The sequence below is a fragment of the Mytilus trossulus genome, chromosome 13 (assembly GCF_036588685.1).
Source record: "Mytilus trossulus isolate FHL-02 chromosome 13, PNRI_Mtr1.1.1.hap1, whole genome shotgun sequence".
Lineage (NCBI taxonomy): Eukaryota > Metazoa > Mollusca > Bivalvia > Mytilida > Mytilidae > Mytilus > Mytilus trossulus.
The window spans coordinates 9770571-10058928 of NC_086385.1; the positions used below are offsets into that span (position 1 = coordinate 9770571).

The following is a 288358-nucleotide window of genomic DNA, read 5'->3' on the forward strand; positions in this document are numbered from 1 at the left end:
TCCTATATATGTCATGCATCAAATAAAAAGTAGTATTATACATGTGAAAATTAAGGTGATAAAATCAAAGGTAAAGTAGTGATTAAGACCAACGAGTCCGTTGTGTATATGTTCCGGACCATATAAGTATCTGGACCATACGCGTATATGGCGATGAAAACTAAGATCAACTGACTGTGGCATCTATATTTAATGTTTATGTAGCTTTTGAAATATAAAACTAATACATTTTTTTGTAAACAAATTTGTTTTTTAGATAAAGTTTATTGTTTTATTTCTATTGTATATTTGAAAATACCTATATGGTCCAAATATTCATATGGTCCGGCCCGTTAATAACCAAACGAGTATAATCCTCATTTGGTCCGACCATACGCGTACGGTCCTACCATACGCGTACGGTCGAACCAAAAGCGTATGGTCGGACCATATGAGTATGCGCATATGGTTATGACCATACGCGTATGGTCCAAATACTCATATGGTCCGGAACATATATACCGCAAAGGATTTCTTAGTACACTAAGAAGAACGTTTTAGCACTAATGGCTCTCACTAAAACGACGTTTTAAGGCCCCAGGGAACATGGATATAAGAGAATATTAGTATATAATTCATATATATGGTATCAATAGCTATAGTAATTGTGAAGTTAAATGACTTTTAAATCAGCGTGTGCCACTCGGCACGTGACCAACAGCTTAATGCAAATTCCCAATCATCACAATAAAAAGGGTTAAACAGCTTGTATGATTGGAGCTTTCAAACTAAATGGTAGACCCAACCCCCAACATAGAAGGGTTCAAATGTTGAGTTGGAGCCGTTAGACTGCTCTATAATTTGATATAATTTGTATCGAAAGCAGTATAGTATACTGCAATGTGAGTAATTGTTAGTTCACGCGCGATTTTATTTTTTTAAGGAAATGCTTTACGAAATAACTAAGAACAGTTTATTTGTACTCGTAATAAAAAGGAGAAAAGTTTGGGCTGCCTCTCTTCAATTTTGTCCAGTTACCAAAGTAAAATCAAATTTAACTTCTTCGACAATGCACATTGTGATATATTGTATATTTCATTCCAACACTTACACTTGTTCTTTTATTTGTGTGTCTATTTAATAACCATTTTAATTCAAAGCTTGGACTTGCATCCTTCATTCTCTACAAAATTTTATAGATAAAGATTGGTTAAAAACTGTAATAAAGCAAAGACTGTTAGACCAGTTTCTTCAGAATTGAAATTCATGAATTCAAAATTCGCCAAAAGCTATTAACTACAAAATCTTTAAGAAACACTGGGAATTTGAGGAATATTATAACATTTTGAACTTTAAAGACGCCGTTGTTCTTTGTCGATTTCGAACGACCAATAAAAAATTGCCTATTGAAACAAGAAGATGGCAAAATGTACTGAGAGAAAACCGTGTTTGTCATCTATGTAAAATTTGACAAATTGGTGACGAATATCAAAGGGCACATATTTATCTTTCGTCTGACAGCACGTATACACCGCAGTTATCGTAAATTATATCAACATATAAAAAAAAACATTATTTTTTTAAGACAAAACAGAAAAAAGAACTGATAAGTGCGGGTAATCCATGCGATTTGCCTCCTTTATGTTTCGATATTTTAGAAATTAATTATTCTTTTATATATTATAACACGTGAAAAATACACCGGTGAGTTCCATATATGTCTTTAACTTACAGCTGGTCCTGCAAATAAATGAATTATTTGCCACTGGACTTTAAACAACCAACAATCAATCACACTACAACTTATAGTATATATAGTAGTGAAATACAAAATGTATATTATAATGATACAATTAGCAAAATAAATAGAATACAAATGCACACTACTTTATTTAACTGACACAATTTAAAGGAATACTCTCTAAACTATATAAGTAGAGAAGCGAAAAGTTTCTAATGAATACTTAACAAACGGCTTCCGAACAGTTCATGTTGTTTTGCTCAATTCAAAAACTTGAAAACATAAGCATGTACATTAAAAACTAACGACCAGACATCACTAATACGTGTATACACAAATTCATTAATTCTTTATTAACGTTTAGCCCTACGGCACCATTCTATTAAGAATGATGATGGGAGTAATTGTAATATATAATAGGCATGTACTTTCTTACGTTACGGATCATTGATTTTGTTACCTGTTGACCCGGTTGATTACTAGCACGTGCCATCGAACTCGACCATTTTAACTAAAACAGATTTTGTTTGAATTAACGCCATATGTATATATATACTAAGTACAATATACCTATCATATGGATTAGAAAATAAATATTATAAGGATACATCGTTTGAATGAAAATTTCTATACGGTGATACTTTAACACCGTCCCGACAGAGACTGAATGAATGCAGTATGATGATCAGGTTTCGGGATCCGAGAAGTCTTTTTTTCGAATTTCCGGATGTCGGGAATATTTTTTTCCAACTTAAATAGAGTAAATCGCACTAAAAAAATAAACATGCAAACAAAATGCGACAGCTTCAACGGTTAACTAGGACATATATCAACATAAAACGAATTAAAGCAAATGTCATACATAAAACAAATTAATTTGCCTCCGCTGCAGTTCTGTGGATCCTTAACTTTTTTAGGTTACGTTTAGGATTTTCCGTTACTAAACTTCAAATACGAAAAACATTTTCACCGGTGTTCACAACATTTTAAGGTTTATGGCGGTTCATTCTCAGTTATCCAACTTTTTAAAATTATAAGTAATATAGGTAAAAAAAAAGTTGGATAGATGAGATCAAAGGTTATCAAGAACAAAGGGTTTTTCAATTATAGTTTGGGTTGAATGACAGGTGAAAGATAAGACTGAAAAATATACCTGGATTAAATTTTCTGTAGTATTATTTAGCATAGCATATTAAAATGTGCAACTGACATTTAGTTAATGTAAAGTAAATCATTTGAAAGTATTTTAAAGTTTTTTCACCATTACTTAAAATGTGAATTGGATAGGAAAAATATCAGTTGCACTTTTATTCATGAAGAGATGTGTCAATGAGATTGAGCTTTTTTTTGGTGTAATAGATCCTCTTCGTTCATTTTCTTCTGTTCTTCTGACCAAATGATCCAAATAAGACAAAATATAAGTGAATACGTTTCACTACACAAAGACTAGAACAAAACAAAATCACATAATATATAATCCTAATAATTTTCCTTATATATATATAAACAAAAGCAACAAAGCACAAGGGTTAAAAAACATAGCACAGAAAGATCCATAGCACACACTAAAGGCATGCTCAGTACTAGATCTTCATCCTAGTTTAAGAAGGTAGGATTCTGCATCAGTGTAGTGATATACGTTGATCTGTCCTTGCTGTAGTCTATCCTTAAGTTGGGTCAGTCTGTTGTCTATGTAGGTTTAGGGGCGTTTCAAGGATATTTAAAAGAAGGGCCGGAGAAAGAACAAAAATTGGACCTTATTTTTGCCAAAAACATAAAATAAATATGTAATGCACTAATGTAACAGTTCCTGACTTGGAGCATGTATATTTTATAGTTAAAGTGTCAGGGTTTGACATTTTTTATGCCAAACTTCCTCCATTAAAATATTGTCTATTGTTTGTTTAAAATGGTTGGATGGATCTTAACAGCAGAATACCAATATCGAGAAATTCCAATTCATACGGTATAACCATTACTAAACATTTCAATATTCCTAGGCCAGGATTGTCAGAACGAAAGGCGTAATGACGGTTCCCCGGGTAGAGGGTACATGGTGAAGCTTAGAAGCTCCTGGGTTTCATCAAATTATGAAGAAGATAGACTAATAAATATCTCTCTTTTTAAATTAAAGCAATCATGTCAATGTCTAGTTCCGATAGGTGGTATATGGTACATGAGTTAACATGGTGCTTGAAGTTGATGGCAAAATGTAGGTCCGATGATGTTACTTGGTTGCTAACTAATGAATATTGAAACAATATGATACTACTAAAGGCTATCCAGATTGTGAAGTAAAAATGCTATACCAAATACACATGTTACTAGTGTAATTGTAAATTTACGCAGAACCTCAAATGAACAAATATTACTGATATGTGGGTTTCTTCTGTATAAACATGATAAATGATGAAACATTTATTTATTATTTTAAATATACTAAATTTTAGTTACAAATAGTTTACATTTTATGTATGCCTATTTTATATACATGTATATTTTTTAAATAGTACAAAAACATACAGGAACAAATTTACTATCAAATTTTAGAATGACACCTTACTATTATTTAACAAACAACCCAATAATTAACAAAAATAAAAAGTTGGCTAAATGAGAATACCTTATTTTAAAAAGTTGGATAAATGAGAAGACACCTTTATGGCATACATTCTGGTGTGTATTCAATTAACATACGTCCTTGCATTTAATTACCAATATATATTTATATAAACTAACATTTATTAAAAAATAAACAACATATATAGACGAATAATTTATTAGTTCCTCGACAAAACAAGAAAAGAAATATACTTCAAACAAATCCTGATGTTAAAAAAACATATATACATATTAATCTTAAATGCATTATCGAGTAGAAGGGGCGCAACTCGTGTTATCAAACCGGTATACTGAACGGATCTAAACAGGGTCTGAACATTGTGAACGTAATTTTGTATACATGGTCTGTTTTGGTCTGACACGGTCTTAACGGGTCTAAACAACCCGCTAGACGATTCAGTCTTTTCCGTCTTGACATGTCTTAACGAACTGATTTACCTTGTGAGGCTATCGATCTGAGCGGCGACTTAACGATCTTAAATATCGTGACGAATTTCTCTACCGGTAAATCCAGTCAATCAAGATGTGATCAGACCAAAATGACCGTTTCAGACTCAAATCGGGCTACTAGTGCCTATAAGACCTTTTCAACATCTCTCGACACCGACAATGACCTTTTCAACATCTCTCGACACCGATAATGACACCTACAGTTTACAGATAAAATGGATGGATCGTCTCAAAGACAAAAAACATCATGATTATCATTACGTACCATATTGGATTGGCGGTTTTATACTGTTTTGATTATATAGTTTAAGAATAAATATCAACCAAATAAATAAATAATTTTTTGCGTTTTTGCTTTTTCTATTTCTCGATTTCCCAATTTCTTGATTTCTCGATTTCCCGATTTCTCAAATTCTCGATTTCGCTTTCTCGATTTCCCCGAAAACACGAAAAGGGGAAACGTCCACATCCGTCCACCATACATATGTCTCTGTCATATAATATTCTTATTTCGTATGTATTTGCACGACATTTCATGTTGAATTGATTAAACAATCATTCTAGATCCTATCAAATTTTCTTTTCATTTTTGTGATTGTGTGAGTCTTTCGCCAAATATTTGCCGTTTTTTTTTAAGGTCGAAGGAAAATATCTTGTTTTTTTGTTTTGTTTTTTTATCTTCTCCGCTTCAAGATATCTTGTTCGAGTTAAAGTTTTTCCTTGATGAATTTTGAAAAAAAATATAATTGACCCCTCAATTCAATGTAACAACATTTAAGCAGTGATTGGTGAATACAGAATTCAAATGGAACACCAAATTGGTGAATTGAAATGATACAAAGTATTGAGTACATTATGGAGGCTTCCAAGGCCAAAACTAACAGACATGTGCCGCCCTTGTCAACCGACATAATCATTGTTTAATTAAATATCAACTACAATAAAACATGATTTGTTCTTTTCGTTTTCCAAATTCAACCAGGACAGCTAGAAGATAAACGTCTAAATGATGAAATGTGACTTAAAGTCTGTCATTTTCTTTATAAAAAAATAAAAAAACCATGTCATTTGGACTCTGTAGGAAAGTTGTATCATTGTCAATGATTAAAAGCAATAAAATCAATAATGATCTCATTTTTTTTTTAATTTGAGACGACCCTTCGCATTTTACCTGTCGTAATCGTTCTCAACTGTAGGGGTCGAGAGATGTTGAAAAGGTCTATTATGAAATTGAAAAATTGTCTAAAAGAAATAATCCAAAGTACTTTTTAACAAAAAATGATAGCATACACTAGAAATTTATTACTTTGAGATACTAGTAGTACCATAAGACATATTTGTTCACAATGAACAAAACAGCAAAGAGTGCTACACAGAAGAACAAGGGGTAAGTTTTTTTTTTGAGTTTCTTATTGACAACGTATTTGTTGAATTTGGCGGAAGACTATTTTCAACAAATTTTTGGAAGTCCTATGGGAACAAACTATGCGCTTCTCAAAGTGTTTATTGATTAACTTCTACGGGGAGACGTTATTAAGAATTGCACAATGGACAGTCTGTGGGCTGCATGCTTCTTACAACCTGATTGGAAGATCTTACATAGACGTTAATAATTCTTTCAATTCTGAAAAGTATCGGATGTTTACCATATATACCATGGCTATATGCCATGGGACAGTTCTTGTCCATTCGATTTTAATGTGTTTTGTCATTTGATTTTGCCATGTGATTATGGATTTACCGATTGGTTTCTCCTCTGAGCTCAGTATTCTTGTGATTTTACTTTATACCACTTCTCAGACTGGTGTAGGTTGTGAGTAATGGGCAAAAGGTACATCATTATCGAATCGGTTCACCAAATCAGGATTTTCAACAAACGACCCATACACTTCAACACATTGCTAGCCGATTCAATCCTTAAGTCTTTTAACAGAATTTAAGTAGCAACGTTTACTCTTTACATTAAAGGAGGTGATTCAGTACTTCTTTTTTTGGCACACGATACACTTTTCAAAATAAAAACACATGTGTTGTATTTTTTAACTACTAGGACATAATCGTAAAGGACTTCCTAATTCAAACTATATATAGCTACATTTTCAAATTCATGCTTTGTTCTTAATTTTAGAAATATATAAAAAGGAAAAACCCATATCAAACAAACATACGAAAATAAAAAAAAATTAAAAATACATAAATAAACAAAATAACCAACACGAAATGGGACAATGAACAAACAAAAATCGTTGTGATACGTAGAATTTCAAGAGGAAAACCTGTATCTTCATTTTGTAGTGTATATTTTGTTTCAAGCCACATGTCGAAATAATTCCTTTGAGATAAGATGTTTGATAAAGGTTTGAAATATCATATAAATGTTGATTATTTTTAATTTTGCGTAAAAATAAATGATAAAATGAATCGAAACGTACTCTCTTTAAAAATGCAAAATATTCGTAGTGTTCAATTTTTACAAAAACTCTTCAATAACGGATTAATTTTGATAAAAGAGGGACCAAAGATACCAAAGGGACAGCCAAACTCGTAAATCTAAAACAAACTGACTACGCCATGGCTAAAAATGAAAAAGACAAACAGAAAAACAAAAGTACACATGACACAACATAGAAAACTAAAGAATAAACAACACGAACCCATCCAAAAATTAGGGGTGATCTCAGGTCCTCCGGAAGGGTAAGCAGATTCTGCTCCACATGCGGCACCCGTCGTGTTGCTTATGTGATTACAAATCCACTTTAACTTTGTTTGAAATTGTTCAAATAAGGTGTTACAACAATGTATATGATAACAGAAATCATATCACGAATAATCTTTTAGTATGCAGGCCTAAAATCCTTTAAAGTGATTTTGTCTTTGAAGTAAGGCAACGAACTTCAAAGCCCATTTTACAAAAATTGCACCGTACGATTTTTTGACGACAAGTCAAAATGTGAAGTGTAACCTTTGAACTGCCAATTCTGTGATTTATAGCCGTATAGTCTTAATGACGATAAAACTCCTTAAATAAGCGACTTTTTCTTACTTGGTCACCGTACTATATATACAATATTAAGACAAAATCCATCTTTTCAAAACATTTCATTCACTAATGAAGTAGGAAGTTCATTCTTTATATTGTTATTGCAATTATATTTAAGTTGCCTCCAAATCTATCAGGGGCGGATCCAGCCATTTTCAGAAAGGGCTTCCAAACCAAGGGAAAAAGGGGATCCAACATATGTTCCTATATTTTGCAGGAAACGTGCGATTTTACAAGTTTTTAAAAGGATGAAGGGGGGTGGAGGTTTATAAAATGGCACATCCTGAATTTTTTCATCAAAATAAAGATCTCAATCTGTTTATTTCACATCAATTTAGCCCCCACCTCCCTTTTTTCCGCTTTCCGTTTCACCCATTATAATCAAACGATATCTTATTTGTCACAACTATATTTCTTTAATATATTGCTTTGTTACGAAGGTGCATTTTAAAGTCTCAAATGTGGACGCAATCATCTTTTACTTGAAATGGTTCCTTTTTTTATCAAATTGTTGGATTCCTGTTTTTTTTTCTGAAAAAAAAACTCGGTTGAAGGGAAAAAGAAAGAAAAAATGTGTCAACTTTATACTACAACATACATTTACTCTTTTGAGGCCATTTATGATTCTGAAATGTTCAGTACTATACTTCGTCCTTGAAACGTCGTACAAGTCATATACAAAACAAAAGTAACAAAAACAGGCCGAAAACTACATTAAGAATAGTTTTTCTGCACTCGGACCTTGACCTGACTATTTGTGCAGAAAAAAACAATCAGGCAACGTTTGTTACCGACCTGTTTCTTTGTTACCTTTGTATAGTTTCTAATACGTAACTCTACATAATAAAATATGATATTTTGCAATAGTTGAAAAACAAATTCAGAACTGACCCGCAGTAAAACGCTTGCCGAAGTGGGGCGTCCGTGTGGCTGTGCAGGATGTATCAAGTTCGCAGTCACGTACGGTCAGAAGGGGGCGTTAAAACCGATGCCTCATGTAAAGAGAGTGCCACGCTCTTTACACGTTAAGAACCCTTGTAACAACTCATTTGAGGGGTATGAATGTGGCCTGTTGAAAGGCAAAATATCTCTCCCTATCCATGATGCCCTCATTTTCCAGTGGCAGTCCAAATTTCCCCGACCATCATCCCAGATGGCCTTTATCGTATCAACCTACCTATTGTATTTATTGTGAACTTGTTCTCGTCCTGAATATGCACGAAATATTTGCCACTGGACGTTAGGCAACCAAGAATATATCAATCAATCATACATCATACATGTAAATCTCGTTTAAACTGTTATACATTTGTCATTTCGGGGCCTTCTAAAGCTGAATATGCGGTATGTGCTTTGCCAATCGTTGAAGGCCGTACGGTGACCTGTAGTTATTAATTGCTGTGTCATTTTTGGTCTTTTGTGTAGGGTTGTCTAGTTGGTAGTCGTACTACAGTTTCGTTTTTGATATAAATTAAGGCAAAAATAGTATACCGCTGTTCGAACCAAAATTAAGAATCCAAATTTTCCTGTTAAAAAATATATCAAAATACATCAATTATTTCAGCTATGATATGTTTTAAAATGGTCATACCTCCATTAGATTGGTGAATAAGGAAATAATATACATTTGTTTTTATGTATCTTAATCCATCAATAGGTTATTGGATTAATCCAAATTTGCTTGTTCAAAATGTATCAAAGTACAACAATGCTTTTATGATATGTTCATGGTCATACCTCTCTTAGAGATAGTTACCATGTACCAGGATTATAATTAAGTACGCCAGACACGCGTGTTCACTACAAACAACTCATCAGTGATGCTCATATCAATAAAAGTTATAAAGCCAAACAAGTACAAAGTTGAAGAGCATTGAGGATTTATAATTTTCATTTAAAGGAGATTCTTGAAGAATAATTTTTAGTATTTCCTCCATCAATACATCAATTGATGATTTCAAAGATCAACAATGCTAAATATGTTTTGACAAAATAATGTAATATATAAGGTGTAGCATGTTAGTATTAATATCTGACATGTTTTTTAAGCCCCATTTTCCATAGTAGAGTTGCATTATGTTTTCTGGTCTGTGCGTCTGTTTGTCAGTCTGTTCGTTTGTCCATTTGTCCGCTTCAGGTTGAAGTTTTTGTTCAAAGTAGTTTTTAATGAAGTTGAAGTCCAAACAACTTGAAACTTAGTACACATATTCACTATGATATGATCTTTCTAATATTAATGCCAAATTAGAGTTATTAACGATTTTTTACGGTCCACTGAACATAGAAAAGGATAGTGAGGATGGGACATCTGTGTACTGGAGACACATTCTTGTTAATTTTGTTTACCACTACGTATTGCATGAAAAATTCAAAGAATAGACAATTTTTAAATAATAATATTGTCTGATTAATTATTGGTTGCTTAAAGTCAATTGCAAAAAGACTACATCAAATGAAAACCCCTTATAAAAAACTTATATCAAGTCAAATACATTAAAAAATCACTCAAAATCTCCAATGAAGAGGAATTCTTTGATAATTGTTCATTGGCAAGATCAGGGTTGCGTTCAATATTGAAGAGGTTTTCAGGGCTACATTTAAGTGACATATATATTGATAGCAGCTAGGTTAGCTACCCGTTCAGTAGTTGCTACGGTATCGAACACAACCCAGTATGCCAATAGTCTTTATCAATATGTTTAATTAGCAATCCTATATTATTAGATGTTTGTTTTCAGGAAGAGCCTATGAAAGTAGCATATGTACTCAATCAAAACCAATCAGTTACAGAGGAACTGCTGAGTGAGATGGTTAGTTTTTATCTAAAATAGAAACAACTTGAATGTTGAGTAAATCATTTGGATAAAAACAAATAAAAAAAACCACATATGTTGAAATAAAAAACTATAATTGTGACTTATTTTCATTTTCTACTTAGATTTAAAAAAAAAAAAAAAAAGCCATTTGCCAATGAAATGAAAAAAATAACTAATCAAAGAATTCAAATATAGAAAATTATTTAAGTCGTAACCAAATAACACTGTTGAATAATTCACCGCACATTCCTGAATTAATGTGTTGCTCTGTCACTTGTTGAATATTTTTCTACTTGAATTCTTCAATTAGCTATTTTATAATTCTCTTTTCCTTTCAGAAAAAAGTTCGAGATTTTTACCGAGGGACTGATGACTGGATAAGCTTCAATCATTCCTGGCAATCATCAAGCAAATATATAGACAAACTCAAGGTCAGTTCTAAAATACACACGGTCAAGGTCAGTTCATCAATCAAATATATAGATAAACTCAAGGTCAGCTCTAAAATACACATGGTCAAGGTCAGTTATTTAATTCAAATATATAGACAAATTCAAGCTCAATTCATCAATCAAAATATATAGATAAACTCAAAGTCAGTTATAAAATACAAATATATAGATAAACTCAAGGTCAGTTCTAAAATATAAATATATAGATAAACTCAAGGTCAGTTCTAAAATACAAATATATAGATAAACTCAAGGTCAGTTCTAAAAGATAAATATATAGATAAACTCAAGGTCAGTTCTTAAATACAAATATATAGATAAACTCAAGGTCAGTTCTAAAATATAAATATATAGATAAACTCAAGGTCAGTTCTAAAATATAAATATATAGATAAACTCAAGGTCAGTTCTAAAATACAAATATATAGATAAACTCAAGGTCAGTTCTAAAATACAAATATATAGATAAACTCAAGGTCAGTTCGTCAATCAAATATATTGATAAACTCAAGGTCAGTTTAAAAATACAAATATAAAGACAACTCATGGTCAGTAGTAAAATACACAAGGTCAAGGTCAGTACTGATAAATTCAAATATAGACACACTCAAGGTCAGTTCTAAAATACACAAGGTTAATGTCAGTTCTGATAAAAACAAATATATAAAACTCACTCAAGGACAGTTGTAAAATACAAATATACAGACAAAGTCAGTTCTAAAATACACAAGGTCAAGGTCAGTTCTTACATACACAAGGTCAAGGTCAGTTTTGATAAATACAAATATATAGTATAGTCAGTTCATAAAAACACATGATGAAGGTCAGTTCTAAAATATTCAAGGTTAAGGTCAGTTCTTAAATACGAATTTATACTGTGGATTCATTAATAATAGTTATATATCAATTTATATCAATTTTCCTGGTTTTGTGGGTGCATGTGAACCACATATTCAGGTGTTCAACGAATAACATATTTTCAATAGGCTTTGTATACAGAGATTGGCAAATCCACCAAATCAAGTTTTCAGCAATCCACAAAAAATTGATATTCACGAAAATAAATAAATCCACAGTAGTCGGATTTAGAATACAAATATATACACAATCTCAAGGTTAGTAAAAAAATACACATATATGTCCTTGTTTTAAAAAAACACAGTATTTTACACTATTGTAGTAATAAACCATTATTAAAGAGGTTTCGGCCATTGGCCTTCTTCAGCCCATATATAGACAAACTCAAGGTTAGTTCTTTAAAATACAATAAAAAGACCAGAAGGTCATTTCTAAAGTACAAATATAAAGACTGCAAGGTCAGTTCTAAAAAAAACATGAACTTTGAACTTTGTGCTTTCAGGAATCATTGAGCAGAAAACTACCTGCTGATCAAATGGATAGTAGAACACTGCTGGATTTTGTAGAACACCTAGTTCTGAACAATTAATGGTTAACTTGGAATAAGTTATAAACCAAAAGATATTTTTCACAAAGAAATGTACATAATCTTGGAATTGGACTGTGGTGGATTGACTACATATGAAAAAAGGCATTAAATTTAACATGTACAAAGAAACTGTTCTAAGTGATGAAATTATGATTTTTTTTTTAAATTTGTTGAACAAAAGGTTTGGTTCTGATATTTTCGTGGATAGAGACAGAAATCGTATTTTCATGATGACTTTATTTTCTAGTTTTATTATTTTACAAGTTTTATGACTTTTTCACCAAAATCTTACAACTGAAATTGATAGAAAGTTATAATGAAATGTGAAGGACTTGCATTTATTTTTACCATGAAGATTTTTGATAAAAAGTGCTGCGTGCACTTAAAGATTTATAGATGGGCATTTAAGGAAAATTGGTTGTAAGCACAAAGCAACAATGTATTTTATTGATTGACATGTCTCTAAGATTTTATTTTCTGATTTAACTTTGTACAAATATCATTAGTGGGTATAGAAAGCTGCTTTAACTAGCCAGTGGCAATAATAGCAAATGGGAAGGCAATAATACTATAACTCAGTAATAAAATTAAGTCAGCAATAATTATAGTGATAAAAAGTATGCTGCTCTGCTTTGTAGATTTTTTTAGAATGTGACAATAAAAATTGTTATAAGAAAACATGAAATTACCAATTTCTGCACTCGGACCTTGACCTGACTATTTGTGCAGAAAAAAACAATCAGGCAACGTTTGTTACCGACCTGTTTCTTTGTTACCTTTGTATAGTTTCTAATACGTAACTCTACATAATAAAATATGATATTTTGCAATAGTTGAAAAACAAATTCAGAACTGACCCGCAGTAAAACGCTTGCCGAAGTGGGGCGTCCGTGTGGCTGTGCAGGATGTATCAAGTTCGCAGTCACGTACGGTCAGAAGGGGGCGTTAAAACCGATGCCTCATGTAAAGAGAGTGCCACGCTCTTTACACGTTAAGAACCCTTGTAACAACTCATTTGAGGGGTATGAATGTGGCCTGTTGAAAGGCAAAATATCTCTCCCTATCCATGATGCCCTCATTTTCCAGTGGCAGTCCAAATTTCCCCGACCATCATCCCAGATGGCCTTTATCGTATCAACCTACCTATTGTATTTATTGTGAACTTGTTCTCGTCCTGAATATGCACGAAATATTTGCCACTGGACGTTAGGCAACCAAGAATATATCAATCAATCATACATCATACATGTAAATCTCGTTTAAACTGTTATACATTTGTCATTTCGGGGCCTTCTAAAGCTGAATATGCGGTATGTGCTTTGCCAATCGTTGAAGGCCGTACGGTGACCTGTAGTTATTAATTGCTGTGTCATTTTTGGTCTTTTGTGTAGGGTTGTCTAGTTGGTAGTCGTACTACAGTTTCGTTTTTGATATAAATTAAGGCAAAAATAGTATACCGCTGTTCGAACCAAAATTAAGAATCCAAATTTTCCTGTTAAAAAATATATCAAAATACATCAATTATTTCAGCTATGATATGTTTTAAAATGGTCATACCTCCATTAGATTGGTGAATAAGGAAATAATATACATTTGTTTTTATGTATCTTAATCCATCAATAGGTTATTGGATTAATCCAAATTTGCTTGTTCAAAATGTATCAAAGTACAACAATGCTTTTATGATATGTTCATGGTCATACCTCTCTTAGAGATAGTTACCATGTACCAGGATTATAATTAAGTACGCCAGACACGCGTGTTCACTACAAACAACTCATCAGTGATGCTCATATCAATAAAAGTTATAAAGCCAAACAAGTACAAAGTTGAAGAGCATTGAGGATTTATAATTTTCATTTAAAGGAGATTCTTGAAGAATAATTTTTAGTATTTCCTCCATCAATACATCAATTGATGATTTCAAAGATCAACAATGCTAAATATGTTTTGACAAAATAATGTAATATATAAGGTGTAGCATGTTAGTATTAATATCTGACATGTTTTTTAAGCCCCATTTTCCATAGTAGAGTTGCATTATGTTTTCTGGTCTGTGCGTCTGTTTGTCAGTCTGTTCGTTTGTCCATTTGTCCGCTTCAGGTTGAAGTTTTTGTTCAAAGTAGTTTTTAATGAAGTTGAAGTCCAAACAACTTGAAACTTAGTACACATATTCACTATGATATGATCTTTCTAATATTAATGCCAAATTAGAGTTATTAACGATTTTTTACGGTCCACTGAACATAGAAAAGGATAGTGAGGATGGGACATCTGTGTACTGGAGACACATTCTTGTTAATTTTGTTTACCACTACGTATTGCATGAAAAATTCAAAGAATAGACAATTTTTAAATAATAATATTGTCTGATTAATTATTGGTTGCTTAAAGTCAATTGCAAAAAGACTACATCAAATGAAAACCCCTTATAAAAAACTTATATCAAGTCAAATACATTAAAAAATCACTCAAAATCTCCAATGAAGAGGAATTCTTTGATAATTGTTCATTGGCAAGATCAGGGTTGCGTTCAATATTGAAGAGGTTTTCAGGGCTACATTTAAGTGACATATATATTGATAGCAGCTAGGTTAGCTACCCGTTCAGTAGTTGCTACGGTATCGAACACAACCCAGTATGCCAATAGTCTTTATCAATATGTTTAATTAGCAATCCTATATTATTAGATGTTTGTTTTCAGGAAGAGCCTATGAAAGTAGCATATGTACTCAATCAAAACCAATCAGTTACAGAGGAACTGCTGAGTGAGATGGTTAGTTTTTATCTAAAATAGAAACAACTTGAATGTTGAGTAAATCATTTGGATAAAAACAAATAAAAAAAACCACATATGTTGAAATAAAAAACTATAATTGTGACTTATTTTCATTTTCTACTTAGATTTAAAAAAAAAAAAAAAAGCCATTTGCCAATGAAATGAAAAAAATAACTAATCAAAGAATTCAAATATAGAAAATTATTTAAGTCGTAACCAAATAACACTGTTGAATAATTCACCGCACATTCCTGAATTAATGTGTTGCTCTGTCACTTGTTGAATATTTTTCTACTTGAATTCTTCAATTAGCTATTTTATAATTCTCTTTTCCTTTCAGAAAAAAGTTCGAGATTTTTACCGAGGGACTGATGACTGGATAAGCTTCAATCATTCCTGGCAATCATCAAGCAAATATATAGACAAACTCAAGGTCAGTTCTAAAATACACACGGTCAAGGTCAGTTCATCAATCAAATATATAGATAAACTCAAGGTCAGCTCTAAAATACACATGGTCAAGGTCAGTTATTTAATTCAAATATATAGACAAATTCAAGCTCAATTCATCAATCAAAATATATAGATAAACTCAAAGTCAGTTATAAAATACAAATATATAGATAAACTCAAGGTCAGTTCTAAAATATAAATATATAGATAAACTCAAGGTCAGTTCTAAAATACAAATATATAGATAAACTCAAGGTCAGTTCTAAAAGATAAATATATAGATAAACTCAAGGTCAGTTCTTAAATACAAATATATAGATAAACTCAAGGTCAGTTCTAAAATATAAATATATAGATAAACTCAAGGTCAGTTCTAAAATATAAATATATAGATAAACTCAAGGTCAGTTCTAAAATACAAATATATAGATAAACTCAAGGTCAGTTCTAAAATACAAATATATAGATAAACTCAAGGTCAGTTCGTCAATCAAATATATTGATAAACTCAAGGTCAGTTTAAAAATACAAATATAAAGACAACTCATGGTCAGTAGTAAAATACACAAGGTCAAGGTCAGTACTGATAAATTCAAATATAGACACACTCAAGGTCAGTTCTAAAATACACAAGGTTAATGTCAGTTCTGATAAAAACAAATATATAAAACTCACTCAAGGACAGTTGTAAAATACAAATATACAGACAAAGTCAGTTCTAAAATACACAAGGTCAAGGTCAGTTCTTACATACACAAGGTCAAGGTCAGTTTTGATAAATACAAATATATAGTATAGTCAGTTCATAAAAACACATGATGAAGGTCAGTTCTAAAATATTCAAGGTTAAGGTCAGTTCTTAAATACGAATTTATACTGTGGATTCATTAATAATAGTTATATATCAATTTATATCAATTTTCCTGGTTTTGTGGGTGCATGTGAACCACATATTCAGGTGTTCAACGAATAACATATTTTCAATAGGCTTTGTATACAGAGATTGGCAAATCCACCAAATCAAGTTTTCAGCAATCCACAAAAAATTGATATTCACGAAAATAAATAAATCCACAGTAGTCGGATTTAGAATACAAATATATACACAATCTCAAGGTTAGTAAAAAAATACACATATATGTCCTTGTTTTAAAAAAACACAGTATTTTACACTATTGTAGTAATAAACCATTATTAAAGAGGTTTCGGCCATTGGCCTTCTTCAGCCCATATATAGACAAACTCAAGGTTAGTTCTTTAAAATACAATAAAAAGACCAGAAGGTCATTTCTAAAGTACAAATATAAAGACTGCAAGGTCAGTTCTAAAAAAAACATGAACTTTGAACTTTGTGCTTTCAGGAATCATTGAGCAGAAAACTACCTGCTGATCAAATGGATAGTAGAACACTGCTGGATTTTGTAGAACACCTAGTTCTGAACAATTAATGGTTAACTTGGAATAAGTTATAAACCAAAAGATATTTTTCACAAAGAAATGTACATAATCTTGGAATTGGACTGTGGTGGATTGACTACATATGAAAAAAGGCATTAAATTTAACATGTACAAAGAAACTGTTCTAAGTGATGAAATTATGATTTTTTTTTTAAATTTGTTGAACAAAAGGTTTGGTTCTGATATTTTCGTGGATAGAGACAGAAATCGTATTTTCATGATGACTTTATTTTCTAGTTTTATTATTTTACAAGTTTTATGACTTTTTCACCAAAATCTTACAACTGAAATTGATAGAAAGTTATAATGAAATGTGAAGGACTTGCATTTATTTTTACCATGAAGATTTTTGATAAAAAGTGCTGCGTGCACTTAAAGATTTATAGATGGGCATTTAAGGAAAATTGGTTGTAAGCACAAAGCAACAATGTATTTTATTGATTGACATGTCTCTAAGATTTTATTTTCTGATTTAACTTTGTACAAATATCATTAGTGGGTATAGAAAGCTGCTTTAACTAGCCAGTGGCAATAATAGCAAATGGGAAGGCAATAATACTATAACTCAGTAATAAAATTAAGTCAGCAATAATTATAGTGATAAAAAGTATGCTGCTCTGCTTTGTAGATTTTTTTAGAATGTGACAATAAAAATTGTTATAAGAAAACATGAAATTACCAATTTTGTTTGAAAAAAAACGTGTCTAAGGATTAAGGATTACAAAAATGGTATAGGGTAAGTTAGGTTTTAGACATTTGTGAAAATAGGATATGAAATCTGAAATGAAATATATAATACAGTATAAATTTATCAATGTGTAAACTTGTGACAATGCTTTAAAATAGTATATTATGATTAAGGAAAGGGCATTAGTCAATTGTTGTTATTTTTTTGTAAAGTTTTGAAATATTTGCTGAGAAATCAGCCACTTTTAAACTTATGTAATGCAGTTTTCTTATAAAATGTTAAGTAGGCCTAAAATCTTACATATGATATTGCAATACGGTTTTTATACGCCCGTCAAAATTATGACGGGACGTATTATGGTATACAAATGTCCGGTGTCCGTCTGTCCGTCCGTCCGTCTGTCCATCCGTCTGTCTGTCCGTCTGTCTGTCCGTCTGTTCGGCGTAAACATGTCGCACCGTAACTTGAGAACGACTTATCCAAATTTCATGAAACTTAACAATGTTGTTTCTTATGATAGTCAAATGATCTGTATACTTTTTGGTGAAAATAAGATTAAAACTCTTTGAGTTACAGCACTTTGTAACTAAAACAGGGGTGTGTTTTTTTCACATGTCACACCGTATCTCTTAAACGATTCTTGATTATGGCTTAAAACTTTAAACACTTCTTAGTTATATTAATCTTAATATCTGTATACTTTTTGGTGATGTTTCGAAATTTTATTTTTGAATTATTGAGTATTTTGTAAAAAAGGGGGAGGGTTTTTTTACATGTCGCACCATATCTCAAAAACGATTTCTGATTATTGCTTAAAACTTTACACATGTCTTTGTTATATTAATCTAAAGATCTGTATACCTTTTGGTGATGATTCAAAATTTCATTTTTGAGTTATTGTGTATTTTGTAAAAAAGGGGGAGTTTTTTTGTACATGTTGTGCCGTATCTCAAAAACAATTTATGATTATTGCTTAAAACTTTACACACTTCTTTGTTATATTAATCTAAAGATCTGTATACTTTTTGGTGATGATTTAAAACTTTATTTTGGAGTTATTGAGTATTTTGTTAAACAGGGGAGGTTTATTTTACATGTCGCTCCGTATCTCAAAAATAATTTATGATTATTGCTTAAAACTTTACACACTTCTTTGTTATATTAATCTAAAGATCTGTATACTTTTTGGTTTTGATTCAAAATTTTATTTTAGTGATATTTAGTTTTTTTGTAAAAAATAAACAGGGTTGGGGGATTCACATGTCCCGCGTATCTCAAAAACAATATATGGTTATTGCTTAAAACTTTCTCAGAAACTATTTATGATTATTGCATAAAACTTCCACACAAGACGTTGGGCGTATCATGCGCTCATGGCGCAGCTGTTTATTGATCAATCATAAGCTAGAGGCAACCCAATGCTATCTTAGTAGACTTTGGCCTATATTAGGCTTGTGACTAGCTCTATGCCAATTGCAAGCTTGAGGTCCACCATATGCTTCTGTGGATTTTATTTATTCGTGTGGGTATCAATTTTTGTGGATACAGTAAACATTGCATTTTGTGGATATATTGTTTTGCCAATGTGGAATACAAGCCTATAGAACATTTGTATTTCATTGAACATTTGAATTCAGTGTTCACCTGTACACACGAAATCCACATTAATTGATATCCCACAAAATGAATACACAGTACGATATTAGACCTGAGGACCAGTTTAAGGCTTGATGCCTTAACAATCAAACAATAAATCAGATGTGTGGTTAAATACATATAATACATATATAAATACATAAAGGTTTCTCAAGCTTGTTATTTTTAGAGTATTATACTTCATATACTGTGGATTCATTTATTTTCTTGGGTACCAATTTTCGTGGATTAAGGAAAACTCGCATATTCGTGGATATAAGATATGTGGTTTTGACACAATCTGCATAATATATATATAAGCCTATTGAAAATTTGGTATTTGTTGAATATTTGAATTTTTGGTTCAACTGTACACACGAAAGCCATGTAAATTGGTACCCAATGATTAATAATGAGTCATAATCTTAGGTACATTCTGTTCCTCTGTCCATTTGTCTATCATTAGCTGGGTTTCCATATCATTATAAAATTAACAATGGACCAAATCTTTTTAAAATTTAGGGTTTTATAATATTTTGGTTGAGTGGCATTGATTGTTGAAATATATATATATAGTTACTAGTGTCTGCTGTGACAAATTTGGTACTATGATGTTGTTTCTATTTTTACTTTTGACCATGGCATTTCCCAGATAGAAAACGAAGACATACTTAGAAGATAAGTGTTTTGTATTTCAAGCCATGACGACATCAATAGCTTATTTGATGATCTCAAATTAAGTTAGCGAAGCCAGTAAAGAGGTGTTTACATTCATCAATTCACCAATTGATGCTGTCAGAGCTTTAAATAGCATAGTTTTGTTACAGTTCTAATGAAACAGACCGAAATCACACATTTAGAATCTGATATACATTGTTTATACTTGCACATACTTTTTCATAGCATCAATTGTGATTTGATGTCATGAAAAATTTATGACTTTATCCAATTAAAATGAACGTTACAAACAATGTTGCATTAAAATTCACATTCCTTATTGTTTCTTTGGTCAACTACTGCATATACAAGGGTTGTTAATATAGTTGTCATATCTTAGATTGATTGTCAGACAATTGAATTTTATTTACAAAGGCACATTTGTACTAGTTGTGATACTATTGAATCTCATTCTTTTTCCTTATGTAAATATTATGTACCATTGTTATACCATTGTTATGTTAAAATGTAATTTTGTCAGAAAAAAAGCCAAACAAATAAACCATATTGTATCAATAATGTAAATACTACAAAATAATTATATTTAAACGGATGCAATAAAAATAAGAAATATTATAGACTTGTTCCTTTTAAGTCATAAGAAACCTCAAATTAAAAAAAAAATGCATGTTTTTTATAACTCAATGGATAGTTTTCATTATAAAACATATGTACATATACTTTTTTCTGAAGAAAATTCTTTAATTTGTTCATATATAGAAGAAGTTTACTTTATTTTAATTGCTTCCTTCAAGGAAGCAATTCTCCGACATATTTTCCGTATGCAAAGTGACCTCAGTGTGACCCATCTTGTAAAAATCTGGTGTTCGCAATATGCATGGATGTCCTGAAAATAAACTATTATCTGATTGTACATGTTAAACACGTGCTCAATATCCATGCTTTTTGTTGTTTGTTGACAAACAGGTGACAATCGTTAAACTTCGGCTTCAAAACACGAACTTTTATTATCTGCCATATTTTCACAAGAACACTACCGAATGATAAAAAAAAATGATGATTAAACGAAATTTATTCGAAAAAAATGATAAAATCGGGCGCAGAAGACTAAGTTTATGATGTTTGTATGCATTGGTAAAGGATTGGAATTACATTATTTTTCACCGGTCACTCGTTTATTATGACTTCGAAGATTCTTCATTTTTAGCTCATCTTTCGTCCGTCGTCTGCAAACTTTAAACAAATCTTCTCCTCTGAAACTACTCTGCCAAATTTAACCAAACTTGGCCACAATCATCATTGGGGCATTTAGTTTTAAAAATGTGTGGCATGACCCTGCCAACCAAACAAGATGGCAGCCATGGCTAAAAATAGAACATGGGGGTAAAATGTAGATTTTGGCTTATTACTCTGAAACCAAAGCATTTAGAGCAAATCTCACATGGGGAAAACTTGTATATTAGGTCAAGATCTATCTGCTTTGAAATTTTCAGACATATCAAAACCCGTTGTTGGGTTGCTGCCCCAAAATTAGTAATTTTAAGGAAATTTTGCAGTTTTTAGCTCACCTGGCCCGAAGGGCCAAGTGAGCTTTTCTCATCACTTGGCGTCCGGCGTCCGTCGTCGTCCGTCGTCGTCGTCCGTCGTCGTCCTGCGTTAACTTTTACAAAAATCTTCTCCTCTGAAACTACTAGGCCAAATTTAACCAAACTTGGCCACAATCATCATTGGGGTATCTAGTTTAAAAATTGTGTCCGGTGACCCCGCCAACTAACCAAGATGGCCGCCATGGCTATAAATCGAACATAGGGGTAAAATGCAGTTTTTGGCTCATAACTCAAAAACCAAAGCATTTAGGGCAAATCTGACATGGGGGTAATATTGTTAATCAGGTTAAGATCTATCTGCCCTGAAATTTTCAGATGAATCTGACATTCCGTTGTTAGGTTGCTGCCCCTGAATTGGTAATTTTAAGGAAATTTTGTTGTTTTTGGTTATTATCTTGAATATTGTTTTAGATAGAGATAAACTGTAAAATGCAATAATGTTCAGCAAAGTAAGATCTACAAAAAAGTCAACATGACCAAAATGATTAGTTGACCACTTTAGGAGTTATTGCCCTTTATAGTCAATGTTTAACCATTTTTCGTAAATCTTAGTAATCTTTTAGAAAAATCTTCTCCCCTGAAACTGCTGGGCCAAATTATTTGAAACTTGGCCACAATCATCATTGGGGTATCTAGTTTAAAAATTGTGTCCGGTGACCTGGCCATCAAACCAAGATGGCCGCCACGGCTAAAAATAGAACATAGGGGTAAAATGCAGTTTTTGGCTTATAACTCAAAAACCAAATAATTTAGAGAAAATCTGACATGAAGTAAAATTGTTAATCAGGTCAAGATCTATCTGCCCTGAAATTTTCAGATGAATTGGACAACCTGTTTTTGGGTTGCGGCCCCTGAATTGGTAATTTTAAGGAAATTTTGCTGTTTTTGGTTATTATATTGAATATTATTATAGATATAGGTAAACTGTAAAAAGCAATAATGTTCAGCAAAGTAAGATCTACAAATAAGTCAACATGAACGAAATGGTCAATTGACCCCCTAAGGAGTTATTGTCCTTAATAGTCAATTTTTAACAATTTTCATAAAATTTGTAAATTTTTATTAACATTTTCCACTGAAACTACTGGGCCAAGTTCATTATAGATAAAGATGAATGTAAGCAGCAAGACTAGTAAAGTAAGATTTACAAACACATCACCATCACCAAAACACAATTTTGTCATGAATCCATCTGCTTCCTTTGTTTAATATTCACATAGACCAAGGTGAGCGACACAGGCTCTTTGGAGCCTCTAGTTATAGATAGAGATAAACTGTAAACAGCAATAACGTTCAGCAAAAAAAGATCTACAAATAAGTCAACATGACCAAAATTGTCAATTGACCCCTTAAGGAGTTATTGCCCTTTATAGTCAATTTTTTACAGTTTTCATAATTTTTTTGTAAATTTTTAGAAAATATTTTCCACTGTAATTACTGGGCCAAGTTCATTATAGATAGAGATAATTGTAGCAACAAGAATGTTCAATAAAGTAAGATCTACAAACACATCACCATCACCAAAACACATTTTGTCATGAATTTATCTGTGTCCATTGTTTGATATGTACATAGACCCAAGGTGAGCTACACAGGCTCTTGAGAGCCTCTAGTTTTATAAGATGTGGTCCATTGTAGCTCTTCAACTGTTTTGGTTGTTATACAATTGAGAATGAAAATGGGTAGACAACAACCCGACCAAAGGGCAAACAACAGCCCAAAGCCACCAATGGGTTCTCAATACAACAAGATCCTGCATCCATAGCTGGCCATTAAGCACACATGTGTACTATTTCAGTGATAATACTCAACTCGAAATATATGAAAGGAGCTAAAAGTAAGAATCATACAAGACTAAATAAGGCGGGTCTTCTGACTTATAACAGGTGCAAAAATCCAGAGAGGTAATAAATCTCTTGTTCTTGAAATCTCCACCCTCCCCCTACACCTCTAACCAATGAAGAAAAAACAAACACGCAGCAATACGTATACATACTCAGCTTTCAAATATTCAGCTTTAAGACTTCCTGATGAAAGTAAATCCAGAAAAGCACTTTTAAATGTTGTTTTCATATTTGAACAATCCTCATCAATCTACATTTTTGTAACAGAAAAAAGAACCAAATAACACCACCTCCCCTAAGAAAAAGAAAGAAAAACACATATCGATAGAATAGCTCATTACAAATTATATTAAACTTCTGAAACTTAAGATATGAGCATATTCCAAATACACTTAAATTTGGAGATCTTGCGACCTGTAAAAGAAAATCTACATTTTTGAAACTCTGTTAATTTATCATCATTATTACTAAAGGGTTACAGTACTTGCAACCTTAGGCGTTACTGTTTGACGTGAACTTGACTGATCGGTGAATGATCGGTGACGGATGTTTGACTGATCGATGACTGATCGGTGATCGGTGACCCATAGGATCCGTCAGATAAGTCAAATAACCTATGTGGGAGTTACCGTGACAACGGTCATCGATCGATCAGTAAATCAAATTTATGCACGGATCGGACGGATACGTATATATTTCAAATTCTTATGTAAACCGAACTCAACAGTGTTTACGATCCATGAACGCGGACCTCGACGAAGACACCATAATTTACACGTTAATTTGGTTGCAATAAAAAAGTAAAAATAGTATAACAGTTATATTAGATGCTTAATTAAAGCGTTAAATTGTTTCTGTTGATTAATAGTTTTGTATTACATATTGTAAACATTAGAAACATATATAATACATACAGTACTTGCAACTTTAGGCGTTACTATTTCAGCGATCAATCAGCGGTCATCGATCAGTCACCGATCAGTCAAGTTCGCGTCAAACTCACGTCAGCAATCCGTCAGACTTATAATAAAAATAATTGACTGATCGGACTGATCGGACTGATAGAACCGATCGACCTTGATGACGGATTGACCTGTAATAAGTCACATGATAAAATAATTCAAATTACGGAATCTTAGTTTCGTTTAGTTTAATTAAAATGGCGACTGGTGAAAATCGAACGTTCAATGATCATGATACATTTTGCTTATATAATAATGATTTAGCAAATATTTATTGAAAAGAAATGTACAGATAAAACCTCACATAAAAAAATATTATTAAAGAATGATATTTTTGTTTTATTTAGGTTATATATTTTCAAACACGGCGGGTTTTAAAATGGTGTCTACATCGCGATTTTTATTTTTTTATTTTCCAAACATACTCGGGAAAAGCAACAATTTGTATAGTTAGAACAAGGATTTGCATAGCTATACAAATCCTTGTTATCATCATAAAATTCATTAAAAAAACTTATCATAATCAAGGACTTTCTTTATATAATCCTGTCACATCAATAACTGCATTCTTATTCCACAAAAAATAAAAGTTTAAGTATTTTAATTCTCAGTATACCTCAATTCTGATTAGAAGACTTGTCTCAAGATGGTAAAAATAACTGATTTCAAATAAAATAGCATCATTTCTAATAAAAAGAAGACTAATTGTGGTTATTTTTAACAATGCGAATAAAATATTAGTATGATTTCTCTAACACTCTTTTAATTTCATGAAAAAAACTATTCTAATCTATAAAAAGTACAAAAAATCCAATGGCAGTCAATAATTTTTAGTAAAATATTTGCATATAAGGCAACGCGTACAAAAAATAAATATTTTTTTCCTTAACGTAGGCATATTTTATGAAGAACAGCCAATCTTGATGTACAAAAAGTACTCAAATCATATGACGGTTAATAATTTGTATCAAATTAAATCAACAACTGCATTCTTATTCAACAAAAATAAAAGTTTAAGTATATAAATTCTCAGTATATCTCAATTCTGATTAGATGACTTGTCTCAAGATGGTAAAAATGACTGATTTCAAATAAAATAGCATCATTTTTAATAAAAAGAAGACTAATTTTGGTTATGTTCAACAATGCAAATAAAATTTTAGTATGATTTCTCTGTCACTCTTTTAATTTCATGAAATAAAACCTATTCTAATCTATAAAAAGTGCAAAAATCCAATGGCAGTCAATAATTTTGAGTAAAATGAAGAAATATTTGCATTTAAGCCAACGCATACAAAAATTAAATATTTTTTTCCTTAACGTAGGCATATTTTATGAAGAACAGCCAATCTTGATGTACAAAAAGTACTCAAATCATATGACGGTTAATAATTTGTATCAAATTAAATCAACAACTGCATTCTTATTCAACAAAAATAAAAGTTTATCTCAATTCTGATTAGATGACTTGTCTCAAGATGGTAAAAATGAGTGATTTCAAATAAAATAGCATCATTTTTAATAAAAAGAAGACTAATTTTGGTTATTTTCAACAATGCAAATAAAATTTTAGTATGATTTCACTGACACTCTTTTAATTTCATGAAATAAAACCTATTCTAATCTATAAAAAGTGCAAAAATCCAATGGCAGTCAATAATTTTGAGTAAAATGAAGAAATATTTGCATTTAAGCCAACGCATACAAAAATTAAATATTTTTTTCCTTAACGTAGGCATATTTTATGAAGAACAGCCAATCTTGATGTACAAAAAGTACTCAAATCATATGACGGTTAATAATATGTATCAAATTAAATCAACAACTGCATTCTTATTCAACAAAAATAAAAGTTTAAGTATATACATTCTCAGTATATCACAATTCTGATTAGATGATGTCTCAAGATGGTAAAAATGACTGATTTCAAATAAAATAGCATCATTTTTAATAAAAAAAAGACTAATTTTGGTTATTTTCAACAATGCAAATAAAATTTTAGTATGATTTCTCTGACACTCTTTTAATTTCATGAAATAAAACCTATTCTAATCTATAAAAAGTGCAAAAATCCAATGGAAGTCAATAATTTTTAGTAAAATAAAGAAATATTTGCATTTAAGCCAACGCATACAAAAATTAAATATTTTTTTCCTTAACATAGGCATATTTTATGAAGAACAGCCAATTCTGATGTACAAAAAGTACTGAAATCATATGACGGTTAATAATGTGTATCAAAATAAATCAATAACTGCATTCTTATTCCACAAAAAATAAAAGTTTAAGTATTTTAATTCTCAGTATATCTCAATTCTGATTAGAAGACTTGTCTCAAGATGGTAAAAATAACTGATTTCAAATAAAATAGCATCATTTCTAATAAAAAGAAGACTAATTGTGGTTATTTTTAACAATGCGAATAAAATATTAGTATGATTTCTCTAACACTCTTTTAATTTCATGAAAAAAACTATTCTAATCTATAAAAAGTACAAAAAATCCAATGGCAGTCAATAATTTTTAGTAAAATATTTGCATTTTAGGCAACGCGTACAAAAAATAAATATTTTTTTCCTTAACTTAGGCATATTTTATGAAGAACAGCCAATCTTGATGTACAAAAAGTACTCAAATCATATGACGGTTAATAATTTGTATCAAATTAAATCAACAACTGCATTCTTATTCAACAAAAATAAAAGTTTAAGTATATAAATTCTCAGTATATCTCAATTCTGATTAGATGACTTGTCTCAAGATGGTAAAAATGACTGATTTCAAATAAAATAGCATCATTTTTAATAAAAAGAAGACTAATTTTGGTTTTTTTCAACAATGCAAATAAAATTTTAGTATGATTTCTCTGACACTCTTTTAATTTCATGAAAAAAACTATTCTAATCTATAAAAAGTACAAAAAATCCAATGGCGTTCAATAATTTTTAGTAAAATGAAGAAATATTTGCATTTTAGGCAACGCATACAAAAATTAAATATTTTTTTCCTTAACGTAGGCATATTTTATGAAGAACAGTCAATTCTGATGGACAAAAAGTACTCAAATGAAATGACGGTTAATAATGTGTATCAAAATTAATCAATAACTGCATTCTTATTCCACAAAAAATAAAAGTTTAAGTATTTTGATTCTCATTATATCTCAATTCTGATTAGATGACTTGTCTCAAGATGGTAAAAATAACTGATTTCAAATAAAATAGCATCATTTCTAATAAAAAGAAGACTAATTTGGTTATTTTTAATAATGCGAATAAAATATTAGTATTATTTCTCTGACACTCTTTTAATTTCATGAAAAAAACTATTCTAATCTATAAAAAGTACAAAAAATCCAATGGTGGTCAATAATTTTTAGTAAAATATTTGCATTTTAGGCAAAGCGTACAAAAATTAAATATTTTTTTCCTTAACGTAGGAATATTTTATGAAGAACAGTCAATTCTGATGGACAAAAAGTACTCAAATGATATGACGGTTAATAATGTGTATCAAAATAAATCAATAACTGCATTCTTATTCCACAAAAAATAAAAGTTTAAGTATTTCAATTCTCATTATATCTCAATTCTGATTTGAAGACTTGTTTCAAGATGGTAAAAATAACTGATTTCAATTAAAATAGCATCATTTCTAATAAAAAGAAGACTAATTTTGGTTATTTTTAACAACGCAAATAAAATTTTAGTATGATTTCTCTGACACTCTTTTAATTTCATGAAAAAAACCCTATTCTAATCTATAAAAAGTACAAAAATCAAATGGCGGTCAATAATTTTTAGTAAAATGAAGAAATATTTGCATTAAAGGCAACTCGTACAAAAATTAAATTTTGTTTTTCCTTAATGTAGGCATATTCAATAAAAAGGAATACAATTTTGGATATTTTAAACAATGCGAATAAATTTTGTATGATTTCTCTGACATTCTTTAAACTTTATAAACAAACCATTAATTTTAAACTATATACAGTGAAAAAATCAAATTGTGGTCAATAATTTCCATTCAAATGAAGAAATAATTGCATTCTGGTTCAACAAAATTAATACTAAAAAGATACTTCTTCTTCAAATATTCAAATTTTATACAAAACTTGTCAATAAAAGGAATTTATAGCAACAGATTGAAATTGAAGTTACAACGTTTTCAAATCTGAGAAGAAAAAATTGTATTTTACGCAACGCGTACATAAATTTAATATCTTTTTCCCTAAAGCAAACATAATTTATGAAGAACAACCAATCCTGAAGAACACAAAGTACTGAAATCATATTGCGGCTGATAATTTTTATCAAAATATTAAATAACTGCATTCTTATTCCAGAAAATAATAGTTTAAGTATTTTAATTCTTTTTATATCTCAATTCTAATGAGAATATTTATCTCGAGTTGTTGGAAATAACTGATTTGAAATGAAACAGTGTCATTTTTTAAATAAATAGATTTGTTTTGGTAGTTTTAAACAATGCAGATGAAATTTAATATGATTTATCTGACATGCTTTTAATTCTAAACTATAAAAAGTTCAAAACTTCAATGGCGGATTATCGGCATTTTCGTAGGTAGAAGTTCATGTTAACTGAGAAATATTATGTATTTTATATGCTTCTAATGTTTACAATATTTAATACAAAACTATTAATCAACAGAAACAATTTAACGCTTTAATTAAGCATCTAATATAACTGTTATACTATTTTTACTTTTTTATTGCAACCAAATTAACGTGTAAATTATGGTGTCTTCGTCGAGGTCCGCGTTCATGGATCGTAAACACTGTTGAGTTCGCTTTACATAAGAATTTGAAATATATACGTATCCGTCCGATCCGTGCATAAATTTTATTTACTGATCGATCGATGACCGTTGTCACGGTAACTCCCACATAGGTTATTTGACTTATCTGACGGATCCTATGGGTCACCGATCACCGATCAGTCATCGATCAGTCAAACATCCGTCACCGATCATTCACCGATCAGTCAAGTTCACGTCAAACAGTAACGCCTAAGGTTGCAAGTACTGTAATATGTCTCAGTTAACATGAACTTCTACCTACGAAAATGCCGATAATCCGCCATTGAAGTTTTGAACTTTTTATAGTTTAGAAAAGGTCGCTTTTCATAAAATTAAAAGAATGTCAGATAAATCATATTTAAATATCATCCGCATTGTTTAAAACAACCAAAACAAAACTATTTATTTAAAAATGACACTGTTTCATTTGAAATCAGTTATTTTCAACAACTCGAGATAAATACTCTCATTAAAATTGAGATATAAAAAGAATTAAAATACTTAAACTATTATTTTGTGGAATAAGAATGCAGTTATTTAATATTTTGATCAAAAATTATCAACCGCAATATGATTTCAGTACTTTTTGTTCATCAGGATTGGTTGTTCTTCATAAATTATGTTTACTTTAGGGAAAAAAGATATTAAATTTATGTACGCGTTGCGTAAAATGTTAATTTTTCTTCTCATATTTGAAAATATTGAAACTTCAATTTCAAACTGTTGCTATAAATTCCTTTTATTGACAAATTTTGTATAAAATTTGAATATTTGAAGAAGAAGTATCTTTTTACTTTTAATTTTGTTGAACCAGAATGCAATCATTTCTTCATTTGAATGGAAATTATTGACCACAATTTGATTTTTTCACTGTATATAGTTTAAAATTAATGGTTTGTTTACAAAGTTTTAAGAATGTCAGTGAAATCATACAAAATGTATTCGCATTGTTTAGAATATCCAAAATTGTTTTTCTTTTTATTGAATATGCCTAATTTAAGGAAAAAAATATTTAATTTTTGTACGGGTTGCCTAAAATGCAAATATTTCTTCATTTTACTAAAAATTATTGACCGCCATTGGATTTTTGTACTTTTTATAGATTAGAATAGGTTTTTTTCCATGAAATTAAAAGAGTTTCAGAGAAATCATACTAAAAATTTTATTTGCATTGTTTAAAATAACCAAAATTAGTCTTCTATTTATTCAAAATGATGCTATTTTAATTGAAATCAGTCATTTTTACCATTTTGAGACAAGTCTTCAAATCAGAATTTAGATATAATGAGAATTAAAATACTTAAACTTTTATTTTTGTGGAATAAGAATGCAGTTATTGATTTATTTTGATACACATTATCAACCGTCATATGATTTGAGTACTTTATGTACATCTGAATTGGCTGTTTTTCATGAAATATGCCTACGTTAAGGAAAAAAATATTTAATTTTTGTACGCGTTGCCTAAAATGCAAATATTTCTTCATTTTACTAAAAATTATTGTCCGCCATTGGATTTTTGTACTTTTTATAGATTAGAATAGGTTTTATTTCATGAATTTAAAAGAGTGTCAGAGAAATCATACTGAAATTTTATTAGCATTGTTTAAAATAACCAAAATTAGTCTTCTTTTTATTCAAAATGATGCTATTTTATTTGAAATCAGTCATTTTTACCATCTTGAGACAAGTCATCTAATCAGAATTGAGATATAATGAGAATTTAAATACTTAAACTTTTATTTTTGTTGAATAAGAATGCAGTTGTTGAATTATTTTGATACAAATTATTAACCGTCATATGATTTCAGTACTTTTTGTACATCAAGAATGGCTGTTCTTCATAAAATATGCTTACTTTAAGGAAAAAGATAATTAATTTTTGTACGTGTTGCCTAAAATGCAAATATTTTACTAAAAATTATTGACCGCCATTGGATTTTTTGTACTTTTTATAGATTAGAATAGGTTTTTTTCCATGAAATTAAAAGAGTGTCAGAGAAATCATACTAAAAATTTTATTTGCATTGTTTAAAATAACCAAAATTAGTCTTCTTTTTATTAGAAATGATGCTATTTTATTTGAAATCGGTTATTCTTACCATCTTGAGACAAGTCTTCTAATCAGATTTGAGATATAAAGAGAATTTAAATACTTAAACTTTTATTTTTGTGGAATAAGAATGCAGTTATTGATTTATTTTGATACACATTATCAACCGTCATATGATTTGAGTACTTTATGTACATCTGAATTGGCTGTTTTTCATGAAATATGCCTACGTTAAGGAAAAAAATATTTAATTTTTGTACGCGTTGCCTAAAATGCAAATATTTCTTCATTTTACTAAAAATTATTGACCGCCATTGGATTTTTGTACTTTTTATAGATTAGAATAGGTTTTATTTCATGAATTTAAAAGAGTGTCAGAGAAATCATACTGAAATTTTATTAGCATTGTTTAAAATAACCAAAATTAGTCTTCTTTTTATTCAAAATGATGCTATTTTATTTGAAATCAGTCATTTTTACCATCTTGAGACAAGTCATCTAATCAGAATTGAGATATAATGAGAATTTAAATACTTAAACTTTTATTTTTGTTGAATAAGAATGCAGTTGTTGAATTATTTTGATACAAATTATTAACCGTCATATGATTTGAGTACTTTTTGTACATCAAGAATGGCTGTTCTTCATAAAATATGCTTACTTTAAGGAAAAAGATAATTAATTTTTGTACGTGTTGCCTAAAATGCAAATATTTTACTAAAAATTATTGACCGCCATCGGATTTTTTGTACTTTTTATAGATTAGAATAGTTTTTTTTTTCATGAAATAAAAAGTGTGTCAGAGAAATCATACTAATATGTTATTCGCATTGTTTAAAATAACCAAAATCAGTCTTCTTTTTATTAGAAATGATGCTATTTTATTTGAAATCGGTTATTCTTACCATCTTGAGACAAGTCTTCTAATCAGATTTGAGATATAAAGAGAATTTAAATACTTAAACTTTTATTTTTGTGGAATAAGAATGCAGTTATTGATTTATTTTGATACACATTATTAACCATCATATGATTTGAGTACTTTTTGTACATCAGAATTGGCTGTTTTTCATAAAATATGCCTACGTTAAGGAAAAAAATATTTAATTTTTGTATGCGTTGCCTAAAATGCAAATATTTCTTCATTTTACTAGAAATTATTGACCGCCATTGGATTTTTTGTACTTTTTATAGATTAGAATAGGTTTTTTTTATGAAATTAAAAGAGTGTCATAGAAATCATACTTATATTTTATTCGCATTGTTAAAAATAACCAAAATTAGACTTCTTTTTATAAGAAATGATGCTATTTAATTTGAAATCAGTTATTTTTACCATCTTGAGACAAGTCTTCTAATCAGAATTGAGATATAATGAAAATTAAAATACTTAAACTTTTATTTTTTGTGGAATAAGAATGCAGTTATTGATTTATTTTGATACACATTATTGACCGTCATATGATTTGAGTACTTTATGTACATCAGAATTGGCTGTTCTTCATAAAATATGCCTACGTTAAGGAAAAAAATATTTAATTTTTGTACGCGTTGCCTAAAATGCAAATATTTCTTCATTTTACTAAAAATTATTGACCGCCATTGGATTTTTGTACTTTTTATAGATTAGAATAGGTTTTATATCATGAATTTAAAAGAGTGTCAGAGAAATCATACTAAAATTTTATTCGCATTTTTTAAAATAACCAAAATTAGTCTTCTTTTTATTCAAAATGATGCTATTTTATTTGAAATCAGTCATTTTTACCATTTTGAGACAAGTCATCTAATCAGAATTGAGATATAATGAGAATTTTAATACTTAAACTTTTATTTTTTGTGGAATAAGAATGCAGTTATTGATTTATTTTGATACACATTATTGACCGTCATATGATTTGAGTACTTTTTGTACATCAGAATTGGCTGTTCTTCATAAAATATGCCTACGTTAGGAAAAAAATATTTAATTTTTGTACGCGTTGCCATAAATGCAAATATTTCTTCATTTTACTAAAAATTATTGACCACCATTGGATTTTTGTACTCTTTATAGATTAGAATAGTTGTTTTTTTTATGAAATTAAGAGTGTCAGATAAATTTTACTTACATTGTATTTCGTGTTGTTTTAAATATCCAAAATTAGTCTTCTTTTTATTAAATTTTTATAGGCTTCGATTGTGACAGGAATATTTATAGAAAGTCCTTGATTATGATAAGTTTTTTTTAATGAATTTTATGATGATAACAAGGATTTGTATAGCTATGCAAATCCTTGTTCTTACTATACAAATCGTTGCTTTTCCCGAGTATGTTTGGAAAATAAAAAAAATCAAAATCGCGATGTAGACACCGTTTTAAAACCCGCCGTGTTTCAAAATATATAACCTAAATAAAACAAAAATACCATTCTTTAATAATAATATTTATGTTAGGTTTTATCTGTACATTTATTTTCAATAAAACTTTGCTAAATAATTATTATTATAGCAAAATGTATCATCATGATCATTGAACGTTCGATTTTCACTTGTCGCCATTTTAATTAAACTAAACGAAACTAAGATTCCGTAATTTGCATTAATTTATCATGTGACGTATTACAGGTCAATCCGTCATCAAGGTCGATCGGTTCTATCAGTCCGATCAGTCAATTACTTTTACTATAAGTCTGACGGATTGCTGACGTGAGTTTGACGCGAACTTGACTGATCGGTGACTGATCGATGACCGCTGACTGATCGCTGAAATAGTAACGCCTAAGGTTGCAAGTACTGTATGTGATCCAGCATACATCTCTCATTTACCTCTAGTTTAAAAATATGTATGATGGAATACGCCTGACAACAAATATGACCGACAGCTAGAAATAGAACAGGGCTAAATGTTATCAGATTGAGTTCAGTCGATTGTGACATATTTAGACGAATCAGTTGTGGGGTTGCTGCCCTGAATTAATAATTTTAAGGAAATTTCGCAGTTTTTTTTTTCTTATCTTGAGTATTATTATAGAGCAATTGATTTTATTAATGCTCAGCGAAGTAAGATCTCTACATATAAGTCAAAATGACCGAAATTGAGTTTTTGTCCTTTACAGTAATCTTTTACAAATGTCTTTTCTTCTGAAACTACTGAGACAAATTTAATCAATCTTAGCCATAATCAATATTAGGGTTGAAAATTGAGAATGGAAATGGGAAATGTGTCAAAGAGACAACAACCCGACCACAGAACAGACAACATCAGAAGGTCGCCAATAGGTCTTCAATGCAGCACGAAATTCCCGCACCCGGAGGCGTCCTTCAGCTGGACCCTAAACAAATATATATATACTAGTTCAGTGATAATGGACGTCATACTGAACTCCAAATTATACACAAGAAACTTAAATTAAAAATCATACAAGACTAATATATAGTTTTCAAAAATGTACCTGACAACCCACATGGCCAAGAAGAGAACAAAAAGGGGAAATGTGGTTCCTTTTGCTTAACTGAAACTAAGTCATTAAGAGGTAATCTGACGTAAGTTAAATGTTCATTATGATCAGATTTAACTGTCCTGAATTTTTTAGAGAAATCCGACAACATGTTATAGGGTTGCTGCCCCTGATTTGGTAATTTGAAGAAAATTTTGCAGTTTTTTGTCGAGCCTGCAACTTTAGTAAATGCAGGCAGCTCAATGAGATAGTGATCCGGGGGCGGTTTTTACTAAATTCTTTTAAAGCTTCCTTCTTTAGAAGGTTGAAGACCTGGATACTTCATACTTTGTATATTGATCATGTTACGAATTTCCGGCTGTCACATGTTCATTGTCCTTGGTCTCATTTTCATGGTTGAGTGACTACTAGATAAAAAACTAAGATTAACTTATCTCTTAATATAAGTAATAGGATAACAATATTTGGTATGTGCGTACCTTGCAAGGTCCTCATGCCCGTCAATCAGTTTTCAATTGACCTTGACCTCATTTCATAGATCAGTGAACAAGGTTAATATAAAAAAGAAGATGTTGTATGATTGCCAATGAGACAACTGTCCACAAGAGACCTAAATGACACAGAAATTAACAACTATAAGTCACCGTATGTTCTTCAACAATGAGCAAAGCCCATACCGCATAGTCAGCTATAAAAGGCCCCGAAATGGCAACGGCCTTATTTATATTTTTTATGTTACTAAAAACAAATATGTAACACATAAACAAACAACAACCACTTAAGTGTAGGCTCCTGACTTGGGACAGGCACATACATCCATAATGTGGCAGGGTTAAACTCATATGAAACGAGTGACTGGTGGAAAATAATTTTTATCCTATTCTTGAACCAATGCATGTATATATCATAAAGTTAGTATTCTGTGCACGATTTTGACATTTTTTACTCAAATATAACGTATAATTGTTAATTTTTTCTCTCTCTGTCTGTTAAGATTTAACAAATATGGCAGCTCATTAAAAGCCGTCTTATGAAGCCGAAGTTTACCGATTATCACCTTATAGAAAACAATCAACAAAAAGCATGGGTATTGAACACGTGTTTAACATGTACAATCAGATATTTGCATATTTACATGACAGATCCACGCGTATTGCGATCACCGGATTTTTACGATCCCAACCCTCTCCTAACCTGGGACAGTTGTATAAGCAATATGTCAACTATATATTTGTTGTATGGAAGGATTGTAAGCAGTACATGTCTGTATGACATGGTTCATCTGACCTTGCACTCATTTTCATTGTTCATTGGTCAATCTTTAGTTTTCTTGGTTAAGTCTTATTCTTAACAATAGGTCAATTATATTTAGTGTTTTGAATGATTGTACGATGTACATGTATTTCTTATTTGGTTTATATGACTTTGACCTCATTTTCATGGATCATGTTTAGTGTACGTGATTGTTGTTGTAAAGCTTTATATTTAGGACTATAAAAATAATATCAATGATTAGTAAAGAAGGCGAGTCATTTCAGCGTGTGTACTTTTGTGGTTATTGTCTTAAATATTATTATAGAAAGAGATGAACTGTTAACATCAATAACGTGCTGCAAAGTACGATATACAAATAAGCTGATATGACAAACATTGTAAAGTGAACCCTTTGGGGAGTAATTGCCGTTAAAAGTAAATTTTTCGAGAAAAAAAAATGTAAAGTTTTATTTAATTTACTGGGCTAAATAAAATTAAACGTAGAAACAATTTTCAATTGGGAATCTTGTTTGAAGAATGACTCTGTTATCCAACCAACATGACTGCCATGGCTAAAACTTGAACCTAGGGGTTTGTCGTCGTTAAATTTTCCTATTATTTTGAAAAACGTTATAAAAAGAGATAATCTGATAGGGGCTGAAATGTTGAGAATGATGAGCTCTGCCGATTGTTTATATACATCAAAACTATCAGACGACCTCTTATGACAAACTTTACCATTTTTTGTTAATTTTGCCTATAATTTTCAAGACTATAACAGATGGAGAGAAAGTTTATAGTGCCAATTTTATCAACATGACAAGTTTGACAAATAAGTCAGCAAAATTGAAATTGTCAGTCCACTTCATATTAGAGTATAGATCTTTGATGACGATTTTTAATATTTATTTTTGCATTTGTTGCCTTATATCTTAAATTGAAATAGATAGATAGAAACTCAAATAAGCAAAACTGATCAACAAGACGAGATCTACAGATATGACAAGGCGGAAATGCTCGATTCATTCTTATTGACATTATTTCCCTTTAATGACGATTTTGTCCATTTTTAGCGTTTTGCTTTATATGTTTAAAATTATAAATACAGAAAGATAGACACTTTAAATCACAAAAATTATCAACAAGGTAGGTATCTACTAACATTTAAAATGCTTCCTTTATTGTTGGTAGACTGTTTCTTTTTTTATTGTTCAAGAAAGATAAAATCTTTCATGGTTTTTGATGGGCATTTTTTTTTCTTTTCTGCAGAAGGTGAAAAAATAAACAAACACCTGAATTACTTTGATACTGTCCACTCACTGACTCAGATAAACTCTTTAACTCACCTGTAGTTGTGAAGATACCGTTTGTCCATGTCAATTAAGGACAGTCAAATTAATACAAACCGGTATTTTACCTGAGGGAGCATCTCAAAGTTGTACAACAACTTAGTTAATTTTCACACCTTGTGCATGAAGGAAAAAAAATCCAAAAGAGATTTTATCTTTCTGAAACACAAAATGCATTTAACTTTTATATATCTAGTTGATATCTAGTTGATGCTAGGCATTAAAACTTTTAAAACTTCACAGGTAAGTCTGTACTGTTTTTGGCATGTAAATACAGCCATATTTGTCCGTTTGTTATGATGAATCTTAATGATTATGTACCCTTGTGTTAATTCGATGCAAAACATATGAAAATTTTATCAAAAATCCACAGCCTTTATCCTTGTACTCTCATATTTGGCAATTTGTTGACTGATATATATAGGATTATTGCATGCAGTGCTAGCATTGATTTCCTTAAAACAAGTTTATCAATGTAGTTGTTTGTTAAAACAAATATAAATATATACCAAATGAAGTACACCTTTAAGGGTGCGCTCGACTTCAGTGACTCAGCATGATGTGTTTAGAAATTAAAAGGTTGCTTGGATTTTTTTGTCAACAATAAACGCTAGCATATCACAAAAAAGCAAGTGAGTAATCTATGTTTCAAATTTTATAACAGAAATCTCTTAATTAAAGACTGGATTTGCTATATAAATCTTTGTTCATTTGCCACACAGTCCTCTATTTCTATTAAATGCAATGACACAGTAAATAATGATGCATCAAGTTTCCCCTTGGTATATGTACAAAATGGCCTATCTCCATAATTCATTATATCTGTAGTTCTGTTACTATTGAAGTTGAAAAGTTCGTACAAAAATGGCTACAGAAGGAGTCATAAACCTTAAGACAATTAAGTTCCACCTTCATCAAACAAAATTTATCTTTATGTTGAAAATCCCCAAAACCGATTCAGTCGCATTAAATCGAGTCAACTCAATATTACTAGTAGTAACATACATTCTGTCCCATATTTTGCTGTTGATATATCTCAATTGAAAAGTAACCATCGTGAATAATCACATAGCACGAACGTTAGAAACTGAGTACTCACGAAACAAAATATTTTCCAGCAGAAAATATGTTCCTGTAGAGTTATTAAAAATAAAAAAATGGTAATCCGACCGATACGACGCGTGTGTGGTCTCAACTCACAAAATATATGTTTTCTGGTGTCAACTAATTAGTGACTAGAAGAGTTGTCTAAACAATTATACAATTCCCGACATTACGACTTTGACTGATTTTGGCATTAATGTTAAATTATATTATATAAAAAATGGGAAACAGCAGTTGGTATTGTGTTATAATAGCACTATGTAAAAAACACACCAAACAAACCAAATACGAAAAGCAAGAATGTTAACAAAGAAAACAATATTAGTTTTGTCTGAAAATAGAAATTAAGCCAGGACAGGGCTAATAGTTTGTTTTATTTCTGATTCCTGTTTTATTATCGAATTATCCAAATATTATCATATCTTTAAGCGCTTCCATTTGTTTCTTTCTGCAATTAGTCGATTGATTTTAAATCAAACCAAAGAAAAACTCCTATACACATTCAAACTTGTTATAAGTGTATGCGAATTGTATTGCTTATCTCTGCTAATAATAGAACCATTCGTTCAATTTTGTTCAAGAGGTCGAAATGTTAATAAAGACATTTAATAGAAAACAACTTTTTTTCAATCATGTTGCGTTCTTTATGAGAAAGACAGAATATGACAATCTAAAAAAGTCGTATAACATGGATTTCCAAATCTTTTTAAAACACTATTTTTAGTACGACTACCGAGAAATAGACTATTAATATACATAGTGTGCACTTTTAAATATTTAGTGTATGATCGTTTACAACAGTCTATGTTGATCTCTATTGCGATAGGTTACCCCATAGAAATCATACAACAAAACAATTACTTGCACTCGTCAATGAGATAGCAAACAATAAACGTTTACAAAAATAAATATGTCAACAGATTATCACAAAGTGTTCATGTTTTATAATACTTTCAGTGCTGTTAATTTTTTTAAAAAGAAATTATGTCAACTGTTATCAATTATTATACAATAATCATATTTTCCATGCCAATATTTCTATAAATTCCCTTATGTAGGCACGTTTACTGTCAGATCTTACACAATACATACTTAAAAGTCATTATTTTAAATCATAACTTTTCTAGACAATAATTAGAACAATAAAACTATCCATTTTATTCCACCATATGCTCATTTCGACAATAATGTCTCCTCATCTATAGCCAGATGTTGACAGGGAATAAGAAATTATAAGTAAATATTATTTTTAATTTTAGGTCGGAGTGGATTAATGTCATACCATTAATGGGTCAATTATTTCAATTATTGGTTAAATATTCTTGACATAAATTTAGTTATAGTGTTTTAACGAAGATTTTGAAGGAAGACAATACATTTTGTTTGCTCAATCTTTATAGAGCTACGTTTTTGTTAAATAGAAATAGAAACAAAACGACTATCTCTTACCTTAAAATAGAAAAACTAATATCATTAAAATACTCGTTTCATTACATAATATATACAATTTCATCAAGATTTAACGTTACATTGTAAACTGCCTTATCACTATAAGAATGACATGTGCTGTTTGGGATGATGTTACTTATTATAATAATCGTTGTTAAAACCACTTGGTCACAAGAATGTCAATGAACGAATTTAAAGAGCCAGATCTACTGTAAGTATAACGTTCTTTTATATTTATTTCACAATATAAGATATATCACAGATGGGTTTTCAACTGAATTTATTAACAGCTATGTTTAATCTTACTCCCGAGTAGAAACATATACTTTTCTTATCATTGTACACATATTCAATACATTGGGCGTTTTACACATGCTATCCGTAGCTATGTAACTCTTGTTGTTATAAAAATCTCATCTGAATAGCAATTGATACGTCAAGGTGACTAAACACATTTAAATATATTGTCAGAGGTCCTTTGGTAAGATTTATCTAATAGTCTATTTAGATACACATCTTGTCGAAGTTATCTTAAGCAATACTAGATATGTTTAAGTAGAAATTGCCATTATTTAATTAGGATTACATTTTGATATTGCTTTACATTTTTGTTGAAAATAAATGAAATACAAAATGTCTTGCTCTTGTATGTATATGGATATTTGGAGGGTACATACGTTTTTATTTGTCTAGATTTTTGCGAGGGTCTGCGACGTTTTTCGAGTAGCGTAAGGATTGTATCGAATAATTTAACATAAGCCAAGGAATAAAAATGATAAATATTAGGGTACTACAGTTTGAAAAATTATGAAAAACCTCAAATTAAGAATCTTACAAAAAAAAACGCAAAACAGTTCTATTAGACGAATTTGATGAGCTAGACTTTAATTTTAAACAAAAAGCAATCTTAATTAATATTTTGTACTTTGTTACTGATCATTTATTGCTTAGAGATCGGTTCACTTTTGCTTATATGGTTCCAACATGTTGTATCGACCCACACAAACGCAAAGTTGATTTCCCACTAAATTGTCGTGATGTGTAAAATAGTTTTGATTATTTCAAAAGTATCATATTAAAGGTTGTAGTTTATATTTTGATTGTTTGTTATATAGGTATTCCATTCAAATCCAATTTTATTGTCATCAATGATAAAGTATACAGTACACAGTACAGTGAATAAATTAGTGTTTCACGTGTTTGTTGGAAGACAGAACCTGGGTCTCTGATGGGAGGATAGTTTTAAAAATATGCATATTTTGTTGTATTTTACTGCTATTTTTCAAGTCCCTCTATTTGAATCCAAATGTAATTTTCTACGTGCATAAATTGTATGTTTGACTTTCAGAACAATGAAAACATGACATCATATTGAAATATATACATGAGTCTTCTGTACTCTGTTCAAATGTTTGTTTTATAAAAACTCCAATGATTTCTACGATATTTTTATTGTGAAAAGTTGAAGTCAAACTTATTCCGAAGTGAACAATAGCAATACTTTAATGAAACGGGAAATAATAATATTATATCAACATTTTTGCTGTGTAGTTTTGTGAATATATGTTATAACCAAACAAAAATAAATAGTTTTAAAGTCAATGAATTCAGTTAAAAATAGACAAAAAGCCCTTTTCCTGTCATATTATGTTTACAAAACAGGGATCATAAAAAAGACGTCTTAAATGCTGTAATTGAAAACAAAACCTTAAAAGTATACATGCATCATTTGTACAAATTTTTATTTAGTATTTAGAATAGGATAAATGATACAGCTTTCATACTTGCCAAATGGTAGTAGAAACCCTAGTTCACAATAAAAAACACAACAGGACCGAATCAGTAAAAAAGAAAGTATCAACTAAAAACAACACTTACCATTCATATTTAATTTATAATATTACAGTGTCGATTGAATGCCACAGTTGGTTGACAATATGACGTAAAAGGTCATTTTGTAAACTTTGTTCAGTAAAATCAAAAATGAGCACTGTCTTTAAAACTACGGTAATTAAGTCAAGTCCACGTGTACTGTGTGTGAGACATATTAAGGTAAACATATTTTTTGGCAAGACTTCTTATCAAATAAAATCAAATAACTATTAGAAGACAAAACAAAGAAACATTTTCAGATGTTGTTTTTTTTCAATGAAAGAGTCGGAAACATGCTTCTATTGTCGATAGCTAAATTGAAAAAATAAGTCACATTGCCACGCATGTCAATACATTTGTGAAAAAAAATGTTTTTCAATTGAATACATCTACATAGGAACTATCATTTCTAAAAATAGCTCTATCATACGATTTAAAAGGATAATTGTGTATAATTCATGAAGGGTGTCGAGGTTATTTATATAATAGATATGGTAACGACTGAAATTACTTTAAAATTTCACGATAGAGATACGCTTGTTTTTTTTAAAATGTGAAATATATCTGGGAAAATGCATTTTACATATAATACTGAATTTTAGAAGATAAGAGGGTAAGTAATCAATATTGAATGATATCTATTTGTTTTAAATATATGTGTTAATTTACGAATTTAAGGGTATATAACGTAATAGGAAAGAAACCAAATATCACAAAAATATCAGCATATGTGTTTACTAAGGATATTTAGATTTTTGTCTGACCTGTGTTTTTTTATATACAAATTTGAAACATTTTCGTGCATATTTTATTTCGTTGTTTGTCAAAGTCTGCATAGAAACCTTTAAATATTAAAGGAGATCTGTAGTTTTTGAACATTTATTTTCGCGGTTCATCTATACAAAACGAAATTGCACTTCTACGAATAACAACGAATCTGCAGAAAAATTAACAGTCTGGCCAGAAGTCGGACCTAAATACAGGATAACAAGACAAGACAATCATTTGATCAGAGAACTCCCAGAAATAATTATTATGTCTCTGTGATTATGACTTCTCCACATCATCGGCAATTCAAAACGTTTCTTATAAACACATATCTCATTTTTTTTTATAATACCTGGCTGACAATAGTAAAATATTTGTAAACGTATATATGGAAAACCTTTTATTATCTGATATCAATGCGCGCTTGTCAAGGAAATTATGACTGCATTATACTCTTGTTAATGTACTCAAGTTACACTGCGAGTCAAACTAAAATAAAAAGATAAAGTCTCGGTGATGCTAGTCATTAATTGTCGAGCCAGCGAATTTTGTCAACGAAAGCTCTACAAAAGGACAGTGATCCGGCAGCTGAATATTTTAGAAGGTAGAATACCTGGATCCTTCATACTTTGTATATATAAGCCTTATACATGTTATAATATGAAGTTTCTTTCTGTCATATGTCTATTGTCCTTGACCTAATTTTCATGGTTCAGTGTTTACTTGTTTTTTTTTAAGTTTTCTTAAAGGTTCTCACACCCGTCAGACAGTTTTCTCTTGACCTCTACCTCATTTCATGGACTAGTGAACAAGGTTACGTTTTGGTGGTCAAGTCCATATCTCAGATACTATAAGCAATATGTCTACTATATTTGGTGTACATGTCAAACTGACAGGTGTCATCTGACCGTCACCTCATTTTCATTATTCAGTATATGAAGTTAACTTGTTGTGTTTCGTTTGCTTTTCTTATACTGTATGAAATATATCAACTATATTTGGGGGTATATGAAAATATTTTATGATGTTGATGTCAGTCAGGCATGTTTTATATGATATTGCATTCATTTTTACGATTAATTGTCCAGTGGTAAGGCTATTTTTCTAATATTTTAAGCAATATGTCACCTTTATTTGGTGGATTGAATGATTGTAAAATTTACATGTCTGTCTGGCATGATTCATCTTACCGTGACATCATTTTCATGGTTTATTGTCGAGCCTTTGACTTTAGTCGAAAAAGTGAGACTAAGCGATCCTACATTCCGTCGTCGTTGGCGTCGTCGGCGTCGTCCCCAAATATTCACTCTGTGGTTAAAGTTTTTGAAATTTTTATAACTTTCTTAAAATATCCTCGGTTGGTACCACACTTGGACAGAAGCTTGTTTATGATCATAAGATAGTATCCAGAAGTAAATTTTGTAAAAATAAAATTCCATTTTTTCCGTATTTTACTTAAAAATGGACTTAGTTTTTCTACCGGAAAATATTACATTCACTCTGTGGTTAAGGTTTTTAAAATTTTAATAACTTTCCTAAACTATCATTGGTTGGTACCAAACTTGGACAGAAGCTTGTATATGATCATAAGATAGTATCAAGAAGTAAATTTTGTAAAAATAAAATTGCATTTTTTCCGTATTTTACTTATAAATGGACTTAGTTTTTCTACCGGAAAATATTACATTCACTCTGTGGTTAAGGTTTTTAAAATTTTAATAACTTTCCTAAACTATCATTGGTTGGTACCAAACTTGGACAGAAGCTTGTTTATGATCATAAGATAGTATCCAGAAGTAAATTTTGTAAAACAAATGAATCCATTTTTCCGAATTTAACTTTTAAATGGACTTAGATTTTTTGCCAGGAAACAACACATTCTGTAGTTTAATTTTTAAAATTTTTAATAACTTTCTTATACTATTTTGGATTTGTACCAAACTTGGACAGAAGCTTGTTTATGATCAAAAGCTAGTATCAGGAAGTAAATTTTGTAAATGACTAAATCTATATTTTCATATTTTACTTTTTAATGGACTTAGATTTGCTGCCAGGAAACAACACATTTACTCTGTGGTTAAACTTTTTAAAATTTTAATAACTTTCTTATACTATTTTGGATTTCTTCTTAACTTGGACAGACAGAAGCTTGTTTATGATCAAAAGCTAGTATCTAGAATGCAATTTTGTTTTCTTCCAGTTAACATTACATTCAGTCTGCAGTTAAAGTTTTTAAACATTTTTTAGATTCATAAACTATTCTAGATTTTTACAAAACTTGGACAGACGCTTCTTACAAAAAAAATGGTATCAACAGGAATATTTCATTGATTTATTTCCTCATTTTTGTTGAACCTGCGATTAACAGAAAGAGTAGGCGAGACACTGGGTTCCGCGGAACCCTTACGAATTTTTGATCAATGTTAAGTTTTCCTGTTTGAGTTTGAGATATGCAAGAGGTCAACTACATGTAAATTTAAATCATAGTTGGAATGATTATAGGTGTACATGTATTTCTAATTTGGTTTATCTGACATTTCAACTCATTTGCCTTTAGGACGTTTATGTTATAGTTGTAGTAAAGCCTATATTTAGAACTTTCAACATAATATCAATAGTTAATAAAGAAGGCGAGTCATTTGAACGTGTCCATTCTTTTTTTGTTGTATGAAATGGTTTGGTTTAAAATAGTAAACCAGTGGAAATGTGGACGGATCAACATGATTTATTTAGTTGTAAAATGTTTACATGTTTTATAATATGCGATTGTCGCCATTTTCTTTCCCTGTTTGTCTGTTTTGTATTCGTGCTTATGGCATATTACACTTAGTAATAGAGCGTCTGAAACCTTGTTTAACAGCATGTTATTAATTGTCGTAACAACTATCCGACAGTGTAGACGGTCCTGATTTTATACAGAAAGAACTATAGCGTGGGTATTGAACTATAAATGACTTCTGTTGATCTCTGAATTAAAACACATATATAGGTACTAGTGGTAAATGAAACGGTAGACTTTCTGCTTTTCCTTTTCTAGAATCTACTAAATAATTGCCGTACGAACAGAAATCCCGTTATCATTAAAATGTTTAAAATGTCATTAAATCAATCAACATCAAATTGACATTATATAGAAACTCGGTATACAGGGGTGTTTTTCTCGTCTCGGGTTAACCTTAAGGGGTAATACATTTCACCTAATAAAAAATGTAAAGAAGTGACAGTTTTGAGTGCGGTTAACCTTAACGCAGTGTCAGACTTCTTATGTTAGGTCCCAGAATAATGATAGTACATGTATATGGAATGAAAAAGACATATGTTGGAAAAAAGTAAAATAATAAAAATACCATTTTAAACTCAAATTCTCAAACGATCAAACGAATGGAAAACAACTGTCATCTTCGTGACTTGCTACATGGATTTCCATATATAGAAAATGGGAATTCAAACAAGTTTTAATAGCTAACAAAGCCTCTCACTTTTAAGACATCCGCATAAAATTCCTTTATATGACAACACTGTGTGAGCAAATAAACAGACATAATAGGTAAACATGTAAACAAATTGAAGAGCAGCAGTTAACATTGTGTGATAATCTTTATCACTATAGACTGATAGAATAAAACAAAGAAAAAAAAACCAAAACACTATTTGACACGGAAGAGAAAGATTAAGGAAAAGGGTAGGGTTAATAATTTAAACTTTTTTATTTGGAGTCTATGTCGTGTTATCAAATATTACAAATGTAAAATAATATTTTTGAGCATTCCCTTTGTATATTTTCTGAAATGAATAAAATAAAACCGATAATTAGATCAGCTTGATGAGTCTTGGCAATAGTTATTTGATTTAAACACTACATTGACGTTATTTTTATTCTCAAAATGCGCATGTCTTGCAGTAAAATTAGAACCGCAAATAGTTTTGACATTTAGTTTTTCATTATGGGTTTTTAACTTTCACCTTCAAAGACACCTTTATACACTGAAGCCGGTTTGAACTGTATTTGAATCAATATTAAGCTTCTCTGTGCCTTTAAATATATTTATGTATTTCATTGTATATGCAATACCACGAGGCCGAAACGTGAATGAAGACATTTAATACAAAACCAGTCCTTTTCAAATATGTCACGTTCTTTGTAAAAAGGACAAAGCATTCTAAAAATATGGCATATTCAATGAATCGTATAACATGGATTTCAAAATCTTTAAAAAAAATCTATTTCTAATTAGATTACCGAGAAACAGATTACCAACAAACATAGAGTTCACCTTTCAATATTCGGTACGAGATCGCTTACTATAGTGCATTAGAACTTTATTTTCCTTGCGATAAGTTACTTCTGAGAAATTGTAGAACAAATACGTTAACAAACCTAAATATGTCAAAAGATTATCACAAGGTGATTATGTTATAAATTTCACGTTAAATAGTCACAATATAGAATATATCACAGATAGATTTTCAACTGAATTGATGTTAAAACAGCTATATTTAATCTAACCCTCGAGAAGTAGAAACATATACTTTTTCTTATCATTGTACACTATAAGAATGGCATGTGCTGTTTGGGATGCTGTTACTTATTATAATAATCGTTGTTAAAATCACCTCTTTGGAAGACAGAGACATACTGATAGATTGTACCAGTAAGCAAACATAACTTTGTTATTTTTGTTATTCCAATGTAATCTTAAAACACTTATCAGTAATAAATAAATCATATCAATATCATCTTCTTTATCTTACACTCGGTCACATGAATGACAATGAATGAATTTTAAAGAGCCAGACCTAGTAGGGCATAACGTTCTTGTAATTTGTTTTCTTATTATTTGATATAAAATATATCACAGATGGAAGCTAAATGAATTGATTCACAGCTGTTTATAATCTGACTTCCGACAAGTTAAAACATATACTTTTCTTATCATTGAACATATTCAATACATTGACCGTTTTAGTCATGCTATGGTAGCTATGTAACATTTGATGTTATCAGAAAATCAACTAAGTTTATTAGACGAATTTGATGATGCTATACTTTAAAGGAAAAGCATTATTAATTTGTACATATTGTAGTTTTTTTACTGATGATTTAATGCTTAGAGATCAGTTCACTTATACACTTGTACTTTGATACATCCAACATATCCATAACCATGATGACAAATTGTATCGAATTAATATACGTAATAAGTTATGGATTTACCAATAAATTGTCGTGATGTGTAAAATAGTTTCGATTATTTCAAAAGTATCAAATCAAAGCTTGTAGTTTAACTTTTGTATTGTTTGTTATATATAAACATGTTTATATATATTCAAAAAAAATCCTTTTCAAGCGGTGTACAGAATTATATATTAAAAATCAAATACACAAAAAGAGTTTTAAAAGCAGCAATGTCTAGCGCTTTCATCCATCTTGGGACTTTCAAGACTATGAACGCGGTATGGGGAACACAATAGTATTATGACATAACGTCATTGTTCGTAACATATTAGTAGTATGACGCGACGTTATTGTTCATGTAACTACTAAGCATTAAGGTTGGCGTCAAACATTTTTATGAATTTTCTCTCTAGTTCTTAACGGTATTCTTCTGTTGGTTCTGTACATTTGAAGAACGGGGAAAATCCGAATTTTCCTCCCGCACAAATGTCTAAATGTTCGCTCAACAGAATTTGTCTGTACTTGGGTTGTCGTATTTGCTGTTTATGGATCCTGGCCCGTTCACCCACACTATTTCCTGTTTGACCTATGTAATTTTCTTTACAGTTGACACATGTTATACAATAGAGTAAATTTTCTGATGTGCAAGTCATGTTTGCGTTTACTGTAAATTTCTTACCGTTTTTGAAATATTTCGTACTATCGATTTCTAAGTAATTATAATTGTCTCTGGAACATATTCCACAGCGTGAATCGCCACAAATTTGTACAGATGATATGATTTCAACTACAATGTATATCAAATCTCGCTTTTGTAAGATGGCGTTTCAAATTTTTCGGTTGTCGTCTACTATAAATGATCGATTCTTCTTTCACCAAATTTTTCATTATTTCACTTTGATGTAAAATATGAAAATTCGATCTTATAAACTTGAAGGCATTTGGTAATGACGGATAATGAGTAGTCACAAACGGGAGGACATCATCATCGGTTGTCTGTTCCTTCGGTGTTCTAAGTTGATTTGTAGACATTTTATTTGTCCTCTCAATACTGTCATCTATAAGTTTTAATGGATATTTCTGTTGTAAGAGATACATGTTCAGTTCTTCTAACCTTCTTTTGCGAAGAGTTCTATCCATTACAATTGAACATACTCGTCTTGCCATACAATATGGAATGTTTCTTTTTGTATGTGATGGGTGGCATGATTCACAATTTAAATACTAAATAAATGTTTATCTGTCTTCTTGTAATAAATATCCGTGATGATTTTTTGTTGGAGAGTTTAATCCAAATGTCTAGAAATGGGAGTTCCAAGTTAGTACTTTCAATAGTGAATTTTATTGACGGATGCAATGAGTTAAGAATTTTGTGGAATTTTTCTAAGTCTTCTGTTTATTATTCCATAATATAAAACAATCGTCTAAAAATCTTTTCCACTGTTCATAAACATAAGTTTTGAATTCCTGTCCAAATATCTGGCCAACTTTTTCGTATAATAATTTTTCTAAGTAAGCCATAACTACATTGGCATAGGTAGGCGCAACTTTTGTTCCCATTGCAGTTCCTCTAATTTGTTTGTAGTATTCACCATCGAAATACAAAATATTTCCCTCAAGGATGATTTTCAAAGCTTTTACAATGAATTCCGTATCGAATCTGCCGTCGACTATTTCTCGGTTTATTTCAACCCAATATTTTATAGCCGTTCTTTCTAGATCGTGCGGTATATTTGTATACAAGCTGGTAACATCAAATGTAGTAAGGAGTGTATTTTTTGGAACTTTTTCAGATATATACCTCAAAAAGTCTATATCATCTCTGATGTAAAAGAGGGACGAAAGACACCAAAGGGACAGTCAAACTCGTAAATCTAAAACAAACTGACAACGCCATGGCTAAAAATGAAAAAGACAAACAGAAAAACAATAGTACACATGACACAACATAGAAAACTAAAGAATAAACAACACGAACCCCACCAAAAACTAGGGGTGATCTCAGGTGCTCCGGAAGGGTAAGCAGATCCTGCTCCACATGCGGCACCCGTCGTGTTGCTTATGTGATTACAAATCCGGTAAATAGTCTAATTCGGTAGGTCAAATTCATGAAAGGGAAGGGATTGTAGTTACGACGTAAGGAACATATCCGATATCATTTGTGAAACGGTTATTCCATAATATGTAACTTGGTATTAGCGGACATAACTTTTTTAATATTAGATCCACAAAGTGACTCATTCTTTGAGTTGTTGGTTCGGGGCCAGCAACTATTGGTCTCAGTTTAAGATCGTTAGGGTTGGGAGATTCAATGTACTTTCTATTCTGATGTTTAACAGCTGTTTGAATTGTATTGCTTTCGTGTAATTTTGGTAATCCATAGAAGTTAGCTTATTTCGGAGTAAAGTCACAAAAATAAGCAATTTCATTATCCGTTAATGATTCTTCCACCATTTTTTTAATTTCTCTGATTGTACTTTTATCACTGTTTTTTCGAAGCTTGGTGTAATATTCGTTGTCATTTACCTGTTTTAAAACTTTCTCCCTGAAAAAAGTTTTGTCCATTATTACTATTCCTCCTCCACTATCGTCTTCTTTTATTATAATTGACGGATTATTCTTTAATTCTTCTAGTGATTTTTTTTCCGGTCTTCAGAGATTCTGTTTTGTATTATGATAATTGATCGGAATTTTCGAGATAGTGTCTATATAGGAATCTAACTTGAATACTCGTCTCTTCCTGTTTTATGAGTGAAAGTAGATTTGTTCCTGACAAGTGATCCATCGTCAAATTTGCCGTTTCCGAAATATTCCCGTAGGCGGATTCGTCTTGAGAATTGTCGAATATCCGATTTTAAGATAGTTGTGTTTGGAGTAGGTGTAGGTGTAAATTAAAAACCTTTAATTAATAATAAAATTGAGAATGGAAATGGGGAATGTGTCTATTTGCGAATTGTCAAGTTTTGTAGATGATAAGTTAATAACTTTCGGATCAATTCGATTTGTAGTTATATTTAGTTCGCTGCATGGATCATCTAGGTTTGGCGGTTGTTTGTTCCAGTCTCTTCCTAAAAAAGAATTAAAGTTGCCCCGGCCTCGAGATGTGGTCCTCCTGTTAGAGTCTTCTCTTTTTGGCCACGTCCTCTGTTGCCTCCACCTCTTACAGTTTCTTTATTACCTGTGTTTCTTCCGCGTCCTCTCGTTTTCCTATTTCTTTGTCCACGAATTTGTGTCCACTCTTCATTATCCCATATATTCATTCCAGGGTAACTTGGTGATCTATCGCGATTTTGCAGGGGTTCAACCGGCTTTGAGGTATTCCGTTTTGCCTTCGTTTGTTTCAAATTTTTTACAGATTTTATATTTTGTTCTTTTCCTCTGTAACCAGCAACTACTGTTGCGTAACTTTCAGTTTTTTCGGTTGTAAGCGGTTCTTCGACGTGTTTCTTTTCTCGTATATCAAAGAACTTTTGTCTTCGTTTCCTTGTTCTTTGTCCCTTGTCCGGCGGCTTTGTGAAAAATTGTGCACATCCTGTTACAAGCATGAAATTTGGCATAGACCTTCCTCAACTATTACTCTTTAATTACAGATAGGGAGGCATTTGAAAAAAAATGTCTCACTTCCGGTAAAATCCAAAATGGCGGACGTCATACTTAAATCAGCCCAATATCGAGGGCTAGCGTGTAAAAATGTCCTATTATCATGCTACTATCATAATATTTGGTACAGACCTTTGTGTTTTACTACTTTTGGATAAATTAAATAGATTAGATGTTTTCAGAACCCCCACTTCCGGTTAAAATCCAATATGGCGGCCATTGTACTTAAATAAGCTTATTTTGTAGGGAGGGTAATTGAAATGTGTTTTAACGTATTGCTACTATAATTACATTGTGTATGAACCTTTCTTTGGTGCTTCTGATGGAGACAATGTATAAGAATTATGTCTTAGAAACCCTTACTTCCGGAAGTATCCAAAATGGCGGACGGAGAAATATCAATTTTTTATTCAAATTTTCAACTTTTTTCAAAATTTAAAGAAAATTATTTTATTTTGTGCTGGTCATTAAACTTTTGGCTTTAAGTTATCCCCAAAACCACTTATTCTAGCATGTTGTAAATGCTTAGATATAAAGTTGACACTTCCGGTAAAAATATGACGTAAATTTCAAAGATGAGTCCTCAATCTATTTCTTCGATGTAGAGTTTAGGATAGATTGATTTAAACAAAATAAAATTACTATAGTACTAAAAAATATTTAAAATTACTACTATTTGGCCAAGAATACATGCTTGTTCACAGTCACCACCACATGCACACAAGGCAGTGCACGGGAGACCCGATTTTACACATTAAAAATAACCGCTGCATCCTTATTTACATCCATAATGTACAAGCTTCTGAAAAAATGATGAGGTCTCAGACAGGTTTTTTTTTAAAAGGGACCTTCTTTGTCCCTTCGCAATCCATTAGTGACAAGACTAGGAAGCATAAGAATCAACCGAAAGCTCGTCTCACTAAACACCTGCATTAGTATATTACACGTTTTACATGCTTGAAAAGACTAGAACAAGTCGTAGAAATAGCCTCACTTAAAATGAGTTTTCCCTTTTGTGCAAAAATTGACTTCCTTGCTTCGTTAATCATGTTAGATCTGGTAAGTTTGTGCGATTTTACAGTAAAACCCCGGTGATTTAGGCTGATCAATCATCATTCTTTATATTAAAGTCACATCTTCAAATATCATCAATGTCTCCCACGCAGTCTTTTTTTTTCCTTTTCAAGCAAAGAGAGAACAGTATCACAACCCGTCATAAGGTATGGGTCAGAAATAAAAGTGTGTGATCACTCATTGCCTAGTGCATTTGAAAGGCCATTGGTAGATATTAATCCAAAGATTTTTGCCTCCCCAAATGCAATCCGTAGTTCCTCTACCCCTATATCACGGAATAGCGAAATGGTATTGACAGCATCATCAGTGACTGTTAATCATGACTCGTTTAAGTGCGTGTTTCACTGCATCAGACACATGCACCATGTTTTAAGTGTCAGTCTCTTTATGTGAACATCGTGCTTTACTTAAAATACTTAAAATACATCACGTGGTGAATAACATCACCATATGGATTTGATTTTTAATGTCATTGAAAACGATACGGGGTTTTGTTGGAAGATCGAAAAAAAAACAGATTAGGTTAACAAGGCAAGAAAATATGTGTTTTTGCAGAACTTATGGATGTGAGAAACAATACCACAGTCTTTGTATATGTTGGAAATCAGCTCTCCGATTGTGAATTGCGGCCTACTGAGTATGCTGATTGGGTATTATGTCCTTACCTAAATAAAATACCTTGAAACTGAAATACGACTGGATGAAGTCTTGGATCGTATGGTAGTTATAGCAACAAATGGTCAGGATATTCTATCTTATCCACCACGTAATGTATTTCAAGTTCAGCACCAAGTTCACATTTAGAGGCAGACACTAAAATCATGGTGCATGTGTCTGATACAGTGAAACACGCACTTAAACGAGTCATGATTCGAACAGTCGTTAATGATGATGCTGTCACTACTGTTTCGCTATTCCGTGACATAGAGGTAGACGAACTATGGATTGTGTTTGGGAGGGAAAAATACTTTGGATTAATATCTATCAATAGCCTTTCAAATGCACTAGGCAATGAGTGATCTGAGTGATCTGAAACACTTATTGTTATTCATGTCTTTACATGTAGTGATATGGTTCTCTCTTTGCTTGAAAGGGGAAAAAAGACTATGTGGGAGACATTGAATTGCATTTGAAGATGTGACTTCAACAAAAAGAATGATGAATAATCAGACTAAATCACCGGGGTTTTACTGTAAGATCGCACAAACTTAACAGATGGGTATAACATGGTTAACGAAGCAAGAAAATAACTGTTTGTGCAACAGGGACGGCTTTTTGAGGCTATTCCCTCAACTTGGTCTAGTCTTTTCCAGCATGTAAATCATGCAATATACTTAGGTAGGTGTTTAGGGAGACGAGCTTGGGATTGGCTCTGATGCTACCCACTCCAGGCGGGGACAAAGAGGATAAGTTTTGAAAAAATATTTTTGAGGCCTCATCATCGTGTCAAAAGCTTATACCTTGTGGATGTAAGAAAGTACTATAGTGATTTTATTTTGTTTTAATCAATCTATCCAAAACTCTACATCGAAGAAATAGATTGAGGACTCATCTTTGAAATTTACGTCATATTTTTAACCGGAAGTGTCAACTTTATATCTAAATATTTACAACATGATAGAATAGTTGTTGCTACAACTGCCATACTCATCAAAGACTTCATCCACTCTTGTTACATGTCCTTACCTTAATAAAATACCTTGAGACTGTAACAAGAGTGGATGAAGTCTTGGATCGTATGGTAGTTATAGCAACAAATGGTCAGGATATTCTATCTTATCCACCACGTAATGTATTTCAAGTTCAGCACCAAGTTCACATTTAGAGGCAGACACTAAAATCATGGTGCATGTGTCTGATACAGTGAAACACGCACTTAAACCAGTCATGATTCGAACAGTCGTTAATGATGATGCTGTCACTACTGTTTCGCTATTCCGTGACATAGAGGTAGACGAACTATGGATTGTGTTTGGGAGGGAAAAATACTTTGGATTAATATCTATCAATAGCCTTTCAAATGCACTAGGCAATGAGTGATCTGAGTGATCTGAAACACTTATTGTTATTCATGTCTTTACATGTAGTGATATGGTTCTCTCTTTGCTTGAAAGGGGACAAAAGACTATGTGGGAGACATTGAATTGCATTTGAAGATGTGACTTCAACAAAAAGAATGATGAATAATCAGACTAAATCACCGGGGTTTTACTGTAAGATCGCACAAACTTAACAGATGGGTATAACATGGTTAACGAAGCAAGAAAATAACTGTTTGTGCAACAGGGACGGCTTTTTGAGGCTATTCCCTCAACTTGGTCTAGTCTTTTCCAGCATGTAAATCATGCAATATACTTAGGTAGGTGTTTAGGGAGACGAGCTTGGGATTGGCTCTGATGCTACCCACTCCAGGCGGGGACAAAGAGGATAAGTTTTGAAAAATTATTTTTGAGGCCTCATCATCGTGTCAAAAGCATATACCTTGTGGATGTAAGAAAGTACTATAGTGATTTTATTTTGTTTTAATCAATTTATCCAAAACTCTACATCGAAGAAATAGATTGAGGACTCATCTTTGAAATTTACGTCATATTTTTAACCGGAAGTGTCAACTTTATATCTAAATATTTACAACATGATAGAATAGTTGTTGCTACAACTGCCATACTCATCAAAGACTTCATCCACTCTTGTTACAGTCTCAAGGTATTTTATTAAGGTAAGGACATAATACCCAATCATCATACTCGTTAGGACACACCTTGAAACTGTAACAACAATGGATATAGTGTTGGATGTGATCATAGACAATACTGGTAGTTTGAAAGCTGCTAAAAGAAGCAAGGGCAACATTTAGGGGTAAGGGAATACACAGACGAACCCAGGATTAAAAACATCCTCAAAATTGGGAAAGTTTTCTGAGAAATGACGACAGTAAGAAAGAACTTTTAAGTTTTCATTCACAGGAGCTTGCTCAATACAATTTTGAGTACAAGGTAGTTGAAGCAACAGATGCTCAGGATGTTCAGTGTTATCCACCACTTGATGATGTTTCAAGTTTAGCACCATGTTTACACGAAGAGACTGACACTAGAATCAAGATAGATGTGTCTGATGCAGTGAAACATAGACTTAACTGAGTCATGACTCAGACAGTCGATACTGATGTCATTGCTGTTTCGCTATTCCGTGACATAGGGGCAGACAAACTTTGGTTTGCATTTGGAAGGGGAAAAGTATAAGATATATATCAATCAATGACCTTTCAAATGCACTAGGCATTTAAAGGTAACACGTTTGCTGGAAAAGGAACTGCGTTGGTGACATTAATGGAGTTTGAAAATGTGACTATAGCATTTAGAATGATGATTGACCAGCCAACATCACCATATGGATTTGATTTTTAATGTCATTGAAAACGATACGTGGTTTTGTTGGAAGATCGAAAAAAGAACAGATTAGGTTAAAAAGGCAAGAAAATATGTGTTTTTGCAGAACTTATGGATGTGAGAAACAATACCACAGTCTTTGTATATGTTGGAAATCAGCTCTCCGATTGTGAATTGCGGCCTACTGAGTATGCTGATTGGGTATTATGTCCTTACCTGAATAAAATAACTTGAAACTGAAATACGACTGGATGAAGTCTTGGATCGTATGGTAGTTATAGCAACAAATGGTCAGGATATTCTATCTTATCCACCACGTAATGTATTTCAAGTTCAGCACCAAGTTCACATTTAGAGGCAGACACTAAAATCATGGTGCATGTGTCTGATACAGTGAAACACGCACTTAAACGAGTCATGATTCGAACAGTCGTTAATGATGATGCTGTCACTACTGTTTCGCTATTCCGTGACATAGGGGTAGACGAACTATGGATTGTGTTTGGGAGGGAAAAAGACTTTGGATTAATATCTATCAATAGCCTTTCAAATGCACTAGGCAATGAGTGATCTGAGTGATCTGAAACACTTATTGTTATTCATGTCTTTACATGTAGTGATATGGTTCTCTCTTTGCTTGAAAGGGGGAAAAAGACTATGTGGGAGACATTGAATTGCATTTGAAGATGTGACTTCAACAAAAAGAATGATGAATAATCAGACTAAATCACCGGGGTTTTACTGTAAGATCGCACAAACTTAACAGATGGGTATAACATGGTTAACGAAGCAAGAAAATAACTGTTTGTGCAACAGGGACGGCTTTTTGAGGCTATTCCCTCAACTTGGTCTAGTCTTTTCCAGCATGTAAATCATGCAATATACTTAGGTAGGTGTTTAGGGAGACGAGCTTGGGATTGGCTCTGATGCTACCCACTCCAGGCGGGGACAAAGAGGATAAGTTTTGAAAAAATATTTTTGAGGCCTCATCATCGTGTCAAAAGCTTATACCTTGTGGATGTAAGAAAGTACTATAGTGATTTTATTTTGTTTTAATCAATCTATCCAAAACTCTACATCGAAGAAATAGATTGAGGACTCATCTTTGAAATTAACGTCATATTTTTAACCGGAAGTGTCAACTTTATATCTAAATATTTACAACATGATAGAATAAGTGGTTTTGAAGGTAACTTTAAGCCAAAAGTTTAATGACCAGCACAAAATAAAATCATTTTGAAAAAAATGAAAATTTGAATAAAAAAATTAAAATATTTCTCTGTCCGCCATTTTGGATATTACCGGAAGAAAGGGTTTTTAAGACATATGTCTTATGCGTTGTATACATCAGAAACACCAAAGAAAGGTTCATACACAATGTAATGATAGTAGCAATACGTTAAAACACATTTCGGTTACCCTCTCTAAAAAATAAGCTTATTTAAGTACAATGTCAGTCATATTGGATTTAAACCGGAAGTTGGGTTTCTGAAGACATCTAATCTATTTAATTTATCCAAAAGTAGTAAAAAACAAAAGTCTGTACCAAATGTTATTATAGTAGCATGATAATAACACTAGCCTTCGATATTGGGCTGATTTAAGTATGACGTCCGCCATTTTGGATTTTACCGGAAGTGAGACATTTTTTTCAAATGCCTCCCTATCTCAAAGAAAAGAATAATAGTTGAGGAAGGTCTATGCCAAATTTCATGCTTGTAACAGGATGTGCACAATTCGTCTGAAATATGCTTGTAGCCGCCGGACTGATGGATTTGTCACCATATGAGGCTTCATAATTTTGAAACCATTCGTTTTGTTTTAGCCATATGGTAGCGGATTTTTCTTCTTCTCGCTTTGTCGCTTGTTTCCATAACCCTTGAAGTTTTTCTTCTATTTGTCCAAAAGAGCACTTTTTTTGAAACTATAAACTACGGTAATTAACTCAAGTCGACGTATATTGTGTGTGAGACATCTTCATGATCTTATAGTAAAAATAACTTGGTAAGATTTTTTATCAAATAAAATCAATTTACTATTAGAAGACGAAACAAACAAACATTTTAAGATGTTGAATATTTTGGAACGAAAGTTAACCATGTTCCTTTTATTGATAGCTAAATTGAAAATAAATAAATCATATTGCCACGCATGTCAATACATTGGTGAAAAGTCTGTTGCAATTGAATACATCTAGGCAGGAACTATCATTTTAAAACCGCCCTATCATACGATTTAAAAGGATAATGGTGTATAATTACTGAAGGGTGTCGAGGTAATTTATATGATATATACGTTAACGACTGATATCATTTGAACATTTCACGATAGAGATACGCTTGTTTTTTTTAAATGTGAAATATATCTTAAAACTGCATTTGACATATAGTAGTGAATTTTAGAAGATAAGAGGGTAAGTAATCAATACTGAATGCTATCTATTGGTTATAAATATATGTGTTAATTTACGAATATAAGGGTATATAACGTAATATGAGAGAAACCCATCGTCACAAAAATGTCAGCGTATGTTTACTAAGGATATTTAGACTTTTGTCCGACCTGTGTATTTTTTATTCAAATTTGAAATTTTCGTGGGTACTTATATTGGTGAATCGTAAAAGTGTTGCATTTTAAGGAGAACTGTAGTGTTATGAATATCTATATTCGCAGTTCTTCCATACAAACGAAATTGTGATTCTACGAATAACAACGAATCTGCAGAAAAATAAACACTAGGAGTCGGACCTAAATACAGGATAAGAAGACAGGAAAATCATTTGATCAGAACACTCCCAGAAGTAATTTCGATGTCTCTGTGATTATGAACTTTCCACATCATCGGCAATTCAAAACGTTTCTTATAAACAAGTATATCATTTGTTTTCATAATATCTGGCTGATAATAGTAACATATTTGTAAAGGTATATATTGAAAACCTTTTATTATCTGATATCAATGCGCGCTAGTCAATGAAATTTTATTTGTTGTCGTAATAACTATATGACTGTGTAAACAGTCCTGTTTTTATAAAGTAAGAACTATAACTAAACACATTTATAGGTACTAGTGATCATTGAAACGGTAGACATTCTGCTTTCAAAAGTTCTGCTTTTCCTATTGTAGAAGCTACTAAATACCTGCCGAACGAACATAAATCCCGTTATCATTATTTTAAAATGTCATTAATCAATCAACATCAAATTGACATTATATTTAAACTCGGTATACAGGTGTGTTTTCTCGTCTCGGGTTACCCTGAAGGAATAAGACATTTCACCCAAATAATGTAAAGCAGTTACACTTTTGATTGCGGTTAACCTTAACGCAGTGTCAGACTTCTTATGTTAGGTCCCAGAATAATGATAGTATGTGGAATAAAAAATTGTAAAATGTAAAATAAAAGCATTACCATTTCAAACTCAAACACTCGAACACATCAAATGAATGGAAAAAAGTGTCATCTTCGTGACTTATTACAGATATTTCCATATGGGGAATTAAGTTTTTATAGTTAACAAAACCTCTCACTTTTAAGATATTCGCATAAAATTCCTTTATATTACAATACTTTGTGAGCAACACAAACAGACATAACAGGTAAACATGAAAACAAATTGTAGAGTACCAGTTAACATTGTGTGATAATCGTTATCACTATAGACTGATAGAATAAAACAAAGAAAAAAAAACCAAAACACTATTTGACACGGAAGAGAAAGATTAAGGAAAAGGGTAGGGTTAATAATTTAAACTTTTTTATTTGGAGTCTATGTCGTGTTATCAAATATTACAAATGTAAAATAATATTTTTGAGCATTCCCTTTGTATATTTTCTGAAATGAATAAAATAAAACCGATAATTAGATCAACTTGATGAGTTTGGGCAATAGTTATTTGATTTAAACACTACTTTGACGTTGATTTTATTCTCAAAATGCACACTTCTTGCAGTAAAATTAGAACCGTAAATAGCTTTGACAATTTAGTTTTTCAAGATGGGTTTTTAACTTTCACCTTCAAAGACACCTTTATACACTGAAGCCGGTTTGAACTGTATTTGAATCAATATTAAGCTTCTCTGTGCCTTTAAATATATTTATGTATTTCATTGTATATGCAATACCACGAGGCCGAAACGTGAATGAAGACATTTAATACAAAACCAGTCCTTTTCAAATATGTCACGTTCTTTGTAAAAAGGACAAAGCATTCTAAAAATATGGCATATTCAATGAATCGTATAACATGGATTTCAAAATCTTTAAAAAAAATCTATTTTTAATTAGATTACCGAGAAACAGATTACCAACAAACATAGAGTTCACCTTTCAATATTCGGTACGAGATCGCTTACTATAGTGCATTAGAACTTTATTTTCCTTGCGATAAGTTACTTCTGAGAAATTGTAGAACAAATACGTTAACAAACCTAAATATGTCAAAAGATTATCACAAGGTGATTATGTTATAAAATTCACATTAAAATAGTCTACTCGTTATATGCTGTTCGAATTTTTTTCAATGAATATACTCAAAGAATAAGAAGTTAAGCACCTCCTAATATATTGCATTATAGTTTTTTTTTACCAAAAATGTTATAATTTGAATATGAATATTGATTTTAACAATACCAATGTTCCTTAAAAAGATGTGACCATAAGGGTAATTAAGATATCGATGTATTATGCACATGAACCATGCCTCACATGCGAAGTACAAAACGCAGTTTCCCTCAATCTAAATTTGAGTATTTAAGTCCAGCGATTTGTAAATGGTATTCATACTCTGAGAACATGGTTTCTAGACGAATATCGGAGGCTCAAATATGGCAGATTATCGGCATGCGGTCATCAGGGTTATCTTACACAGGTTTTGGACGTCAGATGGACTAACATTACATCGCCGTCAGCAGGCTGGTGTGGAAACACATCCAAACCAATAACGTTAAAGAATTGCCAAAATCCGGTTTACCATTTGTGACATCGCAGCGTGAAGACAGGACATTGCAACCCCTGGTGAGACGAATGCTATTCGCAACAAGTCCTGTTCGTAAAAGAACATGGTTACCTCATAGACAGCTATCAACCAGAACCTTGAGAAACCAGCTGAAATCAACAGGACTGAAGTCAATGAGGATAATACGACGTCCCACGTTAACTGACCGACATCAACAACTGCGTTTGGCATGGTGCTTAGCTAGTCTTGGTTCAAATTAGAGGAACTGGATCACAATCCATTGGTGAGACGAAAGCCGATTTCCTCTGCATGTTACAGATGGGAGATGGAGTGTTTGGAGACATACAAATACAGCATATATCCCAAGGAACATCAAAGCCACTGTCCCTTATGGTAGAGGCTCTGTAATTGTATGGTCGACAATTATATCAGCGTGATTAGCCAGGACAATAGTTGATTTACTTCGACACCACCTTGACATGAATTTTATTATCAAAATGCGCATCTCGTACAGTGCGTGTAATTGACGACTAAGTTTTTCATGATGGATGTTTTAATCAACCCTCGGAAAAACTCCTTTTCAAATTCAAGCTGTTTATAAGCGTATGCGAATTTATGTTTTGCCTGTCTCTCTTATAATATATTCATTCGTTCAACATGGAATTCAATATCAAGAGGTCGAAATATGAATAAATACATTTAATAGAAACCCCCTCCTTTTCAAGCATGTTACGTTATTTATGATGAGAATAAAGCGTTTTAAAGAATATGACAATGTAGAGGCATCGTAAAACATGGATTTTCATATCTTCTTTAAAACACCTATTTTTAGTAAGACTACCGAGAAATAATCAATTGATATAGCGTACACATTTAAATATTAAGTGTATGATCGTTAACAACAGTTTATTTTCATTTGTATTTTTAATTTTTATTGCGAAACGTTACCACATACAAATTATAAAACAAAATGATTACTTATAATTGTTAAAGCGATAGCAAACAATACACGTTTACAAAACAAAATAGGTCAAAAGATTATCACAAAGATTTGATTTGATTTGATTGTTGGTTGCTTTACGCCGCATTAGCACAAAAAGGCTATATCGCGGCGAGAGCTAATTCGAATATTTTTACAATTTAAAGCATATTTTTAAAATAAGACAAAAGGTCCTTCAATACACTAAAATTCTTGACTAAAGCAAATTGATTATATACAAATAAAAATCAACAGTAAAATAACGTGATAAAAATTAAAATCGATTTAAATATAATAACATTTTTATATTTTATAATAAATTCCAATTTCTTTTAAAAAAGCAACAATATTTGTAAATGGAACATTATTAAATAAATCATACATATTATTGACATTGAAATGCTTCTTACGAATATCAGCAAAGTCAATACAATTAATTAAAACATGTTTAATAGTATACTTGCAGTTGCAAGGAACACATTGTGGTTCATCTTCATTTTTTAAAAGATACTCGTGTGTTATTCTAGTATGACCAATACGACATCTAGTAATAACACACTGATCTTTTCTGCACATAATATTATCAAAAGGTTTGCCTAAATTAGGTTTAATTTCATGCAATTTATTATCGTCTTTTTTACTCCATTTATTTTTCAATTATCACAAAGTGTTCAGGTTTTATAATTTACGTTCAATGGTCGTCATGTTCTGTTAATGTTTGAAAAGAAATATATCAACTTTGTTATCAATTATTATAGAATAATCATATTTTTCATGCCAATATTTCTATAAATTTCCTTATGTAGGCACGTTTACTGTCAGACCTGACACAATAATACTTATTATAAAAGCCATTATTTTAAATCATAACTTTTATAGACAATAATTAGAAAAATAAAACTATCAACATGATCAATTTTATTCCACCTTATGCTCATTTCAACAATAATGTCTCCCCATCTATGATCAAGGCCAACATATTTCAAGTCCAAGACTATATACAAACGTTAAAGAGGTGATAAAAAACCAAACAGGCAGTCAAAAGTATAGCCAGATGTTGATATGGAATAAGTAACTATAAGTTTATATTTTTTTTAAATTCAAGTTGGAGTGGATGGTTGATTTATTTATGTAATACCCTTAATGGGTGAAATATTACAATTGCTACGCACGTCTGGTGTAAATATTAAATTTTATTCCTGGTATCTATGATCCGTTATTTGCAACCATTGGGTCTATGCCACTGTTGATGGAGATTTATATCCCCGAGGGTATCACCAGCCCAGTAGTCAGCACTTCCGTGTTGACTTTAGTTATCTTTGATATATTGATAATTATAACATGTATAAATTAACTTTAAACAAAACTTAGATTTTTTGATAAAAATGAGGCTTTTCTATTTCTGTCAGGAATGGATTACCATAGATGTATTTGGCAAAACTTTTAGAAATTTTTGGTCCTCAATGCTCTTCAAATTCGTACTTTATTGGGCCTTTTATAAGATATTTGATTCGAGCGTCACCTATGAGTCTTTTGTAGACGAAATGCGCGTCTGGCGTAAATACTAAATTTGATTCCCGGTATCTATGATGCGTTTATCTGTTTAATGTTCTTAACATAAATTGAGTTGTAACGTTTTTAATGAGGATTTTGAAGGATGACAATATATTGTGTTTGCACAATCTTTATAGAGCTACGTTTTTGTTAAATAAAAATAGAAACAAAACTACAACCTCAACCCTTAAAATAGAAAAAAAACTAATATCATTAAAATTACTCGTTTCAAATGAAATTTAACTCCTTATAGATTTCATTACTTTATATATAAAAGATTTAACGTAACATTGTAAACTGCCTTATCACTATAAGAAATATATGTGCTGTTTGGGATGCTGGTATTTATTATGATAATCGTTGTTAAATTCACTTGGTCACAAGAATGAATTTAAAGAGCCAGATCTTCTGTAGCGTATAACGTTCTTTTATATTTATTTCACACTATAAAATATATCACAGATGGATTTTCAACTGAATTTATTAACAGCTGATTCATGCACATTTTCAAAAGAATTGTGGGTTTGATGATAAAAGCATGAAACTTTGCACAAGAGTAAGCACGTATATAGTGGTCAATTTACGCTATAGACCCACTCTGAAAAATCCAAAATGGCGGAATTGTTCAAGATGGCGGACAGATGCTATAAGTCTCCCAAATTTACGAAAAAAAATCAAAGATATTTGAAACTAAATTTTTTTAGAGTTATTACAACCTAAGGAATCATTTCAGATAAGTTCTATTACTACTTTGAACTATAAAATAATTTTCAAAATGATCGAAATTCTAAAAATGGCCGCCAAAACAAGTGAAATGCACAAAACCAAAACTTTGCTAAAAAACTTCAACTATTTTTTTTCTATCGAATTGTATTTCAAACACATATCTACACGAAGTAATTACATTTATCATCTAGTGTCTGTCACATTCTTCACCACATTAACAAGGTTCTGTACATAACAGTATGGCCTTCACGCATTTGCATCGTCCATGACCACAGTCACACTTGCATTGTTTGGATGCTACAGCAAAGAACCATGGAATAGTCTGTGTCAAAGAATATTTGTATAACTTGAAGTTACCTTCTCTTAATGATCTAACAAACAGCAGAATGTACAATTCAAACCTCAATGTTAACGACCAGAAATGAAAAGGTGGACTCAATTTCTCTCAGCTTACGCCATTCCTCAAAAGTAACGTCAGTATCTTCAGGGCTGGTTTTTTTTCCCACACACAATCTGTATGATCGTGGCATGATTATGTACAGTGCACTTGCAGTTACTTCATGGGCGTGTCGTGTTCTGGAGACATGAAACGCTCTTAAAAACGAATCTGCTGCTATTGCTGATGATGTTATATTCTCTTGACTAAAGGCACTTGTCCAACCACTATTGTCTAACCAATCGCCTATGGTTTTCAGTGCTGCTATTTCTATGTGGAGACCTCTAAACAGTACTACAATCTATTCTTCTGAAAATCTGTTTCGCCATTTCCGCTGAACTGATTTCGCAAGTGCATAGAGAGGCTGATCACAGGTGATCACTGGTATCTGTCCAGAATTTAAAAAATGAACACATTGTTTTGCTTTATTCATAGAATGTCTAATCATTGCGATAGATTTAACTTCTTCCCGAAACATGAATGATAATGAACTGATATATCAAGGTGCATTGATATCTGCTGTGGCTTGCCTAGCGGGGAAAGCTGCCCAGGAATATTCCATGTCTTCAATGTCATCTGCTGCAATTTGGGTATTCACATGATTAAGCCACTTATAACATTATGGTTTTTGATTTATATTGAGCTAGTAATAAATCGTAAAGTTTTCTAATATACATGTGTGCATACAGGCAGGGGAGCAAGCAATTAACATAGCAAATGTGGCAATATCATATGAGGTCTAGAAGCGAGCAGTTGAAGCATGGATATAAATGTACAAATCATATGGTATTAAAGTATATGTATATAGTTTTCTATAAACCTTTTAAGATAAGTAAGTAGTGCCAGAATTAAAAAGGTAAGTATTGGCATAGTTTAGGCAACAATTCTACAGTTTGCGCTAAGGTATACGGTAATGAAAAGACCAGAATATATAATATTATTTTGTTCAAACATGTTTAAACACAACAGACAACAGCTAACCTACTAAACTCAATCAAATAAAAGCTACAACAATAGTTCTTTTTTGCAACTTTTCAAAGCTGGTATCATATTGTGGTTCTCAACCAGACTTTTATCTCTCAGCATACGTCTGCAAATAAGAACATACCTGTACTCTAAATTCAATGCACTTGCTATCTATGTACCATCACTAATCATCGTACCATGAACCGTTGGTATTTCTGCAGAATTCTTATGGAAGAACAACAGGAGGGACGATGGTATAAGCTTTTGGTAACGGTTTCAAGTTTTCCCTCTTTGATACTGTAGAATCAATTGGTAATCTCTCAACAACCACATGTCCTGGAACCGGATCCTGAAAAAGTGATATGGCAGTTCCATGCAACGATCCTTAAGCAGTTGTCGAACTCGGGTTATTGTCTATATTATCTACGGCTGCAGTTGTAAACACACCACTCCGAAGTTTTCCTGAACCCACAACATTTTCAACATTGAAAGCCTCACAGACGGAGTTGCCAAGTCCAGTTGATAAATTCATAGTCCTGTCATATGATAATGGTAAATCTGAATAGTTCATTTTATCCATAAAACCTCGTTTCCTCGTTTTAGTATGTAGCAGAAGGCCTAAATATAATGAGAGAGGTGGCTCTCGTTCAGTTGAATGGAAGACTGTGGACGAATCTTTTTGTCTGCAAATCGAGGAATTAAACTGAAGCAGCTGTAAGATAGTTTACAAAGTCAGTGCTTCAATAGACTGCATATTAATATTTGGTCCACCAAGGACATGAAGGATCATTCCGACTAAATTTTCAATGATTTTGGAACAGATTTTTGTTGACAGCCTGTTTTAAACGTTCCATTTAATATATATTGCATTGCTTTCATGTCCTTTCGCACTATCTGTGCAGCTTTATACAGCATCATTGCCTCATCATCATAGTTTGTTCTTGTTGCCAGTTTGGTCGCACAAAAATATCATTATGAAATAATAGAAGTACGTCCCTTCTTTGCTTATGGGCCTGCATGTCTGGGATTGCTGCAAGACTCGGTTCAATGCACTCTCACAGATATGTCTAACCCAAACTGTTCCTTTCGAAAGGTATCACTAGTAGCACGATTTCAGTCTGAAACGGTCATTTTGGTCTGATCACATCTTGATTGACTGGATTTACCGATAGAGGAAATTGTCGAGACTTTTTAGACCGTTAAGACTCCGTTACGATCGATAGCCGCATCAGGTAAATCAGTTCGTTAAGGCATGTCCAGACGGAAAAGACTTAATCGTCTAGCGGGCTGTTTAGACCCCTTAAGACAGTGTCAGACCAAACCAGACCATGGATTCAAAATTACGTTAAGATGTTGTCAGACCGTGTTCAGTCGTGTTCCGATTTTGTTAATTTGGACAGAAAACGGGTAAAACTTTCCCAGTGGTTATCAGGGGTTGCTCCCCTTTTAAGAATAAAATTAAAAAGAAGACGGTTTATGTTAACTGAAAGTCTGCCATGCTTTAATTAAATAAAGAAAATAATTAATTCTAATTCATACCTCTTCCTATTTAATTATTTAACATTTTCTATATTAAAAAAAACATAAGTGGTTCAAAGTCATACTGCTGCTCAAACCGTGGTGAATTGAGTTTTAAATCAACAGATTTCCGGAATTATATTTAATAATTATTCATTGCATATAAACATCAAAAAATGTATATTTAATGGTTTGCAAGTGATTGTAAATAAATATTTATGCAATTACAGACTGGTGCCGTGGGGAAACATGTGTCAACTTGACGTTACAGATAATTTGTATACCTTTAAAAATTACGGATGTCGGGATTAACACTTGAAAACGTAATCTAAATATGTTTAATTTATTAAATTGTTCATGTTACTTTTTTTTTGAATTGTAAATAATATGCATTATCATTTAACTTTTCATGTTTTCTATATAAATTTCATTTAAGTTATTGTAAACTTAAGACAGGAAAAAAACTATAACAGTACTAATGTATGTCTTTTGTCGTTTTCTGTTTCTTGTCATAGTATTGTCCGTTCATTTTTTGCCAGACTTGTACGTTTGATTTCCATTTTTTTTATTGTGTCTGTAATCCTAAAGCTATTTATAAATTTCTTAAATACCAGATAAAGAAGCGTTCGTTAAAAAATAAAGGTTTAATATTATTGCAAAAGTCTGTGAATTATTAAAAATATGACGTTCCGAAAACACAAGTCACTATATTTAATGCTTGTAAATCTCCGTTACATGTGGTGCGCTCTTTTTTAAATACATTTCTGTTAAATAAAAAAGTGTAAAAACAGTTATTGGAATCCAGCTGAAAAAAAGGAAAAACGAATAGTGACTATCTAACTTATTTTTCAAATATCGAATACACAAATAAATCTCTAACCATCAACGCTTGCAATTTGTTTTTACTGACAGGTGTCTGCTGGCATTCGATTGGATATCAGTTTTATGTAGGCGTAACAATTCCTCGCATTTATCCAATCAGCTGGCTTGTGTGCGATCTCATGAGGTCCACATAGTTTAGTTTTTTATACATGTAATGGTAACGATAAAAATTATTCGTGCAGAATATACATATACCATGAAACAAACAATACCCTGTCCAAAAATGACTTACGTGACACCATATTATACCAAACAACTATTTAAAAACTAAGACAGCATACATATAAAATATTATCATTCATAACAATTACTATTTAAAAGTGAAATAGTTTAGTATGAGTATCATGGTCCCAGCAATTTAAAAAAAATATTATAAAAGGACGTTGTTGCAATGGGGTGACAGGGACTTTACGGTGCGTCTAAAACAACCTAGGCCGCCGTGGTGCACTAAGCTCTCGAAACTGCCCTAAGACCATGATGGAACATTATAGCGAACTTTCTATACTTATGAAATGTCCATGTGTGGAAAAGAGATCTTACTATACACTGTACGGACATTAAGACTTATCCACTAGCTGTGATATACAGTAAAGGATTTAGCAAGGATAGCAAGGATACAAAAATTACGATTTTAATAATGCTATAAATTAAAAGAGAAGTGTACGGAATTCGCCAAAAAAAAACAACGTATTTTAGAATCACGAAATAATTGAAATCGAATTTAGATTAGATTTGTGATCGTTGGAATTTATTAAGACTGTTTAAAATATCTATCTCTTTATAATAATAACCCTTTCAATTATGAATTCTTATAAACTGATTTTAAAGTAATCAAACGGAACACATACTACAGGAGATGTGGGATATATTTCAATTTGACAGCAACCAAACGACAAAAAACATAAATGAATCAAGAGCGCATGTTTAGTCTTCAACAAGAAACAGGTGTCTATACAAAAGGTCACGGTCTTCTCTTTTTGTCATTTATAACCCACAAAAGTTGCTCAACTTTTCATTCTGACAGCGTGAAAGACCAGAACCAAGGTAACATACTATTATAAGTCAATGTACACACAGTGTTTTCACAAACCGGTAATTTCTTCGCCCAGGGATATGAATTTGACATTTAAAGTCCCTCAACAGCTTTACAATACCCGGCCGTGTCATTTTCGTATATTGTAGATGAAACGGATAATATACACAATGAATTTCATACACCAGACCAGGGACGTATATGGGTCCTTGACCAGACATACCAATACAGGGGAATTTTATCTTTTTGGGGGACTCCGAAGAGGTGGTGCATTGCATGTGCGCTAATTTTGAACAAAAATACAATCTTTTATTTGGGGTACGTCTGAACACCGCTAATGACCTCCTTAGTGCACTCAGGACATACAATATGCACTCAGGATCCTTCATATTCATCCTATTTGCACACGGGATGGGGGAATATATTCATTACACGCTGTTTATTTAAGAGTTTAATAGATTTTCTTTTTTATATAAGATGACCAAAAATGCTGTCTCAATTCAGAGTTTGAACTTTAAAAAACATGATTAAGTATGTATATAGTACAGAATAGTATAGAACGTGAAAGCGATTCTTTTGATATAAAATTTGCAGCAATTATCCAGTATAAAATGTCTGTCTATCTATAGCTACATCCAACTCTTTACATGTCATGATATAATGATATTCGTCAACTCTCAATCATTGTTTTACAGTCTTTTTTATCATATAAGATTTGTGTTGAATTGCGTGGATATTAAAAATGTGTATTTAATCCATATTCGATTGTGAATCTCGTATTGACTTATTAGTTGTTTCACGAGCCGCAGAAATGACAAAGTCTGTCTTGAAAGGGGTTAGTTATTATAACTTTATGGAATTATACTGAATATAAAAGGGAATTTGACGTATGGATTTTTCAAATTGTTGAAGGCCGTACGTGACTATAGTTGTTAATTTCCGTTTCAGTAAAGTTAATCTCTTTTCATGCTTTTAGAGAGTTGTCTCTTTGGCAATCGTACCACATCTCGATCTTTTTTAATTTTTTTTTTATATATTTAAAGTTAGACTTCGATCCCCCCCCATTTTTCATGAAACTCCTCATAGATTTATAATAGATGGCTTACATATAACATATGTTTTGATAGCTAATATAGATCTTATTTTAGTTTAAAAACTTTACGAATGCTCAGCAAAGATTAAGCGTGGTGTCGCATGATTCGAAGTAAACAGACTACCGCTAGGCCATTTCAACTCAAAATATATAAAATATCGTTGCATCGGTAAAACTTGGAATCTTTTTTGACAAAACTATTATAATTTAAAGCTGCTCTGCTTTTATAATAACTGTTTACTTGTTATCATTTCAAGTTAAGTTGCTTTACATTATGAACAGATACTGGTGAGCACCGGCCAGCCACTTTAAAAGGGGGTCCCAACCGAGCACCAAAAAAAGGGACGAACTATATGTCCCTATTCAAATGCATTGATCGTCTTGAAAGTCTAAGATTCTACGGTTTTCTTCAATAATATGGTTTGATAAATTTCTTTCGAAACTCATTAATATACTTTTCACATACTAAAATAAACTGATATTCATCTCCAAATACTTGTTTATCACACATATTACAAAATCTAGGATATCTCTCAATATTATAAAATCGACAAGTTTCTATATTCAAACGGTGAGCAGATGTATGCGGTCTTTACAAATAAATGATTCTATAAATATAATTTTAATACAGCATGATCCAAATAAAATTGTTGGGGTCAAATACATCTATGCAACAAACATTTAGGCGAGTCTTCAAAAAATTAGTTTATTTCACTATTAAAGCTACCGTTTAATCTATCTTTGAATTCAATTAAAAAACAGATTCACATTTTTACACCCTGATGTAACCGTACTTTTAAAGCGTAGTCATCCGTATCAATAATTGTTTAATATCAAAATTGAAGTGCATGAGTATTATTAACGTCTGGGATGAGTGTTAGAAATCTGTTGATTGGAATACACAAAATTTAGCTGAATTTGTATTATTCAAAATAATGAAAAGGCAAGCTAGTGTGTGTTTAAAATGATATTGTTGGAATGGATTTATAACATGAAAAATGTGACACAGTGTGTAACCGATTTTACGTTGACTTGGTTGAATTTGAAAATAATATATTTGTGAAATCAAATTCTACAATATGACACAGTTTGTAAGTACTTTAACCTTTTATTCTAATAAAAGTATCTTTGAAATGCATTTTATAGCTGACTATGCGATATGGGCTTTGCTCATTGTTGACGGCCGTACGGTGACATATAGTTGTAAATGTCTGTGTCATTTTGGTCTCTTGTGGACAGTTGTCTCATTCGCAATCATACCACACCTTCTCTTTTATATTTATATAGCTATCACTTACAACTGTCATGTGTACATGTTCCAGGCTCAGCCTCGTGCAGCTGAAAGAGGTCTCCTTTCAAGTGTGAAAATATGTAAATAGGTCGGGAAAACTATCAAAAATATATATTATAAAAAAAATCAGTAAAGTTCCCACTACTCTTTTTGTCAATTTTCTTGCTAATCCCGAGTGTGTTTTAATCGAAGATTTTTTTTTCTCTAATGACACTATGGTTGGTTATGTTAATTCATCATATATACCAGAATTGAAATTTTATATTTACGGAAGACTTGCGTTTCGTCTAAGAAAAAGGCTTATTTGTGCGCTCGAATCAATCTGCAATCCACATATCCTCAACAAACTTGTATATTGTATACCATCATGCTCATGTGACCATCAGGGACTGTGATAAATATGTTAAGGTTTAAACTCTGTCAAAACCAAAATGATTGAATATATATATATCTAATTTAAATTCATTCATGCATGCAGTAATAAAACAAAATCATTTCTTTTAATTTATGATAGCCGCAACTGATAACAATTGTCCAATCTTATAGCCATTATTCATTATAGATAAGAATATGAAAAAATAATAAAAAAAGTTACTTTAATATACACATTAATTTTTTTTTTATATTCTTATTTTTAATATATTATAGTCTAAAGTAATTTGCTACTCTGGAAAAATATTAATTAAGATTATTATTATTAATAATGTTAATAATCCGAAAAATTAAAATAAAAAGAACTTCGATTTCAACCAATGAAATGTCGTAACACATTCATTCACACCATTCCCGATTGCACGTTACACGATCACACCATTCCTCATACACCATTACACCATTCCCCTTACACCATACACCATAGCACCATACACCTTACACCATTACACCATACACGTTTTTTTTTGGGAAGTTTACACCATCTAAGGGCTGTAGTGGTTAGTTCGTGTATTAAGTCAACGTTCGGTATAAGCCAGGGACTCATGTTTTACACCAGGAACGGTGAAAACTAAAGACATCCAAAACCTTTGATTTTAAAAACATGGAACAATTTTATTGCCAATCAGCCAATTATTGTACAAATAAATAATATTTTACTTATTGGCACTCATACCACAATGCACAACTTCTTATAAGCGTGATTTCTTAATCAGCGTACGCCACTCGGCACGTGACCAACGGCTTAATACAAATCCCCAAACATCACAATAAAAAGGGTGAAACAGCGTGTATACTTTGAGCTTTCAAACTAAATGGTAACCCCAACCCCCAACATAGAATGGTTTAAATTTTGAGTTGGAGCCGTTAGACTGCTCTATAATTTGATATAATTTGTCTCTGTGGATCCAGGGGGGGTCCGGGTGTTGGACCCCCATTTTTTTGGCCGATCAATGCATTTGAAAGGGAGCATATACTAGTACTTGGACCCCACTTTACTCTGGGTTGGTACCCCCTTTTTAAAATGGCTGGACCCGCGCCTGATTGCAGTACACTGCACTGTGAGTATTTGTTAGATAATCACGCGCGATTTTATCATTTAAAGGAAATGCCTCACGAAATAACTAAGATCAGTTTATTTGTACTCGTAACAAAAAGGAGAAAAGATGGGGCTGCCTCTCTTCAATTGTGTCTAGTTACCAAAGTAAAATCAAAATTTAATTCTCTGACAATGCACATGGTGATATATTGTATATGTCATTCCAACACTAACACTTGTTCTTTTATTTGTGGGGCTATTTAATTACCATTTTAATTCAAAGCTTGGATTTGCATCCTTCATTTTCCAGTACTCAAGAATATCTACATTCATATCACAGTAAGTAATTAAAGTTGTGTGTTAAACATCAATGCGAAAGCAAAAAATCCATAAAAAAATTCAGAGGGCACATATGTGTCTGACAGCAGGTATACACCAAAGTTATCGTAAATTATAGAAACATATAAAAAAAATCGAAAAAAAACCATTATTTTTTTTAACACAAAACAAAGAAAAGAACTGATAAGTGCGGGTAATCCATGCGCCTTGCCTCCCTGATGTTTCGATATTTTAAAAATTAATTATTCTTTTATCCATTTTAACACGTGAAAACTACACCAGTAAGATCCATATATGTCATAAACTTACAGCTGGTCCTGAATATGCATGAAGTATTTGCCACTGGACTTTAAACAACCAACAATCAATCACACTACAACTTATAGTATATATAGTTGCGAAATACAAAACGTATATTATAATTTTACAATTAGCCAAATAAATAGAATACAATGATACACACTACTTTATATAACTGACACAATTTTAAGGAATACTCTCTAAACTATTCAAGTAGAGAAGCGAACAGTTTCTTTTGAATAGTAAACAAACTTCCGAACAGTACATGTTTTTTAATGGTTTTCTATGCGGCGCTCAAATATTTTGCTTGGTCTTTTAGTGTTTAGACATATATGACATTGTAAGAACCTTTAACGTATAATAGTTTAAAATTCGTTATTTTGCTCAATATAAGAAAAACAAACACATGTATATTAAAAACTGACGGTCAGAAATCACTAGTACGTATATACACAAATTCATTAATTCTTTATGAACGTTTAGCCATACGGCACCTTTTTATTAAGAATGATGATGAGAGTAATTGTAAAATATAATAGGCATATTCTTTCTTACGTTATGGATCATTGATTTTGTTACCTGTTGACCCGGTTGATTACTAGCACGTGCCTTTGAACTCGACCATTTTAACTAACACAGATTTTGTTTTAGATTAACGCCATACATATATACTAAGTACTATATACATATTATATGAATTGGAAAATAAATATTATAAGGATACAACATTGTTGAATGGAAATGTTTATACGGTGATACGTTAACACGGTCCCGACAGAGACTGAATGCAGTATCATGATCAGCTTTCGGGATCCGAGAAGTCTTTTTTTTTTTAATTCCGGATGTCGAAAATATTTTTTTCCAAGTTTAATAGAGTAACTCGCACGAAAAAAATAAACATAAAAAAGCAACAGCTTCCACGGTAAACTATGACATATATAAACAGATAACGAATTAAAGCAACTGTAATACTTAAAACAAAAAAATGCATGTGTTAATTTGCCTCCGCTGCATTTCTGTGGCTTGTCTCATTGGCAATCATACCACACTTCCTTTACTTTTTTATGTAACGTTTAGGATTTTCCGTTACTTTTTAATCTTCAAATACGAAAAACATTTTCACCGGTGTTCACAACATTTTAAGGTTAAATTTATGGCATACATTTTGGTGTGTATAAAATAACATACGTCCTTGCATTTAATCATCAATATATATTTATATAAACTAACATTTATTGAAAAATAAACAATAATATAGACGAATAATTTATTAGTTCCTCAACAAAACAAGAAAAGAAATAAAGAATCAACAGAAGATTTAATCTTTATTTATCTTTTTAATTAACCAAAATATACTTCAAATTGTAATATTAAAATAAATATATACATATTAATCTAAAATGCATTATCGAGTAGAAGGGGCGCAACTCGTGGTATTAAAACCGGTATACTGAACGGATCTAAACAGGGTCTGAAAATTTTGAACGTAATTTTGTATCCATGGTCTATTTTGGTCTGACACTGTTTTAACGGGTCTAAACAGCCCGCTAGACGATTCAGTCTTTTCCGTCTGGACATGCCTTAACGAACTGATTTACCTGATGCGGCTATCGATCGTAACGGAGTCTTAACGGTCTAAAAAGTCTAGACGATTTCTTCTAGCGGTAAATCCAGTCAATCAAGATGTGATCAGACCAAAATGACCGTTTCAGACTGAAATCGTGCTACTAGTGATGAATATATGATTTCTTACATCCACTGCATTTAAACTCTGGTGGATAGTTGTTTCAATATAAATCACACCACATCTAACTTTATTTCAACTCCTATGTTTCGTTCTGTATACTGCAATATTGTTTATTTAGTACGCATATCCCGGATCCCTCTTTTCGGTAGCCCGAGCAAAAGCCCTTGTTCCGCGATAGAAAAACTTAATTAATAACTCAAACAGTTATATTAAATAGCTCGAATTTCAAATGGAAATCTTAATAAATCTAAATACGACTCAAATTTCGAATCTAACTCAAACGTGACTCAAATTCAAAGTTTTGAGATCTTGTAACTAGAACTCTGCCTTTAAATGTGACTCAAACTCGAAATCCAGATCGAAAATCAATTCTAACTAGAACTTTAATTATAAGTATGACTTTCATTCGAAAACTAACTCAAAATTTAACTTAAACTGTAACCCGTACTTTAATTTGAACACTAATTAGATGAATGGCCAAACGCATTAAACGCACATACAACATGGAAATTTATCTTAAAATAGAACAGGTTTTACCGAATTGGTCACGTGGTTTTACCTCATCAAGTAATGGGATGGATAACCACATCAAAGAATGACAGGACCAAATCAAAGAATGAAAGACCACATCAAATAATGAAACAAACACATCAAGTAGTGTAAAATGGTCAAATTTTGAAACATCATTACGTAATGTTAAAACCATATAAAGAATAGACAAAACCTCATTACGAAATATCAAAATCACATCATGTAATGAAACAACTACATTACGTTTAGTCACATACACATCAAGTAATGTTAAAACCACATTGACTAATGCCACAACCATATTAAATAATGGTGAAACCACATCCAGTAATGACAAAGCATATTGAGTAATGACAAAAGCATATTGAGTAATGACAAAAGCATATTGAGTAATGACAAAAGCATATTGAGTAATGACAAAAGCATATTGAGTAATGACAAAACTATATCAAGTCAATACGAAACCATATCGTGTACTATCGAAATATCATGCAGTAATTACTATTCCATATTGAGTTATATTAAAACATCATTGCGTAATGTCAAAACCATATCAAATAAAGACAAACTATTATTAAGTAATGATAAATCATCATTAAGTAATATCAGAGTTCCACATAAGACAGCTGTGGCGTTCCATAATATATAGTCACTACATGTCTACGTCCGTCTTGCAATACAACCAACCTTGCCAAAGTGGGGTATCCGTTTGGTTGTTTGGGATATACAGGTACGCAACCAATTATCAATGAATACATTCTAATGACTTTTTTTTTTATCCCGTATTCTTTTATATAAAATTATTTTAACTCTGAAAATAATCATTGAAATAACTTTCTGAAATAAAACTATAACATGTATTATACGCTTAACAAAACGATATCCCATATGATAGATGAAACGCTTAACGATATCACATACCACACAATAAACGTAACGCTAAACGCTAAACAATACCATGTACTATACGACAAATAAAATGCTTATTGATACTATGAACCATACGATATATAAAAACTTAAACGATGATATTTACAATGCGATGAACGATCGATGAGCGACGCTAACCAAACGTTGTACGAACGCCATACGAATGATGCACGAACGATGCCTGAACTATATACGAACGATTCCCGAACGCTGTACGTATGATTCATAAATTAAAAAAGTGTTAACTTTTACGATACAAGGATTGTATACAAAATGTTATTGTGCAGGGCTTTATTTGCAGGGAAATCACTATACATGTCACAGCGGTATAAGACAGGTACTCACCAACGTTTGGATCAATCAAAATAAATATAACACGAGAAATAAGTGTCGGTTTAGTATTCTGATAACATTAAAACATTGGCTCGTGCGTTAGTGTCCATTTTTACCCTCTCAGCATCCTTATTTATAACTAATTTATGACCCTCAATGCTCTTCAACTTTGAACTTGTTTGACTTTATACATAGTTTGATATGAGCGTCACTGATGAGTTTTATGTAGACGAAACGCGCGTCTGGCGTACTAAATTATAATCCTGGTACCTTTGATAATTATTTACTTCCCAGCTAATTATTACATGGGGAAACATTATTTATCATGATTCCATTCTTATAAAATTACTGTTTTACATGCTTCCAACTCGAGCCTAGATGATAGAAAGCTCGATTTTGGGTATATTGCGGTATTATCCACTGTTCTTGAATTTTTAATCTTTGATAGATTTTTCATAACTGGCCAGACGAGAGCATATGCTGTCTGTACATTTGTATACATGATTAATGATTAGTATGCGGAAAAGCTTGGCGAACATAAAAAATGATCATCAATACGCGGAACTGAATAAAGGAATAACAGTTCATCGTAATAACGTCATTACTATACCAAGAATAACATAAACAACAACGCATGTACTTGATATGGAAAATTCGTTGACTGTCAGTATTGTCTATAGAAGCTGGGGCAGCATAATTATCATAATCATAATAATTTTGCTTTATTTATACTCTAGTTAAATTGATTCTGGTTCATACATTTTATTAATTAATTTACAAAAAATATTAAAGACTTTCTAGCAATATAATTTTTATTCTCCAAATAACGGAAAGCATAAAGATATCCCTAAAGATGAACTACTGTTTTTTTTAATTTTTTTTTGTCAAGAGTAGGAAATTTTGCCAGGCCTGTCTTTTTTATTTTTATCTCGTTTAATGAATTAGAACGTCGTACATGAAAGCACAATTAATAAATCTAATACAAAAAACAATATAATTATACGGTTAATTGCATGTGTTTTTATCAGGTTGTTAATAATTATTGTTCATGGTTTTTCAAAACGTCATCTGTTGTACTATTAAGTTAAAAAAACGTATTTTTGGAAATGCTGGATTTGATAAGTAATTTTGATGAACTTTGTATATTGTAATAAATTCATATTGAAATACTAGTGGTAGTTTTGATCATTTAATTATTTGAAACATTACGTCCAGACTTTGAAAGAGTTAATTGTTTCTGATATTTTCATTCCTTCTATACATATAATTTTCAGTAAAAAAAAAAACTGATCGCTTGATTCTAAATTGGCATGAACGCGACGACGGATATAAATTTTTATTAAAACGCACAAATTCACCTATGGTTGGATAGAGACTGTAAAAACATTTAAAAAAATCGATTAAGACCTACTGAAGTGAATGAAATACGTCATTCAATAGTATGTGCATAGAGGACCCTTACAAATTTAATAAAGATGGATCAGTTTGTTTTTGAGAGTGAAGAATTAATTGAAAATTCATTACAATAGAGATATCTGTGACGGAAGATCGGGTAAATCATCAATTAATTAACACACAAACAATTGAGGTAACAATAGGATTTAAAAAACTACACCCAAAAAACATACACATAGAAAATAGAATTGGCTTGTATGTATAATCTTCTGCATACCATTCATACCATTCTTGTTTCTGGTTTGAAAGAAAAAGATCGATAAAGTTTGACAGATATGACTGACAAAATATGTGTTCTGGATCTTCATAAAGAGGAGGGGGCATTTAATATTCTTCATTAAACCAGACGTCGAAGTAACTATCTATGAATGCAAATATCAATGTGCAAGTTTGCGTATCTTTACGTCATAAACTAAATCAATGTGCCATGTAAATTTGAGACGATCTCTTATTAAAATGCAAAATTTCACGACTCTTAATTGTTAAATGTAAATATTTATCTGGCATGTTTACTTAATATACACACACATAATACGTAAGGTTATATTTGTTTCTAGAAATAGATAAAGTAGAAGAATATATTATAAATGATAAATTTTCAAAAACAGTTGAAAATGAATAAATAACCTGAATAAATGATCAATAGTTATTAAAACAGTTGTTTTGAGTGATGGAGAAAAGGTGCCTGGTTTTTCAGAAAGAAAAAGAAAAAAGGTTTTCGGGATCTTGATAAGTGTCGTCATTTGCCTTTAACTGTCTAAGGCTTTTAATGAAGGAAAATAACACATACGGAAAATGAGTATTTAAATTATCCCATCAATATTTTTTTTTTTAAATTTAACCCGTTTTAATAGCACTTTCTGTTCTGAATATATGTCACAGTTACCGTGATGTATAATCGTAAAGTAACTATGATTTGACGGACAGGGCAAACATATACGTATATACAAATAAAAATGCAAAAGAATACCACACGTGTTTGCGTATAGTATTTCAATGTCAAGTTCTGTAAAATAAGATTTAATTATTTTAACTCAAAATAATCATTGAAATAAATTTCTGAAATAAAACCATAACATGTATTATACGCTTAACAAAACGATATACCATACGATAGATTATACGCTAAACGATATCACATACCATACGATACACGAAACGATGAACGCTAAACCATACCATGTACCATACGACAAATAAAACGCTTAACAATACTTTGAACCATACGAGAAATAAAACCCTAAACGATAATATTTACCATACGATGAATGAAAGATGAACGAACGATAACCGAATGTTGTACGAACGCCATATGAATGAATTACGAACAATGCTCGAACTCAAATGGGAATACAACTGCATGCTTTTCTTCACCCAAAGTCCTGTTTTTGTTCCGTAAGAAGATTCAGCACACTTGAACATATACAATGTGGCATTTTAGGGAAGAGGGGTGCACATGGTTAATAGTTTAAAGTTTAAATCTTTCATAGAGTCTTAAAAGGAAAATTGGGAGGTTTAGCTTGCTATAAAACCAGGTTTAATCTAAAATTTCTTCATCATATGAAAATGCCGGAACCAATTCTGGAATTTATGACAACTTTTATCCATTCGTTTGATGTGTTTGAGATTTAATTTTGTCAAGGTCCATATTACTTTTGAAAGTATTGCTCTTGCAATAAATTGCTCATTACCACTCGTAAGAAATTATGAAATTTTGGCAAAGTTCTCAATTTCCTTGCGTGATCACTTTAACAAAGGACAAGGTATGATAAGAGGCATTTTTGGCCCCCTCTCCAAATGACTTCATATTTGATCCATCATTAGTCTATGCATAGTTACTTACAAAAATGCTGACATTTTTGTGTTTATGTGATTATTTGGTTGCCTAGCAACGGGTTTTATAAAATGAACTATAATATCCATCTTTATTGCAATTTCCAAAGGAAAAGACTTCTGAATCTATTTAAATGAATGGAAAACACTTAAATATTTACTAGTGTTGGGTATATCATTTTAAAAAGTTCTTAAAAGTAACTTAGCAACTACAATGTTGCCTAGTAACCACATCAAAGTACTTTTTATCCAATATTATCCATAAAAAAAATGAAAAAGTCAAATGTGTTCATACAACTCATATTAAGTCGACTCCTATATTGATATATTTAGTAACAATGTTTGCATGAAAAAACAACTTGATTTTGTATCTATATAATCTGTCTAATCAACCTGAGTTTTCCTTAGCAACGCAAAGTTAGTTTTAAGTTAACAGTTGAAGAACATCATTAAAAAGATGTTTAGTATTACTGAGTGTAATTTTTCAGCTTGAAACGTGGAACTAAAGGTTATTTATGAGTACCTTTAGTGCAGATGTGCAATTGTAATATAATTCTAAATTCAGCGTTTCCATGGTTACACATAGATGTTTCCATGGTTACACATGGACGTTTCCATGATATAATATCTTGCTTAGCAACCATCTCAAATCAGAAAAAAATAATTTGTATGCATATCTACGTATGTATTTTCATAAAAAACAGAGACAGCAGATACATATGTTTTTAGTGTTGCATACTGTATAATAATCTAAGATTCCTTGCTGCTAACAACAACCTTATGAGTTGTACCCCCCCCCCCCCCCCTGTTTTCACAATGTTTATTTTTTTCTCTATTGTTATTTTCAAAACAAAATAAATTGTGCATGATCTGATGAATAGACAATGTTATTTTTGACTATAAGGTTTCAATTAATTTCTGTTATTTTTTTCTTCTCCCAAAAATTAAATAATTTAACTTAAATAAAACGAGAATGTGTCCATTGACATAGGGACTCAGTTGATGCTTACATATAAAGTTATACAGAGACATATCTCAAGAACTTTAAAAGTGATGCTACTAAAATTTGAACTTAAACTGAGTTTTGTGGCAATTATCATAATATATGCATTTTTTAACATTGAATTGAGACAAACTCAAGTTAGAGATCGGAAACCAAAAAAAAATCAGCTTTTGTTTTTTTTGGAAAGAAATTAACCCTAGAACAGAAAAAAAAATCATCAAAATGTATACTGGGTCTCTGTTTTTTTGGTAATAACTATTTTTTATAGAGAACGGAAACAAACAATTCAGCAAGGTTGTGGTGATAAGCATTGTGTATAAGTTTCTTAACATTTGGTTGAGGCAAACTAAAGTTAAGAAATCGAATCCAATTTTGGAACGTACAGACGGACGGACCTATGTATGTAAGTATGTATAGACGGACAAGGGAACAACTTAATGCTCGCTCCAATACAGAGAGGACGTATGCATGCTTTTTACTTCAAACGTGGAGCACAAAAAATAGTTGAACATTGTAAGAGTAGAAATTATTGATGTGTAAACTTGGCTGCTGACTTTCAAAATTTACATAAACGTCCATTTTTTAACCCTTTGGTTGTAAAATAAATGTTATGCAGTAAAAAGTAGTACCATTCATATTATTATTTAGAACATTGAGTAAACTGGTGCATACTTTACACTGATTGTAAAATTGATCTACATGTTGATATTTTTCGTCAGGACAGGGGGCGATGACTTTGGGTTCTTTTATAGTTTTATTTTTAATCTAATACAGAAGATGAATATATCATGAAAAAATAGAATAATACCATATCTATCTATCGGCAATTCAAAAAACTGATAGGAGTCTAGTGGTTTTAGTCATTTTGTTCAATGCATGTATTATAAGTAAGAAGGTGGGGTATGGTTGACAATAGGACAACTCTCCACTCAAAAGACCAAAATGACACCGAAATTAACAACCGTACGGCCTTCAACATGAGCAAAGCCCATACCGCATTTTCAATTATAAAAGGCTCCGAATTAACAATGTTGAACGATTCAAGCCAGATAACCAACGGCCTAATATATGAAAAAAGAAATAACCAAAAAACAAATATGTAACACATAAGCAAATAATAACCACTTAATAACAGTAGTCGATTTCACACAAAAAATACGACTAAGAATGATCGTAAGGTATACTGAATTGTTCATGACTTACGATCAATCTTAGTCGTAAGTTTTTTTTGTGAAACTGACTCCATGCTCCTGGCTTGGGACAGGCACATACATAGAGAATGTGGCAGTATTAGCATGTTAGCAGGATCTGAAACCTCACCCTTACTATAACAGTAAAACATAAAGACAAACTATAAAAATCAGTTAAAAAAAGGCTAAGATCAACAAAAATACAAATTTTGCAAATAAGTGGACGTGGCTGGGTACTTGTACATTCCAAAAACAAATAATCACTGAATCGTTTTGTTCCTCGTTATCTAATAGGTACAAGATGTGCTTCACTTGAGTAAGGAAATGTCTTATCTACATCCCTTGAGAAGATACACAAAATACAAGTTTAATATATATTGTCTAAAATTGAAATGGACTGGATAGGGAATGTGTCAAAAAGTCGTGAATTTATTTATTTTACAAAAATTAGTTATGTTCTCCTCTTATCGATTAACAATTTGCACACATAGCAGCTTCTCCTTTTATTTTATATATAAGAGAAAAGATTCTAAAAAAGAAAAAGTGAAAAGAAATAAAATGAAATGAAATAGTCACAGAAAAGATAGTAATTATATTTTTTTAACTGAAACTTTTATTATGTTATAATGTCAGCTTTTAGCAAGTAACAGCTGATCAGCTTATATACGAGAGAAGACGCATGTATTTTCGTTTTAAAAAATTATGCATGCCTCTGTAATGTATCTTCGGATTTTGGAAATCGAATTTTGTTGATATCATTATATAGTGTCATATTTGACTTGGTATTTTTTCAAAGGTTTATAATATTTGCATACACTTAATTAAAGTTTCAAAATTATATCCAATCCTTGCAGTATTTCATTTTAATACATGTTATATATTTTACATATTTATAGTAAATTAATGAATGAAGAGTTTTGTTTCTTTAAAAATCATTTAAAAAATATATTTCAAATAATTTTCTGTATAATCCATTGACAGGGGAGGTAATCTCGGTTCTAATTTTGTTTTCACGTGAAATCGATTTAAATTTCCAGTTGCCAATTACGTACTATGTAAACGGATAAAAAGAGTTATAGTTTGTTAGTGTACAGTTTGCTGGTTGTTCTTTGACAACACTGTCACTGTCATTTTAAAACAAATGATGCAAAATCACACGTTCCTTTACTTTACCCATTTAAAAAAACCCGTAATTATGATTAAGAACGAAAAAGCATTTTACCTACCCGGCAATGAAGTTTTGTAACCCAATCAGGATCACCTGAGCTAAAATAAGACGTTCGAGCAGATTCGGAAATGCAAGTTCGTTCCGGTCGTTGGTTCGCATGTTATTGACGTTTCCGTAAAAACAAGGAATTTTCAGTGTAGAATTATTGAATTTTGAACATGAGCGGACGCGAGTACCACGAATATATTTAAAACAGTGATTTATTTCCTTACAACAAACAACACATTGAAATATTTCCGTGGTACTCGCGTCCGCTCATAGTTAAAAATTGCTTAAACGGACGGAAAAACTTCGAATTTTCATAAAATTTACGTTTTCCATGAGAAAGAGAGAGGTATTCATTATTTTTTTCACACGGAATAAGAAAAGTTATATTGTTATTTTGTTAGATGAGACACTATTCTCTTTAGAAATAGTCAAGTTTCTTAGATATTATGCATTCTAATTTCAACGAAAATAGGGGGCCAGTTGCAATAGCTTATCGTACCTTGTCCTTTTATACAAACAGCAAGAGACTGAAACTTAACTTGAAATATCACTTCTAAATATAGGCTTACAAACTCAAAATAGAAACCTTTGGTCAAAGCATTTCCAAACTGAAACTGAAAGAGGGGCGAAAGTTACCAAACTCATAGATCGACAAAATGGTCAGACAGTTGGACGGACAGACCAAAGAAAACGTATAAAGTCATGGTGTTTTGAGAACACTTAACACATAACATACTGTAAAATATCTTTGTTCTTACTATGCTATAATCTGAACAATGCACAGTTAAGGTGTGCATTAACTACCTCAAATATACTGCACATTTCAAAAGAACACTTACCTTTAGTGGCAGATCCTGAATTTTGAAGGGGTGTAATTCCATAAAATGAAGAAACAAAAATATCACTGAGTGTTGCGAGACCAAAAAAAATCTTTGACAATTTTAGTGTCAAAATATGAAATAGAAAGTGTTTTTTATAACTTAACCTAAGACAAAAAATATTTCATATTTTGTGTACAATGTGAATCTTGAAAAAGTGTTTGAAAGTCAAACAAGATAATAACTATTTTCTTTATTTCTGCCAAAAATGAAATGCATTTATTTTTCGAATATCCCCCCCAAAAAAATGTAATCTAATGTGGATTAGTTTTTGTGTTCAATGGAATTTATAACGATTGTTGAATATGATTCATATTAAGTGACTATTTTGGGATCAAATTTAATGAAGATCCTATTCAAGTATGTTCAAGAATTTTGACGGGCGACTGACAGTTTACCTGCAGATCAATCATACTTCTTTTAGATTGAAATGTCTCAAAAGAATTAACACAGTAGAGACAACAGTTAAAACAAATGGAATGGGAGGTGGAGTTAAAGATTTGAAGGAAAAATATTTTGTATGCCCAACATACGATAGTAGAGGGGCATCATGTTTTCTGGTCTGTTCGTCCGTTCATCCGTTCGTTCGTCCGTTCGTCCCGCTTCAGGTTAAAGCTTTTGGTCGAGGTAGTTTTGGAAGAAGCTGAAGTTCAATCAACTTTAAACTTAGTACCCATGTTCCGCATGATATGATCTGTCTAATTTTAATGCCATATTAAAGTTTCGACCCCGATTTCACTGTCCACTGAACACGTAAAATGACAGTGCAAGTGGGGCATCTGTGTAGTATGGACTCATTCTTGTTTCTCTTTATTTAACTTTCTGAATTTAAAAACATATCTACTCGATTTATCTTTCTCTATGCATATTATTGTATCTTCTTAGCTGTTTGGCTTGTAGTGCTTTTATGATCGAAATGCAAAAGCAATGGTACCAGTGTATACCAGCTTTTCCTATGATTAATATCGTTTGGTTGTTATTAAGGAATGCGTTGAAAAGAATAAGACAACTAATGCAAAAGTCGTATCTCTAGGAATATAGATATGGAATAATCACAAAATGTAATGCGAATATTATATTGACAACTGTTGGATGGATTGGTGACCTGTTCCTGTTTTGATAGGGTGTTTATCAATATCTCTCTAACACACGTGCGATTTCCTTTAGGGAATTGCCAATGCCATCTGTAAGTCAAAATGTTCTATATGTCTCGAAAATAATTTTACTTATTGATGTTGAGTAGTCTTTAGTAAAATGTACTAGATTCTGTGAAAAACTATTTAAATGTTGAAATTATACTTTTCCAAACAACAGCATCAATATTATTACTTCAATCTATTGATGAATTATACGTTTTCCAACACATTCGGTATCAAATAGCCTTAAGCTACTTCTCCAACTTTATAAACCAGCGTTTTAGCAGAAAATTGTTGAGAAAGGGTCTGTCATAGAAAGTCTCGTCCTTTTTCTGTTAAGTCAATTTTTAGTAATATCTTTTGGCGTGGCTTAATATTGGCACGTCCCGCCAAGTGATTATTGTGCTATAGCCATTTTTATATTCATGTCTTATAGTTTTGCTTATGAAGTTTACTTATAAGTTTTTGATTTTCAAATATATTGTCCTCAATCATCACCGAAGCGACAGGCGCATCTGATGCAGAATAAAGTGTACCTTTTAAAGTGTCTATGTGTCATTATTTGTTTTTTTTTTGGTTGAAATAGTAATTTGGGTTTATAATGATTTAACGAGGGTCTAAAATATGTGAAAATGACCACAGCACAATAACCCAATGGAAGGAAGTATACAAACTGAGCCATGCCGAAGGTATATTAAATACACAATGATATAATTCACTTAACCAAAAAAGTTGACAATCTATACAAGGTTAAAAAACGATTAAAATACATTACTGACTGTTTTATCCTAATTTTAGACATTTTAACCTAGTATATAAAAAATAAGATTTGGTATGATTGCATGAGACAACTATCCACAAAAAACCCAAATGACACAGACATTAACTATAGGTCACCGTACGGCCTTCAACAATGAACAAATATATGTTTGTTTTGTTTTAAGTTTTTGATTTTCAAATATTTTGGCCTCTACTATCCCTTAAGAGGCAATGACATCTGCATCTGGTTCAGAAATAAATGTACCCTTTATGTTATTATACAGAGTCTATGTGACATTATATTTTGTTTTAGGTTGAAATATTTATTTGTGTTTATAATGATAGGAACAATGAGGATTTAAAATATATATAAAAGGATCACAGCTCAATAACCCAATAGCAGGATGTATAAATACTGAGCCATGCCGAAAGTTGATTGATTTCTATGTCAAAATATTAATATTCTAGCTACACAATCAGATTTTATCCATCATTTTCAAAATAAGGAACTGTATGGACCAAGTCAGTTTGATGTGTTTCAGCTTTTGACTTTGGCATTAGATAAAGAATTCTTCTAGGAGTTTGGTATTTGTGAAATTTTACTACTTTTAATACATTAACCAGGTATCACTGAAATCTTGCTTCATCAAACGAAAAGTTCCTTATTTGACCGATATCCTCTCATGTTCTTCAATGTGAGAAACACGAAATATAATATGTAATAAAACTTCCTGTAATAAGATTGGAAATATTTTAAAGGACTGACACAGCTTTACCATTTCTGCTCTGTTGAAGATAATAAATCATATAATCAGATTTAAAAGCGACACAACCATGACTACAAGAAAACATCGACGTGCAACAGTCTAAAATATACCAAAGAAAAAACTAAAGGAGTAAAGAAGGTTTAAATCTGCGGTTCGTTGACAAATAAATGTTTCTGTGTGTAAGACCACAATTGATTTATTTTATCCTATTAGTCTTTGTTAAATTTGCACTTTTAAAAAAAATGTACAGTATTTATCATGTTTACCTTTATTTCAACCAAAAAATACCTTGCATGTATAAAGTTTGATCCTTTCCAGTGATACAGTGAAAATTTCACACTACATTTCATTGCATATAAGAAAGTAACCATCACCGGAAGTAAACAACCCAATTTTTACACTGTTATTTACTGGTTACCTGCTTTGGTAACTATGTAACCTTGACGTTCCAAAATATCTTATAAGACCATCAAATAAAAAAGAATGATGGTTTCAGACACCCCACATACATGTTGATGACTACATTTCTATAACTGTCAAATTCAAGGGAATATTTTTTTTATTTAGGACTACTTTCGTATACAACATGATGTGACGTACCATGATTTGGTGGTATTACACCTAAAGAACACCTAAATGTCAAATAAACTTAATGTTATTTTTTCACTTCAATTGCAAGTTATTTTATGCGTAACTGTCAAGTTTTGTCTCAATCAAAGTTATAGTTTCAAAGAAAATCACTATGATTCAAGGCCATATCCTACGGCAATTACAGTCTTATTTCTTCGAAAAATCCTAATATCAGTGTATCTTTATAAAATGCAGTGTGGATTAATATCTGATCATATACTCATGATATATTCATTCAAACAATTGAATAGAATGCAAAAGACAACGTTAAGGTGATAAACAATTGTATTGCACCTTTTAGAGTTCATTTGAAGGTCTGTTTTGGTCTGTTTTGGTCCATTTTTTCTTCTTTTTTCATCAAAACTTGATATCTTTTTTCTAAAAAATAAAATAAATGTGATTATTTTCCCTAAAAAAGGAAATAGATGTAATGTTAAATCAATAATTTAAGTGTTTTAGCTGAAATAACTGTCTCTATAAATAAATGTTAACAGTCTACACGGAAGTTTCTATAAGTCCTTATGTGTAACTTGAGTTTTTGGTCTGTTACCCCAGTGCGGTTCCCTTTCAGTCAATCATTTATTGTTACTGTATCAAAGTCTTTTTATTTTCTCATAACAGTATATTTCAAATAGATTTACACTAATACTTTCTTCTAAATACTTTCTTGTATTTAACATTAGAACATGGGGAGAAAGAGTAATAAAAAAATACCTCAAAATGTTTTTAAAAAGGGTTATATCACTTGGAATGCTGGTGAAAAAAATAAATAGGTAAGAATTATAAAGTTTAATTATGTGAGACTGGATTCTGATGTGTATAAATCCACGGCAAATAAGTGTCTAGATGATTTATTGTAAGTGCAAAATGCAGACATCACAATGGCAAATTATAAACTTTTGCAGCCAAAACCAAAAAAAAACAAAAAAAACATGACATTAGCTATTCATACTGTAATGCTGAAATGTCATCTGCAGACCAATTCACATATAAGATTTTTCAACAGAATGACCTTCAGAACATGGTTAACACTGAAATGAAAATTCACATGTTGTATAAACAAAACTGTAAGGGTGATTTAAAATTTGACACAGTAAACTGAATACAGTTTTGTCTGTCCACCCATTTGACTTGGCAAACACCCGTAAGCCCCCATTCCAATGCAATTTTACCTCAAACGTGCTTTTTGTGTCTCGATCCATTCCAGATAGTCCATGTTTACAATGTTTGAACTGGTTTATAATGCCTAACAAGATTTTGTGAGGTAGACGAAATTGCCTTTTGATGTGCAGAATTAGGCAGATCGGACATATGTGGACTTTATTTACTTACTTCTTAAGTTTGGGATTAATTGTAATCAACATATTCCAATGATACTGAAAAATGCTTTTTTTATTATGATAAATAATAATTTAACCTGCCGTAGTCGTGCGTAAAATATATTTCGGCATTTCTCTTACAAAAATGACTTGTTTAATGGAACAAAACGTATTTATTGTTAACTTTCTCTTTAATCTTCACAATAGGCTTTTGAAAAATAACCATTCAATTGTATATTCCGAAAATTTTGTGAAAACAGAATAAGTGGCAATTCTTACCTTTCATACCTTAACTTTCATTGATAAAACATAATATTGACTCGTCCAGTGTCCAGTTTGGAGTTCATGTTAGTTACCGTACACATGCATGCACGTTCTAATTAATCAACAGTCATGTATGAAAAGCATAAACAAGTTTGAAGGTAAACTTATAACAACTTAATCCAATCAAATTACCTGCGATTCAATAACAATGACCAGTTCACATCATAAAAATGTATAGGGGTAAACTGGGTAGGGAAAAATGACAGATATTTTAAGTTGATTATTTTGCAATAACGAATAAAAATTTGTTAACCAATAGATTTGTTATAATTTCATAAACATGTCGTTATGTATTGGTATAGTTTTTGGATCTTTCATCCTGTACCAAGTCAGGAAGATGGCCATTGTTATGATATTGTTCGTTTCTGTGTATGTTGCATTTTAATGTTGAGTCGTTTGTGTTTTCTCTTATTTTTGAGATATTGAGATAAGACATGGCACGGTACTTTTCTATCCCAAATTCATGTATTTGGTTTTGATGTTATATTTGTTATTCTCGTGGTGTTTTGTCTGTTGCTTGGTCCGTTTCTGTGTGTGTTGCGTTTCGGTGTTGTGTCGTTGTTCTCCTCTTATATTTAATGCGTTTCCCTCGGTTTTAGTTTGTTACCCCGATTTTGTTTTTTGTCCATGGATTTATGAGTTTTGAACAGCGGTATACTACTGTTGCCTTCATTCATTATCGTATTTAAGGCTGTAGAAAGTTTGGCCTTCAAAAGATAACATAATCATTGAGTTTTTACAGAAAATTCGCCTTTTTAAAACATTGAATGTTTCACAAATAATACGCGACAACAAAGCAAAATCCTTTCTTAAAACACTGCAGAACAAATAATTCTGATTGATGCAGTGGTATTGTCATAAATTGCACTGGAGTGAACAGTGGTACAGCAAACGTCGAATTCCCTCACACAATGTTATCATACGTGCACACTATAGTAATAGTTTTAAAGTACAATAAGGTCACGAGTGCACATGTAGTTTCCCTAAATAGGTGTAATACCACCATTGGTTTTTTCCATATTAGTCTTTGTTAAATTGGCACTTTTAAAACAAATGTTCAGTATTTACCTTTATTTCAACCAAAGAAATACTTTCCATCTATAAAGGTTAATCCTTTCCAGTGCTACAGTGAAAATTTCACACTACACTTCATTGCATATAAGAAAGTAACCATCGCCAGAAGTGATTTCTGCACTGTTATTTACTGGTTACCTTCTTTGGTAACTTTGTAACCTTAACGTTCCAAAATATTTATAAGACCATCAAATGAAAAAGAATGATGCTTTCAGACACCCAACATACATGTTTATGACTCAGAAAAATTTATAAGTGCATTGAAATGCAGGGTTAATTTTCTACAACTGTCATATTCAAGGGGATATTTTTAGGCCTACTTTCGTATACAACCGGATGTGACGTACCATGATTTGGTTGTATTACATCTTAACAACATTTCTACAGTGATCTTGAAAAAACCCACAGTAGCCACTATGACTATGCAAAATATCAAGAAAAAATATTTCGTCTTAAACGGCACACATACACTTATTTAAGACCGTTAGCTAACTAGAAAAGAGAGACCTTTGTAGCTGGATGCTCTCATTTATCCAACAGCGGTATGACCTACTTGTACGTTTCGGCGATAAAGTGTATCGACAACTAGTCGGTATTCCTATTGGCACTAACTGCATCACTAGTATAGCAAATACTATTCCTGTAAGACTATGAATCTAAGTGTATGACCAAAATCAGTTACAATACGTCATTGTTACATTTCGTTGATACATTCAATAATATCTACCATTATCTAGATGATATGTTTTTCGTTAAATAATCCAGAGTTGTCTGAATGTACTATCAAAATTTACCCAATAGAACTTCCGTGAACTAAACCTAACATAAAAAGCAGTATTTGTCCTTTTATAGATATAGACATTTCAATTTCCAAAGGGAATATCCATACTATATAATAAACAAAGAAAAATATTTTTCTTTCTCTTTTGTTAATTTTCATTCCCTATGTTAATTTTAATTTTAAGACCGCAATGTCCTTTGGCTCCATCAAACAATTGTTATATATATCCCAATTTGTTCGTTATGCCCATGTGTGTTGTGATATTATATATTTTAACGACCACAATCAATACATCACTGGTAAGTCATTACGTCAGGGATTTCGTTATCATAAATTATTTTAAACTTTGACTTAATTCTTTTATAGACACAAAAGTAAGTATCTGTGGAAAACTTATTAAAAACGGTATTTCACATCATTACTTTTACGGTTATATTGGACTTAAAACACGAAAATCACACTGTGATCTTAGTAAACTCATCAAACCTTACAAAAAACCTTATTAGTAAAGGTTATCTAACCTAAGATCACCCCCAGTGCTTCTCGGTTTTATTTTCTTTGTCGTATCATGTGTACATTTATTTGTCTGTTTGTCTTTTTTCATCTATGGCTTTGATAGTTGGTTGATTCTCCATCTATAAGTTTGAATGTCCCTCTGGTATCTTTCGTCCCTCTTTTACCAATGTTGTAATTAGATTTTTGAATATAGTTTACATTGCCACTTGTATCGACTTTGTCTTCAGCAAATTAAAACACCATTAAATTGGTATTCTTTTCAAACGGGATGTATAAAGACACACCTATATTTATTTTAATCTTGATGAACTCCTAACTATCCTACTGCCTGTCGATACATTTATTATTGGCATTGAACAATTCAGGTCTTCTTTGTCCGTCCATGACGTTAAAATACTATTCCATGGGATGTGTTCTAGTTGTTTTCAGTCTCTGATGCATGATGACCAGTAACTGTGAGTACTCTCAAATCGAACAAGGCGGCGTGAATCAAACACTCATCAATCAATCGATGAAAAGTGTTTGGTATAACTATAAATGTTCACTACTATTTCATAGTAGGATAGTGCCTATAAAATCTTAAACCTGATGCAATTGTTTTCAGCTGTCCTAAGTCAGGAATCTGATGTTGAGTAGTTGTTCTTTGTTGTCATTTGTTGATATAGTTCATACGTGTTTCTCGTTTCTTGAATTTATTAGACCTTTGATTTTCCCGTTTGAATGGTTTTACACTAGTCAATTCTGGGGCCCTTTGTAACTTGCTATTCGGTACGAACAAAGATTCCGTGTTGAAGACCGTACTTTGACCTATTATGGTGAACTTTATAAACTATGGCTAGAATTGGGAGTTGTCTAATTTTCACTCATTCCACATCTTCTTATATCTATTGTTAGAAAGTACAATTGTTAACAAAATTACAAATACAATTTAATTTTGCTATTCTGGACATGGTTTAAAAAATAAATGATAGTCGATGCGCTGCTCCTTGAGTATCCATTAAGAAATTAACTATTTAAACAAATTTATACTTGCAGGTAACTAACAATTAAATGGATCGTTCAAATTATACAACAGTTGCAGCTCTGGATTTAGGAAACACAAATAGCGGATATGCGTTCTCATTAAAATCTGAATTTAAAATTGATCCATTGAAAATCCATGTCAATCGTGTTTGGAATGCTGGAGGTCGTCAGTTGCTGACACTTAAAACTCCGACATGTGTTCTACTAAACAAAAACAAGGAGTTAAAAACATTTGGGTATGATGCAGAAAATGAATTTGCGGATATATGTATGGACGGCGATCAAAATGATTACTATTTTTTCAGAGGATTTTTTGATAAAAAGGTACTTCATTTAGATTTTTTTCTTATAAAATAGTTCCGATCTGTTCAATTTGTAGCTCACCTGGCCCACAGGGCCAAGTGAGTTTTTCTCATCACTTGGCGTCCGTCGTCCGGCGTCGTCCGGCGTCCGTCGTCTCGCGTCGTCCGGCGTCCGTCGTCTCGCGTCGTCCGGCGTCCGTAAACTTTTACAAAAATCTTCTCCTCTGAAACTACTGGCCTAAATTTAACCAAACTTGGCCACAATCATCATTGGGGTATCTAGTTTAAAAATTGTGTCCTGGGACCCGGCATACCAACTTTGTATTTGTTTAAACTAAGGATTTTCTTACCCCAGGAGTAGATTACCTTAGTCGTATTTTGCACAACTTTTTGGAATTTTGGGTCCTCAAAGCTCCTCAACTTTGTATTTGTTTTGGCTTTTTAACTATTTTGATCTGAGCGTCACTGATGAGTCTTATGTAGACGAAACGCGCGTCTGGCGTATAAAATTATAATCCTGGTACTTTTGATAACTAACTATACCAACCAAGATGGCCGCCACGGCTAGAAATAGAACATAGGGGTAAAATGCAGTTTTTGGCTTATAACTCAAAAGCCAAAGCATTTAGAGCAAACCTGACATGAAGTTAAAATGTTTATCAGGTCATGATCTATCTGCCCTGAAATTTTCAGATGAATCAGACAACCCGTTGTTAGATTGCCTCCCCTGTTGGTAATTTTAATGAAACTTTGCTGTTTTCGGTTATTATCTTGAATATTATTATAGATAGAGATAAACTGTAAACAGCAAAAATGTTCAGCAAAGCAAAGTAAGATCTACAAATAAGTTAACATTAGCAAAATGGTCAATTGACCCCCTAAGGAGTTATTGCCCTTTATAGTCAATTTTTAACAATTTTTCTAAATCTTAGTAATCTTTTAGAAAAATCTTCTCCTCTGAAACTACAGGGACAAATTAAACCAAACTTGACCACAATCATTCTTGGGGTATCTAGTTTAAAAATTGTGTCCAGTGACGGGGCATACCAAACAAGATGGCCGCCATGGATTAAAATAGAACATAGGGGTAAAATGCAGTTTTGGGCTTATAACTCAAAAACCAAAGCAGTAAGAGCAAATCTGACAGGGGTAAAATTGTTCATGAGGTCAAGATCTATCTGCCCTGAAATTTTCAGATGAATCGGTCATCCTGTTGTTAGTTTAGAGCAAATCTGACAGGAAATGGCATTGTCTATTAGGTCGAGATCTATCTACCCTGGAGTTGTTAGATGAATTGGGTAACCGATTGTTAGGTTGCTGCCCCTAACTTGGTAATTTTAAGGAAATGTTGCTGTTTTTGGTTATTATCTTGAATATAATTATAGATAGAGATAAACTGTAAACAGCAATAATGTACAGCAATGTAACACCTAAAAATAAATTAGCTTGACCAAAATGGTCAATTGACCCCCTAGGGAGTTATTGCCCTTTATATTCATTTTTCCACTGAATCTATTGTTCAAGCAGCAAGAATGTTTAGAAAAGTAAGATTTACAAACACATCCCCATCATCAAAACACAATTTTGACATTAATCCATCTGTGTCCTTTGTTTAATATTCACATAGACCAAGGTGAGCGACCACATTCTCCCATTTAAAACATCTCTAGCGAAAATTATATGATGACACCACATATGCTTAGTTCTTGAAGTATTGTAACATAAGCAATGTATCGTGTAAAAAAAGGTTTTCATGTACATACAATTAATTGTTTAGCATTCAATTGTTCAAAATGTTAAACAAAAATAAAAGCAATAGTCCAATAAAAGAATTGTAAGATTTTTGAACGACAATGGTTAACATTCTTACACGTAAAATGCAAGCGAACTCATAATTTGTAAGATTTATTTCTTTCTAATGTTTTTAATTCATTACTTTTTGTAGGTTCCTTGCCAAGTTATATATATATATGGATGATCTTTGTCCTCTGATTTATCATTACAGACCAAAAATTAAAGAAAAGAAATGAAAATAAAAAAAAAATAAAAAAATGGTCTAATCGTATTTCTATATTTATTCCAAATCTTTGAATAGCGAAAACATGAACTTTTGTTCACACGCTGGCATTATAGTGTTTTGACTTGACCTTTATTACCATTATTAAAGTAGATCGAGTACCTTTCACTAGTCATCCCATTTATAAAAATATTTAACCAACTACCATTCACTATACAACAAGTAACATCTCCACATGTAATTTAAAGTTAAACTATAATTAAAAATGGCGTAAAGTCAGACGCCTATAAATCAGTAGTTGTCATTTGTTAGTGTGTTTCATCTTTTTTTCCCGTTCCATTTTTATGTTAAGTTTTCATTGATTGTTTTACGTCATTTTGGGGCCTTTTATAGCTGACTATGCGGCATAAACTTTGTTGATTTTTGAAGCCGTACAGTGACCTATAGTTGTTGATTTCTGTGTGACGTCCTTTTTCTTTGAACTAGTACACAATAGTTCGGCTCCGCAATCGCACGGAATAGGATAAATCCGTACTCGTTTTATACTTTACAATCCGTTACATACTTCCGGAGAGTTCGATACAACAACAACTACAACTGAACAAAGAAGGTCATCGATTATATTTTATAACCACAGGTAGTTTGTGTTCAATATATTATCTTGTATCTAACAATTAGTATGCACTTGGAACTGGTATACAAAACAGTTTGAACGACGCATAGATAAATTTTTACGGAATGTCTGTTTTTAGCGGTCTTTTCAAAATCTATAATGATAAATCATGACACAACCACGGGCACTTACGTTGATACTGGGTCTTCCAATGGATAGAAACAAGTGCCTGTGGACAAAACATATAATTTTTGCGTTGCAGAGAGAATTTTCTTTGGACTTTTTTAGTTCTTTCTGAAACATGAGACTTTTGGATTAACAAAAATATCTTTTTTTTTAAATTTCCAATTGTATTAAGGGACAAGCCGTGAACTATCTCCAGGTGCAGGATTTTTTCGCTTCGTTGAAGATCCATTAGTGGCCTTCGGATGTTATCTGCTTTTTGGTCGGGTTGTTATTCTGTGACATATTCCTTAATGTTATTCTCATTTTTATGCTGTATTACATGCATGCCAATGAGACATCACAAGAGACCAAGTTACAACTATAGGTCAACGTACGGCCTTCAACTATGAGCAAAGTCCATACCTCATAGTAAGCTATAATAGGTCCCGAAAAATGAAAAAAATGTTAAACAATTCAAACGAGGAAGCTCAAGAGTTAAGCCCATTAGAAGTCTTCACAATACCAACCTTTTGAATCCTATTATCACTAAAATACCGATTTATAGTATATTGTCATGACATTTGACAACATGACACAAGAAAATAATAAACAGATCAAGTTTGTCATTTATAGTTCAGAAGGATTTCTTAAGTCTTAGTCCATCAGCTGGTAGGGCAAAACTTCATTTCTGTGTTACACCCCAGGGTACCGCAATTTTGTTGTTTCAATGTAAAGAGTAATATCTGAAGAATATTTTAAGAGGTGTTAGACTTTTGAAAAAGTGTCCAAAAGGGGTTCAAAGGGGACTTATTTAAGGGTATATCAAAAATTTGTTTTGCATATATTTACAGAAAAATGTAAACTAAGTATTCAGTACTATACATTCTATTAAATGGAACACATCATATGTTACTAAAACTTAGGCTAGTTTTTAATTAATTTTTTAATCGTAGAGGACCAAGAAAAACAGGGGGAGGGTAATTTCCAAAAGTCATGATTTTGAATGAAAAGAAGCAAACGTACTTATTTTCTTGAAAAAATGGTATATTTTTTCACATTGAAACATAGAACATAAAGTATATAAAGGTTGTTGAAATAAAAGGTAAGAAACAAAAACATAGAATCAACGACAAACACAAACATAAGCAACCAGAAATGCACGATTCTGTCACAAATTTATACATCACATTCATTAAATAACTCATATATTAAAACACACAAAACTGTCAGGGTTTCTAGATTTCGATTTTTAAAAAAAATTAACAACCGAATCACCACATTTCAGGGTCACGCAGAAGGTCAATCCATAGAATCATCATCAGTTTGGTCATCTGCATCTACCGAATTATCATTATCATCATTTCCATCATCTTCGTCGTCATCGTTAGCAATATCAACGATTTGATAATCCTTATATCTACAAGTTTTAGAGCATTTACATACTGTTATCTGTTCAGGATAAACCTTGTTGAATACATGAACATCTTTTTTGGCACAACCAGCTTTACACGAACAGCACATCAGAATTATCAAAGCATCTAACGCTGGTGGTTGGTCTAGCAAATTGATACTGCTCAAAGCGCTCTAAAAAATCCAACCACAGTTGTTTGGCAATAGACCAGAGTTGTGTTTAAGAGTTCAGCATACTTCCAAAACTTCGTCTGGCAGTTGTTCAATCTGCTTTAAAATTGCATCTTTTGCATTTCAAAACGTTCTGATCTTCATTCATCGATATTTTTAATTTCATAGCCATATATAGAACACGAAAACCTCTCGAGTGTTTTGACAACTCTTCGCCAAACTCTTCAAAGGTTTCACCAAGATGGAATAGAACTTCTGAAAACTCCACAAAACGTGTCAAAAAACCGAATGCTTTGCTTTTTTTCTTTACCAGACAAAACACTTACTGAATCACAACCTGTATTGGCATGAAATCCTGGCAGTTTTCTACAAACATTCTCACCAAATTTCGCACAAATTGATTGCACATTTAATAATTTGCATTTGGAAGATGCATCTGTCAGACTTACAATGTTAGAATTGATATGCTACTGTGAAAATAGTAAGCAAATACTTCCACATCAGTGTCAGAAGGTTTTTTTAACAATGTAGTCGTAACCTTTGTCAGCTGCATGTTTTTGCATAAAGAAACATTTTTTATCGGCTTTTTCCTGCTTGGTTATAAGCTAAAACCATTCTAAGCTACTTCATTTTTTAACATATATTTTGTGGCACATACTTCCATGTGATACAAATAAATCAATACATTCAAGTGCAAATCTATAGGATTGTTTAATCTTTTCAAAACCAAAGAATTCAACAAAAGCAACTTTGTTTCCCCATATAAGAAACATTTCTTCCATTCCCAAAGAACACGATTGTGATGGTTTACAACTTATGGTAATGATTTGCCCTCCCAAAGACCTGCCATTCTAATTTCTTTATGAATATTGTGGAATACTAATGATTTTCTTTTGAGTGTTTTGAAGATATCGGTCGACTTTTGAATAAGCCGTTCCGTAATGAAAATTTCTGAAGCAAATTTTCCCTTTTCATACGAGTTTTCATTCCGAAAAAGCAACAGAACCCGAGAACAAGCCATATAACTGTTCATGTGTTGTAATGAAATTGGCCAGCTTTGCAGTGTCTGAAACAATTACAAAACATCAGTTTCATCTCGCTTCATTCGAGTTTTTCAGAGTTGTTTTTGGGCGGATGTTTCAGGGTTAACCATTCCTACCAAATCTCGATATTTTAAGGATATTGAAGGTCTTTCATGTGCATTTAGCAACCAACTTTATCAGAATTTTTATTTAACTTTTGTATCTCTAAGAAAGCTAAGAAATTAAAAAGTATTGCAAAATTCCACAACTGACTATTTGACGTTGGTTTAAAGCAATATGTGTCGATTGAATGACTTACATGTAGCAATCTAAAGTCAATCACAACATAGCTAAACACAAAATGTTATCAAGCACACCTTTATTGAGTTCGATGGAGTGCACCTTTTCTGAACGCAACAAAATCACCTTAATTTGTATTTTTTTCATAAATATTTCTTTACACATTCACTTAATAGAATAATTTGTCTCACAAAAGCATCATAAATCGACCATTACATGTTTGTTTTCAGTTGCAAATTGATAATGCTTGTGTGTGAATACATTGTACATGTTGTATAAAGAATTAAGGCAACAGAAGTATTCCTCTGTTAAAAACTCATAAATCCATGGACAAAAAACAAAATCGGGGTAACAAACTAAAACCGAGGAAACGCATTATATATAAGAGGAGAACAACGACACAACACCGAAACACAACACACACAGAAAGGGACCAATCATCAGACAAAGTCCCACAAGAAAAGCAAATATAACATCTAAACCAAATACATGAATTTGGAATAAACAAGTACCGTGCCACGTCTTATCTTAATATCTCAAAAATAAGAGAAAACAAACGACACAACATTAAAATGCAACACACACAGAAACGAACAATAATATAACAATGGCCATCTTCCTGACTTGGTACAGGACATTTTTAAAGGGGAATACAAATGGTGTATGGAAGTTGGTTTTGTGGCATGCCAAACCTCGCACTTAAATGGCAAAGTTAAATATAACATTGAAATGAAAACATAATATTACAGGACTACAATACAAATAAATAGGAGAACATATTAGACAAAGAAATCGTACACTGAATCAAAGACGGTATAATTTGATGATTTCCGGTATTTCACGAGTATTTGCACGTACATATTTTTTATTACATAACTCATATTTTAGACGATATATACATACTGCAAATTATTTAAACATTACATAATGATCAATTCTCAAGTTTAATTAACTAGAACGGATATTTGTATATCGAATTTCGGTTTGAAAGGAGAAAATATGCCTTAATTTGAACCCAAAAAATCGGATTGTTTATGATGTAAAAAAACATTTTTTTTTTAAACAAAATATCTTCCGAGTTACTTTTATATGATAGTTTTGTATCTATTTTAGTTTTTTTAACCTATACTTTATTTATTTCTAATCGCTTTATATTAAAAGTTTTAATTAAAAATCACTTAGTCGTGATTGCTAAATGAGGGGACCATTGGAAGGGACGTTTTCAATCCTCTTTTGGACACTTTTATTTTAGTCTTACACCTTGTATTTTATCAATAAGATACAGAAGTTGAATTCTATCAAAACAAATCGCGGAACCCTGGGGTGTAACACAAACTCCTTAACTATCGCGCTTTTGAGAACTAGCTAATGGACTGTCTTGGGATCTGCCATTACTAGATAACCTTATTCAAAATACGTTGTCAATCAATATACTTACAAAAAGGACCTTTTATTTTTGTTAATATTTAATTACAAGTACCTTCCTAAGGTTTTATTTTCAAGAGTGAATGTATCTGTAAAAGATAACCAGATGCTAAAACGGTCTGTACAGTGTAGACTTTCATTTTTAATAATTTCTTTTCTATTTATTTTATATTAAAAACGATAGTTTTGAATGATAAAATAATTGAAGGTACAAATAAGTTTAATCAGATCATTTCATATTTCTAGCTTAATACATATTATACCCTCTACAAACAAAATATCCATCAAATTATGACGTGATATCCTGTTCACATTCCCATTTAAAAATACGGCCAAACTTCGAAAACATACATTTTTATCTATTTAACGATAGGCACTTATGCATGATGTCGTCTGTTTATGTAGTTCATACGTGTTTCTCGTTTTATATAGATCAGACTGTTGGTTTTCCCGTTTGAATGGTTTTACATTTGTAATTTTTAGGCCCTTTATAGCTTGATGTTCGGTCTAAACTAAGCCTCCGTATTGAAGGCCTTATCTTGACCTATAATGGTTTACCTTTATAAATTGTTATTTGGATAGAGAGTTGTCTGATTAGCTCTCATACCGCATCTTCCTATATCTATTTTAAGTGATTTGGTGAAAAGACAGCCCTGACAATAATTGTCTATCAAATATTTCTCAAATTGTTTAATTGTTGATAAATAATAAATTATAAGTCCTAATGACTTCCATATTCATAAGACAAAGAAAATTTATCCAGGTCTCTTTTGCATGTTTTTCTTTAAAATGTGTATATGCCATCTTGTTTTTATTTGTTGTAATAGGTTTTTGTTATAGTGATTAAAATTATAATATAATGTTGACTGCTGTACCTAATTATTTAGCATTTTTACTTTTCACTTCTGTTTCTTTTGCTTGCACATTGTTGTCAATGTAATGGTCCTCTATGCAAACGGAATACAAGTGAGAGTTTAGCTAGTTAAAAACCAGCCGTTATCTGCACCAAGTCAGAAATATGACAGTTGCTGTACTTGTGTTTGTCATTTTGTCATTTTATAAAGGATTTTCCGTTTTAAAGTCTCCTTGGAGTTCCTTTTTTTTGTTATTTTACGTATGTGCCCTGCTTATTTAAATACTTATGCATACTGAAAACCAACTTTTTTTCGCGGATACTTTATTTCGCGTTTGTCCCCTGCTAGTCCATTTCGCGATGATTTAGTTTCGTGATTTTCTAATTTACTTGATGTAGTTTGAAAAGGAAAGATCTAAGTTAAACATATTCACTACGATTTAATTTCGCTTTATTTTTCTACTCGCGAAAATAAATCGCTCGCGAAATTAACTTAGTTTACAGTATGCACTTTGGCTTTCAAATTTTGTAGCTAAACTCATACTTGTGAACAATAAATATCGATTAGGACAACAAAAATATATTGTATTTTTATTTACTTATCATCAACAGATAACGATATTTCACTTTTAAATAAAGGCAACAGTAGTATACCGATGTTTGAAACTCATAAATCGATATAGAAAAAAAACAAATCTGCGTTACAAAAAAAGACTGAGAGACACGTATCAATATAAGAGGAGATCAACGGCACAACATAAATACAACATTAAAATGTAGCACACACAGAAACGAACTATAATAAAACAATGGCCTTTTTCCTGACTTGGTACAGGATATTTTATGAAAAAATATAATGAGTTGATCCTGGTATTAAGGCATGCAAAACCTCTCGCTTTTATGGCAATGTTATATATAACATTAAAATGACAACATCACATGACAGGACTACAATACAAATAAATTGGAGAACATATAAGACAAACACAAAAAACGTCACTACGATCACGTTGAGATCGAACGAGTTCTCAAATCGACACACCATAAATTAACAGCACTGTCAAAAAGAAAAATAAACGAAACGAAAAATTGCAACTTACAATTTTTCAGCAAATATGAGTAAAGCAATATATGTCTAGAAATAAAAACAAAAACCTTAGTGTTTCACCTTATCCATGTTATCCAATTTACAGATAATAAATAAATATTAATACAGTCAACACAAACACAAAACTACTGGGCTGTATATGCAAAAAAGATCGGAATGTAGACTACAGAACACATATCTTTAGTTGAAGATAAACTGATATAGTCATGGCAAAGGTGTATTGAATTGAAGTGGAAAAAACAAGCTAGTATTTGAAAACCTATTGTTGTATTTAATGAGACAAATATCCGCAGACATTGGCATTATTTGTTCTTAGGTTCTTAAGGATTTTCTTTTAAATTAGCATAATCCATCGTAAACTGAAAAAAAAATGAAAATCTAATGATTACACAAAAAGTGTAAATTTGTCAAATTATGTAGTTTCAATTAATGTTGATCAACATGCTTACACAAACATGACAAACATGTTTAAAGAATTCCTAAACAATCTTTATTTTATGGTTTAGAATTTTACTATGGATGCGATGTTGATTGATACTACCGGAAAAAATCTACCTGCTAATCTCATCTTCACAGTTTTTATCAAAGCATTTGTTAATCATCTAACAGAATGCCTGGACCAGACGAATTCTGATTTAAAAAAAGGCGAAATAAGATGGGTCATCCCTGTTTCGGTATCCTTGAACGATACTGATAAACAGTTTTTAAGATCCTGTACAGAACAGGTAAGAGTATTTCGTGATAGTTCTTATATAAATTGCAATTTAGGGAATACGTTCATATGATTGGGCGAGAGGGTAGTGGCTTTTAAAGCTTTTATTTTTCGATAGACGATGTTGAAGTGGGGTACGTTTGTTAACCAATGTTAACAAGATGGTGGCAATATTAACACAAACCGGGTTGACGTTAAAAATAATATTTTCACTTCGCGTTCATCGTTAGAATAAATTATAAACACATAACATTCATTTGGAAGATATATATTTTTGTATTTTTTTTCAGATAGAAATTTGCATGGAGTACATTTTGTTTTACGTTAACCAAAAAATGTATTCGCGCACCAGAACAATTCAATGACAGAAATATACAATTTTAGAGGGTACAAACGAGGAAATTAAAATTTCTTATCTCAAATAAAATATATAGATATATATATGGATTAAACTCATTTTCAAAAGGAACATATACATTGTTAGATCGTTCTAAAGAGGTAGAGACGGAATAGAAGGTCAAGTCTATCGAAATATACAAAATACGAACGTTGTATTTATGAATTAAAACGAGGAATCATATTCTTGGACGTAGTTAATTTTCATTTTTCTTCTTCAGTGATTTGAATAAAAGAAAATCTATGCAATATTCAATCATTTCGTCAATCCCCCAACCTAAAAATCCTCTGAAATCATAAATGATCATAAGAAATTTCTTGGCATTGGTTTATTATGTATAGGTAGTGATTAAGGTATAACAGTGCTACTTGTTCTTGATAATTAGACCTGTTACGAAAAGGCATATTCTCGACGCTGAGGTTGACAAATTAGCTTTAAATTAAAGGACGGTGTCAAAAAATTGATTATTATTTATACAGGTAAAATTTAAATCTTGAGCGTCTTGGTAAATTCAAATCACGTTTATCTAACACATCATAATGTAACATCCTCTGATGGTTATTGCTTTTGTGATATCATTTCTGGCTATCATAAGACATTAAATGTGTATTCGTGCAGGATTGGGTGGGCTATTATTGGTATCGATTATAGATTAGTAGTATATACATATTAAGCTAAATAGATATTAGTTTTATTGTTGTATTACAGTTCCTGAAAAAGTTCATTCTGTCGCTCCACTAATCATACACAGAGCTCCATAGTTTTGTTGATTTTTCTCTTTCGGGATGTCTTCATAAGCTTCTAATGACTGAACGTTTTAAGTGCTTTATAGCGTGTTCGACATATATCCGACACTCTGATATAGAAAATGCATCTGTTTACATTTTCTTCTTTCTACTCGTGGTTAATCTTCCAAGTAGGTGGCGTCTGTAGGGGTTATCATTTTTCAAAGAACACATATGACAGACAGTAGCTAACGACCACAACTGAAATACAGGCCCATGACAAGCTAATTAAAAGTATTGCGGGCTCTAACATTTTTGTTAGATATTTCCTGCCTTTTTATCGCCCTATTCAACCCGAACTTTTCATTAGTTCATTTAGCTTTGTTTGACATGCATTTTCAACCTTCCTATTTTGTGTGAAGTTTCTCATTCTGCCATTTTTTTTTATCTCGAAACTCCTGTCCTGCCTTTTTCAAATTAAATACTTGCCCCTCCCCTTCCCTGAAAAGGGTACATCCGTAGAGTAGTAATAGGTACACATCCAACAGATTTGATATAAAAACGCCATAAATATTTTTAGAGAACCCCTAACATTTTTATCTTAAATAGAGAAAAGACCCATCGATAATTGGTGTTAATTTGACTATCGTCATTTCTTTATGAAACGGTTGGCAATTTTCCACAAACCGTTTTAGGAATTTATAAAATACAACATATCTGCATAAAGTGGTGTTAAGGTGTAAATGCAAAGTCATTATGCTATCACGTTGCGAGGATGTTCAACCGGTGGGTAGTGGGGCATGTATTACTCAAACCTCTTACCGTTCCGAACGCGCATGACATATTTGCCACCTTATGTAAAGCAACCAACAATCAATAAATCACGAACCCCTTATAAAAAAATACAAATTGAGCAATGACTGTTCAAATTAAAACAAAGTTGTAAGGAAATAAAGGGAAAACATAATGTATTCGAAGCTATATGATCGCGAGTAAATTTCCATAAACCATAATGTAACATGTTTCAAGTTGAAATTGTAAACCAAAATCCTGTTTAAGGTGTTTTAAAATAGACCCCGTTAAATAAAAAAATAGGTGGAAAACAAGTGGATCGAAATGCATACACTCCTTTGTTTGCTTTTCATAACTTTATAAACATTACCGTAAGAAACTTATTCATAAGTAGGAATAAAATAGATTATAATACCAGATTATTTGAAAGACCTGTTAAGGGCTCGCCGAAAAATTCACACACGTATGTACCCCGTGTCTCCGTGGCCCGCACATCTACTGCATTTACATGAACGCCCCCTTCTCTCATGTTTTGCATTGCTATCTATTTCTCATATTTCTTATTGTAAAAATGTTTTAATGAATATTCGTTCCATATGGAATTTCCTCCAAAAGGATCAATGCAGGTTTTTAAATTAAATTTAATGTATACACAGGCAATTTCATTATGTTTTGACATTATCCCACATCTAAAATGTAATTTGTCAATCTCAGCGTCGTGAATATACCTTTTCGTAACATGTATATTACTTGTATGTGGTTAGGTGACGTCCTCTGATGGCTTACGTAAAGAAGGTCATATTTATAATTGTTTCTGGTATAACTCGGTTTAATGACATTCGCATTTCTGCATGTTCTCTATTCTGAATTCTAATCTTATTTTCAGACCAAATTATAATGTGAACATTTTCCAGAAAAGATGTCGAATATCAAATGAATTTCGGGATTTTTTGTTTGTCTGGTATTATATCACAGAAATTTGAAGAATATACTGCTTGTCCGCTTTAGGAGTATTCAGGATATTGTTTCTAAAACTGTTCGTAAAAACCGTTCTCACGGTTGTAGAACAAATCGCAATCAAAGAAAATTTCGGGCCAATCATACCAATATTTCGGACCTAATTTCTATTTAAAAAAACAACGGCAGACATTATCTGTTAACGAAACTCTGTTCGTTACCGGTTAATAAGTTAAATAAAATTTTGGAGGATTGCAACACAATTTCATATAGCAGTCCTAAGTATGAAATTGTTCAAATTATTATGGCATATTGTTATTCTAAATTATTTCCCAAAATTGATCGCCCTGAAGATCATAAAAAACATTTTATTAAAATTAAGTATGTCAATAAAGGCTTTGATTTTGTAAATATTGCCGGTATATTTAACGACCATTCTGTTAAAGAACAAATTCCTGGATATTTTGACAATACTGAGCTACCTCTTATTTGTTATATTTACAAGAAATTTACCCGGAAATTTGTGTTTAATTATAGTCAATTGTGTAGAGATGTTAATATCAGTGAAAATACACCTACTTCAGTAATTCCGAATATATTTATGGACCCATTTCCCATGTTATAACAGGAGATCTTAACATCGTTCAAGACCGAGAGTTAAAATCATTTCTCAGTAAAGGACCTAAATATCGTCCCCCGTCAATTATTAATTGGAATGAGTGTCGTGATATCATCCACGCCTCACTCCATACTTACTGTATGAAATGGATAAAAAGTGAAAAAGCTGACAAAAAATCTTTGGACTCTTTTTTTAATTCAGTAATGAAGATAGTTGATATACGTATTCAACATTTTAAAGAACATTTTACTATTAACAATAACCACAATAAACCTATTTCTCGTATCAAACATAAACTAAAAGAACTAGCCAAGGAATTTGTTTTTGTCCAGGCCGATAAAGCTGCTAATAATATTATTATTGTTTGACGTAAATTTTACATTGAGGTTCTGAAAAAGGAAATCACCAATTCGCCAACATTCCAACGGACTCCATTTTCAGAAAACGAAATCTGTAACAAACATAAACTTTTAGCCACCGCTTTACAAGCAGAGCCAAATACAATGAAAGTCCCAACTATGTCATTATGTATTGGCCTTCGAAGCTACACAAAACCCCTTACACATATAGATTTATTTCGTCTTCAAGCCATTGTTCAACTACTAAATTGTCTATTATTCTTACCAGCACACTTGGTACAATTAAAAACCTTATAATACATTGTTCAAATAAGGCCTTCGAAAATAATGGAATAAATTACTTTTGGAGTGTCAAGAACTCGTTGGAAGTACTTGATAAATTGCATGCTTATATTTGGGGATTCCGTATATCGTCAGATTATCGGAATTCCAATGGGGACGAACTGTGCACCACTTATTGCGGAACTCTTTTTGTATTGTTATGAGTTACAATTTATGACAAAAATAGGCAAAGACCCATCAAAACAACATCTGATAAACAAATTTAATAATACTTTTAGATATTTGGATGATATTTTGGCTCTCAATAATGACGACTTCAGTATGTATATTAATGAAATTTATCCTGGTGAACTTACTTTAAATAAAGCTAATACTAACAATGACCACTGCCCTGTCCTCGATCTTGATATCTATATCACTAACGGAAAGCTGAGTACTAAAATTTATGATAAAGGGATGATTTTTCATTTCCTATCGTTAATTATCCGTTTTTAGATGGTGACGTTCCCTTGTCACCATCTTACGGTGTTTATATATCTCAACCTGTACGATTCGCTCGTGTATGTAACAATGTTTTATATTTTAACGAGAGAAATTTATGTATTACTGAAAAATTATTACACCAGGGTTTTCGATATCACAAACTAGTCAAAACATTTACTAAATTTTTATCATCGGTATAAAGACATCATTCGTAAATATAGCTCAACATGCAGACTTCTTATACGTTCAGGTATTTCACATCCAATTTTTTATGGAAATATTCTTTATAAAGCACAAAGGTGTCAGTATTCACCTAAAAAACTTACAAAACCTTTGAATAGACTTATTAAGAAGGGATATAATTACGATAATGTTGTCAAGTCATTAAAGATTGCATATTTTTGCGTTAATATTGAGTCACTGATAAGGGCTTTGCGTCGGAACTAAACACATTTATTCTAAAAACAGTTGTTGGCATGACAAGGGTTATGTTCTTCTTATATATTTTATGATGGTATGATACTAAACCCCTTACGGGAAGGATTGTGCCTGATGTTTATATGATGAAATCATAATCTTTCAGTCAGTTTAATTGAAGTCTGGAGCTGGCATGTCAGTTAACTGCTAGTAGTGTGTTGTTATTTATGTATTATTGTCATTTTGTTTATTTTCTTTGGTTACATCTTCTGACATCAGACTCGGACTTCTCTTGAACTGAATTTTAATGTGCGTATTGTTATGCTTTTACTTTTCTTCATTGGTTAGAGGTATAGGGGGAGGGTTGAGATCTCACAAACATGTTTAACCCCGCCGCATTTTTGAGCCTGTCCCAAGTCAGGAGCCTCTGGCCTTTGTTAGTCTTGTATTATTTAAATTTTAGTTTCTTGTGTACAATTTGGAAATTAGTATGGCGTTCATTATCACTGAACTAGTATATATTTGTTTAGGGGTCAGCTGAAGGACGCCTCCGGGTACGGGAATTTCTCGCTACATTGAAGACCTGTTGGTGACCTTCTGCTGTTGTTTTTTTTTATTTGGTCGGGTTGTTGTCTCTTTGACACATTCCCCATTTCCATTCTCAATTTTATGTCATTTTTCACATACATATCTGTGAATTTTGTGGGTTTATGAATGAACGATAAAAGGCAACATTAGTATACCGCTGTTCGAAATTCATAGATTAAAGGAAAAATCATGTAAAGGTACAAAATAAAAAACACATTGCAAATTTCTTCCGCCGGTCTGTTTCCATTTAAAAAAGGAAATTTCATTGACTTTAGATTGATTCTGTTAATTTTATGAGATATTGTTGATCAGATAGCTTTAGTTTTCAACACGTTGTGAGATTTGAAATATTTTGATAAGGGTATTCCAAATAGGTACACGTGAATAATTTTGGACGGATTAAACTATATTAATGTACCTGACAAGGTTCTCTGCAAATTTAAATAATCAAGGTTTCCGACAAAATAACCGATTATGATTTAAAATAGAATTTAGTTAACGCAAAATATCAAAAAAATATATAACTGCGATTCAGGTATTTTGCTACCGTATTCCTTACCAAATGTTTTTTTTGTCTCAAACCTGCACTTTTTTTTATTATTGCTCGAAATATCGTTAGTCGAAAATCAAACACCTAAAATACAACTTCAAAATACAGTGGGTTAGATTCTGTTCTTTAAAAATAATAAAATGAATTTCAAGATTATTTATTCATTCACGAAATCTCGTCTTACAGCAAGATAAGTTTGTAACGTCTATCGATCATTTTAATGTTTAACGGGCGGCATTACTTTCTAAGGTAGATGCTTGCTCGATGAAGCTAGTTTATTTTTCATTGCCTTGTAACTATTTTTAATATTTTATTATTTACTAACTTAATAGTGAGTTAAAAATACATTGTTATGCAAGCTATGTATATATCGATTAATCATTATAATCACAAATAGAACATCATGCTCATTATGCCAACAATGAGTGTTCATTGTTGATTCTAATTGTAAATCAGAGTTCTTGAATTTAAATATAATAAATTTGCAGATTCGGAGAGAAGGGACTGATTGGACATACTTATCAGTCTTTACATAGTGAAACCAATTCGAGGAAATACCTATCAAAAAAATGTTTGAGAATACATTATACTTTAAATGACGTCTCATATATTTTCTTCTAGTTCAGTAGTTACTTAATTATATTCGTTTTTTTATTTTCAAGGCAGGAATAAACTCTCATCAGTTAATTCTTGTGACAAAAGCAGAAGCCGAATTCATTTATTGTCAGCAGTTACCAGATCGAGACCATTACCAACAACTAAAAGACGGAATTGAATATATGTTTGTTCATCTTGGAGGTAGTTTAATGTTCAATTCTTTTTAAACTATAGAAAAAAAAAAGATTTGTAAAAATTATGGAAAGAAAAATAGAGGTTAGTTGGCACAATTTTGTATGGCACTACAAGGTGAGAAAAGAAGATTACGAAATTATTCAACTAAAAGTCAAAAACAAAAGCAGCTAACATGCTGTTTCAACGTTTTGTAAAAAAGTATGTAAGCGAGAAAAATCTGATAAAAAATCTCTTGATTCTTATCTAAATAAATGTATGAATGTAGTAGATAAGAGAATATCACATTTTGAAATTGATTTAGAAATAAATAATAGAGTACATAATACACCTATTTCCAGAATAAGAAAGAAACTTCAAACAATTTGAAAGCGGTTTGTATTGGTACCGGCCGACAAAGCAGCCAGCAATGTGGTGCTGGTATGCCGTAAATACTACACGCACGTTCTTAAGAATGAACTTTAAAATTCATCTACATTCAAGTCCATCCGCTCCACAGAGAGTCATAAAGTAAACAAGCATATCACAACCACATCGAAGCTTAAGACTTCTTCTGAACATGTGAAGGTCCCTACTATGTATTGGCTACCTAAACTACACACAAAACAATTTACATATCGTTTCATCTCGGCCTCTATTAAGTGTTCTGCAATTAATATTTTAGTACCCTTAATAGTTATCAAAGGTACCAGGATTATAATTTAGTACGCCAGACGCGCGTTTCGTCTACATAAGACTCATCAGTGACGCTCATATCAAAATATTTAAACAGCCAAACTAGTACAAAGTTAAAGAGCATTGAGGATCCAAAATTCCAAAAAGTTGAGCCAAATACTACTAAGGTAATCTATGCCTGGAATAAGAAAATCCTTATTTTTTTCGAAAAATTGAAAGTTTTGTAAACAGGAAATTTATAAAAATGACCACATAATTGATATTCATGTCAACACCGAAGTGTTGACTACTGGGCTGGTGATACCCTCGGGGACGAAACGTCCACCAGCAGTGGCATCGACCCAGTGGTGTTAATAGTTATCAAAGGTACCAGGATCATAATTTAGTACGCCAGACTCGCGTTTCGTCTACATAAGACTCATCAGTGACGCTCATATCAAAATATTTAAACAGCCAAACTAGTACAAAGTTGAAGAGCATTGAGGATCCAAAATTCCAAAAAGTTGAGCCAAATACTACTAAGGTAATCTATGCCTGGAATAAGAAAATCCTTAGTTTTTTCGAAAAATTCAAAGTTTTGTAAACAGGAAATTTATAACTAGTTCATATTAAAGAGCTTATCATAAACTATTGTAATAAAATATATGAACATAGTGGGTTAAACCATTTTTGCAGTGTAAACAAATATTTGGATGTTTTAGATAAGTTACGGGCTTTTGATGGTCCTTTTGATTCTGAAACGAAAGTTTTCCTATTTAATTAAATAGTAGTGTGGTAAAGCTGAATGTAGATAAATTTGCTGCAACTCATTTAAAGCCTTCTTTTCTAATGAGAAAGGTAAATATGCCAGATATACTTACTAAAGGTGTGATGAGATGATTGAAGCTGTTAATTTTCTCCTTGATAATATCTCTGTAGTTTCGGCAACAACGTTTATCGACAGGTTGTAAATAAATAAAATTAACGGTACCAATTTTACAAGTATCCCCTCGGGCAGTGCCCTTTAGTAACAGACATGTGTTTGTACTGTTACGAATCACGGTTTATGACTGCAAGCAGTTAAGACCCGTTGAAATTGCATTTAATTGATAATTTCAACAACACTTACCGCTATCTTGGTGACATTTTTCGTTAAATAATCAAGAACTTTATCAATAAAATGCTGACATTTACCCCAAGGAACTTACTTTAAATAACTCAAATTTCTTCGGTAATAACTGTCCTTTCCTGGATTGAGATATTTCGTTTTTAAACGGGAAACTCCCACTAAAATTTAATACAAAAGAGACGATTTTTCGTTCCCTATTGTTAATTTTCAATTTTTAGATGGTGATGTTCCTTTGGCACCAACTTACGGTGTTTATTTTTCACAACTTGTTCGCTATGCCCGTGTCTGATGTGACGTTTTTGATTTTAACGAACGCAACCTATGTATTACTAGTAAATTATTAAACCAGGGATATCTTTACCATCAATTACTTAAAACCTTTACTAAATTTGTCCATAGATATAAAGATTTGGTATTGAAGTTTGGTTGTACCTGTAAAAATCTTATATCAAACGGGATAGTACATCCTTTTTTTTACGGAAATGTTGTTAACCGTGCCCAAAAATTTAGAAATGATCCATGTTACTTGTCGCTCCTTCAAATAAACTAATTTAAAAGGTTACCTAACACTGTAATAAGATCATTGAATATTGTTTTTTTATTGGTTTACATATTGATTTTGTTATCAGTAAATTAAAAGCTAACTAAATATTACTAGTATGTTATATACATATACAGTATTCATGGATCTACAATATGTCGATACCTGTAACTTGGCATTGCACAAAGTCATGGTTTTCTCTGGCTGTTTATGACGTCTTTACACTAAATCCATTGGATTTTGGATGTGTAAGGATTGATAGTTTCGTCTTAGATGTATGATTTATTTATTAGTTATTCGTGGCTTTGAACTAGCTGTCAAATAACCGCGAGTACTCTCAGATCTGTGTATTGTGTCTTTTTTTGTCGGAATGAATAATGAAACGGCCACGTCCACTTGTTTTTTTGTCCATCTGAGTTAAGCCTTTTTTTAACTGAATTCTATAGTTCGTTCTTGTGTTGTACTGTTATACCACTGTCCATGGTTAGGCGGGTTGAGATCTCGCTAACGTGTTCAACTCCGCCACATTAATTATGTATATGCCAGTCCCAAAGCAGGAACCTGTAAATTCAGTGGTTGTCGTTTGTTTATGTGTTACATATTTGTTTTTCGTTATTTTTTTTTACATAAATAAGGCCGTTAGTTTTCTGGTATGAATTGTTTTACATTGTCTTATCGGGGCCTTTTATAGCTCACTATGCGATATGGGCTTTGCTCATTGTTGAAGGCCGTACGGTGACCTATAGTTGTTAATTTTTGTGTCATTTTGGTCTTTTGTGGATAGTCGTCTCATTGACAATCATATCACATCTTCTTTTTTATATTTATTAATTCATGTAATGTAAATACGATGCATGTATCAATTTATCAAATTAAGAACCCTTATAAACCAAGGAACGTAACTATGTACAAGGCAAACGGTATCATAATTACTTGAAACGTCTATTGACCTGTGCCAAGTTCGACCCAACCGAAAGGAAAACAAGTTTTGTTTCGCAATATGTCGCTTAAATATATCGAAAATTTCTGTGCAAAGAATTATTGTATTTGTTCTGATCATTATTATTTATAAGGTCTTTCCATTTTCTTTGGAAAGACCTATTGTATTTGATCTGATTATTAGGTCTTTGCACTTTTCTGTGAAAAGACTTATTGTATTTGTTCTGATTATAAGTCTTTCCATTTTTCTTTGGAAAGACCTATTGTATTTGATCTGATTATTAGGTCTTTCCACTTTTCTGTGGAAAGACCTATTGTATTTGATCTGATTATTAGGTCTTTCCACTTTTCCTTGGAAAGACCTATTGTATTTGATCTGATTATTAGGTCTTTGCACTTTTCTGTGAAAAGACTTGTTGTATTTGTTCTAATTATAAGTCTTTCCACTTTTCTTTTGAAAGACCTATTGTATTTGATCTGATTATTAGGTCTTTCCACTTTTCCTTGGAAAGACCTATTGTATTTGATCTGATTATTAGAATTTCCACTTTTCCTTGGAAAGACCTATTGTATTTGATCTGATTATTAGGTCTTTCCAATTTTTCTTGGAAAGACCTATTGTATTTGATCTGATTATTAGGTCTTTGCACTTTTTTTTGGAAAGACCTATTGTATTTGAAATGATTATTAGGTCTTTCCACTTTTCCCTGGAAAGACCTATCGTATTTGATCTGATTATTAGGTCTTTGCACTTTTCTTTGGAAAGACCTATTGTATTTGAAATGATTATTAGGTCTTTCCACTTTTCTTTGGAAAGACCTATTGTATTTGATCTGATTATCAGGTCTTTCCACTTTTCTGTGGAATAAAAAATAAAATTGAGAATGGAAATGGGGAATGTGTCAAAGAGACAACAACCCGACCAAAATAAAAAAACACAACAGCAGAAGGTCACCAACAGGTCTTCAATGAAGCGAGAAATTCCCGCACCCGGAGGCGTCCTTCAGCTGGCCCCTAAACAAATATATACTAGTTCAGTGATAATGAACGCCATACTAATTTCCAAATTGTACACAAGAAACTAAAATTTAAATAATACAAGACTAACAAAGGCCAGAGGCTCCTGACTTGGGACAGGCGCAAAAATGCGGCGGGGTTAAACATGTTTGTGAGTTCTCAACCCTCCCCCTATACCTCTAACCAGTGTAGAAAAGTAAAAGCGTAACAATACGTTAGTGTAGAAAAGTAAAAGCATAACAATGACTTATTGTATTTGTTTTGATTATATTTTTATTTTTCTGCCTTTTTTATTCTTGCGATAAATATTTCTTTCGCAATATGTCGTTTAGATATTTCTCATATTATATCGTATAGTTTATGCGCTTTTAAATTTAACCCTAATAGGACAAACTCTTTTCGTTGTAAGACTTATCCCTCTAAACACTGTTTTCCTTGTGACTACATCTCCTCCGTAAATGCAAAAGAAAGCGTCAAAGGAGTAGGTCCGGTAAGGGCCGATCTCAGCCTCAAATATCAGGTTCATCTGAAAGTGGAAAGACCTAATAATCACTTAAATGTCTATTTCAGTTGATTTAATTAGTTTAAGTGAAAGAGTTTAACTGATTTCGTCATTAAAAACGCTCCGATTCAAGCCTAAATATGAAAAATTTATTTATCAAATATGCCTAAAAATGTTAGTTTTTGCCAAAAATGAAATTGGCCGCATCCGTCTCCATCTTCAACCTTTATGTATGTTATGTATTATCATCAAATACAACTTACATTTCAGTATTAAGAATGCGGCCACTATTATTTAAGACGGAAACCGTCTAAAATTTAACTAAAATGCTGAAATTGTGAAGAATTCAGTAATTAGCACGACTAAATGATGCTAGCACCATATATATGTGCATTGTATTGTCAAATATTTATGTAGCTGAAGCATTCGACTTTCCAATAAATGGTTTTATAAAAAAAAAAGATAACATTTTAACAATTTTGGAAAACTGCTAAATTTTTTGGGCCAAACTGGGGTCTTACTGAAACTAAGTCTTCACTTTCCAAAATTGCTCTTTATATCCTTCGCATGATTTGTCTTATTATGACCGAAGCAATATGTACACTCCATTTGAGAATTATTACCCCTTTTTAATGTGATATTAGTGATATCATTTCTATCTTGTAAACCATAAGTGATAGAGACCTATGATATTTTGATTTGAGGTTCTTGTTCAAAAACCTGAAAGGTCAGAGGTCTAGGTCATATTTCAAATTTGATTTTGTCGTATTTTCAATTCTTTCCAAAATCTGTATAATATATCGACAACATATTGTTACTAAATAGTAAGTTGCGACATGTCGTAACACATGAATTTGGTTAAAAGTGTACGCTAACATTAAGTTGGAGTTTTCTCCCTCCTTATATTAAAAATTAGACATAAAGTGATATAGCTTATTTACCATATATAATTAAGACATATGGTCTTTGATTTAAAGCCCTTGGTTTATGCCCTTGCAATTTTGTAAAATTGGCGTTCTAGATTTTGACAATTGCTTTTACCTTATATATATTCATGATAAAGCCAGGGGACTTTTTACATTACGTTGCAAAAAAACTTGATCATGGAAAAGCAAGCTGGAAATGACTGGTGAAAACCGGAAGTTGCTATTTTTGTACTTATTTAAAGCAAAAATATATCGAACAACATATTTTTAGAATCAGTTTGAAGTAAACTATCAAACAAAACTGGAAGTGACATATTTAAAACCGGAAGTAATAATTTATCTCCTTTATTTAGAAAAAAAATGTATAGAAACCATATATTTTGATATAAACTATCAGTTAGCGATGAATATGATATTTCAAACTGAATTTTCAAAGTTCTATACCAAAATTGATCTATACGGATGGAAAGACATTCAATTGTTCGCTGAAGAATTGTTTTTTAATTATTATTTTTTTCCCGTAAAATGGTGGAATTTTTGTTTTGCAATTTGTTGCTGAGATATTTCATATATCGTATTGTCCAGTTTATGCGCTTTTAAATTTCACACTGCTAAGACGAACAATTTTCTTTGTAAGAGTTATCTCCTGACTCACTGTTTATCCAATGTGCGCATTAAAAAAAAAAAAGATATCGACAAAATTGTTTTTATAAATTGTTCGTTACATCCTCAGAAATGTTTGGCTAATATGAATCGAAGCGTTCGATGAATTTTTTATGGGAGTTATCCACCTTAACAAAATACATTTGTCAGTATGTTTTTGTAACTTATGAACCATTACCCAAAAACCCTGAGAGGGTTTTATTAAAATACATAAACTTATTACGCAAGACTAGAAATGACTTTCGATAAACCAGAAGTGGCAAATTATCTCCAGTTCTTCATGCAAAATTATATATTTTTGGAATCAGTGTGAAAAAAGGTATCATTTGGGACCTAAATTGACATCGACTTTCTCCGGAAGTAGCACATTATCTCCCTCATTTCAATCAAAAGTATAAAGAAACCATTCATTTATCCTCACAATATAAAGAAACTTATGATTGGATGCCAATTTTAACATTGAGCAAACTGGACCTAGATTCTTTTCAAAAGGAGTAGGTCCGGTAAGACCATTTTTTGGCCCCAAAATGAACACGGATTCGGCCACTTTCGTTTTTGACAATAACCATCTGAAAAGTGACATTTTTCGCATATTTGGTAGATTTTTCATATTTGAGCTTGAATCGGATCGTTTTTAATGACGAAATAAGTTAAAAACTTTCCCATAAATTAAACGAAACATATATAATAGACACTCAAGTGTTTAAAAAGTGGTCAAACTCTTTGGTCAGATGAAACTGAGATTTGAGGCCAAAATCGGTCCTTACCGGACCTACTCCTTTGAAAATTGATGTTAAGAGACCTTCTCTGAACAATTGAATTATTAGTATTATTATTATTATTATTATTATTATTATTATTATTATTATTATTATTATTATTATTATTATTATTATTATTGATCTTCCGCCAAGTTTTAAATTTTTGTTTCGCTATATGTCGCTTAAATATTTCTTATATTGTATACAGTTTATGCGATTTTAAATATCACCCTGCTAAGACGATCAATCTTCTTTGTAAGAGCAATCTTCCTATTTACTGTTTATCTAATGGGTTCATCTTCTTCGTAACAAAAAAAGATAGCGACAAAATTCTTTATCTTACTTGTTCATTACATCCCTAGGAATTTTTGGCTTATTTAGATTGAAGCGATACAAATGTAGGATGAAATTTTAAAGGGGTTATCTACCTCTACCAAATAAATTTGTTGGGATGTTTGTTTAACTCACAAACCGTTAACCGTATAACATTAAATGCTATTATTTGAGGCCTCTAGGTCCTAACGTACAATATGACTCCAAGGTCAAAGATCATGTTTAAAAGTCAATGTCAAAGGTTAAGATCAAGTTCGTAATTTTTACTTTTTCTTGTTTTTTCATTTTCTCCATCACTTTAAAAGATATAAAATAACAAGTGCAAAATGTTTGCTTTATTGTAATGAAGATATGTAACATTTGTTCCTAAACATTCTAATGTCATCTGACAGACGTTAGAGCCCCTGGAATGTCTAATTGAAAGGTTAAGTAATTATAACGTCGATTTGGTTCATTATAAGGCCATATGATCTTTTACAAAATGTTGGGTGTCATATAACCTTGACAAATGACAACCGGAAGTGACCTTGACATAACCGGAAATAGCTTTGTTTGCACTTTTTCAGAGCAAGAGTACTCGGAATCTATATATTTTGTAATTTAGATACATTATCTTATCATCACAGACAAGGTGTGACTTTTGATGAATCGGAAGTGGCCAATTATCTCATAATTTACAGGCAAAAGTAAATAGATACTATATATTTTGGGAATCAGAGTAAAATAAGCTAGCATATGGACCGGAAGTGACATTCACTTCACAGAAGTAGCACATGTTCTCCCTTATTTCACTCACAAATATATGATAACCACTTATTCTTCGCATCAGTATAAAGAAACTTATGATTTGATGCCAATTTCAACTTTGAGTAAACAGGAACTAGCTTCTTTTCAATATCTTTAAACTGACATGGACAGACGTTTATTTTTTTTTCTTCCGGCTTATTTTGTTCTTGCAATAAGTATTTGTTGTGCAATATGTCGCTAAGATATTTGGTATATGATATTGAACAGTTTATGCGCCTTTTAAATTTACCCTGCGTAACCAAATACTTTCCTTTGCAGGAGTTATCTTCCCAAATACGGTTTTTCTCGTTACTACATCTCCTTCGTAACCATAAAAGAAAGCGACAAATTTATTTTATAACATTGCTCGTTATATCCTTGGCATGATTTGTCCTATTTTGACTGAACCGATATGATCACTCTATATGACAGTTATTCCCCCTATGCAGTTGATATAAGTAATACCATTTCTATCTTGTAAACTTAAGCGGGAATTTCTCGCTACATTGAAGACCTGTTGGTGACCTTCTGCTGTTGTGTTTTTTTATTTTTGTCGGGTTGTTGTCTCTTTGACACATTCCCCATTTCCATTCTCAATTTTATTAAAGTAATAAAGACCTAGGATCCTTTGATTTGTAGTCCTTGATCCAAAAAATTAGAAAATTAAGTCAAAGTCAGAGATTAAGGTCATATTAAAAATTTTGATTTTGGCTTATTTTCATGTTTTAATACCGTATAAGATGTAAAAAGGGAAGGGTTCATTTAATGGGAGTTTCTTCCCCTATTTTATTTAAAATGACACGTATGGTGATATAACTCATTTATCATATATCATTAAGACCTTAAGTCTATTGATTTGAGATCCTTGGTTTATGACTTTGAAATTAAGCTGAAGGTCATAGGTAAATTTAACGTTCTAGATTTTGACCTTAGTTTTTAGCTCATGTGTACAGATGGGTGCAGTACTAACCTGTACAGCAAGTTAACTTGATAACCAGTCATTTGGACTGGTCAAAGTTAACCTGTGACTGAACTTAGGACTGCTCTGACCAGTCCTAGGACCAAAATCTAGTTAACTTGAAAAGCGGACATGGTCCTAGGACTGTTTTTATGTCTGCCAAAAAGTTAACTTGGAAACAGGTCCGCTATTGATATAAGTTAACTTCGAACCAGTCCTGTCAAAAGTTAACTTCGAAACCAGTCCTGCCACAAAGTTAACATAAGTTAACTTTTGCTTTGACAAATCCGATCAAAACCAGACCTGTTCCCAAGTTAACTTTTGACTGGTCTGCTCAACACTTAGTTAACTTGTTACCAGGACCGCTCTATACGATTTATAATATCTTTATACGATAATATCTTTGTTTCGTAGTGTAAACATCGAAAATAAAGTAAAATCAATACTTCCGTTTTATAAACAGTATCAAATACAAAATGAATTATTTCAAAATTAAGTACGCATAAAACTTGCTTGTAACACAAATTTATCTGTGATCTGACTATCTATCAATTATAAAAACGATCTTGGTTACAATGATAACGGGCACTAAAAAGTAAAAACACAAAAATAGTGAACTCCGAGGAAAATTCAGAAAGGAAAATCCAAAATCAAAAGGCAAAATCAAAAGTCCAAACACATCAAACGAATGGATAACAACTGTCATATTCCTGACTTTGTACAAGCATTTTCTAATGTAGAAAATGGTGGATTGAACCTGGTTTTATAGCTAGCTAAACCTCTCACTTGTATGACAGTCGCATCAAATTCCATTACATTGTCAACGATGTATGAACAAAACAAACATACTCAAAGAGTACAAATGTCAAAAATAGGGGTACAGCAGTCAATATTGTGTTATCATCTTAATATCACTATAAAAACAACAAATGTAACGGAGAAGCTCAAAAAGGCATACATAAAATTTAACATACTCATTATGCTTTTCTTAGACTACTTGATTTATCTATATAAAGTCTACCCGTAAAGGATAGAAGGTTTTCATTGCTGGTGTAAAATTGCGCGTTTGAAATTCGCACAGGTAGACATTAAAATAATTGTGTCGTTCAAAGTATGAGGACATACATACATGCATCACTATATAAACAGCAAATGTAACGAAGAAGCACAAAAGGGCATACATCAAATTTAACATACTCATTTTGCTTTTCTTATATCACTTAATTTATCTATATAAAGTCTACCCGTAAAGGATTGAAGGTTTTCATTGTTGGTGTAAAATTGCGCGTCTGAAAATCGTACAGGCTAGGCATAAAAATAATTTCGTCGTTCAAAGTATGAAGGCATACATACATGCATAGTCTCGTAAAGTTGATATAAAAACAACAGATTCAACAGTAAATGTAATAATAATAAATAAATAATGTGTGGTTCAAAGTATGACGGGGTACATACGTACAGTTTCACGTAAAATGTAAAACATAAAAAACAGACTTAACAGAAAAAGTATAGTTATTGAATAAAATAATTTTGTCATTCATAGTATATCAAGGTCAATAAGTAACAGTAATATCTGTAAATGAAATAATTTTGTCGTTCAAAGTATGATGTTTTTATATAACCACATAGTCAATTCAAAAGAATATCTCAAAAACTGGCTTAACAGTACAAGTAATATTAATAAAGACAAATACAAGAATACTATAACACGTTATTAAGATGATAACCAACGTCAGCACGCAAAATCTATACTTCAAGACCATCTTGTATTATTCGTGAAGTTGATACGGAATATTTATCAACGAGTTCTGGGTATCTTCCGATGAACATTTTTTTAGAAAAAAGACGAGACGTTCTTTGACATACCCCTGGTTCATCAACTTTCTGCTCAGACACTGGTGATGTTTTACAAAGTCTGAATAGGAGCTGCAAGCTCTTGAATACCTAATAAGTTGGGAAATGTATATTCCAAATGCAGGTGAAGTTGGTATATTACTACTAAGGTGGGGGAAATTAATAATTTCGTCTCGTTTGTCATAGATTCTGGTACTGAGATGACTGTGTATGTCAAATTCGTGGTATAAGTCTAAAAATGAGGCGGAGGAAGCCGTGTCTGTGGTCTAGTTCTGGTGGGTATATTAATGGAACCCAATCAGAAAAGTTCGGATTGTTAATGGAAAGAACATCAGCAAAATATCTGAAAGTGAAGTTAAATAACCTGGCTTCTTTGATCTTCTTGTTTTAAACAAGTGTCTGAAGGAACTCCGATTCATATGAAAATAAGAAGAGGTCGGCAAGGAGAGGCGCACAGTTCGTTCCCATAGGAATGCCGACAATTTGTTGAAAAAGTCTACCTCTAAATTCAACAAATATGTTGTCAATAAGAAACTCTAGCATACTGATCACTTGTTCCTCTGTGTAGTATGTTTTACCCTTTTGTTCCTCATTAACAAAATATGCCTTATGGTATCCCAAAGTGATAAGTTTATAGCGTATGCTACCATTTATATGATGAAAAGCATTGTGGATTATTATATATTATAATATGTATATTCCATTACCAATCAAATTCAACCATTTTTGCACATTATTATGTATATCTTTGGAAAGAAGTCTATTTGATGTTAGTTGTATATGTCTTTGTTAGTAATACATCATTGAACTATGCAGTCACAATCTGCAATAGTTTAATTCATTTACACACATGACTACACATTTTTGTTCGTATAAATTTAGGGTGCCAGCATGTCCTCCTTTTATTCAAAACATTGATACGCTACAAAATTTCAGTAATTTTTATACCTCATGCTGATTTGTACATCAAACTTTTTTGACCGCATCAACCAAAACTGACCATATGTGAACTTTAAATTGTAAATCTATATACCCGCATAGTAAAACAGCCATATTTTTTTCTGTCAGGATTCAATGTATAATACAATGGATAACAATATTTCAGTACAATAAGAGAAAATTTTTGTTCGCATAATTTGGGGTGCCAGAATGTCCTCTTTTTTACACAAAATACTGATACGTAACATAATTTCAGTAGTTTTGATACCTCATGCTGACTTGTACAACACAATTATTTGACTGCATTGACCAAAACTGACCATATGTGCACATTAATTTGTGAATCTATATACCCGCATAAAAAATCAGCCTAATTTTTGTTCGCATAAATTTAGGGTGCCAGCATGTCTTCTTTTTACTCAAAATACTGATACGTAACAAAATTTCAGTAGTTTTGATACCTCATGCTGACTTGTAAATCAAAATTATTTGACCGCATTGACCAAAACTGACCATATGTGCATTTTAATATGTAAATCTATATACTCGCATAGTAAATCAGCCATATGTTTTTGTCAGAATTCAATGTATAATACAATGGACAGCAATATTGCAATGTAATAAGAACAAATTTTTGTTCGCATAAATTTAGGATACCAGCATGTCCTCTTTTTACACAAAATACTGATACATAACAAAATTTCAGTAGTTTTGATACCTCATGCTGACTTGTACAACACAATTATTTGACTGCATTGACCGCATTGACCAAAACTGACCATATGTGCATTTTAATATGTAAATCTATATACTCGCATAGTAAATCAGCCATATTTTTGATGTCAGGATTCAATGTATAATACAATGGACAGCAATATAACAATATAATAAGAACATTTTTTTTTTCGCATAAATTTAGGGTGCCAGCATGTCCTCTTTTTACTCAAAATACTGATACGTAACAAAATTTCAGTAGTTTTTATACCTGAAGCTTACCTGTACAACAAAAATATTTGACCGCATTGACCAAAACTGACCATATGTGAACTTTAAACTGTAAATCTATATACCCGTATAGTAAATCAGCCATATTTTTTTATGTCAGGATTCAATGTATATTACAATGGACAGCAATATTCCAATATAATAAGAACACATTTTTGTTCACATAAATTTAGGATGCCAGCGTGTCCTCTTTTTACTCATAATACTGATACGTAACAAAATTGCAGTAGTTTTGATATCTCATGCTGACTTGAACAATAAAATGATTAGACCGCATTGACCAAAACTGACCATATGTGAACTTCAACTCCTTCCCATTCAGGCATTTTAGGCCTTTACTTATCGAAAAGACACTATCGAAGTTTAAATGAATACTGCATTCGCATCAATGGTCATGCACATTTCATGTTGGGCTCAAATGAAAGATAATTAGTAAAATATTTCAGAAAATTAAGTTTGGAGATTTTTCATTTTTTGGTCACCTGGTTTATTTCCAAAAGTCACGTGACTGTTGGCGAAAAAGTGAAAAAATAAGATATCCTTGGACAAAAAGTCATGCAGAGACATATTGGTGGGCTAATAGGGTCAGGTTTTGGTGGAAACCGATGCCTCGAGTCTGTTGAAGCCATAAAAGTTATCATAGTGAAATGAATAGACGCATAATGTGCTATAGGCCTTGAAATATAGATGTCCGTAACATTCAAAATAACTGATTTTAGACACCATTTTTGTCCGATTTCAAACTTGGAACCTAGTTATTGGTCTAATTAGTTTTCAATCAATCAGCAACTTAAACTTTGTTTTTACAAGTGAAAATTCATTGAATTACCAATGCTAGCTTCATATGGGACACCCTTGACCGAGCCCGCTTTTCTTGTTGAACTTGTCCTTGTGAAATTATGAATTGACAGAAAATGCCTTAAAAAAAGCGTCACACTCCTGACATATATAATTCACTCACACATCTATGATATAAACATATCATAGTTGTAATATTTTTTAATTTTTTTTTTGGAATAGCCACTTCTGACATTGTCTGAAAAAATAAATACAAAAAATTAAGTACTATGTATTCTTTGGTAGATGTTTAAAGACAGTTGTCACACCCCTGACATTTTTGGTACCTCTCTGTGTATTTTTTTTTAAATGGCCCTAAAAAGAAAGTTCTGTTCATTGGCAAAAGATATCAGTAATTGAAATCAATGATATGGCAATGTGTTAAGTGAATTTTTGTGCAAGTTTAAAGCATTTTTCAGTCTTTGTAACATATGTCAGGAGTATGACAAAATACTGAAAATAGAACGCTTTTTCTACATACTATTACATAAAACGGTACAATGAAATGACATTTTATTTGGCAAATGATCACAAAAACTCAGGGCTTTCAAAGTTGACTATTTTAACTGAAATATATTAAGATTCTTTTTATTGGTAAAAACTTTAATCACTAGTTATTATATTTTTTTTTTTCAAATTAAGCTATTCATTGATTGCTATAATATGATTTAGCAGAAAAGATGGAAATTTTGGTTTTAATTTTTTTCTTATTCTTTTGACCTTCATTTGGAGAGGTTTGAGCAATGTTTTCTTGACTGTTTCATTACCAAACTTGTTTACAAGTAGTATGGTTTCTGGTCAAATGTTTTGAGATGTATGCTATTAAAATTTAAGATTATTCAATATGTCTGTTTCATTCTGCCTGAAACTTTGGAATTATAAAATTTAAAGTATCGGTAATAGGATAAGACAAAAAGAAATACAAAATATTGAGTTTGAAATTGGACCCCCATGTCACACTTTTGCTTCATTTTTTTTTTAAATGGCCCTTATGTACTCCTTCTGATGTCATGTCCAATTTTGAAATATTTGAAGTTGATCTTTTCTTTAATGGTGGTATTTGTGAGTTCGGATCTAATTTAGTGAATATTGATTTGAATTGGTTGTTTAGAATTTCTGCCTTTTCTTATCTGTAGTTTGTTAGACCTCCATTTGACTTTAATGGTGCTACATGTACTCCTATAGTATCTTGTTTCTTTGCTTTCATGTAGTTCCAGAATGGTTTAGAACTATTCTTTACAAAACCTGCATTGATGATGTCATTAATTTAGTTCCATTCTGCTTTTCTAAATTGGCGTTTGCAGTCTTTTTGGAATTGTTTATATCCTTTGTAACTTCCATTTTTTCTAGCATGTTTGTGCAACCTAGCTTTCCGTTTTAGCATTTTGCACAGTTTTCTGTTTAACCATGTGACAGAGTGCTTTTTATTTATCATTTTAGATGGTACGTTTGTGTCAATTGTTGCTTGTACACCGTTCTTGAAGGTTTGAAGGTTTTATCTATTGACATATCGTGTATATGATTATAGACGTCCTTTGTTATCATATTCATGTCTGTTTTAATCTGATCCCAGTTTTGTAAATACTACCCTAGTTACAATGATTTAACAAAAAAAGGTTCTCTTCTGGGAATAGTATACTGTTTATCGATTATGTCGGTTTATTGATTTTGCTTATAGTTAAACCTCAAGTGGCAACTATTTCATTAAAGTGCGCATTGAGTATAATTCTGGGACGTCCCATATCTCAATTAATCGACAAAGACAAATCTCACGACCAATCTGACGAATTTGACGAGATTGTTGATAGTTTTACCACACCGTATGCTTACGGACACTGTACAATTTCTGTTTGAACAGTTAATCCAATGCAAACAAGTTGAATAACAATGAAATATCCATGCATGTACAAATTTATGCATAAAGTAAAATTAAGGAAGGGAGAGGTAAAAAACGGGGAACGAAGCAACGTCGACAATGTTGCTGATATCCCGTGAATATTGCTCCGAAGCGTTGGGCAACCTTTCTATCCACCTTCTAATAAAGAAAAAACCCACTCTATGTGATTGTATAGGCATTTTTTTTATATAAAGAATACATGTATATCAAATAAAAAAAAAGAGAATTTGTATAATATCTAATAATATCTAACGAGTAAATAATGAAAGATATCGGTGGAAAAACTCGGGAAAACAATGCTTATGTTGTTTACGTATTTTAAATAAAGTTCAAGTCTGATATGCAAACTCTTATAATGATATACTGTCATAAGCAGACCTGTCCTCAGGTCTGGTCAATAGCAGACTTGTCCACAGGTCTGGTCAAAAGCAGACCTGTCCTCAAGTCTGGCCAGGAGCAGACCTGTCCATAGGTCTGATTTTTAGGTCTTTCCACTTTTCTGTGGATAAAACTATTGTTTTTCTTCTGATTATGAGGTCTTTCCACTTTTCTGTGGAAAGACCTATTGTTTTTCTTCTGATTATTTTTCTTTTCTTCCGCCTAATTTTGTTCTTGCGATAAACATTTATTCGCAATATGTTGCTTAGATATTTGGTATATGATATTGAACAGTTTTTGTGCTTATGAAATTTACCCTGCGAAACCGAATACTTTTCTTTGTAGGAGTTATCTTCCCAAAACACTATTTTTCTTGTGTTCACTACTTCTTCGCAACCATAAAATATTACGACAAATTTGTTTTATAAAATTGCTCGTTATATCCTTTGCATGATTTGTCCAATTTTGACCGAAGCAATATGAACGCTCCATATGAGAGTTAATGCATTTGATATAAGTGATATGCATTTCTATCTTGTTAACCCTAAGTGAAAGAAACATAGGATGTTTCATTAGGGATTCTTGATCCAATGAAAAAGTAGGTCAAGGTCAGAGGTCAATTTCATGTTTCAATTTTTTCTTTTGGCTTATTTTTAATTCTTTTCAAATACCATATAAGATTCCGACAATATATTTTTACTATATTGTAAGTTGCGACATGTCGTAACACATGAGTTTTGGTTGAAAAGGTACGCTTACATTAAATTGGAGTTTTCTCCCCTCTTATACTAAAAATTAGGTATATAGTGATATAACTCATAAACCATATATAATTAAGACCTTTGCTCTTTTAATTTGAAGCTCTTGATTTATGAACTTGAAATTGAACTCAAGGTTATAGGTTAAATTGACGTTCTTTCGACCTTTGCTATTACTTCATAAGAATACATGATAAATTCCATGGAACTTTTTGCATTACGTTGCAAGATACTTGACCATGGAAAAGCCACCGGGTTGACCTTGTGTAAACCGGAAGAGTTATTTTTATAACTTATTTAATGTAAAAGTACAATATATTTTTTGATCAGTATCAATTAAACAATCAAATGAAACCGAAAGTGACATATTTCAAACCGGAAGTAACAATTTATCTCCCTTATATAGAAATGAATTTTCATAGGTCTATATCAAAATTGATCTTTATGGGTGGAAAGACTTCAATTGTTCTCTGAAAAATTGATTTTTAATTATCATTATAATTTTCTTTTTCTTCCACTTAATTTTTCTTCTCACGTAATATTTTTATTCGCAATTTTTCAGTCAGATATTTTTTCTATAGTATCATACAGTTAATGAGCTTTTAAATTTTATCACGACTCACCAAATATTTTCTTTGTAAGAGTTATCTCCCTTTTGACTGTTTATTATGTGTTTGCATCTCCTTCGTAACAAAAATAATTGCGACATAATACTTTTAAAAATTGTTTGATTCTCAGAAATTGTTGGCGATTCGATGACGTTTTTTAGAGGTTATCTTCCTTGTCGGTGTGTCTTTGTAACTCATAAACCGCTTATCGCATCACAATTAGATGATTTTAGAGCCCTTGTGTCTTTACTTAGAAAATGTCAAGGTAAGGTTCTCAACATTTTTTTCCTTTTTTTTTTTATTTTCTGTGACATTTTTAAAGATATATATAAAAGAACAAGTGCAAAATGTTTGCTTTATTGTAATGAAGATATGGCAAATTTGGTCTGCAACAATCTAAAGGCATCGTATAAAAGTTAGTGCCCCTGAAATGTCTAATTATCAGATTAATGGATTATCACTTCAACTGGGTTAATTTTAAAGCCATATGACCTCTTACAAAATGTTGGGTTACATGTGACCTTAAAAAGATTACCGGAAGTAACCTTGAGAAAACCGGAAGTAGCTATTTTTCTCGTTTTTGTTCATGGAAAAGTACTTGGAATCCATTTTCACTACATACTAGAAGTGACTTTCCTTAAACAAGAAGTTGCCAATTATGTTTAAAGGCAAAAATATAAAGAAACTATATATTTTCGGAATCAGTATGAAAGACGCTAACATATGAGACCGTAAGTGACATTTACTCCACCGGAAATAGCACATTATATCCATTATTTCAGTCAATAGTATATAGAAACCACTTATTTATCGCATCACTACAGGGTTTCCGCTGGCGGTCGCCATTTTCGCAATTTGCGAAAAAATAATAATTGTGGCGATTAAAATTCGTCAATGGCGAAAGAATTTGGCGAAAGAAATATATATAACGATTTATTTTCAGCCATCTTGTTTATTTACTTTATTCGGGTTTCTCTGACTTTACCGATCAAACAATACTCGGAATTCACCTTGAACTCGTTAAGATTTTGACAGAAAATCAATAATCAGCCGATTGCATTCATAGCTATCGACATCAAAGGACTAATTAAAGGTGTTGATTGTATAATAGGACAAAATGATATGGTTAAATGGCTTCTGTCACATGTCACAAAAGGATTTATTTACCACTTTGCGACGCACGTGTTTGAAGCAAAGTTTTTACGCTTTCTCTCCTTCTTTTAGTGATAGTTCAGAAAAGAAAATTGTTGTTATGACGAAAAATGTACAAAAGCAAGAAAGGTGCCTGATTTAAAACTTTATCATTTAACTTTCATATAGATCATTGAGTTGAGTCGGTACTTCAAAGTCGTTTCAGTGACACATGCGTTTCAAGCATATAGTTTTACTTATTTACGATGGTCTAGAAAAGAAAACTGTCGCAATGAAGAAATCTATTCAAAAGGCTGGCATGAGAGTAACCCTTAATGTAATGAATATATACGAGGGATCAATTCCAAGTGATAAGATGCTTCGTTTTTTTGTAAAAACACTTCTTTCTTAGGGGGGGGGGGGGGGGGGGGCTGGAAAAAAAGAAAACTTTAAAAGAAAAAAATATTAAAGTGGCGAAAAATATATTGTTTTGGCGAAAGGGGTGGCGAAAAAAATAATTGACCCAGGGGAAACCTTGCGCATCAGTATGAAGAAACTTATGATTGGAAGCAAATTTTAACTTTGAGTAAACAGGAATAAGCTTTTTTGTAAAAACTTTTATAATTGATGTGGGAAGACCTTCAATCGTTCTCTAAAAAAATGTTTTTTAATTTCTTTTAGGTCTTGCCACTTTTCTGTGGAGATACCTATTGTATTTGTTCTGATTATTATTATAAAGTCTTTCCACTATTTTGAGGAAAGACCTATTGCTTTTGTTCTGATTATTATTGTGTTTTCTTCCGCTTATTTTTTTTCATGCACTGTTTTGTTATTTCAAAAAATGTTTCTTACATATTTTGCATATGATATCGAACAGTTATTGTGGTTTTGAAACAAACCCAGTTCAAACGAACACTTTATTATGAAAGAGTTATCTCCCGAACTGTTTTCTTGTGCATTCTACTCTTTCGCAACCGTAAAAGATTACGACAAATTTAATTTAATTTACCAAATTGCTTGTTGTATCCTCAGAATGTTTTAAGTCATTTGAACATAAGCGGTATAAAGATTTCAATCAAGATATGAGAGATGTTTTCCCTTATGTATTTGATAAAAATGATATGCATGTGAAACTAGTAAACCTTTATGGATAAAAAACCAAGGTTCTTTTGATTTGAGGTCTTGATCCACAAAAAGATTGATCAAGGTCAAAGGTGAAGGTCATATTCTAAATTAGTATTTTGGCTCATTTTGACTTCTTTTCAAAAACCTTTTAAGATATCATTTACTTAATTGTTAGATGCTAAATGTCGTTACACATACATTTTGGTTTGAAGTGTACGTTGATATCTAAAGGGAGTTTTCTTCCCTTTTGTATCTAACAATACGCATTTGTTGATATAATTCTTGAACCATGTTTAATGATGACCTAGGGTCTTTTGATTTAAGGTCCTTGGTGTATGACCTTGAAATTAAAATCAAGGTCATATGCAAAATTTAACATTCTAGAATTTAACATTTTCTTTAAATTCATATTCATACATCATAAAGCAATAGGACTTTGTGTGTATTGGGATGAAAGCCATATGTGTATGAAATAGTAGACCGAAATTGACCTAATGTAAACCGGAAGTAGGAAATGTTTGTACTTATTTCATTTAAAATTATATAGAACAATATATTTTTGAAAATAGCGTCAAATGAGCTATCATATTATTCCGGAAATCACATTTTTCAAACCGGACGTAACAAATTCCCTCCCTTATTTTAAACAAAATTGTTTACAAACCATATATTTATGGAACCAGCAAACAATGATCTATCAATTCATGCTGGAACTGACATTTCAAATAAAGGCAACAGAAGAATATATCGCTGTTCGAAACTCAAAAATCGATTGAGAAAAAAAAAAAAACGAATCTTTATATTTTCATAGCAAAATATATATTAAAGGGTCGGACAGACCTCTAATTGTTTTGTGAACAATTGGTTATTGTTTTGTGAACAATTGGTTTATAATTATTATTTTTTTTCTTCCGCCAAATTTTATTCTGCGATCAATATTTGTTTCGCATTTCTTTTCTTTTATATTCACTGTTTATCAAGAATGTGCATCTCCTTCGTTCCAAATGAGATTTCAACAAAAAAAAATTTTCTGAATTTTTCGTTACATCCTCAGGAATTTTTGGCTAATATGGATCGAAGCGATTCAGGGAAATTTTCCCTTTTCAAATTAATTGTGTTACTCATGAACCGTTAGCCGTATGCCCCAAGAATCCTTTTATTTGAAGTCCCTGAGTCTTCTTACTTAGAAATGAAGTCAAGGTCCAAGGTCAAGGTTATATTTTAAATTTGGACTTTTCCTTTTTTTTTGCATTTTCTCTGACACTTTTTAAGGTATTTGTAAAATTACTTGTGCAAAATTTTTGCCTCCTTGTGATGAAGATATGATACATTTGGCTCGAAACAACATCTTATAGGAGTTATTGTCCCTGAAATGGTTATATTTAAGGTTAATTGACTATTAATTCAACTTGGTTCATGATAAAGCCATAAGGTCTTCTGCAAAGTGTTTGTTGACATATGATTATGAATAAATATTAACAAGAAGTGACCTCTTGTAAACTGCAAGTAGCTATTTTTGCACTTATTTAATAAAAAGATTATCTAGAAACTAAATATTTTTTTTAAATACGCATACATATTCCTTTCATTTGAGACCGGAAGTGACTCTCAATAACCAGAAGTTCCTAATATCTACCTAATTACAACGAAAAGTAAATAAGTACCATATACATTGTGATACCAGAAGTGACAGTGTTTAAACCGGAAGTTGACATTTATCTTCCTTTTTCAGGCAAAACTATAAGAAAACATATATTTATTGAATCAGTATGAAGAAACTTATATACTTGGACGTCAATAGTAACTTGTAGTAAATCAGAATAAGCTCCTCTTTAATAATTTAGAAAATTGATGTGAAAATTAAAGACCTTCAATTGTTCTCTGAACAATTGGTTTTTTTATTATTAGGTTTTCCCACTTTCTATGGAAAGACCTACTGTATTTCTTCTGATTATTATTATTTTGAATTTTTTCTTCCTCCAAATTTGGTTGTCCCGTAATATTTTTTGTTTCGCAATATGTCACTAAGATATTTCTTATATAGTTTCATAAAGTTTATGCGCTTTTTATTCTCACCTATTCTAAGTTGAACACTTTTCTTTGTATGACTTATCTCCCTATATACTGTGTATCAAGTGAGTGCATCTTTTTCGTTACAAAAAAAGATATCGACAAAATTCTTTTCCTTAATTGTTCGTAACATCCTCAGGGATTTTTGGCTAATTTTGATCGAAGTGACTCGATAAACTTTTAAGGACTTTTTAGGAGTTAGCAAATAAATTTGTCGTTTGGTTTTTGAAACACAAAGCCGTTTAAAAAGAAATTAACCAAAATCTTAGTCGAGACGTGATATAACTGGACATTTTTTGATACAATGGTATGCGTCATTGATTTAGAGGTTCCATGCCACTGAAAGGGTAAAATGAACGAAATTAAGTAAATATAGCTACAACCTTAGCAGCTATCATGATGTATACATTTATCTGATCTTAAGGGCATACGATCGATAACAAGGGAGGTTATGACGTTGTTAACGTAAAATGTTATTTTCGCGACGTCAAACTGTGACAAATCGGGAAAAAAATTAATCTTTCGACAGAATTTTATCATTTAAACTGATTTAATTTGAAAACTAGCGCCCTTCCCCTTTTTTTTGAAGAATTCCATTTCGCGTTGAAATTCAGTCCGGTACATTTTACTGTCAAAATGCAATCCCTCTTTTGTAAAACTTCTGAATGAAAAATCCATCTCTGCCAAAATCTGTTCCAATTCATGTATTTTCTTCAATTAATCAGTAAACGCGTTATTAAATCACTTTAAAACAGCATTATTTTGAGTACATGCATTGAACGACAATAGTTAACATTAAGAATGTAACATGAATCAAGAAATCGATGTTTCCATTAACCGCAATTCGATTCATTGTGAAATAAAAAAAAAAAACAATGACGTAGAAATCGCCCCCTAGTAAGAAATTATTCCTGAAATCCTACAATCAAATTTCGAAACATACATTTAAACACAAATATGTGCTACCGAAAGCATGTGTACGTAAAATGCATGCATGATCCGACATGAATGACCTGTAAATAATAAAACCAATAGTGTTCAGTATTTTTCCGATCAATATAAATGTGCTCTGTTCGACAATATCCCTTGAAAAGATATAAATATTCCAGACATATATATTCGAGCGTCACGTGAACTCAAAACATTATCACGCGCGCGGACCTAAAATTAGAATAAAACATTCCTATCCAAATATATTGACAGTGAAACTTCCAAGACAGAATGTAACTCAGTTTTTCTCTACATGTTGAAACAAAAAGCACACACAACACATAAAAGAAACAATGAAGTAACAGTTCTCGTAGCAAATAGAAAATATTTAAAAAAAAGAAGATGTAAGGAATTTCATTAAATAGAAAATCCTGCGGCTGTCCGTTTGGGAGTAAGTGATATATAAGTACGCAGTATATCAGTCAACCAAACAAGCAGTCATCCATTCAACCAACCGATTAATCATTCAATCAATCAATCAAAAAAATCAATTAATCAAGTCTAACAATTGATTTATATTTTTGTTTCTTCCGCCAAGTTTTGTTCTTGCGATAAATTGTTTTGCAATTTGTCGCTTAGATATATCCTTAATGGTATCCTACAGTACACGTGTATGCACTTTTGAATTTCAAAGGTAAGAAATTGAGAGCCTAGATCCCACATTTTAACGCGTTGGACCGAGACTCTACAAACATGCGAAATTTGATTTCAGAGAAATTAAGAATATGACATTGATATTTGACCTTGACCTCTAATTTATGTTTGAGAACGAAGGACCCTCAAATCAAAAAACCTTATCTATGTTCCTATCATTCAGGCGATACATTGATATGTCATTTCTACCAAATATCGAGGGGGGAAACTCTCATATGGATTCTTTATATCGTTTCGTTCTAATTTTGACAAAACATCCTTAGGATATCACGAGCAATTAAGTGAATTAAATTTGTCGATTCATTTAACGGTTACGGAGGAGATGCAATCACAAGGAAAGCAGTGACCGAGTAATAAACTCTTAAACAGAAAAGGTTTCAGTTCAGCATGATCATTTTCAAAGGCACCTAAGCTGTGCATTATTATATACATAACATCGAAGCAACATCTTGCGAAAAAAAAAGTACACGCAAGAAATAAAAGTGGTGGAAGAAGAAGAACAAAATATTCAGAACAAAATCAAAAGGTCTAACCAAGGAGGTTGACCCCATTTTTGAATTAGGTTAAGATTATCATACTCGTCTAGTCAGTGTAAAACAAACAAGACGATACATTTACATGCTTTCATTATCATAAAGTGTGAACTTGGTATTATTCATAATAGCTATAAATCAATTATCGTTAATTCTTATTATCAAAAATACATTGTTTTGATTTGAATGCATACGGAATTAAAGAGTGGCGACAGATACCAGAGGGACATTCGAACTCATAAGTCGAAAATAAGCTATCAACACCATGGCTATAAAAAAAAATATCAACAGACAAACAGACAAACAATAGTTAACAAAATCCAACAAAGAAGACTGAAAACTGAGACTGAGCGACGCACCCCATCAAAACCCGGTAATAAAACTTATTCTGCAGGTCACATTCCGGAAAAGAGACGAGATTGTAGTTACGACATTAGGAACACATCCGTTATCATCAATTAAACAGATATTACACAACGGTCAACCAGCGCTTTCTGACGTCTGTAAAACTTACAACGGATGATTCCAATATCACAACTTGGAACTCTTGGTTTCAGAGGTTCCTTGTGAGCCGAAACCATCTATCAATGAAAAAGGTAGGAAATACAATACCTGGAATACCGTATCAACTGGGAGTATCTACGCCGTATGTAGGCGCTGCTAGAATGTTGCTACATACAAATTGACATTTCACAAATAGAAAGCTGAAATCATCTCTTTTGTCGTTTTGTTTTCAACTGACCCTCATTGTAAATGTCTAGATCTTAGTGAAGATATGAGGCAAACTTAACTGTAACTGTTGTATCCTTTATATAAAGATCGATGGGATACATGCATTCAACATAATCACCAAATTTTGATTTGTTAAGCAAAAGATCATCTTCTATATAGAGGAAAGTAAAGTTACAGAATGCTTATTACATCTTTCCGTTCTTCCTAAGAAGTTCATGTATGAAGTCAGCTTCCTGCAAATACTGACATACATGTTTAGGGCTCTAAAGTGTGATGGGGACGATAAAGTACGATGGTCAAGCTTAAGTGCGATGGTCTGCGCTAAAGTGCGATGCCATCATACTATAAAGGCTAATGGTTTACAAAAGTATAGACGTCAGAACTAAATTGAATAATGATGTTAACAGTTGTTTATACAAATCAAAATTATACATGCGGAAGATAAATAAGGAATATTTGATCAACAAATTTAAACCAAATGTCTATGAGTTGTTTTTATAACTACTGTTATTTGTCGGCTGAAGCAAGTGTGTGTTGTGTTTTTTGTCGGGTGCTGGAAGAAGGACTTGTGTCCTGCAGATTAACATTTTATTATATAGATAAAAAAATGTGTACGCATGGGTATCCTGCATCCTGTTTTTATAAGAAGCGGACGGATACATTTAAGTAGATTATTGTTTACGTTGCGGTTTGCTTTGCGGTCCCAGTTAATATACTGTCGATTTTTATTAAAAAGTAACATCGGTACATGTTTTAAATTAATCAATAATTTATCAACTGTCGGCTAAAACATATAGTTTGTTCATTGTAGGAAAATAGTGTGAAATGGCAACTCCTTTTAGTTATTGAATGTGTTGCCTACTGCTGATTTTTTTTTAATAAAAGCTTATATCCTGATATTAGGTGCTCGTGCTGACATAACAGTCCTCAAGAAAGTTGATAATCAAGTGGTAGAGACATATAGGATAACAGGCAATGAGTGCGGTGGCATATCAGTAGATGACAGATTTTTATCATTATTTTTTAAAATATTTGGTTCGCCATGTATGAAATCACTACGACAAGAAGACCCTATTGCCTTTTTAGATATAGTGAGAGAAATCTCATGCATTAAAAGCTTTGTAAAAGAATATTCATATGGCAAAACTAACATGACAATTCCATACGTTTCTCTGGAAATGTTCTGCCAAAGAGATAATGAAAATCTACCGGAAAAAATTGCTAGTTCACCATATGCCGGAGTCATCAGTTTGAGAGGTGATAAGATGCGAATTGATTCCAATATAATCCACAACTTATTCAAACCATCGATTGACAAGATAATGAATCTGATAGAACAAGTATTTACAGATTATAAAGGTGCACCTAAAGTGAAGGGTATCGTCATGGTTGGCGCCTTTTCATGTTGTCGTTTAATTCAAGATACTCTGAAAAAAACATTTTCTTATAAAAACATAAATATACCAGAAGATCCCGAAGTAGCAGTGATGAAAGGAGCAGTGTTATGTGGACATCAGCCTTACCAGTACATCCGTAGTTCATCGTCTGAGGTGAGATAATGTTTATTATGTGGACCTTTGCTGAAATGTATGTTTTTAAATGAAATGAATATTTCTGCAAACTGAAAATTTTAATTTTTGTTAAGTAAAAAAGATACACGTACTAACAACTCTTACTCTGATATAAAGTTATATACATTAAAATAAGAAAAATGAAAAGATTTCAATCAACGGAAGAAGTGAAAAATAATGACAATTTTCTGACGTGTTAAATACACTTCCCGAGGAAAACAAAGAGTTAATCCTACTTTTATAGCTATGCCAACAGTTGTTAATCAATTTTAATGTCAAAGTAAGGTAAGCATTCCAAATAGATAAACATGAATAATATGACAATAGTTTACTTTGCAAAATGTATTGTAATTGTTATAGAAGATGTACAAGATGAAAAATCCGACATAAAATATAAGATATTTAAAAAGGTACATTGAATCGAATTACTAAAAAAAATATGGATATACTTATAACAAAGCAATGACTAAAATGACCGAACATAGTAAGTCCCTTAAACGCCCCAAACACATAAGGGGGTATATTTGTTTTTCAATCGTTTTAAAATTTGCATGGTAATAATAGGAATAAAAGAAGGATACCTATTAAACTGACAATACGCTGAGAAATCAATAAAAGCACATTAATAAAATTATTTAACATATCATAAATAACAATATGATAGGGATTCGTGTAGACAGGCGCAAGAAAAAAAAATCAATCAGCTGATCTAGGTGAACCCGGAGTAATCCAAGATGTACAATGACCAACAATGATGCACATGAAGACTGGATAAACACAACAACTTGATACTTTAATTTTGTTAAATATCTTACTTTCTACAAGATTAAAATCAGATAAGTTGTTTCGGTAATGGGGACAATGTGAATACAGAAACAACTGTCCCAGCAAAATTTGTCAATAGTAAGGAATCGGTAAAGGATTCATGAATAAAAATTAGGAAGAGTTTTATTGATCATATGTATGTAGTTCGTCGACAAACAGAGATTACCTTTTCAATCTCCGTAATTTTTAAAAATTAAAGTCAATCAAAAAACACCATAATATTGCAACTCTTACAATATGCATACACGATATCAAAAAGAAAGACACCAAATTGAAACCACATAACAGAACATCCCTCTTTTTTTACACGGTTGTTATCCCACGTGTGCGATTAAGAGAAACTGTTCTACATCGAAGCAGGAATGCCATCAACAGCTCGAATATAAAGTTGAATCTACTGAAAATAAGGCTGTGATGTATGCTTACTGAGTGTTTCCTTGAAAAACTAGAACAGAAATCAAAAACAACATTTGCTAGATATTAGACAGATGAAGAATAATTCTGGTCCTTTTCGTGGGTACCATGAGGAGTCCAGACTCAAAGTTCATGAAATACAGCAAAAAGAATAAAAAATAGTACAATATACACTAAAAAAGGAAGAAGAATATTTTCTCTATTACACTAGTGTGTTGACGATTTCAAGTTTACCAGGTCACCAGTGTTTTAAAAAATGCACAAAGACACGACTGTGGTCAAACATGTTTGGAACAAGCTTGAATTGTTTCAAAAGTTGGGGAAACCTTATAAACATACGAACATGTAGCCATGAGCTGGACATACTGGACATAACTACTTTTACTATCGTAGCTCAATTAAAGGGAGTAGTACGGGAAATAAGTTACTTGAAATAGAAAATTAAGATTGAAGTCATCACCATTGTTATTTGGCAAAACCCGAGATAAGGAATTTGTCAATATACTTTAAAAGAACTACAAAAGAGAGACAAAAGTCACCAGAGGGTCAGTCAAAATAAAAAAAAGTCGAAAGCAACTTAACAACATCATGGCTAATAAGGAAATAGACCAACTGAAAGACAATAATACACAAAACACAACTTAAAAAACTTACGACTGAGTAACACGAACCCCACTTAAACTGATTGTGATTTTTAAAGTGCCCCTAAAAGGGTAAGCAGACAATATCAGACCTAATTTTGCACGTCCCCCGACACGACTTTAGTCAAACTCGGATATGGAAACCTCTGAATTTACAGTTTCTTCCGATTTTGTGGACCAGTTCAATTATTTTTTTCTTCTACTAAAATCACCATAATTGTACTTCAGATTTTTATTATGATTAGTACGTAATTCATCTACTTTTTATACCAGTATGATCATGATATCTTTACTTTCATATCAAGACTCTCATATGAACGTTGTATACCGAGCATATACAGTCAATACAATAAAATGTATCCATCCGACATTATTCAGAGAGCTGGGTGAATGAATTGAATAATTTCCTTGACAGAATGGTAACTCTCGATAATTCTTAATCTAACTTTAACATACACGTTATGTCAAATTGCATACTACACTGCAATATAGGAAGCAGAAAATACACATTTTGTAAAACTTAGCAAAAAACTGATATGTGCCTAATGCAATGTACGTGTGTCACACCAGAGGCATAAAGCGCACGGATTTTCCCATCAAAATTTTTAAAACTTTAGGAATACTAGTTGCAACCGCCTTTTAATCAACACTTCTGTGTTAACATCAGTTATCATTGATATGGTCAGAACTATAAATTAACTGTTAAGTAAACTCTGAGTCTTTGAAATACTCAGGCTTTTTCACCTCAGAAATAGATGATCTTACTCGATTTTAGCAAACTTTTTTTCTCATCCTTAAAATGTAAATGATTTATTTAAAACCATTTTTTCAACAACATTCATAGTACTAAAGTTTGTTTAATCCTATAGGAAATGTCAGCTTCAATTCTAACCAAACTTAGTGAATTGAACAGAAATGATTTTAAGGATCTTGTTGCGTCCGGGACCTTTGCTACCTATGACAACAAGGTTTATTTGGCAGGGCCATGTAACATCGGAAAATCATCGCTAGCTAGTATCCTGATTGGTGAGCCAATACCGAAAACTTGGTTTTCAACTGATGGTCTAATTATTCATTTTGGTAGAAATGGCATCGACTTAAAACTGAGAAAGATGATTCCATTGAGACAGAGTAAGTGCGGGATAAATGTTTGTTTTGGTATCAAATGCTAAAAAGTTAAACTTTTTTTTTGCTGTACGCATTGCGTTTTGTTCGTTAGCTCTCCATTTGCAGGCATTGCAGTATTAAGAACCTATTTCATACAATGAATTCATGTCATAATTATTGGAATAAACAGTAAACGTTCTTGAAAAACTCGTTTAATAACTTATTGATCAGTGTTCTCACTGAAAAAAAGACATCTATTGCAAACTTTTTTTGTTGTCGATCATTTTGAGTATCTTCAACTGAGTCAACATTTACGGTTTCTGAACGTTAGTGTCCTGCAGGCATACTTCACATTCGAAACCTCTGATGATTTATGACGGTCACACTGCTGATGGCAAATCTGACTATAGATTGCATCCGGAAAAAATGTTGTCGTCAGTAATGAGAAAAGTGTATATTAGATCTGCCAATCTCTAGCATGCACCCTGATTAGAAAATCTATGAATATTCATTTTGCTGAAACAATCAAGGATCTGATATCAAAACTACATTTCCATAATGTCAAAAAACATATAACATACACTGTTGAAGTGTCCGCTTTTTAGAATTTGGTGTATAGTAGTTTTTCTTTATATCTTGATAATCCATCTTGTTCACCTAAACTTTCCATTTCGTTAGAATTAATGCATTTTCTTATGTATGTATTTCGTTTCACTTTGACGATAAAGATAGTGATTGTTCATTCTCATGATAGTTATCATTCATTCTAATGAGTGTACTCTTTTTTCCAAAAACTCATATGTACATCATTTAAGTTCTTAATTAGCATTTTTGATCTACTTATCTAGGCAAGGGTGATGTTTTTACCAAACTAATCCTTGGGAATCCTAAAGTAAAGGAACATCAAAGACAGTCCCTTTCTTCAGTCTTAGTAAACGAAAATAGAAATCAAGTCCAAGACGTTCCGTTTAAAGATGTAACTCAACATCAAAACAAGGAGACCAAGCAGACCACGGTTTATGGATATCAACAAAAGCAGCAACGGCAACCAACTTCAAAATCGAGCCAAATCCCTGTTACGCGTACGGACATGCCACACACACATGATCGGATGAGATTTAAAGTCGAACAAAAACTACCAATATATTCCGCACGCTCTATTCAAAATGATGTAATGGAAACAATTAAGAAAAGATCTTACAATATGAATATAGCACCATCTGATTTGGTCGATTTTGGCGGACAAAAATCGTTTGATATGACTCATCAATTATTCATCCAGCACAAGGGCACGTTCATTCTGATGTTTGATGGACGACATGGACTCCATACAAAACTTACCGAATACACGCAAGGACATGTTACAGCAGCATGTAAGTTATGCAAAACAATCCACTTAAAAAATAATGTTGCAATGACTTGAATGAATATTCACTGTCTTAAAAAAACAAGTATTACTGCCTTTAATTAAAAACGCTTTACTCACTACTATCATTCTGATTAGAGATATCGATGAAACTTATATACAATAATATACTAGTATACAGTGAAAGATATGGTATGTTGTAATGTGATTTGTTTTCAAATTTGTTTTTTCTAACACCTTTAATAAGCCGGAAGCGCTTTTCGCTTCTTGCAGAAACACGATAAAGTATCACAGGGACTTCAAAATGAACAGACATAGATACGCCGTTCTCGGTGATTTTTGCTGTGCATGTTGGTCGTGAATGGATCTTTTATTTCTTTAAAGTAATGTTTTATAATCAAATAATATATAGTATCCGAGACGTTAAGTAACTGGGTCCTAAAACTGCAATACTTTACTATTCAACATGTTGTGATTATAGTTCGGTTTATCAAATGACAAAGTGTTAACATCCAAAATATAAATAGGACAATATTTTTTTTATCCAGCAACAATTATGTAAAAACACATCATTAGTATTCATTAGTAAAGTTAAAAATGACACATTTTTTAATTTTGCCGTGATGTACACATAACACAAAATGTACATACAAGTTATGGAAATATAAGCAACACAGTTAAAACCTGATGCATCCGAATTTTGCCAATAGACAACCAGTGATAATAAAATCTCGGCAATTGTCGAACATTATCGTTCATACCATGCACTTTAGTAACCAGTATTTTTGTAGCTATCCTGGAGCATTGGATCAATTCAGTACTGACATACTGCAACAAAAGTGAAGATAAAATGCCAAGAATTGTATTTGCTGCCACCCACAGCGACAAATTTTCTAAGGTATACAATCATTCTGTATAAAAACGTTATCCACTACTCTTTCAACAAACACAAGTGAATAAGCGTTTATGTACAACTTTTTTAACGAAATTATAGTTCCCGTGTTATATTTGACAGCTTTGAATCATATCATGAAGTTATCATTGAATGATGAGTATAAAAACACACGCTCAAAAAGCTTTATATTGTGACGAACAGCTTGCAGTTTTTCTAATTTCCCGAAGAAGATATTCTTAGAACCGTATTTTTAAATATAATATCACAACTTGTTAACCACAGAATTACAACGGACACCTTTGAAAATAGTGACGTAAGAGATATATTTCTAAAAACATAATATAAGATTGGATTAACTTTGTATTGGTGTTATTACATGTATTTTTTCTGCTGATGGACTATGAGTCCATGATGGTATCATCAGCTCAGTAGTCAGTACTTCAGAACTGACATGGTTAAACAAACTTTACTAAAATAGTCCGTTTATAAATTTTGAAATTATTTAGGTACTAAGGTTTCAACTCCCTCGGGCTAAGTTGGCTTTAGATGACTTTGGCTATTTATTTTAGTTATTTGTGACATAAAGCTCTTCAACGGTGTCGGTACTTATACATCTTCGAATTTTAATTGTTCTGCTTTGAGCGTTTCTGATGAAGGTAAATCCAGACAAACGCTTCGGACGCAAGTAATTATTAAACGTGTTGTACTCATTTTTTTCCTTACCATTTCAAGGGTATTAATATAGAATTATGTTAGTAATGGTGTAATTATCTGTATTTTTTAACAATGCCGTTTTTTTTCTTTGAAATTAACAACTGTGTAAAAACAAATAAATTGTGTTCAACTAAAAATCGTGTAAACTCTCACATAATTTAACAAAAGTAAGATTGCTTATGTTAAGGTAAGGAAATAATTTGGATCACAAACAAATTCTTAAACATTGTATGATATCACGGTTTGAAAAGCGTCATGCAGATAAACAATGTTAAAGAATTTGCAGCATATTTTAAAATTACATAATTTGATAATCAGAACAGATAAAGATGACATTACCCCATAACTACTTTAATTTGTTTTAATCTTTATTGATTTGATTTCGTTTTTCAATTTTGTTGATAGCGTGTCAAATATATACCAATGTATTATCGTGGACAGTTATAATGTATGTATTAAAATTATTTGACCTATTTACCATATAGAAAACTTTATTCGGATCGAAATATAATTAATACTATCTAATAAAGCATGATCTCTTTAAAAAATGTTTTGATAATTGTAAATTTATAACATTAATTTCGTTAGATATGTTTTGTAGAATCAACAAGAAAAACTCGCCCTGAAGTTCCAAGAAGAGTTGACAACAATATTTTCTTCTCATAAGCTTCACGAGCATATTATGTATTCCAAAGTTTTTTTCATCAATGCAACAGACGTGAATGACCTCAATATTGACCTATTAAAGGACGAATTGGTTGATATTGCCTTTCACCAATCGACATGGGGACAGAGAATGCCGGTTGTGTGGGTACCTTTAGATTTGCTGATATCAGATTTAAGAGAAGATGGCAGAAATCTGATAACAAAAGAGAGCCTTTGGGAGATGAACAGGTCAAATGATGAATTGGCCTTAAGCAACAGAAGGTTTGAAGATTTCTTAATTGTGCAACACTCAATAGGAAAGATATTGTACTTCGATGAACCTGCTTTAAGAGATTTTATAGTCATTCAGCCTACATCCATGGTCAATATCCTAAGAGCCTTCATCACTGACAGGTATTTTTGGCCAAAAGAAGGACCTATTCGAGACATACTTGAGAATTTATCATGTACAGGAGTTATTCAAAAGACAGAACTGTTTGCTCTGTGGTCACAACCAGCTTTTAAAGATATTTTGACGGATGACAAAACAAAGGAATATATAGTACAGGTCCTACTTCATCTGGATATCCTTGTAGAACCTAAACGTTACAGTGGCAAGACTGAAGCATCTGATCTATTTCTGGTGCCATGCATTGTAAGAGAAACTATTCCAGCTGAAATACAACAAAATGCAACAGGTGACAGAACAATATGCATAGCTTATCACCTGAAGAATACAATAGTTCCATCTGCTTTTTCGTTTAAGGTTATAGGCGCAACAATCAGCAACTGGCCTTTAAAAGCGATAGATTCCCGTTACTGCCTCTATTTTCAATCTGCAGTTATGGATGCCGGTAACAATAATGAACTCCAAATTCATGTGAAAGGGCAAAGAATTGTAGTATATCTCATCAATGAAGTGTCAAAGCAGCTCATATCACCTGATCTGGCAACAACAACTCAAGAATGTTTGACGTTGGCACTTGGACGAATTCTTCAGTTTTACCGTAGAAGTTCTGGACAAGACTGTCAAGTTTCTTCGGATGATCTATTTGAAATTGAAGTTGGAGAAATATGCAAAAGAGGACCCTGTTTTCTACATTTGTCAGATGCAATAAAGCATCCGTGTTGGAGATGTATCAATGAGAAAACACATGAAACTAAATGTCTTCTGAACTGGGTTTTTGATAAGGTTCGTGAACTATTTTATGTTATCTATTTTCAAAACATATGGAAAGGAAATAAGCTGAAAAGGATTTATAGAAGTTGATTGGTCTCTCATATGTTCCTTTAGATTTTTTGTCATTTGAATATTATTCATGTGAAATAAGAGAGAAAAGATACCAATTTGTAGTTAGAATGCAGAAGTCAACAAAACATTACCATTATAGAAAATTAAATCGGTAAGAGACATCAGCAATAGAAAAAAATGACATAAATCACCATAGTCTGAAGAGCAAAATAAATACCACGCATCATGTGGCATCCCTTACGTTTTCAAGAGAGTAACCAACAAATAATCAGCCGCATTTTATAAGCTCTGTATTGACGATATAAATGTCCACACGATTAATTTGTTATAATGAAAGACCGAATACTGAATCCAATTTTTAATGTACTCGATAAAAGAATTCAGAACGAATATTGATCGACCATAGTAAAAAAATCTTACACTTCGTTTTATTGTCGTATACTCTTACTTATCGTCGCTGGGCTTCTAAAATGATGTACATAACAATTTTTCAAGAATTTTTTTTATCACAAACAGGCTTTGAAAATTTTGGCATAATGCATGCTTCCAAAATGTTGCATGTGAACTTGAACATTTTTGTAAAAAGCAGTGAAGTAAAAACTTTGAAATTTCTGGATTATCCAAGAACTTAAATGATTTTCACAGAAATAAAGAAATGTACAATTATTTTTTTCCAAAAGCCATTCTACAACGATTTTCAAGTTTCCATTCAACATTGTGGAAGCAAACTTTACAAACAACTGACATTGGCAGTTTTGTAATATATCTCATTTCACACATTTTAATTGGTCTAACTGCATGCTATTTTGTAATACCAAAGGTTTCCTCCCACCCTGACCATTGGTGTCAAAAAGCATTTTTAGCCAAAAAAGTCATAAGTCTTTTATATCTGGGCGTCACTGGTGAGTCTTTTGTGGACAAGGCGCGTTTTTGGCGTATTGAATTTTAATTTTGATGCTTTTTGTTATCTATTAATCATGGTTTTCTTTGTCTAATATGTTCTCCTATTTATTTGTATTGTAGTCCTGTAATATTATGTTGTCATTTCAATGTTATATTTAACTTTGCCATTAAAGTGCGAGGTTTGGCACCCACAAAACCAGGTTCAACCCACCACTTTTATTCCCCTTTAAAAGTGTCCTGTATCAAGTCAGGAAGATGGCCATTGTTATATTATTGTTCGTTTCTGTGTGTGTTGCATTTTAACGTTGAGTCGTTTGTGTTTTCTCTTATTTTTGAGATATTGAGATAAGACGTGGCACGGTACTTGTCTATCCCAAATTCATGTATTTGGTTTTCATGTTATATTTGTTATTCTCGTGGTGTTTTGTCTGATGCTTGGTCCGTTTCGGTGTAGTGTCGTTGTTCTCCTCTTATATTCAATGCGTTTCCCTCGGTTTTAGTTTGTTACCCCGATTTTGTTTTTTGTCCACGGATTTATGAGTTTTGAACAGCGGTATACTACTGTTGCCTTTATTTATATACGACATTTTAGAAGCCCAGCGACGTTATGCTTAATCAATGGGCCTGCGTTATCCTTTTATGTGGTGTAGTAATAGATATAGGAAGATGTGGTGTGAGTGCCAATGAGACAACTCTCCATCTAAATAATAATTTAAAAACTTAGTCAATGTAGTTGCGACTTGCGCATTTACCGAATATCGCTATATATATTATCGCTTTCATTTTTTATTTCAGAATAAGGAGCAGTGCGACCAAACGTGTAAAGGTATAACATATTATTATTGATAAGAAGATGAAATGTTGTCAATTCGAAATTTAAAAAACACCACAAGATACGATAAAAAATACACATTATTATGATAATAATGGATTGACCAGTATAAAGCTAAAAAAAAACTTAAATTTTATGCAGGTGCTCTTTAATAAAGATTATAAGTTATTGTTCCTTTATTGATAATCGAATAGATTTAGAAGATCTATTTGCTGAGATAAATCATTATACAAATGGTAATTGACCTATTCGTCTCTTCTATCGGTGTCTATAGATTTCCTTATGCTATGGATAAACCAAACAGAGAGTTTTAAACACGTGTTCAGTTTGTCTGGAAAATACGTGTCATATCAAAGTTTGTATTTCTTTATTAATTTAAATTGTTTTGTCTATTCTATTTATGTAAGTTTTGTTGTGTCTTTGTTACGTTTTTTGACTAATGATTTGAATTTTTTGTTGTAGTTTGGTAATTAAATTTAACATTTGTTTTGTGTATGTTTGTCTGCTTGTTTTTGTTTGTGGTTTTGTATCAATAAAAATAATAGGGAGTGATTAATATTTTTTTTTGAATTTCAAATTGTTTTGTTTCTGTGAAATAAATATGTATATAGATTGTTTGATGTAATATTTGTAGAACAACATGCATGCAAACACATAAATTTTTATCTTTAATTACCAAGGTCTTAAAAAAGAAACGCTTTTGTTAACACCAAATGATCAGCATTTCGTGCAGCTTGCACGAAAAATTGGAATTGCAGACTTTTACAATTTCTTCATCTTCCTTGGCATGACAAAATCTGATTACGAAAACTTAAATTTTCGTTATTTCTCTAACCCTATGGATTTTATGCTGATGGGGCTCTTCGAATGGAGGGATAAAATAGAGAGCCGTCAATCGGCTGCAACTTTGAAGAATCTTTTAGAGGCATTGACGGCTATTGAGCGTCAACATTATCTGTGTCAGGTTAGATCTATTACTGTTCATATCAATATTTTCAGAAATTGCAGATACCAATTACTTAATCAAAATTTTCGCTGATAACATTTCCTAATAACCTAGTTTTATCTACATATCAATGACTAGCTCAATCAAAACTTGATTAATAGTTCATTGTCATCGCAGCTTACATGTATTTTAAGGGGAAAACATAAAAGAAAATCAATTATATAAACTATGGAAGACTTTCATAGCAATCTTTGCTTCGCCTTGAAGTAATTTATTTACAATGAAATCTACCTATTCAGCTTATACCTAATTTCTTTAATTCTTAGCTAACTTATACTTTCCTCAACAGATTGACTATTCTTGAAAAATCAACGTGGGGTCGTTTTCATATTCATCGTGCAAAATTGAATTATTGATTTTCTTTAAACAAAAACCCAAAATGCATGTATGTCTAATGACGTCACATCCAAAGAGTATATGTGTATGTACATCTTTATGAAAAGAATGGAATACTGGTAGATCGTCTGCAATTCTTTGAAAAATCAATGGAGAAAATTTGCAATTTCTCGAGTAGAATTGTATGATTGGTGTATTTAGCTTTTAATTCAAATATTCGTTTTGTTTGAAGTAAAAACAAGTCTGCAATGATATATATGGTTTGTGAGTAATTCTAAATTGAAGCCACTGTGTGCTGGCTGTGGTAGTCTTCAAATAGATTCACGTTGATACATGTATTGACTTAGACTTTTTTAAACAAAATTTACACATGTATCGATCGTATAACCTTATAATACACATGAATGTAGTTTGATATTTTGTGTTAGATTCTACTTCACAATTATTAAGTTTATTTTTATTTGTTTTATGTTATTTAACATTTATTTCAGGTGCACAGGGAGGATCATAGTTTATTGGGTATGTAAATTTATTCGTTGCATTTCTAGCATATTGAAAAAAACCATTCCCTCAGTTTTCATACTTTGAACTAAACCATCAATTGACCATTTTCAAGAGAAAAAAAAGAATTTGAAAAATTATATAGCCAAGTAATATGAATTGATGAACGATTATATTTCAATTTTGATCACTGTAATTTGTTTCGCCTATAGTGAATTGTAAAATATGTGAATCACTGTTTGTAATTTATATTTGTATATATCACTTCAATTTCACTTGTAAATTACACAGAGAAAGCACATAGACGCCTTCAAGATGTTCCATCCGATCATGTTATAAGAAGTTTGATAGACGGTCAGATGATCGGAGATTGCGTGGTCCACTTGGGAGTGGAATTGGGTCTAAGCATTCGGAACATCAAGGAGACAATGTACAATTTTCCAAGAGATTTGAATGGTCAAATCTCTGATCTTCTTTTCAAATGGAAAACCTTTGGAAAATCTAACAAATCGAAACCAACAATTTACCGACTCATGGTAGCTTTACAACGTGTGACGGCAGCCGAAGGACTAGTGTTCCTGAAGAAAACTTATGGTGTTGAATAGGAAGATGTATGAAGGAGTTAAAAAACAATCAAGATATTTTGTTTTAGAATTACTAACTCAAAGATGTTTTTAGTGAAGTATGAAACTATAACATGTAGGAAAAACTGGGTTTTTTTTGGAAAGGATTTAATTTTGCTTTGAAGTTAAAAAAAAAACGTTTTTTTATGTAATCAATATATTCATTTAATCTAAACAGTGTCATTGTAATGTCTCTCATGACTTAGAGGATTTATATTTGTGTCTGAACTTTTCTATGCTATTGTTTAACTTTTATGTAAGTTTGGACGACATGACTGACTGGTTACAATAGAGTACATAACAGAGGGACGAAAGATACCAAAGGGAAAGTGAAACTCATAAATCTGAAACAAACTGACAACGCCATTGCAAAAAATGAAAAGACAAACAGACAAACAATATTACACATGACACAACATAGAAAACTAAAGAATAAACAACACGAACCCCACCAAAAACTAGGGATGATCTCAGGTGCTCCGGAGGGGTAAGCAGATCTTGCTCTACATGTGGCACAAGTCGTGTTGATTATGCATAATGTAGAGGTTTAACAAAAATAGAGCAAAATCCTTGCTTATATAGGGCTTCCAATTTGTTATATTAAAGATTTGAAGTATCGAATCGACAGAATGGCGGTGCACAGCCTATTCTATCTCGAATGGTTTGTGTATAATCTTATTTTAATAGCGGTATACTACAATACCGTTGCCTAAATGTACTGTGTGTATCACACATTCCGTATTACATTATATTTGTTATAACTATTACATATGTCCTTACACAATGACATCATAAAATGTTCACAAAAAAAATCTTCAAAGATCATAAGTTAAAGAAAACCTTAAAATGTCTTGACAAAACAAACGCGATTGAAAAACAAACTTGTCCATAACCACTACATAGAAACATAAATAGCATCGTGTACCCCTCTAAGACTTGAGGTGATCTCGTGTACTGTGGAACACAAGTTCTTCTGAAACATGTCGCAGAGGCAGTGATGAATTGTTTATTGAAATATCTATCTCATTTAATTAAATTTTAAAAATTTTAATGTTTAAATTAAGAAGAAATTATTTTTATGTGAGTGTGTAAAGTATTTAGTTTTGATAACAATTACGTTATTTGTCTGACCTTTTCAATTACATGCTGTTATGATTTATTTTTTATGTTCAAACCAAGAACACCTTGTTTTCATCTGATGTTCTTAGGTATTGCTAGAATTTCACTTGGTGTAATTTTTGTCTTGCATCATGTAGAATTACACGCAGTATTGCCTCAATCTAAAAGGTACTAAAAAGCACAATATTTTTGACATCTTTTTACAAACTGCCTTAATTGTAAAATGTCTGTAACGAACAAACATGTTTAAATTATATTTTTGTATCAATGTAACAATTGTTTTCGTTTGAATTGCTATTATATGAAATGACATCAACTTTATTAGAATAGTTTAACAATAAAAGTATAAAAAAACGTAGTCCCAATTTTCTGTCAATTTATTCAAAATAACAATTCAATTTCTTACATGTACCTGTATACAATCAGAACGGTGTAGCTTTATCATGTTCATTCAGAATCTAAATATAAACTAGATGTGCATACGTCTGAAATTGGCATATTTTTACTTAATCTTCTGTTGTCTGTTATTTGTTTGACTTTATTTTTTGTTCGATGTATTCAAAATACCCTAAAAAAAGTCTCAAGGTATAACGTTGCTGCTTAATATCCTACATACCTAACTTTGAAGAAAATACCATTTAAAATCATGAAATGCGTTCGCAGCGAAAAAAAAGAGAACTAAGTGACCAACTATTGAACATATAAAACTTCAACAAATAATGTTAGATACTGAACAACTCGAACAACACAACACATTGGGGATGGCTGCTTAACTCATTATTAATCAAAATAAGTTAGCCATGATAGAATATCCGACTTTGAAAGATTTAATTGAAACGCCAGTCTTGTTATCAGTTTATACAGAAATATAAGAAGATATGGTATGATGCCAATATGACAACTCTCTACGAGACACCAAATGACACAACTATAGGTCACCATACGGCCTTGATGTTATTTTTCAGAGATGTTTATTTTGTAAAGGCAATCCTGTCTGTCCATACAATTGTAATTCACCTACTGCAGTTCTGCTCTGGTCAGTATGTTATTGTTTTGAAGGAATAGAATTTTTAAAACAGCATTGAAAAAGACTAGACAGTACTAAATAAACCACAGTTGTTGTGTCTTAGAATTGATGAAAACTCTTAACAAGATTTAAGAATATACGAGCTGTTCAGATTATAATAAATATTTCAATGCAAAGTTGTTTACCAGTTCAACCCACAAAGTGGGGTGGGGATATCTTATTCCACTGAATTAGAAAGTAGCTATGAAAAATCTAAAGTCGACTTGCGTGTCATATTTTACAAAGTTTAACTGTGTTAATCATGTTAATATCATGAAAATACACGAGGCAGTGGCTTGGGGCATTTATTACAAAATTAAATATAGAAGAAGAATGTACAGATTCTTTGAAGTAAAGGTTATTTCCATATATTACGGGCCCTTTGCAAAAATTCAGGAAATGAAACAAAGTAACATAGCACGATGCTATTTTGTTTTGTCTATGATATGGATTTCTATACACTCTGCTCAATTGAGTATCAAATCCAGCCCACGATTAGAAAACCCACTGCGCATTATGATATCAATGTCAAATTCACCAAGTAAGTTGTATACAAAAAGCCAAACAGTGTTATTGTATCCTCTTAAGGTCAAGTTACAGTAAATGGGTCATGTCACAGATTTCAGTAAAATTTTGCATACAACTCTGGCTCGATGAACTTCAACTGAAAATCGAAAATATAACGCATTTATCTCGATTATCGTTTGAAATATTACTTATTGAATTCTTACAAAACGGGTGAACATTTGTATAGAAAGCACATAAAATCGGCGAAAACCCTTGTAAAATTGGTCTTAAAATCGTCAAATCTCTAATTCTACTCCATAGATTTTTCTTAAAAAACTATATGTTGTTGATACATAAATTTCCGTTATAATGATGCAAAATAAAGATAGGGTCACCGACTTCGTTTTTACGGTATACTCATTCTAAGTTGCGTTCTTTGTAAAAAAATCCAACAAAACGTCGAAATAATCGTAACGTTATCGCGTTGTAGGCCGTAAAACGTTGATTTTTGACGTTTTTCACTACCAACAAGGTAACAAATTGATTTTTAGACAAAAAACGAAGTCGGTGACCCTATGATTATTTAATATCATTAAAACAGAAATTTATGTGTCAACAATATATAGTTTTTTAAGAAAAATCTATGGAGTAGAATTAGAGATTTGCCTATTTTAAGACAAATTTTAGAAGGTTTTTTGCCGATTGTATGTGCTTTCTATACAAATATTCACCCATATTAAAAGAAATCAATCTGCATCTTTTTAGATAATAAAAGAGATAAAAGTTTTATTTTTTTGATTTTCAGTTGTAGTTCATCGAGCCAATGTTGTATGCAAATTTTTAGCAAAATCTGCGACATAGCCCATTTACTGTTCCTTGACCTTAAATGTAGACGTTCCTAGAATCCATGCACTTGGGTTCTTCACCCTTGGGATTAAAGCATTTTATTGACAACCCAACAACTGACGAAATTGGATGGTTCTTCACATAATAAGATCTTCTTAACCTTAAATTGCTGACCCTGAGGAAAATGCAAAACGGAAAGTCCTTACTCAAATGACAAAATCAAACGATAAAACACATCAAACGATGTCACAATCCAGACCTGGTACAGGTATTTTCAAATATTGAAAATGGTGGATTAAACCTGGTTTTATAGCGCTTAACCTCTCGCTTGTATGAGAGTCGCATTAAATTCTATCTTTATTGAAAAAGATGGACGAACAAAACAGACATAGTATCACAAAGAACAGGACGTTTTTTATTGATGATTTTAATATTAATTATTTTAGCACAACTACCAAGAACAGATAAAAACTATGATCATTTTGTATGGCCCCGCAACGAGGTTGTCGGTGCCATAGAGTTGTATCCTTGTCCTTCTGTCTGTTTTTCCGTGTTTTGTCTTTCTGTCTTTCCGTAATTCCGTTATTCCGAAACAAATTCATTTTACAGATTTTTTTTTCTAAACGTCTTCAGGTATTGGGCTGATTTTTGATATGTGACTTAACCGTAATGAGTTACAGATCAAGTTCAACTTTTGTCCCGCTCCACTAATTTTTTCCTCAAATTACGGGCTTTGAACTCAGAGAAATTGTTGCAAATCACAGTTATACGGACTTATTTCTTAAGGCCTTCAGATATTTGGCTGGTTTTTGGTATGTGAGTTTACTATGATGGGCTATAGGTCAAGCTTAAGTGTCGTACCGCTCCGCTAATTTTCATTGAAATTACGAGCTTTGGACTTTGATAAATTATTGAAAATCACAGTTCTACGTATGTTTTCTCTATTTCCCTCAAGATTTTGAACTGATGTTTAGATATGTGAGAATGTACTCATGTTTGTGTCTATAACTTTTTGAGACGGGGCCATTCGTGTCCCTGTGACACATCTTGTTTGTATTCTTGTCTTTCATGTTTTGCCCATGATCTTTGCCATGCTTGTTTGTTGTTTTTTTGTAATGTGATTATAACACAATGCATTATAACTTAACTCATAATGTTTCTTTTTACTCACACATTGTCGTCAGTCTAATGGAATTGTATGTTAATTAAATAAGCATGATAAAGGCAACAGTAGTAGACCGCTGTTTGAAATTCATAAATCGATAGATAACAAACAAATTCGGTTTACAAACCAAAACCGAGGGAAAAGTATCAAATATAACAGAACTACGACACAACAGAAACACAACATAAAAATGTAACTCACACAGACACGAACTATAATATAGCAATGTATATTTCCCTAACTTGGTACAGGGCATTTCAAAGAATAAATTGTGGTTTATCCCTGGTTTTCATGCATTCCAAACCTCTCGCTTTAATGACAATGTTAATAATAACATTGCAATGACAACATCACATGACAGGACTATAATACAAATAAATTGGAGAAAATAGAGGACAGAGAAAGAAACGAAAAAAAGCAAACAAAAGGTACAAGGTTAAAATTTGTATACACCAGACGCGCTCCACGTCCGCACAAGACTTACAAGCGACGCTCAGCTGAAAAAAGTTTGAAAGTCAGAACAAGTACAAAGTTGAAGAATACCGAGGACCAATAGTGCCAACATTTGGGACAAAAACGAACAGGGTTATCCGGCTGGGACAAGAACGTCCTTGTTATTTAGAATAATTCATACTTGTGCAAACAGTAAATTTTATAAAATGACTATATCATAGATATACGTGTTGATATAGGTATTCAACTTTGTTTAACCTACAATTTTGGACACAAGAACATGTCTGAAACATGTACAATTTTTATCTCTTTCATTTCATTCTATTTCAAAATTATTGTTACATGTGTGATTAAACATTATCATTCGACTTTTAAAATTCTCTCGATTCCGTATGATAATTACCTGTAGTTGGATACACCGCATTGTAATATATTTGAAGACAAATTAAATGCCGGTCATCAAATGTTGTTTTCACGATGACATCAATCTTTTGGTATGTTTTTATTGTCATAATTTTTTTTTTATAAATTACAATGTCAATGTATCATTTATTAGAAAATAATATCAGGTTAAATAAGCTATGTTAGTAAGACAATCAAAACAAAATTCTGCAATCCATACATATAGTATTTTCATTGCAGTTTCGGCAACACTTGGGTAATCAGGTAAAAATCTAATATATTCTGTTTCTCGCAGCGATTTTCACCCTTTTCGACTTGCTAAAACAGACACTGTCTGCTACAAGTATTGTCATGAAGATTTACATTGTTATCAAATTTCCAGAGTCGTAGTTCTGACGCAAATCATTATCATTGAGAAGCTTAATTTTTCTTCAACAATATAATGTGCTCAGTTAATTTTTAAAGAGTTATGTATTACCTTAAGCAACAACAGAATTCATGCTTTGTTAAGAGACTTCCCAAACTTATTGGCACCCTAAAAATCAAAGATTTAAGACTATTGATTTCATATGGTAAAGAAGTGTTGTTGAATATTGTAGCTAGCGTTATTTCTATGGTTCTATCGACATGTTTTTGATAGGCTTGTCTAACATTATTTTTAAAGCTATCTAGTGAAAGATAGAAAACCCACATGTTATATAATGTTATTTTAGAGAAATGCCTGAAAAAAATACACAAAATATTAATTCATATTTGTTGAAGAATAGTGTATCCCATAACGCTTTCACAAAATATTTTTCTTCATCTTATCTCTGGCAAACAGTGTGAAAGATATTGTAAATGGTATGGCTTAATGTAATTGCAAATTTTTTTTCTTTTCAATAATCAGAAAACTTCTGATATTTAATAAATATATTCATAGTTCTTTGATATTTCAAATATTTTGAAAATTTCCATAGTTTTAAGACCAAATGAAAATAATTTGGAGCAAGGCTAATGTTCACAAAAATTGTCAGTTATACGGTGAAACCTGTGTAAACCATACCTCTTTAGAATTGAAGGTTTTGTTCGGTTTTGGCTGATGTTTGGTTTTGGCTGATGTTCAGTATTATCAGGTTTACATTGCAAATAATTTGATATGACGATGCTTACGAACATGATTGATTTTCTGTTTATACAGAATTTGGTTTAGTCGGGTTTCACTGTAGAAAATATTTGTACTTTTGTCATTATTTATTATTGCTATTGCCTTAATATTAAGTTTCAATTTAAGTATAATAGATGCATTCCCATGTAAAAGTCAGTTGTCAGACGGACAAAAATCTGCTGATGTTGAAGAACAGGTAATTAATCATGAATAATGCATAAAAGTAAGGATGGGGAGGGTGATGCATCAATGGAGGAGCGAGCCAATGATGCAATTACAACCAAAAGGCTTTAATAGGATAACATGCAGTGGGACAATATTCAAGTATTTATAAAATAATTATTAATTGATAGTTGGTGTTAAAAGCCACTTTCAGTACACTATCATGCTGGACACTTTTTTTTGTGGAGGAAGTTGGAGTACGGAAAGAAAAAAGATCCACAACCTCAACAGGAAATATTCAATTGGGGTAGGGTGTGGTGGGTTTTTGTCCTTGCACCCGTCTACAGTTTGTTAAAGAATGAAATAACATTACCGAAACAACTGGTTTTATATTGAACTTCCCGCCTATAAATGCACGAGATAATTGCGTATCGCTTATGAACAGAAAAATTTGTATTACACAACCGGTTTTAGTGTCGCTTGCAACAATCAAAACATGAAAAGGGAGACAAATCCATGTCTTATCAATTCAATAAATATATTTAATTCATATTGATTAAATTTCATTATTGTATATGATATCAAACTACCAAACCGACATATAGCAAAATGGTGAATTCCTATGACATACAAACAGTTTATGTGTCTCTAGATTCTAGTATTTGACTAATGAATAAAAACAACACTATTTTAGAATTAGCGAATTTTGTCATTGGCTTTAATTTTTCAACAAAATCATAACAATAATTAGTTTTTCAAAAAGGCCAAAGAATAAATCATTCAATGACAATATAATTAATGTTTTCCTTGATTCAGTAAAGGGCAACCAGTACTGAAGAGGTGACAACTGGGCTTCCAGCGCCACAATACGATAAATTCCGCCAAAGTTAACAAAATTTGGTAACATCGCCAGATAAATTAATACAAATTAAAGCCAATGACAAATAATTTTCAACATTAAATTAAAATAGCAATTCAATTAAATGGTTACGCTAAATCAACGTAACAAATCAACTAAATATTAACGTTAAATCAAGATAACAAATCAACTAAATATTAACGTTAAATCAACGTAACAAATCATCTAAATATTAACGTTAAATCAACGTAACAAATCAACTAAATATTAACGTTAAATCAACGTAACAAATCAATTAGATATTCAGTATATAAGTAACTACATAAATGTTCAAATTAAATACTTCAAATTAGACACTAAATCAAATGCATTTTTTTTTTAAATGTTTGGTTTCACAAATCAACAAGTAATTCAACAATATTTATAAATTAAACCAATGAATGCAGTCTCAAATTAAATTCAGTATTATAACTCATCAGGATACAAAGTTCTTGATGAATTATCAATATATAGATCAATTGCAGTTTGAATTGTATTGATGAAAATATCATTTCCCAAAAAAGAAAGATGAACACCATCAGCATCAAATAAGGCTTGATGTTTGTCTTCAAATCCAAATGTTTAATAGTTTTACAACCTATTTTACTGATGTACGATCTTACTCCTCTATTTATTCGACGTCTAGATTTTTCAATCTTACCATTATTTAAAGCACCCTTCAAACTAAGACGAGTCAAAATAAAAGACCATATAATTAATGTATTCGGCATCGTGCATTTTAAATAATGAAAAGTACTTCTCATGTGAAACAACAATTCACCATTACAACAATTAACTAAATCATTTCCACCACAATGAATAATTAAAATTGACGAGACTCCTCTCCAACTAAAAGTGGCATCAATCGTTCTGTCCACATTAAACCATTTCATTCCCGACAAACCAAGCCAAATAATGTTGTATCCCTTTTTGTCAAAGCCTAAATTAGTTCCAGTTGGTCTGTTTTCAGTATGGTCAGAAGCCCTTTTTATAATGGAGGATCCAATAATCCATATGTCTCTCATTGCTGAAAGATTATAATTAATTTATACGAATGTATCGTTTGAATGAAGAGGACCTCCATCGACCCATGTTTTTTATTTCTTCTTCAGATTTTCCATTTAAAATGCATGCGTTGCTGCAACTATTCTAAATGAATGGGTATTGAATCTCTTAACATCATAATCAAGAAATTGTAATGTTTTTGTAAGAATTGAATGAAATTGATATCTAGTCATTGCCTTCCCGTCCAAATGACAAAAGTAAGGACCGTTTTGTTTTGGTCTTGCTGAATTGTAATTTGATAGAGCACTCATAAGGCTACTGTTTGATTTTAAAGCCAATGTAGTTATCAAACCTCTTTGGTCTGTTTTTGAAAAGCGAAGAGTAATATAGATAAAATTTTTGTTAAAATCCATTGTAACATCATCTTTTTGCAAAACATACCCCATGTCATTGACAGATCTTATAGTAATCTCCCCAACTCTGGGAAATGCTCCAAATGCTAATGAAATGCTGCCCAAAATAAATAGCTTTCATAATTAGAAAAACAAACTCTTAATAATGCATTAGGCATTTTTGTCATCATTTCAGCTGTTATAGGTTGTCTGATGTCAGGACGTGAATACAATCTGTCAAACCCAGTTAATATTTTTTCAATTAAAAAGGATTGTGTAATATCTTCAAAATTTTCCGCTTTTAGTTTAAAAGACAAACCAGAAATTTAAGACCTGCAAGTTGATGACGCATACTTATTTTTGGACAAATAAGCTATGTATTTCATCATGTAGTCCAGACTAGGTGGCCACATAATTGGTAATTTGCATTCTAAAAGAATTTTGCGGAAACACTTTTCAGCCTGTTCATAAACATTTTCGTGCTATTTGAAAAAGCCGCATTTTAGAGTTTTGACGCTTCTAAATCAAGAGATCCCAGAATTCCTGTTGTACTTGTGTAGGTTCTACTTCTGCTGCTAGGGCCGCTTTTTTGAATTTTTCTAACTGTCCACGAGATAAAGAATCAGCTATAATATTGGTTACTGACGACAAATGTATAGCTTTAAATTGAAAATTATATTTTAATGTCCACAAAACAATTGTTCTCACAATTAACATTACTCGTTCAGATTTTGATGTTTTTGAATTTAGAATTGACACTACGGCAGAATTATCACAATGGAAAAGAATATTTATTCGTAAATTTCTCCCCCCATAAAAAGATTGCTAAAGCTATAGGAATTAATTCCCAATAATTGATATCCGAGAGAATGTCTTAGGCCCAGTTGCTTTGTCATTCCTGAATATATGTATGCCAATTAAATGTTGTCAAAAAGATTTCCAAACTAATAAATATTTTTTCATGCCATTTGAAACTCTAATAAAATGGTGTGGCTTTTTTGCTTGACTTAATGAACTATATAAACGTCTGCTAAATGCCCTTCCTGATGGCAAGGCTTTTGTACAAAAGCTAAGCAACCAGTTAAAGATGTCATGTGCTTAAGCGTAACCTTCTTTTGACTTGAAAAGAAATCAATTAATTCCAACAACTTCGTAATTTTGTCTAAAGGAATTTTTTATCATCATATTCTGCGAATCAATTATTAAACCAAGGTATTCAATAATGGTTGTTGGACCTTTGTTTTTTTTTCATTTACAATAGGTACTATTAAATTATCAAATTCCTTTGAATATCTTGTGCCCGTGTAATTTTATTTAAACCCTTGTTTAAAACCATCTAATAATAACGAAGCATCAAAAATATTTGGATAATCCGTTAACATATTTTCCAATATGTCAACTTTAATGGGCGAGAAATCTAATTGTCATATCTCAAATTGAAATTTCTTTTAATCTGACATTTAAATGAAGAACAGTTCGATAATAATTATTTTTGGGTTAAGTTATTTCAAGAATTTTGCTGAAAACGTCTGTTGCCTTTTGGAACTTTTGATTCAAAAGTTCTATTAACATTACCCATCGCCCAAGGCTTGTTATTATCTAAACCTATTCTTTTTCTACATCTTATGGATGGGTGATTCAAAGAGCATTTCAAACATGTATGACTGAGCCAACAACCATTACGAGAACAAACTCCTTTAAAATTAAAGTCATAGCATTTGTTACTGCGTGGCTGTTGCATAGCATGCGTATTAGTTGAGGCAATAGCCATTATTTGAAGCCATAATTGGGAATCAATTATATATCATTTTTTTGTAGGATTTCTTGCAACTCTTGATCTAACTTGCTGATCATACATGTACCACTTTTCAATAGTACTATCAGCTGCTGCATACCTTATTATAACTATGTAACCAAACAGTTGACTAGCTTTCATTGGATGTCTCTGAATCAAAACTTGTGAATAAGCTAAAAAAGCGTCTGTCCAGGTCTCAATATTAATGATTGTTTTCTTTTTTGAAAGATTTGTTTGAGTTATCAATCTACCATCTTCATTTAAACCTAGATAACTTTGCTTATCAAATTGACTACTGAAATTGCTTTTATGCATAATAGATAAGTCAATATATTGAAATTGCCGAATTTTTTCTTTAACTGTTTGGCTAATGAAAATGTCAGTTTCATTTATATTTGGCAACATATTAGGTTCATAAAATACTATAGTATTATCAATCTCACCTATTGGCTGGGGTACAGGTGCTGCAACTTGAATGTCATTGTCAATGTTAGGCTGAACAGGATTATGCATGTTCAAATCTTGTACAACTTCAACATGTTGGTCATTGCGTCGACGTCTTTGTGGAGGTTGTTCATTTTCATTCAATTGAGGCCCTCTCCTTCTTAAATTGCGCGCTGGCGCAGCTTGGTTATTTGCTGCTCTACGACGTCTTGGCATCCTATGTTTAAATGAAAATTGACAATTACAATGGCATCCTATATTTAAATTAGCATTGAAAATTACAATGGCATATTCAATAAATGAACATCGACAATTAAAATTATTAATATTCATACAAAGAAAATTTTAATCCTATATTTGAAGGATTCAGTTAATAATTTGTTTAAACACGTGTGCATCGTTAAAGTAATGTTAACTATAAAATAAAACTTTTTTTTTTGTTTAAATTCTTGACCATTTAAAACGCAACTGTTTAACTGTAGATTACATACATGTATAACGCGCCGTTTATATGTAACATTACACTGAGAAACTAAAAATGTAATGGCCGACTCATCCTACAGCATAGCAAACTTACGTGAAACTTGAAATAAACTAATTCAATGAACTTGCAAATTAACTATAAATGTTAAGAGTATCATACTCACAAAGCAGTAATAAACACAAGACGAGATTGATAAACTAAAATAATATTATAGTTAGCGAAAGACATAGATGTATATACAAATATGATTCAATGAAAAGAAAAGAAATCAAAATAATAAAATAAGTGTATACCTATTCGTTTAAAACGTATTTAGAACGTATGTTTAATTCGTTCACTAGAAATCATTGTTATCAAATAAAATAGAATTAAATATTTAAACCAAAATGACAATTTAAATTCACATAGCATAACATAAATTCAAAAGTACTTATCTTCAATGTGTGTTTTATCCTTTTTTGTTCTCGCACCCGTCTACAGTTTGTTAAAGAATGAAATAACATTACCGAAGCAACTGGTTTTATATTGAACTTCCCGCCTATAAATGCACGAGATAATTGCGTATCGCTTATGAACAGAAAAATTTGTATTACACAACCGGTTTTAGTGTCGCTTGCAACAATCAAAACATAAAAAGGGAAACAAATCCATGTCTTATCAATTTAATAAATAAATTTAATTCATATTGATTAAATTTCATTAAGGTTGAAATTCTAAAGCACCTGCAACATGCAGGATTAGCACTTAAATTCTTAGTGTAAACATACTAGTGATAAAGTAGATGAATTATTTATGCCACTCAGCCGTTGAAGTCCATATGTCTGTGCAAAATATCAAGTTAAAAATTGTCACGAGTCTAGAAAAGTTGTTTGTAAATTCAAGAATCTTTATTCTTATTTAATAGATGCCATGGCCTTTATTATTAGTTGTATAATATTTAAAATTTATATTTCAGATTTAAAGGATGAAAAAGAGACGAGGATTGTCATTGGTCGGCTGGTTTCATAGCCATTCTTGTAGCTAACCAGATCCTTCGATACGATATATAGGTTGTCAGATGTCATATCAACTTCGTATGAAGGGATCTGGTGCTACATATTACCCCTGTGTGGGTATCATTATATGTAAGTGAATGAGACAAGGCCTGTCATTTGTTTAGAATTTTAGCAGTAATTCTTTCAGCCAATCAGATACCGCAGTTCAAGAAGCAAAACATCATTTAAATTTTTCGAGGACAAGGCATGTCACTAGGTTTGGTAATTTTAACTTTCATTCTTTCAGACAATTAAGTTCGTCAATTTAAGTTCTAAGCTTTATAACCATTGTTTTTTTTAGTTTTAATAAAAAAAGATAAAGAATGTTCGAGAGCAAATAAAAATATATAGTTTTCAAAGTTGATAATATTTGGTTACTTGTGACAATTAAGCTTGATACAACAAAATCTTGAACCATAAATCAGAGACAAAGCACTCCATGGCGAAAAAAGACATGTTAAACACACATAAACTAATCCAAAAACACAACACAGATTGACAAATTTGGCAAGAAGAGTGGGCTTGGGAGAAGGGGTTGTAATATTTTGTTGAGTCTGCAACTTTTATTGCAGAAAGCTCAACATAGGGATAGTAATCCGACGGCGGCGGCTGCATCAGTGTTAGCTAACTTCTTAAAAGCTTTATATTTTAGAAGGTGGAATACATGGATGCCATGGAACAGTGAACAAGATTATGTTTTGGTGGTCAAGTCCATATCTGAGATACTATGTGCAAAAGGGCTAGTATATTCAGTGTATGGAATGAATGTAAGGTGTACATGTCCAACTGGCAGGTGTAATCTGACCTTGACCTCATTTTCATGGTTCAGTGTTAAGTTTTTTGTGTTTTGGTCTATTTTTCTTTATCTAATACTATATACCATAAGTCAACTATATTTGTAGTATGGAAGTATTGTTAGCTGTACATGTCTGCCTGGCATGGTTCATCTGACTTTGACCTCATTTTCATGGTTCATTGGTCTTTGTTTAGTTATCTTGGTTAATGTTGAGGTTTTGTGACAGTTGTAATAAAGCTTTATACTTAGGACTTTCAACATAATATCAATGATTAGTAAAGAAGTCGAGACATTTAAGCGTGTGCACTCTTGTTCTAATCATTGGTAATCATACCTTACTTGATTTACATTTCAGCAAATAAAAATATGAAGGAAGTAAATACATAGGGTTTAAATAATTAACTGTAGAAATTGTCAAATTGTTTATAGAGAATGAGAAATTTAAGGACCCAATTTTCTGATACAAAAGTTATTTATCCTTAGTAACTTGAGACATTTATATTGATAAATTACAAGAAAACCTTAATTCAAAGAAATTAAAAGCACCCCATAGCGAAAAGAAGACATGTTAAACACACATACTCTAATCCAAAAACACAGCACAGATTGAGAAAATTTAGAGTAAGTAATAAGAGGGTTTGGGGAGAGGGGAGTTTTTCAATCGCTGTATTTGTATTCATACCTTACTTTTATTATCCTTTCAGCACCATTCCAAAAAGCCCATAGTTATAGGAAGATGTGGTGTGAGTGCCAATGAGACAACTCTACATCCAAATAACAATTTAAAAATTAAACCATTATAGGTTAAAGTACGGCCTTCAACACGGAGCCTTGGCTCACACCGAACAACAAGCTATAAAGGGCCCTAAAATTACTAGTGTAAAACCATTCAAACGGGAAAACCAACGGTCTAATCTATATAAACAAAACGAGAAACACGTATATATTACATAAACAAACGACAACTACTGTACATCAGATTCCTGACTTAGGACAGGTGCAAACATTTGCAGCGGGATTAAACGTTTTAATGGATCCAAACCTTCTCCCTTTTTCTGAAACAATAGCATAACATCACAACATAGAAAAACATACGATAAAATATCAATTGGCAGACTTAACTCAATCAAAAGAGTCCAGTATTGATTGCAGCTACAATATGTTTATGGTCATGCCTCCATTAGAGGTGGGTATATGTAATAAAATATAATCAAAATGTGCATTTTTGTGTATCTTAATCCATCAATAGGTTATTGGATGAATCCAAATTTTCCTGTTCAAAATATATCACAATACAACAATTATCCAGCAATAATGTGTTTTAAAATGGTCATACCTCCATTCGATTGGTAAATAAGGAAATAATATTAATTTGTTTTTGTGTAAAAACTATCTTAATCCACCAATAGGTTATTGGATGAATCCAAATTTGCCTGTTCAAAAATATATTCAAATACAACAATGCTTTTATAATATATTCATGGTCATTCCTTCATTAGAGATACACTACAGCTCGGGTGAATTTTGCTTTGTCCAATCGTCCACAGTGGGAGTGGCCACCTGATGGGCAAATGTCTAGCTTGTCCACTCTTCCTACCCATAGGAGTAGGCATGCAATTTCTTTTGTTTAATCAAAAAACTTGCTAGTGCAATCAAATGAAAAAAGCAAATAAGCATTTGTAATCAATATTTTTACAAAAAAAGAGATTATAGCTGGAATGGGCCGATGGAAAAAGTAGAATCCACCCGAGCTGTTGTGTAGTTACCAGGTACCACGATTATAATTTAGTACGCCAGACGTGCATTTCCAGTACAAACAACTCATCAGTGATAAAATTGAGAATGGAAATGGGGAATGTGTCAAAGAGACAACAACCCGACCAAATAAAAAAACAACAGCAGAAGATCACCAACAGGTCTTCAATGTAGCGAGAAATTCCCGCACCCGGAGAATCATATCCAAAATGTTATAAAGCCAAACAAGGAGTAAGTTGAAGAGCATTGAGGATTTATAATTTTCATTTTAAGGAGATTCTTCAAGAATGATTTTTTTGTATTTACCTCCATTAATAGTTTATTAGATGAATCCAAATTTACCTGTTCTATGCTATTTTCTTTGAAATAAGTTTATATATTACATGCATAAATAAATGTCATGCAATTCTTATGCCCCACCTACGATAGTAGAGGGGCATTATGTTTTCTGGTCTGTGTGTCCGTTGGTCCGTCTGTTCGTTCTTCCGTCTTTTCGTTCGTCCGTTTGTTCGTCCGTCCGTTTGTTAGTCCGTCTGTCCCGCTTCAGGTTAAAGTTTTTGGTCAAGGTAGTTTTTGATGAAGTTGAAGTCCAATGGACTTCCATCTTAGTACACATGTTCCCTATGATATGATCTTTCTTATTTTAATGCCAAATTAGTGTTTTTACCCCAATTTCACGGTCCACTGAACATGGAAAATGATAGTGCGAGTGGGGCATTCGTGTACTGAGGACACATTCTTGTTTTCAAATATTGAAATTGACTGATTATTAATTTTTTTTTTGAATTGTTTTTAACTTTTACGAGTTTTTAGTTGAATTACAAGAAACAACAATTGTTCAGACATTTATTGACTGATTTTTTGTTGTTTTAAGTCACTTGCAAAAAGACTACATCTAATGAAAGCCCCTAAATAACAGCATCTCAAATACTTTTAAAATCTCCCAAACATCCATTGAAGTATAAAAATACTTAGGTTCATTTCCAAGAATAGTTTACCAGAAGTCATTAGAGTATAACCTGCCTAATCAGACACCAGAGCATTCCAACATCCTGCTCCAACCAACACATTTTCTAGTCCTAATCCTTATAGAAAAAACCTGGGTATTCCAACACCCTGCTTAATCCGACATTTTGTTCTGGTCCCCAAGTGTGTCTGATTACACTGGTTACACTGTATTTACCATAATGTTTTATGAGTAATCCTAGAAAATTATCTTAACATTTCAGGATGAGCCAGCAGACTGTGGTATACCTATGAAAGTAGCATATGTACTCAATCAAAACCAATCAGTCACAGAGGAACTGCTGAGTGAGATGGTTAGTATTTATTTAAAATAGAAACAACTTGAATGTTGAGTAAATCATTTGAATAAAATAAAAATAAAAAAACACATGATGAAAAAAAATGTTTTATAACTATAATTGTCACTGATTTTTTGCAATGAATTACATAGATTTTCCAATGAAATAAAAAGCTATACTTTCAAATGTGAAATAACTTGGATTATATCACCCCTCTGACTTCATAGAACTATAGACAAGGATAACTTCGTGTCAAAACAAATTGTTTAGGTGTAGAAAAAGATATCGTTCCTTACATTTTCTACTTTAATTTAAGAAAAAAGCCATTTGCCAATGAAATAAACTCGTGACCAAAAACACTGATGATTAACTCATGCACACATTCCTGAATTAATGTGTTGCTCGGTAACTTGTTAAATATTTTTCTCTATTTTAACTCTTCCATTAGCTTTTTTATAATTCTCTTTTCTTTAAGAAAAAAGTTGGAGATTTTTACCGAGGGACTGATGACTGGATAAAATTCAATCATTCCTGGCAATCATCAATCACATATATTGATAAACTCAAGGTCAGTTCTAAAATACACATGGTCAAGGTCAGTTCTAGCATGGTTCATCTGACCTTAACCTCATTTTCATGATTCATTGGTCAATGTTTAGTTTTCTTGGTTAACACTGTTAATAAAATCAATAGGCCAACTAAGTTTGATTTAATGAATGATTGCAAGGTGTAGATGTATTTCTCATTTGGTTTATCTGACCTTGACCTCATTTTCTTGGATTATTTTAAGTTTATGGGTAATTTGTAGTAAAGCTTTATATTTAGGATTAAAAACACGAAATCAATGGTTAGTAAAGGAGGCGAGGCATTTCAGCGTGTGCACTCTTGTTGTAAATACAAATATATATACAAATTTGAGGTGAGTTCTGGTAAATACAAGTATGTAGACAAACTTCTTCTTTTTTATAATATCAAAAGTCTTTTCTAAATATAAATGTGTAGATAAACTCATGGTAAGTTCTTGTTATTAAAAGATTTTATATGGTGTTTATAGAACAGCATTAGCTTGGAGATGTGATGATGTTTACAAAATTCCAGCAGCATAGAAAATTTTGGAATTTGCAAAAAACAAGATCAACATTTTGATTTTACACATTGAGTGTGTTGACCATATGTATGATATAAAATCTTTGGTTATCTCATCAACTTTATGTGAATTTTAAGTCAGGAATATGACAGTTGTCTATTCGTTTGATGTGTTGGAGCTTTTGATTTTGCCATTTGATTAGGGACTTTAAGTTTTGAATTTTCCTCAGAGTTCAGTATTTTTGGGATTTTACTTTTTTTAAATGATATCTCCAGTTATATGTTTATGTGTTAAGAATGAAAATATATTGTGAATTATTGTCAATTTGTCCTATATCAATGTATATGGGGCAGACGATTGGAAAATAATGAATTTTGAACTTTGAACATATACTTTTAGGAATCATTGAGCAGAAAACTACCTGCTGATTAGATGAATAGTGGAACACTGCTAGATTTTGTAGAACACCTTGTTCTGAACAATTAATGGTTATTAAAGTTGGAATTTCTTATGAATAGAATGATATTTTGGACAGAAAATGTCAAGATTTTATGGAATGGAAATTGTGGATGATTAACTACATCAGAAACAAAGGCTTGAAATATTAGGCATGAAACTGTTGATATTCTTACTGATGAAATTATGAGAAAAAAACAAGTACTGTGGATTCTCCTATTTTCTTGGCTTCCTATTTTCATGGATTCAGGAGAACTGGCCTTTTAATAAATGCCATTTGATTTCGTGGTTTTGTCAAAGTCTGCATACATTCTAATAGAAAATTTGTAATTTGTTGTAAATGATAATTTGTGGTTCCCAGGTTACCAAAAAATTCCACGAAATTTGGTATCGAAAGAATGATAATGAATCCACAGTATTTAAAATTGGTTGAAAGGCATTTTAAAAATCATAAATGGGCATTTAAGGAAATTTGGTTGTAAGCGCAAAGCAAAAATGTATTTCATTGATTGAGATGTCTCTAAGAATGATTTTTTTTATTTATCTTTGTACAAATATGACTAGTGGGAATAGAATACTGCTTAACCTAGCCAGTTGCAATAATAGCAAATTGGAAGGCAATAATACTATAACTCAGTAATAAAATTAAGTCAGCAATAATCATAGGGACAAACAGTATGCTGCTTTGCTTTGTAGATTTGTAAGAATGTGGCAATAAGAATTGTTATAAGTAAACATGGAATGCCAATTTTGTAAAAAAAAACATGTCTAAGGATTAAGGATTACAAAATTGGTATAGGGTAAGTTAGGTTTTAGACATTTAATTGTGAAAATAGTCTATGAAATCTGAAATATATCATATAATATAATTTATTTTTATCTATGTGTAAACTTGTGACAATGCTTTAAAATAGTATATTATGATTAAGGAAAGGGCATTAGTCAATTGTTTTTTTTGGGTAAAGTTTCGAAATATTTGCTGAGAAATCAGCCACTTTTAAACTTCTGTAATGCAGTTTTCTTATAAAATGTTAAGTAGGCTTAAGATCTTACATATGCTATCCCAGTAGGGTTTTGGGTCAAACATAGGCTAGAGGCAATATTGGCCCATATTAGGCTTGTGACCAATTCTATGCCAATTGCAAGCTTGAGGTCCATCATATATTTCTGTGGATTTATTTATTTGTGTGGGTTCAGTAAACATTGCATTTTGTGGATATATGTTTTTTTTCCAATGTTTAATACAAGCCTATCGTCGCTGGGCTTCTAAAATGTCGTATATGACTTTTTGGGCTAAAAATACTTTTTGACACCAATGGTCTGGGTGGGAGGAAATCTGTGGTATAACAAAATAACATACAGTTAGACAAATCAAAATGTGGGAAATAAGACAGATTACAAAATTGCCAATGTCAGTTGTTTGTAAAGTTGCTTCCAAAATGTTGTATGTAAACTTGAAAATCGTTGTAGAATGGCTTTGGGGAAAAAATAATTGTACATTTCTTTATTCCTGTGAAAATAATTTAAGTTCTTGGATAATCCAGAAATATCAAATTTTTTATTTCACTGCTATTTACAAAAATGTTCAAGTTCACATACGACATTTTGAAAGCATGCATCTTGCAAAAATTTTCAAAGCCTGTTTGTGAGATATGTTTTTCTTGAAAAAGTTGTATTTACAATATTTTAGAAGCCCAGCGACGCTATAGAACATTTGTATTTCATTTGAATTCAGTGTTCACCTTAACACATGAAAATCCACATTAATTGACATCCCACAAATAATAATGAATCCACAGTATGATTTTAGACCTAAGGCCAAGTTTTAGGCTTGATGCCTTAACAATCAAACAATAAATCAGATGTGTGAATAAGTACATATTTATTACGCTTGTTATTTTCAAACCATTGTGAATCATATACTGTGGATTCATTTATTTTCTTGTATACCAATTTTCATGGATTAAGGAAAACTTGCATTTTCATGGATATAAAATATGTGGTTTTTTACGAAATCTGCATACAAGCCTATAGAAAATTTGTTATTCATTGAACATTTAATTTTGTGGTTCAACTGTAACCCCAAAAGCCACGAAAATTGTTATCCAGCGAGTACTTATGAGTCATATACCTAGGGATGCTCCTCTGTCCAATTGTTCATCATGAGCTAGGTGTCCAGATGATAATTAAAGTACCTTTTGACCAAATCTTTTAAAAGTTAGTGTTAAATAATATTTTGGTCTTTAGTATAACCATAGTGGCATTTATTGTTGAAATAGGCACTGGTATCTGCTGTGACAAATTTAGCACTATTATGTTGTTCTATAGATAATTTTGAACATGGCATTTCACATATAGGAAACAAAGACATACTTAGAAGATAACTGTATTGTATTTCAAGCCATGACGGCATCAATAGGTTATTTGAGAATCTCAAATCAGAGATGGGTCCGATTACTTTCAATGTAATTGATTAAATTACAATTACTTTGTCATATGTACGATTAAATTAAATTAATGATTACATCATTTCTGAAAGTGTCTGATTAAATTAATGATTACATTGGCAAAGTAATCATGATTACATCTGATTACAAAGAATTAAAAAAAAAACATTTTGCATGATGTGAATGAATAAACGTTTAATATATAACTATAGCATTTTTATGACAGTATTGTGTTTGCTACCTTATAAAATGATAACTTCAAACTTCATCTATTTAAAAAACCTCTAAATTTCACTTCATACATACATGAACATTGTGTCATTGACACTGGTTACGACCCATTGCACTTTATTATCATTAATCTCTGAATTATTTTGACTTCAATTTAATATAGCTTTATAAAAAGCATTTGCTGTTTGTCTTCTGACATATTCTAGACTTTAATTTATATTTGTTTCCAGGTAGTTTATGGGAGTTAAAATATGGATGAAATTGTACCAGTTTCATCAAATTGTAAACAACATACAAGTGCTACAAATCATTGCATTTTACATGTCCAGTCTAAATACATACAAAAATTTGTTTATTTTCAACAAGATATTTGTCCAACTTTTAATTAATTTTGTGCTGATTAGATAAATTATCACTTGTCTGATTTATCCTTTACCATATATATTGTCCTACAGCTATACTCAGTTGGTAATTGCAATAAAAACAACCCTTAATTGGTTTCCTACCTGTCAATTCAAAGATGACAAAAATCACAACATTAACAAAAGAATATAATTAAGGGTTTAAAGAAAAGTATTACTTGAATATAACAGTCATTATCAAATATATATATGTACATCTTTGAATTGTGAATATATGTACAATATCTTTTACTAAGGCCAGAAACATATAATTGTATTAAATGTCTCTTCTTAGGCTATTGATGACTTTTCAATACTGTAACAGTTTATTTTTTACTAAAGTCTACAAACCAATTGTCATGTTTTATAAAAAATAAAGTAAACCAAACTATCTTAACATGTTCAACATAAATTGAATAAGAATAACAAAAAGTTTTCTTTATTGACCATAAACCCAGTTTAAATTTTTTTCATTGTAATCAGAATGTAATCATAAAGTAATCAGGATTACAGGGTATTTTGAAAAGTAATTGATTAAATTAAATTACATGTAATCAGATTTTTGGCTGATTAATGATTACAATGATTACTTGAAGAATTGTAATCAATTACAGCTGATTAACGATTACAATTACAATTACCCCAACTCTGTCTCAAATTAAGTTTGGGTTAAGATGGGTTAGCGAAGCCAGTAAAGAGGTATTTGCATTCATCAATTTACAAATTGATGCTGTCAGAGCTTTAAATAGCATATTTTTGTTACAGTTCTAATGAAACAGACCGAAATCATACATTTAAAATGTAATATACATTGTTTATGCTTGCACATACTTTTTCATAGCATCAATTGTGAATTGATGCCATGAAATTTTGACTTTATCCAATTAAAATGAACGTTACAAACGATGTTGCATTATATTTCACATTCCTTCTTGTTTCTGTGTCAACTACTGCATATACAAGGGTTGTAAATATAGTTGTCATATCTTGGATTGATTGCTAGACAATTGATTATTTTTACTAAGGAACATTTGTACTAGGTGTGCATAATTCATGATACTACTGAATCTCATTATTTTTCTGATGTAAATATTTATGTACCATTGTTATACCATTGTTATTTTAAAATGTAATTTTGTCAGAAAAAAAGCCAAACAAATAAACCATATTGTATTAATAATGTAAATACTACAAAATAATTATATTTAAACGGATGCAATAAAATTACAAATATTATATATAAGACTTGTTCCTTTAAAGATTATTCATATTTGGGCAATCTGTAGACTTATACTGGTGGCTCAGAGCACTGCCCTCACGGCAATCGTTTTATACTAAACATTAAGGAACATCTCAGATTCTTATGATTGTCTTGCTTTAAAAGGTAAAAACAAACAAAGGGATTGAACTTAAACAACTTTCCTATTATGTTCTTTTCATAATCTTCATGTTTTATAATTCCCTTGACTTATATGCATGTTTTTAACAACAAGGAAAATCACAGATGCAGAATTAAGCAGTATTTATATTTAGTGTATTTATAAATTTAGAAACACGTCACAGGAAATTCCCAGTTTTGATAAAATGTGAAAGTTCTCTGAATTCCGATAAATCTATTTCTGTCAATTAATTAATTTATAACTCATGTGATCTTTTCTATGGACATTGTACAGTACTACCTGTGACTTTATCTTATCAATGGTGGCCATAAAAAATATGTTCACCATGGTGGCCCTATATGACCATCATCATACCCCCTGTTGCTTTTTTAATACACAAGGTATTATTCAAAAACTAGTGAAGGATAAAGGGACATCTTGAATGCATTGAAGTGTTAAAATTATATAACTTACAGGTCAGGTGTCTCAGGTAAAATATACATGTATGTGTTTGTCAAATTTAATAAGTGTGATTATGTCATAATTTATGACAAGAAATTCAAAAATAAAATGAAATAATAAAACTAGTTGAACCAACAGCTTAATTAAAAAATAATTGTCTCCTGACTATTAGTTTTTATATACCTTTTGAATAATTTTAGATCAATTTAAGTTATTTTTTATATTAAGTTTATTTTTTGGTAGTGAAAAATAAATGAATATCATTTTCAAATGTACTGCAAACATTTACAATGCCTGCCTTTTTCTATTGACAATTAAGGTGTTTCTCAAATTAATTTTCTAAAATCAAAATGGTTTATTATTGTAGATAGACTGATCTGCATTCAACATTGTTTAACATATGATTAAGATTGTCTTTAGGACTTATGCTAAATAAAATTTAGGCAATTCATTATTTCTTTATTGAATAAAATATTTATAAGTATTCATGGTATTAGAAATATCCATTACAGCAAAATTTGATAATATTTTTATTGTCATATGTTATTTTAAACATGATCCATGTTTTAGAGGTTAGGCATTTCTTTTACTTTTTGTCCTTGGGTTAGAGACATTATAATGAGAAGGTAAATAATTTTCAAATGGATTATCTCAAAGTTGTTTTGTTTATTTTACTATCAAGGAATAGGTGTTCTTCATTGACTTTCATGAGGCGCAGTTAACACATTCTATCCTTTCTAGGAATTTTATATAGTCCACTATTTTCTATTTCTAAATAATGACCAAAAATTCTCTACCTATTGACACAATCAAGTTGACAGTTTTTATCATAAGTTTTTATTTTTAGATTTTTCTTTAAATTCATTTTTTACTAAGGACTTTGAAAGTCTTAATTCATTCAAGTCCCTGCAATTATTAACTTTATCTAAAAGGCCTAGGTTGATAGAAATATTCTTTGTAAATGTATACTAAGAATATGTATCATGCCAGTCCAGCACTATCGACAATATAATTCACTGAAAAAATGATTTAATTATTAGGCCATTAAAGTGTCACCATCTTTAAAAGTGCACTTTATTTTTTGCTGGAGACAAATTTTGAAAGAATTTAACAAAACTGAAGATAACATATTTAATAAGTTTCAAGACAAATTCATTTCTTAAGATTCACTTGATTCAGATATAAAAGAACATTTTTCATTGTGATTAGCATTTTTTATTAACATTTATCAAAATTTGATGATAACTGGTGGGCATTTGGTAAATAAGTCTTTTTGGTGATTGTTTGTGCATAACTCTTGTTGTGAGATTTGAAGACAATTTAGATAAACAAAATTAGTTTTTTCCTAAACCATGTAATGGTACGTGTAGTTTTCCTGAATAATATTAGATGTTATCAAAATTTGTTGTAAAAGGATTGATATTGATCATCTTATTTTGTTAAGAAACCAAATTGTTTATTTTTTTTATTTAAAATATCACTTGCATGATTATTAGTTATTATTAATAGTAATAACTCATTAAATAATGTTGACAAACAATTGAATACAATGTACATCATGTACATTTATATAAACCTTTTACTTAAAAAAACAATTATTAAAAGTCGGTTTATTTCAAATGCTAGTCAATAACTTTATCTTTGACTTTTTGCCATTTCTACTCAAGATTCTTATTAAGAAGAAATTAAAAGAATAAGAAACAAATGATACAAAAATGAAAAAAAAAACAATTAAAAAATTAAAAAATTTAAGACAAAAAAATAATAATAAATTAACAGACTAAAACAATATGTTAATCTACATTTTCAAAAAAAGGTGAAATGTCAATTTTAAAAGAAACCCAATTTACCTGTACAGGTAAATTTTAATGAAACATACCAGCTCAAAATTTCAACCCTGATTGATTTTTAACAGGTAACATAATTAGATAAAAAATCTGCCTATGATTTATGACCCACAATAAATGTCCAACATCTCAAGATTGAATACCCAAATAAATGTCCACCATTGGATGTTGACCATGCAAGAGGGTGGACATAACTAAGAGGAAGTCACAGGCTGTACTGTATATCTGCTATTGAGGGTTATTGTTGTTGCATAATTTTAAATCATATGTATCATTTAAATTAAAATAAATGTCGTCCACATCGTAGAACACCCCTTTAGGCGAAATGGAGTCTTCCATATTATCCCTTGCGGAGAATAAACGTTCTGTCAATAAACGTCGTATTATATTAAAAACGATCACAATTTTGAACCGATAAATGTGTACGGAAAGAAGTCATGATCACTGACCTAAAGGAAATTAAATATTTAAAGAGTTAGGAATGGGGTTCCTCCTAGAATTAATGTAGGAAAATAGGTGATAAGATACGAAGTGAAATACCTTCTCTGAGTCTCAGTGACAGCTGTGGAAAGTAAACTTGGAATTGATAGTACAAAAATAAAATACAATAGGCCTAAATACATTGTTCATACACTTTTATCTGGGATTGGCTATTTTGTAACTATTTTACATATGCAGTTGAAATATTTTTGAAAATAGTATTATCCAGCTACATGTATACATGTGTCATCGCTCTCATGAATGGTAGAAGCGATTCCTCCTAGAATTAATGTAGGAAAATAGGTGCTAAGATACGAAGTGAAATACCTTCTCTGAGTCTCAGTGACAGCTGTGGAAAGTAAACTTGGAATTGATAGTACAAAAATAAAATACAAAAAGGCCTAATTACATTGTTCATACACTTTTATCTGGGATTGGCTATTTTGTAACTATTTTACATATGCAGTTGAAATATTTTTGAAAATAGTATTATCCAGCTACATGTATACATGTGTCAATGAGACAAGAAACAACGGCAATCGTATCCCTCAGAGCAATCTGCTCTTTATTTTTAGGCAGTTAAGCTGCCTTATGCGAGCACCCTGGATTTGTGTGCTACCCAATGAATGCTGAAATATGTGCCATTGTTATCATCTAGCTGGCTACTATATTATTTATAACTTATTGGACAGTTTTTTCATACTTTTCATTCTGGATTACAAAAAATATGACCAGAAAAACCTTAAATGATCGTCGATTTTCCCAAAAGTTTTGAAGTTGCACATAGGAAGTAGAGCACATTAGAAATCCTTATGTAGTTTATTCTCCCCTGCGCTTTTGGCTTAGATTTCAAAGAACAAATGTATGAAATATTTAATCGCCGAAAATCTCTAAAGACAAGTAGTTAAGATTTCCCAAATTGCAAAAGTCGTAGGAATATTGTTTGTCGTCAATACGTAGTCAACTACGTATGTATACGTCAGTAGTCTATTATATAAGTTCAACTGATCACGCTGTTGGCGGCAATTTTGAATAAGAAAACGAAAATTTCCTATCTTTTCAATTTGGACGCAAAGTTTCAAATTAGCGGTGGTCCGAGGTCTGCGACCTTCCAATTTTGCAGTGGGACTTTCTACTTGGTTACTAGCTACGCCCGACATGCCCGACGGACCTTTTAAGAAAATAAAAAAATAACTTTGCAAACATTTTTACCAAAGTTTTCTAATAAAGATCAATAAACGATCTCAAACTAATTTTCATCATTACCATTCATGAGAGCGATGTTCAATTTGTTCAACCGCTAGCTTTATACAGAAAATTGCCGATTAATAATGTGTAAATCCGAGTAAAATCCTCGGTAAAATCGTATCTCACTCTTGTCAAAAACAACATTGAAAATAAAATGGCTGTCGCGAGATTACAATATCGGATCCGATTCCGGAAGCGGATAAGGGTAATCCCGGGTTTTTGGCTATTTTAAACTAGAAAATCCAGACAGGTGACAAAATACATCGATGCATGGTGAATAAATATAAACACTAGACTTGAAAACCAAAAGATATATGCTGAGACTACTATAACAAAGTAGTCTCAAGATATATATATAAAAGAAAGAAAAAGCAGAAAATATTGTGTACATCAATTATAGTGTCAAAATCCAATACAATGTGACAGTGGTAACAGTTTACCTAACATTTAATTTTTTTTTATCAGTGATAAATGTTGATATATGCATGTTAAATGTTTTTCAAGTAAAATGTATTACATGTACTGCAATTTCATGGGGTATTTTTTTCTTCTCAGTTTTGATAGGTCAGTTAAAATAGCTGGAAGTTTCTTATATAAAAAAAAAAGATGTGGTATGATTGCCAATGAGACAACTATCCACAACAGACCAAAATGAAATATAGGTGAAGTCCCTGTGGTCACCCTACCCCTCATCTTGAAGAACTTTGAAACAGTTGGGATCCACAACTCTAAATTAAATGAAATATAGGGGGAGTCCCTGCAGTCACCTGATTGAGAAATTGGAAACAGTCAAATCCACACCTTTAAATTAAACCATATATATATTCATGTATGAGAACTAATCAAATGAAATATAGGGTCACTCTACCCACTCCTGTTTGATAACTTAGAAACAGATGAGATCCCCACTCCTCAACCATATATATAGTCATGTATTGGACAATATAACAAATCAAATTAAATAAAGGGGAAGTCACTGGGGTCCCCCACCCCCTCCTGTTTGAAAACTTGATAACGGTCGAGATCCCTACCAATAAACCATATATATTCATGTACGGGACAATATAAAAAATCAAATGAAAATTAGGGGTAGTCCCTAGGGTCACCCCACACCCTCTTCTGTGTGTTTTGCGAACTTGTAAAAGATTGAGATACCAACGCCTAAACCATATTCATTCCTGTTTGTCATTTCAAAAAAAAGATTGAATGACATACAAGGTCAATCTCATAGGCGACACATATATAGATATAGGAAGATGTGGTGTGAGTGCCAATGAGACAATTCTCCATCCAAGTAACAATTTAAAAAGTAAACCATTATAGGTTAAAGTACGGTCTTCAACACGGAGCCTTGGCTCACACCGAACAACAAGCTATACAGGGCCCCAAAATTACTAGTGTAAAACCATTCAAACGGGAAAACCAACGGTCTAATCTATATAAAAAAACCGAGAAACACATATATATTACATAAACAAACGACAACTACTGAACATCAGATTCCTGACTTAGGACAGGTTCAAACATTTGCAGCAGTATTATGCATATCACTTTGCTAGACCCTAACACCTGTCATTTTATTTCAAACTTAAACATTATGGACTTGGGGTGAAGGTGGGAGTCATTTACATTTATCAGTCAGACCTCACCATTGATCCCTGTAGTAGTAAACATTTGTCTGATTTGTGTCTCATAACTTTTGTACTGTACAACACAAACTCAGTTTTTATACGCCCGGGACAGGACGTATTTTGGTATACAGTTGTCCGTCCGTCCGTCCGCGTCCACACTTCGGACAATAACTCAAAAGCACTTTCACCAATTTCCATGAAACTTAAGTGAATTATTTATATCTATTGACGTAAGCTCCCTTTCGTTTTTTTTAATTTCAGATTTTAAGTTTTGGATTTATGGGGCTTTATTCATAAAAAAAGGGGGATTTTTAACACCTCGGACAATAACTCAAAAAGGCTTTCACCAATGTCCATGAAACTTTAGTGAATTGTTTATATCTATTGATGTAAGCTCCCTTTCAATTTTTACAAATTTCAGATTTTAAGTTTTGGATTTATGGGGCTTTATTCATAAAAAAAGGGGGGTTTTTAACACCTCGGACAATAACTCAAAAAGGCTTTCACCAATGTCCATGAAACTTTAGTGAATTGTTTTTATCTAATTGATGTAAGCTCCCTTTCAATTTTTACTAATTTCAGATTTTAAGTTTTGGATTTATGGGGCTTTATTCATAAAAAAAGGGGGATTTTTAACACTTCGGACAATAACTCAAAAAGGCTTTCACCAATGTCCATGAAACTTTGGTGAATTGTTTATATCTATTGATGTAACAAATAATACTTAATAAAATCTGATAAAAACATAAAATTTGTAAAATCTTTAGTTCAATTTAAAACATTAAATTTCTTGTATACAACAAACTTAGTTAAATCTTAGGTAGCCTTAATAATGCCATTTTTTTTGTGCATTTTTATTTATTATTTAGGGGTGGGGGGTGGGGTGGGGTATTTGACATGGCTCACACTATTTCTAGATGATCATATAAATTCATTAAAAGACAAGTTAAAAGAGCAACGGGCGTATCATGCGCTAAAGCGCAGCCCTTTATTGTTTCCAGGGAAGCAAGTCCATTCATACTTTTACAAGCTTGTACTATAGTCAACTTGAACTACTAACAGTAAACTAATACGAACAAATACGATCAAGTAGAAGAACTGCAATAATTGCAAATTTGTACCACTGCTGACTCATTAAAGACCCATAACCATTGGTGGTCATGTGCGTTTCTATTGAAAACCTTGATAAAATATGAATTATTTGCCTTAATGTTTAATTCATTAAATGAACATAAATGTACAATTATATATGAATGTTTAATGTTTGTTCTTTAAATCTTTAAAAAAAAAGTTGAAGCAACATTGTTTTCATAATTATGTTTGCCTTGTTTTTTGGTTAACTGCCTACAGTGCTTACAGCGCTTTGATTTAAAAAAAATTGGTCCAATGATGGTCTTCAACTGTTTTGGTTGTTATGAAATTAAGAATGAAAATGTGGAATATTTTTAAGAGACAACAACTAGACAAACGAGCTGAAAACAGCTGTAGGCATCAATGGGTCTTCAATACAAAGAGAAAATCACGCACACAGAGGTGTTCTTCAGCTGGACATTAAACAAGAATGTGTACTAGTTCAGTGATGATGGGAATCATACTCAACTCCGAAATATATATAAAAAAAACTAAAATAAAAATTCGTACAATAGTTATCCAAGGTACCAGGATTATAATTTATTACGCCAGACGCGCGTTTTGTCTTCATAAGACTCATTAGTGAAGCTCATATCAAAATATTTAAAAAGTCAAACAAGACTTACAAAGGCCTGTGATTCCTAAATTAGGACAGGCGCAAAAAAATTAAGGTCATAGAGCTCCTTTTTCGAAGTATTTGATTTATTAAATATGGCGGAAAAAAGGCTGACTGACTTTTTCCCTTATATTGGCATTGGTATTATTTTGGTCTCAAATCAAAAGAAAGAAAAACAAGAAAAAAGACTTCTTTTTAAACATTCTCTTAAATAGATCTTCCTTCCTGGAATCCCAAATGTTTTGAAGAAAAAAATAAACAGACTTCCATGTAGTAGACACGTACACATTTCTTATAATTTAAAATGTATTTAATACATACGTAGCTATTAAAGTTTAAGTTAGATTTATATATATAACTTATTGAAACTCATCTGTTTGATACTACACCTATTTAAATGTTAAAATGGAAATTATTGTACAATTTCTAAAGGGCAGCGAGGTTCTTTATACAAAAACAAAACACAATGCACTACCAAAATTAGCAATTGAGATTAGTTGTTTTTCTTAGAAAAGAAAAGACAAATATTTATTGGAAAATGCAATTTAAAATTGATAGTCCAAAGAAAGGCTAGTAAGTAATTTAAACATACTTCTATAATTTTGTTCTTATAAATTTATATATGTACGTTAATTGACTGATGTAAATGAGTAAACATTGGCAGAATATCAACACATCAAATTGTTCAACGTATATATGTATGTGTTTAATGAGACATTTAGATTTTTTTTCAATCTATGTCTTTTTTTTTTATTTAACATTTTGTTATCATAAGCTGAAGACATAATATTTGAATCAGTTTAATTGGAGTCTTGAGAAGGCATATCAGTAACTAATATTTGTTATTTTTGTTAGTTTATGTTGTTTATTGTCATATTGAATAGTTTATTGTATGCCTATTCAGCTATTCTATCATCGGTCTGGTATTTATTTTAAACTGCAATTTATTGTACGCATTTCTGTGTTTTTCTGTATTCAACATCAGCTAGAGGTATAGCTTGGTGGTTGAGATATCATATAATATGCTACACTCTGCCGCGTGTTTTCGCCTGTCCCATACCAGGAACTTTTATATTCGTTGGTAGTTATGTGTATTCCATGTGTGTGTGAAAAATGCAATTTTAAAGTCTGTTAATTTTTCTTAAGGTGTAATACAACCATTGATTTTTCCCTATTAGTCTTTGTTAAATTGACACTTTAAAAAAAATGTACAGTATTAACCTTTATTTCAACCAAAGAAATACTTTGCATGTATAAAGTGTAATCCTTTCCAGTGATACAGTGAAAATTTCACACTACATTTCATTGCATATAAGAAAGTAACCAACACCGGAAGAAAACAACCCAATTTTTACACTGTTATTTACTGGTTACCTGCTTTGGTAACTATGTAACCTTAACGTTCCAAAATATTTTATAAGACCATCAAATAAAAAAAGAATGATGCTTTCAGACATCCAACATACATATTTACGACTCAGAAAAATTTAAGTTAACAACTGTCAAATTCAAGGGAATATTTTTTAGGCCTAGTTTCGTATGCAACCGGATGTGATGTACCATGATTTGGTGGTATTACACATAAAAGACTATTATTATTACTTTAAAAGTTATATTAATCACGTTTAGTTTAACGTCTATATCTTTTGTCTTGCTGGGTTGTCGTCTCTTTGAAATGGTAATTGCGTTTTTTTTTAAAGTGAAATAACAAAATAACCTAACTCCAAGGAAAATTAAACACAGAAAGTCTCTTATCAAATTGTAAAATGAAAAACTCAAACACGTTCTACAAAAAGAAAGCAAACGTCATATTTCCGAATTAATATAGACATTTCCTTTGATAGAAAACGGTAGATTAAACTTTTATTATACCTCAGTCATCATTTTTTATATAAGATTATTGGACCTCGGTAAAACTATTTGACGGCAAGCGTCATAATATTTCGCGAAATTTAAAATGCAGCTACGGGACTAGCTAATTTGGAAAATGACGCGGGAGTTGCAACGTCGAATTTTACATCTTGTATCTAGGGTTGTATCAGTGCAGAACGAAGCCTTACCATTTAAAATATATATGAAGTAAACATGAAACAATATGATTGCGCTTCTGTTCTTTATATTATGATAGTTGATTTAGCCCAAACATTTATTGTCCGATGTATCTTTCGGTATAATAAAACACTTACTGACTGGGTGTTCTTGGAATAGTGAGTTTATTGTCCTCTCGGATACAACTATTCCCATCGGCTTCCCCTCAGCAAAATAGTTGCACATCGGGGACAATAAACTTAGTATTTCACTCATAACCAGTCAATAAGTATACTTAATTTGAAAGTTTTACTAAATTAATATTTTCATCTTTTTTCTTGCTGGAGTGTTGTCTCTTTAAAATGCCAACTGCGTCACAACATCGTCAACTGGCGAAATCAAAAACCCAAACACTAGGCAACAAACAAATATGTCAATATTCTCCTTTCAGGTAATAACAATATAATGGAACGTTTGAAATTGAGCACAATCGTAGCTTTAGATTTTGGAACTACGTATAGCGGATATGTATATTAATTTAAATCTTATACAACGAATTTGATGTAAATCCATGTCAATCAAGCTTGGAATTATGGTTTTCGGCAGTTTTTGACACTTAAAACTCCAACATGTGTTTTATTAGACATTAACAAAGAGTTCAAGTGTTTTGGGTATGATGCAGAAAATGAGTATGCAGATAAGTGTATGGACGACATTCACAATGATTACTATTTCTTCAGAGGATTCAACACCAAAAAGGTATCATCTTACTGTAGCCTTCTTCATTATAAAACACAACACATTTTCTTTTTGTTGCTCGCCAAATCTATAGATTTACTTCATGTTTTGTAAAACTTTAAAGTTTAGCTGACACAATCTATAGAACACTATGAAAACTGAGGTTCCTGCATTGTAAAGTGTTCTTTCCTATAACCTTGCTGGAAAAAAATGCGCAGGAAGCCAACATTGTAGTTGAATCCTCACATAGGTATATAAATCTTGTTTAAAATAACACATCTGAATATCACAAACTAGATGCACACATGAAGTAGAAATGGTGGTTTTGTAGTTACTCTTACAGTTTTCATTCCTTGTCTCGATCAAATGATTTGAGTCAGTTCCACTTGATTTTAATTGGTTGTCATTTAGAAAAGTTTTCTATCTTTAATCAATATATTTAGCAAATTAAATCGCTGCTAAATATATTAACTAGTCAATTCTTTTAATTTGTTTTACACTATTTCGAAAAATGTTTTTTTTTCCTGTGTTTTAACGCCACGTTTGAGCATCGTTTTGGAAATATTTTCTGGCTGCCAGTTTTTATTGATGGTGTAAGTCGGAGTGCTCGGAGAAAACCAGCAACCTTCGATAGGAAAACTGACAATCCTAGTCAATGATAATTGGAGTCGAGTACACCCGATCGAGTCGGATTCGAAAGCACAACCTCAGGTTTGGCTGGCTAGTTATTCCAAAAGTAACAACTTGATCAATTGGCCACCTAGGCCCTCGATTTATAAAACATTTTCTATCAAATTATACCACCAATACAATTTTCTCTCTTATACTTTAGAATACCACCAGTGATCTGATGTTGAAAGATGTGATAGGCAAAACACGTCCTGCTAGCCACGTCTTCACAATGTTTATCAAGGCCTTTGTTTACCATATAACGGAAGAATTGGACAAGAAAGATGCATCTTTTAAAAAAGATGAAACTAGATGGGTTATCATTGTGTCTGTAGATTTGACGGATACAAGTAAACATACCCTGAGGTCATGTGCAGAGCAGGTTAGACCGTGTTTATAAACATAAGTTACTTATAGTCGTGTTCAGTTTCACTAAAAGGCAGATATTCAGAAGTCTTTCAAAATGGGAGATAGTTAGGGTCAAAGAAGGTAAACACCACCGGAATTTTTATATAGAAATGTAGGCTCACCGTAAAATCATTGTTGACAGTTTCTTTTGAACAAAACACTTATATATTTATAAAATAAGGACATGGGCATACTTGCCCTGTTGCTAATATCAATAGAACCTGTCTTTAATATCATACATTTGGGAACAGGCGTGCTATTTTATGTCATTGAAGGTATATTGATTTGTGCAAGACAAGTAAATGACAGTATACAGTTTTGATATGACTAATACCGTGTTATTACATGTTATTACTTATTTGATCATTAGATCATTAGGCAAAATAGCTATGAAGGCCTGAAATTAGAGAATTAACATGGATAGCAATTGGATGATTACTTTGTGCCTAATACATGTGAAGAAAAAATCAGGGAAATCACCCAATATAATTTATTTAAATAATGAAAGTCAAATTGTTAATGCTCTCTGATTACAAAAAATATGTGTCAGGTTCAACAGTAATTTCATTAAATTTTACATGTTATTTTCAAAGGCTGGAATACCCTTAGGTCAATTGATATTGGTAACAGAGGCAGACGCCACATTCGCTTATTGTCAGCGCTTAATGGACAGAAACCATAACCAACACATACAAGAAGGAACTGACTATATGGTAGTTGAAATTGGAGGTATTTTGTTTGTTTATATGAAAATGCTTCATTCTCAAGCTTCTTTTTTCCTATTCTGGATTATCTACCTTACGAGTAATGAACCATAATAGTATTATATTTAAAGTTGAACTTCATTGAAATGCAAATGTATCCCCACAATATCTTCCTATAAAGGTTTTAATTTTTTTTATTGAAAAATTAGGTAATCTCGTATTTACTCTGTTATTTCATTTGTCAATACTGATTTGATCTATCATAGGATTAAAACAAGTGATAAACACAGAAATGATAACATATTGGACCTATAACCGATGTTTTACAAACAATTGTAATTTAAAGAAATTTTACCACTCCAGTCTCTGATAAAGGGAAGAGTAGAAGACAATTATAAAATTCAAAATAAATGTCATAGTTGTGATGAAAATAGTAAGTTATGTTATCCAAAAAATATCTAATTAGTTATCAAAGGTACCAGGATTATAATTTAGTACGCCAGACGTGCGTTTCGTCTACATAAGACTCATCAGTGACACTCATTTCAAAATATTTATTTCGCCAAGCAAGTAAAAAGTTGAAGAGCATTAAGGATCCAAAATTACAAAACGTTGTGCCAATTACGGCTAAGGTAATATATGCCTGGGATAAGAAAATCCTTAGTTTTTCGAAAAAATTCAAAGTTTTGTTAACAGTAAATTTGTAAAAATTACCACATTATTGATATTCATGTCAACACTTCGTCAACACCGAAGTGTTGACTACTGGGCTGGTGATACCCTTGGGGACGAAACGTCCACCAGCAGTGGCATCGAACAAGTGGTGTAAATACTTTGTCAATATACTGGTTTTTATTTTAACTTAATGTACCACGATTGTATGATAGGAAGTCTTTCATCAGACTCCATATACGTGATCCAATCTTGAAAATGAAAAAAAAGAGAAGTAGATATTTTTATTTTTTTTAAGACTAGCAAATCGTCGCTGGGCTTCTAAAATGTTGTATATGACTTTTTTGGCTAAAAATATGTTTTGACACCAATGGTCTGGGCAGTAGGAAATCTTTGGTATTACAAAATAGCACACAATTACAATCAAAATGTGTGAAATAAGACATATTACAAAACTGCCAATGTCAGTTGTTTGTAAAGTTTGCTTCCAAAATGTTGTATGAAAACTGAAAATCGTTGTAGAATGGCTTTGGGGAAAAACAATTGTACAATTCTTTATTTCTGTGAAAATAATTTAAGTTCTTAGATAATCCAGAAATGTTAAAAGTTTTTATTTCACTGCTATTTACAAAAAGGTACAAGCTCATTTAAGACATTTTGGAAGCATGCATTTTGCAAAAATTTTCAAAGCCTGTTTGTGAGATATTTTTTTCTTGAAAAATTTGTAATTTAAACATTTTAGAAGCCCAGCGACGAAATATGTGATACTGGATAATGTATAAACTAAATGAGGTTTGTTTTGAAGATATATAATTCTTCACTCCATAAATAGTATTCATTATTGATAATAGTGAATGGGTGTATGTAAAACATGTTTGTTTTTCATGCTTTTGTCACAAACAAATTGTCTAATTTTTGTTATAATTAGGTGTTGTTGCAGACATAACAGTCATACATAAAAATGCTAATGGAATCATAGAAAAGTATTGCAGAACTGGCAATGATTGCGGTGGAACATATAAATATGAAGTTTTTAGATCTTTTAAATACTATATTTGGTAAATCAGTGATGCAATCATTGGAAAAGGAAGCTCCTGATGCATATCTAGCTATTATTAGGGATTGTGAACAAATAAAAAGAAGAGTAAGAGTAAATCAAGACAAAATAGAAATGAGAGTTCCATATGCGTGTTTGAATAATATCTGCCTAAAGATCCGTCATGAAAATCTTCTCAGTGTAATTTCTACTTCTAAATATGCTAATTACATCATTCTAAAGGGTGATTCACTTCGAATTGAAGCCGATATAGTGCATACGTTATTCAAGACAACTATTAACAAGATTATATCACTGATGGAAGACGATTTCTCAGAACACATATATTCGCATAACGTGGAAGCCATCGTCATGATCGGTGGTATGTCTGCATGTATATTAGTTCAAGAAGCTGTTCGACAACAAATCCTCCACAAAAGCGTTATTGTTTCGGACGATGCTTGTCTAGCAATGGCTAAAGGAGCTCTTTTATGTGGAAGTCGAACTTGCCATTATAACAAAATTAGGTGAAAATCTCGTTCATAATAAATATAACGCTCATAAATACAAGAATATGAAAAAACACCCAGCTAGCACATGAAGTAGACAAATGTATCGAATTATTTAGACTTAACAATAACACAAGGAGATCTATCATATGATGTGATAATCTTGTAAAAAAATATAACACTCAAAGGTATATGAAAACAAAACCAGTTAGCCAAGAAAATATGCATCGAATCATCTCGAATTTATTATTTTGCACATAAAAAGTCTTAGTATTATAAAGTTATAAATTGTACAATGTCTGTCCAATGTATAATTGGAAATTCAAAAGTATCTGTATATAGCATGGACAATCAAATAAAGCCTGAAGCGTATCGAAAAACACATAAATGGTCATATATGATCAGATATATGATTGTGTACTTTGTGTATTTTTTGTGTATCATACTAATAAAGATTTTAATTTGAACAAAAAGTGTTAAAATACATGTACAGAGTAGAGAAGCAACATGTTCTTTATCAACTGTTTAAGAAATAATTCCTTCGTGTCATGCTCTATGCTCAATTTAACATGGGTAGGCATTATATTTGTCGATGTTTTACACTGAACGTTAGCGAGTTGTAAAATGTGGTCAACTATAATGCCTACCCATGTTAAATGAGCATAGAGCATGACACGAAGGAATTATTTCGATACTAATAGGACAAATACAGTATTTTCAAAGGTCGAAGCGTACGAAAATACCGTAAAAATGTTTGGCTTTTCCCGTTTCATTCTCCAAGGAGTCTGTGCATTACATTACATATTTGATAAGTTTAAAAACTACGAGCAGGGTAAATATATGTTGTTTTATAAAAATATATAATAAAAGTTTATGCTAGCTGCTTAAATGTATAGATTTAAAAGGATAACGATGGAAATAACGTTAATATACACAGTAAGTTCGTGCGCATGTTTTAAACATATGTTTTATGCTCATTAGAACACGGCTTTGTTTACAAAGCGTGATAAGGACGTCATATTAGAATTCCCATTTTAAAACAGCCATTGATTTTCAATTTCTTGTCGTTTTAACGAAAGTGGCCAATATGTAAATTTGAACCTATTGGTTTTATGTAATTGATCTGCAAACATCTTGTTATACGTGTGCACCGACGAAAATATTCATGTTTACCTTGTACAAGAAATTCCTTAGTTTATAGAAAATATTGTATTATGTATTCGTATGAAATTTTGATATGATTTAAATGTAACTTAAAAATGTAATGTATCTGTAAAAAGTATGTTTATAATCTTTGTTTACAGCAGAACAATCTATTAAAAAAAGGAGACGTTGATGAAAACAAAGGTTAAGATTACAAAATATTTTGTTATTGACAATACTTATCATAAAGAAATTACTATGACCAAGTGTGTTCAGAGTCTTTTTTGAATTCATTTGTTAACTTGTTCAAATATTTTAGACTGTTGTGTTGTATGAAATACACTGTTTTGTATTGTTTAATTTCACTTTCATATATATTGATGATGTTATTGCTATTAACAATTCGAAATTTTCTGATTGGGTTCTATTAGTATACCCCCAGAACTGCAATTGAATAAACAACAGACACAACTTCCACCGCTTCATGTTAAGACTTATAACTCGAATTCACCATACGTACAGCGTCATGTCAGTACCAGAATCTATGACAAACGAGACGACTTGAATTTGAAATTAATAATATCCCCCACCTAAGCCAACTTCACCTGCATACGGAATATACATTTCCCAACTTATTAGTATTCGGTATTCAAAAGCTTGCAGCTGTTACTCAGACTTTGTAACACGTCATCAGTGTCTGACCAGAAAGTTGTTGAACCGGTCAAAGAACGTCTCGTCCCTTTTTCAAAAAGTTCATCCGAAGGTATTAAGACCTTGTTAATAAATATTCCGTATTAACTTCACAAATAATACACGATGGTTTTGGAGTATAGATTATGCGTACTGACGTTGTTTGTCATTTTAATGACGTGTAACAGTCTTCTTTTATTTGTCTTTATTAATATTTCTTTTACTATTAAGATATCAATTTGACAAGACTCTACTTAAATAAGGCTGTTGATGTATGCCTTTGAACTTATACTGTTGAAACTGTTTTCGTGAAATCCATTTGACGTGCCGTCCCGTCATACATTGAACGAGACACTTGTTTTGTTTTTACCTGGGTTAGGTCCTTTGTGAATGGATTTCACATGTATAAATAAAATCGTGTAAGCAAATAACAAAATGAGTTTGTTAAATTTAATGTATGCATTTTGTGCTTCTTTGTCACATGTGTTTGTTTTACAGTGATTAAGATGATGACACAGTATCGTCTGCTATATCCCTATTTTTGACCTTTTAACCTGTGTTTTTTTTCACACATTGTTGTCAATATAATGGAATTTGATGTGACTGTCATACATTTGAGAGGTTAAGCTAGCTAGAGAACCACCAAATTAGGAATATGACAGTTTTTGTACATTCGTTTGATGTGTTTAAGATTTTTTACATTTGATTTGGGACTTTCCCTTTTTTTTTTTTCCTCGGAGTTCATTACTTTTTAGTAGAGAATGTATGTGCGCAGCTTATTGTTGTTTATATCTCATCTGCTTTTCTCAGCGAATATATCTTTTGACAACTCTTGATTGTCCAATTACAAATGTATTTCATAACTTTTCTTGTATATATGTAGTAGCACTTTCTAGGGCTTAAATAAACACAATACTTTCTTTAAGATGGTTCCTTTTATTTCTGGACTAGTTTTCAGGATAATAACAAATATACATAAAACGTACCCTAAAAAATAAATACAATAGTAAGACTCTGACCGTTCATCAAATAATAATCTGGTACATAGGTTTCTATCCATGTAATATGATAAACAAATGTTTTACTATCAGAAATATAAATAAAACTGATCTGCATGTATTTACAACAATATGCTTATATTGTTGAGCGTAACTGACAAAGTCTAGTACAAATGCACTTAACGACTCGTATTAAATAAACAAGTCAAATATACGAAAATTAATTAAAGCGGTTTACACAAATTTAAACAAAGCAAATTAACAAAACTAAAAGCAATAGCTGCATGCTGTATGAATGCCGTAAGCATAAAATAGCAACAAACAAAAATACGAACATTACAAAAATAACACTTAGCTTACCTCGCATGAGGTGCAAAGGCCTCCTGATTTATATCTATGGAAATTGATTTACATCATCCCAGGATTACATAAAATATACCTGTATAACAAATAAACAAATTGTAATCCATGTTTTACTGTAATAAACCACCTGTTTACGATTTGTACTCTTATATAAAATAATCAATCAATACACATAACTATTATTATGTTTCTATCTTTACCTTTAAAAGTATTTAACACATTCATTCCGGAACACTCGAATTCTCATACAATGTGTATTAGATTAATAATTTACCAAATTAGTTAAAAGTACTTTATTTATGAAAATATGTAAATAACGTCTCTTAAACAATTTAAGAAAACAAATACTACTTTACTGCAATTTATCTATTTTATATCGTTTTAAAGCATTCATCTCGCATTCAACATTTACGCATCGACCTTTTCATTCTAAACAGTCATTCTAGGTAAAATAATAAATATCTGGACTACTAACGTGTAATTAGTAATAGAGAAATATAACTGACCTGAATATGGAATAGAAAGAAAACTAAAAACGAATATAGGTTCAAACTTAGAATTTCATCCAGCACATATCAACATGTCCACCAGTATATAGAAAAGTGATGACCAGCATAAAAGAACAAAAGAAATATAGCGCCAAAATATAATGACCAATAGAAATAAAGAAAGTGTGCGGTCCACCGAAGCATAAAAAGAAAACCTTTGAAGTAAACTACAGTCAAACCAAAGTTACCCAAACCAGTAGAAAATGTCGTATGTCAATAAGTCCAACTATCAAATACGTAAATAAAATGAACAAAGCATATATATAGACTAATCAACTAATTACAATCTGTAATTAGTATACTATACCCAATATAAGTCATATAATATACAAAATATAACACAATAAACTAAATATAAAAATATACACAATTACTGTAAAACCTATAAAATACAGTCTACCACATATATAAGTCCAAATTAATCTTATATATAAGTTTAATGACAAGCAGAAAAATCCAAATTTTGCTCAAATTCTCGTTTCATCAAGTCTCTATTTCTTGCACTCAATACGTGTGAAGGACTTCTTCCGTTTTGTTTCTCAAGAGTCTATCCCATTTCACCTCGTGAGGATAAATTTGAATTATATCTCAAATCAGTTACAACTTATATACACGTGTTATAAAAAAGAAGATGTGGTATGATTGCCAACGACACAACTGTCCACAAGAGACCAAAATTACACAGACATTAACAACTATAGATCAACGTACGGCCTTCAACAATGAGCAAAGTCCATACATAGCACAGTTCTGAAGAGATGATATTTCGATGAATACATTCGTTCCCCATGCTTCGCTTTTTATACTTTTTTGATGCTCATAGTTTAGTTGGAGCACATTTGATTAAAATCACTCATCACTGTTAGTAAATTCGAATATTACCTTAAATACCAAAATACTCTTATGAACCCGTAAATTCACTTTTCTTAATATTAATTGATGTCGATGTAGTATTGATGGATTTTCACATTGACTCGATTCAGAAATAATCAAACAAGAATACTTATGGTTTTGTTTTCCCTGAAAAGATTAATCACATCCTACAAATAAATAAAAAGCTGACTCAATTCCATTCCATTGATATTCTACTTAAATTTATATTTTTTTAAACTTTTTTAGTTTATTTTTCTCTATTTCTTATCAATTCTATCATTTGTTCTGCACATTTTGTCCATTTTTCTAGATCTTATTCCAAAACACATTAAATGAAGTTATTAGAACGATTTTGGTTAATTTTCCCGAAGATGATAATACAAAAGAGATCACTAGTTTCACCATAAACTGTTGAAAAAGAAACGATAATATGAAAACGTGTCCAGTGTTGGTAAGGGAATTTCAAAGTCGAGACATCTTTCACAATATACATAACGAAACGCTATCATCATGTAATATATTTATCACATCAAAACCTAAATTTAAAATTTGTACATTTAAATACTTTTAATCTTGGTTTGTATTTTTTCTTGTATTTCTGTATTTTTGTGATTTTACTTTTGTTGAATAAATACCAAACAAAAAAAAATAAATACAATCAATATCTATCATTAACTAAAAAGGACACCAGAATGATACACATTTTATTGTTAATGTGTGGTTGTCAATACATATTTTTATTAATCATACATCTATAAAAATGTTCGGGAAATAATATGAATTAGCAACAGAATCGGAACCGGGCACAAAATGTAACTGTTGGGAGAAGGTTGACATATGCTTACGATAATGATGTTATTTGAATAATTATTTTTGATATTTATTTTTAAGAGGTTTTATAGATTTGCCTACTGTTATAAGGCACGTCCCATTTACATTTCACTCAAATTCCAAGCTTAAACGATACCGGAAAAAATTTATGCGCAGACACAGGAAATAAAAAAATCAGAAGAAAAACTAACTATTCTGAGTTCATTAGAAGATCCAAATTTTTTATGTATTTTCTAGATTTTTTTTTTTAACTTTCGTCCCCATGATATTAAAACATATAAAAGGTGTGCTTGTCACTTACATGCTTTACATAAATGTTTGATGCTAGATTGAGTTGTTTGAAAACTTCTTTTGCATTTATCGTTACACTTGTTTCATATATCTTCTACTGACATCACTAAATCGCGTTGCTATTTACTTGGCCTTTTCCTAGATGTAAGTTACCTCATTTATGGAAATTGTATCAGGTTTCCTTGAACAAAAATGTTGAATTCATTATATACTTTCTTTAATTAAGTTTTGGTCGTTTTAAATCCTGATTTGATGAATTGTTATGAATTTAATTTTCGTTTTGTTGATTACGCTTACTTGTTGACATTTTACCACGATGCATGTGCTTTGTTTGACATATTGAAGTGTTGGAGTAAGACACACTTTAAAACATTAAACATAAAAACTACTTGAAAAGGAATGCTAAATCTCGCTGTTCTAGTTTCTGATAAAGGTGGAGTTTCTTCATGAAAAGATGAGTGCAGGTTTAGATACCCTTCACCATTCATTAATAAGAATCAAAAAAGAGAAAACAAACTTTGCTGTATTTGTAGCATTCGACGAAAACCAAACAGGTCTGTAAATATATATAGTACGATACACTGGATTCAATTTGAATGTTAAGAATGATTTCATAATCAGATGATTCGTTTCGCTGCATTATCTTTTTCGAAATATTATTTAAGTTTGTTTTATTTTTGAATAAATCTTACATTAGTATGATATGAATTATCTGCCCTAAAACATATTTATGTTGCTATGTTGGTCTCTTATATATTTTATCAAATATCTATGTCATGTGATAAGACTTAATGTGTCAGTTAGAAGTTCGATACACATCAAGTTATTTAATTCCCTGCCTTGACAAACTTTATCAAGTAAAGTTTTAAAGGTAAATACAATTTCACAGGGGTACTTGTTAGGGCAGTAATAAAATTTTCTTTTTAAATAACTAATTGAAATATAAGGAAAGACTTCATTAACCATTAACTTTGAAAATACAGAGGCATTTAGACATTTAGAACTTTAAAATTATTAAAAACAATGTATTCAATTATTCTTATTATTAAGATAGAAATAATCCAGAGTGGAACATTTCGGGGTACCCATTGTATTAACTGTTATATCGATTTAAAAACAAATACTACCAAATGAGTGAGGTGGTTTCTAGCATTGACCGAATAATGAAGTTTTAAAGGTAAATACAAATATATTTAGTTCAACATATAATAGGTAAATTGATTCCACAACAGCATCAATTGTGGTAAGATTTATGTCCACTCGAGACAGTTACATTCTCACATATAACTGTCGAAAGTGAATAAATATCATATTGCATGTGATTATGTTCAACTTGTTGAATATTTGTCCCCATTATTCTACACGATATACACAGGCAAAATTCAGTCACATCAATTTCACATGAATTTAAATTCATTTGAATCTCATGTGAAATTCATAAGAACTTAACGTCAAACGAGCAAATACTTAAAACTCACTAGAAATCAGTTTTTGTGAGTTTGACGTGAACTTCATGTGAAACTCGTGTACATTTTGCATCAAAATCACGTAACCTTCTTTCACAAATTTGAACCGATAGCTAGATCAGAATTCATTTGCAAATATGTTTTCCGTCACGATTTTCGTTTGTTTAATACTTACACGGTGATTATGACAACATCAGCATACTCAGTTCATAATAAACACATCAACCCCTGATTAAGGACAATTTATTGTTCTTGTTGAAAAAAATCTTTTTTATTTTGTCTTTTGTCATCCAATATTTGACTCATGTGTAGGTTTCTCAGTTACTAAAAGAAGGATGATTACTTCATATATCTGTATTGCCTGGCGGTTTTTTTACATTGCCTATCAAATGCTGATAACCCTTTGATCTTTCAGTTCCAGACATTATAAAAAAAACCATCCTGTTTTCTATAATTAAGTATCTAGCATACACCATTGTACATTTTTTTAACATGTTCGTTATCCCCTAATCTATGTTTATAATTGAAATGTAATGTTAATTTTACTTTAAATTTGATGGTCAAACAATTGATTAACTCATTTGAAAAACCCGTAAGCCATGTTCTATGTTGCTCAGTCTTTAGTTTTCTATGTTGTGTTTTTTGTACAAGTGTCTCTCCGTCTGTCTGAAAGTGTTCCTTTTTTTCTTTTTGAGTCGTTGCTAGTTTATTTTCGACTTATGAGTTTGAATGTCCCTTTGCTAACTTTCGCCTGTCTTTCAAGTAATCAAAAAACAACATAGATATAATCGCTTTTTAGTGTATTATACTGTTACATATATACGTGTAAATGTATAATGTACCTATAAATAAAATACGTTGTATTAAGTCATCGTTTTTTCCAGGTGGATGTTTGAAAATATAAACAGTTTTGCAACCGTTTTTTTTTTAAAACAGTTCAAACCGTGTTTTTTTTTACTGTGAGTGGGGTTCACAATAAGACGGATTAGTTTTATTTACATTTAATGAAAGTGAGCAAAAATAATATAATGTAGTCACATAAACTGACAAATTGTTTTCTTTGATTTGATTTTTTCAATAATTAACCCCATTTTAGCTCACCTGGACCAAAGGGCAAAGTGAACTTTTCTCATCACAGGGCGTCCGTCGTCCGTCGTCGTTAACTTTTACAAAAATTTTCTCCTCTTAAACTGCCGGGCCAAATTCGACCAAACTTGACCAAAATTATCAATGGAGTATCTAGTTTAAAAAATAAGTCCGCTGACCCGGTCAACCAAGTAAGATGGCCGTCATGGCAAAAAATAGAGCATAGGGGTAAAATGTAGATTTTTGCTTATAACTCTGTATCCAAAGCATGGAGAGCAAATCTGAAACGGGATTAAGTTATTAATCAAGTCAATATCTATCTGCCCTGAAATTTTCAGATGAATTGACAACTGGTTGATGGGTTGCTGCCCCTGAATTAGTAATTTTAAGGAAATTTTTGGTTTTTATCTTGAATATTAGTATAGATAGAGATAAACTGTAAACAGCAATAACGTTCAGCAAAGTAAGATCTACAAATAAGTTAACATGACTGAAATGGTCTGCTGACACCTGAAATTTATAGCCCTTTTTAGTAATTTTTTATCAAATTTTCGTATTATTTTGTAATCCTTTACAAAAATTCTCCTCTGAAACTACTGGGCCAAATTTAACCAAACGTGGCCATAATTATTTTAGGGTATATAGTTTTAAAAAGGTGTGCGTTGATCCAGCCAACCACCAAGAAGGCAGCCATGGCAAAAATAGAACATAGGGGTAAAATGTAGATGCTGGCTTATAACTCTGAAACCAAAGCATTAAGAACAAATCTGACAGGAGTTAAATAGTTAAAAAAGTTTTTAATCAAGTCAATATTACTCGATCAATAAAGGAAAACAGGGAAATTTGACGATCGGACACTTTTGTGATTGAAAACAAATCAGCGATGCGCGATTAGTATTTAATTTTTTACAGTTTTGAACCGAAACATTTCCTGAATTTGAAAAAAAACGACACCCTCTTAAAATGAAAAGGTGGTCGGCTTTCAAAATAAGGTTGTCTGCACATCGGACTTAAATGCCAAATAAAAAAACTCTTCACCAATGATAGCCAGAGAGACAACTCTCCGCAAGAGACCACATGATACAGAAACCAGAGACATGTAATACAATTGTATTATATATCTCTGCAGAAACTAACACCTAAAGGTCACCATTCGACCTTTAACAATTAGCAACGCCCATACCGCATAGTCAACAATGTATGTACATGTTTATAAGAGTATCTATAAAGCGGTTGCAACATTCAAATTATGCAACATTTTGCAACGAAGCGACTATTTATTATAGATTATTTCGTATATGTTTTGAGTAAAGATACTTTGAACAGGTGTAAAATATTAACGTTCAAAATAAACATCAAACTTCAATGTGTCTCTTTTAAGAATAATCAAGATATCTTAAAATGATGTTGTCTGATATTGTATCATTCATTGTAATAGAATTGTGCATTATTGTTTACAAATTAACTACATGTAGTAAACAAATGTATCACAACCACATCAAAAATTAAGGCTTCTTCTGATTATTTGAAGGTCCCTACTATGTATTGGCTACCTAAACTACACAACAAAAACATTAAAAAGAGGGCCGAAAGATACAAAAGGGACAGTCAAAATCATAAATCTAAAACATACTGACAGCGCCATGGCTAAAAATGAAAAAGAAAAACAGACAAACAATAGTACACGTGACACAACATAGAAAACCAACGAATAAACAACACGCACCCCACCAAATACTAGGGGTGATCTCAGGTGCTCCGGTAAATATGCTAGAAATACTTACTGGAGGTGTGATGTGATGATTGAAGCTATTAATTTTCTCCTTGATAATATTTATGTACGCTTCGGCAACAAAGTTTATCGACAGGTTGTAGGCATCCCCATAGGCATTAATTGTGCCCCTTTAATAGCAGACTTGCTTTTGTACTGTTACGAATCACAGTTTATGACCAAACTCAGTAAAGACTATATCTATATGATTATTTTGTTAAATAATCAAGAATTTTCTAAATATACTGCTGGAATTTACCCAAAGGAACTTACTTTAAATAAATCATTTTTTTTTCCTTTTTAGATATTTCGCTTTTAAACGGAAACTCCACACTAAAAGGAGTAGCTGCAGTAAGACCCCTTTTTGGCCCCAAAATATAGCAGTTTTACAAAATTGTTAAAATGTATACTTTTAGATATTTATTGGACAGTAGAATGCTTCTGCTACATAAATATGGGCTGTTTTTGATAATACGATGTACATTTATTGAGTATTAGCACCATTAAGTCATGCTAAATTACTGAAATCTTCACAATTCTAGCATTTTGGTTAAATTTGAGACGGTTTCCGTGTAAAACGAAAGTAGCCGCATTCGTGTTCATCCAAAATATTTAAATGTAAGTTGCATTTGATGATAATTCATGACATACTCCTTTACAACAAAAGAGACGATTTTTTCGTTCCCTTTTGTTAATTTTCCATATATAGATGGTGATGTTCCTTTGGCACAATCTTACGGTGTTTATATTTCACAGCTCGTTTGCGCTACCCGTGTCTGTTCTGACGTTTTTGAATTTAACGAACGAAATCTATGTATAACTGGTAAATTATTAAACCAGAGATATTGTTATCATAAACTACTTAAAACCTTTACTAAACTTCTCCATAGATATAAAGATTTGGTTTTGAAGTTTGGTTGTATCTGTAGAAAACTTATTTCAAACGGGATAACACATCCTCATTTTTACGGAAACGTTGTTAACCGTGCCCGGATATTTAGAAATGATACCTGTAAATTTGTCGCTCCTTTAGATAAACTTATTCTAAAAGGTTACCTTTTCAACGCTGTTATAAGATCATTGAATATTGTTTTTCTTGGTATAAATATTGATTTTGTTATCAGTAAATTAGAAGCTAACTAAATATCACTAGTATGTTATATACATATAAATATTTAGGGATCTACAATCTGTCGATACCTGGAATTTGTCATTGCATAAGGTCATGTTTTTCTCTGGCTGTTTATGACGTCTTTACACTATATTAATTGGATGTTGGATGTGTACGGATTGAAAGTTTAGTCTTAGTTGCATGACTTTTTTATTAGTTGTTTGTGGCTTTGAACTAGCTGTCAGATAACTGCGAGTACTCTTAGATCTATTTATTGTGTTTTTTGGGTCGGAATGTATAAGTACCCGGCCACGTCCATTTGTATTTTAGTCGATCTGATCATTGAAGCCTTTTTTAAATGAGTTTTCGAATGAAAATGTTTTGATAAAAATTACGACCTTGTTAAAAATTTTCATAACGTGCATATCGGCCAAGCTTTTCCCTTATTATACATATTATATACTGCAATAAAACGTTAATCGTGTCAATATTTAAACTAATAACTATTACAAACTGAATAAAACAAGATAAATCATGTACTAAATTGAAATATATACTTACATAATCCTGTTTTGAAATGCTTGATGTAAAATTAAAATCGGAGCGGGCTAGTGTACTTGTCGTGATAGAATCAAAATGGTGATCCCGTTAAAGTATCGTGAGCTGCGCGATTAGATTTCGCTGACCACTGTTACAGTTGCCAATCTCTGTGTATATGTGTGCAATCTGTACATTTGAACATATACACAACCATGTCCCCTTTTGACTGGGTACTTTTTGAGTAAACAGACTTTATGATTTTTATGTGGTTAATCATATGATAACCACTTACGTACATAACTGGAAAATCAACAAGGACTGAATTATGAAATTTTTCAAAAGAACTCAATGGAGTGGTACATGTATTATATTTGCTTTGTAGGATTATTGCGGAATATTGTCCAAAGAAGAATTTAATTTTACACAAACATTCTCGTAGCAAGCGTAACAAAATAATTATTTTTTGTGTTTTGTTGATAATATACTGACCAACTTTAGAAACGCATCACTAGATCATTCTTTTGAATTCCAATTTTCAAATATGCAATTTTTTGTAAACAAACGTATGAACAGATTCGTGCGATCTCAATATTCCGGTATGTTAAACAACCACAGGTAAGTCAGATGTTATTGTTTTACGTGTTCTGTGAGGATAAAACATGATTTGGAAAAAGAATCTGCAAAATGAGTGTTGCGTTTTTAAAGTCGGTCAGTATAGATGCAACTAATTTTTATGCCATATTGCACTAGTGCAAAATGGGAATACTACATATGCGATATAGGTCAATATATAATAGGAACTTGTTCTATTTTTGTTGGTTTTGTTGCTAAACAGAAGAGATAGTTCTTTGGATGTTTGTTGTTACAAACTCACACTATATCTGACCGGCAAAATATGAACATATAGTAGAAAATTTCAATTAAAAATGAGCCAGTCCATGCGAAAAGGTACAAAAAGTCATTTTGGTAAACTTTACGGGACACGTTATCAAAGTTTGTTATATTTATTTTTGAAAAACGATTTTATCCGAAAAAAAATCACATTAATGTAAACATTTATATGATTGTCAATTCTATCCCGAATTTGTCAACTAAAACAGAAAAAAGACGTAGAAATATCTGAATTTTTGGTATTTGAGCAAGTGTAAAAGCATTGGTTCCCCGGACTAATAATATACCGACCAGAAACTAAAAAATATATGACACTACAGAGACAAAAGTCAATAATTGCCGTCAGTTCTACAGGTTTAAAGAAAGTAAGACAACATTAAAACATGAGGGAAAATACAAAAACTATGACATCTTTTGTTTTAGAAATTGAAATTTAAGTTAAGTTATTTAATAATGTACAAATCAACCTCAGTTGCACGGGATTCGTACCGTTGCTCGATTTGATTGCATTGATATCCGCATCGTAAGCGACAGCCTTATCCTCACTGCTACCGGGGTTAACATTATCATTTGGCACATCAAGCCATTCAAACTGTACTTTGAAAATGATTGAAATTTTATGAAATAATTCACTAAAAATCTTGATAAAACTAAAGGGGTGTGTAGCTCACAGCTTGATGATATGATGAAAAGTAAATGTGTTTTATAAATCACAAGTCTACTACCAATAATTATGCTCACTTTTTAGAATTTCGTAAATTTTTCGTTTTGTACCTTTTCGCATGGACTGGCTCAAATAATGATCATTCTGATTATATTTAAAAAAAATACCGATTGCTTCTTATAGTAAGTATATTAAATGCTTATATTCTTTTGCATGCTTCTCAAATCCAACTTCATGTTCTCTGGCTTTCAAATATTTATTGTCTATACAGTGTGTATTCATTGTTGAAAGCAGATTGTTAAGCTGGTTTTCCCAAGTACCAGCATCGAGCATTCCTATAAAATCATAATGTAATCAATAGATTCGATAAATTTGTAAATGATTGCAACTACATATATATTTCCAAACATATGTAATAAACCAATTTGTGTTTCACTATGCTATTTCAAGATTAAACTCAATATCTAAATTTGTATGCTTCGAAATCTAGAAATTTATTCGGTAACATATACATGATATATAGACAACATGCAAAACATGCATTTTTTTTTATTTACTACTCTAAGTGAATGTTAATTTCAATTATAATCTGACATTAAAAAGATAAAACTAGTGAATACTTTATGTCATAACTTTATTTACAGAATATTAAAAGTTTGCTGATTGAGGATATTTTAATGTCACATCCTACCCTTAAACAACCTTAAGCATATTTTTTTTTAAATCAAAAATATTGGTAACATTTGTAGGAGGCTTAGAAACTTGGGAAATGCAAACCTTTCACTACGTTTTGTCCAAATACAAATAGTTAGACTATGCTTTTCAACAATGTACATGTATTCTGAGCTCTACTTGTATATGTACATTAAAGACTGCATATTTTGACGTTAATATTGATTCACTTATAGGGTATTTGCATCGGAACTAAACACATTTATTCAAAAACCAGTTGTTGGCATGACATGGGTTATGTTCTTCTCATATATGTTATGATGGTATAAGACTAAACCCCTAACGGTAAGGGTTGTGTCTGATATTAATATGATGAAATCATAATCTTTCAATCAGTGTAATTGAAATCTGGAGCTGAAATGTCAGTTTACTGCTAGTAGTCTGTTGTTATTTATGTATAATTGTCATTGTTTATTTTCTTTGGTTACATATTTTGACATCAGACTCGGACTTCTCTTGAATTGAGTTTTAAAGGTACGTTTTGTTATGCGTTTACTTTTCCACATTGACTAGAGGTATAGGGGTAGGGTTGAGATCTCATAAACATGTTTAACCCCGCCGCATGTTTGCGCCTGTCCCATGTCAGAAGCCTCTGGTCTTTGTTAGTCTTGTATTGTTTTAATTTTAGTTTTTTGTGTACAATTTGGAAATTAGTATGGCGTTCATTATCACTGAACTAGTATATATGTGTTTAGGGCCAGCCGAAGGACGCCTCCAGGTGCGGGAATTACTCCTTACATTGAAGACCTGTTGGTGACATTCTGCTGTTGTTTTTTCTATGGTCGGGTTGTTGTCTCTTTAATACATTCCGCATTTCCATTCTCAATTTTATGTATTATATATATATACATTTATATATTTTGAGTCTGAAAAAAATCTACAAAGGTTTTGATTCGCAAATACAACTACATAAAAAGTGCATCTGTTTTGCTGCTTTGGTATTACTGTCAAAAGTTCAACATTCTCTTTTACCATTTCCACTATGATGAGTTTTCTCCAACATGATTTTTGTCACAACACGTGGACCCCATTTAGGACATTGGACATACATCAAGCCTGAAAATCTTGAAGGTTTAACTCCTAATGCATTGTCGATATGAAGGGTTGACTGACAAGACTGACCGTGTTTTAACTGCTCGGCCATAAAACTTAATAAGATTATGAATTGGCAATGGCTTAATGGAACAATTTCTGATGGGATGTAATCAAATAATAGTTCATTTTCAAAGTTTTCCTCTTTACTGTCTTAAGTGCGGACTTCAATCTCAGAGGAAATTACCAAAGGGTTATTGTCTATACCAGCAGTAAGGTATATTTGTGGTCTATATAGACATGAACCTCTACATGTAGAGAAGGCATTTCAGAATCTGCTTCCTCGTTATGACAAGAAGTAGGGGTCTAAAAAAGAGTCTATTTGCTTTTGTTTGCGTGTTTGCTTTCTTTAATCTTATTGATTGATATCTTTCAGCCATCAATTGTAAGATTATTGCAGACGATACGATATAAATTGTACTTACGGCAAGCGGCAACACAAACACAAAAAACTTGTTTACCTCCCATTTTTTTTCTCTCGTCTACTTTTTGTGCAGAATCTGTATGGAATTGCTTCATAAGCTACCAGGACGAAAATCATTAATCGTTATTTTACAGATATACATCACAGAATTTATTTGAAGCAGTCCTCTTTATCGTGTTGTTTATTCTTTAGTTTTCTATGTTGTGTCATGTGTACTGTTGTTTTTCTGTTTGTCTTTTTCATTTTTAGCCATGGCGTTGTCAGTTTGTTTTAGATTAACGAGTTTGACTGTCCCTTTGGTGTCTTTCGTCCCTCTTTTATCACGATCACAGTTTCTTTTTCAATTTTTCCACATTCTTCACCATGTTGTGCTGGTCGCCATTAACGGAAGTACTTAATTTGTGGCAATCAAACTTAAATGAGATTATTTGTTTGATAATTGAGTTTATAAAATACGATTTTAAAAGCGTTTCTGATGATTTTCAGAGATATTAAAAAGTATAAGGTACAATATTACTTTGATAAAATTTTACGACAGTTTGCAACATGTTTTGCATAAGGACTGAAATTTAAACACCTAATCGACTCAAAAAGTAGAATTTACACTTTGACATGGCACGTTTCTTCAAATAGAATAGAAAATGGAATTGGGGAATGTGTCAAAGTGAAAACAAACTGACCATAGACCAGACAACAGAAGAAGGTCATCAACAGGTCTTCAATGTAGCGAGAAATTGCACCAACCGGAGGCGTCCTTCAGCTGGCCCCTTAACAAATACATATACTAGTTCAGTGATAATGAACGCCATACTAATTTCAAATTTGTACACAAGAAACTAAAACTAAATTAATACAAGACTAACAGAGACCAGAGGCTCCTGATTTGGTACAGGCGCAATATTGCAACGGTGTTAAACATATTTGTGATATCTTAATACTCACTCCATACCTCTAGACAATGAAGAAAAGTAAACGCATAACAATAACATTTTTGTTGCATTTAAGTGGCAAATGCTCACCGTTATGAAATACTTATGTTTTGACAAATTTTCAAAACTAGCAGGTCAATGTGCCGCAGAACACATAAATTCAATTAAAGTGAAATTGAAAAAAAGTGTTTAACCTTAAGGTAGCAATGCACAGTTCAAAGTTTAGTTTCGCATTATGGCCATGGTGAATTTTCTAAGTATGAAAATGTTTGTACAATAAATTAGAGTTTTCGATAGTTGCAGAATAATATAGCCTTCTAAGAAGGTGAATGTAAACATTTTGATTGTTTTAAGCATGTTTTATAGGCAGTTGTTCTGTTTGGAAGTCCGTATTTGCCTATCCGTACCGCCCAAAGTTCCAGAAATTATTGTAGTGTTTTTTACAAAGATTTGACGCTCGATCTTTTCAATTCAGTATTATGGAAAAACTGAAATGCAAATGATTTTACTATATCTTAATCCGCCAAACGCGCGTTTCGTCTACATAAGACTTATCAGTGACGCTCAGATCAAAAAAGTTTTAAAGCCAAACAAGTTCAACGCTTAAGAGCATTGAGGACCAAAAATTCTAAAAAGTTGTGCCAAATACGACTAAGTTAATCTATGCATGGGAAGACAAAATCCTTAGTTTTTCGAAAAATTCGAAGTTCTTTAAACAGAACATTTCTATAAATGACCATTTAATTGATATTCATACCTCAGTGCTGAATTCTGGGCTGGTAATACCCTTTGGGACAAATCGTCCACTAGCAATGTCATCGACCTAATTGTGTACATAGTTTTAATCAGAGGTACCATAACTACAATTTACTACGCAAGACGCGCGTTTTGTCTACATAAGACTCATCAATGACGCTCAGATCAAAATAGGTATAAACCTAAACAGGTACAAAGTTAAAGAGCATTGAGGACGCAAAATTCCAAAAGTTATGCTAAATACGGCTAAACTAACAAAATGAGCAAACGAATGTTGAAGTGATAATAGTTTGTATAATCTGAAATTCACAAACAATTATAGAATCCGATCTTTTCAAGTATTTATTCATTTAGTTTAGTGAAAAGTGTATAACCCAAATAATACCTGCAGTTAATTACATAGGAATATCAGTTAAATGTAGAAATTTAATTAAGGGAACATTGAGATGAATTCACTGATAGACATGGTCAATAAACAATAAATTTATCCTGATATTGAGGTATCATATGGGGTGAATTTAAAGTTTTGAACCCTCAACAGATACTAAGATACTATATAGGTACCATATCCATACGCGTGTTAATTTAGATATTCTGTTGGCACTAGCTTTGTACTTGGGTGGTCGTTAACTGATATGTATGCCGACAAATGTATCGAACATTTACAGATCATCAATACACGGCGCTTTACAGGAGTACCAGTTTTCACAGTTCAACCTTATAAACGACATGCTTCCGTTGAATAGGACATTTATATAATAACCAAGTATATAGATTCATCTTAACATGAGACATTCTGGGATTGGGAATAAAAGAAGATGGACTGCCATTTTAACAAAAGTGCCATCCACGAATACATGTCGATATATGATTTTTTTGTGTAGTACATTCTTTACATTTTCCAAGTTTTCAACTATAACCATTAGTCTAACACATAAAACAAACTATTGACATCAATAGCTAATTCCCCAAAACATCGGAAAGCTTTGTTATATCACTAAAGATAAGGTTTCTGATTAAGAACAGAAATTTTGGTAAGATAAAACATTTTAATTTTCAAAGGAGCAACTTTTATTATTTGATTTTGTCATTTTTGATAAGAGACTTTCCGTTTGGAATTTTCGTCGGAGTTCAATAAAAATGCAATTTAATTTTTATGGCCTATGCTGGATTAATTTAATAAATATAATGGTGACAGTAACTCTGTTATCGTCTAAACTTCATATTGAAATGCGTGTAGTACATTTGATCAACAAATATTTTAAACAGTTTAGCAAGTCCGTTGAGACGTGAGGAGAATTTCTTATTTCGGATATGGTCATTCCCTTCTACTCCTATGGTGTACAGTAACCAAATGCGACTGATCAGCTGATTTAAAATCGTTATGCATGTACGCGTCGACGTGTTTCATTGTTAATAGAGGTCGGTCATTTACAAACGTATCGACCGTATCGTATACGTTGACGTATCCGCATCTGCAGATATAAAAAAACAGTATGTGATCCCGAGCTTTAATTTTCTGTACTTTCAATAATGCAAATGGGCAACTGGTTAACTTCTATAAATGCAAGTTTTTAATTACAACACATGTAGCTGACTTATCTTTTTAAAAAAGTCTTGTATGAGTTTATTCCGATTTTATTTGATTCAAATGCCGTTTACATGAATTGATGGATGTAAAACGCATGTTTATACATATACATGTAGGTGGTAAGTACTGCTTTACAATGAGTATGTACATTGTCAGAAAATAATTGCAATCCTATTGTTATTATATGACAATTTAATGGCTTTTTAACGCCGCTTCTATCACTAATGTGAATTGAAGGAATCGTAGTAAAGTGCATTAAAATAAAGTAAACTTATATACCACTGTCCCAGGTTAGGGGAGGGTTGGGATCCCGCTAATATGTCTAACCCCGCCACATGTTTATGTATGTGCCTGTCCCAAGTCAGGAGCCTGTAATTCAGTGGTTGTCGTGTGTTTATGTGTTACAAATTTGTTTTTCGTTCATTTTTTTTACATAAATAAGGCCGTTAGTTTTCTCGCTTGAATTGTTTTACATTGTCTTATCGGGGCCTTTTATAGCTGACTACATGCGGTATGGGCTTTGCTCATTGTTGAAGGCCGTACGGTGACCTATAATTGTTAATGTTTGTGTCATTTTGGTATTTTGTGGATAGTAACTGTTGTCTCATTGGCAATCATACCACATTTTCTTTTTTTTTTATATTATCACGGTATTATTTTTTAAAACATGTCGAACACAAACAAAACAATTGTATAACTTTCAAACTGCCGACCTTGATCATGTTCAATGTAAATATTTTACCCTGTGCACGTGAAAAAAAATAGTAGGTGAAATTGTCTGTGGTCGCTGCATTGTACTATATTTACCACATTATACATGTTCGTTTTCTAAACAATCGAACCCACAAATTTCTAGAGTAGCTTGAAAAAATAAATAAGTAGCCAAATTGTAAAATACTGAGTAGATAAAATAAAACAAAATGTTTGATATCGATAATTGACTTTAATCAGAAGAAGACGATGAAGATGAAGACGATGAAGATGAATCATCATCCAACATTTTTCTTTTGTTTTTAACAAGATACGTAAGTATATTGTTTTTCATTTTTTTCATTTTCTTTGATCAAGGTTTGGGTATCATTCTTTTTTTTATTTTCGTTTCCTTTTCCTTTTGGATTTTTTTACTTCTTTTAATTTTTCACATTTTTTGGCAATTTTTCTGGCCTACATCAGTCTCACATCCTCATCAACGTCGTTTTCTGTTCTGGTGTGACCAGATGTACCAGGAACTTCGATGTCTTTTCGGGTTGTAGTTTTTGGTTGTTTAAGAGTGGTACACGGGCTTGGCGGATAATCAATGGAGTGGTCTTGAATTGAAGGGTCTGACAGAGACGAATCACTATCTACTGAGGAGGTTATAGCACTTGTGACTTTAATTTAAGGTCCGAAACTTTTTGACATTTATAAGATGAGGTGATATTTTTCGTCTCCACCTGGTACAAAATATCTTACTCTTCCCTAAAATTTAAATATGATATAATTGGTAAATTATTGACGACATATTTTCAAAGATATATAACATGTTTTCTAACTACTAGTATACATCAGAGACATATATTTTTTATTTGATGTGGCCAGTGTGAAATTATGCAGTCAAATCCTATAAAATAATTTGTCAACTTATTCCAAGAAGATCTATGAACAAACAAACTTATCAATGTAACAGAATATTCACGATGCGGAATGGAATAATTTATCTTAACGGGCTTCGAAAAGGTGCAAATATCATAGATTGTGCGTTTTATCTCCCGTTTCGTAGCACAAGTATGCGAGAAAAAAATCCATGTATTGTTATTTTTCTGAATTACAGTCCTTTAGTGTAAAAAAAGCTTATACGTTTAGTTCACAAGGACTGATTTGATTTAATTTTCACGCGACACTCAAACTTATAATTTTTCACTTGAATTTTCAAAATGTTGAAACAGCACCTTTTGTTTAGATAATCAAAATTTAAATCATACAAAATACCATTTGACAGATTTTCTCAATCTGTTTAATTTATTTCAACATAAAGCGCAAAAAAGTGATTTTTTTAACAGCATATTCTAAGTTCCTAATGATTTTAAAGCATATAACTTTCAACCAGACACCATTATATAATGCAGTTTTACCTAATTTCCAAATCTGTTTCCTTAAGACGATTTGCTGATAGGCGGCGAAATTTTTCCCTCAGTCTTTGCTTTATTTTTTTGCCATCATTTTGTAGGTAGAACTCTCTTGCCGATTGTTCCATATGGTTTAAATTGTCCTCCATCTCGCCCATGATATAACCAAAGTCCCCTGGATGAGCAATATAGGACCTTAAAAGGAGAAGTGTCTCATTCCTATGAAGCGAATGTTCTGGAAAAATATGAATATGAAGCTTGATTAAAGATGATAACACATAGACATAGGACGAGTTTTCGAGACGACACGTGTCCAATCTACAGTTTGTGCATGTGTGTGTATGTGTGTTAGGCAGCGAGAGAGTTTGTTAAATTTTTTGCTTCTTTTAACAGACACGTGACAACCACCCCCACCTTAACTGCTGATTTTTAACATGTCCGTATCGTGTGCACGTAACGTTGAGCAATATATATACATGTATCGGACAATTTTCTTATCTTTGAGTATGACTTTTAATCAACAAATAGTACTGTAAAACCAGAAATTATTGCTTGCATTTAAATTTAGCAATTTTGAGCCAGCAAAATTTAAAAAGGCAAGTTAAATGATTGCACTTACAACCCTGGTGCATTTTTTGCAATGAACAAATTTCGGAATGTAATGTATACAATATTAAAAAAAAACTACCTTTAGCTTTAACTTGATCCATGATGTCCTATATGAACTTTTTATTCACAGTAAAAGCAAATAAAAAAATACCTTATATATAGACGAAAAATTGCCGTTCGTGAAATTCGTGTTTGAAAACATAAATAAATTTTACTGTCAACAAATTCGGTGTACCGTAAATATTCAATAAAGCATATATTTGCTATTTGCATTGTCAATATATATATTTTAACTATTTATTGATGCATGAATGGACATTCTGGCAATGCCATGGCTAAAAAAACAGACAAACAGACATACAATAATACACTATACCCGAGAGAGAAAACTTAAGACTGAGAAACGTGAAGCTGACATAGTGATCTAAGGCATATCCTGTTTTAGAAGGGGTATTACAACCTTCTAAACGGTTCAAATGGAGTTTTCGAATTCAAATCAATTTGACTTTTATTATCCCTCCCCCGCGACTATACCAGTAACTGGCGTTTTTAAATTTCATTTCAGATTTCAAGAGAAATCCTGTTTATGCTTTTGTATGTTTTGTTTGACGTTTCGCCTGATTTATATAATAGAACAGAGGAACTTTATATTAATCAGCTGATGATACTTTTATTTGTTGTTCTCGATTCATATCCCTCCTCTTTTATGAGGTCGAGATTTATCTTATTTATGAACGATGATGTTGATGAACATCTTGGAAGAGACATTTTTACGCAATTGTCACAAAGACGACTCCAGTTTTATGACGCAACTGGTGAAACACCAGAAACCTTTTTGGTTTTATTCCATAACTTTGATCATTTTATACCAAGCACCAAGAGCTCGCGGGATTCGCCGAAGACTTAATCGACGCAACATGCTTTTATTGACCCTTATTTGGTTAAATTGTTACCCGACATATAACATTCTTTCCATTATGTTTGACATTTTACCGAGACCAGTTTCAAGAATTGTAAATGAAGTGTGGCCAGTACTGTGTGTAATGCAGTAACATAATATGGCCAACTCGACGCCAGTGGCGACATAAACGTGGGAAATGGAACAAACTAAAGGAAGCAGTTGGTTGTATAGATGGCACATCGCAAGCAATTCTAATGAACCCCAAATGGTGTACTATAGTGTAAATAGAGGTTTTCACTGTATACATACACAAGTCATTATTGATAACCACAAAACTATTGTTCATGTTGAATCTGGATTCTTAGGGCACAATAATGATGCAAACACATTTGAAATGATGACACCCATCGGCGATAGACGCACCCTTGATATTCCAAGAAATTGCTATATTCTGGGCGATTGCATATACCCTTCACGCCCTCCTTTTGTTACACCATTTACGCTAGCACAATAACGCCGGATGCCAAGGAATCAGCGTAAAGTACAGAAAAAGATTTACAAAACAATTAGGAAATATCGAGTGTTTGTGGAACATATAATCCGACTTTTAAAGATATTCCGTATAGTTGGAACAGTTTACAGACATGATAGGAGTGAATACGGTAAAATCGTTTGTGTGCTAATTTGTGCTCACATAGAACCAAACTGTTATTTGAAAAATAAATAGAGTGATACTCAGTACGTGTTTTCTAAATGTATTTATATGACATATGAAGACAACTCGTTTTTATATAACCTTTTATGATAAAGTCGCAAATGAACATTATTCATAGTTCCTTACATGTATATTATTAGTACATTTGATTTGTTTTTGTTTTTATGATATAAGATGTTCATATATATTTTAAATATATTATTAAAAGTTTTTGTACGATATTCGTGAATCTAACCCCCATTAGCTCCCTTTTGAGGTCAAGTTGTAAAAGTGGTTGATAGGCCCCCTTATTTTTTTTTTTTAAGAACACCACTATCGCAAATATTGAAAGTGAATGTTTGATTGTTTGTAACAGAATTTAACTAGTAAAAAAAAATAAAAAAATCGGCAAAACGTATAATATTCTGAAGCTCGGGATCACATAATATTTTTGGATATATCAGCAGATGCGAATACGTCAACGTATACGATACGGTCGATACGTTTGTAAATGACCGACCTCTAGTGAAACACTCCATGTTTTTACTTATGTTTGAGTAAATACTGTAAAAAAGATTTAAATGATTTTTATTAAGAACTTTTGAGGTGAACCAAAAAGAACAAAACCGTTATTCAGTAGTATATGTCTTAAGAACCATAACTAATTAAAAAGAGAAAGATATGTTCATTAATGGAAGTTAAATTATATTCGGAATTTCAGAATAATTTAGACTTTTTGACAGAAAAACGAGTAAGTCATTAATAGGTAAATATGATTCGCTTTTTGAAGGATTTGACAATATAAGGCCGTGTTCACACCAAACGCCGTGTACAGTAATTATGTTTACATTTGGTTTAATATAATGCACACTAGTTTCACATGAAATTTGTTAAGATCTTTACACCTTGTTTAGTTACCTGTACATAAGATGTGTTCACATTTGTAAACTATATGTCATTGAAATGTTGATTACGTAGAACCGAATTCAACTTTACAAACAACTGTTTTAGCAGTTAGTGAACGACCATTTGACTTAAAAAAAAGGTAGATGGATATTTCTACAATTTGATTAAAAAAATATCGGGTCATACAGATGATTAGAACGAACAAATATTGTGAATCCAAAGTTTCCCATACACTATAGTGTTACATATTGAATTGATGCCATGGATAAAAACATATAAAAAATTTCGCCCAAGAAAAAAATTTGGACTCAGACCGTCCTTTTTGTCTGAAGAAAAGTGGTTACTTCTTTAAAAAAGTAATTTTGGATGATTTGTAGTAGTTTAAAGATGCCTCAATTACACATTAAAAAAGTAGTCTGCATCAATGTACTTACAGACAAAGAAATTTTTTTTGATGTTTTAAAAAGTATCACTACATTTTTATCTTTCCGTTTGTTTCAAATAGTATTTTTTTTTCTCTCAGCAGTATTTGGCAAAGGGAGGGGGCAATTGTTTTTTTGTTTTGTTTTAATTTCTCATAGTATTTTAACTTATCTGAGATACTACACAAACAACATTTTAACCTCACCTTTTTTCAGTTTTGCATTTATGAATGAATCGTTGTTTGAGCAAAGACCAGTGGCAAATATTTCTGTCAGTGTGTATGTCCAGTCGATTGAGGTCCCTTTTCATACGAATTATGCAATGATGAATCGATGGATGAGTCTTGATAAGGGGTTAATAATGCTACGTAAAGTGTTTTTATAACAAATAAATATATCAAGTTTGGACAAATATTTCTGTAAATAACTTTATTAATAAGTGTTATAAGTATCAATTTTATTTAAAATTCGTATCTTTTTTAAATACATGGGAAAATTACAGTTCTAAATGCCTAGTTTTGTGTACATTTAACATACACAAGGCCTACATCGACTAACGACTGCATGTAGACAAAACATGATTTAAACTACAAATAAACATTGAGTTTTATCAATGGGAACGTAATTATGTTTAGTTTATGTGTGAGTTACACTAACACAACACCGAGTTTAGGTCAATGTAAACACGGCCTAAACCCACTCACACACATGCACTTACAACAAGGGGAATGGAAAAGAGACTATTAATCAATGAATTGATCAAGTGAAATATGTGTCGTTTTCCATTATAAAACAAAATCAATCAATATGACATCATTCGATCAGTCAAACAAATCATCAAAGTGGTCAGTAAATGAATTCAAATTTGACGAAATACAAACTTTAGGTCACTTAAACACTACCCACCAATGATTAAAAATAACAAATATGTATGACGAAACTGCTGTTATGCGCATATAATACAAACAGATCAACTAATCATATATCGTATTAGATTAAGTGTAACGAACTTCACTTTATTGAAAGTAATGAGTGTGCCCGGTAAATTTTTGATGATATCTCATTTTATCATATATTGTATGAAATATTTCTAAAATTTTACAGTTCAATAACATTTAAAAATATTAAAATGCTATTAAAGGTTTGCTAGGTTTATTGAACAGGTTCCTAAAAATTTCCTAAGCGGGCTGATAAAGGGACCTTTATTGACTGCTTCCGGAATGTTATCACATGCCTTTCCGTAAATTTCCGTGACGTTTATCACATGCAACTGTGTGCATTTCCGGAAATTTGTTCGCAAACGACAAAACAGTGCGGAAAACCGCAAGTGATTTAATACTTTTCACAAAATAGTTGAGGAGCAAATATATGTTTTGACAAGGTAAATAAAATGCTTGTAATATAAAAAAAAAAACCCAGTTAAATTTCAAAAAATATATTTGGTTGTCTGTTAATTATTAACTAAAAATTCGTAGAAAGACAAACTTTAATCAATAGTTCTTGTATGTATTTCTTTTGCTGAAGTTTATGATAAAAATATCATTTCATGTCATTTTTCCTATCAGACTATTTATCGACCCTCGTTCATGATATCATCCCTCGAGCCTGGGGCTCTTGGGCCGATAAAGGGTCTGATATGAAAAATGCCATGTAATAATCTATACTAATTGTCCATTCTATCAACTTTTAATGGTAAAATGCAAATATTTATGACATGTCTACTCAACACACATTAGTATACATGCTTTAGGTAAGGTTATTGACGTTTTACACTATGAATTTACCCTTAGTTTGACAGTTATGTTATAGATAATGCATATTTTAAGGTTTTTCTTGTCGTAGAACACACCGAGGGTGTTAGGCTTGATCAAATGAAAGACCGACCGTAAATCTGGCTTTTTCTCTATGAAAGTCTATATTGAAATTCATCTCACATATATGATAATGTTTCTTTATTGTAGCAATAGATTGACAAAACTTCACGCGTTATTTGTTTCTAGAATGAAAATGCGGGCAATGAATGTTTTTTTTACATCTATCATCGATTGAACTTTAAAATATAAATTTCCAAATCGGCAATAAAAAACTATCAGACGAATGAAATTTTGAAGTAAATTATAGATTGTATTTTTATCAAGGAAAAAAATGACCTTACACAGGTCATTATTTTATGCCTTTGAACATGTTTCATTAACATGATTAAAACATGGTATCGTCCGGGTTGATTCTGAAAAAGAATGACCTGTCGTTCTGAAGGAAAATAACTCCATATAGGTATATAATTGAATTTATTGATTTGAATAGAGATAGTAAAGACCATTCATGTAATACCATATCTAAAAATAGATCAATTAGATAAAATGAAAGAATATCATGTATAAGATTAACTCAAAGGTAGATATATGTCAGTAAAGCTCAAAATGTATAAATAAGTAATAATAACTCATAGATACCAGGATTTAATTTTGTGTTGACACCAGACGTCTACAAAAGTCTTATCATTGACGCTCAAATCCATAAAAGTTAGAAAAAGAAAAAAAAGGTCAAAGAAAGTACGAAGGCGAAGATCATTGAGGATCAAAATTCCTAACAGTTTTGCCAAATACAGCTAAGTTAATCTATTCCTGAGCACGAAGAGCCTCAGTATTTCAAAAATTCGAAAGTTGTGTCAACAATTATTTATGAATAAATGTCATTAGTCATATATCGTTCGACATTATAATAATATTGATATTTATTTCTTTGTTTCTTTTGTCTTACAAATTAATTCTTTATCTACTATTGGTTTATAAGTCAATCATCGATTCCCAATGAATATTTGTATGCAGATGAACGGTTTAGACATGATATAATGGAAAACCTTATATAAATATGCGGTAAATCTCACCGGCATTGATATGTTTTACCATAACAAACTGGAGACAATCACGCTAGTTTAAGTCTCCATTTGGAATTGTATGTTTTGGTTCGTCCGTCCGTTTTGTTAAGTATCAACCGGAATTTATCGAGTAAAATGAAGTGACGTGTTTTTAACACCAAAGAATTAGGTATTGGACTTGAACTGAATTATATATAATTTAGGAGACAGGTATATTTTAGTTGTAATTGGTTTTTGGTAGTGTTCAGTAAATGCAAGTACACTTTTATCTGTATCTAATGTTTTTGATAATTCATACTTACTTTTCCGTTCTTAATTAAACTTAAAATTGATTGAGGTAAGGTGCCGATGCTGACGACATCGGAAATGCGTCTTCAATAGTATATGATAGTAATATGTTTTATAAATTAAGGTCAGACTTTGTTAATACAACATTGTACGTCTCTTTTTTGCGTCGTAATTTCTAAACTGGTTGGTTCTTGAATGCATGTGTAAGCAATCTTTGTTCGAATTTCGAAATATTGCTTTTGATAGAATTTATCTTTGAAATGATCAGTTTGCATTATTTTGTAACATGTACCTCAAATATCTTTGATCACTGCACCGCATGTAATAAATTAAATCATTTGTACAAATAAAATGGTCAACATCCATACAAACAAATATAAACTTGACATTTTCTATCTACGCCATTCGATCATTGAAATGGAATGTTTTATCTGCAACAAAGATCTTTTATTGCTGTATGTCATTGTTTTTTAGCCTTTGTCGTGTATTTGTGAATATGAAATAGATTTCTACTTTATCAACGACCGTAACACAAACAAGTGTAGTAAAAGAATATTTCTAGGAATAGAGAAACCTTGTCTAAAGATTACTTGAGTTCATTCCCTAACTCCTATCATACAGATCTTATACGAATGTCATTATCAAAATTCTCACAATATCCTTAAAGCTTACAAAAAGGAAATAGTATCTATATACTATATATCAAATATTTTTTTTTATCAAATATGTCTTTAAAGAGTTTCGCCATTAAAGAGATACTTTGTTTTATTAATAATTCGACAACGCCATGATATAAAATTCAAAACGACAAAAGAAAAACAGCATTTCACAAAACACAACAACAATCCTTACGGTCCTTTCTTTGGAACGCCTGACTTATGTGGAACTCCGATATAACTTTAAGTTGTTTTATCATTACTTGATAATAGTTTGTCTTTATCTGATATGAATTTGACATTATGTAATGATGTTTTCATAAAACTCAATATGGAATAGTCATTACTTAATGATATTTCGATATTACACGATATGGTTTCGTATTGATTTGATATAGTTTTGTCATTACTCAATATGGTTTTCTCATTACACAATATGGTTTTGTCATAACTCGATGTGGTTTCACCATTATTCAATATGTTTGTGTCATTACTCAATGTAGTTGTACCATTACTTGATGTGTATGTGACTTAACGTAATGTAATTATTTCATTACATGATGTGATTATGTTATTTCGTAATGATGATTTGTCTATTCTTTATATGGTTTTAACATTACGTAATGATGTTTCAAATTTTTACCATTTTACACTACTTGATGGTTTTGTTTCATTATTTGATGTGGTCTTGTCATTCTTTGATGTGGTCCTGTCATTCTTTGATGTGGTTATCCCATTACTTGATGAGGTGAAACCACGTGACCAATTCGGAAAAACCTGTTCTATAATTAGATAGATTTTCATTTTGTATGTGCCTTTAATGCATTTGGCCATCCATCTAATTTTTGTTCAAATTAAAGTTCGGGTTACTGTTTGAGTTAAACTTTGAGTTAGTTTTCGAATGAAAGTCATACTTATAATTAAAGTTCTAGTTCGAACTGATTTTCGAGTTGAACTTCGAGTTTGAGTCACATTTAAAGGCAGAGTTATAGACTAAGTTACAACTTTGAATTTGAGTCACTTCTTGAGGTAGAGTTTGAGTTGGATTCGAATTTAAGTCTCATTTAGATTTATTAAGATTTCAAGTTGAAATTCGTGCTATTTTATATGTCCCTTTGAGTTCGTAATTAAGTTTTCTATCGCGGAACAAGGGCTTTTGCTCGGGCTTCCGTAAAGAGGGCCCCGGGATATCCGTACTCAATAAACAATGTTGCAGTACACAAAACGCAACATAGGAGTTGAAATAAAATTGGATGTTGTGTGATCGCCAATGAGACAACTATCCACCAGAGTTTAAATGCAGTGGATGTAAGAAATCATATATTTGCAACCGTACAGCCTTCCAAAATCCATATAGTCAGCTACAAAAGGCCACCATGCACTATGTAAAAAAATCAAAGGAAAAAACTAACGGTTTATTTTACAAAAAAACAAGTATGACACATATGTATACAACGACAACAATTGAACTTCGTGCTCCTGACTTGGGCCCGGTACATAAAGAGAGTGGACGTGGCGGAGTTTAACATGTATGTGAGAGAACATCGAACTGTAACAGTAATGAAAAACAGCACAGCACGAGAAATTTTTTTTAAACTAGACAAATCGATGTCCTTTCACTCCACTCATTTAACTCGCTTATACCCCAAAAAGGAAAAGGTTCAATTTTTCTTCTAAAAGAGGAAAATGATCAAAAGAAAAAACCCTGACCACATGCACACCATCAATAAATACATGTACAAACAGCTAACAGAGTGATACATTCCTAGCATTCAATCTGTAGGAGGAGTTATCTACTTATGCAAGTAAATTTCCCAAAAATGACAAAAGTTCAACTTTCTCCCGCAGAGCACATATTAATAAAAAATTAAACCCTGACAACATACAGTACACCATTAATATATGTACAAACAGACAGTAAAGAGAAAACTTCCTAGGATTCAAACTGTTGGAGGAGTTATGCGGAATAACTATATAACCATAATTGGACGGAAAGACGGACAGACGGACAAATGTTAAACACTATGCCCCAACTTTCAGTTGCTGTAAAGTTTCAGTGGCTAAAAAAACATTTTAATTGACTGGTTCAATAGATCGGTATGACTGGGTCATTAAAATCCATCGGGGTGATCTCGGGTTCCCCAGAAAGGTAAGGAGATTCTGCTCAACGTGTGGCATCCGTCGTGTTATTTGCGAAATTACAAACCGAGTGATTTGATCTTATTTGGAAGTTCACATTCGAGTAAAAGATGAAGGTATTATGGTTACGACAACTGAAACATGTTCGCAGTTACATGTGAAACAGATATTCCAAAAAGTTTATTTTTCAATTAATGCGAGGTAGATCAGATAAATCAAGATTGATATTTGTATATATGTTCAAATGATCATTATTGTTTTTTTAGAGAATTCTTATTTTATAGTATTGATGTTTTGTCGCTTAGTCCGAGCCCCCCTCCTCCGATGTTCCTGTGACTTAAGTGTGAGTTGATTTGAAGTGTCTCATTTTTAAACAAATAAGTATAAGTATTTTGATTTGTGTCGAGCCTGCAACATAAATGTAGCGGCTGTGAGACACAACAACGTCATCGAAAGTGGCGTCATTTTGGGACATTTTATAGCTTACTATGGGGTATCGGTTTTGTTCATTGTTGAAAACCATGCAGTTTTGTTTTAGTCAAATAAAACCGAATTAAACTGTTTTGACATGATGAATTTATTACCTCCATGAAGTGCTTTAAAAATTGTATAGGAGTTTTTCCTCAATATCAAGAAAAAGCATAAACAGAACAACACTTTTTTTTTCTTTTGACCGATGAATGTACAGTCGATCAACATTACGCTTTTACACTGAAAGCAGCAATATCAGGCGAGACACAGCGTTCCGTGGACTTTTTTTTACAAATTTAATATAATACTGCTTCTATTTAAAAACTTATAGATAAAAAAAAACAGGACCAAATGGTTTGGGGATATCCCAATTATGTCCGAAATTTCGAGGATTTTATTTTTTGATATTGTCTGCCGTTCCCATTTTTCATACTAAATAACTCTGAACAACCACTGGAACTTTAATTTGATGTTTAGCTTTGGCGATACCCATCCAAAGCACATTAAACAAACGACATTGAAATCTGTTAAAAAATAGATTTTTTTTCATATTGTGCATGGTGGCCTTATGTAGCTGACCATACGGAGTGTTGAAGGCTGTACGGTTGCCCATATATGATTTCTCACATCAACTGCATTTAAACTCTGGTGGATAGTTGTCTCATTGGCAATCACACCACATCTAACTTTATTTCAACTCCTATGTTGCGTTGTGTATACTGCAACATTGTTTATTTAGTACGCATATCCCGGAGCCCTCTTTTCGGAAGCCAGAGCAAGAGCCCTTGTTCCGCGATAGAAAACTTAATATATAAAAAAGGTCGAATTTCAACTTGAAATCTTAATAAATCGAAATTAGACTTAAATTCGAATCCAACTCAAACTCTACCTCAAGAAGTGACTCAAATTCAAAGTTGTAACTAGAACTCTGCCTTTAAATGTGACTCAAACTCGAAGTTCAACTCGAAAATCAATTCGAACTAGAACTTTAATTATAAGTATGATTTTCATTCGAAAACTAACTCAAAGTTTAACTCAAACAGTAACCCGAACTCTAATTTGAACACAAATTAGATGGATGGCAATTCATTAAAGGCACATACAACATGAAAATTTATCTAATTATAGAACAGTTGTTTTTTAAGAATTGGTCACGTGGTTTTACCTCATCAAGTAATGGGATAACCACATCAAAGAATGACAGGACCACATCAAAGAATGACAAGACCACATCAAATAATGAAACAAAACCATCAAGTAGTGTAAAATGGTCAAATTTTGAAACATCATTACGTAATGTTAAAACCATATAAAGAATAGACAAATCGTCATTACGAAATAACATAATCAAATCATATAATGGAACAATTACATTAATTGAAGTCATATACACATCAAGTAATGGTAAACCCACATTGAGTAATGACACAACCATATTAAATAATGGTGAAACCACATCGAGTAATGACAAAACCATATTGAGTAATGACAAAACTATATTGAGTAATGACAAAACTATATCAAGTCAATACGAAACCATATTGTGTAATATTGAAATATCATTAAGTAATGACTATTCCATATTGAGTTATATTAAAACATCATTACGTAATGTCAAAATCATATCAAATAAAGACAAACTATTATTAAGTAATGATAACACATCATAAAGTAATATCAGAGTTCCACATAAGACAGCAGTGGCGTTCCATACCTTTCTCACTACTAAACACATCAGATGATCAGGCAAAATAAGCAGCTCCTGCTCCACATGTGACACTGAAAATAAATCTGGAACTAAATTCTTTGCAATCAAAAACAAAAAGTAATTGTTTGCAAAATTCACAGATTGATATAATGTCACTTAGTCTCAGATATCTGTTAAAAATGTGTAAGTGCTACAGTATTTTTTGGTATTTTCAAGTCATTCTATGTTTTAGCGGACTTTGAATAAAGCATTATCTTTAAAAGCATATTGTTTAATGATTTATGCAGCTGCACCTATCATCATGTTTACTCTTTTCGCCTTTTGCGGATTATCAGATTTAATTACGTATGTCGCAATGACCATTTCTTTCATAACCTAGATATAAAAACTGCCAATCATGCTGTCATGGATCAATACCAGACATCACATATACATTTGATTAGCACCATGAATAAAGTGATCAGTTTATATATGAACGTAGTTATTTAATGCATACATGTCTCTATTGAAGGCTAATCTGGTTCAAACTCGCTTTCAAAGAATGAACTATAATACTATTAATTGGTATATAAATTGTTGTAATTATAGGTAAAGCATAGCCATGGCAGAGAAAAAATATCTAATGGTGGCATCTCTGCAAATAGGAAGAACTTACAGCAATTATGCCTTTTCGACGCGACATGATTTTATGGATGATCCATTGAAAATTCACATCAACCCTGTTTGGAATTCAGGTTCAAGTCGACATCAGTCAATCAGTACTCCAACATGTCTGCTTCTTGATAAAGACAAGGAGTTCTTAGCTTTCGGTTACGATGCAGAAAATCGGTTTGCAGAAGTTATGGAGGATGGTGAAATAGATGACCATTACTTTTTTCAGCGTTTTACAACGTTACTTCACATTAACGAGGTATTAATTTCTGAAATGATAACTGAGTCGACTTACCTTTTACGCTCATAACATTTACTGACACCCGCTCTATGAAACTGGTGGTTATATATATGATGATGAGTGTGGCTATTTGTTTAACCTTACATCTCCATTTTTACCAATTACTGCTTCAGTACACTTTAAAAAAGTAACCCCTTTTGTAATGATTCCGATGTTTAATATTCCAGAGTGAATTTTGTTTAAAATATTTATATCAGCACAAAACATAAAACATTTTAATAGACCTTTTCTTCTTAAATAATGGCAAAAGTAGTATACTGCTGTTCGAAATTCATAAATCGATAGAGAAGAAATCCGGGTTATAAACTAAAACTGATGGAAACGTATTAAATTGAAAAGAACTACGACACAACAGAAACACTCCATTACAACGTAACACACACAGACACAAGCTATATAATAACAATGGTCATTTTCCTGACTTGGTACAGGGCATTTTAAGAAAAATAATGGTAGGTTTTGTGGCATGCCAAACCTCCCGCTTTAATGGCGATGCTAGTTATAACATTTCTAAAATGACAACATTACATTAATATTAACGAAGAGTGAATATGTTCTTACTGAAGTAAACGGTCGTACTTTGTTTGACCTTTTAAACTTTGTTAGATTTCTAGAGTCTCCGAGGAGTCTTTTGTAGACGGAATGCGCATCTGGCGTAAAAACTAAATTTGATTTTGGTATCTATGATGATTTTTTTTTTAAATCCATGTAATCACAATAATTATCATCTAGAATTATTAGACTTAATTACTTTAAATGTTTGTACATGTTGAAATCCAACTGGAAGTTTTTGAGTAGAAAATAAGGTACAAGACAGATGGCAGAAAAAGAATTAACACTCATGTCAAATTCTATGAAAAGTTTAGTGGTCAGAAATTCAGCGAACAAGTATTACAAATGATACGAAACAAAAATTACCGAAAAGACTATTTGCACGACTTTCCTTTGACTGAAATTAGAAAGCTATATTAGGAAAATTTAAAACGGAATGTTCCTTAAGAATTAGGAAAAATATTTATAAAGAAATGTTATCTTCATAAAACCGCGTTTTGTATAGATAGGATTCTGTTAGTTAGTCATGTAAACGTATCATCATAGCCGACATCCTTTTTCAGAGTGATGAACAGGTCCGACAATTTAGGATTATAAACTGATTTTCCCGCTCTGTCCCCTTCAGCTCTCATTTAATAAATGTATTTATCAACTGATCATCTATTGTTTGCTGTTGAAATAACGAATTTTTAGTAACCTCTAATGAAAGATCAAAATATAACTGGTTAAACGTCGTTATACATGATATATATAATCTTTATTAATTCTAAAATCAGACGGGTGGGTTTGTTTAAATTTCTAGCATATAGAGACTTTTGATTCCTTTTTTTCTCTTATCTTTCTAAAGATTTACTTGTTATTTAAGTTATAAGATACTTTTTTGTATTTTATTTCTAAACATTATCAGTGTATATAAAGTGCGAATCCAGCTAGTTCATTTTCACTGTCATATGCGGGTATGTCTATTGTAGAATAAAGGATCATGGGAAAACTGTATATGTTTACGTTTTGAAAATACCAAATTAATTGATTTGAAGGAAAGTTTTTACATATTTTCATTGTGATATGTCTATATTATGTACAAACATAGCATTAAAGTTCAAATAAGTGTTGTAAAAGCAACATAACATAGCATATCGATTATTGAAAGCGATCCATTTTAACTATAGATGCGATGAATTATCGCTGTTAGTGCAGTCATTTCTGATGTGGAATTTTCGAAGATGCGAGGAATTTTTATTGTAGAAATATGTGATAAATGATTCACTAGAAACAAATGAAAAAACTTAGTTGATGACTTTAGAATTTATGGTAAATGTATTTAAAAATTGAAATACAAACTCCTCATTCGGCATTCTTTATCAAATATATAGCTTTTCAAACGTGTAACACAAACGCTTCTCAAAATGTCCAAATAACGTTTTTCCTTGATTGGAAAAAAAATAAAAGATATTTCTGTATTTTTCTTAAGTCAAAGATTGATATGGCGGAGTTTAAGTGCAGTCTGTGTGAAATAGAGACGAGAACATTTGAGGACGTTATCCTCCACGCAATACATACACTTGTGAACAGAGAAATATGCCATTTGAAACGAAATGGTGACAGAAATTTAAAGCTTATAAAAGATTAACTTTCCCTCAACTGCTTCAATTTCCATATTCTGAAAAAGACAGTTTTTGGTAGAATTAATGTTCTTGACTCGATCGTGGCTTGCATGATTTTTACTGTTAAAGGTGAAACGGTATGTGACATAAATTATCCACTGTCATTAAAACGTAAGGTGTGTGTGCAAACTTTTTTGCTAGCATTGTTAGTGACGTAGAAACGTCACGCACGCTGTTCCTACAACCCCTATGATTTAAAACCGGATCTTCGAAATTTCCTCCAAAACAAAATAAAATGTTAACAAACACTAACCACTATAAAAACTAATTCAGTATATGTTTTCCTTTATGTTCTTATAGCTCTTGGTCATATGCTTAGTAATATCTAGTATAATTGAGGATGAAAACAACAAAGCTATGTGAACAAACGGATGTCCAACGTTACATTTTTGAACAACTGTTTTGTCTCTTATGTATAGTGATCCTATTTCTTATTATCTGATCTTCCCGAAACTTGGCAGAAGCAACGAAGTGTGTCAGTTATTGGTTGAATTGAAGCCGTTCTTTTGTCGAATTTCGTTTGACTCGGTGGCTGCATATTAATCTGGAATAAGAAAAATGTCCAATGACGTTTTTCGTTGACTTAACGGCTGAAAGGTAGTTTTATAAGTAGACATACAATGTAGTTAAAAATGTCAAAAAAATGTGAAATAATTATAACATCTACCGAAAGAACAAACATTTGCCTCATTGTTCGTGAGTTCAAAAGTTGTAGATTGTCTAAAACCATCTTTACACAGTCGTTTTTCAAGCGTTAGCCATTATGTTCATGTTGATATTTCATTTATCCAAGCAATTAATGCGGTTTTTTTACCTGATATTTTAATACATAATTCATAATTCACCAAAACAAAAGTTAGATTCATAAATAGATAGAACATAAATTCTACATTCTTTTTTATTAACTGCATGTTTGGGTCTTACAGGAATAAAATGCTACGAAACATTAAAAAACGGTAGCCATTTTGTCCAAACGTCGTAAAACGTCGGATAATCCAAACAAACGCTTTTTTTTGCGACGTCACATATGCAAAATTTGTTCCATTGTACTATATTCTTGATACTAAGAACAAATCGCGTGGTAAAATTTAAAAAAAAATGCTGTTTGTTGAAAAAAAAACACGGTGCATGTTGTGCATGAAACTGGGGTAACTGAAAGACTTATCAGAAACAGCGACAAAAATGGTTTTATTGAATTAATGCAACCCCGCAACCCCGTAATATATACGGACGATTCAGGAGAAAATTTTAAAAGCAAGCAACTTCAAATGACCGGGAAAATAATTTTGAAGATCGGTTTATAATAATAATTTTATTTAATGGTTGTATTTCGACAAGTTATGTGTCAATCAAATTTTTAATACAATTCAATTCAAATTAATCAAGGGTAAAGATGTTTTTATTTACTTGTATCTATGCTGACAGATGGAATGCACCATGCAATTTTAGCAGCCTGCGATTAAAGTTTTGTTATAATTCATTTATTGAAAACCGTATACTTCTGTCCCTTTTTTCCTTCCTTCTAGTTCATTACTTACGACAATACAACATTTAATGTGAATTAAGGGTAAAAATTATTTAATCGATTTCCAAAACTTGAGGTAAATAAATTCATGGTAAATAGGCATCTCAAAGTTAAAAGAGACAGATTTAGAATCAACCAACTACATAAAAAAAGCAACTGAAACTTGCAAATTGTATAAATGTACGTCAAAACTCTCTTTGACGTCGTGGTGGTGTAACGTCGTGTTGTAGGAACATCGCGCGCAACGTAAGAGCACCCTTGAAAACCAACGATTCAATCTATATCAAGATGTACGTAATTAGTGGTGAAGTGTCATGGAAATGGATAAAAAAAACAAGGATATGGAAATGGATAAAAAAACAAGGATAAAGATCCCTACCTATACGATTTATAAGAAATTAAATGAAATACATTTGAAATAAATGTTATTTCTATTGAATTTATTTAGAGTGTTTTAAAACCAAACTTTCCTCCATAAGTTAAATTTCATCAAATCCGTCTCTTACTTTATCTATTGTTTGAGCAGTCGGCTAAATAAAGACTTTACAGCTAATTCCCTAATGCATGTAAAGCAAAACTTTGGTTGACTTGCTTGCTTTGTTTGTATAATTGTTTATACAAACTTTTTAAATAAGATTGACATCTTTAAACAATATGTATCGTTTAACCTGTATTTATATAATTATTATATTTGAATTAAATTGGGTGTTACCATAATGATTGTACAATAAAAAAAACCAAAGCAAGCACGCTAACTAAAGTCTTGCTTTACATGCTTAAATAATACGCTGTAATAGATAAAAAAATAAAATAAATCATACAGTGAAAATGCTTCGCATATACAATACTAATGAATCGCTCTACAGTGAAAATGAAAGAATAGTATCATTATTTGACAGTAAACATGACTCGCATAAAGAAAGCATCATAGTGGAATTCAGTTCAATATGAAGAAACTGAATGACAAAACCTATTCTACGTTATACAACTTTAATAATTGTGTTGAAATGAATATTTCAAAAGTTAATTTTGATACCATCAGTGAGAGACTGCTTATTTCAAATTTGTATACTGTAAATTAATGTCTAGGTGGAGTCACGGTGGTGGAGTGTTAATTGTTGATCAAACTCATATATTATGATAACATTTTTTATTTGTAGTGATCTTTGATCAACTAATAAACAGCACTTCGTTTTCAAACAGATTATATCCAGTGGATACGTATAGTTGTTATGTATTCAAAAGAAAACCGTTAATCATTATGAAACCATTAAGATTCTCACTTTTACATTTAAGGATGTTACTGATGACATGATTATTAAAGATGTGACTGGAAAAACTCTTCCCGCCTCCGAAGTATTTAAATTGTCTATCAAATACTTAGCGAGTCATCTAATACAGACGTTGGATAAGCGTTGCGAAGGTGTCCGTCATGACGATTTGCAATGGGTTTTGGCAGTGCCTTCATCTTGGACAGAAACTGCCAAACATATCATGAAATTAAGTGCAGAAAGGGTAAGTGGAAACAGGTAGTGGTTAACTAAATGTAGAAAATGTGTTAGATTAGAGTGATAAGATTTCCGTGTTGACCTTCCTTTTCTCTTCTGCATTAGCAATAATTGTTACAGTATGTGTTGCTGTTTGTTATACATTCAACAATTAATCATTTGTGTACTGTACAAGCTGTGTATAGTTTACATTTATAGGGTTAACAAACGTTCATCGATGCAACGAAAAATTGGCATCAATCATTTGGAAAAATAAGAAAAAAATAAAAATTGTCTGCATGCAAATTAAATATAAAGGTAATGGTCGGTTTGTTATCTATTTAACAGAAACAACAATGTCTGCGTCTGCGCTAAGTTTATATATATCGAGATTTTATCATGGTGTTGTTTACAAAGCGAAAGAAGGACGTCATATAAGAATAAAGTGTAAAACCACCAAATCACAGAACGTCAAATCTAGTTGATAAGAAAAAGGGTAAAATCAAAATAATCCTGTAATTTGACTGATTTATGATGTTAAACCTGCATTTCATTGCAGAAAACAAATCTTAGTCATAATTATATCTTTATTTCTGATTCAAAGCACCCTTATTATTAGTTGTTTTTCCTATGAAATATTTCAAAAACTTTAGAAAAAGATTATATGGTTAACGAAGCTAGTAAACAGGGAAGAAAACATTTTGAAATTTTGTCTGTAGTTCTGAGAGTACAAAAGTAAAAAGTATTACTTGAAATAAAGATAAATGTTTTAAAAATAGCTGAAAAGTGCCTATTTGAAGACTAATAGGTGAAAAGCAATTGTGATTGTATACATTTCCATAAAATTTACGGTTTATTGCCTATCATTGAATTTTGGTTAAATACCCTCACGAAATAATTCAAAGACTATTACACCATACAATAAAAATTTCGTCCATATCAAATAAGTAGATAAAGAAAGATGTGGTATGAGTGCAAATGAGACAAACTTCCATCCAAATAACAATTTCCAAATGTAAATCAATATATATAGGTCAAGGTACGGCCTTCAACATGGAGCCTAAGATGGATATTAAAATGGAAGAACTCATATTTTGTTTTATGTTTCACTCGGTACTTCATATTCAGTCCTGATTTTTATCTGACAAAAGTATAAGTGTATACACGTATCCCTCACTTATTATACAATTGATTTAAGTTATCTTACATGGTTTTGACAATGAGATATCTGTATTTACCATTGCATTTTCATTTTCATTATTCTATATTTGAAATGCCAACTGTTTTCGCTTTCAAATGTTCGATCTACTTTTTGTCCAATTATTAAAATTTTGTGGAGAAAACATGTTTTTAGAAGTTTAAAAACGTAGCAATCATTGTTTGTCTGGATTTATTTATTCATGATTAAATTCAATATTCTAGAATTAATAAATTAAATATTTTCTATTATTATTGTATATAAGAAGGTGTGCTCGATTAAGCTGTGTTCGGTGTTGCATATGTAGATTGAATATACATATTCAGGACGAGAAAATGAATATGAACCCGACTTTGAATGATAACTATATCCCGGTCCAATTTTCTTACATACTAGTTCACATCGTTTAGAGGTTAACATGACATTTCACCCGGAAACATCATGTTGACTCAATGCCATAAGATTGATCTCACTCCTATACAGTTTATCGTGTGCATAGCAGAGATGCAGTCCATCTTTAATCTTAACTAGCCGATGACCGAGCTCATGGTCTCCCGCATCGGAGGCGAGTAAACCACGACAATTTCACAGAGATTGTTATGAATATTGAAGATACACATACATGAACAAGTTTATTCAACATGTTAGAATGTATGACAGTAACACACCATGCCTTCTTGTATTATACCATTTCCATGTACTAAAAACTACTTATTTATGACAAAACACTTCTTTGGTATATAATTTGAATATAATTGGAATTGGTACATAACGGAAGAACGGACGGTCAAGCAGACAAGAAGGGAGGCGAAATATACCAACAGAACATTCAAACACATTAGTAGGAAATAGAGTGACAACGTCGTATCTGAAAAATAAACAAACAACAGTACACATAACACAACACAACATAGAAAACTCAAAGACTGAGCAACATAAACCTCATTAAAAAATGAGGGTAATCTCAAATTCTCCCGAAGGATAACTAGATCATGCTGGTCATTAGTTGGCGATAATTCCTACTCAACAAATAAACAACAAAAAAGATATAGTTGTTTGATATGTTTTAGTTACACTCGAAACATTAAATAAACTAAATTGTGATAATTGACGTTAAATTTTACCCATGCATCATTGTAAAGAAGAAGATGAATTTAATAAAGCGTTATAATGTTTTGCTAAACAATTTCAATAAATTCCATGTTCTATGTTTTGAAAATGCAAAAGAATAAAGGGTTGTCGTGAACGCCTTTTATATTATGGCGTGTTTGAAACTGCTATTTTAACTTTAAAAAAAATGAGCATATCGTCTCGCTTCAGATTGCATTATTTTTATAGTCATTTTTTTGCAATTGAAAAAATCCAAACTTGACTGAATATTTATAAATATATTGGTATAGTGAAATGAACAAGTAATGGTCAATGCATTTGATTCTGGTCACTGAAAAGTCGATGTCAATCAAATCTTTTTGAATCTTCTAACAAAATATGTACAGATTTACAAAAAGCAGATTGGGTTAATTTTAAACGAACATCTATACATTTGATTTATCAATAATTATCAAAGGTACCAGGATTGATTTATCAACTTTTAAAATATGATGCACAGTATTTTTTTCTTTTTCAGGCAGGCATTCAATCTGATAACTTAGTGATGGTACCCGAAAGCGACTCTGCATTTGTTTACGGTCACTCTTTGTGGCTACAAGACAGCGAAAACTATACACAAGACAATGGAGATTATATGGTTGTTGATCTTGGAGGTAACTGTAATGAACAAAATGATATATAATTAAAAACCTATTTTTCAGAGAACATTGAAGTTCTTTCCACAAAAAACCAAGAGTATTTTGATATGACAAAAGTAAAAATTCGGTTTAAAATGTCATTTACAGCGACAAATAATAGCTCATATTTCGCTTATTCCAAAAATGTATAGTTTCTATACAATATTATTTAAATAAGAGAGATAATTTATTACTTCAGGTATTATAGAACTCTGTAATTGACGTTGATTCCAAAAATATATGGTACTATACATTCTTCCCAGCAAACACAAAAACATCCTTAAAATGTTATTTAAATGTTGTGTCTAATGTCATGAAAATATCACAAAAAATGTGTGAAAAACATGAATTGTATGGCTGAATATATATCGTTTAAACGTTTTCTAAAATATTTTCTAAAATATTTGTACAATATTATTAAAATGATATCAAGATATATTATGATAATGTGAAAACCAATGGCGTATAAAACATTTTGATAATCTTTTAAAAAATATTTTCTAGAAATATTTTCTGAACGTTTGAAAAACATCATGATCATAAAATAATGTTATAAAAATGTTTTGGGATGTTTTCTTTTAAGTGACTGTGCCTAAAAAATGTTTTCAAATGTTTTAAGAAGATGATTTTGGTTGATATCTTGATCATATCAATATTAAAATTTTTGTTCTTTTGATTGAGTTTCCTGCTTTTTTAAGCAACAACTCATTAGTTTATTTATACAACATGTTTCAAACATAATAAATACACATCAAGCGTATGATCCAAAGTTAATACCGACACAGCAGACCAAAGCCAATTAACTAATAAAACCTCAATGCGTTGACCTTAATAGACCTTTGATAAGAGAATTACAGGCGTGAACAATGATTAGAGATATGTACAAATACATATAAATTAACATTGACCGCAGATAATTGATAGCTTTTAATGACCGTCTATAAGAACGATCACAGACAATATACCATAATTACGAAAGTAGTTATTGTTGATATAAAGCCTGTAAACGTCCAGCAGGAAGTATTTCAAGATACCCAGTCTGATTGTTTGAGTACTGAAAGAATATAAAACATAATAAAATAATTATTTTTATTATACAAATATTTGGGCTTAAGGGCAACACGTTATGTTACAGAAAACTTCCTTGGCGTCAGTGAATAAAAAGCGATGAATGTAAACTAACTGACGCCAACATTATACTTAACTATCCGAGCAGTGTGCGCGGCACACTGTGTGAATGCTTGAGGATATTTTTTCTCTAGTATCATGTAATTCACTCAGTTCTGTCATATTGTAAATCAAGAACAAAACAAATTACATGCTACCTGCAGTTGACACAAAACACACAGTATGTACATAAAATGATAGTGTGTTCTCAGATAATTAAGGATAATTTGCCGCTAAAATACTGTGCCTGAGCTAGCCACATATCTTTGACAGAAATGCGTCACCATAGGGGTATTTGCATACACGTGTGTGTACGACTACCAGTCTACTTGTCTCAGAGTACTTTAGCAAGCCGTTCCCGAGCGGTATAGCCTTACTTGATTTTCCACGTGGTACCGCATAAGAGTAAATCTTTGTGGGCATAGACCGACGTGAAATAGAGCTGTTGAGCAATCAAGACGAGACTATTCCTCGTTAAGGCACGTAGGCACCCTAACTACTCAGAAATGTTTTGGGGAAACGATATTATATTTGGCCAAAATAAAATATCATAGCCCAAAACGAAATATGTAACGTTATGTTGCCTGCCAAATTAATATACAGTGATTCATTCATTAAACAAACAAGAATAAAACAGTTGTTTTGCTAAGCATATGAAAATTCACAATTCAAAGTATCTACAAATTTTGACACATCCAAAATGGCAGACACAACTCATTATGGTCAAGCCACTTACCAAATATAAAGTCATTCTGTTCAGCAGCATTTATAATAAAAGTAACGAAAAATTTGAGAACATTCAACATTTTCAAAAAAATTATATAAGCAAACAGGCAACAGGTACCAGATACAAAAATGGTCACACATCACAGTTGATCACTATCAAGCAGCTCATCAAATTTGAACTCATCTTGATCAGCAGTTTTGGAAAACACAGTAATGAAAACATTTGTTGAACAAAATCCGACAAATTTAGGTGGACAGACGACAGACAGAGCAAGAAAGCTTACATTCCTACCACAATGGTTAAATAAATGTTTAGTTTTCCCTCTCAATTTGTACTAACTATCTTATAAACACATCATGAATACCGCGGTATGTCAACATGGACATGCATGACATATTTGCCATTGGAAATTAATTTATGCAAACATTATATACATTTCTAAGTTTAAGTTACATTGACTAAAACTTGTGTCCCACATTCAGATTTTCCAATTTAACCTTCTCTTTCTAAACTAAAACGTTATACTTCTAATAGGGTAACATCTTGAGTCAATTATCTTTAAGAGATGAGAATAAAAAACCATTTTACATCAACTATTTGATTTATTTTTAAAGCATACATTTGAATATTGAAAAAGTCAATTAATTGTCTTATTTAAAATCACTTGGAATGTCTTCTTGTAGTGTCTTATATCTTTTTCTTGTTAGGCCATGCTTCTGAAAAAAACCCAAACAATATTACATTCATATATAAACTTCTTGCGCATTCCTTTATTAGAGAACGATTCACGTTACTAGAAGGATATACATCCCCTCCCCTTTAAAGTTTTGAAACAATTAACAATGTTAGTCTGTCAGACTGTGACGATAAATGGCTGACCTTGTTATGCAAGAACAATATGCCACACTGAACCTCATTTAGGTTTAAAAAAAACACGTACAAAACTTTAGACTTGATATGTGTCCAGTCATTTAACTTGTTGATTATTGTTTATCATTTTTTTTTTCTTTTATTGTTTTGTTAAAATTAGGCTGTTATTTTTATTGTTTTATTTTAGCTTTGTTTATTTTTTAGTTTTCATTAAATACATTGTATCATGTACATGAGAAGAGGCCTATACAAGCCCTGATACATTAAACATATTATTGTGCTTTTTAAGTGTTTAACTCTGCAGAGTGACATAGTTTATAATTCGTCATTTGTATCTAAGGTTATACGATACAGTCATAGTAGTATAGTATAGGCACATAATAACCTAAAAAGTGTTTAACATTGTTTTCACAATAATGATAATAATATAACAACTTCCGAGAAACAAACATATGTCATTAAATGAGTTGTTAATATGTATTTTAAATACTTGAAAGGAAAGCACATATGTTATTTATGAAAGCAAATTTTGGACTATAAGATTTATACAAATAAATAATTTATAGATATAGGAAGATGTGGTATGAGTGCCAATGAGACAACTCTCCATCCAAATAACATCTATTTTGTCACAAAAATAATAATTTATTCAAATATCCAGATATCTTTTCTATATTGTGTGTCCTTATTCTTAAAATGAATTTAATGTTTTTTTATTCTCAATATTTGAATTAAATATGAAATAACAGAAATTCTGGTGAAAATCTTACTTCAAGAAAATTCTCCTGAAAGGTTGTCGTCTTCATTCCCAAGAACCTGCGACACCTCGAAATTGTAAACCTGCATATTGAGTTTGTACTTTGTGGCTTTTCTTTTTTCTCCTGTTCAAAAATAAAAGATATACATATATGTACATTGTGTGTATAAATCGATAAATATAAGCTTAAGCAATATATAGTTTATATTCTTACGTAGTCTTTTTGTTATGTTCCATAAGCTGTCAAGGGAAATTTAATTTACTGTTTAGCAAATACATAAGTACACTGATTGTACTAGAAAGAAATCTCCATATTCACATGGTGCTTATATAAGTGTTATTGCAACTTGTTTGTGTGACTCAGAACAAGGTATTCAGTCATGCTTATTGCACAATAAATATTTTTGGTTTAAGTCTGTAATAATTGTATTTCATAATGTGTATCTAATGTAGACAGTTAGTTGTTATGTTTCAATTGTGTTGAGAACAAATTGACATTTGTTTGTCAATGCCTTTTAAATGCTAATTTAAAGTGGACTATACATGTTTATTATGAGGTTTCTCAGTGTTGAAAGCCATACAGTGGCGTATAATTTCTTTTATCAAAGTCATTTGAATTGTGATGGATATCTGTCTCACACACCTTATCGCTTTTGCTTGAACTCTTTTACGTCAGCATACTTCATACAATAATACACCGCTTAAATTGAGAATCGTTCCTGCTTGAACTTTTTATGTTAAACAACAATCGCTTTTCCATTTTGGCGTCAGATATTTTTTAGTTTAATATGACATCAAAATTTTATGGGCTCGTGTGACAGTTGTGTGTTGTCTAGTAGTGGCAGAAAAATAGCAATAATGTGTGTCAAATATTTTCTATTATCATGATTATGACGTCAACATTTAAGGGAACTTTTGTGATGTTCATGGCCAGTAATGACGGACAAATAGCGATAAGGTGTATTGGCAATCAAACCAGTGCCACATGCACTTGTTTCTATCCATTGTTATATACTTCTATTTAGTATTTCTGGATACTGGAAATGTAGGACATAACTTGTTTATTGTATTTTACGGAACTGTATACCTTTTTTGTTTTTGACGGCGGCAAACAGTTAGTGTGGTCTGTCGTACATGTTTTTGTTAAATGTCAGTAAAATAAAACAGATAGCTAAAAGCGTGAATTCAATCACAAAGTCCCCCTCTATCGCGCCAGACAACAAAAAGGATTGAGGCCCACGACACCATCTATTCATGGGAAGTATATGGACGCCTAAATATAAGTGATAATAGATCTTCCCATAGATAGAAACAAGTGCCTGTGAATATATGTGGATAATGGGTCTCTTCCCATGAATAGAAACAATTGCACACAAGCCACATATCCTTATTTTTATAATTTGTGTACGTAAATTCTGGAACATTAGCAGATTTAGGGCATAGACCCCCTTTTGGAGCTTCATATATAAGATAAATGCATAGACTATTTACAAGAATCACTCTAAAGGACCAAACAATTGCTTGCCTTTGACAGGCCCTCTTTTTTTTTAAAACATTGAAACGCACCTCTAGAAATATATGTATTGGCTCCGATTATGATTAAGTGCCAGTCTTTGTAAGAATCAGGCAATTTAGGTAAACATCAAAACATGATCAGAAAAACCCACCGAGCTAATCATTCTATTAAATACTAACCATATCGCATCATCCTGAGTTAAAAATAATTAGTCTTTCTTTTATGTGTGTCTGTTAATATCAAATAACTTGGTTAGAATGATAGCAAATTATAGCAAATTACAGAGTTATCTCCCCTTATTTGTTAATTTCAAGTGCATTTCAACCAAATTATATCTTCTATTACCAGAACAGAAAACAGAAATGAATGTTATTTTTGTGCATAACTACATATTATGAACTGAAATCAATGTCAAATTGGGTGGGTTTTTTTTGTCAGGTTTTCATCACTGCCTGATCCTTAGGCAGACTGGCACTTAAACACACAAAATGAATGCACAAGTTTCATCTAAAAAGATTAATCGTTCTTACCAAGTGAGTATATACCGCGTAACAAACAGTCTTTGCTCTCTGACTTTCCTCTTCGTTTCAAAATTCAAATTTATGCAATATCATTTCCGGTGACAACAAAAGTCCATTCCGGAAAAGATCGGTTTTCCGTAATGCTTATAAACGATACTAAAACGGAATAACTACAATTACCAGTTTTCATTTCTTTTAATTTTTGAAAATTACACGAACGAAATGAAAAAAAAAACCAAAAGAAAGATAATTGTTTATCAATACATTATTGATAAATTTAATGTTGAATCTTTTGAATTTTAATATAAGACATTTGTAAGAAGGAATACAATCTGACTTCTTCTATAGATTATTCAAGGATTACTGTAACAATGGTAAAGTACATGTATCTTTTGCTTGTCGTGATATTGATGAAATGAAGTACTATATCTTATATCCTGAAATAAATGAGCTTATTCAAAACCATGTTTGTGGGGTTTTGAATAAAGTTTAAATAAAATGTTAATCTTATATCCGTAAAATGTTGAATAAATTATCAGTAAGACTCTTAAATAATGTGCATGAAAAATATTTTATGGAAACATTTAGCTGATGTTTTTCAGATGTTTAATGAAAAACATTTAATTTTACTTTATAAAACATTTTATGCAAATAGCAAAACTATATTTTCTGTAAAACATTTTTTGCAGAATGTTTTGGGGATATTTGGAAAATATTTAGTTTAAATGTTGTAATACTATAAAATGCCAATTGAAGAAAATATTATTTTTTTATATTCAAGAAATATCTACAGGATATTTTAGAGCAATGTTTGAGAACATGAATAAAAGATATTAGCAAATAATAAATTCGTTAATGTTGTTAAAACATTTTACGTTGATGTTAGAAATAAACATTTCAAAAACAATAAAATAAACATTTATAGCTTGTTGTTCGGTGTGAGCCAAGGCTCCGTGTTGAAGGCCGTACTTTAACCTATAATGGTTTAATTTTTGAATTGTTGTTTGGATGGAGAGTTGTCTCATTGGCACTCACACCACATCTTCCTATATCTATTTGTTCGATGTTTAAGTGATATCTTATTGAAATATTTTGTGAGAGACATCCATATGACATTTGAAAAATGTTTTTAAAATGATGAGTGTTTGCTGGGTTACATTCAAAAAGAACAAAAAATAGGTACTTCCGGTTTCCAAAGGTCCACTTCCGGTTCTTTTTCAAGGTCATATGGCTTGCACTTTAATGCAAAAATTCCCATGGCTTTATCACACATTTGTTTAGGGGCCAGCTGAAGGACGCCACCGGGTGCGGGAATTTCGCGCTACATTGAAGTTTCCTGGACGCATCAGTCAAAATTATTTTGAAGATGAAAAGGATATAATGAAAGAATTGGATATATAATTTTGTTGAAATCTTAAACTGTTGAGAAGAGATGTGTGCACAAGATAAACAGTGTTTGGGGAGATAACTCTTACTATAAAAATTATTTGGCTTAACAGGATCAGTTGCAAAAAGCGAAATAACTGTACGATATTATATATGAAAATCTAAGCGACATCTTAGTAAACGATAAAGCATCACATGTTATGGAACAAGAAAAAATATTATAATATTGATAAAAAAAAAACAATTGCTCAGAGAACAATTGAATGTCTTTCCACAAAATAATCATGTATTCGAATATGGAAATAGTAAAATTCGGTTTAAATGTCATTTCAAGTGTCAAATGATTGATTCTAAAAATATATGGTTTCTAAATATTTTTTAAATAATGAAGAAACATTGATACTTCCGGTTTAAAATGTTACTTCTGGCATTTTTCAAACGTTTAATTGACACTGATACCAAAAATATCTGGTTCTATAAACTTTGATATGTATTTAGAATAAATTAAATCTACTTCCAGTTTTCAAAAGGTCGCTTTCGGATGGCTTTTCTAATGTTAAATGGATTGAAACCTAATGCAAAAAGTCCCATGGCTTTATCACGTATACATATGAGGTAAAAAACAAAGGTCAAAATCTAGAACGACAATTCAACATATGACCTTTAGCTCAATTGCAAGATCACCAACCAAGGACCTCAAATGAAAAGAGACTAGGTCTTAATTATATTTTTTCTTGAGGTATATCACCCTATGTACTTTTTTTCAAAAAAAGAGCGCAGGAAACCCTTATTTGATGCAAGGTCACCTTTTAAACCAACACGAATGTGTTTCGACATGTCGATATCTAATATCGTGTTTGGGGTGAAAATAAGCCAAAATCCAAATGTTTGAAATGGCCTAGGCATTTGACCTTGACCCTATTTTATTTATTTTTTTGGACCAAGGAACTCAAATTAAAAAGAACTAGGTCTGTATCACTTATGATTTACCAATAACAATTACATTTTATTATTTTTAATAGAGAAGGGGAAATAACTCTACTATACAGTGTCTGGCACGCCTCTTTCAAAATTATTTTTAATATCCTGAGGATATATAGAGCAAATTAGAAACATTATTTTGTCGTAATCTTTAACGGTTGCGAAGGGGATTGTACACAAGGAAAACAGTGCTTGGGGAGATAACTTTTACAATAAAAAGTTATCAACTCAACAGGGTTAGTTTCAAAATTTAAATAACTGTTCGTCATCATACGCAAAAAATCTTAGCAACATCTTGTGTAACAAAAAAGCACCGTCAGAAAAAAGTGTATGGCTGATGAAGATGTAATAATAATGATAATAGTATCAGAAGAAAAACAATAGGTCTTTCCAAGTTAAAATGGGAAGACCTTATAATCAGAGGGAAAAACAAAAGGTCTCTCCACAGAAAAGGGGAAAGACCTAACAATTAAAACCCAATTATTCAGAGAACAATTAAAGGTCTTTCCACAAAATAAAATATAATTTGATATGAAAATAGTCAAATTTTGTTTAAAATGTCATTTCAAACACCAAATAATAGTTTATTGTACTTTGATTCCAAATATGTATATTGTTTATTTCAGTATTTTTAATAAGGGATATATTTTGTTACTTCCGGTTTGATTTTATTTTTTATTTTTTATTTCCGGTTCGAAAAACGTTAATTTCGGTATTAGAAAAGTGGAAACAATTGTTAACGGTCTTTCATATCCCCTTCGAAACATGATTGATTGATTGTTTGGATAATTGAATGTTTAATTGATTGGTTAATTGAATGATTGATTGATAGATTAATTAAACGCGTACGATAGGGCCTCTTGAAATAAGTAAACAAGAATAAAATGAGCTATCGGACCCCGTATTAAACACTTTGGATCGACCTAAATATACAATAATTGATTAATTGGTTGTTTGGTTGGTTGACTAAACACATAATACCAAGCCTCTAAGAACACATGAACAAGGAATTAAGAGTTGAGTTATTCCCTTGTTTAAACACGTGAGACCTAGCATCTAGGAACAGGTGAAAAAGGAATTGAGATCGTAGTTCCCTTGTTAAAACATGTGAGACATAGCTTATAGTATCACATGAAAAAGTTATTGATAGCGTAGTTCCCGTGTTTAACACGTGAGACCTAGCCTCTAGGAATACGCGAAAAAGGAATTGAGAGCTTATTCCATGTTAAAACAGTTGAGATCAAGCCTCTCGGAATCGCGAATACGTGTCCCTGCAACATGTTTATTTATGTTTTAATTATTATATTTGCAAGATTCCCTGCAACATGTTTATTTATGTTTTAAGTAGGACATTTGCAAGGATTTAAACACACTTACAAATAGTGTCCTTGCATTTTCCTTTTAACTGTTCTCTTTTTATATGGCTTCTCTGAATTTGTGTTTAATTTACTCAAAGATCTTAATGTGTGTGCATTGCATTAAATGACAAGGGGGCCTCTCGCCAATTGCAACTAAGTTTATATTGATATCATTAATGGTCTTATGTAGATACTTGAAAAACAAAACCAATAAATATATCGTGTTCGGGTGAAGGGAATGATGCCTAGCAGCGGTTTGTATTAAGAGTTATAATTATCATTTATTAATTGCTTTATTCGTACAACTTTAAATAGATGCAAATAATATTGTTTATCCAAGAAAAACTTCAAGTCACAAATGAAAATTTCACTTGATTACGTTAACTTTATTCTTTCAAATAATCTTAGCAACAGAATTGTTGCCTAGCAAAAAGATGGGTGCATGTCCCCTCTAAAGAATATTTAGCAGTTGATTGAAGATTTTTCATTTCATTTTGTGTTTCATTCAAATACATATTCATACCATCTTTTTTATTCTTAACAAATTCCGTATTAGGAATAGCAACACAATTATTGCTTTGGAAAAGCAAAAATGTTTGCATTAAAGATAAATACAAATCATTTCGTCATTTCATTGAACAAATTAAGTGGAATGCATTGCAGATTGTCTGTTTATATATAAACTTTTTTTGTAAGAAATGAAAGTGAGTTCAGTTGTAGTATACTAAATGCGTATCAGCAACTTAGCTACAAAATAAGTACATACCAACCGTACAATAAAAGGCTCTTCATGTTTTTTAAAGTATTATAATTTTAGTTATTTTTGGAAAATATACTTCCGATAAGGTAATACCCTTTGATACAAACATCTAGATTATAATTTATTGTTATCAATAATTCCATATCGAGCATAGACACCAACATTTTGCTTAGCAATAACAAACATACTTTTTTTTTAGATTGAAGACAACAACAAAACCTATGCTTCAATGTGAAAAAAAGAATACAAAGCATTTACTAATTAGGGATGGATTTGAAAAGTATTTTAAGATATTTGACAGTTAATTGAATTAAAGAGACGGAACTTGTACCACAAACATACCTCGTGTGGAATGAAATGTCTAATAATCCAGGCAATTTGAAATTGATATTATTATGTAGGGATGGGTATGTGATTGTGTCCTATGCATGGGTAAACAATTGCAACCTATTGTGAATTAGAAACGACTTATCTAGGAAAGCGGTTGGGATATAAACCATTTTGGAGATAATTAACGATGCATTATACAACGGGTGCAGTAAAAAGAAATTGACATATCATGTTAATTCATAAACGGTTTTAGGTTTCGACAATCAATGAACCATGAAAGTCAAAGATAAAGAAAATAAACATAATTTATTTTGAACTTGAGATCAACGGTAAATGTTATAACGATATTATATTGTTATGATAGCTTATGGAACGCCATAGCTGTCTCATGTGTCTTTTTTATTGCTTTTCTATTATACGAAGGTGCTTTCTATTATACGATGGTGGTTTTCTATTATACGAAGGTGGTTTTCTATTATACGAAGGTGCTTTTCTATTATACGATGGTGCTTTTTTATTATACGATGGTGCTTTTCTATTATACGAAGGTGCTTTTTTATTATACGAAGGTGCTTTTCTATTATACGAAGGTGCTTTTTTATTATACGATGGGGGTTTTCTATTATACGAAGGGGGTTTTCTATTATACGAAGGTGGTTTTCTATTATACGATGGTGGGTTTCTATTATATGATGGTGGTTTTCTATCATACGAAGGTGTTTTTTTTATTATATGATGGTGGTTCCCGTGATTAACCGGAAGTGTGGCGTTTCACATGATTTGAAAACAGGAACTGGTCAATTGCTAATAGAAAATGGAAAACATCTTAAATCAAGAAATCATTATAGTCTTTAAAAGTGTTTATGGATTATTATGTTTGAAATAAAAAAACTTAATTAATTATAATTGATAAGTGAATTAATCAAAATAACGGAATTCCACCGGCTAACCCTGCATTATTTTCGGCGATATAACCGGGATGCACTAACGACAGGACGATTGCCCGGATTAGGACAGGATATATTGACCGAATGAGATATAAATAGTCAGAACTTTTTTGTTATTTGATAGATTATTACAATATTAAAATACCTTAGAGATACATTACTAAATTTTATGAAAATCTTACTAAAAAAAGTTGAAATGATCGACAAAAAATGTCAATATAGCTTTTGTTTTAAAACATTTTTAGATAAAACTAAGAAATCTGTTATGCGATATTAGTCAATATATTTTATAAGAAAATCTAAACTTAATAGTAACAAAAAATGTTTTTTAGAACAGTTTTCAAAATCGCCGAAACAAACGTTTTTAATGTTTTAAACTGATCGACAAAAATTGTTTCTATCTCGTTTGTTTAACAGTTAAAATTTCATGAAAAAAAAAGAATCTGGGAGACAAATGAATAAATTATACAAAAAATAACTTTAAAGTTAAAAAAATGTTTCTCTTCAAGAAAAGTTGCAAAATAAGAGATTTTTTTTAATTCCATATCATCATGATTAAGGCAGTAGCTATTTTCCCGACTCTGATTAAATATATTTAGTTCGGTAAAATACGAAAATATAATGCCTTCCCATGTTAAAACTGCAATAACGTATAGCTTGCATCAATTATTTCTTAATTCATCTCCTTAGTGCAGTTTTTATGAATTCGTCCAGCTTCAGTGGATTCAATCAACAATATATTAACTGGACACATTAAACAAAAGTTGGTGCGTGCCACATAAAATGTTAATAAGTCTTTAATATCTGAATATATTTACACCAACATTTAAGTATATGCTCTTTATTCAAAACTTGATCGTACTGAAAGACCTTTGTGCTTATATGACTATGTCATGGTACTTTTTGTATCCCAAATTTATGTATTTAGTTTTGATATTATATTTGTTATTCTCATCGGATTTTGTCTTATGCTTAGTTCGTTTCTGTATGTGGTACATTGTAATGTCGTGTCTTTGTTTTCCTCTGATATTAAATGCGTTTCCATCAGTTTTAGTTTGTTACCCGGATTTGTTTTTTTCTTTCGATTTATGAGTTGCGAACTGCGGTATACTACTGTTGCCGTTATTTTTCCATTATGGGCTTAGTGCACCAAGGCGGCCTAGGTGGTGTTTAGACGTACCGGTTTCCAGTTTACATTTAACAAACAACAAAGTTTTAATAACAAAGGTTGCATTTGCGCAAATTTTGACAAAATCAAATCTTTCATTTGCGCTAAAAATTAAACCTACATTTGCGCCATTGTACAGGTAACATATCACAACGAAATTTGAATTATCCATTGCTACATCGTGAATAAGATGAGTTTCTTAAAGTATTCCTCCCTGTGTAACTAATTTTAAAAAGTTTATACTTATTGTTTAATATAAAACAGCGAGTTTAATTATGGGTATAATGACTATTTTTGGTGGAATATATTTTTTTATGCAATCAAAAACTATGTTTTAGAATTATAGCTAAAAGTCTCTTTTGAATTTAACTATTTTTTTTATACCATTTACCTGTATTTTCCTGTTTCATTGGCGCTTATGAAATAATTTTTTTGCGCAGATAAAATATAGTTTGTGGCGCAAATGGAAGACTTTTTGCAGCAAATAAAATGCCAATTGGCGCAAAAGAAAATCACCGCTTGAACATGTTTGAATAAGTGATACACATTTTGACATCTAAGGCCAAGAACATTTAGTTAAATAATCTAGTAATGACACTTGTCGTAATTATCAATCAAGCCAAATAACACGTCATTAGAGTTTTCACACAAAAGATCAAATACCTTTAATAATTGAATTGAATTCCCTTACCGAAAAAAATCAGCCTCCTGCAAATAGTTGCTGCAGGTCTGCTGCGAACTTGCTGCAGATTTGCAGCGAACACATAGTCTGTGTTTGCAGCGTGTTTGCTGCAAAAACGCTGCAGGTCTGCTGCAAACAATTTACCATGCAAATGAGTGTTTGCTGCAGACCTGCTGCAAACATTTATATACAAATGAGTGTTTGCGGCAGACCTGCTGCAAACATTTTTATGCAAATTAATCTTTCTCTTGCATGTTTGCAGCAGACCTGCTGCGTGTTTGTTGCAGACCTGCTGCAAACAATTATATTCAAATTTAAATTTTTTTCCTGCGTGTTTGCTGCAAACTTGCAGGAACTACATAAATGATCACCTATACAATAATAACCAATTCAGTCGTGTTGTGTATATGTAACAGGGAATTTGTATAATCAGGGATTATGTAGATTCCCTGAATTTTCAGGGATTATGTAGAATCACTGGCTAGTTTAGGGATTGTATATAATCACTAAAATTTTCAGGGATTATGTATAATCACTAGAAAAAACGTTAGGGATTATACATAATAACGGAAACGAAGAAATAGTATTACATGTATTTATAAAGAAAATTAATTAAGTCAAATAATTTATTCTATAAAATCATATTAAAACATCATTATAGACATAAATTGAAAAATTTTAAGCACAATATATCAAAATGATAACCCCTTTTTTTTTTTAAATGTTAGACACAATGTATGTAACATATATATTAAAATAATATGCTCGTACGGTTACCTATAGTTGTTAATGTTTGTGTCATTTTGGTCTTTTATGGATAGTTGTCTCATTGGCAATAATACCACATCTTCTTTTTTATATTCTCCACTGTTTCTATCACAATATCCACATTTAAAAAAAATACTTTTCCTTAAATATCGAATCAAATTTTTTTTTAAAGAAAAATAAAGGGTTCAGTAAAACCATTCCTTAGTTCTGACTGTTTTATCATCATGCCATTTAGATGCATATTAAAGTTCTCTCAGTTTAAATTTTCTTGTTCATTTGACAAATAAACAAAAATAAACTACAAAAAAATGTTCCATAATCTTCTTTACCACAAATAACAAGCTCTGGATTTACAAATAGAACATGAATATATATTTGATGCTGGCTTTTAAGCATCAAACAATACATTTAAAGTTATCGCTATAAAGGGAATGTTGATTTTTATATTAATTTTGAAGTCTTCAACTTTATCTCGAAACCCTGTGTTGGTTATAAATCTTTAAGATTATACTTTGTGTTTAAAAGCAGAATTATTTCATCTGGCAAGGAATATGAAAGAAAAAATGATAATTTGTCTATATTGTTATTTTTTAACATTTTTTAAATTATTGATAATCCCTGAAATCATATTAGGGAATATGTAGAATAGTTATTAAAATGTTCAGTGATTATGTAAAATCACTGGTCATTTTTAGGGATTATAGATAATTACTAATGATTTCAGTAATTCTACATATTCCCTGAAATATCAGGGATTCTACATAATACATAATCCCTGATTATACAAATTCACTGTAACATATACACATCACATTATCTTTAGTACACAGTAAATTCTGAAAAGTTTGTTTACATACATACATACAATAATTCGAATATTTTTTTTTTTAAACGATAAATCATTTATTGCACATTTCTCTGTTGTTTAACAAATTACTCGACCCACAGCATTCAGCCGGGTATCCATGTGAATTACTTACTGTTTAACCAGGGAGATTATACAGTTAATTCATATTTATATATATATATATATATGAATTATGATTAGTTGTTATAAATACAATACATTGGTTTTAACAATTTGTCAAAGTTCTTAGTTTTGTGTAGGTCATCATAATGTAACGTAAATACGGAACTTGTAATTCGAATAATTTATCATTTGCATAATTATCATAGAAAAGGTTTATTCATTTAAAAAATAATTTGAAGATATCTGATTGTTCAAGTACGTGCTAAATTGTTTTGCATGCATATCTAAAATCCGAAAATAGGTTTATTTGATTTTTTTTGTGTGCATATATACTGCTTTTTAATTAATATTTTCACATAGTTCAACTTGAATTATAACAACACAATATTTTAAAATAAGTAATAATCTCCAAACATTCTTGAGTGTACTGTAAAGTTGTTACATGTTTGAAAATGTTTTTCAAACCTTTATGCAGGTATTTATTGAGGGGATGAAATTCATATATTTACATGTCTATGAAGAATCAATACTTACAAGAAATGTCTTGGAAAACTTTTCTTTTAATTTCCAATCTAAAATACTGAATACTAATTTACATTGTATGATATAACATGACTCAAACACCTTCAACACCTTCCACATTTTCAAATTTCAAATCTGTATCTCTCAGGACGTTACCAATGGGCATGCTCATTCGTTTTATGTAATTCTTGCAAACATAAAGAATTGTCAAAGATTCTTGCAATCTAGCTGCGAACATCCCTTAAATACTAATGTTTCCTGCAATCTTACTGCAAACATAAAAGTTTCTGCAAACTTGCCGCAAGCTTGCAGCAAAAAGCTGCAATGTTTGCAGGAGGTTCGCAGCTAGCTGTAATCTTCTGCAAACATTATTCAAAGAGTTCCTGCAAGCTTTTCGTCTGCATCAAACCTACAGCAAGTATGCTGCAGATCTGCTGCAAACATTTCAGTTCTGTAAGGGTTACATAATCAGTTTTAACAATTCAGTTAATATTTTCATAAAATATAATTTTAACAATTATTCCTCATAAAGATTTATTAATTTTGAATTATTATTAAATATAAGAAATGTTTTACACTTATGTCAATCAGCTCATTATTGTTCGTGGCGAAATCCGTCCGGTCAATGTTTTTGTTGAAAAACATTTTTGTTCTATGAAGTTTTAGTGTCATTAAAAAATATTGTAAACCAATAGCTATATTAACAGTTTGTGTCGTTCATTTCAACTATGTTTGCTTAAAAATATTGTTTAACTTTTTTTGTTAGATTTTCATGAAATATAGTTATGTATCTCTAAGGTCTTCAAATATTGAAACTATACTATTGAATCTATCAAACAACAAATAAGTTCTGACTATTTATATCTCATCCGTTCAATATATCCTGTCCCAATCCGGGCATTCATCCTGTCGTTAGTGCATCCCGGTTATGTCGCCACTAATTTTTTTTTCGCCAAATAACAAAAAAGATATTTTTCGTTTCAAGTTTACAAAAAAAAAACTTTGATCACATGAATTTGATCCCTCATTTCATGTGTTGTCATTATATTGAAGGATTACTCTCATTCGAGGGATTGTTACCAACCTTGTGGATAGATTTCTTCATAACAACAGTTTTCCTTTCTTGGCAATCGTAAATGAAAAAGTTGAGACGTAAAACTATGCTGGAAACACGTGTGTCACTCAAACGACTTTAGAGTAGTCTCCCTAATCAATTACCTATATTAAAGTCAAAGGATAATTATAGTTTTAAAAAAGAGATTTTTATGCTTTTGAACATTTTTCGTCACAACAGCAGCTTTTGTTTCTAAAACATCTTTAAAAGGAGAGGAGACGTAAAATGTTTTCTTCAAACACGTGTGTCGCAAAGTGTTAAATAAATTCTTTAAGTGACATTTAGCGGAAGCTATTTAACCATATCATTTTGTCTAACAATTAAATCAACACCTTTCTTAAGGGGTACCCAACACTATACCCAAAAAAAGTTCCTGTCTTTAATTTCTATTATTTTTTTCATTGATAAAATAAAGGCCAACTTAAAGATCTTGTTAATTTTTTTTAAAGATTTGAAACAAAGGTTTAAAAGATTTGGCAACTCAAATATGGCATCTTTTACATAATAATATGGGCCAAAATTGGAAGTTTCTGAAATATGGGTAAAGGGTTGAATTTGTTAAAATTTGTTAAAATTTAATCCTTAATTGACAATAGCATAGCTAATAATGATAGCTGAGGTGAATATTAGTTTACTGATACCCCTTTCTTGTAAGTCTTTTATTCCATATTAAAAAAAAAAGCCAGAACTAAAGGGGGTATCAGAAACAGCCCCGAAAAGCGAATGCTGTGCTTCTAGTATTTGAAGAAGAAATTTAAAAATAAAACAAAACATGTCGTTTAATTTTTTCTTAAAACTAAACATTTGGAGTGCTATATTAGTCGGTTGTTCTTGCAAACTGTTTTTTTTAGATCTAACCGTTAGATTTTTTGGTATTTAAGTTTAAATTATGCCCCACCCTCAATACTCAATACACATTGGTTCATTAAATGAGAGCCAAATCTATTCAAAAAGTACATAATGGTCATATTTTTATTCGTCTTTTGAACTAGGTCTTAGCTATTTGGCATGTGAATGTATCATCACTGGGTTAAGTGTCTTGCATCATGATGACCTTTGTGTGACCTTCAAATTTGACCTCCAGGTCAACTTTGTTGTTTTTTTTCGTGAAAAACAACCATGTAGACCATAAATTCTTCGCCGTTTGACTTGGGCCTTACATCATGGCATGTATATGTATCATCATGAGGTGGTGTGCCTTTTTAATATTTGCTTCATTTCTTTCTGTGACCTTGAACTTTGACCTCAAGGACGATAATTGTGTTTTTGGTAAGAAACACTTGTACTGGCCATGGCTTTATGTATTGATGAATTCATATTTATTTTGAAAAATTATATTACACAAGCTTTAATCGACCAAAAAACAATATAGACACATTTTATGACATTTCAACCCATTCAATGCACACAGAATAATGGTCATGTAGTCGCATACAATTGTTTGAAAAAGGAATCGTTTTTTTTGAAGCGCAGTGTATGTACTTAACTACTCAACAGACAGCAAAGTAAAAACTTCCTAGGAATCAAACAGTAGGAGAAGTTATGCCAAATAACTATATATACCAATAATGGGACGGACGGAAGAACAGAAGGACAGGGGTAAAACAATAACCCCCCCTCCCCGACTTCGGTTGCAGGGGCCAAACGGATTTAAGTGATTTTTGATTTGAGATACGAGCTCTTGAAATTAAAAGCATGACACGCCAAAATTACACATGGTACATAGGGAAAGGGCGGAAACTTTAAAGTTGGCAGATGCTTTACATGATCTAGATTGTCAATTGATTGGTCTACAGATTCAAAAATACACAATTCAAAACTTAACAACAAAGCCATTGGTGCAAAGAACCACAGCACATGAGAGATGAAATAGAGCCGACTGTGTGAAATCAAGTTTGTGAAACATAGATGTTTTTTAGTATTTTTGCAGAGGTTATGAAAAAATCATGAATACGACACAACTGGTTTTTAGTTAAAAGCACGGCAGTTACAAGTTTCACATTATTTTTGGGGCCCCTTATTATATAGCGAATTATTACTCTATTCAATAATAATCTCGAATTAAGACTTGAGAAGAAACATTTTCACTTAACACTTCCAATTACACCACACTTTCTTTTTTATATTTATTTCAAAATTGCATTTGATAAAAAAAATCGAAAAGATACACAAACATGACAAAAGCACAACAAAAGAAAAATTTTGCTATCCCTTCGAAATTTAAATTTGATAAAGTGAAAATAACATGTTCTATTTATATCATACATGTTTAGTTTCAGTTTCAAATATGATTCTAAATATAGACTTTACTTCACCTAAAATTGCGGACGGAATAGACGACACCCGTTAATTTTCTACACCTGTCAGAGTAAAGGTTGGAAAGATGCTAGAAAGATATAATTTTTTTTATTCAGATGATTTAAGAAAGCAAAAATATGTGTAGTGTTTTTTTAACTGTACAAACGGACGTTTTTTTCTTCTTTGTGTTTTGACTTTGTTCCGTAACGATAAATGATGTTAATGAAGCACTGGTGGTTGATTAACCCCCCTCGTTATCTTTTAACTTTTTACATGAATATAAGTCATGCAAAAAAATATACAATTACACTTAATTATATTACAAAAATATGACAGCAATTATTAATTATAGTCTAAAAGTATGAACTTTTCTTTATCATGTTTATATTGCTACGTGCATTACTAAGGCCATAGTGTATTTCATTAGAAAAAAGTACTGTGGAGACAATTCAGTTTTAATTTAATTAATTTGATACGAAAATCTACAAAAAGAAGCATTGTGTTATTGTCCAACGATTCTTATTTATTTGGTTAAAATATTATTGTCGGAGGGAGATACCATTTGAGAGGGGGTAAGAGGGGTCCTGATCCCGAAATCCGGAGGTCCCGAATTTAAATAAATTTACATCCCGACATCTCGAAATTCTAAACTAAAATCACGGATGTCGAACGGGTCAATCCCTAAATCCCGACCTTAAAAACACCCTATTATGGGGTGACGATAATGGTCTTATCCACCCTCATTTGAGGAGGGGGGCTTTGATTTAATTTGAAAAAAGACAAGACAGTCTTTTGAACAAACAAAGGCAGGATGAGTTATTTGGCATAACAAGCAGGATGACAACTTATTAAAATTGCAGGTCCGTAAACGTAGAGAATGAAAAATAAAAAATGAAGGACAATAATGATGATTACAACCATAAAAAAAAATGCAGGACAAAATTTTAAATCCTAGCCACCCCCCCCCCCCCCTCCCCCCTCCCTCCTCGAAAATCAAATTGAAGTATCCTTAGACTTTTGACTTTTTGCACTTTATTTCTTTTCATTTAAGACCTAGGCATTGCCAAGTAAAAAAAAACCAGTTATGGTCCTTTCTCTTTCTGTTTCTCACCTTTTCTAACGTCCTGGTTTTCGTTTGGTAAAGTGATTACACTTTGAAATTTTCCTATTATGTCTCATTGAAGATTAATTTATGGAAAATGAACTTTAAATGATTTAAAAGATTAAATGAATAACAAAAGGTGTACAGCTGCAATAATGTAAACAATCTTTTAAAAGCTTGCATTTTGCACATGATTTTAAAACGTAGCAATGAATCAGACAATTAGTAAGAGTTATCTTTTCTTAGGTGTTCTGTACCCCCCTTAAGTTGTCCTTTGTTGTCGATAGCTATAAAATGCAATCAGCTAATTGTTGATTTTATATCCAAATCTTAATGAGGTCAAGGTGAATTCCGAGTATTGTCTGATCAGGTAAAGTCCGATCGCGAGAAACTCGAAAAAAGTAAATAAACAAGATGAAGAAAAATAAATCGTTATATATATTTCTTTCGCCAAATTCTTTCGAAAATGACAAATTTTTATCGCCACAATTATTATTTTTTCGCAAATTGCGATAATGGCGATCGCAAGCCCTGCTGTATACCAAATATCGTAAACAATATCTGAAATATAAATAAGTATCGGCCTGGAAAAGTGTATATGAGAACAAAATCCCCCCCCCCCCCCCCCCAAAAGAAGGAAGAAGAAGAATACTAATGTAAAACATAATGTATCCATTTAGTTCTCCCTGGAAGTCAGGGAAACCTGGATCAGAAAAGTGAGAACTGAGCACGAAATAGATTGATGTTTCTTTCACGATAAAATGAAATATGAACCATTTTTTTTAAAATCTGTTATTATGATGTGGATACTCTCAATGACTAACAATGGTTTCCTATCGATGTTAATGATTTGTGAAATGTCAAGTAAAATTCATAGTTTGTGCGATTGCTGATTACAACGTTCAAACCTGGTGCTTTTGTTTGCAATTTTCCTAAGTCATGAACCTGTTGTTCCGTGGTTGTCGTGGCTCGTAAGTGTTCCTCGTTTCTGTTTTATTTTATATACATTAGACTACTGGTGTTCCTGTTTGAAGTCATTTCGGGGTTCTTTATTGCTTTATAGACCCTGTTTTAAAGGTCGTACTTTGACATATGCATATAATTGATTACTTTTTACACATTATGACTTGAATAGAGAGTAGTATCAATGGCACAAATACCACATTTTCTTATGTCTGAGGATATAACAATGGTAAAAATAAATTTATCGGTTTCTTATACGGTAACAGAGAAGATGCAATCACAAGGAAAACAGTGTTTAGGGAGATAACTCCTACAAGGAAAAGTAATCGGTTAATCAGGGTCAATATTGAAGACGCATAAACAGTTCGATATCATATATCACATATGCCAGCAAGATCTTGCAACACAAAATATATACGCGACAAGAACAAGTGGCAAAAAAAAATGAAAAGAAAAATTAATAATATCTGAAAACCAATTGGTCAGAGAACAATTGAATGTCTTTCCACCCATAAAGATCAATTTTGAAAATATTACAAGAACAAAAGAAAAAGGAAAATAAAATAATAATAATTATTTCCACCCATTAAGATTAGTTTCGATAAAACTATGAAAATTGAGTTTGAAATATCATATCCAGCGTCAAATAATAGCTTATTGTGCACTTATTCAAAAATGTCTGGCTTCTACATATTTTCTTTCGAAATAAGAGAGATATATTGATTTACTTCCGGTTTGAAATATATCACTTCCGGTTTTATTGATAGTTTACTTGATACTGATTCCATGAAAATGTTGTTTAATATAATTTTAAAAAACATATGTACAAAAATAGCTACTTTCGGCTTACACCAGATCTTTTCTGGTTGGCTTTCCCATGGTTAAGTGGCTTGCAACGTAATTGAAAAAGTTCTATGGCTTTATCATGTATACATATGTGGTAAAAGCAAAGGTCAAAATCTAGAACGTTAATTTTACCTATGACCTTGAGTTAAATTTCAAGGTCATAAACCAATGCCTTCAAATCTAAAGGTTATAGGTCTAAATTGTATATGGTAAAACAGTTATATTACTATACGTCAAATTGTTAATAGGCAGTTGCTAATCGTCTAGCTAGACGGACATTTAGCATTTTTACGCTTTTTTCGCAATATGTCCAGCCAAAATATAACGATGAAGATATAACATCGTTTTTGAAGGAGATAGATATAAAGCATGAGTAGTTTCAAAATATATTGTCCAACATCGTTTTTGGAAAGAAAAAGAACTGATTGATGATTGGGAGCAAAGAAGGGGGGGGGGGCAAGAAAATGATTCTCTCTTTAGTTGTTCTGCCTATGAATTTCCTGTAAGGTAAAAAGTCGGGCCAATTAATATTGGCTGGCTTTATTGGACATATATGATTCCAAAAGATCTTGAATTTATTGTTTCTGTGAAAATTGGTTAAAGTAAGGTCCTCAATTGATTATACACGATTCTTCAGATGAATCTTTCGGCGATTTTTAATTCATTGAAAATTCTATAGAGAAAAGGGTAGGCACGTGTAACCTGTCCCCAACAGTAGGATTGTGTTTTCGATAGATTTTTTTTTTTTTAATATTAAATACATAGGAAAAAAGGGGGATACCCCAACCCAGGCGTCACATCCAAAGTCCAAGCATATCAGAGAATGTTCAAAGATCACCGTTGTAGTATAATTTAAAAATAATGCATCCAAGCAAGTATGATAAAGTATTTTCTTACGAATGCGTTTTGCCTCCTTAAGGTAAATGGGGGTAAATAGTTATCAAAGGTACTAGGATTATAATTTAAGTCTACATAAGACTCATCAGTGACGCTCATATCAAAATAGTTATTAAGCCACACAAGTACAAAGTGGAAGAACATTGAGGATCCAAAATTCCCAAAAGTGGAACCAAATACGGCCAAGGGAATCTATTACTGGGATAAGAAAGTTTTTTCCTGACATGAAATTTATAAGAATGACCACATAATTGATATTCATGTCAACACCGACGTGCTAAATCCATCCAGTGATGTTAATAGTTATCAAAAGTACCAGGATTATAATATAGTCCGCCAGACGCGCGTTTCGACTACATAAGACTCACCAGTGACGCTCATATCAAAATAGTTATAAAGCCAAACAAGTACAAAGTTGAAGAGCATTGAGGATCCAAAATTCCAAAAAAGGTGCTAAATACGGCTAAGGTAATTTATTCCTTGGATAAGAAAGTCCTTAGTTTTTCGAAATATTAAAAGTTTTGTAAACAGGAAATTTATCAAAATGACCACATAATTGATATTCATGTCAACACCGAAGTGCTGACTACTTGGCTGGTGATATCCTCGGGGACGAAATGTCCACCAGCAGTGGCATCAACCCAGTGGTGTAAATAGTTATCAAAGATACCAGGATTATATTAAGAACGCCAGACGGCCGTTTCGTCTACATAAAACTTATCAATGACGCGGATGTCAAAATAGTTATAAAGCCAAACAAGTACAACATTGAACAGCATTGAGGATCTTAAATTCCTAGAAGTTGTGCCAAATACGGCTAAGCTAATCTAATACTGGGATAAGAAAGTCCTTAGTTTTTCAAAAAAATCAAAGTTTTGTAGACAGGAAATTTATAAAAATGACCACCTAATTGATATTCATTTCAACACCGAAGAGCTGACTACTGGGCTGGTGATACCCTCGGGGATGAAACTTCCACCAGCAATGGCATCGACCGAGTGGAGTAAATGGCTATCAAAGGGACCAGGATTATAATTAAGTACGCCAGACGCGCGTTTCGGCATCATAATAATCATCAAAGGCGCTGATATCAAAATAGTATAAACAAGTACAAAGTTGAAGAACATTTAGGATCCGAAATTCCAAAAAATGGTGTCTATACGGCTAAGGTAGTTTATTCCTGTAACAAGAAAGTCCATAGTTTTTCGATAAATCTAAGTTTTGTAAACAGGAAATTTATAAAAATGACCACATCATTGATATTCATGTCAACACCGAAGTGCTGACTACTGGGCTGGTGATACCCTCGGGGACGAAACGTCCACCAGCAATGGTGTCGACCCAGTGGTGTAAATAGTTATCAAAGGTACCAGGATTATTATGTAGGACGCCAGACGCGCGTTTCATCTACATAAGACTCATCCGTGACGTTCATATCAAAAAAGTTATAAGCTAAACAAGTACAAAATGTATACCTTATACATGTATTTTGACATTTCAGGGGCACTAACTCCCAGGAGATGTAATTCTATTGTTTCAGACTTTATGTAACATATTTTCGTTACAATAAAGCCATCAGTTTGCACTTGTTCTTTTATATATATCTTTCAAAGTGTTGGAGGAGATGAAAAAACAATTAAAAGTCCAAATCGAGAATTTGACCTTAACCTTTGACCTTGACCTCATTTTCTAAGTTAGAACATATGGGTCTCAAATAAAAAATCTATGGGTGTACGGTCAACGGTTGATGAGTTAAAAAAACATACCGACAACTTTAGTTAGTAAAGGTAGATAACTCCTATAAAATTTCATCGAATCGTTTCCATCTGAATTAGCCGAAAATACCGGAGTATGTAACGAACTATTTAGAAAAATTAATTTAGTCGCTATCCTTTTCGTTACAAAGGAGATTAAAACAATTGTTAAACAGTGAATAAGGATATAAATCTTTCAAAGATTATTGTTCAGCTTAGCAGAGTAAAATTTAAAAGCGCAAAACTATACGGTACTTGATGATAAGAGAAATATCTAAGCAACATATTGCAAAACAAATACTTATTGCAAGAACAAAATTTGGCGGAAGAAAAAAAAAATTAAAAAGCAAATGTTCACAGAACAATTGATTGTCTTTCCACCAAAAACCATGTACTTTGATATGAAAGTAGTAAACTGAAGGTCTTTCCACCAAAAACCATTTACTTTAATATGAAAGTAGTAAAATAATGTCATTTTAATCGTCAAATGATAGCTTATTATACGCCGATTCCAAAATTACATGGTTTATATACAATATTTTTTTTAATAAAGGAGTTAATTTGTTACATAAGGTTTTAAAAATGTTACTTCCGATAATATTTGAATTTTTACTTGACACTGATTCCATAAATATATGGTTCTATATACTTTTATTTAAATCAAGTACAAAAAAGCTACCTCCGGTTTACGCAAGGTCACTTCCGTTTTTTTTTTTAATTTAGGTTAAATTGTTTAAAACCTATTGCTTAAAGTCTCATGGATTTATCATCTATACATAATTATGATGTAAAAGTTAAGTTCAAAATGTAGAACGTCAAATTAAGATATGACCTTGAGATCAATTTCAAGGTCATTAACCAAGGACCTCAACTCAAAAGACCATAGGTCTTAATAATATTTTGTTAATGAGTTATTTCGCCATACGACTATTTTTAAATACAAGAGGGGAGAAAACTCACATTTACGTTCAACGTACCCTTGCAATCAAAATTAACGTGTTACGACATGTCGAAATTAACAATTTAGTAAAAAAAAAATGTCGATATTTTATACCGTTTTTGGATATAAGTGAAAATAAGTCAAATTCAAAATTAAGAATATGACCTTGACCTTTGACCTTCACCTATTTTCATTTTTTGAACCATGGATCTGTGTGGAAAAACAAAGATCAAAATCAAGCACGCTAATTTAACCTCTGACCTTGAGTTTAATTTCAAGGTAAAAAACCAATGCCTTCGAATCAAAAGGTTATAGGTCTTAATTATATATGGTAAAATAGTTATATCACTATATGCCTAATTTTAAGGGAAAATAACTCTCATCTGAAGTGTTTATATAGCATCGGTCGAATAGAAGAAATCATGCAAAGGATATAACGAGCAATTTGATAAAATAAACTTGTCGCTTGTTTTACGGTTATGGAGGAGATTCAGTCACAAGAACCAGTGTTCGGGGAGATAACTTCTACAAAGAAAAGAAATGTATCAAGTAATTCAGGGCAAATTTCAAAGGCGCATAATTTGTTTGATATCATATTCCAAATATCTAAACTATTTTGCATATTTTAACATATTGCAAAACAAATATTTATCGCAAGAACAAAAAAAGGAAAATAAAATAATTACAAATAAATACCAATTGTTCAGAGAACAACTGGAGGTCTTTCCACCCATAAAGGTGGTATGGGTGTATTTCGCCATCTTGGATGTAAAAAACAGACAATGTAAGGTCCATATTTTCTATCAAGTTAGCAAAATCTTAAGCAGGAATGCAGATGTTTAATGTGAATTTTCATTTAAAAGAACTAATTTTTAAGAATATAACTTATGAATACTGATTATTTTTACAAGTGTAGATAAATTTTGATCTTTTGTTATTCTCAAAGCATTGTCTGAAAGCTATCTTTTCCCAAATTATTTTACAATTCTATCATTTTATTTAGTGTTTAATTACAAAAGGGTGTTTTTTCCTGTATTATCCATACAAAATTTGTCATTTTGTTACAACCTGTTGCTTGTGAAAATGCACGGTGACCTATAATTTTTAATATGTTTGAACATCAAAAGATACTACGTTTTGACAAAGTATGAACAAATTCTATCATTTCTATTTTAGATTCCCAAACCACCTTAAGATAAGTTTTGATAGGGAACTATACAATTCAGTTTGAAATATCATATCAAATATAGCTCATTGTGTGATTTTATACATTTTCTTTCGAAATAAGGGAGACAATTTTTTTACTTACGGTTTGAAATATGTCACTTCCGTTTTTGTTGATAGTTTACTTGATACTAAAAAATATATTCCAAAAACATATTGTCCAATATGCTTTACATTGAATATGTGCAAAAATAGCTACTTCCGGCTCATACCATGTCACTTCCGGTTGGCATTTCCATGGTTAAGTGGCTTGCAAGGTAATTCAAAAAGTTCCATGGCTTTATCATAATTACATATATACAAATAAATGTGGTAAAAGCGTCGGTCAAATCGGACAAATCAAAGGATATGACGAGCAATTTTATAAAATAAATTCGTCGCTTTCTATTATGGTTACGGAGGAGATGCAGTTACAAGGAAACTTGTGTTCGGGGAGATAACTTTTACAAAGAAAAACTGATCGTCTTAGCAGTGTGAAATTCAAAAGTGCATAAGATTAAAAAAAGAACCCAAGTGTTCAGAAAACAATTTAAGGTCTTCCCACATCAATTTTCAAATTTATTCAAAATAAGCTAGTTCCTGTTTACTCAAAGTTAGAATTGGCAATCCAATCATAAGTTTCTTCATACTGATCAGATAAGATAAACTAATGTTATTTTATTTTATTTTTAATGAAATAAAAAAGATAATAAGCTACTTCCGGTGAAGTAAATGTCACTTCCAGTCTCATATAATAGCTTCTTTCAAATTGATTCCAAAAATATATAGTTTCTAAATACCTTTGCCTGTAAACCTTTGCCAGTTACGGTTTATCGGAAGTCTCTTCTTGTCTTTAGTGATAAGTTAATGTATCTGTTCCGGACCATAGGAATATTTGCACCATACACGTATATTGTCCGACCATTCGTATATTGTCCGACCATTCGTATATTGTCCGACCGTTAGCGTATTTTCGAACCATATGAGTATACTCGTTTTTTCATTATCGTGCCGGACCATTTTAGTATTTGGACCATATAGGTATATTTTTTTCAAATATGCATTCGAAAGGTTTCAATAATACAATAAACTTAATAATTCAAAGGCTACATAAACATTAAATATGTATGTCATAATTGGTTTTTATCGCTACTTGTGTTCTTGTATTGATGCTTAGGGTGAAGTGTATTTCCACACGGTACTAGTCGCCGTACCATAACTGCTAGAGCTCGTCTTGGTTGTGCATGATCCTTCGTAGTTATATTTTTTGAATTCGTGTGAAATGTTAACCTTCTTAGCAGCTTAGTGCAGTGAAAATATCACACAAGGTCTACTTGTTTTTATTTTTGAAGCGTAATAACAAATCGATTATTATGTATAAAATGTGTAAAATCAAATGCGTTAAACTGCTTATTCTTATTTAGTGAATCTTTTTTATCTTTGTAATATAATAAAAAGTCCTTTGGTATCGTCTTTTTAATGACGTGCTAAGTTTAGAAGGATCATACCTTATAAAGAGTTAGTATTACCTGCTAACTTATTATTTACCCAGACCATAAGCGTACGGGCGAACCATACGCGTATGGTCGGACCATATGAGTATATATTCATACGGTCATGACTATACGCGTATGGTCATAATACTCATATGGTCCGGAACATTACTAAATTACAAAATATAAGAGTTCTGAGCTCTTTTTCTTAAATAAAACTGCATAAAGACTACTTCCGGTTTTCTCAAGGTCACTTCTGGTTGTCATTTTCCAAGGTCATATGTCATCTAACATTTTGTCAAAGGTCAAATGGCTTTATAATGAATTAATTTGAAGTAATTATCATTTAACTTTAAAAATAGACATGTCAGGGTAACTAACTCCTATAAGATGCTAATAGTTTGTTTCAGACAAAATGTAACATATATTTATTAAACTAAGCACACATTTGGCACTTTTCCTCATTTATATCTTTAAAGGTGTCATAAAAAAATGCCAAAAACAAACTAAAGTCAACATTGAGAACTTGATCTGGACCTTTGACCTTGACTTCATTTTTTAAACTAGGACCTAGGGGCTTCAAATAAAAACATTCCAGAGTTATACGGTTAACAGTTTATAAGTTATAACACATACCGACAAATTTATTTGTAAAAGGTTTATAATAAAATTAACGGTACCAATTTTCTTGCACCAGATGCGCATTTCGACAATACATGTCTCTTCAGTGATGCTCGTGACCAAAATATTTGAAATCCAAAGCTTATATAAAAGATGACGAGCTGATATACAATTTCATCGAACCGCTTCGATTGAAAAAATCGAAAATTCCTGAGGATGTAGAATTTGTAAAAGAAATTTTGTCTATATCTTTTTTTGTTTCGAAGTCTTACAAAGAAAATGATAATGCTTAGCAGGGTTCAATTTAAAAGTGTATACACTATACAATACCATATGAGAAATATGGTAGCGAAATAACTGCGTAACCAAGATTTATCGCAAGAACAAAATTGTGTTGAGAACAATTAAAGGTCTTTACACATCAAGAACATTTTGAAAACAAGCTTGTTTCTTCAGACTGATGCGCTTGATATATCGTTTTAATAAGCTTTAAAGTGAACTAAAGGAGATAATGTGCTTCTTCCGGTAAAGTAAAGGAGGGACGAAAGCCAAGATACCAGAGGGACAGTCAAACTCATAAATCGAAAATAAACTGACAACGCCATGGCTAAAAATTAAGAGACAAACAGACAAACAAAAGCACATATGCCATAAAATAAACAACTAAAGAACAACAACAACAAATACAATAGGTTTTTCAACAGACAAGTGGAAAGACCTTACAATCAGAAAAAATAAAAATAGGTCTTTACACAGAAAAGTGGAAAGATATAATAATAATAATAATCAGAAGAAGAAGAAAACCAATAGGTATTTCCAAAGAAAAGTAGAAAGAAATAATAATAATAATCAGAAGAAAACCAATCAGTCTTTGCACAAAAAAGTTGAAAGATTTAATAATTAGATCAAACCATTAGGTCTTTCCACAGAAAAACGATATGACCTAATAAAAAACACATATATATCTCTTCCGTATGTATTTTCCTTACTCGGTGTGTCTGGCAAGTACATTGTAGAATATATGCCATATTCATATCATGTATGTGTTACCACGTCACACATTATTTCTGTCATAGCGTACGTAAACTATTCATTCGATCTTATCTTTTGCTAGGATATTTGCACTATTTAAAAAAAAAACATATGAATAACGTGTACGAGAAAGCAACACATTAATCCAGAAAATCAAACAACATTAAGAAATAAACATGGATTGAAGACAATAGTGTTTTGCGTTTTTATAAGTATGATTGTTTTTAGTTAGAATTTTTAATACAGAAGAAAGTTTTATTTTTATCGTTATTTTTCAATATAATTATGTTGAAATAAAGCTTCATTTTTGCCTGCTAAGATTAGTTAAAGATAACAGTATTTTCCAAATAATTTATTTCAGTATAGAAAGTTAATAGTTAATCCTAACGGGACTACTAAATTGTATGACACTTTTAGTGATTATATTTTAAATAATAGTCGTCTGCAAATGCAACTGTGGCGATTTTATTACTTGGTTTTGATCATCTCTGGGAATTAGGTTAAATTAGTGTGAAATTTAATGTTTAATGTTCAGACATAAACATATCGTCTTTATCAATTTATAAGTTAAGATGTGAAATTGTAAAACGAAATGATTGTATGTATTGTAAATATTCATTTGGATTAAAACGTAGTTATTACCAATTACACGTTAGTTATATGTTACGGATATAAAAATGCTAATGTCACTTTATCGCCGAACTCCCAAATCAAAAATCGTCGAACTTTATATGTAAAATCTTTTCACTGCACATTTTAAAATGTCTCCGCAACATTTTAGTAGCAGAGCATGGTTCAATGAACTGTTATCGTAATCACTTTGTTAGAAAATTAGTAATTAGGTGTTGAAAATCAAAGCAGAGACAAGCGAGGGAGAGAAAAAAAATGCATGAAATCGTAATAGCTAAACCGGACGAAAGTGTATAGTTAGAAGATCTGAAGAAGGAAAAAGTGAAATCGGCATTCACAAAAACTAGACATTCATTACTACACATTCTTGAAGATTTGACGAATTGTGCAGAAATAAAGAATTTCAAGAGACACTGATATATGTGGAAGAACAAGCGATGGATGTTATGGAGAATATGAGCATAGGAATGATATTCTGAATATGAAGAAAACAAAAAAAGAGAGGGAAAAAATGGACGAGGAATTAACGGACGCAGAACATGAGTGTCGGGATTATCTGATCGACAGCAAAATTGAGCCAAGCGTTGTCTCTAGTGTATCGAGAATATCGAAATGAGCTAATATGAATTCCGGAAATAAAGTGGCCTTTTATAGCTTGTTGTTCTGTTTAAGCCAAGACTCCGTGTTGAAGGCCGTATATTGACCTATAATGGTTTACCTTCATAAATCTTCCTATATCTATAAGTAAAGAAAGGGAAGTTAAACCGGAATTTGAACAAACTCATAAAGAAGAAAATGACAAAAAGCAAATAAATAAAATGAACTTTAGTTCAGAATAGGGAAAAGATATGTGAAAACAGTTAAAAATAGTCTCAATACCGGTGTTCAAAGGAGATACAAGGAATTATCAGAGGTAGAAAGCTGCATAATTAGTATTGATTAATCACCAGCAACAAAGGAGTGTTAACTTTTACAACTGAGGCAATATGTGGAAGATGAAGCTTTACAAGTTATTGAAAATTTAGAACATTCAGAGGTTGTGTATGATGCCGCAAAGGAGCGTTTAGAAAGGAAGTATGGATGTCAAATAAGACAAACAACTTTGTATATAGAAGAACCTGAAAACTTTAAACCTATGAGAGGAGGATTCGCCAAAAACAGAACATTTTGCAGATTAACTGGATAAAGCAGTTGTGAACTTGAAAGAAGCAGGTTGTTTCGAGGAGTTTAAGAATGTTTTTTTTATGCAAGAAATTGCACCGAAAGATGACAGAATTGATGTTGTCGAGGTATAATCATTGGATATTCGAAGGCGGAAAAACTGAGTCAGTTGAATTTCTACGTGAGAAGATTTTACAGGAAGCAGAGTTTCAAACTATAGCATCAGACACAATACTTGGATTAAGTACGAACGCTAGCAGCAATTCACAACGGAATTATAAGGGAAATCGTAAGGGCGAGAAACAATTCACCCACCTAAATAAATGGGCATTTAAAAGGTCAGAATGTGAATAGATATTTTCAAACTGTTTTATGTCATTTTTTAGTAGCAATAAACAAAAACATTATGTCAATTGGACATGCTTTGATACTATATATGCATTTGAACTTTTACCAGAAAACATTTTTGTTCGCTTTGGAGATTCCGTTTATCGTCAGGTTTTAGATATTTGGATGATATTTTGGCTCTCAATAATGACGACTTCAGTATGTATACTAAAGAAATTTATTCTGTTGAACTTACTTTAAATAAAGCTATTACTAACAATGACCACTGACCTTTCCTCGATCTTGATATCTATATCCGGACGGAAAGCTTAATACTAAACTTTATGATACAAGAGATGATTGTTCACTTCCTATTGTTAATTGTCCATTTTTAGATGGTGACATTCCCTTGTCACCATCTTACGGTGTTTATATATCTCAACTTGTACGATTCGCTCGTGTATGTAACAATGTTTTAGATTTTAACGAGAGAAATTTATATATTACTGAAAAATTATTACACCAGGGATTTCGATATCACAAACTAGTCAAAACATTTACTAAATTTTATCATCGGTATAAGGACATCATTCGTAAATATATCTCAACATGGAGACTTCTTATACGTTCAGGTATTTCACATCCAATTTTTTATGGAAATATTCGTTATAAAGCACAAAAATGTCAGTATTCCCCTCAGAAACTAACAAAACCTGTAAATAGACTTATCAAGAAGGGATATAGTTACGATACTGTTGTCAGGTCATTAAAGATTGCTTATTTTGGCGTTAATATTGATTCACTTATAGGGTCTTTGCATCGGAACTAAACACATTTATTCAAAAACCAGTTGTTGGCATGACACGGGTAATGTTCTTCTCATATATGTTATGATTGTATGATACTAAACCCCTAACGGGAAGGATTGTGCCTGATGTTCATATGATGAAATCATAATCTTTCAATCAGTTTAATTGAAGTCTGGAGCTTGCATGATGCATTTACTTTTCTACATTGGCTAGAGGTATAGGGGGAGGGTTGAGACCTCATAAACATGTTTAACCCCGCAACATTTTTGCGTCTGTCCCAAGTCAGGAGCCTCTGGCCTTTGTTAGTCATGTATTTTTTTTTAAATTTTAGTTCCTTGTGTACAATTTGGAAATTAGTATGGCGTTCATTATCACTGTACTAGTATATATTTGTTTCGGGGCCAGCTGAAGGACGCCTCCGGTTGCGGGAGTTTCTTGCTATATTGAAGACCTGTTTGTTACCTTCTGCTGTTGTTTTTTGTATGGTCGGGTTGTTTTCTATTTGACACATTCCCCATTTCCATTCTCAATTCTATTTGGTGAATTGCAAAAGGAAAACTACACCAGAAAGAGGGAGTCAATGAAACATGTGTGCAAGGGTTGTAACGGTCATCATGGAGTCTGTTGGTGCGATGAATTTAGGAAATTAACCGTTCACAAGAGATGAGATACCGTAAATTGACTACAGTTGTGTTATCGTTGCATAAGACATGATCACATATACAAAAAGTGTCCGAGAAGTAGAGCATATAACTTGGATGGATACAAAGAAGTGCACCACCAACTTTTACATAGGGAATAATAATCGTTCAGTGAGCTCAAAATTCAAGTGAGAACTAAATCATGCTACTGAAAAGAAGGGAGATAAAGCCGTCGCCACTGAGGGGAGAGTCAGGATCGCACAATGCTTGGTCGAGATAGAAAATCAAACTTCGTTACGATTAGAACATGTTGAAAAATAGAAACTGTACCGTATGTGTTAATGTATTACTGCATGACGCAAGTACGAAAACGTATACAAACGCTGATGTTGCCGCCGAATTGGGGACTTTAAGGACAAGCTCAGCAACTGACAGTTAATGTTAAAATGACAATGTCGAAACGTTTGAAACTATGCCAGTCGACTTATTCTTCAAAGTCAAATTGGTCAGACAGACGCCAAAATTGTCACATTCACCTCTAATCGTGTAACTGGAAGTTTACAACCAGGTGACTGAAAATAACAAGCTCGGAAATGGGACCATCTTGCAGGGATTAAATTTCAGAATCTAGGAAAGAAACCTACCGTTGATATGTTGATCGGACTGGACTATCCGGATCTACATTATTCTTATAGAGAGCCAATTGTTAGACCAACGCCGTTAGGTTGGACATAAATCGGTGATCCGAATTGCAGACAGGATCAGACACATTTTAACCGAATTTATTTTGCTCATGGACAAGAGGATTGACATGATTTAGATAAAATTCTTAGAAACTTTTGGGAAATCGAAAATGTCAAAACACCAAGCGAAAACGTATGTCTAAGCAGTGATTGAGCATAAGGCATTGTCTAAGGTAGAGCGATCTTTGGAATTTAAGGATTGACACTAAGAAGTTAAAGTACCATGGAAAGACGACACATCTTCATTACCTAACAATTATAATATGGCACTAGTAGATTAGAAAACACAGAACAAAGATTGACGAAAGACCCGAGTATTGCAAATGTTTATACACAAACCGTAGAGAAATATATTGATATGTTCGCAAAGTGCCGACAAGGAGTAGACTGTTGAAGGTAAATGGTATTTGCCGCATTTTTCGGTGATAAGACCGGTCAATGAAATAACTAAAACAAGGACTGCATTTGAAGCATCTGCAAAGTGTCAGGTTTTTTTTGCTAAATGACACTTCTTATCAAGGACCAAAGTTATAAAACGATTTATTTGATAAACTATTACGCTTCTGAAGGTGTAATACCACCATTGATTTTCCCCTATTAGTCTTTGTTAAATTTGCACTTTTCAAAAAATTGTGCAGAATTTATCTTTGTTTCAAATAAGAAAATACTTGGCATGAGTAAAGTTTTATCCTGTCCAGTTCTATAGAAAAAGTTTTACATAACATTGCATTGCATATAAGAAAATAACCATCATTGGAAGTTAACCAATCAAATGTCTTCCTTTATTATATCTGTGTACAAGGTTTAGTCACCATGTAACCTCAAGATTACAAAATTTTCTATAGAAATCACAATAAAAAATAATGGTGTTTTGAAATACCCAAGACATATGTTTATGACACAGAAATAGTTTTACTGCAATAAAATGTAGGATTAATTACCTACAACGGTCAAATTCAAGGGAATATTTTTTTAAAACCTACTTTCGAATGCAACCGGATGTGACGTACCATGATTTGGTGGTATTACACCTGAAAGTACATCGTTGCATTTGTTTGCGACATCGCCGAAATGTATGTGAGATCGTTTCACAGATTTGTATGGCGCGCATTGGTACCAGACGAATATGAGTTCAATAGTATTGTTTTTGGAGTAACTTAGTTCCCATTTTAAGCTCAGTCTGTTACTAGAAAACATGCCAAAATGACAAAAGATTTATATCCGCGAGCGAGTTCTTAAATGTACAAACATGGACGACAGTATGGACTCTGTTATCAACGACAAACAATAAATTGTACTTTATATTCAGCTATCACAGTTATGAGCAAATGCATGGATGTATGTACGAAATGGCTTTCGAATTCAAAGGCAATCTACAATGCATTACAGCAGAAGATCGCGCGTCACAAGTCTATCTCGATGAGGAATAATTATCGTCAGTGAAATATCTAGGAGTTATATGTTAGGCAGACAATGACATATTCACGTTTAAAGTTAACCTACCAGCAGATAATTTTAAAAATAAAACATTCTAAGCAAAGTTGCTACGTTATTCGATCCGTTAGGATTTATTGCGCTGGGGACAATAAGAGGAAAACTACGACTACAAGAGATGTGGACAGCAAGAGTAGACTTGGACGACAGGTTAGACGGAGTATTTGTTGAAAAATCAAGAGAGTGGTTCCTTGATCTTGATGAACTATGTTGTATTGAAATAGTGAGATGTCTACAGTTAGACGATGACATTGTTTCAACAAGTCTACACACATTCAGCGACGCTTCTTGGGAGGCTTTTTTGTCAGTAATATATGCTTGGCACTAGTATAAGAGTGGAAATGATATCTACGAGATTAATAGCAGCAAAATCGAGAGTTGCGCCCTATACACAAGTCAGAATTTCAAGACGTGAGTTGATGGCCGCAGATTTAGGACTAAGATTATCACTTTCAGTTAAACACGCATTAGGAGTACCCGAGAATAACATGGCATTCTAGTCAGACGGTATGAACGTTTGTATTGGATAAGAGGCAGGAGCAGAGAGTACACGCCGTTTGAGGCTAATAAAATCGGAGAAATTCACACTTTATCGCATTCTAAACAATGGCGACATGTCCCAAAAGATTTAGTATCCGGTGTAAGAACAATTAAGAAATTACAGTCGGACGTAAGTTGGTGGAATGGACCGAAATGTCTACAAGATGAGGAACCCCAATGTCTGGAAACGAATATTCAGAAAGAAAACGTACTTGGATTAACATTGCCACTAAAGCGGGAGATTTGGCATGCCACAAATCAAGGTTCATTCCACCATTTTTTTCTTAGATGCCCTGTCATGCCTGTACCAAGTCTGGAAACTGGCCATTGTTATATTATAGTTCGTGTCCGTGTGTTTTACAGGTTAATGCTGTGTTTCTGTTGGGTCGTAGTTCTTATATATTTGATATGTTTCCCTCAGTTTTGGTTTGTATTAGATTTTATTAATGAATTTCGACCAACGGTAAACTACTGTTGCCTTTTTATACCGAACTTAAGTGTCAAAAGAAAACAAGCGATACGTCAAATAACTGTACTACACTGAAAAGTATTCAAACTAGTGCTTCAGATTGACGTTTAGATCCCGTACGTTATTCATGTGTTGTAAGATAAGTTCGTGTACACGCGTATGTGTATAGTGTAACTGACAATTGCAGACTAAAGCAAAAACAACGTCGTCAAGGAAGTTTATCGACCGTCGAATATGCAGATGCCTATTTGGTAATAATATAAAAATGCACAAAGGGAGGCATTTTCAGACGAATATAACGCTTTTATAAACAGGAAAGAGTTACTGAAAACTAGAAATTTGTTAGGATTACAACCGCGAATTGATGAAAATGGATTATTTAGATGTGATTGACGTTTAGACTACGCCGATTTCCTATCATTTGATGCAAGATATCCGATTATATAACAACGAAAAAATTAGGTCACGAAGCTTATTGTTAAACGATATCACGAACTTGGAAAACATGTGAGGGGAATAAATAAAACATTTTCCGCATTATCGTCACGCCTTTGGATTATTTCAGGGTGAAAAGAAACAAGAGAATATGAACATGAGTGTTATACGTGTCGTAAGAGGAAATCTAAAGTTGCAGAGCAGGTTACCGGACATTCGATTCAAAACACCGTTACATGCTTTCGATCGTACAGCAGATGATTTTAATGGACCGTTCATAACAGTTCATGGCAGAGGAAAACGGCGTATTAAAATATACTTTTGTCTATTTACATGTTTAACGTCACGCGCAGTGCATTTGAAAGTAGCATTTTGATTTGATACGGACTTATTTCTTTACGCATTTAATCGGATGGTGAATAGTCGAGGTCTTCCAAAAGAGATAATGTCAATGGAACTTATTTGGTTGGAGCAAATAGAAAACAGAAAGAACTAGTTGTTTTAGCCAAGGATAAAATACAGAATTCAATTAGTAACCAAGTGATTCAGTGACATTTCAATCCACCGCTAGCTCCGCATTTTGATGGTATTCACTAGACAATGATAAATTCGGCAAAAAGGACTATTTATGCGATATTAGGAAATGCAGACATAAAGAGCAGGAACTTTTATTGACATTTACCTGAGATGAAGCTCCTATTAATTGGGAGACCGCTTACGTACCAGTCTGCCGATCAGATTGACCTTTAACACCGAATCTCTTTTTGCACGGGTAATTAGGGGGTCGTTTTGCTCAAGAAACTTGATTATACTGATTTTAACCCGAGATAACGATGGAGAAGAATACAGGAAGTATCTAGACTTTTTTTGGAAACGTGGGATTAAAGAATGGTTTCCGGGACTTATCAAACGTGACAAGTGGACTAGAACGAAAAATGACATGAAAACCGATGATATTGTGCTTGTGATGAATCCGAACGTTCCTAGAGGACATTGACAGCTTAACAGAATAATCGAAGTTTTCCCTGGCAAAGGTGAACATTTTCGCGTTGCAAAAGTTAATTTTAGCAATATGTCATGTTAATATGTATGTGTAAGTATTGAAAAGTTCATTTTAAAAAAAAAATTATATCAGCTGTAATTACGATGCCACATGTTTTCATTTGAATTTAAAGAGTTAACAAAATATGATTATAATAAAAGGACCACAAATAAATGTAAAGTCACATTAGAATAAGAACTAGTTGTTTTAGCCAAGGATAAAATACAGAATTCCATTAGTAACCAAGTGATTCAGTGACATTTCAATCCACCGCTAGCTCCGCATTTTGATGGTATTCACTAGACAATGATAAATTCGGCAAAAAGGACTATTTATGCGATATTAGGAAATGCAGACATAAAGAGCAGGAACTTTTATTGACATTTACCTGAGATGAAGCTCCTATTAATTGGGAGACCGCTTACGTACCAGTCTGCCGATCAGATTGACCTTTAACACCGAATCTCTTTTTGCACGGGTAATTAGGGGGTCGTTTTGCTCAAGAAACTTGATTATACTGATTTTAACCCGAGATAACGATGCAGAAGAATACAGGAAGTATCTAGACTTTTTTTGGAAACGTGGGATTAAAGAATGGTTTCCGGGACTTATCAAACGTGACAAGTGGACTAGAACGAAAAATGACATGAAAACCGATGATATTGTGCTTGTGATGAATCCGAACGTTCCTAGAGGACATTGACAGCTTAACAGAATAATCGAAGTTTTCCCTGGCAAAGGTGAACATTTTCGCGTTGCAAAAGTTTCACTTAGACAACGTTTATTAATAAGACCAATAACAAATCTGTGTCCGTTAGACATTGAAACCTTCAAAAATGACATTGATAAATAAGTGATGTGAACATATATTTTCATTTCAATTTAAACAGTTAATTATTTTGAAATAGTTTTTTGATTTGATCATTTGAATTTTTATCTAGTAACACAATATACCCTACCCACATACGATATATTCAAAGGTATATATCAGTAAATAGTTCAAACACAACATGTTGTACCTGTTATCTGAACTGATTAAATTTCAATGTCGATGGCTTTAGTGATTATTTGTATAATTCTTTACTTAATTCGTAATTTTTACTTGGTTGTAGGCATTGCTGCGGACATAACAGTTTTCAAGTATGATAATTACCAGCTTATACAAAGATTTCACACAACCGGTAATGATTGTGGTGGCAGATTAGTAAATAAACATTTTTCGGAAGTTCTAGCTGAAATTTTAGGAGAGGCAACGATAAAATGTTTGAAAGAAAAAGGTCCACTATGCTGGTTAGATATTGAAAGAGAATTTGAATCTATAAAAAGGGGGGTTGACAGCAAAAAGGAAGGGAAATTCAACGTGCCTATTCCAATAGTTGCGGTCGATGAATTTTGCAGAAAACACAATAAATTGGATTTTGAGTCGTTAGTAAAGGCGTCCAAATATGTCAGTAACATCAAGTTATTTCGTGATAAAATGCGCATTGACGCCGATACTTTCAGAAACCTGTTCAAATCAACCATAGACAATGTGATATCCCTAATTGAAAGAGTCTTTATAGGATATAAAGATTCATATAACGTAACGCATATCATCATGGCAGGAGGTTTTTCAGATTGCAGTTTAGTTCAAGATGCTGTAAAACAAAAATTTCCATCAAAACATATTATCATAACGGAAGATGCATCAATGGTAGTAGCGAAAGGATCTGTGTTATACGGACATCAAACTTGTCAGTACATAAGAAGTCCATCACATCAAGTAAGAAAATGTGTTTGAGTGCTAGCACTTCTTTTTATTTTTTTAAATAAATATACTCACAAGAAGTGTACCGGTCTCTGACATAATCTTTGCTTTATGGGAATGCGTTTGTTTTTTGTTCTTACCCACACAATAATGTGTTTTACACGATATTTACCTATTGCTAGCAATATCAGAGAAAAAAGTTGGAAATGCATGACTGCAGTATCACCTAAGCGATAAAAAAAAATTGGAATACAAAAAAGGGTCTAGTGGTAACCTTCTGTTTCTTTAGGCTATTACCTTTACTGTTAAGCATGACTCTGTATCTATTATGTTACTGTGCTTTGATTATTTCATTTTTTGCTTATTAGTTTTGTCTATATGTCCTTTTGATTTTCTTTGTTTTTCTTTGTCGACATTGTTATTTTTTATAGAGATTGAGATTATACAACGTTAATTGCGTTACCTCATGTTTGATAGTCTGTTTGTTTTGTTATCAAATTGTTTACAATATAAGGCATTTCGTTGCGACTGTCGGTTGCGTCAGATGTTAAGGTAGCTATCTGTACATTTATGATTTATGAGTAATGAAAACATAGAGTACCGGTACTTTATTCAAGCCTCGTTAATTTTAGCAATATGTCATGTTAATATGTATGTGTAAGTATTGAAAAGTTCATTTTTAAATTTTTTTTATATCAGCTGTAATTACGATGCCACATGTTTTCATTTGAATTTAAAGAGTTAACAAAATATGATTATAATAAAAGGACCACAAATAAATGTAAAGTCACATTAGAATAATGATTTTAACCAACATACAGATATTCTGAGTTTTATTGTGTTTTTAAACAATGAAATTATTCAGGAAAAATAAATGAATTGAACAAATTTTAAATAATAAAAAAAAAAAGATTTATACATAACAAAAATAAAGAAAATAAATATAATATTCTGCTGAAGTACACAAAACAACATTCTATCATGTATTTTACATATGAATCATAATCATAATCGAGCAAATAAGTAAATTGAATCCACAATTTGTAGAAACTCTGAAATTTATTGTTTCTTACTGCTATACATTTCTCTAAATTATAAAGATCTTTTAGTAGTTTCTTCACATCATAAATTGATCAAACTTTCTGAAAATATTTTGCAATATAGATATTTTGTGAAAAAAGCAGAGATTTGAAATTTCACCCTTGTATACATGTGAGACATTACTAAATAATTTGTTTTATTGGTGAATGAGCTACCATCAGATTAAAACCATGTATCTAATTCCTCATATAAATTCTTGACATTTTCACAATTCTATAGTACAGGTTCTATAGTTTCTATTTCTTCCTTACACAAATTACATATTAGTTGACTATGAATGACATTAATTCTACAAAAAAAAAATGTTTGTAGTTAATATTCTATAGTTTACTCTTAACTGTAACCATTGCCGTCACTGCTGCAAAGGCTTTATTAAATACCCTTATCTTTATGACGTCATGTCAAACCTATAATCTGAATGACATCATTTCAAAACTCCTTATCTGCATGACGTCATGTCATATAAAAACATCTACTTGGTATATGTTTATAATGAAGTGTATATGATGTGTTTTTTTCACACCGTATCAACCCTCAACCGATATAATCCCTCGAGCATATTGGTGTCTCGGGTTGATACGGATGCGATATTGAAAAAGCCATATGATATTCTCTATATATTCTCAGAAATATCAAATTTGCCTTGAAATTCCCACAGGAGAGAAACTTTCCCCTATAACTAATCACATCATTTACATAAACAATGCCTTTATTATACCAACTTCTATAGAACACATGCCTGTTATTGAAATTGATATTCTGATTCATCCATAATATACTAACAAGAAAGTTTTCCAATGTAGAAAGTATATCTTTTTTTACAAAATATTGCCACGATTTGAATACATCCATTCAAAATTTGTTTTTGACATTTGAAATAGTGTTTGTTGTGTAACTATTTCTTAATTTGAACAATTTTTGATTATCTGTATTTAATATTTATTTTGTGTTTATTTAGGAATAATAAGAGTTTTAACCACAGATATTTTTCTATTTACTATTAGGGTTCTTTTAAACCATGTATTAATAAAAAAAATTATCTGAAGATACATATCAGTATAACGTAAGCTTCAAATTTCTATCAAAGTTTACCCCTAACAGCCTAAAAGACGTTGACTTCAATTGTAAATTTCTGTTCTGGCATTATATTTCTCTAATGTATTTTTACTTCCAATCCATACTACTAGAGTTTTGGTACAATTTATCCTTAATGCAGAAAGTTTTGCATACCAATCTAGCACCAATAAAGCTTCTGCCCTAGATTCTTCACTTTCATCCAAAATTAGTTTATAAACTGAGATAGTTTTTGTTCAACTTGAGGGATTTCTTTACCTTGTATTTTCGCACAACCTTTATTGCCAAAATCTCTGCAATAAAATAAAAAGGTAAGGTGATAGTTTTCCCCTGTCTACAGCCCAATCCACCAATACCAAAGAACCACGATTTTAACGAAATACAGAAAAACACGTACCAATTCAGAAATATACATATTGTCTCCATGCGTTTTTGTCCTTGATTTTATCTTTTGTTAAGGAAATAGCAATTATGATTTTTTTTAATTTTTACTTGAGAAACACAAAAGAATTGTAGTCTGAGTTTTTGTTAGATGTGTTTCTATCTGATGGGTTAAGCTTTTGTCAACTGATTTTATAGTTCGTTTTTTGTTGTAGTGTTACACCACTGTCCCAGGTTAGGAAGAGGGTTGGGATATCGGTAACATATTTTATCTCGTTGAATTTAATGCAAGTCATTTACAGATATTATTTGAATGTTTTGAAATTACGCATTCTTTGTCTGAACCCTCAAGAAAGTTGAAGATCTAAATTACAAATATCAAAATTGTCCGCATAAAATTAAAGATGCTCATTAAAATTACTTCAACGGATACAATATTATACCTTATGTACATGACGGAGGTGCGATGGAGACACTTAAGTACGATGGTGATGCTGATGTGCAATGACAAGGCTGAAGAGGGATTGCTTATGCCATAGTGCGATGGTCCGTTTGCTGAATTGCGGTATTATTGTTTTATATAATTCGACATGCGACAACTGCAAATAGTCTTAAAATAACTTTGATATTGATAATATTTGCAATGAAAGCTGATGGTAGATCTTTTAATTTGAATATGTATACACGAGTATAACAAGCTTATGGTTGATTCAGGCCATTTGGTACACTTAACCGATATTTTTTCTACTCGTTTTATGTTTTTTCGTCATAGATCTGCACCTTTTGTTAGTAAATTTTCTGCAATAAATCTTTTGAAAAGAACGGGATTCTCATTCGTATTATGTACTTTAAACAACAACAAATCACAAAATATACATGGTCGGCTTTATACATTTTATTCATGAAAAGCATCAAAGAAATGTTCCTGCATAGTGTAAGGATAGTAGCAATACATTACAACACAATTCGATTACCCTCCCTAAACAATTTTAAAAGGTTATTTTAGAACAATATCCACCATTTTTGATTTTACCGGAAGTAGGGTTTTTGAAGACATCTAATCTATATAATATATAAAAAAGTAGTAAAAAAAAGGTTTGTACCAATTATTATGATAGAAGCTTGATAATAACTCCTTTTCAAATACTGGATTTGGATATAGGAATGATTTAAGTATAAAGTCAGCCATTTTTGGAACTTAACGGAAGTGAGACACTTTTTTTCAAATGCCTTTTTATATGAAATAAAAGAGTAATAGTTGTTAAGAATTACACTTGAGGTGTCCCCGCTACCGCTCTTTATTGTACACGACGTCACTGTTGTTGTGAGGTTATCTATTCAGAGTTCCAATACAAATATCATTGCAAGTAGACGTTCTTTTTTCTAAGCCTTAATTTGTGTCCGATACAACCACTCTACTATATTGGTACCGAGACCAGTCTGAAACGGAAGCAAGAAATATTACGATGAGGACATAGTACAGGAACTCAACGACGGAGATATTAAAACAGAGATCGTTGAAGCAGATGAGTATGCATTTAACTTAGAAATAAAATTCGTCAAGTCAACAAATTTATCTTAGTCAAAACTACATCGTTGAATACACACGCAGAAAGTTTTACTCCACGCATAGAAACTGCTCAACCTGTTCATACTATAAACTCTCCACATACAGAACACCAGAACAACTCAAATTACCGTTTTTCAGATTTTCGCCCATCCTTTAGCTCAACCAGTGAATACAACAAACTACCCAAGTTGAATCTCCCTACTTTCGATGGAGATATACTTCAATGGCTGTCATTTTGGGACTCATTTGAGACAGCCGTGCATACGAACCCAACCTTAAGCAACGTCCAAAAATTCAATTATTTGAAATCATTACTTCACGATGAAGCTCTAAAATCAGTGACAGGTTTTGCGCTCACAAACGCAAACTATGAAAAGGCAATATCTCTATTACAAGAAAGATATGGTCAGCAACATAAAATTACACAGAGATATATGCAGGAACTTATTGATATTACGTCGCCTAGGTACACACTTTTCAACCTCCGACATTTGTATGACAACATTGAAATTTACATAAGAGGTTTAGAATCACTAGGACAAACTGATGATTCATACGGAGCGCTGTTAGTGCCAATAATATTGAACAAACTACCAGGGGAAATTCGAAAAAACCTTGCAAGAGAATTTGGCTCCACAAACATCCGCTTGGCAGATTTACGAAAAGGCATATTTAATGAAATAAATATCATGGAAGCCGGTAACTCAACAGACAGTCATGGAAATTCTACTGCTACTGCAGCATTTCACACCAATGTAAAGGTCCATACAAAACAAACAAACAGACAAATTCACGTAAAGTCAGGCGTATTTTGTAAAGAATCACACGCATCGGTAAACTGTTCCAAAGTTACTGAATATGAAGACCGCATGTCAATAGTAAAAAGAGACCGCTTATGTTTCAACTGTTTAGGACATCACAATTTGGTTGATAGTAAGTCAATGAAATCATGCAGAAAGTGTGACAAGCGTCATCACACGAGTTTATGTAAAGAGAACACACATACTGATTATCTAGACAGTGTAAACGTAAGTACCATACAACACAACGCGAAGGAACCGGACACAATTCCACAATCACAGGCAACCACAAATGTTTTGCTCAAAACTGCAATTAACCCTGTAAGATCGGGACGACACTGTTCAGATGCCAACATTCTTTTTGATGAAGGAGCACAGAGATCGTTCATCACAGAAGACTTAGCCGCTTAATTGCAGTTATCAATAACTGGCACAGAAAGTTTAAATTTATCCTGATTTGGGGACAGTGCAGAAAGTACAAGAATTAGACACTTAAAAACTAGTATTATGTGTTTGCTAACAGATGAAGGACAATTGCCGATCAGAGTCTTGATCGTACCGGAAATCGCCGCACCGCTCAAAACGTACAACCGTACAGCCGCAAAATTGACGTATTTATCAAGAATAGAACTCGCTCATTCAGTTACCGCGAACGACAATTTCCACATCTCAGTACTTGTAGGAGCCGACTACTATTGGTCAATTGTAGAAAACCATATAATTAGAGGCGAGGGACCTACTGCCGTGAAATCCAAAATTGGTTATTTATTATCACGACCACTTCCCGGTACACCAAGCTACAGTAATCAGAAAACATCTACAATGAATGTCAGAGTACCACAAAAGACAGAAGAATGCAAACCGGAGAAACTACAGAAGACAGAATCATTTGGTATTGAACATATTGACGAGAGGACAGGAAGAAAGAAAGTATTAATTCATATCAGAAAACATTTATAAGTAACCTTGACAGCAGACATTTCGATGAACAAAGAGATTTCAAAATGGAAAAAAGAAAACATTATTAAAAGACGTAAAAAGGAACCGCAATTATCATATCCGCTAGAACTGACTATTGAAGAATATGTAGAATCGCGATGAAATACTGCCCGCAGTATGGAACGCCAACACTGTCTTATTATGCCCATTTTTCATTATATGTTGTGCATTTACCTTTATTTTATGTGCATTTACCTTTATATGATGTGCACTTGTCATCATATGATGTACACACACCTTTATATGATGTGCAAAATATCCTTATATGATGTACAAACATCATTATATGATGTGCAAACATCATTATATGATGTGCAAACATCATTATATGATGTGCAAACATCATTATATGATGTGCAAACATCATTATATGATGTGCAAACATACTTATGTGATGTGCAAACATACTTATGTGATGTGCAAATATACTTATATGAATTGCAAATGTTCTTATATGATGTGCAAACATTCTTATATGATGGTAAAATATACTTATATTATGTTGAAAGATCCTTATATGATGTGCAAATATACTTATACGCTGTGCAACTATTTATATATGCTGTGCAAATATACTTATATGATGTGTACACATCATTATATGGTGTGCAGTTTCCTTTATATTATGTGCAAACATCTTTATATGATGTGTTTGTGTCATTATATTATGTGCTTGTAATCTTATATTATGTGGTTTTATTTACTTCATTATATGATGTCGAAACGTCGTTATAGTATGTGCTTTCATCGTCGTTATGGTCAATCAACATGATTACGTATAGAATGATTACTTCTACGTCATAACTGATTCCGATCTGCTTCTATGGAATAACCGTTACTACTACTAGTAATTAGAATCATATTTGTAGCTACCGTTTGGAAAATGGTTGAGACTTGAGATAAACCTTGGCATGTTAGTACCTCGTTTTAAGATGCAAAAAATAACATCTGATATTGTTGGAAAATTGTAAAAATATATGAATAGCAAAGTTTTGTTTGAATCGACGGGTCTTTAATAATAAACATACGAAGTCTACAATACGGTTTAGGTTATTAAATTTAATAGATAATACTTTTATGTCATGCTTTATGATCGTTTTAACGAGGGAAGGCATTATATTTGTCAATTTCGGTAACCTAACGTTAGCATTTTTTCTATTAGAAATACACGAGGTTAAGTATTGTCATTTATGTAAACATTGCCTTTCTGATCATTTTAGCTGTTCGAGTTTCTCTTTATATATTCTCAAGATAGACACAAACAATTTGGAAAAAAATCCGACTCTGATAGTGTAATGGCTCATATAAGGAACCGGTCATTTGTAACCCAAAAAAAAGAGAGAGATAGGAAGAAATAAAGGGGGCCTTTCATTTTATCATTTTTGGAATGGAAAAGTGGCATTCAATTTTATATACTGTAGTTATAAATTTGCCGCGGTATAATGTTATGGCGAATTCTTCGTCAACCGTAGGCATCAATCTTTACGCCTCGTTTCGCTCATCTGAATTGTTATAACCTGAAAAATTAGTTTCAACAATTTCTTCTAGCAGAGAATTGTTCATCTGATGCTATTATTGAATGAAGGTGTGGTAATGAGACCTGTTGTTCTCTAACAGATAGAGAGTGTTGTTTTGAATTTTTCAAAGTGAAGAATTACGGCAGCGGCCTTTAATATTTTGCGTTTATCCTGGAAACATAATAGATTAAAAAAAAACAAATAGTGTAATGTGTCTGAATTATACTCTATAGTAAAGGTTCTTTTTAGGCACTTTTGGCTTTCAGATATGTGTTGTTTTATTTGCTATTATCTTGATAACTAATCATAGAGATACCTTTTCTTGCAAGGTATAGACAAGAACATTTATAATCAAAATACTGAAGTATGAAAGCTGTTTGCGACTTCAGGGAACTTAGTTTGGATTTGCCGTTTGTGGTTTCATCTCATTTGGTCCACGTTTTTATCTTTGCTTTTGCATCGGCCTTCGGTCGTCCTGCGGTATGGAACGCCAACACTGTCTTGTTATGACCATTTTCATTATATGATGTGTATTTACCTTTATATGATGTGCATTTACCTTTATATGCTGTGCTTTTATCTTTATATGATATGTACTTGTCTTTATATGATGTGCAAACACCTGTATATGATGTGCAAATATCCTTATATGATGTGCAAATATCCTTATATGATGTGCACATATCCGTATATGATGTGCAAACATCATTATATTATGTGCCAACATACTTATATGATGTGCATATATACTTATATGATATGCAAATATACTTATATGATGTGCAAATATACTTATATGATGTGCAAACATTCTTATATGATGTGCAAATGTACTTATATTATGTTGAAAGATCCTTATATGCTGTGCACATATACTTATATGCTGTGCAAATATACTTATATGCTGTGCAAATATTATACTTATATGGTGTGTTCATATCCTTATATTACGTGCAAACATCTTTATATGATGTGGTTGTGTCATTACATTATGTGCTTGTAATCTTATATTATGTGGTTAGGTTAACTTCATTATATGATGTCGAAACGCCATTATATGATGTGCTTTCATCGTCGTTTTGGTCAATGAACATGATTACGATTAGAATGATTACTGTCTACGTCATAACTGATTCCGATCTGCTTCTGTAAACTATTACCCCGGCTTAAATATGTGTCTATCGCTAGCGAAAGTGCAATTGAGATCACCCCTAGTTTTTGGTGGGGTACGTGTTGTTTATTCTTTAGTTTTCTATGTTGTGTCATGTGTACTATTGTTTTTCTGTTTGTCTTTTTTCTATTTTTAGCCATGGCGTTGTCAGTTTGTTTTAGATTTACGAGTTTGACTGTCCCTTTGGTATCTTTCGTCCCTCTTTTATAGGGAAAATGAGACAAAGCAATTCATCAAAATCAGCGTTTCAAAAATTTCGGTTGAAGATTAAGATCAGTTTATATGTTGACAGTGTAGGAGCTAATTGAAGAAATTCCCGGCTGTGGAGAATATCATTCCTGTCAACTGACCCGTATTCTGCGGGTGTCACCCGAGATTTTCACAATTCTGAGGAATCACCCGGGACACCCGCCGGGTCATTGAAATAACCCGGGAATTCCGAAAGTGACCCTATTTCACCCGTATTTCTTAGCCTTGAGATTGATTTCATAAGTAATATTTCTTTGAAATACCGACAAAATCGTAATTCTTCCATGAACAGGAAGATCATTTAGCTATTTAAACGGTCAAATTAAGTGACCCATTAAGTGCATGGCTTCACTCGACAGCTTTGGTGTCAAACACACTGTTAATTAACACCAATTACCTTAGCTAAAGCCTTTAGATCGTAAATAAATTGCACTATTCAGTATTCGTTTACAAAAATATTTCAACTAGACAGTTACTTCCCCTTATTAATTAATTAACAGTGTGTTTGACACCAAAGCTGTCGAGTGAAGCCATGCACTTAATGGGTCACTTAATTTGACAGTTTAAATAGCTAAATGATCTTCCTGTTCATGGAAGAATAACGAAATATTACTTATGAAATCAATCTGAAGGCTAAGAAATACGGGTGAAATCGGGTCATTTTCGGAATTCCCGGGTTATTTCAATGACCCGGCGGGTGTCCCGGGTGATTCCTCAGAATTGTGAAAATCTCGGGTGACACCCGCAGAATACGGGTCAGTTGTCAGGAATGATATTCTCCACAGCCGGGAATTTCTTCAATTAGCTCCTACACTGTCAACATATAAACTGATCTTAATCTTCAACCGAAATTTTTGAAACGCTGATTTTGTTAAATTGCTTTGTCTCATTTTCCCTATAAAAGAGGGACGAAAGATACCAAAGGGACATTCAAACTCGTAAATCTAAAACAAACTGACAACGCCATGGCTAAAAATGAAAAAGAGAAACAGAAAAACAATAGTACACATGACACAACATAGAAAACTAAAGAATAAACAACACGAACCCCACCAAAAACTAGGGGTGATCTCAATAATTTTATTGCACTTTCGCTAGAGATAGACACATATTTAAGCCGGGGTAATAGTTTACAGAAGCAGATTGGAATCAGTTATGACGTAGACAGTAATCATTCTAATCGTAATCATGTTCATTGACCATAACGACGATGAAAGCACATCATATAATGACGTTTCGACATCATATGATGAAGTAAACCTAACCACATAATATAAGATTACAAGCACATAATATAATGACACAACCACATCATATAAAGATGTTTGCACGTAATATAAGGATATGTACACACCATATAAGTATAATATTTGCACAGCATATAAGTATATGTGCACAGCATATAAGTATATTTGCACAGCATATAAGTATATTTGCACAGCATATAAGGATCTTTCAACATAATATAAGTACATTTGCACATCATATAAGAATGTTTGCACATCATATGAATATATTTGCACATCATATAAGTATATTTCCACATCATATAAGTATATTTGCATATCATATAAGTATATATGCACATCGTATAAGTATGGTTGCACATAATATAATGATGTTTGCACATCATATACAGACATGTGTACATCATATAAGTATGTTTGTACATAATATAATGATGTTTGCACATCATAAAAGGATATGTGCACATCATATAAGGATATTTGCACATCATTTAAGGATATTTGCACATCATATACAGGTGTTTGCACATCATATAAAGACAAGTGTTTATACTTTGTTCTGATATGGTACTGTTACACCACTGTCCGAGTTTAGAGGGATGGTTGGAATCCCGCTAACATGATTAACCCCACCGCATTCTGTATGTATGTACCTCTCTCAAGTGAAGAGCCTGTTTTGCATTAGTTGTCGTATGTTGATGTATTACATATTTGTTTTTCGATCATTTTTTGTACATATATTACGCCATAAGTTTTGAATTGTTTTACATTTTACATTTGGGGGCTTTTTATAGAAAACTATGTGGTATAAGCTTTGCTCATTGTTGAATGCCGTAGGGTGAACTACAGTTGGAAATGTATGTGTCATATGGTCTAGTTGTCTCATTGACAATCATACCACATCTTTTTTTACATTTTTAAAAAAATATCAGGACGGTGTATTTACCAATATTGCTTCTCATAGCAGCAGTTTACATTCGGAATCAATTACACGGCAGTTAAACTCCTTGGTTGGGAACCATTTAGAGATGTAACAATAAACTGTTTTAAAATATATCCCTGTATTCTAACAATTACGATTTCGCTTATTTGTTACAACGATTCATGAGGAATTCAAACATACATTAATGTCACTCGATCGTTACTCGAACTTTCTTTACTGTATACAGATAGGTTCACACTGCCGATCAGATCAACTCAATGAACCCGATTGTCCACATTTCCACGGCCAGGCGAAACCAAATTCTTGATCGGGCCTGTTTACGACTTCTATCCGACTGCTATCCGACTGTACACAAACTGAACTCGACAATTCCCAACTCCTTGAAGACTCTATCACGACTCCAACCGTTTGTAGGATGCAGGATGATCTTCTTTCCTTTTGTCTGGAACACCTGAGATTATCCCAGGTTTAATTGGGTTTCGTTTAGTTAAGTTTATAGTTTTCTATGTTGTGTTATGTAGGTTGCCGTTTGTCTTCTCGTCGGCTTCTGTTTTTCGCTATGGCTGTGTCGTTTGTTTTCGAGCTTTGCGCTTGATTATTCCTTTAGTTTCTTTTCAATCTAATTAAGATATTGAATTATAATTACTACATATGAGTAGTATAACGTAATCAAAGATCAATATTTAAATTAAATTGATATCTTTTGTCTCTCTTTTAAAGTTTTACATCTCCTTGCATAAGAACAGACGGGTACTGTACATGGAGGAATTTGTGTACAGTTAAAAAATAAAAAGAAACAATATAGTTATGCAGAAGCAAAGTTACGGGACCTAATCAGAGCTGCACATATATAGCGAATCATGTATGGCCGAGTATAGATCGAAAAGAGGTCGAATGTGGTCCCGTAGAGATCGGGTATTGGTCAAGTTGGTCTGGGATGAAAAAAATAGAAGTCGAAGTGACTATGATGTCTTCTCGAGTGACTGACTTCTCGATCCTTACTCGAAGGTTTTTGACATGTAAAAACTCTCGGATAGAAAGTCAGATCGATATCGACCAAGGTAGACCACCCACAACATTTTTGTCGGTTGAGTCAGACCAGTCTTTTGATCGCTTTATTTGTCTTGATCGGGAGTGATCGAGTTGATCTGATAGGCAGTGTGAATATAGCGTTAGATGTATATAGATTGCTACACAGCTACTTTTGCATAGGTACTATTTCTCTACTATTTCTGTACTAAAAATCTGTAGTACTGAAGATCTACGTTTAATATTCAGTACTATTTTGTTACTTGAAAATTATTGTAATAATTAGGTACCTGTGTTTTAAGTACTTGATTTGTACTTGAAATGTAGGCACTACAGATTTTTGGTTACTACTGATACATTTTCAGCATTTTGAATATTTTTCTATTTCAAATCTCTTAAAAGTTGTGATTTTCATAGAATATTGCTATCACTATTGGTATTATTTCTGTACCAATATATTTAGTACAACTCAAGTACTGTAAAAAAACAAGCACCTAAATATTACAATAATTTTAAAGTAGAGAAATAGTACTAAATATTAAAAGTTTCCAGTACTACATATTTTTAGTACAGAGATAGTACCTATGAAAACGTAGCTATTATCCAGCCATTCGAGCGTAAAATTGAAGATATTGTTTGTGCGAGACGAAAACGTTACCACCCCCTCAATCATTAAATGAAAATCGTTTTGCGACTTCTCTTTATTATCGTGATGAATCCATTACAGCTATTTTCACAATGCATGTAGTTGAACGGTTTGGTTGGATGATATAAATGATTGTTCAATCTTTATTACAACGCTTAAGCAAGCAATAATACAAACAAAACAAGCAAGCCAACTACACTATTAAATAACAAGCATTGGGAAAAAAGCTCTAATGACGTGTTAAAAGTATGTTCTGTATATTAATTATTTAGACCGACATCAACATCGAAAACTGGTTTTAAGGTGCCTTGGATTAGCCTAGCTGTCTAGGATTTTGGTATACTTTGATGTATTTAAGCCTACAAATAAATCTAGGTCTGAACAAATCATCAGACAAAATAGAATTAACAATATTAGCAATAATTGTTATATTTACGGAATTATTAATATAGTATTCACACTTTTTGTTACTTTGTATGCGTATATAATTGACCATCATAGATATATTGGAAGATGTGGTTTGAGTGCAAATGAAACAACTCTCCATCTAAATAACAATTTAAAAAGTAAACCATTATAGGTTAAAGTACGGCCTTCAACACGGAGCCTTGGCTCACACCGAACAACAAGCTATAAAGGGCCCCAAAATTACTGCTGTAAAACCATTCAAACGGGAAAACCAACGGTCTAATCTATATAAACAAAACGAGAAACGAGAAACACGTATATATTACATAAACAAACGACAACTACTGTACATCATATTCCTGACTTAGGACAGGTGCAAACATTTGCAGCGGGATTAAACGTTTAAATGGATCCAAACCTTCTCCCTTTTTCTGAAACAATAGCATAACATCACATCATAGAAAACACACGATAAAATATCAATTGGCAGATTTAACTCAATGAAAAAACGTATGATTACACAATCATGACCTTATATATTTGGTTAGAAAGTCGCCTTAATTACGACTTTACAAATGACAATAAGTTAATATTTTTTTATGAAAATGCATCGCATATACAACAGCAATGAACCACTTTACAGTAAAGAAGAACAAAATGAAAGTCTAGTATCATTATTCAACAGTTAACATGAATCGCATCACAAAAACAACATTATGGAATTTTATTCAATATCAACAAATTGAACAACTAAGCAAAGTTTTACTACGTTATTAATATATATATATATATTCTCATAAAACCATAAAAGTACAAAGGTTACAGAGAAGTTGAAAAATAATATACATAAAACTAAAAATACATAAAAAGGCAAAAACAAAATCAAAATTTCAGATGAGATAACATATTAAAGAATATATATTCTTATGTTACATTGTACCTCCCATCACTTCCAGACATATGATTGTTTAAAAGCGTCTTCTTGGAGACCGTGTTTATTTCATTTTAGGTTAGTAGGAAAGCGGGGCTTATTTTATACACGGTTAGTAGTGGTGTTACTTCCGTTTCTTTTCCATATTAGGTAAGAAGGGAGGCAGGGCTAATTCCATACACGGTTAGTCGTGGTGTTACTTCCCTTTATAAAAAAAAAACGGTACTGAGAAAAATTTAACAGACGAATACATTGACAATTTAGATTGAAATACATTCATTAAACACATTTCAACCTAACAAGTTGCTATTGTTGGCATCTGTTTTTTGTGGGATCAATGGAAGTAGCTAATTTCGAAATGCTAACAGTATTGAAGACTGGCTAATTTTGATAACTCACAAGTCTAAACTGCACAAGTTAAGATAATATGTAAGATAAATACGTAACATACTGTGCTAGTAACGTAATACGCTCTCACCCCATATTTTAAATTCACTGACCTCATACAAATGTATATACCGTATTATGTCACTAGCACACTATGTAACTAATGTTATACAGTCAAATATAAAAAAATAAACTTGTATGAAAGAATACATGAAATACTTTCTATAAGTATAAGTATGGTAAATAAGTCATGGTTGTTAGACGGAGTATTCATATTTTTCTACAAATGAAACTTCATGCTATTTTTATTTTTTATCTATTTGTGTATCATTATTACATATGGATGGCCGTAGGCGCGATAAAAACCCGCCCGCATCAAATACATTTATCATGAATTATTAAAACCATGCATAGTGTATATTATTTCTTATTTCGTCTGTTTATTTATCCTTCTACATAAGAAACTCATGAGTAAAAATTGCATAAAAGGATATAAACATAATATACACTGTTTTTGTTTAGCTTTCTAGAGTGTCTTTTTATATACAAAGGACCTTGCAAGTTACTTTATGGGCATGAAACGAAGACAACAATCATGCAAATTAAAATGAATAATGCTAAAGTACAGCCTTCAAAGACCGATTATTTAAAACGTTTATATTAAGTGCAATGAATCTTAAATAGACTTTCATCAAGAATCCGATCATAAGATTGCCAAAAATAAAAGCGACGCTTAAAGTTACAAGAACAATGTTTACAATTATACTGTTATAATATGAACCTTTAAACCTAATGTTGGAGCACGTATGATTAATCTACTATGTATAACTTTATAAGAAATCAACAATATTTGAGAATGAGAATTTTCTTGGTCTACACATGCCAGGGTACAAATAAAAGTTCCGGAACAAACCATGTTGTTGAGGATATAAATGTAAACAAAATTGAAGTGTGAAAGAAATCATCATGTATAGCAACACATAAACAAATAATTGATGAATCCAATAAAAATCTGCGACCTGCCACCACCTTAAAAACAAGATATATTTCTTTTAACATCTATCCAATATATAAAGTGTATTTATACTCTAGGAAACGTCAAATTCCATTTTGACCCAACTTAGTCAATTGAATAGAGATGATTTCAAGGATCTTGTGGCTTCTGGGACCTTTGCTACCTATGCAAATAGGATTTACTTGGCAGGACCCTGTAACATTGGAAAATCATCGCTAGCAAGTATTTTAATAGGCGAAAAAATACCAAAGACTTGGTTTTCAACAGATGGCCTTATTATTCATTTTGGTAGAAATGGCATAGACTTACAACACAAAAAGATGGTACCATTGAAAAAGGGTAAGTGCAAGTCAAGTTATGTTCGGGTATTGTATGATAAGAAAAAATTCAGTTAATTTTTAGTGTAACTGAGTAAAAAAATGATTTTCTATTCACATATTGTCCTTTTCTCGTTAATCGCCAGATCTCCAATAGTGTGAGTAGAATTCCCAGTGCAGAAATCATACAAAGAAATCATACCAAGATTGAAATATAATTTCTAAACATGCTAAATTTTTGAACATTTTGTATGTATTATCTAATTTTGTCCTAGCAAAGTATTAAAATGCAAAATATGCTGTTTCTTTTTCATCTACTTTGGATTATCTTTAAAAGAGGGATACGAAATACCAAAGGTAAAGTCAAAAATTAAACATACACTTACAACGGCATGGCTATACAATAAATGAACAAACAGACAAATAATAGTACAGAAGACATAACATAGACAATTAAAGACTAAACAACACGAACCCAACCGAAAACTGGGAGTAATCTCAAGTGCTCCGAAGGGTAAGCAGATCCCGTTCTATAAGCGGCACCTGTCGTGTTGATTATGTAATAACAAATCTTGCAATTAGTCTATTTGAGTCATTATACCCACTTCGTGACCATCAGTATCCGTCATCAACATTTTAAAATTCGTAACGTCAGATCATTTCAGATATTTTCAAAGTTGACGTTATTTTTTACCCGGAAAATTTTTATTGTGTTCAGTAAAAGTCATGTCTATATTTTATCCGTCAATCCCGTAAGCATTACTAATCTACGTAATCGTGATTGAACTTTCCTGGAACAATAACATATATGCTATCAGGTCAGAGACCACAATTGTCGTTCCTTGATTTTCGATACCCAATAATGTAGTGCGGAAAATTATTTTATACCCCTTCCAAGTTTTGATTCCATGTTTTATGCCTCATATAGCAAGTCGGGGGATAAAACAAAATGGGTAATGAATGATAAAGTAGTGGTTTTCTCCAGTTGGAAAAGGTTTTACAATAGCACTTCGGAAGCTGTCAAAAGATTTCAAGACCCCCTTAACATACAACTGTCCATATTTTGAGTTAAAGCCTATGAATCGAATTTTGATATGAATTGTCACAAAAGTAGTACAACACACTGAACAAATTTTATTGAGAAATCGCATGCTTTTTTTCATTTTTTTTTTAATTTGCATGTATTGTCTAAAAGAAATGCACTACGAAATAATTATGGTCAGACGAAATCAGTAAATATAAAATCTGTACTTTGGCAACTTCCCTGAATGGTATAATGGTATCAATATGTCAAGTAGCATGCAACTTAAGGATTTAAAGTTTTATTTGGTAGAATTTCTGCAAAAATGAAAAATTTTGGAATTATATTGTAAACAAAAAGCTTCCCATAGCATCTTTCAATTTTGTAGCATAAATGGCATTCTGACTTTCTATCTGACAGGTTTTCTGTGTCAATATTCGTGTTTCTGTGCATCAATCAAGTTACATTACTTATTTATGAACTCTGATTCCACAAGACAGAAGATTATCTCAGACAATTGGTACACAATGTGTTGTATAAATGACCCTCGTTTAACACTCTGCTTGGATCAAGTTAAACGTAAGGAGCATGGTACCGAAAAGTTGAAGTCCTTAATAAAGACCTCATTAAATTTGTATGAACAGCACTTTACAATGTCTTTTGTACCTGTTTCATTTCACATAGTATCCTTTCTGTCTTCTGTAGGATAGAAAGTGGTTCAAATATAAGCCTGTTGGGACAAAACTTGCATGCAAGTTTTACATTAAAAAGTGAAAATTCTTTGTATCAGACCATACCGTTTGCAAAAAATGTTAAATGAAGAGTATTTGAAACAACGTGTTTAATTGTTCTTTCATTTGTTTTTGGCCGTGTTCACACCAAACGCCGTGTACAGTAAACATGTTTACAATTAGTTCAGTGTAGTGTACACTGGTTTCTTATTACATTTGTTCACATCTATACACATTGCTTAGCTACCTGTTCATAAGATTTGTTCCCATTTGTAAACTAAATGTCATTTTTAAAAGTGTTCATTGCGTAGAACTGAATTCAAAATTTTTGGACATTTTTTGTCGCGGTAAGGGAACAACCATTTGACTTCAAAAGGGGGTCGGGGTGGGAATGGAAATATTCCGATCCCAAATTTGATAAAAAAAAAAAAAAAAGGTCATACAGATGATAAAAAAAATATTCTGAATCAAGAGTTTCCCCATACATTATAGTGTTTAATATTGAAAAAAAGTATTTGATCACTAGCATCGAAAAAAAAGGAATAAAAAGGTACGCGCGAAAAAAATTCTGACTCAGATAAAAAAAAATCACCCTCCCCCTTTTTAGTTGGTGGTTGCTACTTTATAAAAGCCATTTTTATAATTTGCAGTAGTTTGAATATACAAGAGATGTCTCGATTACGCATTAAAAAACGTTAGCTGCAGCAGCGTGCTTACAGCCGAAAAAATGGATTGAGTTATTAGGGATCACTACATTTTTATTTTTTCTGTTTGTTTCAAATGGTATTTCTTCTCCAAGGAGTATTTGGTAAAAGAATAGGGTAACGATTTTTTATTTATTTTAAGTGTTATTTAACGGATCTGAGATATTAGACAAACATAGCATTTACCTCACACTTTTTTAGTCATGTATTTATACGTGAATTGTTGTTTGAGTAAAGACCAGTGGCGAATATTTCTGTGTACGTCTAGTCGATTCGGGAAGACCTTTTCAAATGAATTAGGCAGCAACTATTTACTTCATTTTTTTGGGAAGGGCTAGGGGGTGCCTCGGGGGGGGGGGGTGAGGGGGCGTGGGCTTTTGATTTTTTCAGGACAAATTTTGGTGACACGTCGAAATCAATTTTAGCATTTGATATAGTGGCAATTGAGGGTGAAACAAACATTTTTTTCTGGGCCAAAAACTTGTTTCCAAAACAAAATCCATAGCTCACCACCCCCACCTCCTTGCCTATATGTTTTATACTCAACTATAATAGCCTCCCTCCGAAAATCAATTGGTTGCTGCATTATGGGTTCGGCAATGATGTTGCTTTGAGTCTTGATCAGGGGTTAATAAAGTACGTTAATTTCTTTTAACAAAAAAAAATTATGTAAAATTAAGACAACAATTTCTGTAAAGAACTATACTAATAATTATCAGAAATATCAATTTTACTCAAAAATAGTTTCCTCGTTAGATATATACACGGTAAAACTAATGTCCTAAATGCCTAGTTTTGTGTACACTTAACCCACACAAGGCCTACATTGACTATCGACTGTGTGTAGATAAAACATGATTTAAACTACATGTATACATTGAGTTTTATCAATGGGAACGCAATTGTATTTAGTTTACGTGTGAGTTACACTAACACAACACCGAATTTAGGTCAATGTGAACACGGCCTTTGTTCTATTATTAATATTTTGTATATGCAACCTTTTGTATTTCTTTGTTTCTGATAACGGAACTCTGTTCTTTTAAAGATCCCATCAGTATGATATATTTCTATTTTATGTCATTTTGATATATTTCTATTATGAATTACAAAATACGCTGAACCACAAACGTCAAAATTATTCAATCGCGTAGTGGAATGAACTATTGGTGGATTTTTAAAAATTCTAAATACATGTAACTTTGGGATTATTCAAAATTTCGGTCTATTTCTGAAACTAATTCTTATTTACTTTTTTTAACCCTGTATGCTAACATTGCCTTTCTGAAATTTTAAAATAGTTTGTGTATACATTGAACGACAAATATATGTGACGTTTATAATTTTCTGACGTCAGACACGCGAATCAATGAATGTGTTTGTATGTATATGTTTTTAAGTTCTGTTAAATTGTTCCTTTTGAAATTGTAACACGATGATGACTCCTGTAGCAATATTTTGACTATTTTATTTATTATGACTGTTAAGCTCAGGCATCATTGTAAATATAACGGAATTTGTTGAGACTGTCATTTAAGTGAGAGGGTTAGCGCTATAAACCAGATTAAATACCTTTTGTGTCTTTTTGTTTTGTTCACGTATCATTGTCAATATTATAAGATTAGATACAACTGTCGTACAAGTGAGAAGTTAAGTGCCATAAAACCCGGTTAAATCCACCATCTTCTACATTTGAAAATGCCTGTACCAAGTAAGAAATATGACAGTTCTTGTCCTTTCGTTTTTTTATTTGTTTTGCTATTTAATTTTGCCATGTGATTATGTACTTTCCGATTAGATTTTCCTCTGAGTTCAAAATTTTTGCGATTTTACTTTTTGTGGTTAGATTTATTGTATCATGTCACTTGATTATGGGAATGATAAAACGAACACCTTTTGTATGTCCTATTTGTTCAATATGCATGTTTAAATGTAAACATATGACACGGACTAAATTGACCCTGATTTATTGAATACCTGTTGGGGATCCTCTGCTGTTGTCTTCTCTATGGTCGGGTTGTGGTCTCTTTGACACATTCCCCATTTCCATTCTCAATTGTTTTACTTGCTCTTAGAGCCATTTAAAACAATATGATATGTTATTTGTATCTTTTCTTTCCATTTTAAGTACATTAAATACATATGCAAGGATAATTTATACCCAAAAAGCTCCATGCATTTAGACTTTCTGGAATATATTACATCTTTATGCACACCTTCATTGGAAAATCATTTTTTTTTCCGCACAGGCTCATATCAATTTATTTTTTGAATGATGAGGCTAAGTCTTTAAATAAAACGATTACTCAACTGCTTTAAATACATACTATTTTATATAATATGGCATTAAAACGTTTACAATAATTTAATTTCTAAAGCCCCAAATGTTGATAGTTAAACTTTTTCAATTCTAACGACCAAATTTAACAGGAAAAGTTGCAGATCATATTTTTCCTATTGTCTATAATACATATCTTATTGCCAGAAAATCTATAAGGAGCCTTATAATTTATTAGGCTTTAGTCATACCACATTTTATTAAGATTGGTAAACTTTTTCCATCCTACTATTTTTGAAGACCGCAATTGTCGTCCCTTGATTTTCGTTGTCCACGAATGTATTCCTTAGTGTGGACAGTGTTTTATTTGCATTTTTTTTTAATTCTCATTCCAAATGTAAATAATCTCAATGGTCATGCCTAAGCTTTCAAAAGATCTTAATAAATACAATTGTCCATATTTTGAGCTAGAGCCGATGAAGTTTTCTTTAATGTTGATATAATTTGTTCAAAAAGTAGTACAACACAATGTAAAGATTTTATTGAGTATTTATTGTCTAAAAGAAATGCTTTACAAAACAATTGTGGTCTCAGACCAGTAAAAGAAAATATCGATAATATCGAAAATTATATAGTTTACATCGATTAGATCTCGGCTTTGTTGCATTTTGTGTAGGTGAGATTGAAATTCGCCCCCGTGTTCCATTCAATAAGATTTTTTTTCTCGACGTATCTATGTATGCCTTTTATTTCAATTTGACGCTAATGGTAGTTAGTGATTGCTCATCCCATTTAGAAAAAAAGCTTAAATCATCATTTGTATGTTCAACATTTAAGTTTGTCTTATAATAAATATATTCAGGCAATGGGGATGTATTCACCAAATTAATCCTTGGAAGTCCAAAAGTAAAGGAACAACAAAGGCAGTCTTTTCCATCCAAAATAAAGGGAAATGAACACAGAAATCAAGATGAAGTCCGAGATTTTCCATTTCAAATTGTAACCCAGCAACTTAACAAAGATA

At 31.8% G+C, this 288358-nt stretch overlaps 1 protein-coding gene and 4 long non-coding RNA genes across 5 annotated transcripts; 4 read left to right on the top strand and 1 right to left on the bottom strand.

Annotated features, from left to right (window-relative positions):
* The first annotated feature begins 10576 nt into the window (after nt 1–10576).
* LOC134694705 (uncharacterized) lies at nt 10577–13236 on the top strand. Its single transcript, XR_010102590.1, has 3 exons — nt 10577–10642; nt 10987–11079; nt 12461–13236. It is a non-coding gene; the product is annotated as an uncharacterized LOC134694705 (long non-coding RNA).
* Nucleotides 13237–15257: 2021 nt separating this feature from the next.
* Nucleotides 15258–167876, top strand: LOC134694849 (uncharacterized). The gene is made up of 4 exons (XR_010102627.1): nt 15258–15323; nt 15667–15759; nt 17141–17982; nt 167525–167876. It is a non-coding gene; the product is annotated as an uncharacterized LOC134694849 (long non-coding RNA).
* On the top strand, nt 163247–165187 carry LOC134693925 (uncharacterized). The gene is made up of 2 exons (XR_010102524.1): nt 163247–163299; nt 165098–165187. It is a non-coding gene; the product is annotated as an uncharacterized LOC134693925 (long non-coding RNA).
* A 20182-nt stretch (nt 167877–188058) lies between the features above and the next one.
* Nucleotides 188059–189315, bottom strand: LOC134695110 (uncharacterized). Its single transcript, XR_010102698.1, has 3 exons — nt 189053–189315; nt 188544–188622; nt 188059–188172 (listed from the first exon to the last, which is right to left on the bottom strand). It is a non-coding gene; the product is annotated as an uncharacterized LOC134695110 (long non-coding RNA).
* Nucleotides 189316–218520: 29205 nt separating this feature from the next.
* LOC134694069 (heat shock 70 kDa protein 12B-like) lies at nt 218521–227089 on the top strand. Its single transcript, XM_063555065.1, has 3 exons — nt 218521–218829; nt 223909–224127; nt 226925–227089. Exons 1-3 carry the CDS (start codon nt 218521–218523, stop codon nt 227087–227089), a joined length of 693 nt encoding a protein of 230 aa, XP_063411135.1.
* The last annotated feature ends 61269 nt before the right edge of the window (nt 227090–288358 follow it).

What these genes read in the sequence shown, in the direction of transcription:
- LOC134694069 (XM_063555065.1), top strand. Translation starts at nt 218,521, where the DNA reads ATGGCAGAGAAAAAATATCTAATGGTGGCATCTCTGCAAATAGGAAGA. An exon ending in CGTTACTTCACATTAACGAG is followed by an intron (nt 218,830 to 223,908) that starts GTATTAATTTCT and finishes TTTACATTTAAG; the next exon opens with GATGTTACTGATGACATGAT. An exon ending in TGAAATTAAGTGCAGAAAGG is followed by an intron (nt 224,128 to 226,924) that starts GTAAGTGGAAAC and finishes TTTCTTTTTCAG; the next exon opens with GCAGGCATTCAATCTGATAA.